The 238,211-nt window shown below is 41.8% G+C and overlaps 1 protein-coding gene across 3 annotated transcripts; it reads right to left on the bottom strand.

Moving 5' to 3' along the window:
• Positions 1-31,411: 31,411 nt before the first annotated feature.
• On the bottom strand, positions 31,412-171,347 carry EPB41L3 (erythrocyte membrane protein band 4.1 like 3). Of its 3 annotated transcripts, XM_090039730.1 has the most exons (27): positions 171,110-171,347; positions 131,440-131,639; positions 121,028-121,219; positions 85,398-85,502; positions 83,258-83,300; positions 77,305-77,380; positions 75,064-75,282; positions 74,697-74,784; positions 70,647-70,799; positions 67,950-68,047; positions 65,409-65,584; positions 62,236-62,453; positions 56,513-57,076; positions 52,213-52,266; positions 47,613-47,648; positions 47,380-47,445; positions 46,735-46,923; positions 42,866-42,940; positions 42,344-42,445; positions 40,858-41,586; positions 40,226-40,348; positions 39,348-39,734; positions 38,390-38,521; positions 37,472-37,570; positions 35,782-35,862; positions 35,398-35,515; positions 31,412-34,055 (listed from the first exon to the last, which is right to left on the bottom strand). In XM_090039730.1, exons 2-26 carry the CDS (start codon positions 131,626-131,628, stop codon positions 35,405-35,407), a joined length of 4,305 nt encoding a protein of 1,434 aa, XP_089895856.1. In that variant the 5' UTR covers positions 131,629-131,639; positions 171,110-171,347; the 3' UTR covers positions 31,412-34,055; positions 35,398-35,404. The 3 variants fall into 3 exon arrangements, with proteins under 3 accessions (XP_089895856.1, XP_089895854.1, XP_089895855.1); XM_090039728.1 differs by lacking the exons at positions 47,613-47,648; positions 52,213-52,266; positions 56,513-57,076; positions 131,440-131,639; positions 171,110-171,347 and having other exon boundaries at positions 38,390-38,524; positions 121,028-121,162; XM_090039729.1 differs by lacking the exons at positions 47,380-47,445; positions 47,613-47,648; positions 52,213-52,266; ... (1 more) ...; positions 131,440-131,639; positions 171,110-171,347 and having other exon boundaries at positions 38,390-38,524; positions 121,028-121,162.
• Positions 171,348-238,211: the final 66,864 nt, after the last annotated feature.

The following is a 238,211-nucleotide window of genomic DNA, read 5'->3' as shown; positions in this document are numbered from 1 at the left end:
TAAAATACATAGTTTTGCAACCATACTTTTTTCCTCATTGCCTGAAAATAACTGAATCTACCAAATTGATAAACAAGTGTCACTTAATTATTTGGTCTAGAAAGCAAGCAAAAGCAGTTTTTGTTTTGTGATATTAATCCACAACATATCACCATCAAAACATCCATATGAGAAATCAGATTACCATATTGCGATAGGGCTCATCCATTCTTGTCCATTTTCATCAATTCTTTGTTAACCACACATTATCTTAGGTCTTACATTAGACTGCAAACTTTTGAGAGCAAGAACAGCCTGCTAAATTCTCCATCTTCTTTTATTGTCATTTACACCTAATACAACCACTGTTTCAATTGTTTTACATCCACAGGTGAAAATGGCTCCAGAAAGTGCAAGAAACCTACTTCAGAAATTGAATGCAAGACCACAGGATTTAGATATCTGACTTTTTTTAGTTTGAACTAAAATACTAGGTTCCTCAAACTTATAAGTTTCTTTCCAAGTCCAGCCAATACAAAGGGATAAGAACAGTGGGTTAATATGGGTTACAGAAGGCTATGAAGAAGAAGGCGGCTCCATGTATTTTTGTTAAATGTGTGTTGTAATGTACCTTGGATATTTGTGTGATACAATTGTTTTCTGCACAGTTGATTCAGAGCACTGAACCCCTCTTCATGAAATTGCATGGCTTAACAGCCAGGGTATCACTTCTTTGGCTTTTGAAAAAAAGACCAGCCACCAGCACATTCATTACACACACACACACACACGCTGCATTACAAACATTCAATTGAAAAGGAAAAGCCAGTTCAATGAAGGGACTCATTCCTCTCTCTTTTTTTGTTTTCCTATCATTGTACAATTGACAGCATTTCATAAAGAGGTTTGAATTTGCAGATGTTGTGGAAATTCTGGGGATTTTATAACTAATGTTAATACATTTACAGATGTTCCTCTGAGTAATTGGGAAGAGTATTTTGGGTGGTATACACCAAAGAGAGATGGAGTGCTTCACACAGCTGCTAAGTTTTGTTCAGTTACATGTTTGACAGTTTATGCAAATTGAATAAGCTACTTTGCATATTTGCAAGTAATCATGAACTTGAGCTTTAAAAAAGTGTGAGATTTAGTAGTGGTGAAAGACAAGTTTCCCATAAACACTTGCACCCATCATGCTTCTATTCTGACCTGATAGGGAACTTCTTCTCAGGTATAATAGAAGTATTATAGGGTATAAACATATGTAGCCAAATGAAGTGGATCAGCTGTGTCAGGATGTCCTAGTACAGCTAATGTACTTCACTGGGCAAAACAGATGTTGTCCATTGTCCCCATCTCATGTGGGGGCCACCAAATATCTTTTAGACTGAAATAAATTTCAGATGTTTCTGGATTAGTCTGGATTCAAGATATAGACCAAAAGCTCTGCAGCCTATCATCACTGTTAAAAATCACTGATTATAAACTGCTAAAAAGGCAGAAGAGTGCATATGTATTTGGGGAAAATCTTGTGTTAATTTTAATGGAATAAATGGGCCTGGGTCCAAAGAGTCAAAGTAGCTAACTTGACTTTTTTGCTGTATAACATTTAAGAGTTGAACAAGACAAAGGGCTGCTAGGAAAGAGATTTCAACTTGCTCATTACCATGACAAGCAGAAATAATTAAAATTGTTTTAAAACTTTTTTTAAAGGCATTGAAAAACAAGGTAAACCATTTGAAACGTAAAGTGTTAGGTAAAAGTTTCAGTTTAATAATGTTTCTTTTTCTCTATAGAGCGCTTTAATAAAGAAAAATATATATTTAACAGTCTTGTAATAGATTAGTAAAGATGGTAATAAACTTTCCTCTTTGTAGAACGAAAAAAATATTTGAAATGGCTGGTTATCTCTGAGTGTCCTTGTTGCCTTCAAGACACCAGGAAACAGCAAACAGAGAAAATGTAGCTTCTGTTTCTGGTGCTAACACTTATTGCGACCTTATTGCTGCAGAAAAAACAGGCACAGCCCACTAACTTAGCAGCCATCAAAACTAGCAAACGTGCTCCAGTGCCGAGTTCTTTAAAACTTTGTTTTTAGCTAGCATTGTGTTCACGGGCTCACAGGCCTGTTGCAAAAGATGTTATATCTAGCTAAGTCAGACTTTCTCACACAGAAAGCAAAGACAAAGAGATAAGACAAAGAGATGAGAAGAAGGACTACAGATGGGGAAGGAAAAGATGACATCAGAGAACAGGGTGACAAGTCTTTCATTTCAAATGTTTCTCTGGACTTGGTCAAAACTCACGGACCTGACAGTGTCATCTGGGTCTCTCTCATTGACTCAATTTGATCAGGGCATCTCTGGATCAGGATGATGAAGACCCAGTGGTGGCAGAGTAGATTTTATCCCATTCAAATTAAACCTAGTGGAGACAGTGGTGTATGGTAGTGAGAGTATGCTTCTTACTGGGTGCACCTACACAAGATGCTTTACTGCTCACTAGTGTAGTTTACTGTGCAGTAAGCAAGCATGTGCACATACTTACTACACAGTAAACTTTGCTAATCATGATTAAAATGCAAGTAACAAATTTACTGGTGATTAGTTACTGGGTAGTAGGGCTTATGTAGATACCTGAAGGTGTTCAGTGTAGGTGCTTGAACCACCTTCCAATGGCAGGCTGTTCCAGACCTTGGCGGCTTGGACAGTAAAGAAATTCTTCCTTATGTCCAGCCTGAAACGGTCTTGCAGGAGTTTGTGACCGTTCGACCTTGTCATCCCTTGGGGCGCTCTGGTGAACAAACGTTCCCCCAGATCCTGGTGGTCACCCCTGATAAACTTATAGGTGGCCATCAGATCACCCCTGAGCCTGTGCTTTTCCAGGCTGAAGAGCCCCATGGCTCTCAGCCTGTCGTTGTAAGGTCTGCTTTCCTGACCTCTGACCATGCACGTGGCTCTTCTCTGGACTCTCTCAAGCTTCTCCACATCTTTTTGAATTGTGGAGCCCAAAACTGGACGCAGTTCTCCAGCTGCGGCCTCACCAAGGCCGAGTACAAGGGGAGAATGACGTCCCGGGATTTGCTCGAGAGTCATCTATGGATGCAAGCCAGCGTTTTAGTCGCTTTACTAGCTGCAGCATTGCATTGCAGGCTCATGTTCATCTTGTGGTCAATCCTGACCCCCAAGTCTCTTTCTTCCGTAGTGCTAGCCAGCGTAGCACTGCCGAGCCTATAAGCATGCTGCAGGTTTTTCTTCCCAAGGTGGAGAACCTTACATTTTTCGGTGTTAAACACCATCAGGTTCTTGTCTGCCCATTTGCTGAGCCTGTCCAGGTCAGCCTGGATCACCCACCTATCTTCTGGTGTGGATGCTTTGCCCCAAAGTTTGGTGTCATCAGAGAACTTGGATGCTTATCTTGCTGGGATCCTATAACCCCAGCTGACTTCCTGCCCTTTGGGCAGGGGGCTGGACTCGATGATCTTCCAAGGTCCCTTCCAGCCCTAATGTCTATGAAATCTATGAAATCTATGACTGGGAGAAAATTTGATCCCAGTCAGCTGGCCAGCAGGGGGCAGGAGATTGCTCCTTGCCCCTGGAACTGTCTACTATTGGGTGGCCTCCACCACCAGAGCCCAGATGGGGACTATGTTCTCCTGCCCTGGCAGCAAGGAGCTCCAAGCTCCTGCTCCAAGACTGACTGGAGAGTGGGGGATGGGAGATCCTTATCTCCCAGGGTCAGCTCTGCCACAGGGTGGGCACTGGGAGATCCTTATTTCCCAGCCTGAGCCCCACAACGGTGGAGCTGTAGCTGGGAGATGAGGATCTCCCAGCACTGGCCCCATGGTCATGGAGCTGGAGCTGGGAGCTCCCTGCTGGTGGGTGCTGGGGAGCCTAATCCCTGCCCAGTTCCGTGATCATAGCTTGTTCCCCACCCAGCTCTGCAATCATGGAGCCAAGTAGGAAACAGTCTCTCTAGTCCCCATCCCATGATTGTGGAGGAGGGGCTGGGAACTGTACTGGTTGGGTGTAGGTCCCAGCCCCATGCCCACATTGGGTGATCAATGTGCAGGGCTTGGAAACAGCTCCAGGGTGGGGAGGTTCCATGCCCCTGCCCTGATCTGCCATTGGGGCAGCTAGCAGTGAGCCCCCAGCTGAGCAGGAATTCCCATTTGGGGGTTTGCTGCTAGCTGCTCCAGCAGTGGATCAGGAAAAGAGCCTGGGACCTGCCCCTTTCCTGCAGCCCTTTCCAAGTCCCCTACTCTGATTGGGGAGCCAGATCCCTATTGCTGGGGCAGGAGTACATTGCCCCCACACCAGTAGCAGGCAGCCCGCCAGGGGCAGGGAGCAATGTCCTGGCCCCAGCCGGGAGACAGCTGGGATGGCCCAGTGCCAGTCTCCTGGCCAGGAGACAGTCCTCTCCTGGCCTGGTGCTCCCTGCCAGCCTCTGGGCTAGCAGAGGGGAGCCTAGAGCTCCCCCTGGTGGCAGCAGTGGCCCATTGCAGGGTCCCAGGAAGTCTGGCTTGTCTGCACGTGTGGATGTCTGCCTAGGAGTGATTACTCGCGAGTAGTTTACTCATGAGTAAACTGCTCCCAGATCTAATGCATATGCAGACACACCCACTGTGTACCCATCCTTTTAGTGTGGGCCTCTAGATGGGCAGATCTAGAATTCTGAAATGGAGTGCAGATGGTGTGGTTCTTCATTACATATTTTTTCAGTTCAAAATAAAGTGGAAGCTTTACGAATATGCTAAGGGCCTATGGCTGTATTATTCAGTTTAAGACTGAACAAAAAACAAATATCCTTTGGAATGTTAGAAACAACCTGCAGAGATGTGAAACAGAAGCACCATTACCAGGAGCAGCTAACAGACACCAGCATTACAGAACAAATGATAGCTTTATTGGTGTAACATCAGGATCTTTAAAAAGACAAGAGGCTCATTAGCTCCCATGGAATGAAAAGTTTAGAAGGGATCAGGTAGATTACAATGAGCCACGCAGTCAGTTGACTTTAACTTCCCCAGCACTGCCTGACTAGGAATGGTGATGCCACTGTGAGGCAGTTGCCTTTAAACTGGGCGTGGAGCAGGAATCAAAAGTAGGTGCAAGAACATCAGTGCATCCCCACAGATCCATCCCTGAGTGTCAATGTCCAATTAAGGACCCCAAAAGGTGTGACAGACAACAGAGCCCATCTTTATGTTTTTACCAATTAGGCCTAATTTCTAACACACTAATTTTGGTCCATGAATTTCCAGTCCTACATTTCTTTTGCCTACCCAGTTTTTTTGCCATACTACTCCTCTTGGAAGGCAATTCTAAACATTATCCTCTTATTACTAGAAAAAACTCAAATCTTTTGCCTCCTCTGTCATTTCCAAATGACAGGCTCTCAGTAGATTTTTTGGGGGATTAGTTTCCATGTGTGTTATTTTTTACTTTATGCTACTGATATTTATTCAATTTCTATTACTCTGGTCCTCAAGGTCAATTACTTCTTGTCTGATTTTCCAGTTCTCTTTATTGAAATGCCACCCAGCTTCATGTCATCAGGAATTTTCACTAGAAAACTTCTTTATTTTATGGAAAAATTATTAGTGAAAACAAGATTTATCCCCAGACTGATCCTTGAGCAACCTGAAAATATCTAATTTTATCTTTCCCCTACTGTAGATCATTATCAGGTTTGATTCAAGGGACTTTATAATCACAGCATGATTCTCTGCCAGTTGAAGACAGGCCTTTATCTTCCCTATGTTCCATCCTTAGGGATGCAACTAATTGAATAATATAGTGACAAAGTGGAAACAACAGCAGAGTCAAATATCAGCAATCCTCCCTCACTTATTTTAGGTCTGGAAGGAGTGTACGTTCGACCTAAGTGTCAGAGATGGGTATATTATTCTGAAACTCCATGTGGATAATAAGATCATACATGTCTGTTGTTATAAGCAACCAGAGATTTATTTACAAGTATGGATTTAAAGCCTTGGTCACAACTGAGTGCATAGTCCCTTGGGACTGCAATGTAGAGCAGAATTCTGTTTCTTATACCTGTACATAGCATTTTACCTTGGATGCAGGGAAGCAAGACAGGGTTATCTAATGAGTATTATGTGAGACCCATGGCAATTGCTAAGTTTTTCTGCATTGTAAAGAAGTTTGCATTTAGGTTCTTTAATTCAAAGCAATAGAAAGAGTCCTAAACCTTACTTTTATAATATGCTTAATATGGGAAACTGGATATTCAAACCTTAAAAGTTCTTAGGCAGAAGTACAGAGAGTTTAATTAGTTAAACGCATAGTTATAGTCCAACTTCTTAAAAATATTTTTTAAGTTACTCCTCTTGAGTTATAGACTCAGACAGGAAATTTTAAAAAGATGCATATATATGTTTAGCTAGATCTCAAATTCTTGACTTTGAAGTAAAATGGTTTTATAGATCTCTTTTTTTCTTCCATTTGAACTTAAAACCTTCACTTGACTTTTCTGTCATAGCATTATGCCAGTACTGAGAAACAAAGATTTGAATTACATTATATATATATATAAAGAATGTGGGTGGACTTGTAAGTCTGCATGACAGGGAGCTGTGAAATGACAACACTGTTGAACTGGAGGATCAAACATACAACCCACAGGCCAGATCTCGCCCACAGAGCTACTCTATCCAGTTTACCCATGACCCACTGAAAGTGAGGGGGTGTAGCCTGCCACATATTGATTTAGGAGCCCTTTGCCCTCATTGGGCATGGCTATTGGTGGCTATCTCCCCTGGATCCCTACCCTATACCCATTACCACCTCCAAATGATTAATATCATCGCTGGGCTTTCATTGCCTCTGGACCACCCTGCCCCACACACGTCTAGAGCCCCCATCCCCACCTCTGGACCCCTCATTGCTGACAGACCCCCCCCAAACTACTGCCAGTGTGGCTACCTTCATGCCCTGGGCTGGATCTAGCTTGGATCTGGCCCACCAGGAGCGCTGCAGTCTGGCTTGGGGCCCTAGGTAAGTTTGATGCCCCTGCTGTAGAGTGACTTACTGCTTGGGGGGCTTGATCTAGTGTCCACTGGTGTCAATAGGAAAGACTCAGTGAGAACTGATTCAGGGGCTGGCAGAGGAGGGAGCTGGATGTGTACCTGAATGCATGAACCAGATACCCTACTTACCCATCAGATATGAATGATTCTGTTTTTACAAATCAAAGCTCATTACTGCTAATTAATTACTTGAGGCCTAATTTTTGTAACTGTCCTCCTTACATCTCAGGATAAGCTGATTGCCCAGGAAAAATTGTGAAGTATTAAATGCCCTGCTGAAATCAAAATACAAAAGCATTACTACTTTCTTTGTTTCTACTCATCAAGGGCCAGACTCTCCAAAAGTGGTACTGAATCACAGTAGTCCTATTTAATTAAGACTACTTGAATCCTTTAGAATTAGTCAGCATAAGTGCTACAGAAAGCTTGCAGGAACTGTGCTGAAGATGGCTGTTGTATCTGTGTAGCCGAAGCCTTGAGATGTCTCTGAACTTGTTACGAGACTGAAGGTTTCCCAAATACCTCATAGGTATTACTCATCTTTGCTTAATTGATTTTGCCCAGGAGAAATAGCAGGTTAATTGCTTGGTAATTTTGTGGTTCTTCCATCCTTACCTACTCAATTTTGGTTACTTTACATCCCAACTTTACACTCATTAGGAAAGTAGGAAGGTAAAGGTTTTTTTGAAGACTGAGAAGTGATGTCAGAACAATTTACGAAGTCGAAAAGCTTACTCATGTTGTATTTATTTAAGGGATAAAAAGGGTACCGAACAAGTGTTTTCAGTCCCTTTGCATTATTTTAAATGATAAAATATAAAGGCATTACAGAGTAACACAGAGGGAGAACCTTTAGCTTTTTGGAGCTGGTAACTGCAGCTAGGGCCAAGCTGGCAGACAGCAGTCAGTAAACATTATTTGTGTGGATGTGCACACGCCTGTTTCTGAAGTTATTAGTTTTTTATTTTTCAGCACTGGTCAATGCCCTTAAATATCCAAAGGACAGCAGTAAGGCAAAAGTAGGGTTGATCCTTGATACTGATGAATGACAGGGCTGATGATTCAAAACAGTGCCAGGTATGTATATTAGAACCATTAGGTCCAAAAACTGTTAGTTAAAATGTGTGGTTTTATAGATTCATAGACTGAGTTGGAAGGGACCTCAGCAGATCATTAAGTCTGACCCTCTGCATAGGCAGGAAAGAGTGCTGGGATCTGATGACCCCAGCCAGATGCCTCTCCAGCCTCCTCTTAAAGAAGGTAGGGGAGAGCACTACCTCCCCTTGGAAGCCCATTCCAAGATTTGGCCACCCTTACCGTGAAGAAGTTTTTCCTGATGTCTAGCCTAAATCTGCTCTCTGTCAGTTTGTGACCATTGTGCCTTGCTACCCAAGAGGTGCCCTGGTGAACAGAGCATCTCTGGTCCCCCTAATGAATTTGTAGGCGGCCACAAGATCACCTCTCAGCCTTCTCTTGCAGAGGCTGAAGAGGTCTACATCCCTCAGTCTCCCCTCCATAGGGCTTGTTCTATAAGCCCCTAACCATACGAGTGGCCCTCCTCTAGACCCTCTCGAGTCTATCAACATCCTTCTTGAAGTACAGGGCCCAAAACTGGACGCAGTACTCTAACAGCGGTCTGACCAATGCCGCATAGAGAGGAAGTATCACCTCCTTGAATCTATTTGTCATGCATCTGCTGATTCATGATGAAGTGAGGTTAGCTTTGCTGAGGATTTCATCACACTGATGAGTCCACTATGATTCCAAGATCCCTTTCCACTTCTGTGCTGCTGAGAGGGTCACTTCCCAGCCAGTAGGTGTGCTGGATATTTAGGTGTGCTGGATATTTTTGTGCCCTAGGTGCAGCACTCGGCACTTGTCCTTGCTGTACTGCATCCTATTGTGTACTCCCCACTTTTCCAACATGTCCAGGTCTGCCTGCAATCGTTCCCTACCCTCCAGAGTGAGCACTTCACCCCACAATTTAGTATCTTCCACAAACTTGGACAGAGTACAATTCACACCCACATCCAAGTCACTGATGAAGATATTGAAGAGTATGGGTCCAAGGACCGAACCCTGTGGGACCCCACTACCCACATCCTCCCAGGTCAATACCAACCCATCTACTACCACTCTCTGGGTGTGACCACTAAGCCAATTTGCCACCCAGCCGGCCCATGTAAACATCTACATCACAGCCTCTTAATTTATTGATGAGAATAGGATGAGATACCGCCTTGCTAAAATCCAAGAAAACAACATCCACCTCTACTCCTGCATCTAAGCATTTTGTGACCCTGTCATAAAACAAAACCAGATTGGTCAGGCATGATCTACCTGCTACAAATCCATGCTGCTTTCCCTCCTGCATTATTTTTCCTGCTGGACTCCCATAAATATGACCTTTCATAATCTTTTTAAAGACCTTTCCAAAGATGGAGGTGAGACTGACTGGCCTATAATTACCCAGCTCTTCCTCCCTCCCCTCCTTGAAAATAGGGACCATATTGGCCCTTTTCCAGTCCTCTGGGACCTGACCCGAGTGCCACCAGTGCTCAAACAGCCCTGCCAGTCGTTCTGCTATGACACCAACCAATTCCTTCAGTATCCTCGGATACAGTGCATCTGGGCCCACTGACTCGAACACATCCAGTCATCCAAGTGACTCTGTACCAAGTTAGCGTTGACAGTTGGTGGGCTGGTGTCTCTCTGATGCCCATCTAAGAACTGATTAGGAGACTTATCTTGAGCCCTGTTCAGGAACATTGAGGCAAAAAACTCATTGAATAGCTCAGCTTTGTCCCTCCTGTCTGTCACTAATTGCTCCTCCTTGTTCAGCGCCTTCCTTTTATTCGCTACATACCTAAAAAAAGACTTTTTGTTGCCTTTAATTTGTGTTGCCAGCCTCAGCTCTGTAGTTGCTTTGACCTTTCTAACTGCCTCCCTGCAAGTGTGGGCCAAGTAGATATACTCCTCCTTGGTAGCTTCCCCCTGCTTCCACTGCCTGTATGCCTTCTTTTTTGCCATTAGGCTCCCCTGGATTTCCCTGTTTAGCCCTTTTCCCTCATACTGGGATAGTCTTCCTCTGTGCCTGAAGGATCGCTTCTTTTAGGAATGACCACCCTTCCTAGACTCCCATCTCACCAATACTCCTATCTTGCAGTGATTCATTGACCAGACTCCTAAGCACCCTGAACTTAGCCTTCCTAAAGTCAAGCACTTCCACCCTACTAGTTATCTTACCCACCCTACACTGTATGGTGAATTCGATTGATTGGTGGTCACCATCCCCAAGGTGACCACAAATCTGCAGCTTCCTTACCAGGTCCTCCCTTGTAGCCAACACCAAGTCCAGTAAGACATTCCCCATAGTGGGACCGTATACCTCCTGCATTAGGTGAAGGTCCTGCATGCAAGTTAAGAATCTACGTGAATGGTTGGATTTGGCTGACTGCTCCTCCCAGCAGATGTTGGGGTAGTTTAGGTCCCCCATTACAACCACATCCCTAGACTGTACAGCCTCTGAGAGCTGCCATAAGAATTCCAAGTTTAGCTTTTCCTCTTGGAGTGGTGGTCTGTAGCAGACCCCGACCACCAAGTCCCTTTCCCCATGACCTCCATGTAGCCTAACCCACAATGCCTCAACTTTCTCCTCCTCTGATCCCATTTTGATTAGGGACCAGAGGAGTGCAACCCCACCCCCTTTACATAGAGCACAACCCCACCCCCTTTCCTCCCTACTCTGTCCCTTGGGTAGGGTCCCATCATGTTTCTGTTAGCCCCACTAAATCAAAGTTATTATCTGCAAGCAGAAGTGTAAGTTCTTCCTGCTTGTTCCCCATGCTCCTAGCATTAGTACAGAGGCATTTGAGACCTCTGAATGGTGCCTTTGGTGCCCCCCCATTCTGATGCCCAAAGTGCTCCTTGGTATTTACCTAGGGTGTACTGCTGCATGTCTCACAATTTGTAGGTTCTAGACTCTCCATGTCCTGCCTCCCTGTCCCCCATCGTACTTAGTTTAAAGCCCAACGTAGGAGGTAAGCCAACCTGTAAGAAAAGATACTCTTACCTTTTGTGAAGAGATGAAGCCCATCATGTCCCAGGAGGTCCCTTGCATGGAAGTGTGAATCATAGTCCAGGAAGCCAAAACTTGCACAATGACACCAACTCCGGAGCCACTGGTTAACTTCCCTGACACAGGTGACATGATGCCTACTGTGACCACTGACTGGGAGGATAGACAAAAAGATGGCCTGTGCCCCCAGCTTCCTAAGCCTGCTTTCCAGAGCCCTGTAGTCACTCATGATATGGGCTGGACTTCTCCTAGCTGCATCATTTGTTCCCACATAGATGAGAACCATGGGGCAGTTGTCAGAGTGCCGGATGAGGTTAGGAATTCTTGCCATGACGTCCCTGATCCTGGCTTTGGGCAGGCAGCAGACCACATGCACCATAGGATCCGGACAACAGATGGGTCCCTCTGTTCCTCTCAGCAAGGAGTTGCCCACAATGATGATGCAGTGTCCCTTCTTCTGATTACCTGGCTGGCCCTCAGCTTGCTTGGTGATGGTGGCAGGCCCTACCAGTGTACTTTCCCCTCCACCACATACTCCTTCAGTGCAGCCAGGGCCTCATATTTGTTCCCCAACTGCATTGGGGGAGCTGTCTCTGCAGCAAGAGATCTGGCCCCTGAGATGACCATACTCCACTCACCAGCATCTGCTTCAAGGCATTCCCTTACAGCTTCTCTGCCAGGAGTCTTGACCTGCAGAGAATGAAAGTAGCCATCAATCTCTTCTTCAATTTCCCTGATCCCCCACAGCCTGCTCACTTTTGCCTGGATTTCCCTCACCTGCCCCTCCAGGCCTCTATCCAGGCACATGTGGGACAGGCAAGGGAACCCCCGGCTTCCACTCTACCCCCAGGCCTCAGAAGTCCCACCAGGCAACCACCACAGACAGGGGGCCAGGGCATTGCCGACCCATCCAAAGGGCCTGTCTGGGTGGAGGCCTCACAGGAGCAATTGTGGTTGAACAACTGTGGTTGAACAGTTCAATGGAAATACATTATAAGGAGCTCAATTTTTAATTGGTCTAAGAGAACAAGAAGTGTATATTATTGCTGAATACCTCATGCCGTGACAAGATGCAAGTGAGCTTTCAAAATTCACTGTGTTTGCATTTTAAAAGTAAAGTTGGAAACCATTCATATGGTAATAGTGCTATAGGTACCCTTGGCAACAGTGGCTGAAGGTACACATCTCTTCATAAAATGAAGCTTAAATGGCTTTTGTGTATTTAACAATAGTTTTGGCTGCTTAACCACAGGCTTTCTGGACATTAGTAAAATACTGCCAAAATGTGCATTTAATTACTAAGCTGTATTTTTAAAAGGTTAACAAATAGAAGGACTGGCTCCTTAAACTCTCCAATATTCACTTTTCCAGATACATGTATTTGCAATAGAATGTCTCAGGATGTATCAGTTCAGCACTTGTGGGTAGAAACCTAAAGGAAGAATGTAGGCCCAGATACATCTGACTACCATAATTGCATATAAACTTTATAAAGAGAAGGCTGTTAAAAGAACTACATATTGTGTATATTTTCAGCAAGTTATATTTTATAACCATATTATACAAACAACAGAATCTTCAGAATCTACAGAATGTAGCCAAAGGCAAAATAAGATGCTTCCGATAATCAAGACTTCCAGGCCATGGGGAATGTGTTAACGTTGCAGAGCCAATTTTAAGTATAAAAAGAAATTTATCAAACTCCCACACTACTCAGTTGGCTTTGCCTAATGAACACTTTGGCCCTAAAAAATAATGACTTTCTAGCCAAACCATTACTCATAAGTAGACCTTCCAAATTTTTTTGCTTGCTGTAACTAATCATTCCAAAAGCAAGTAAGGTTGAATTACTTTTTTACAATCACTACATGATAATAATGTATGCAAATACCATTAACAGCTGCAGAAATGTAGTCCCATTATTATAAGCATCAATGCTTTAACAACCAAACCATATTTATTGTCCGGTATTTTCAGGCTATTTAAGCACAACTTCCTGTCTTCTTGCCATCACAGTTCATCTGCAAATATTATTTTGACATGAATGCGGAGACAGACTCTGAAGAACACTGGGAAGACATGCATGCATTTTCCTCCCTTTTGGAAAACCTATGGACTAAAGGGACTTGGGGGTCATAACTGGCCACAAGATGAACATGAGCCATCAATATGATGCTGCAGCTAGTAAAGCAAGCAAAACGCTGGCTTGCATCCATAGATGCTTCTCAAGCAAATCTCAGGATGTCATTCTCCCAGTGTACTCAGCCTTGGTGAGGCCACAGCTGGAGTACTGTGTCCAGTTTTGGGCTCCACAATTCAAAAAGGATGTGGAGAAGCATGAGAGAGGGCAGAGGAGAGCCATGCGCATGATCAGAGGTCAGGAAAACAGTGGCCACCTATAAGTTTATCAGGGGTGCTCACCAGGATCTGGGGGAACGTCTGTTCACCAGAGCACCCCAAGGGATGACGAGGTCGCACGGTCACAAACTCCTCCATGATTGTTTCAGGCTGGACATAAGGAAGAACTTCTTTACTGCTAAGCCCCCAAGGTTTGGAATAGACTGCCATCGGAGGTGGTTCAAGCACCTACTCTGAACACTTTCAAGAGACATTTGGATGTTTATCTTGCTGGGATCATATGATCCCTGTTGACTTCCTGCCCCTGGGGCAGGGGGCTGGACTCAATGATCTTCCGAGGTCCCTTCCAGGCCCAATGTCTATGAATCTAAGGAACATTTCACAGCTAGATACAATGGCCACAAATTGACAGAGAGCAGATTTAGCTTGGAAATTAGAAAGAACTTCTTTACAGTAAGGGTTGCCAGAATCTGGAACAGGTTTCCAAGGGAGGTGGTGCTCTCCCCCAACTTGAGGGTCTTCAAGAGGACAAGCACCTAGCTAGGGTCATCTGACCCCAGCGCTTTTTCCTGCCTAGGGAAGGGGATTGGATTCGATGACTTACTGAGGTCCCTTCTGACCCTAACATCTGTGAATCTATGAATAAGCAGTTCACCTGTAAACTGAATAAAAATGAAGTACTTCTCAAAATTAGCAAGTCCTTGGACCTAAATCACAAATATACATGTACCATTCAGCAACAATTATTCATAATACTTTCTCCCTATGTACAATATAAACATAGTTAAAAAGCCACGCGTGGCCAAAGATCCATATTTTTTGTATTATTTGTATTGGTGTTTCAGGGTACAATTGGCCAAATAATCCCAAATCTGGGAAAGAACCCTTCCATCTTTAGTAAATTTGATTGTGGATTATGGAAATGGCATGACAGAAGTCAGTAGAAACACTCCTGCAGATTATAAAAGAATTTCATACTTCCCTAAATCACACCTGGCCTTACTATTTCTGGTATCATTCAGTAAGATGGTAATTGTCACAGGGAAAAGCAGGAGGAAGGACCCCAAAATACAAAGAGGGAGCCCCAGGGACAGGAGCCCCCAGACAAAATAGAAGGACAAGTCAAGGGTAAAGGGAAATACTTACCCACAGCAGGACCCACGGCAAAACCAGAACCTGAAGAAAGACCCGCGTGGATCATAAGCCGTGCCTTTATACAGCTGTGGCTGGCCAGTGACATCATTGGCAATCACCAGCCAGCAGGAATAAAACGGACCACCGGTGGAGACAATGAGAGAGAGAGAGATTGGTGCCAGCAAGAGCACCAGCAGGAGGTGCCTCTCGAAAGCCCCAACTTTGGCAGAGAAGAACCCTCCAGCACGAGCTGTAACCCAGAGACTGCTGGCTGCAGCAAGAGGAGCCGAGAGCCAGAGGTGGCGCCCAATGGCAGGGAAAGCGGGCATAGGAGCAAAGGGGCACAGAAAGACCCCAACGCCAGTGACTTCAACAGAGGGGCCGGAGCGGCTGATATAAATCCCCACGCCAGACCAGGTGGGACCGTTGAGGGCACCAAGAAAGCCAAAGAGGGGCACGTGTTGGGAGATGGGAGGCAAGGGCAGTGTGAGAGGCTGCAAAGCACAACCAGCAGCGGCAGGGGGCAGATCCTACAAGCAACAGGGGGACAGGTGTCCACCGGAGGACTACAGGTGGCCCGAAGAAGCAAAAGGCTGGGTGATGGGGAAGAAGAGCTGTGGCGGAGTCCACAGGCTACCCTGGCTACATACAAGGCCTAACCCAGACCCAAAGTGCCAAAGGGCGGGTGGTTGGCAACTAGGCAGAGGGGGTCTGGCAAAGGAAGTTGGGTCCCTCAGAGCATAATAGTGGTTTTCTTTATGTTTTATGTTTCCCCCTTTTGGAGGGGCTGAGAGGCAGAGCTCTTTTGTAGCTTTATTGTTGCTTAAGACCTGGGTTGGATTGCTAGCCTTAGGGAAAAGGTGGAAGCCTTACAACCTGGGCAGGATACCTCAGGCAACTTAACTTTAGCAGGGAGGGTCACCCCCAACGGAAACAATCAGGGGCTTAATGGTTGGGAGCTCGGCCATGAGGACAACAGTGACCCGTCCAGTCTTGGTGTGAGGGCGAGGTACAGGGGAGGTGAAGCCTTGCAGACAACTGCCAAATAAACATTCCACTGCCAGGAGTCCCCAACTGGTTGGACCCTCCACTGAAAGACTATTCAAAGTCGTGGCAGGCAAGATGGGGGAAGACCACACAGGGAATAACACTTTCTTGACAGTCTACAAGGAACAGTAGGGCGAACACCACCAGCCATCCGGGCCAGAGTCGCACGTGACCGGATGTTCGAGGCCAGGTGGGCACAGTAATCAGGATGGGATATACCTATAGTCACATAGTCAGAGACCATAGGCATCAGACAAACAACAAGGTGTTTGAAATGTGTTATATTTCAAGAAGGAATCTATTTCATGAGAAAAGCAATCCAATTGTTGCAAATCAAATGTATGCATATCCATGCATGAAACTATACCTTGCTATAACTGATAAGGTATAATGTATACAAGCTTACAAGCATATTAAAGCGCTCAAAGTGCTGAGATTGTTCTTGCTTTAAATGCATTTATTTGACAACCTGTTTCTGATGTTTCTGCTAGACCTTCCTGTTTAAATTTCTGCCATAGTGCCTGATGGAATAGTTCTAATGTATTCTGAAAATAACAGTCTAGGTCAACCTGATTAGGTGTCTAAACAACAAGTAGTCTATTTCCAATAAAACTCTAATGGACAAAAATTTGGCAGAGAGAAAAGTGAGGTAGCTGCACCACAGATCTCATCGGCTGCAAAGATTACAGCATATAGAAACCCCATGATTAGTGAATTATTTTACTATCACTTCAGTAGCACATAATAGGTGTGTCTACACATCCCCTACAGTACCATTGTTACTATATTACTGTGCCATGCAGGTGGCACGGTGGTTATCTTTAGCTGCTATGTTGCCGTAGTGATGCACTGTAGTGTGGGAGTGCATCACTATAGCAACATAGCTGTGGCATTACGGGTTGTGCCTGGTGACGCTACATTGCCCTAGCGTGTTGCCACGGTGACGTAGCATCTTGTGCAGATGTACCCACAGATGTACAACATTAATGGTATATTTTATTCCTAAGAGCCCTTTAATATGTTTTCAAAAAAATCTTATTTGGAGTATATGGGCAGTTACAAGGTTTATATCAAGGTAGGAAACCCTCCAGTGCTAGATAGCATAAACAGCTGTACAAGAGACTGGTTACGCTAGAATCATAACACCATGTACCCTAAAATTATGCAGATTTGGTCTAATGAACATCTGACATTCCCTTTTTCCCGCTTCTACTTCTTTTTCTGCACAGAATGTCAACAAGTTCTCCCAGAAAAAGGGACTGCCAAAAGATGAGGTAACATTTCTTTGTAATTTGCTTCCTTTTCCTTCCCATCCCCTCTCTCCTCTCCGCCATAGATTTAGAAATGTCTTGTTCTTTCTCCTCTCCTAATCCCTCCTTTTATTTCATTCCCTTTAATCTCTCTCACAGCTGCTTCCATCCCATACTCTTCTCCTTACTATCTCACTCTCCTGTAGCTCTTTCATTCACAATGCAAACATTCATTAATGAGGAAGGTGGGATCTACCATGTCTTAAGATGGGTGAGATCAAGTGCGGCCCCTTCTCCCTTTCTGATCTTGCCTCATTAAATGAGCTAAGTCCTGGTCTGGAGTTCTTCCCCTCAAAGTCTATCTTAGGCCCTCTCCAATATAACTTCTGCCCCTTGCACTTTAGTGAAACAAATCTTCCTAGCCAAAACTCACAGCCAGTATTCCACTTTCATCCATCTATCAGAAACCCTCAACAATGCTTTTTTTGCTTAAAAACTTGTTCATCCTTAGCTTCCAGTTCTTTTTACATCCCTCTGATTACACCTTCATTTTTTCTTTGGAGAATCTCTTTCACTCCCCTTCCAGTTTTCTCAGGGTTTCCAGAAGACTCTGCTTTTAAATAACGTTCTTTCTTCTTCTTTGCTTCCTTGATCCTCTCCTCTTTTCTTGAAAAATGAATTGCAGAGGAAAATCTCATCTAGAAAAACAAACTCAGCTGTTATCTGCTGAAGACCTGTTCTTTGACATCGCCTGCTGAATATCTGGCTGTGTTGACCAATTAGCTGATGCCTAAAACTCACAACCAATGTCTTTCCTACTACTACTCTTTTCAGTCATTGTGGATAACAGCTTCATCCAGCTTGTCAGTGCTGACTGGCCTGTGGCTCCAAGGATTCATGCTTGAGCTTCCACCTGAGAGAAAGGATTGGTCAGGATCTCATCTGGGACACAGGTATGGCAGGAAATATGGTAAAGGCCTTAAGAAGTTGACAGAAAGGGGCCTGGGTTGCACCAGTGCAACGGGAAAGAGGGATATCAAATCTGGCATAATTTTTAACACAAACCTCTCTGTATGTTTTTGTACCTAGGCCATCTTTAAATTTTGCAGATTCTTTCTACATAAGATATTTATGGTATGGCTTTCCCTGCCCATCCATCCATCCTACTAGAACTCTTGCCTGGACTCTCATCACCTTCAGTCTTGATTACTGAAGCATCCTTTTTCTCTAACCCTAACCCTAACCCACCCTTGCCTCACTCATATCCATTCAGAATCTGCAGCCAAGATAAGTTTTCTAACTTTCATGACCTTTTTCTTTGCACCAGTTCATTGCCCCACCTTTTCTATTGTATTAAAGATATGTTACGTGTCTTCACCCACAATGCTCTTCATTGCTTGTCCTCTTTTCTACCTTTCATTTCTCATATGAACCTTCAATTCCACTGCCAGCTTCTGTTACCCACTTCTTAAAATTTAAATGAGTCTTTTCCTGATTTTTCTCAGTTTGCCCTTCATGTTGTGGAAGGTCTCAGTGTAACCAACTGCAAAGTTACCTCATTTAAAATAGCATTCTCTGTGAGGTCTACAAAAATGCTGACAATGCACTGGCCAAAGATAAGATGAGGTGCCTGCCAATCATGCTGGCCAATGCTGCCTCCTTGTAACCCTGTCTGTCAGTGTCTACAACCTGTTTTATGCCATGGCTGTGAGTCTGTTGGGGAAGGGACCAGCATTTTATTCCATGTTTGTAGAGCATCCTATATAATAGGGCCCTGGTCTAGGGCTGACAGTCCAAGGTATTATGGTAATTGGAATCATTACTTACTGCATTTGCCTGAATCCAAGATGACTTTGAATTTAAGATGACCCTCCCCATAATTAGATTCTATACATATACAATTTATAAATTTGTTAAAATGATAACAAATTTTTAATTTTTTAATGTATTGAATTTAATTATTGAAGAACCATAAACTCACCCTCCACCACCACTGCTACAGAAAAAACAGTGTCAGGGAGTCAGGTGGTGGGGAGACAAGAGACCAGTTGGCAAGTGGCCTGGCCCCAGCACCTTGCTCCCTCTTCACCAACTTGTCCTCCTGTTGCCAGCCCCCAGTGCCTGCACACCCCAGCACCTGCCCACTTGCCATGCTTGTATCCCCTGCCACCTGCCCCCCAACCTGTCTCCCACAGCCTGCTTCTTGCCGCTTTATGTCTTTCATAGTTTCAGTCCGATTCTGGCCTGGAGCATGTAGCATGTGATTGCTCCAACCCTAGCTTATCCACACAGCAAAGATCGCAGTGGTGGCAGCTCTGACATTCTTGAATGCCAGAACTGCTGCCACTGTCATTGCTGCTATATGGCCTGGCCTGGCCAGGCCAGGGCCGGAGCTGCCCTGTGCTGTGTACCCGAGGCTGGAATGGGGCTGCAGATGTGATGAACAGAGGGGGGCAGAGACTATTGGGAGGCAGGGGGGCCAAAGGTAGAGGGGGGATAGATGCAGAGAGGAGGCCAGGAGCTGCTGCACTTCCACCCTTTGACCCTGACCCCAAGTCAGAGCAGAAGTCAAAGCGACAGCATCCACCTCCCCCCACCCAACCTTGTACTCAGATCCAGGACAAGGGGCTTTTCCCTCCATGTTGAATAGGGGAAAACTCATCTTGGATTTAAGTAATAGTAATAATAAGGATCCTGCATTTCATACTCTTCTGTTCCTTAGGAAATACTGTCAAGTTTTGGTCATGTCCTCCATGCTTCATTTATAAGTTCAAGATGCCATGGTCACTGGCCCCATCTACATGTGCCCCTAGGGAGCTGTTGTTACCTTGCTTTAGAAAGTACTAAATGATGGTGCAATAACAGCCTGTATTACGCCATGCTGGTGGTGCCTGGTGACTTTTAGTCACTATATCGCGATAGCAACATGTTTTCCTGAGGGAGTGCGTTGCTATGGTGACATAGCGGTGGCATCATGGTTTTTGCCCATAGCGTCACATGTAGATGCGCCCGCTGTGTTTTAAGAATACTTTTGAGTTCTGCAACTGTATCACACTTTTTACTTAATTTTCCATTACTTCCATTCTTCCTCAGCTTATTTCCAGAAGTGTTTCCAACATACAGCATTTCATAGAATATTGAAACAGAGTACAGGATATACAACATCTGTTTGATCTTCCTTAACTTGATATCACTGCATTCATGGATCTGACAAGATTTTATTATTTTTTCATTTCTCCTGTGGGGGAAAAATGATATTGCAGTTGAGAACATATGCGTACTTGGCATATGAATTTCACAAAAAAGGAAGTATAGACCTAGCCCCACTGCCTCTAACATTTGCTTAGGATTGACTCTACTTATGTTTGAAGCCTATACTGTACATATGCTACTAAAATATTATAATTCTTTGCTTTGGGTTACTGCCCCAGCCCAAATAAATAAGGTTACCATCATGTTAATTATTTTGTTTCATCAATCAAGGATGTTAACTGTGTGACTGTGAGAGCGATATTATGAGAAATTTGGAGACCTAGAGTTTGCAAGAACATTACAGGCTTTTCCAAAACAATCATTATAACCAGGAACCTTACACAAACTATAAATATAAGTGTTATCAGAAATTAATAGCCGAGAACAAACAATACAAGTAGTAATTAAAAGGGCTTGCTTGCCATAGTGTTATTTAAGAGGCTAACCCCAACTTTCTTCAGTTAAAATGATTCCAGAGTAGATGTCTATTTCCTCCTTTCTTTGGTGTTCCAACTACTTTGTTCACTAAGTACTGGGTGCGTCTACACATCTCCATATGGCAACACTGCTATGATGCCATGCATTAGTACTTCCTTTTGGAACTGCTAAAGCACAGCACAGTATGGGCAATTAATGCGCCATGTGGGCAGCGCATGCTTTGATTTCCCCACTACATCCCTCACTGTAGCAGTGTGTTATAACTGGGGAGCGCGCTGCTACGGTGATGTACCTGGCAATTGTGTAGACCTGTGTGATCGCTACATTGCTGTAGCACACTGTACAGTGATGTAGCGCGTTGCTATGTTGCTGTAAAGTAACATGTAGATGCACCTACTGTCTCCCAAAACTTGTTCAAAGTTAAATCCTAACTTCTTCCAGTCTAAGCAAATGATAAAGTTCAGTGCCAATCACACTTTACTGCACTATGTTTGATCCATAGAGGAACATGATTTCTCCTGTGTTTCATGGGGGGTTTTTTTGTTTATTTGGTTGACTGGTTTTATTTTTTTTATATATATTTTGAGTCTAAAACATTCAGTAGCTTTTTCTATGTTTGTTTGAGCCCTATAGGTCAGGGCGGAACTAGAGGGTAACTTGTGTGCAGGACAAATGTTTTCCTTGTAACTGAGGTGAGTGAGATATTTTCTTCAAGTCCTATCTTTTCTTATCAATTTGCCAGAAAGAATATATACATCCTATCATGTTACATTTCACTATATGGGTATGGCAGTAACTAAAGTTTGCGCTAAGTTTTTCTTATATTCAATTATACTTAAGGTACCCAGTTCTCTGGTGCCTTGCCTTTTAGGTAGTTGTTTATTCCTGGATGCAAGGATGCAGAGTCTTACCAAATGTATAAAGTGATTTTTTTTTTACTTAAGTGCCACTTACTAGACAGGTGTTAATGATGACATACAGTGAAAATGAATGAAGAATCAGGCCCCATGGCTTGTAGATCAGCCATGTTCATGCTCATGGGTTCCTATTGTGCTATATGCACTCTTTGAACTGTCAGATTTTTTTCACTAACTTTGAATTTTTAGTTTCAGGTCGAAAAGTCTGTACTTTTTCAGAACGACTCCTAGATTTGACAAGGTTCAGTTTGTTTTAGCTGTAAGAATACAGTGCTATTATATTTAGGGTAGTAGTGCGTGAGTGAATATTTCTGAGCACAGGTGCACATTCATTGTCCTATTAATTGTGTTTAATATTAACTTACCTGCTTTATAGTGTTACTTGCACAGACAGTCAGGATATTAGTTAGCCAACAAAGCTGCCACCTAGCTGCCACTATAAGGTTTTCAATAATGCTTGAAATGCATTGCATTCAAAAGGTTGTCTAAGTCTATTCCAACCATGCAGCTGACCCAGTAAGATTTCACCCATGATAAGCCTTGCCTCTTGCTTTATAAGGAGCTGTTTAAGTCCTGAGGAGCAATTAGAAAAGAGACTGTATAGGGTTACCAGTGATGGAGGCCACAAGTATGCATAGTTTTGCTTTTATGGCTTTAGAAATCTGAGAGAGACAGACACAGGAATGGAGGACAGCCTGGAAAGTCTTCTAGGCCTAGAAACGGCTCCTAAAATGTCTAATCAAAGGACTCTTAGCAAATTTTATTCAGACACATTTTATTATTGGACTTTTGTTTGCCTTTGCCTGAGCTGATTTGTAAGTACAGTCAAGCAGTGCTATGGCTATTTAAAATTTCTGGGAAGTGGTGGTAGCCTTACAATCTAGAGCCTTGGGATTATTTAGGCACATAAAACGTGGCTAGATGGTATGCCCATCATCAGTTCCATGTTATATGAAAGCTGTAATAAATGCAGTAATTGTAAAAAGTATAGCCATCCTTTTTCCAAAATACAACTTCAGTCATACAAGTGGTAAAGCTAATTTTTACCAGCGTGCTATAGATAGCACTCAGTTCCCAGTGGAAACCACACAAAGTGACAAAGAAATACATCATTAGTAGTCTCAGAGCATTAACATTTTGTGTGTGTATAGTATTAGTGACATTATTATAGAAATTAATATTAATGAATCAGGTTCCTGTCATGACCCACTTATTTCTGATTGGAGTTATGAAAGCAGCTCTTGTGTGGCACACAGGGATAAGATGGCTGTTAGACAAAGAAAGAAACATACACTTCTGCAGTTTGCTCCACCAACTCTATCTAGCCTTCACGCATCTCCGTTATAGGAGAAGACTCTGGGGCAAGGCATGGATGAACCATGTGAAATTCAATAAGGGCAAAGTCCTACATTTAGGATGGAAAAATCCCATGTGTGCATACAGACTGGAAAATGACTGGCTAAACTGCACTACTGCAGGCAAGGACCTGAGGGTTACAGTGGAATAAAACCTAGTAAAAGTTAACAAAAAACCTATCTGCGTAGTAGGAGTGTTGCTTGAAAGTAGGGGAGAACTCAGCATCAGCAGAGGGGGAGCAAAGGGGAAAAACTTCCATTCTATTCAGCACTAATTTGGCCCCACATGTGCACTGTGCCCAGTTTTGAGACTTGCACTTCAAAAAAAGATGGAGAAGTTGAAAAGCAGCCATGAAAAAGTAACAAAAAATGATCAGAGGTCTAGGAAACATGACTTACTAAATGAAAGACAGTGGGATTATTTAGTTTGGAGAAGAGAAGACTGAGGAGGAATTTGGCAATAGTCTTTAAATATCTGAAGGGTGATTATAAAGAGGATGAAGATAAACTATTCTTTGTGGCAAAAGGGGACAGGACAAGGAACAATGATCTTAAATTGTAGCAAGGAAAATTCAGGTTGGATATTAGAAAAAAATAACTTTCTTACTATAAGAAAGTATTGGAACAAGCTACCTAGAGAGGTTCCATCCTTGGTAGTTTTTAAGAGAAGATTAGACAGACTCTTGATTGACATGATTTAGACCTGAGATGTCAAGCTCATCTGGTTCTGCGGGCTGGATGAGTAGCATGAGACCCATCTACAGGTCAGATGAATGCTATGGAGCTGGCCCAGGCCTGTTCTCCTCACAGCCCAGAAATCTGTTGCCTCTAATGCTTGTCCTCTGCTCCCCTCGCTTATTCTGCCTCCTGGGGTTTTTGATGCTCAGAAAACAATGTCCTCATTAGCCTTTCTAGAGCTTCAGCCCTTCATATATAGAGACAAATGCAAACTCACATATTGCTGCATAACACACTGAAATATCATTGTGGGTAAAGTTGGCATTTGTTTGTGTTCTTTATCGAGAGCATCATTAGCAGTAGCTAGCACAAATGCGCAAATAATCATTAGCAGTAGCACAAATGCTTTCAGTAGCTGTGAGTGGATTGGATATTACAGTTATTTCCCCCCGACATCTGCCTATTATGTTTCAGGAGCATTTTTGGATAAGATGATGATTAGCTTGTCAACATCAAAAGGTAAGAATAAACATACACTTCAGCAGTGAACACAACAAAACTGGATAGACATCAGGACTTCAAGGATGTCCTTATGTATACTCATTTGATTCCTAGTAGTCATGACTTTGAAGTAATGTTCAGTTGCACTGAAATAATTTAATTTGAGATGGTTGGATGGGTTTCATTTAATCTAGAATTTTACTCTGCTTTTGCTACAGTAGCCTATTTGGAAGTTATTAAAAACACAGACATGTTGTAATAAAAGCTATTTCATTATAGGTGTTACTAGAATAGACTGCAGTTGAATGAATATGTTTTATTATTCTAGCCTTGTTTGGATCATTTATCCTGATCATATAAATTGTACACAAGTGTCATTTAGCAGATGCTGGCTTAGCTACCTTGAAGAGATTACGAAGATTATTTCCCCATAAATCCTAAAATTGATTCAGTGGAAACGTACCTACCTGTATGGCACATGTTCTGTATTGCGCTGAGGAAAGGGTGCTATAGTACTCTTTTGGTTTAGTAAAACAGCTTAGTTTTAAGGGGTCCCCCCGGCTCATCCAACATGATGTTTTTTTCTTAAACCTACTAGTGACTGTTTGTTAACAGTGTTTAGCCTTTAAAGATTAACATAGGTCATCTAGTACAGCCCCCTGCCTAAGGCAGGATCATCCCTATCCAAACCACTCGAAACCATCCTAACCCCGTATTAAAACCACATAGGCAATCCTTTTACACAGCCACAAAGCATAGCCCCCTAACCTGCCACAGGTAAAACAGGGGGACAGTGGTGGCCAATAACCACGTTCACGGTTGCCCAAAGCATGTACAGTTTTCCCTCACCAACCATGGTTTTGAGCATCCATGCTTAATATCCTATATACCATTTTGGCTACCCCGGTATACAGTTTTGAGGAACCATGGTTTTTGTGGCCACGCATCAGCCCGCCACCTGCCATTTTGCACATAAGCCAACCACAGTTTTGCCAACCACGGGAACTTTCAGGAACCTGACACCAGCAGTTGGCAAGGGAAACCAGTCATGTAACGCTACTAGTATTTCAGTAAGACTGACAGCCCCCGTCCAGTCCTGCTTTCAGCAGTTAGCACTGTCTGTAGTTATGGTGGGGGGAAATCTACAGCGTTTGTTTCAAAGTTTCTTTCACTGTACTTTACGCATCTTTTTGGTTTATGACTGCTCCAGACAGGTCACTAATAGCCTCTGTCTCAGGGCAGCAAGTAGTCTAGTGAATGGAGAGGTCTGCAGGTATCCAAGAAGCAAGTTTCAAGCCTAGTGATAGTCAAGTTCTTTATTTCTGTTGCAACCCTTAATTATGGCTGGTGGAGGAAACCTAACTTGCCATTCCTCTGGGTACTAGCCTAGGGACTCTGCATAAGGCAAGTAAAAACAGATCTTCCCAGTCTTCAACAGTTTCCTATTCCTCTGTAAACCTCTTTCTTGATTATCCAGTGGGAGTCTGTTACTGAAGGAGCTCTTCTCACTCATGCCTCCTCCTCATGCCCTGCATTTCTTTTGAGCAGTGCCTTATTTCTTCAGTTGTTGCAGAGCCAGCAATCACTTTTTAGCTGAAGAGCAGTTCATCTTGCTGTTAACTCTTTCGTGGCTAGAATAGTTCAAGATAGGCTCCATTCAAAAGGCTTCCCTTGTTCCAGTTACTCTGCAAATAAAGTAAGAGACAGTCCTCGTCCCTAAGAGCTTGCAATCTAACATGTATGTTTACGAACAATGATGCTGCAAGGCTGGATTGTGAATTTAGGCACAGTTCAGAGCAAACAGCAGTGTGGTAACTATCATCTCAAAAGAAATGCCAGGAGGCAATGACTCACACATGCATCTGAGGCTGAACTCACTTGGTTTCCTCCTCATCTGTGTTTAATGATAACTTATTGTTGGTTCATAAACAATCAGGTAATAAGTGTATCGTGCCTCCGTGATATCCCTTCTACCCAAAGAACCTTGCCTGGCTAATGCATGCAGTGGCTGAGATACTTTGGCAGTCAGGTCAGGACCAGGACACATGCGATAAATAGAGGTCAATGGTAGAAAAATTCTACCCCACACCAGAAAAAAATTGTATTTGACTTCTATGACTAAGTGCTGCTGGTTAAATATGAACATGTCATTCTTTGGTAGTGTTAGAGATGATGTTGTTGCTGTGATGGTCTAGGAATTATTCAAGAGGCAAGACGGGGTAGATTTCCCCTAGAAAAATCCTTGCCACTTACACATATGTCATTCTATGCAATTAAGGAGCCTACTTTTGAAAGGCTTGTCCTGAGGACTGAAAGATGAATGAAGAAGTAGCTAGGAGGAAACAAGCAGCTTTAGATGCACTGTCAATGAAGCTGAAGTCACTGAGAATTAGAGAACCAATGCCCCAGATACACTCTGATCTAGGAGGTGAATGAGAGAGAAGACAAATGAACAAGAGTACCTAAAAAGGGTTGAAGAAAAGCTTGGGGAGATACAGGATGAGACACTGGACAGGAGCCTCTTCTCAATGCTTGTAGTAACTGCCCCTGCTACCTTTATACTGCTGCTTCTCCCACAAAATGATGCACGTAATGTTTCCATTCATCTGTATTCATATTTTCCTACTGTATAGGCAATTTACACTTCCCTCTCTCCCCACCCACTACTATCCTTACCCCAGAGACCTGCTATGTCAGTTAGCACACATCATATTTTTCCCCTATGCACCAGATGTTAGGTATTGAGAGGTGATTGTCCAATGGCCATTCCTAGAAGCCAGGTACTGCCAGAGGCTGAGTCACAATCCTATGTTCTGTCAGTACTGTATCAATGTCAGCAACGGACTCAGGATCCTGCTACATACATACCTTTGACTAATAGTTAAGAGCGTTGGGGACCCACAACATGCTAAACTTTTGTTGGGTAGACAGAAAGTGCCACTTGACTACCATAAAAACATTTACACTTGCTTGAATTACATACAGCCATGAACTTTCTGCACCAGACCTGCCATGTGAAACTGGACAGAAAGCTAGTGAACTGGGCTCCTTAAGTCCCTGGGAGAAGGACAGTTAGAAGAGGCATATTATCTGTGCCAGTGTCAGTCCTTGTACAAGGAGACGGCATATTGTTGGCTGTGCTCTCCAGACTGGAATAGGTTTGGAAGACTTGTTAATGTTTTTGTTCCTTCTCACTATCAAACCCTCCCTGTAGGGGAGAACTCTGATTCTCCACGGGTCTTTTATTGTATTTTTTCTAACTTTTATATTATAAATTGCCTTTTAAACAGGGCTGTTTCTTATCCATCAAAGAGGACAATGTAAATACGTAACAGCAATGAACATGGCATTTGAAACCAAGAACAATAATTACAAAGTAGAAATAATATTGTAAAGTTTGCAAAGCAGAAGCAGTGCTGAGGCTAGTAAAAGGCTTTGGAATCTATACAGAATTTTGCAAAATGAAGTTGCTCTGAACAAGTGGATGGAGGAGCTCAACTACTATACAAAAGTTCCTTGAATACATCACACTTTCTTAAAAGAAGGCCCAGAGGAATATTCACTGAAGAGAAATAGAATGTTTTCTAAGAGGGTGTAATGGAGAAAACAGATGTGACAGAACATCTGGTGATCAGCAAATTAGTACTGAAAAAATGAAAATTTTGTCATTACTTTATCTCTAAGTTCACCACTCTCTCCAGTATATCCCATTAATCTTAATTATATAAGATACTAGTTATGTTAGAGATGAGGATAAAGCTATCATAATATAATGGTTATAGCTACACTCTGGGCTGCAAGATGAAAGCTGAGAGGGCACCATATATTTTGTATAATATAAGTTGACAGGCTTCCTTCAAACTAGCATTTTTAAAATCCCACTTCTAAAAGTCTCATAATGCATGTTAGTTTGGGTTGAGAAGAACTGAATTTGAAAAGGAAAAAGAAAAAGGAAGTAAGACTACATGTGAAAAAGCAGACTGTAATTTAACAAAATTACTAAATGATTACTATTATTTCTAATTCAATGCACTATTTAGTTTTCAGATAATGAACAGTATTTTATGTAAAATATTTTAATGTAAGAATAGGCAGAATTGTAAGTCACTTTACAATTCTACTTAAATCTCTAGCTTGAAAAGGGACTTTAAGTTGAATAGCCAATAATGGACTTATTGCCTGAATACCTGTTCTATATATCGCAGTTCTCTTTTCAGACATGCTATAACCAGTCCCAGAAGGCAGGCGTTGTGCTCTCAACCCAGCTGGCATTTGGAACAGAATTGAAGCAGATGAAGCGAGAGAAATGTAGCAATTACAGCTTATAAAAAAAAGTACTACTGAACCTGGGCCACACAGCACTTTCAGGTGAAGTATACATAACTGCTTGTCACAAAATGCATACGGTCTCCAAAAGGAGTGTGTGTGTGGCAGGGGGGCAGTGTTTAGACAAGCAGGTGTCGCCCTTTTTAGAACCCCTTCATAGGTTTGCTGAATTCAGAAATGCTTAGTCTAGACTGAATGTTGTACTGCCTTAGCTTACCTGGTAATGCTCAACTGGGGCTCTACTGCTGTAGCCAGGTAAAAGTGTCCTGTGTGGAGCCCAGATAAACTGGTGGTGCAGAGCCCTTGAAAGGGTCTTGCAACACTCCAGGATGCCAGGACACCCCAGCTGAGAAGCACTGGTTTAGACCAACCAAACTGAAAAACACAAGCACGTTCCTCAACCAATGTTTTTTTTGTCCATGTTTGCCAAGGAGATTCCTTGCTGTAAATTCAACTGTGATCAATGCTGCAGAGAACATCAAAATTGGAGGAATACAACAAGGGAGGCAAAGCTAAGCTGCAAAAGACTCTGAAAGTGTTAGAGAAGGCAGAGCTACAAAGAACATGAAGATCTACAACCAAGCAGATAAAATGATGGGCCTAAGAAAATTGTAGGTTTTCATTTCATCCAATCAATACTCAATGGATATTTTACTTTTGCTTCATATAACCAAGCATGGTAGCGGCTGCAAGAGAAAGTAGATTCAGTATAGAAAGGTTGGAAAGAAGAGTGGAAACCTACTGAGCAGTGATTCCCAAATCAGGGTGTGCCACAAAATCCTTTCTAGCATGCAGTGGTGCCTTGCCCATGCCAGGATGCAAGCCATCGCTCTTCCTCTCTACCACTGCTGGGCACCCGTGCCCCACAGACAAGCAGGGCCCACAGCTGTTCCTTTCCCCCCCACCCTCATTGCTCCCGTGCCAGTCTCTGTGCTCCCAGCAGCGTGCTTTGCATGTGTGTTCGTGGGCAGACAGATGAGCAGCCATGCAGAGTACAATTTTCAGTTTGGATCACCCCTCATTTCTCCCTGGGCTTCTGGAGCTGGCAGGAAGTGCTGTGGGTGTATGTAGCTCTGGCTGCCACCACTGGATCCCCTGGAGGAGCAGTACATGCCCCCTGATACAGAGCTGGGGCTGCAATGGGGAACAGGAAAAAAAAAATCAGGGCACAGTGGGGTGAGGTCTTGTGCCCATCTCAGCTGGCACCAACTAGATTCTCGCTCTTCCCCAGCCTGCGTGACCTTGAATTCCAAAGATATTATGAAGGGGCGGCTTGAGGCAAAAAGACTGGAAACAACTGCATTAGAGGATCTAAAATCAGAATATGAAAAAGTCTTATGCATCCAGTCCAATAAACTGTACATGGCTTGACGCTTATCTTACGCGGACTTTCTTTTCTTTTTACATACCACCAAAACGACTTAGATTACCTGGAGTCCTTCATGGTAGCAGCAGATTTTTGAGGACTGAAGACAGGTTTTAGTGTAGGATCTGAAGGTCAAGGGTCTTGCAGTTTGCCAAAGCCTTTGGTTACTGAAGTATTAAAGCATATCGATTTTGACCAAGCATCTGCTTGACTAACTGAATTGGAGATGTAGCAAATGGTCACTGGAAATGTTTGCTGTGCCTGTTGCTGGTGTCTTCAATTAATGTTTTACAAATAATTTATGGAATGCATAGATGTTAGAGTACGTGCATGAACATTTAAAAAAATAGATCAGAACTGCATTTAAGAGGAAATAAAACTAAGGCACTGGATTTAAATTCCAAGAAACAGGGTTTATTCCTTATGTCTGATATAGACTTCTGTTCCTCTCATAAAACAGGTCTTTCTGGGTACATCCCAATGAGTGTGTATGTGAGGCATGCAGTGCTGCAGACCCATCTGTGGTGTTGCCAACTGCAGACAGTACACATGCAGGCGTTTATTGTGCTGCTAATTTGCAGTACAGCAGGTTTTGAAAACTTGTGCCTGAAAAAAGCAGGGTGGTGCATGTGGCAGCAGTGTGCACCACCCAAAACCAGAGCCTGGCCAGTTTGGACTACACTCTAGCTGCTGGTGAGGCACCAGATTGCTGCTACTGGAGCTCTGGGAAGCTGCCAGGTCAGGCTGCTGGAGCCAGCCCAGGTGGTCACCCCAGTAACTTGCCACATGCCAGTGTACGTGTATAAGCATTGCCCAGAGACAAGTAGCAGTGGCACAACTATATGCTGTGGCAATTTGTCCTCGGGGAAATGAATGCGCATGCTTGTCTGAACATGCCCTCTGTGCCTCAAGTGCCCATCTATAAAAGGGAAATAATACTTCTCCACTGCCCCTTCTGATAGGAAAGGATAAGACGGTTATTGGCATCAGGGAAAAGCCAATAGATTAAATTAAATGAATTGCTGAAATTGTGATTGCCACAATCTAAACAATACTAACTTTTATGGAGTAATTTTCTTGATCTACAGGTTGGCCTCGTTTGCCAAATACGCTAACAAGGAAAAATACTTTAATAAGGACTGAATGAGGACTTCTCTCTCAGCCATCTGACACAACTGTGATTTGAAGCACAAGACCTAAAGATATCAAAATTATGCTCTGACCTTACATCTGAATTTGGAAACCCATCTGAAAAATTCCAACGATGCCTGAACTTGGTCAATATCATTATTCATCATTACAATGACCTCAAAAAGCTTCCGGGGAATAAAAAACAATTCCAAAGGATGAACATATATGTTTATTTATATAGGAGAAGCTTTGTGTAAACAATTTTTGTGTGTACAATGAACATACTTGCTATGTAGCCTTACTGTCTGATATGGAAATTCCACTAAACTTCCAGCTGTGCATCAAGGTCCCTTATCTTAATGATGCAGAACAGGCAGTTCCCATAGTACTGTACTGTCTGAAATTATGATCCCTGTTTCTCCTTGCATTGGTCTGTGTATTAGTGATGGTGTTTTTAAACAATGCTGGTCTTGCGGCTGTTTGTTTGCATGGATTGCTGCAGGCGTGGAAACTGGAAAAGGACCAAAGTGAGAAGAGACTGAGACAAAAGATGGCTGGTAGAAACAGGCAGGTGTTCTTTATTTCATGTGGCACAGCATTAGACAGACAACCCAAGAAACAGTTTCTAACAAAAACCAAAGCTATTATTTCCTAGGAACCATGCCCAGGAATTACCCTAGGCAAAGGTCTGCTGCTAACAGTGACGCTAAGAGGTCATTCATTGCCCATCCACTCTAATCTTCCCTTAATCAGCACGTGCTCAGGCCATAATGTAGCCATGAGTATCCTTTCTAAAGAGACTAGCCTCATAAAGTTACAGTACCTTTAGATGGCATACATGCTGTACAGAATCACCAAAGTACAATCTCCTCAAGCCATGCTAAAATATAATGCTAAGGGTAAGTCTGGACAGAAGGCAGTATAGTAGCCTGTCACATTTCTCTGAGGTAATATAATGCTGTTTTTTAGCTGACCAGGTAAGGGACACCTGAGGGGAGACCTATATGGCTTCAGTGTCTATTTTTAAACTCCTTGATGCAGAAGCGTGATCCTGGAATGCAGTCTGCTGAAAAATAGGATGGAAGCCTTCCATGTACAGCCATAACCTGGGCAGGGATGGGACAGGTGTAGGTGGGAAAAATGTGATTCTAACTTTACTTGGAAGGAACAGAATATACAGAGATATTTTCTTGTACATCTGCACGATTAGAAAGGAGGACATGAATGGATAACTTGGAGACTATGAACATAACAGCACAATCTTTGCATTATCTATTATGTAATACGTGAGAGATGACTGCTTCATTGGAAGGGGAAAGTTACACAGAGCAAGATCTTGAACAAAAGACATGAAAAATGGATGACTGAAGAGGTCATTTTAAGAGACTAAGGGCAGATCTCTAAAAGCCTTAGAAGATTATTTTTAATTATCTACAGATTCTCTTTATATATATATTTTTATATATATATATATACTCATATTTCCTTTCTAAATTAAGAAAATAAATATTTGTAATAAATCATAGGGTCAAATCCAGCCCTCCACTGAAGCTATCTCCACTTAATCTGTGTACATAATCAAGAACAACATTTTGCCCTGAATATCCTGGAAATTTTGCCTGTATTTATTCCTTGCAGTCCTACCTGGGTTTATTATGTTGTGGGTGGGTGAGTTAGCCTCCATGGATCTCTCTTGAATCACCAACAAGATATGGTCAGGGGGTAAGCAAGAGGAAACAGAATAATGAGGACCATCTTAAATAAATAATTTAATCGTGATTTAGTGTGAACAAATTAAACTGATATGGATCAATGCTATAGTTTCATTGTAAGTTTTTAGCCAACTGTAAAACCCTTCATTTACTTTAAGTGAAACAGAGTCTACAGCTATAGAAAACAGAAGAAACTGGCCATTCCTTTTGCCTTGCAATCAATTTTACCCAAAGGCATACATTTTCATCTAATTATCCCTTTGGGCCCCCTGCTAACTAAAAATGTAGCATTTTCCGTTGAAGACAGGATGTGTCTACTATTCAGATGAATAAAGCCTTTGATATCATACAAGTGTTACTTAGGTATGGACTATATATATATATATATAAATATAAAAGCACTAGATTCTTTTAAACACAGAACAATACAATTTTAGATGCATTTACCACTTTTATTTCACTATGCGGAAACATACATTCACCATGTGTTGTGATGCAGCTGACAGTGTAATGGAAACTATATCCTTTTAATGGATATTATGACTGAATACTAATGAGGGGATGTTCTGTACAGTTTAAGGCTTGGCTCTGAACTAGATAGTAAATGTTGACCAGGTTCTGAAATGATTTTTTTTCTTTGAGAATTAAAAGGGAAAAATCAATTAAAAAAAAAAAAATCAGGCTTATTTCAGATTAATAATTTTGTAATGCTACAAGCTAAGGAAAATACAGTTTCTCTCCAAAATAACTACAAAGAATTTACAGGGTTAGGAGTTGTAAGGGGTGTCTGGTAGCTGACTATAACTCTGAACAATGCTGACAAAAACAAATAAAATTGAGTTAATAAGCTAAAATCATCACTACCTCATAAGGTATTTATAGTCAGGTATACAAAGCACATTTTGTAAGCATTTAAATATTTTGATAAGATTAAAGATTCATCATTGTTGGGCAATAATAAAACCAGATGAAACAGACAGAAGATTCAAGTTGTTTACTGAATAAACTGTGTTATTGGCACATCTAATGTGTGGTAAAACATCATACACTGTACCTATACAGGTTCTAGCATTTTTAGGGTAATCTTCATTTACAGTCTTCGTAAACAAAAGGTTTGCCACCTAACAAATTTAAATTTGTTTAGACTTTCGTAAACTGTGAAAGGCATGAATTGTTTGTGTGTTACGTAAGATCACTGTTTATACTGTTTATGAACGTGCAGGTATAGCTGAAAACTTAGACATTTTATGAAAATTAAAAATGCTGCTTTTTTGTAATTTTATCGTTGCTTCATGCAATAGTTTTACTGATGCGGATTCAGATTGCTTTCTATGGGAGGGTATCTCTGCCAGTGTCTTATTAGCGGTCAAGATCAATTCTTCTTTTCCATGGACAGACATAAGACAGTCTGATTAGAACTGAGTTTCCATAAAGGCTCTGGTATTCCTAATGGTGTGGATTCATATGCAAGCTAAATTATTCCTGTAGGAAAGAGAACTGTGTTAATCATATAAACCAACTGCATTTGTGTCCAAATCAAAGCTGCAAAATAACTTATGCTCAATACTTCAGGGAACAAAAGACATTAAAAAAGCTACATTCTAGTATAAGTAACTGCTAACCAGGCAACCTGATCCCAAGCCCATTGATGTCAATGGAAATATTCCTACCGACTTCCATGAGATTTGAACCAGGTCATGCTCTAACTGAAAGAACTAGCTGAATACCACAGTGGTTATTGGTACTTACTCCTTAAAGATTAGCTTCATCTTCCGAAGTAAATAGTAGTGAGCCACATTTACGTTAAGCTTTTATATTTTCTTATCTGAAGCAGGAGAAAGCAATAACTTTTCAAAAGATGCTATGCCCCATACTCTGTTACTTATACCAAATGCTAAAGAATATGTAGCGCTACATATACGTGCTTTCTACATAAGGAATATGTAATAAAATACTGCTATGAATTCAAATAAATTTGACACGCAGCCATTTTTAGTTATTTTTCTTTTTTGCATACAGCATTCAAAGCAACCTATGGGATGATGCTGGCATTAACAGTTCTTGCATAGCAAGTTAGTTAGTATGCATGATATGTTTTTGCATATACAATAAATACAATACTACCAAGACACCTGTTTAGCCAAACACAGCTGAAGAACATGCCCTGACTGAAGAAAGCTAGACACAAGAAAAGCTGCATTATTATCTCATCCTGAGAAACAATGCCACTTTAAAGCATAAAAAGGTCCTTTAAAAATACACGAAAGCAAAGCATCCAAATACTGACACATTACAAAACCAAATTGAACTATATTTATACAAGTTGGGATTAGAAGCCTCAATTCTGACATAATTGTCCTTAAACACTGGAAAATGTTATCCAATTTTAATTCTGGTCCTCTCCCTTGGCATTTTAAAGTGTATTAAAATGCATACCTTTAAGAACAAAACACTTTTGTTCTTAAGTCATATATGGATGGACAGCAGGTTTCAGACTTGAGGGTTAGAAAGTACAGGAATACATAGCATGGATAAAGAAGAATATTCAGAGAGCCAACCAAAGCAAATGACTAAGTTCCATTTCTCTAACTGGCATCATTAAACAAAGAAAAACATTTAGAACCAAATGCATATTATTTAGATTTAAAATAGATTTCAGAAGTAATTCTCATTTATATACCACCACTCAAATAATATATTTCTGTAATATATGCAAATGCCAGTGAGAGAAAGGAAAAAAGCGAGAGGTGAATTATGGAAGGAGAATGACCTTTGCCACATGCTATCCCATTAAGTACCTTGGAAAATCATCTAGTCTTCTTACCTGTGGGTCAATCCTCCCCATCTTCTGGTGTGATTTCTGTCTCTTTATGTACCACTACTTTGGTCACTGACATGTCAGGGTGCTGCTCTTTGGCCTCTTTAATTGCCTGAGCCAGCGCCTAAGCCCAAGAAAACCACAGAAGGGCAAAAACAAAAAGGAGGTGGAACATGCATGATCAGTAGCAAGGTGGAGAGATTCATGATAAATTACACAATTTACAAATGAGGAAAGATGATTAAAATATGAAATATATTGTCATTGATTTAAACACTAAAATCAGCTTACTTTAAGATGTGCCAGTATGAATTGCGTCTTTTAAAGCATATGGTTAAATATACTTTCTGATGGACTTTGGGGCACTATTTAGTACCTTAAATACCCCACCTGATCATGGTCAATGTCTGCATCTCCTGTGATGACTATTCGCTTTTCAATTCTTGTCTCTGAGATGCCTCCTTTCACAGTCTAAATGGAAAGAATAAATACAAATCAATATCCACACTTAGTAGTGCTGCTGCTTGTTCAAAGAAGAAACAGTTCAAGAACCCAGCAAAAGCGGAACAAGGGACAGTTCACCTTGAAGGACTCTCAGAAGTGTTTCATAACCTTATACATATTTGTTATGTATCAGATATGCCAAAACATTCAGCATCGACTGCAAGTCTGCCACAAAAGGCAGGGCTGTCCGTAAGTGGCTGAGGGCCGCATGCCTACATGCATGGACTACATGCTGAATGCCCTCACCCACTGTAGCTTGTGTTGCCCTGCTGCAAAGTGTGCCTGGGTACCTCTCTCCTCCCCTTCCCCTCACCCTCACTTGCTATACCATGCTCTTGGGTGTTGCCCCCCAACCGCACCACGTGAATCCTACATAACTCAGCCTCCGTCCCCATGTGAATCCTAGCCTCCCCAGCCTCAGTCCCCACACTGAATCATTCCTCTCTGGTGCCATAGGCAATGCTGACAGTTGTGCAATGCTGCATGGTCCTGCACCACCTGCCAGAGTAAAAGAGGGGGAACCAGAGGAAACCAAAGACTCTGGCTGCTTTTGTAGTTAGAGCAATGAAAAAAGGTGGGAGCCCAGGGGCTGCAATTTAACCCCTTTTGGGCTGTATGCAACCTGTGAACGACCCATTAGACATCCTTGACAAAGAATAGCAAGTATGTATATCACATTTACGAACACAGCGAGTGAAGCACAAGGCCTTTGCTCCTCCTTAACTTCTCAAGGGCTTAGACTCAAGTAGTGAAAGGACCTTTGTGTGGTTCACCTACAGCACTGGTCACCAACCAGTGGATCTCAATCCATTAGTAGATCTCAGAGGCTCTTGAAGTCAATCCAAGACTGGGGTGGGAGGGCTGAGTGCCCTCACACATGTATGTGCATGCCCCAGCCCAGGAAGTCAGTCCATGGGGGAGAGAAGAGGCGGAGGCTAGATTGAGGTCCCTGCGGTGAGGTACAGTGCTGCAGAGGCAGGAGCAGGGGTAAGTTGAGTGGGGCCTTGGCCAGGTGGGACTTACCTGCTGTGGAGGTTTGCCCCCAAATAGTTTTTTGTCCCTCTGGCTCGATCTGCCCCCCCACCCCCCTTCCCCTCCACAGACTTACCTGCTGGGTTGCGGGGGGAGGAGGGGCAGCAGTGCACGGTAGATCTTGGATTACTTTTAAATGCCAAATGTGATCTGCTGCTTAAAGAGGTTGGAGACCACTGTCCTACAGAGATGGAAGCTTTTCCCCATCAGATTTAATGGGAGTTCTAAGATTAGCTTAAATGGAAGGAAGTATGGTCTTAGGCATCAGGTTGCCAATCCAGGGCATAGGAGTTGTGGGTTCCATAATGTACTCTGCCACAGACTTCCTGCCTGTTGGCATGTTGCTACACAATTCCTTTCCTCACAGAGATGTTGTGAGAAGCTTAAACTACAGCAGCGGGAACTAAACTGTCACCTAAGATGGATAGGATTGCACCCAGAGAATAGCTATGTTCTGAAATAAATACTGTTTTTGTATTGTCAAAATTGCAAAAATACATATTCTAGGAATAAACCCCCTCCCCACCATTTTTTGAACGCTTACTTTGGTGATATGTGTAGTAGTTGTAGTGCTGGTAGTTTCAGATGTGATAGTTTGTGCACTCATCAGTACACCTGGGTCTAAGTCGGCACCCAAATCCATCTAAAAAAAAAAAAAAGTACCTCATAAAAAATGTTCAAGCAGCAGAAAGTATTATCTATATTAGTTAAAGTTTCCTATCTGTATAATTCTGGAGAAGGAGAGTGCCTAGCAATACAAAACTAATTGCTCTCAGACTGTTTTAATAAACTGATGGACTATTCTGTCAAATATCTGTAATTTGCTCAAAGCGCTTTGTAAATAGTACCCATTCAAGCCTTATTGTAGTGCTGTGAAACATCCAAGGGATAGGCAGAGATGTCTTTACCCACCACTGAAATATAGTATCTCCTAAAGAGGAATACAGCAGTGTTACAAAATATATACACATTGCATATGGCAATTTATGGCACAAAGATATGGATATGCATTTGGAATTTCACAGATAATTTGGATAGACTGGCAGAACATAGTTGTATTCTACAGCTGCAGTAATCGAGTTGCAATTCCACGTAAACCTGAGGATTAACATCCTTAATCCTAGAAGTGTCAGGGACCTTGACCACAAGTTGTCAGTGCACCTTTCATAAAACTTAGATATTATTTCATGTTTTCATCCCACTTTTTTCATTACATGGTATTGTATGTTTGACAGTACTTCTACTTGTATTACAATGCATCTTACTCAGTTTTTCTTAAGGCTGTGCGCCTAACAAGCTCCAAAATCTGCATCCTAAACACCAATTACAAAAAGACCATTTACTCATACATATAAGGGTAAGACTAAATGTTTATACCCACTTCAGGTTTACTATTGACAACATTTATTTAACAGTGCAGTGACTTACACCAAGGTACTATTCAGCTGTTGCAGTTTCTTACCTGTGAAGATTCATATGTAATGGTTTTTGTTTCTGTATGAACTACTGGCACCTCCTTGGTAGAAACTTCAAGATTCTCCCCACCTGAGGAAACACTGCTAAAACTGATAGTCTCTGTCTTCACAACTGGTGACTGCTTGAACAGAAAACCAATAGGAGCATTAATTAAAGCTTTCAAATTTAACATTTTTCAAATGGTTTGGTTAGGAAGTGAAAAAGAATAACAAAAAGTGCTCTGCACTACGGAAAGGGGAAAAACCTCATTATAAGGATACATAAGAAGACATATGACAGCAGTACTCCAAGGCAGTGTATAAAGCTAATGCTCTATTGGTTTAATGAAATCCACATTTGGAAAAGATGCTAATATTAAAAAAGGTTCAAAATGACAGGACAACAGATTTCTATTTAGGCTTATTTTCTTGCAATTCTCTCTCAGAAAGAGAAGGCTGTGTTAAACCCTCAGTATAAATACGTCTAGAAATCTTCTTAATGGCATTAAAGTGTAAAATACAAAATCTGGGTAGTTAAGCCAGATAAGGTAAGTTATTTCCAGGTGTACCAAATAAGAGAAAACAGATGATTTTCTGTTCCTTCTGGGTATTCCTACAAATACAAATAATATTCCTCCAAATATTAATGAACTTGCCAAAAGACAATGCAAACTGATCCATCTCCTTATTGTTATGTAACCAACATTAAAGGCCAGAAAATAAGGAGTTGGTCTTAAGCACGGGGAACACTGTTTGACAAAATGTTGCCAATAATGGAAACCAGCAACAAGCCTCATTAACTGCCATGCAAGGAGGGAATAAGAGGAGAAACAAACTGCTCACTGTAAAGATGTTGCAGAGTAATCTACATATGTTTTATTTAACTCTTCATCAGTGAAGTTAATTTAGTCCAATCCTGCAACCATTTTACTGTAATGAAGAAACAAGGATTATTAAATGAATTACCTCAAAGTGAGGTTTTCTTTCCAATGAATCTGAAAGGTGGCCTGTCGCACTCTGCTCCTCCTCATGCGCATGAGAAGCAGAAGCAATTTCTTCCTGTTTGGTTACAGCTTTATCAGCCTCCTCCCTTTTTTCCTCCTTAGCCCCCTCAGTCACTGCAGAGCCCTCTTTCCCTAGAAAGCTAGCAGCAGCAGCAGCAGATACTGCCTGTTCTTTAGCATCCAGCTCATCTCCAGCCATTGTAGCAGCATCCCCACTTGCATGCACACTTGACACATGTCTCTCCTCAACTATTACGGTCTCCTGCACAACCTTCTCCATGGCATCCAGATGCAGTTCCACTTCTTCTTTCACTTCATCTGCTTCCTGACTTATCTTTGTTTCCATTTTCTGTAGGAAGAAAACAAAATCTGAATGTCAGGTGTGGAGAATAAAACCTATCTTACTGCCAACACACTGTAAATACAGGTAATAAAAGATCGTTCAACTTTGCCAACTGGCGTCTCCTGAAGAGTTTAGTTTTCCACTTTAAGGTAATTATAATGGCACATATGCAAAATAAAGCAAATTAGCATTCTACAAGCAGAAGCTTTACAGTATTCTCATTTGCATCAATGTCTTAATTTTCCAAAAGTAAAAAAAGACACCTTATAAAATGAGTTAAATGCAAACTTAAAACAGACTAGAACTTGACTTTTTGATAAGGATTCTGTTGGTGATCTAGCTTTAAAAAGGCACATTGAGCATCTGCATTAATATTAACTGTGCAGATTCTAAATTCTCTGAGAGGTCACATTTTTATGTGCAAATATGGGGAAGAAAAGCAACCAAAAATCAGCTGCGTGCAATTATTAAATTCATGGATGAAATCAAACGGCCACCTGAGCCCAGCTATGGGGAGCAGAAGTAACCCCTCCTATGAACTCAGTTGGTTTTCTGGCAGACTCTATTAAACTGAAGATATCTGAACCATCCAAGGTTTTTTCACCGGAGGACTGTTTAGTCTAAGTAGACAAAGAAATGTAGAGTCATACACAAAAGAAAGGCAGACATACAAACACAGATATGCTAACAGACAAAACTGGAGGCTGAGACAGAGGAAAAGAGGCGAAGGTCACAGGGACAAAAAGGTTGAAAACAGGAAAAGAATGGGAAAATAAATTAGCACACATTCGTTATGACTAGAAGCAGTTGTCTAAAAGCATAACTGTTAGCACTGGGATTTTGCTGGTTCAAGCAAACCTTTTTTCTTTATTAATCAGCCACAGCAGCAATATTACATTTCAGTAATGTGACTCTTTAAATAAACTTGAAAGGTTTAAAGCCTGATAATGCCTGCTTTGACCGTGGTTCTGATTTAAATCATGAGGAAAAAAAATAAGCTTGGGTTGCCTGTTGTCAACATAAAACCAAGCAGCAAGAGAACTGAAAGGCAGGGTAGTGTGAGGGTATTGCCTAAAGAAGTCATGCTTTAAGTTTTAAACTGTGGCACAAACTCAAAGCCACTTGTTACCACTACTCTTGATGCAGACGATTCAGTAACATAGTGAGCAGTAGCAATGGTAAATGGCTGTTCTCTGGAATATCTCCACTCAGACAGACTCTTATCTTTCCGATCAAATGCCCCTGCTTTTAGGGCTTCACTGTCAAGGTGTTTTTCTGCTCTGCCAGTCTGCAAACTTCCCAGTGTACCATGCAACTGCAAATCCTGGTCCATCTTTTGTGCCTTCTTCAAAGTTTCTTCTTCAGGACTTTGCAACTGAGATTCTGCTTCCTTTATGGGTGTCAAAGATTCAGACAGCTTCCTCTTCGTGCTTTGCACATCGGATACCCGCCTGGCTCTCTCATCAGTGCCAGGCTCTAAAATTTCATATTCGGCCACTACTGGAATGATCTTCACAGATTCTTGCACTTCCCTCTCCAATTTTTGAAAGGCGTCTAGTGAAGATTGTACTGTTTTCTCTCCCTCTTTAGCTTTACTTGTCATGATTACAATTTTCCCGGATACAGTATCATACGACTTTCCTAAGGTGTACATTTTCTGTTTATTCTCCTCTTTGGATTGCATTTCACTTTCCAAGTCCTCAAAGCTCTGCATTAGAATGGTACTGGATTTTAATATCTCAGCTGGAATGTCACTTTTACGGCTCACAGTCATTACTTTGTATGGCACTTTTTTTTTCGATTCACCATCAACTACCTCAGAGGGTATTTTGTCTATAATAACCCAATCCTCAGTGCCCTATATTTGAAATATAAAAGCTAAATTAGAATATCTAATGGATTATCTTTGTTTCAGGAACACCAAAATATTAAATCTTTTAGGAAATGCATGGTGGGTATTTTGAAACATGTAATAATTTCTACCATATATTTGGTAGAGACAATAAAGTAAACTTATAACAATTTGCACTTTTATTTAAAAACCTCTTTTTAATCCTTTGGAAAGGGTATTTACAATATGTGAACAAAAATACTTCACACTCCCTTTTATTGCATTCATTTTCAGTTGAATAGCATTTAAACATTTTTGTATTTTAGAAATAATCTGATTGGCCATTTATGAATTTTTTAATAATCCTGGGTTTAAAGTCATATATCACAACAACATACCCATATTCCTATAAAAGTTACAAAATAATGTAAGCTAAGCAAGTGATTTATTCCCCAGATAATACAAACACTTTTTAAATGAAATGTTTTGGGGTCTCAGAACAGTATATGTTTGTACACGCCTTTAATGTCAGATGAATTTTCTGGTTCTTATTAAAAAAATGAAGTTCCTTAACATGATATGAATGGAGTTCTACAATATACTAAATGCCTGGAGCATTACAACTATTGTTTGAGAATAATGCAAAACTATCTTTTCTCGAAATACATATATGCTATGTGAATTATTTCAAAAGCACACTTGTAGCCCAATTACATGGCCCTAGAACAGTTTTATATTAAACTAAACACATGTGTTGGTTTAAATCAAATGAATTAAAAATAACCTCTAGGGATGATGGGACACTTTTCTGGATAATGATTTGATGAGAAGTAACCATAGTGCCAGCAGATTCTCCTTCCTGCAGCTTCTTCTCTATCTCCCTTGGCTAATGGAAAAATCAATAAGAATTCAAAATTCATCATCATTCAAGATAAGCTGAATTCACTTGACAGTATAAAGGAGATTCATTCTAATGATAACAGTGCCTTGCTTAGTGCAATGTTTTTTAGTGAGACTCTGCAATTGCATGCAAAATGGAAAGGAAAAAGCACAAAACCAAACAACCAACAAACAAACAAAACCTAACTATGTGAGTAGATTTGTCAGTATAAGGAAATATTTTTCTATTAGATAACCATCTAAAATTTTTGGCATCTCATTACCATCAACATTTTATCCACAAAATTCATACTTACCTTTGGAACATTTATTTAAAAATTTAGGTTTTGAAAAGGAAAATGGTAAAAATGGTAAATTTGTACCAGTCTATTTGATTGCATTTTTAGAAATCATGCTTTCATTTTACCTGGGATTCAAGGAACGTGGTACTTCCCTTCTGCAAAAATATAAGTTTTCCAGATTTCTCCCTGTCTTCTTTGGTCTAATGAAAGAGAAAGAGCTGAGGAGATAGTTTTGAACTTATACCATATTAGTCAACAATATTTTAAACATACAAGTATAAGCCAACTGTTAACAGACAGGCTATTTCATTTGAGAAACTAATGAAACAGGAATTAGTACAAGCACAATTTTTTTCAGCAGAATCACTGAGAATCTCTTGAATCAGACCCTGCTGGTAAAATAGGATGTGGAGATGGATTTTATGTGGCAGGCTCCAAGTTTAATAACTTAATGGGTACGACTGGCATGTATCCACCCCATCTCATATACCAGAAGTTAACTTGATCCAGTAAGAAGTTATGAGGCTCCCACCATATAAACAGTATCTGGGAGCAGATCCTTTATCCTGCTCACTCTGCACACATGCACTTCATTTGGAGGGGCAGAATGAGAGGGGGTGGGGAGGATGAGAATGATAGATGGTACTCAGGAAACCTCAGACGGTAAAAATTTCAGGTCCCTCCTACCTACCCACCTTACAGATACAAGGCCCATCACTAAAACGCCACATCTCATCTATCTCTGGGAGCTGGCTCTTAAACACTAGGCGAGCAAAAGTTTCTTATAAAAAGGAAAAATAAAAAGTCCTATTCTTTTTAGCCCTAACGGTGCCTCTGCAAAGAAAAGAGGCAAGGCAAGGAGGACTGGCACATCACTGTCAATTTGGCCCCAAAGGAAAACATTCTGTATTAATACTGATTACACATCCAGCATCACAGCTACACAATTTGTTCACAATAGCTACAGTGAGGCAGTGGGATGAGATGAAAAGACAAGGTGCTCCTGCAGCCAAGAGACTAAATTATTGAGAGAAAGTGAAGAGGCCAATCAGCTTGAAGTCCTCAAGGCCAACCAATGAATACAAGAACCTGAAGAAGTGGAGCCAGCTCCAGTATCCTCCTAACCCCCACACCTAAGTGTGACACAAGCCCTCTTTTGGTTTGACCAACATCCCCTGCCTTTACTTGTTCAGACTGGGTCAACATATACTCTGCTGCCCTCCTCACTCCTGGGGCTGTCCACTCTTTTTGCTGTGAGACCAAGTATCTCCTCAGATTGGGGGACTGGGATTTTTTGCACAAACCAATCCACTCACTGTAACAGTAATTTTTTTTTGTTTTTACAAGTATTACTACAGAAGTGATAATATGTTAATCTCTCAATATTTGCCATGATGTGTGTTCTACATTGTGCAATGAAAAAATGTGAATGCTGTCATTCTGCTTACAGAGAGGTAATTTACAGAACTTCAGAGAAAACTGGCAAAGGTGATGATGAGAACTGTAGCTTTTCTTCTGTCTTAATTCAGGTCAACAGTCAGTCATTATTTGGCTTCTTCTCATTAGCTCGAACATTAGCCCATGAGCCAGGGGTTGAGGTATTAAAAACAATGTTTCCTGTTTTGCCCCCTCACTGCATTGTGACACTGACTATGAACTTTCAAGGGGATAAGAATGAAAACAACTGTACATAAAATGCTCAAAGTACCCAAACTGACAAGAACATTGGGTATTATTTCCTCCACTCTTGTTTCATTACAGCTATCTTAGGTATTATAGGCAACCCTATCAAACATTTTAAAAAGATGTGGGATTTTTTTTGTTTTTAACACTGACCACATATTTTGGCATTCTGGTTACAAGTTCTGTTATTTTCCTTCCACCGAGTCTCCTTTCAGAATGTAAGGTAGTGCTACTGACCTAGAAAAAGTCTGAAACCTGCCTGACAGACGCTTGTCTCAGTGTCATACTTAAGCTGGTTGGTGAAGAGAGACAAGGTACTCTGTTGTGTTTAGTGAGCCCATCAAAGTTTGGAATTCACTTATCCTCAGTCCAAAACAACTCTAAACTTTAAGCATTTTGCTAAAATTCATATATGAAGATAAGATTTAGGAGTACAGCTTATGTTTATAAGGTTTGGGTAACAGACTGACGTAGATTTTGAGAGTGTTCTCCTATGTCAAAAACAAAGAAAAGAAAAATACAGCCTCTTATCCCTGTAACTCATCTTTCCAAATGAATCATGTAGATGTACTTCTCTAGGACATGTTTTATAAAGTGATTTCCTGCTTGTGAAAAGCATCCTATTATATTTGAAATACAGAGAAAGTGAATTTAGGTGGTTACCAGATTGCTGCAAGAAGCTTTTCCTTGCTTCAGCCTCATTCACTCAGTCATTCAGCTAGATGCTCTCTAGGCAGTTCTCCTCATCTTTAACATGTTCAGTATAACCTGTTTTGTTGTTAGAATTTTAGTTCTGAGACAGACAAGCCCAATCCTCAGCCACAATTAAAGACAGAGCAGCACAGTTCACCAGGAGCAATGCAAAGGTTGCCCTTTGCCAAATCCTAGGTTATCTCGGTATTAGATCTGTCTCCTCGCTTGTTTCAGAGCAGCCATGAAGTCTGTTTTTATCTATGTCAGTTGCTAATAGCACCAAAGGGCATGCTAGATAGGCAGATATTGCAAGAGAACAGGGTAGTTTTTCCTTGGCAGCATCCCTTCAACTGGCACAGGTACTCCTGTGTTTTCTCTGTGCCACTAAAGGATCTCCTTGAGTGGAGTGATCTCACCAGGAAGACTGTGCGTTTTCAGGGACAATTTGCGCTATGGTGGGAATGCTAAAGATCATTTTGGATAAACACACTGCAGCCAGTTCCCCTTGACCTACTTAACTCATAGCATCTTGCCATCACATAGGTGCTAATAAGGCAGGCAGAGTAGAGGAAAATGAGTGCTATCACACAGTTAATCCTGCCATAGTCCTAGTGCAGCGGCTTGGCTTTCAGTACTGGCTGTTTTATTGTGGAAGGCTAGCTACTGTACTTTATTCACGGTACAACAATGTGGTGATTTCCAAAAGTTATTCAAAATGTCATATGCCCCAAGAATGTATACACACCATTCACACGTAGTTCTTAAAAACTAAGCTCTCTAGGTAAAAAATTTGCATGTTTAGAAGCCTCTACTTCTAAAAAGATACTGTTTGACTATGTTGGAACTGGACTACCACCACATAAATGCTTCTTTTAAAGATTGTTCTTAGTCATTTTCAGTGTACAAATCACCATAATTTCGAAGTGCTCTGTCTCTGATGTGTTAAAAAGCCTTGGGATTATTCCTTTCCAATTATGATTGACCCTCTCTCAAGTCTGAAATTATAGACAACTCAGAGACTTAGTTTAGATCACACAGGTTTGCCAAAAGATTTATGTCAGGCAGGTACATGAAAAAAATCATTCCACCTAACTAATGTGCAGGGCCAGCAAAAGCCCTGGATGGAGCTCAAAGAACAAATGTCTCCAAATGGGAAAGTTTAATTATCCACTTGAATAAACACATGTCTGGTTTATAAAGTGAATCTCTATACTGCCTTCTGCCTGTCTTTAGACTAACACAGCTCTCCCATCACTGTACTTTCTTATGTACAACCAAATAGGGGTCCAATTTCTTTAATTTTTCACTACTGTCCCCTACTACTATACAATAATGCTAATTGTGATGATGCTTCTTGTAAAGCAGAAATCTGTTTGCCTGGAATTGATAACAATTTTCAGTTTATCCAGCCTTGGGTAAGATTCATATTAGCAGCAGGCTCCACACAGCTTTTCTTTATTTGTTTTTCTCTGAACTCTTGGCAATGATAAAGAAGACCCGTGTCCTAGGTTGTTGAGATTCTGAGTTTCTCTTTAAGTGTGTTGAGTGCGCCTAGCAATATAGAACAGTTAAATAAAATACACAGTTTACTGTTTCTGATTAAAAGGTAGGTACTGACCTCTTCAGGCACAAGTGGTTCAATCATGGGAGCTTCCTCATGTCTTGCAGCAAGCCGGACTGGAGATGTCGAAAGCCTCTTTTCCCATTCGTTAGATACTGTGGTATCTGTAGAGGTTTCCAAGAAGGTTCGTTTCAGCTCGCTTATATTGGTCTGGTGTTTCATCAGGTCTTGAGTTTTGTCTAGGTCCTTGAGAGTTAAAAAAAAACAAAACAATGCACACAGCGCTTTATAACATTTACCTAAGCCACCAACATTTGAAAATCAAAATATGTAATTGTTAGTAAAGTAGATAACAAGTCATATTTTAGGATATCAGGGAACACAGCACTGACACAACACTCTTGTGAAAATGTGATATTTTGAAAGATAACTGCACAGAAAATCTCATTTACATGAGCATCAAAATAGCGTTTACCAACATCTCTGTAAGTTATAGCTGATAAAGAGACTTCACACATACATACACGCACACGATTATAGAACACAGTAGAGAAAGTCATCATAATCTGAGAAAAAAAAATCTATTTAATTTATTAGTAAGTGGGACCACACAATTCATGCATCATAGTGCAGATCCACAAGTTTACCACTAAAACTGAACACACAGGTACAATACATGCACTGGTATATACCAATACCAACCTCTAACATTAGATTACTATGTTTGACATACACATTTTCACCCTTTATTCGCTTAATCAGACTATTCTGAAAGAAGTGAAAAAGAAAGGGAAAGGTAAGGGACACAATATTCAAAGGATACAAAATGCTGTTCTACACATTTCTTCACACAGAATTGACAAATTGCATGCTAAGAGTTATGAACACTGCACACACCCACAGTTTAATAACATATGTGACCTTTCATTCTGTACCTGTGCTTTTAGATCTCCATCCTCCTCTTGATCCGACTGCCAGCATAAGAAAGATTTGAAAACAAAACCTTACCTACTCAAATTATTGCAAGGTTAAAAAAACCGATCTGTATAGCTTGCTATGTTAAGATCACATTATCTCTACACCGAGGACATTAGGAATTAGGAAGACATATTTGTCAACTTTTTACAGTTTTCAGATCCGAAAAAAGAGCCTTCATTTTTAAAATTTGCTATGTTTGAATTTGTTATTCAATCTTCACTTCATATGAATACCCTTGTATGATCATCTCTCAATTTAGGAGATATCGCTTAGATTTGCCTAGTATGGTTACTGTTGCATTCTGCTTTACTGATAATAACAAGAGCTTTGTCTCTAAACAACACCAGGAGTTTAAAGAACACAAACACTGAAACACCAGTACCATCTCCTATCAACTTTGAAGGAGGGCAATAGTGTGTAGGGCTATCTACAAAACAGAGCTGTTCTCCAATTGCTTAAAAAGCATTTCACTAACTTTACTCCCCTGCACGTACGATGGCATTATAATTTTTATACTCACTCTGTAGGAATCCTGAATGGCACATATGATACATTCGTTAGGGATTTAATTTTCAAAGTAACTGGTGGTTTTTGCTAGAGGTGCACCAATACATAGGTCCACATTATATCAGCACTGATGAAAGGAAAATTGACATTATCAGCCATCAGCTTTTTTTGGCTGATGCGGCTGATAAATGCTGCACCAGCTGGATGTTGCTCTGTAGGCTGCTAAGTCTGTTTGGGGGAGGAGAGAGGAAAGCAGGTGGAGGGAGGGAAGGGGCATGGGGGGGAGGAAGACTGAGGCCCCTGCAGTGCATAGGAGGGAATGGGGCTGGGGCAGGTGCTGTCCAACTGGGGTGGGATGTTTCATAGTTTGTAGGGTCGGAAGGGACCTGAGCAGATCATCTAGTCCGACCCCCTGCCATGGCAGGAAAGAATACTGGGGTCAAATGACCCCAGCAAGATGTTCATCTAACCTCCTCTTAAACACCCCCAGGGTAGAAGCTGGTTCCAGACCCTAGCCGCCCTGACTGTGAAGTAGCGCCTCCTGATATCTAACCTAAACCTACCCCCTGCCAGCTTGTGACCGTTATTCCTGGTCACTCCTGGCAGTGCTCGGGGAAACAGTGACTTCCCCAATGCCTGCTGATCCCCCCCCCGACTAGTTTATAACAGGCCACACGATCCCCCCTCAGCCTTCCCTTTTGGAGGCTGAACAGGTTCAGGTCCCGCAGCCTATCCTCATAGGGCCTGCCCTGCTGTCCCCTGATCATACGAGTGGCCCTCCTCTGGACCCTCTCCATGCTGTCGACATCCCTCTTGAAGTGTGGCGCCCAGAACTGGACGCAATACTCCAGCTGCGGCCTGACCAGTGCCGCATAGAGGGGGAGGATCACCTCCTTGGACCTGCTCGAGATGCATCTGTGGATGCATGCCAAGGTGCAGTTGGCCTTCCTGACTGCCTCTCCACACTGCCGGCCCATGTTCATCTTGGAGTCAATGATGACCCCCAGATCCCTCTCCGCCTCCGTGCTGACAAGAGGGGAGTTCCCCAACCTGTAGGTATGGTGCCGGTTGTTCCTCCCCAGGTGCATCACCTTGCACTTGTCTGTGTTGAAACCCATCCTATTCTCGTCCGCCCACCCTTGTAACCTGTCTAGGTCTGATTGTAGCCTGTTGCATCCTTCCAATGTACCCACATCCCCCAACATCTTAGTGTCATCAGCAAATTTGAACAGGGTGCTTTTTACCCCCTCATCCAAATCGCTGATGAAGATGTTGAACAGTGCGGGCCCAAGGACTGAGCCCTGCGGAACCCCACTGCCCACGTCCTTCCAGGTTGAGAAGGACCCATCTACTACCACCCTCTGGGTGTGGCCCTCCAGCCAGTTGGCGACCCATTTGACTGTGTGGGTGTCTACACCACAGCCTCCCAGTTTCTTAATGAGAATGAGGTGAGAGACAGTGTCAAAAGCCTTCCGGAAGTCCAGGAAGACTATATCCACTGCTACCCCTGCGTCTAACGATCTGGTGATCTGATTGTAAAAGGCCACCAGGTTGGTCTGACAGGACCTTCCACTGATGAACCCATGTTGGTTGCCCCTAAACATGCAGTCTCCTGCTGGCCCCTCCTGGATGTGTGCCAGCATAATTTTCTCGAACAGCTTGCCTAGGATCGAGGTAAGACTAACCGGCCTATAGTTTCCCGGGTCCTCCTTTTTGCCTTTTTTGAAGATGGGGACCACGTTGGCCCTCTTCCAGTCCTCCAGTACCTCACCAGAGCACCACGAGTGCTCGTAAAGTTGTGCCAGGGGACTTGCAGTGACCTCGGCCAGTTCCTTTAGAACTCTAGGGTGGAGATCATCTGGGCCGGCTGACTTGAATACGTCCAACCCCTCCAGAAGCTCCCTAACTAAATCCTCGCTAACCCGTGGCCCATGTGTGCCTCCCCCGGGTCCTGAGGGGGGCCCAGCAGGGAGGTGGCTGTTCTGATCCCTACTTAGGAAGACGGAGGCAAAGAAATCGTTAAACATGTTAGCTTTGCCATCTGGTGTGACGACCAAGTTACCCATGTTGTCCTGCAAGGGCCCCACATTACCCGGGACCTTCTTTTTACCCCTATGTATTTAAAAAAAGACTTCTTATTGTCCTTAATCTGGGAAGCTAGTCCCAGTTCCATCTCTGCCTTGGCCTTCCTAACTGCCCCCCTATATCCCCAAGCAACTACATGTGGGACAGAATTGTGTGGCTACGGCTAATTTGGCGGGGTGGGGGGCAGAATGGATAGATTTTGCTGCTATGTGCACCCTGGGGAGTGTCATGGGGGGGGGCATTGTCCTTCAGAACTGTATGCAGAGCAAGGGCAGGCTGCCACTGTGGGTTGGGCCAGGGCTCCACTTGGGGCAGGCGGTGGTGGTGTTATGAGGGCGGAGCTACAGCGGATTTTGGGGTGGCTGTAACCCACCCTGTAGCCCCCTCCCTTCAACACTGCCACCAGCCTGAGTGCAGCCCTGCCCTTCCCAATTCCCCCCCCAGGAAGAGCTTGGTGCTGCCCCTGTCCCCAGCCCACAGAGGCAGCCTGCCCTCACCCTGCCCACAAATCCAAGGGGCATGTCCCTCATGGCTCCCCTAGGGTATGAGTAGTGATGGCATCCATTCCCGCTACCCCACGACCCTTGGATGAGCCTCCATCCCACACTCTGCCCCACCCCAGCTGAGCAGCACCTGCCCCAGCCCCACTCCCTCCCTCACTGCAGGGACCTCAATCTACCACCCCCAAAACAGACTTACCACCTGGATGCTACTCTCTAAGCTGCTGGGCTGCACATCAGCAAATAGGATCTGTATCGGCCAATATGGCTCATTGGTACTGGCCCCAAAAAATCTTTATCAGTGTACCCCTAATATTTGCTAAACATTAGGCATTGGAAACCCCAAATCTCTTAATTACTACCAAAAATTTATGCATTGCATACTTTCAGTATTATGGTTTTTATTAAAAGTCTAATAAAGATACAGATAAGAAACAGTAAAAGCCTTCTATTTTTCTGACTTGTCTCAATCTTGATAATTTCACTGTTTCATAATGTGTTCTTTTGTTGTTTGTGCACCTGCTTAAATTGTTGATTTTTTTTAATTTAGTCTTTCAATTATTCAAACAACTACAGGTTCCATATCTGCAGGTTACTTTATATCTTAATTCAAATTTACTATAGTTAGGGCAAGACTCAAATATACTGACATGCTGTATAGAAAGGATTAGCGTGTTGGTCATGAACATTACTCTAATTTAGAAGTGACTGGACTGCTCTGCAACTTACAATAGTGCATATGGCTACACTGGGCAGCTTTATCAGATACTAGACCAACTTTGGTCCTGATATATGTACCATCAGTTCCATTAACTACAAGGGAGATGTACCCACTTCACTAGAATTATACTAGAGCTGAATCTGCACATACCGCGTACACACTTCATTATGTAAGTAATTATTTTTTCTTGTTTGTTTGAAGAAGAGGCCCTGGTTATTTACTAACATACTCTGAAAAGACATGTTTTATTTCTGAGGACATACGTCTTTCAAAAAATTACACATTAAACAGGTGTGGCGAAGCCTCAAGTATGATTAAGCCAACTTGAGACATACAATGTGCTCTCAGATGAGAAAAATGCTCTGTATAAGCTTTTGAATATCCAGCTATTATATGTTTTACATATTTGATTCCTCTGAGCAAGCTACATCTCAAAACTTGGATAACATAACCTTAATCAACATTGTAGTCCCAGGAAAAGACATTTACCTTGCTTCCACCTGCTAGCTATACAACACACAAACAAGCTTAGCCAAATTTCCAAAACTGGACAGAAAAATAAAATGAATCTAGAATGGATATTTGAAACTTAAGTAATCAAAAAGCTTTTCAACACACATACACAGAAGAGCATCTAAACTGTAGTAAAAGAGGTGCAGAGCAAGTACTAATGAACAAGAATCGGACCAAGATGAATCTACACACTATATCCTTCGATCGCTACATGCTAATGACTGTACAAACCTCTGTGGCAGTGGTTTCACCATCAGCTGCAGTATCCGTCTGTTCACTGTCAGTCTATTTTGTTACACAAGTAACCAGGTTCCAATAGGTAAGCAGGAATAAAGAATAAACCCAACTTGTCAGTAAATACAGGTCACAGCTTGAATTGCTAAGCCTACACCCTTGTGAAATGCATCTGCATGGCTTTTTAAACCAGAGACATCTTAAAGCAGCAAAATAAAAACGCTACAGTTAATAAACAGAACAGACTCAGAGGAAGACTCAAGGCATACTGCACACGGTATATGGCTTTACTGTAACAACTTTATCAGCCAAACAAACCATTACCTGAAAAATGTTATTTGAATAGTAGTATTTCCTTTTAAGAAAGCCAGGTGGCTTTTTAAAAAAGCAAAACCTTGTAAACATACATACACATACAAAAACAAACCTTTCCCCCACAGTGGAAAAGAAAAGCAAAAAACAAAAACTAAAATCTAGTTTATTATTTAATCTAGTTGATATGGTCACTGTGGTGTTTCAATTTGTATTTGGAAGGGAAAAACAATACATTTTTTTGAAAAATAAAAAGCTACTTTAAGTCACCTGACTTTCAGCCCCTCATTTGCACATATTTTATTATTTTCCTTGCATTTAAACATTATGAGGGTGTCTGCATTACCAAGGAACCCAAACATATACACAGCCATCTACAGTCTGCCTGTGTTACTTTTTTAGCCTCAAACTCCATTTGTTATTGCTAATGTAGAGATGCTAGTAGTCACTAATAGTACAAATTTATCATTAATTTGAAGTCATCATTTTCTTTAACATTTTCATTCCAATTAAATACTGAAATACTAGGAAAAGATTAATAAACAACCCCCCTGCAGCATCCACTAGTTACAAATGGTGAAGATGAAACAAAGCACAGCATTATACAGTCTAGATCTGTCCCAATTTGTAGGGTTCATTAGTAGAACACCTACGTAATCAAGACCAGCTTTGAAAAGACAATATGAATATCAAGATAAATAAACAGGTAATCTAATTGAGTATACATGTTGTTGCAGGAAGAGGTAGGGTCAAATGATTAAATAAGAGTGCAGATGGTCAAAATCATGACTCTAAGAACAGTAAAGCTTCACAGGGAGCCAGTGCCACAAAATGGCCTGGATTTGTAAACACAACTTCATCTAGCATCTGTGAGAGTGCCACTGACCAATAACCATATCTGATCATAACATAATAAAAGAATAACTTTATATTATAGTAAATTTATAGATAAATCCCTCAGTCCCATTAATATGAAGCGATAGAGAAAAGGCAATAGAGTTTAAGATATAAGGTATATCAATCTTAACTGTAGATTTCTGGTTTTCTTCCTGCTTATAGAAACTTTAATGTTGTTAGATTGATTTTAGCTGTTTCCTTCATCACCTTTTTCTCTACCCTTCCTTTAAAATAAAGTGTATAGAATGTGAATTTTTCATTTGGTAGCTGGAACAATAGGCAGACATTTTTATCTACTTCATAAATGCATACATCTGAATATTTACAATTTTGTAGTATAACCTGCTGACTGGACAGCAGGTCCTTTTTTGTTGGTAAATGATTTGTGCCATCATAATCCATAGATTTCATAAAAATATTTTCCTATAAGCATTAAAAACTTCTACAAAAAGATTCTACCCAAGCTTTGTTAATAACTCACCCATTCATTTTCTTGATACATCATTGATACTATATAGGACACAAATTGCTATTGTGCTGTATCAATATAACTACAATCTGCCTGTTTTATATCTGTAACTTAAAAACAGTTGGAACAATGAGGTCATGGATTGTTTTTAAAAATAAATAAATACAGGGTCAAAATGCTGTGATGTTAAATTTAGGCATCATGGTATTTTCAGCAATTAAATTAAGCAATTTAGCAATATATTTTTAGCAATTAAGAATTGAGGCATTCAACGAAAAGGCTGTCAGAAAACTTTGCTGCTAATGCATGAATAGTGCAGCTAAGTGAAACAAAAGGGACATATTCTGCATCTGGATGCACAGACAGCTTTTAGAAAGAGATGCCAATGCACTTCTGAGGGTAGAATGTGCCCAAGAAGTTTCTGAAGAATAAATTCCTTAAGTGTGTGGCATTTACTGTAGCTTTTAAATATGCCTTGCAGATCACTGGGTTCACTGTCTTTAACCAAAAGTATGCTTTATGTAGAGTTATTTATTTCTTCCTTAAGGTACTGAAATAATGAATATAAGATACATGAAATACTGAACACAGTTTATACCCAAGATGTACAAGTCTGCTAATAAGCCAATCTCCAGGCACTAAAAGCCAGGCACTAAAATTCAGTGTTACTGGATGCTTTGTCAAATAAGGATTTGAAGCTATTGCAGTGCAAGGAAATGGGGTCTGAAGAGGCTCAGAAAGGCAGGGTTCCTGGGAGTGGAGAGTTATAAGGATGGCTGGTTAAAACCATAAAGGAACGGTGATGCTCTGAACAATATGCAGCTGCTAGAGCTAATTGGTTGGCTATGGGATTTGCCAGGAAATAAAGACTGCTATATCTTCATAAGTTTCAGTTACATGTCCTCTGACTTGAGACAATAACTGCTGTGATTTGTTTTGCCAATGTAATGCAGACATGCCCAAGTTTAAGACATATTAACTTTCATGCAATATTTTGAACAAGAAATATACCCTGGATTAGGCACAAGTCTGTGTAGTTTACCACTGAGGTACTGCCAGGGTGATCAGCATCATAAAAGGAGTAAGCTGCACAATAAATATTTTACAAATGTATTGTGCTGACATAAGCTAACCCTAATACTAAGAGGTACTCATTACTGAGAGAAAAATAAGCAAGTGGGTTACATAAACCCTGTCTTATTGTTGGCAATACACTGTGCCTCTAGGGATGCAACATATAAATACGCTATCTTGTTTTGAGACAATAAAACAAAATCCTGGATGCCTTCCTTAATTTATTATTTCTTAAGTATTAGAACCAAGAACATCTGAAGAAAATGCTGGTACAGTATAAACAGATTTAATTTTCGCATTCCATCAAAAGGGAAGACTATCTTGATTCTGAATGTTGCTTAAAAAAACCCTTATCAGACTTAGAAAAATGTTTAAATGCCCAGAATATGCATAATATACAAGTCAGATACAATCTCTGCATATATCAGTAATTAATTCTAGTAATCTGTGAATGACATTGCTTGACTGCCTGCAAATACACTAGTCATGCAAGCAACAAAGGCACATTATTGCGCATATGACTTTTTAAAACCTTGTTCCGTGCCTTTACTCTGTCTGTCAGGAGTAAGGGAGGTACCAGAAGCAATACATGGTATTCATAAGGAGTACTGTCTGAATACATGGTAGGGAAAATGTTCCTATGGGAAATGTTGTTAGCAAAGGATTGTTGCTGTTATTAGGTGTTGCTGCAAAGAGGAATAAAATGTATAACTAAGTAGATTCCTTTTCTGCTTCTGATGTATTATTACATCACATACTGACTTTCTAAACAGCATTATGGGCTCCTGTTTGCTAGTCCACCTGTTTTATCAGCATGTTGCAATGAGTTATTCATCCTAGCGACATGAAGAATTAATTCTAGTAGCGCTAATAATGCAATTGGTAGCTTGGAACAGTATTAATGGTGCAGTAGCAGCTGCAAAACTGGTACCAACTCAATTTTTCAATGGTAGCAGGGTACTGAGTCGGAAATGCAAACAGTATTGACAAGGAGAGAGAGAACCGAGGCAAAAGCTCCAGATCCAGATTTAAGGGGTATTAGAACATGAGATTTTTGCTTGGCTTGTTATGAAACCAAAGGGCATTTGCAAACTCCTGATTCTTCTTTGGATTCTGAACACCCACAGCATTTTTTACAATGCCCATAATTCACTGGTTGATATGCAACTAACTGGAAAGTTGCATCTAAGCTACTTGATATTTAGGAAACAATTCTACAGCTGTTAGTGTAAACTGGGGGGAAAAAACCCGACTGAAAGAATGCGAAGCTAGGTATGGCACTTTAAAGTTGATTTGTCACAATTTGCAGCTCACTATGCCTCACCTGACAGTCTGAAACAGCAAGACACTACCTTACTTACTTACACACAGTGTTGTGCCTAACCCTGGGGTCCAGGCTGCACTCCCAACACGAAAAAACTGTAACATATCAGCACAGACAGAAATGAGGCTCTGAAAGTAGGACTACTGCAGCATTCTAACACTGTTTAGGACTGAAGCACTGAACACAAAAAAAAAAAGTGTGTTCTATGCCGAGGTACACACCTCTTCCTCTGAACTGTCACTCAGGTCATTGTCAAGTGAGGCACTCAAGGAGGCCGCCTTGGGCTCCAGGTAGCAGAGGCACATAGCCAGAGGAAAGGAGAGAGTGAGGGCATATGGTACTGAGAAAGAGGCGGATAGCAGAAAGAAAAAGATGAAAAGGAAACAAGGTACGAGGGATGGTGATCGGATGGGAAGGTAATGCTGCAAACTTTCAGGCAGGAAGTTGGTTTCAGAGAAGTTAGGGAGGGAAAGGTAGCCATCATCATCCAGGAGAGAAGGAAATGACTCTGGAAGTTGCAAGGAGAAGGAAAACAAAGTTCCACCTTTACCAGCTTTTTGCTTATAGTTAAATTTCATATCTTGTTCAGCAGAGCAAACTCTTCCTTTTTTGTCAGAGTCCAAGTCAGACTCACCAGGGGTTTGAACACTGTCTTTAGGTGACTCGCAACCTACTGATTTTCGAGGATTCTCCTTACATCTCTTACGGAGCTTTGTTGAAGATACAGGGGGGGCAGATGGTGAGGATGGTGAGGAATGGAATGAATCAGTGCCAAGCAAAGATGGCTGATGAAAGAGAAAGAGCAGCAAACAAGGTGCAAAAGCAAAAGGACAAAAAGAAAACTGTAATTAGTTAATTTTCTTCTGCGTTTATCAATATAAAATTACAAACAGAATTTATAAACACAGCTTTTTAGCTGAATTTAATGATGCAAGTTTCCACACTTCATGCCACAGCTATTAGTGACTAAGGGTTACAGCTTACAAAAAGCATCTTTTTCATTCAACATCTCTTTTTTAAGTCAGAACATGATTTAAATAAACATCCTTTGAAGGAACTGTGTTCATATGCAATTTAAGATGTGGTGGATCCATCTTGTATAATAATCACTTCAAAACATTACAACAACACCAACAAAAATATTTGGAAACAACGAAACATACCAGTAACTATCTTGTTTATGAAAGCATGTCCTGCAAGTTTTAGGCAAGTTAATCAGAGAATCGCCTGGGAAAGAACTGGGCACTAAATGGGAATTCTTCGGCAAAAATAGCAGGCAGGCAGCTTTCATATGTGCCTTTGAAAATCTCCTCCAAAATGACTTAGTCAAAGACTTTCAATAATGTTAGACAGCCTGTGCAGAAAGATGTCCCAGAACTAAAAATGATCACAGCGAACACTTTGGTTTTGAGAAGCATTTTCCTAGCTCAGTTATTACCTGGCTTTAACTGATGGGAAGCTGAGGAAGAAAAAATCATAGTCGAAGTTGTTTAACATGGGAAGCCAGATCTTCAGCTAACTCCACTTTTTGTTGACATCTGAGGAACTGAGCAACATGTTTAGATTTCTACTCTCCTTTCTGTTTTATGATTAAGGCTAGCAGATCCATCATCACTTTGTACAGAAAGAAGCCTTGCCTAATTCTAGTAACTATTTATACTGACTATTTATAACTACTAAGGTGGCTCTGGTCATCCTATAACCCCCAAATGACTGGGCTATTTTGAAGAGGAATGGGGTATAAGAAGAACAACAAGATTTTCATTCCTCCTGAGCTCCTGGGTGAAGGGATAATGTGCACTATCCCCAAATAGGATCTGATATACAGGAAGTTTTGCAATAGGCTGAAAGAAAGAAGTTGGGGGCTATACAACCGCAGTATCCTCACTGACAATGCAAAGGTACATTAGCCAGTAGGGCTGTGCGAAGCTTTGGTTTCTGATTTGATTTGGCAGAATTCAGCCTGATTCTGAGGCTGAATCTCTGAATCTGAATCAAATCAGAGGACCCTTTAATCTCTCCAAATCAAAATTGGAACCCTCTGAATCAATTTGGAGAGATACAGACATAGTGACAGCTTTAAATGTTTGTCTTTTTACATACCTCTAGGTAGCAGGGGCTCGTGAATGCTGTGAGGCTGGGGTGCACAGAGGGTTCCACAGAGGTGCAGGGGGCTCCCCAGCACGCTTGGCAGCAGACCTAGAAGTGGACCAGAAGCACTTCATGTCCACTTTCGGGTCTGTGTGCACCCCCCTCTCCCCCCCCCCCCAATGACTGGTGCCTTCTGGGTCTGGGGGGGCACCTGGGGTCCCCCTGTGGCTGATTGCTGAGCTGGGGAGATGTGGGGGGGGGGCGGTCCCCAGCACTTTTCCCAGCAGACCTGGAAGTGGACCAGAGGCACTTCCGTTTCACTTCCGGGGTCACCACCAAGCATGTTGAGGGCCCCCCCACACTCCTGTGGGATGCTCCATGCGCCTTAGTATCGTAGTGATCATGAGTTGTGCCTGTACCTCGGGGTACATAGAAAAAACTTTTAAAGCTGTGCCTATGTCCGAATCGCTGATTCTCTGAGTCAGCACTGAACGTTCAGATTCGGCTGAATCGAATCAGGGACAGTGATCTGAATCAACAAATCGAATCACTGTCCCTGATTCGGGCCAAATCCAAATTCAAATCAAACAGGGCCCACTTTGCACACCCCTATTAGTTAGTATTCTACCCATGCTTTGGGGTTCTAACTAGGGAGATAACCACTGCAGCCTGGTTGGTTCCAGCTGAATTTCATACAATGCCAGATTTCTCTAGCTTTGTTCCGGAAGGGTGAATTTTACCCTTTTTTTAAAGGGGCAAAATATACACCAGATATTTTTGATAGAAAGTCCACTGTAATTTACTATGAATGTCAACTATCAGCTTCTGCTTCATTCATTCTTGATTCATATTAAGTTGCAATACTATTAGGAAGCCATTAAACAAATTAGGAAACAGGTGCAGGCCAGCACAAGAGTACACATACTAGCTCTTTGTGGAACTAGGGGCCCTGACATGTTCATTTCAAGAAAGCGTGGGACCTGATCTCTCATTCCAAAAATCATGCCTCCTTCTATGGCGCACACGCATGGCAGAAGGCATGAGGGTCAGATCCTAATCACAACATTTCTTTTTGCCAGTACAGAGGGATCCCAGGATTATGACCCAGGCCTCCTTTGGCATGGGCAAGTTAAAAGCCAGGTGCCTGCAGCCCTGTGTGACCCAGGGCCATGGCTGGCAATCAGCTGACTCGGTCATCTGCCCCAGATAGGCCTGATGTATGGATATGCCACATGTTCAACTTAAGGCAACAGACAAACAAGCCAAAAAACTGTTCTACATTATATGAGGAACATTTGTATGGAGGCTTTTCCATGTTATGGTACTTTAAATTGGGTGCACCCCTGTCATTCATAGCACAATCAACTCAATCGTGGTATAAATAGAGGGGCCCCAACATGGTCTCTTGTAGTTTATTAGTATTCTAAACAATGTTAGCAGTTTGATCACAGTGTTGATCTATAGTAAATACTGTAAAATTCAACAAGCCCAGTTATGAACTGACAGAACTGGTTCCATAGTCTGAATGCGACTACTTGAAGCACTCCATTACTCACTTGCCTCCTTAGCCTGCTTTTCTACATTTCAAATGCTTTCACGGTTGCAGCCCCTGATACTGAAACTGGCTGCAGGCAGAAACAAGCATCCGTCTTAAACTATGAAAGGATGAGGGCCTTAGAGACAGAGTTTTTGAGCACAGTTATTACAAACCCCATTATTAACAGGACCAAGGTCTTAAACCAAATATTTATAGTTCCTGAGTTTCCTATGATGCTCCTTTTACCTATTTTCTAAGCAAAAAGCCTTATTGATTTCAGTAATATATTTAATATACAACATTCTATATTTCTTTTGAAAACAAGCAGACCCATATTATAAAATTTAGAATCCCAGAATTAGTAAAAAAAAAGTGTATGTTTTTAAACAGAAAGATGTTCCTATACAAAATCAGTTCCTAGTGTAAATATCTGCCTGTACTTTCATATTAAAATACTATGCAAGGCCAAACCCGTCTTGTGGTGCCAAAGAGATTTAAAGTTGGCGTTCTACTTAATTGAGAGATATATAAAACACTCCTTTTGTATTGTGAATTTCTGTAAATTCTTCCCTTCTCTACTATTTTATAACATTTGTATTTATTTATTTTACAAGCCTGAGGCTTTAACATTTAGACTCTTGTTAATACCAATAGTTAAAACTGCAATGCTCAATCTCATGGCAGAATCTCTTCCTGGAAGAAATGAAGGAGTATAAACAAAAAAAAAAAAGAGAGATTTCTTTTAAACAGGAATTGTCCAGTAGTTTCTTCAGCCTGATCCTGACCTCATTAAAACTAGAAACAAAGCTCCTGTTGGCATCAACGCAAACAAGACTGCATGTCGTTAATACCCTTTTTAGAACTTCAGACCTGTTAAATGACAATTTAAACACAATATTTGTATTTTTAAAAAGACTATATACTCTGGGAGAGTTTAAGTACTGTCAAAATGTCCTTTTTAAACTGTCTTCTGCATTTTCTAGCCATATGCCTCCTTTGAAGTGCAGCTGAGCCTCTCTACTGACCTAAGCTAACAAGCCCCTTAGGACAGCATTTGCTAATCTCGGGTATTTTCTTTCTTTTTCCTGTCCATCTAATTTTCATTTAAAAACCTAGAAAAAAGGCTTGAAGTAGTTTTCTCTTTAAAAAAAAATAAAAATCTAGAACTAATACCATATATTCACATGGATGATCTCTTTTAGAATCAAATTTGTACCTACACATTTTGTTCCTGAATTTTTGCACCTGTAAATTAATTGTAGGTATTTGCTTAAGGACTCATTCCTTGGCTCAGGGCAGGCCAATAGCTCACATGTAGCCAAAAGCTCAAGCTCTCAGCTTTGCATTCATAATCCTTTTTTGGTGGGTGTAAAAATATGAAGCTGGCTCCATCCCTTGTGAAAGCACACACTAGAGTGTGTAATGCTTAAGTTCAAGAAACATCCCTTTGCATTTTGTTCTAGATACAAATACTTCAAACAGTAATTAGTGATGTAGAAGAGAAGGAGGATTTATTTAGCTGCATCTTTCTGATTCCTCCTGCACTTTCTTCAGTACTAATTGTTCAAATTCAATACCTGCTCTTTTTCGGTCTAATTTACTTTTTTTCAGAAATGAAGCAAATTTAATTCCAGATTTATTTATTATGGCAGGAAGAGAGGATGTGGTAAGGGACACCTTTATACCACATGCCTGAGGAACAGAGAATTGGCAGGAAAAACAGACCTTCAAATGCAAAATTTTGTAAGAGGGAAGGAAAAACCTTACTTAGTCAGAATAAAGCATTTTATAACACAGTAGCAACCAGAAGTTAGTAGAATAAATGCTCACTTGGTGCTAGGTAAGGGGAATATGACCACAAAGGAAATAGGGCAAAGCCAAGTGATCCTTTAAAAGCCTGACCTATACAAAAAAAAATGTTGCTCAACCAAAACAAGTTAAACAAAAGGAAGAGAGAAAGGAAAGAATAAGAGAGAGCAGAAGAGTAAAATGTGTTACTTCTTTTAGACACTCCCCTGAATAGCTCTAGGAAGTGGTATAAAATACATCACATTGATTGTTAAATGTGAATAGCTTCCAGATCCAAGCAGCAAAGGTAGGAATTAATTTTAAAAGCATTGTACACACACACATACACACTCATATGCAAAGAGGATACAGAGCACCATAAAAATATTTGCTACCAAAACATTTCACATGTAGTCTGCTTATTCTTATTTTTATTGAATGTGGCTCTTTCTACCTCTATAATAATGACTGTGCTTCTTCAAATGCTTTACAGATCAGTCAGTTTAACAGAAATCCTGTAAACCATACCTTTGTGTCATGGCGTGCTGCTGAGACAGGAGTGACTTCTTCTCTTTTCTTTTTGCCCTCATCCTCATCTTTCTCTTCTTCTGCCTTTTTCTCTGGAGTCACAGTGGTTATCAAGTTGGTTTGAGAGATGCCCTTTGTTGTGGCGTACTGGCCAGTACCAACCTCTGCAGCAGACATAGAATCCTTCATGTACATTTCATGGTTTTCATTCACTGATGCTAAAAGCAAATATAATTTGAAGAGATAAAGACTAAAATAAGCTTGTTCTGCAGGCCTGAATAAAATGAGAAGCTGGGTTAATAAAACTGCTGAAAACCTAAGAATGCCATGTTTCAAGAATCCAGAAACGTGTGTGTACATACACACACACTTAAATAAAATTTGCTGCATATTTACTCAAAACTAAAGATATGGGTTGTGTATGCATAAACACTGATGCACACATTATTTCTATGCACACTACATTCATAATGTGTGTATTTATGCATTATTATCCCATTAGCAAGCTGTTAAAATGCTTATAATATTATTAGGCAGGGAACAGAAGGAAAAAACATTAATAACTTCAGCCATGAGTATAAGAGGAAGGGAAGTTTTTAAATCTGCCACAATAACTTAATGCAAAGCAAATGCTTTATAGATAGCTGTGTTGCATTACAGGAAATGACAATTGTAATGTATTTAATGTAACACATGCTTAACATCCGAGATTCAAGAAACAGCTCCCCTGCACCTTTTAAAAACCTTCTAGTCAAGTATGTTCACTATTTAAAAAAAATAATAAGTTAGAAAAAGAGTGTGTTCAGAACAATGGGACTATTTATAAAACTATACCAATCAGGGCATGGGCATGGTTGCATGGCTTTCCTATTAGTACTTTGGGTCTTAAATGGTCAATAAATATCACGAGACATGTTAATTAATCCAATGTAAAAAACAGATTAACCAATATACTACAAATATATCCCCATGTCCAGCTCGTGAATAGCTGCATTACCGCAAGTAGTTCCCAAACAGGTGGGATTATTCACCTGTATAAAGTTTCTCACACGGTTAACAGTTTATTAGATATCAGCTATAAAGCGATCACATATAATGGAGAATCACTTATGCATTACTACAGCATAAGCAAGCAAATCTGAAAGAATACTGAAGAATCTTTTGTTCTCCTCTATTATTTTTAAGCAAATTAACATATCTCTAACTCTTGCAGCTCCCAAAATATCACTGGAAAGGCACTCATATTTCTTGTCTCTTAGATGAACTTTTTGGGGGTGAGGGAAGGAGGCCCAGCTTAAAGATTACAAACAATTAACATAGAAGTAAAGCAGAAGGATAACATATGCTTTGAGATGCATGCACAGCAGGTGGGTCACCAGTTGCTTGGTAACAAGTATGAAGCATATTAAAAGGTTTAAAATTTATGCATGATAAGCAGCAAAAGTATCAATTTTGGAGAGGGAGATAGATTGTTATTGGTTTGTTTAGATTTTTCTCCTCCTCCTAACCTCAGAAATATTCATTGTATATTAATCCTGCAGCATTTGTGATACCTATGGCCCTGGCCATCCTTACACTTAAGATATGATTAACCAGTTCATTAAATTAAGGGTGCAATAAAATAAGGAACAAGCTAGTTATTGCACAAAAAAGTTTAATAACCTTGTGACTGGTTCCCATCACACCACTAAGCAAATGTCTGGCTAGCCTCTTGGGCTCAGATGTGCTCCTGGGGCTGGGAGTCTGGTCAGCTGATTGGGGCTCCTGTGACTGGAAGCCCTGATAAGCTGATCAGATCTCCCAGTCCTTGGACCTCATGGAGTCCCTGGCCCACGTGGGCTTCTAAAGTCTGGAGCTTGATTGGGGACACCAGGCACCCAACCTGCTGCTGCAGAGGGATCCCAGGATCATGATCCCAGACTTCCCCATCTCCGCTCCACACCGGCAATATGGCACCGTTGGGATCCCACTATCATGCCTCCTGCTATGTATGTGTGACATGGCAGATGCGATTGTTGGGATGGTGGTTCAGACACCATGGTGCCTTTAACTGAACATCTGCCAAGGGCCTATTTGTCAGCATTCAGTTTTTAAAAATATTTAAACTTTCATAGAACACCACCACTTATTCATTTAAACCTTGGAGAAAAGGAGCCTGGTTTGCTATACAAAGCAGAAACATACAAACAGAAATAACCCCCCCTGCCCCCCCAACCAAAACCAAACCAAACCATACACACCAAAACAAAACAAACAAACAAACAAAAAAATCAATGTGAACCTTTCTGAGCAGCCCAAAAAAGGACTTAATTACTGAGGAAGGTCTTTTGTAGTCTTTAAAACTAGGAACCTGGTTCTTTCCCTTTTCTTCCTGGAAAAAGGCTGATTACAAAAGAGGGCTTTGCTACATCTCTTTTCCTTTGATGGCCTAAAATCCAGCACCCAGCTAGAACACCAATCAGCCTAAGCTCTATGATGGGTGATAAGGCCTGGCTTTGTACCAGGAGGCAAGAAGAGAGGAGCTGGATTACACAGATTGCTGTAGGGACTGCTCAGATTCCCACAACTGACATTGGCAGTAAGAAGCCAAACTTAATATGGGTAAAATTTCTGAGTCTTGTTTCCACTGTGTGCACTTTGTGTTCCTAATACATAAGTGGACAGCAGTACTAGGTAGTACTACCCAAAGCAGCCAGCACACACGGGTAAAAGTGGAAGTTGATAAGCTTCCATTAACTTCCTAGTCCAGAACTGACTGCAGACAAGAGATTATGGATGGTATTTTCAGAAGTGTTTTGGTGACAGGGAAGGACAAGTCCCTTTGAAAATGAGCGAGACTTGTGCTCCTACGTGAGTCAGGAGCAGTGAATACTTTACTTGGTCAGCTTCACTTGAGCAGGAGTTCTAGGGCTTTAAAAATCACAGCTTTAAAAATCTGACTATTAATATGTATAAAAAAATTAGTTCTCTTCCCAGATTGCGCAAGCTTATTAAAAGCAGCAGAAAGGGTATCTACTTACAATAAAGAGTTAACATGCATATACTTACAGGTCTCATTCAGAAGAAGCTCAAGGGATATGAGATTACAAAAGGTTTATATCTATTTTCTGCTAACACTCATTTCAATTAGAATTTGTGAGCAAGTCCAAGGAACACAATTAAAAGGACCTTACCCCCATCTAAGCTGCGAGACATAGTGTAACGTTTACTAGAAGAACGTTCAAAATAGGGTGCAGGTCGATCTATTAATGCACTGGCTCTTCTTGTCTGGGCTTGTGTTCTTCCACTGTAGCGGAATTTGGAACCCAATGTAAGGAATTTCTTTGGAGGTGCCTCTGGTAACAAGAGCCTAAAACACAGAATGGCGCAAACATTTCACATACAAAGAATTTTTGGGGGGAGAAAAAGGTAGAATGTTTCATGTCATGTCTTTAAGGGTGCAGAGAGAAGTAACTTCTGAAACTTTTCCAAGCATAACAGGCTTGGAAACGTTCCAAAAATGTATTGGTTTAGCCATAAGATGCATATACAGCTCCCGTGGTGCCTCCTGGCAGGAGCACTTCAAAACTACTGCAGTTGCATGTAGATGCGTCTCTCCAATCAGGCGACTGTACAGGAGGCTCTGCTGACTAGCAGATCTGCTCCTGGCTTCTTGGGGGTGAAAATGGGAGAGTCAAGGATGTTTTGAGTGTCAGAGCAAAGAGGTCAGCAGAGATTTGGAAGCAGGGGTAGTAGGGAAGGCAGTGGGAGCCTGTGGTTGTAAGAAGGGGCTCCCTGTCTCCCTCTTGCTGGGATTCTGACTCTCCAGCACCACATTCCCCAAAAACTCTTTTCTTCCCCTCTCTCCAGAACAGAGAGGTAGAGGGGACTGGGACTGGACAGCCTGGCACTGATGATAGAGGGGGGCCTAGGAGTCAGCAGATGTCTGGCAAGGCAGAAACAGAGGAGCATGGGTGTCTCTGGTAGTCATGTAGGGTCATAGCAGTGCCCTGGAACCCAGCAGTACCCTCAGTGCCAGCATGGCCAGGACCCAGGGTGACCTGATAGCTGGACAATCTGCCAGACTGTGGTCTGCCAGACCATCAGTCAGGGTATTGGTCCTGTCCTCCCTCCCTTGTGGAATGGGGAACAGGGATGAGAGGGAAGCATAACTATTCTGGAGGACATATGGGTTCTCAGTCCTTGTAGGAACCTACCAAGGAGTGAAATGCTTCAAAATAGTACCTTATTTCAAGGGATTCTGTTTTGAAGCATTTCAGCCACCTCTGGAACATTTCAAAGGACATGCATGTTTGTACAGCTGGTGTTTTAAAGCAGTTCAAAGGTGTTTGAAACATTCCAAAATGTTGCTTCTGTTCACACCCAAAATCTGTATTTTGTAAAACTGGTTAAAAGGGAAACACAGATCATGCTGTCAATATTACATAGCAAAATTACTTAGTCATTAGGAAATGGAAAAGCAGTTTATTCTAAGGCCTTACATGGAAAAAAAATGAACTTAACCAATTAATACGTTCTTGTTTTAGTATCAAGAGATACATTTTCCAGCATCAACTTTCTCCAGTCATCAAAATAGAGTTGCCATGGTTTCAGAAAATGTCAGCTATGCTGCCTGAAACCCAGTTATGGGTGAGTGGCCCCTGGATTTGAGCCTCATTCTCAACGTAGAGAAGGCCCCACATGCTAGGTGCTGGAATTCCTTGACTGGCAGAATTTGCTACAGAATATTCCTCCCTTGCCATAGAATAATTTCCAGAATCCAACTGTTCATTAAAAAACACCAACCAACCAACCAAACAATATTTGCATGCAACTGCAGACTTTCCAAATATAAATGAAATGTAAACGATGAAGGAATTTCTGCCTAAGTCTGAAGAGAGCCTGAAGCAGAAGCTGAGAAGAAATGTGAAATGATTCATTTATCTTAATTATGTACGTCACAGAAGTACCCAAGGAAGGCAGGCAACAGCTAATTACTGATTGCCAATCAGAACTGGTTGTCTTTAGGTGATTTTGAACACACTACCTTCCTTTGTTGACATAAATAAATACTGCCAATTAATTGCTGATTATCTCAAAAACCATCCAGGTAGTATACTTATCCTGCAATTCCAACCTTCCTTCCTTCACAGATGCCAAAAACCCAGCTGCCACTCACACCTGCCAACCTCAGATTCTCCTGGTACATTAAATGATGAAAATTATAGACACACTAAAATAAAACAACCCCAGGAACATAGCACTGATTAAATATTGTGCTTTTGTATTTAATTAAAATCAAAATCGTATCTTCTTTAGGTTTACACATACATGTGAAAGGATTTTTCAAAAAGTTGTACGGCTTTACAAGCAGGAGCTGATATTAAAAGCCAAATCCTTTAACTGCAGCTGTTAGAAAGTAGTTGACAGTACTGTGGTTCAATTGAAGTGAAGGATCTGGATCATGTGATATGCTTAAAAATTCAGTAGCTATTTGAAAGAGCATGAATAAAATTGGTAAATCACAGATACTTTGTAAACAGCAACCTTTCCATTTTATTGTAATAGACCAGAGATCAAAAATAATGGAATCTGAAGCTGTTTGTCCTTGTTAAAAAAAAAGGGGGGGGGGTTGAGAGGAGTGCAGGGAAGGTGGACACTACTTTTTTCCTATCATCCTTTATTTTACATGTATTAAAAAACAAAACAAACACCCCCCCAAAAAAACCACATACCTGAAAAATGTATGATGTTCCACACACACTTTCCATAAACGTTTTGCAGCACGATGATTTGGCAACTTAAACCCAATAGTGCTTTCAAACTGCTCAAACTAGGCACACAAAAAAGAAAGAAAGTCTGTATACTTATTTTAACTGTGTATTTATATATTTAGCCTACATATTAAATAATTACATATTCATTTTTAATAAGTATAAAACTTCATTATTAGGGTGTGCTTAAATGCACATCTGTATAACACTTCATACGTACATAGTATATTTTTCCTGATTTTTGTCTGGTAAAGCCAGTTAAGAGAGAAGCTTTTAGAGCAGTGGGCAGCCAACATTTTTGGCAGGTGTGACAAATTAAGCTGTGCACCCTCCTTAAGTACCACTCCAATCCCCTTTCCCTGTCCAATCTGTTGCTGTTTTCTGCTACCTGCTTTATCTCCTGTTGTGCTACCTTCAGTGAATGTCCACCTAATGTAGGAACCTCAAGATTGATTAAAGTTCCTAATGTTGAAGTATACAAATTTTTGTGTCTATACCAAATGGCTGAAATGAGATTGGAAATTATGTACTTTTTCAAGCATTGGTGATGCATAGCGGGTGCACACAGGTGCACATGTGCTGCCTGAGATTGGCCATGCACCCCCTGGAAGTGCTGGCAGAAGCGCACTTCCAGTTTCACCAGTCTTGCTGCTGGCTCAGCGATCGGCCACTGGAGGATCCCCAGTTGGAAATCTGGTGTCCCCCCAGACTTGTTTTCAAGGACTGGCGTGGCTACTGCCCTTGCAGTTGAAATGCGACACTTCCTTTTCCTGTTGACAGCACTAAGTTCTTCCTAGGATATTTGGTCTTTTGTAAACATTTGTCATACTATTTCTCTGATAACAATATTTGAATCAAATTATGAGACAGATCTAGAATGCAGACACATGACAATGATTAATTTACTATGAATTTTAATCTACCATACATTTACTTTATAACAAGGCGTATACACATGAACAGGCTTTCAAAGCTTGCTGCTTGTCCTATAACAGCACATGTCACCATGCAGCAGGGGTGGCAAAGGGGTTTACACAGAGCAATGACTACCTCCAGATGACACTGCCTAGGGAAGCAGACACATGACCAGTATACCAGTGCATAGTTATACCTCACTTCCCTGAGTCGGTTTACCTTGTACTGAAGTCACTTACACTGATTTAAAGCGGTCACGTGTTTGCTCCATTTTTACTACAATGAAAATTTAACTTACTGCACAATAGACCTGCTGTTTCTCTCCACCCATACATGGAGCATGTGCTAGAATACATAATGAGCTTATGTACCATATTATCCTGCATATAACATGCCCCCCAAATATAACACACACTTTGTTTTTGGAAAGCAGGATGTAGGGGGAAACAGATTTTTTCAAATCCATGTCCAACTGTGTGACAGAGGAAGTCAGTGGGTTCTCAACCTTTTTGGACTAAGGGCACTCTTCACTGGATTCAAGGCACTATTCCTTAACTTACGTGAATAGAGGGGCACTCAATTTCAAAAATTAATGTATACATTATAGTGCTTTCCGCCTTACACATGGGCTCGGTAGTAAAGGTGGGGGATGTCCAGGCAGGGATAAGCCTGACCCAAGCTTATCTGCTTAGCTTATCTGTTTATCTCCTCACATCTTGCGGTACCCTTCAAAGGATATGGCAGGACCTGATGATGCCACATCAACCCGGTTGAGAATCACTGGAGTTAGTCTTCCTGGAAACAGTGTAACCAAGAACTATGGCATGCCAGGACACGGTGTGGGTGAGGCAGCAGGCACTTCTTACCACACCAAGAAGTTCCTGCTGCCTCACCCAGACTGTTTCCTGGGATGTCATACTGGGTTAGGCCTCAGACCTTTGCTACTTCTCTTGCAGGACTGTTAGTTCTTTACTGTAAGTAGTTCTTTATATAAGTCTCTGTAAACAAAGTGTTGTTTTCACATTACAAGCCTCATCAAGACACTACCAGAAGCTCACTTGTTGCTTCAGGTGCTCAGACAATAGATGCAAGAAGGTTAACATAGGACTCCTCCCCTTCATCTTGGCAGTTGCATGGCAGCTCCAGACATGCTTCCTTCTCCACTTCATACAGACATCCAATTTTGGGGAAAAGGAGAGTGTGTGCGTCTGTGTGTGATTATATACAAGCCATGCAATCTCTTAAGGCACCAGAGAGCACTCTTTGTACAACAGTTCCTATTACATTTAGGAACTTCAGATGAAAGGATTAATATGCTTAAATAACAAATATCACTAATAGATGGGTTTCCATTCCACCAATCTAGTCATATAGAGTATCTGCAAAGCTGAGAGTTTAGCCCGTGTCTCTTATTAGGAAAAGCAAATAGATCCAGATTTGGTCTCTGACCAACTACAATGGTAGGTACCCAATAAACTATACTCACACTTTATGACTATATTCCTTACAGTCACTAATACATATAAATAAATGTCAAATGTATCCTTCATGTTGCCCTACTGATGCTACCAGAATACCAACAAGTATGTAGTTTAGTTAAATACCTTACTGGAAAATGGCCAAACTGTCCAGGTTAAAAGGTGTAAGTGAAGAATAATTCAACAAGCTCTCAAACCAAAAACAAACTGATGAAGCTGCAAGACATTTTGAGAAGGTTACCTTTATTAGTACATTAGATCTTACCTCTCCTGGTCGGATTTTGATGTAAAAGTTGTTCCTCTTGTACGAAATTTTCAGAACTTTTGGCCAGGCAAATCTATTTATTCTAAGTCTGTCACGATATATTAATAGGCCACTTGCACAAACCCCAAGCATGATTTCCACTCCTTCTGAATCCTGATAAAATAAGCAACAGAAGGAATTAATCTCTTCTCTCCCATTCCAAATATTCTGTATAATGTTATCTGATCTACACATTTCAACTGTATTATCTGTGGATGATTCAGCATGTACAGTTTACTTATTATTTAAATTTATGCAAAAAGATGTAAGGCTTATCTAGGTAAAAAACCCAAAAAACCCTGGGTGTTGAAGTGAAAAAGTTTTGAGTTTGTTTCTAATTTAAACTAGCTGTGTCTAGGCCCAGTACTTTTACTACTACATTTCTCTACTACCGTAAGTGAAAACACAAGCAGCAAAAAGTAGAGTTCAAAATGGAATGGATGTCAAAGTGTACTTATGGTACTTGTGCAATAGCTGTCATTCATTTGACATAAAAAGGAACAAAGCTGTGGTTCAAACTTTACTTTACTGCCTTCCTTAAACAGATCTCAATGTTCAACTACATTTTCAAAATACAGCTGCAATTAAGAGTAAATGTTTTATCCATTTTACAAGATGGGAGGAACTTTTGCTCAGGAGTGTGCAACCTTTATACGCTAAACCAGTGGTCTCCAAAGTGGGGTGCACGCACCCCAGGGGGTGCACAAGATGATCGACTGGGGTACGGAAAGAAAATATTAGAACTTCTATTTATATTTATTTTTTATCTAAAAAAGAGAAAGAAATTAAGCTTTATTAATATTTAATATACGGATTGACACTGGTGCCCTCAAGGTCTATATGTCAGACGATCACGTGTCACGTACGGTACGCGAGGTATCCTGAGGGAAGAGAGGGAGTTCCACAACATGGAGGTACAGTAGTACAGTGGTCTCCAAACTTTGTACAGTGTTACACTGAGTAGTACATGTATATAATTTATAAATAAATAAATATACATATATTGGGGGTGCATGCTCAAAAATGTTTTACTGAAAGGGGTGCAAGATCAAAAGACTTTGGAGACCACTGCTCTAAACGACGGGTCAGCATGAGCCTGTAGCAATACAAGTTAGCTAAATCACCCTAACTGGGACAATGAATGAAGCAGGATTAAAGTTGGAGCAGTTTTTATACTTTGTGTTGCCACAGAACAGACACGACAGCTGTGTTGTAACAACCTATATTGGTATCATTTAATAATGATGCAGTTATTACATGTGCATGCCCTATTTCTTGTTAAGTAAGGTGCATACATTACTTTCTCCTATGAAAAACTCACACAATATTCTAGAAACATCAATGCTAGCTATGATTACAGCTGTGACTAATTAAATATTTACCAGCAGGTCTATTATCATTGCAATTATTTCATAAGAGGTTGGTAAATGCAATAAGAAACAAGCAATATCACCTTAAGCACAGAGGTATTTTGGAAATTATAGACTAAATTAGCTATAGCAGCATTACAACAGAAATCACAAAAGTTTTATGCTAGCTAGACATAAAGCGAGTTCCCTGATTTCTTTTACTTTTACCAGCAAATCATCTTTTAAGTTTACAGTCAAACTCTGGCTGTATTTTAAGATGAACAGAAAGACCCTGGGCATAGTTAATTTGGATGAAGAGGCCAAAGTGAACTTCAAAAATTCTCCTGCAATATAAAAACTGCTTTTTCTAAACTTTAAGGTGGGATATACACCAAAGAACAAGATAGTACTTAAAGGCTAGCACTGCATGAAAAAGACTTCAATACAGGACACTGCAAGAGCATGAAGATTGTTCCTCAGAGGAAGATGACTTCAAATAAAACTCTTGCATTTTAGCATAGTGATGTCCTTCAGGAAAATGAAATTTGGGATTTGTTATGGATTCTGATTTTACATCTTGCTCAGCACAAAGTAACTGCTACACATGCCGAGCAATTTTTTATTTTTATTTTTTTTTTACAAATAAAGGTCTGAAGTCTACACGCAACAAATGCACGTGCAATAATCATACTTTTTTTTGCGAAGGAATGTTTCAGAATACTTAATGTAAAGAAATGCAAGAGGCAAGGATTTATTTTGAGTGATATCTTTTATTAGACCAACTGTAGTTGGGATAAAGTTAGACACCTTTCGAATGCAAAGCATTGAACTTTATCTCAACTATACAGCTGATTCAACAAAAGATATCACCCCCCAAAAATCTTGTCTTGCATAATTCCTGGACCATTAGAATTACAACCTCATTCTACCACTACCGTATCTTTAAGAAAGCTGTGTTTTCTGATCCACAGGCTCTGTGGCAATATGAACTGCATTCACAGGTAGCTTCTGCCATCTTTACTCATTTTAGCTACCATACATACTCCCACTGATTAAAGAAGTGAAGAAGTTTGACACAAGGATGGCAGAATTTATCTCACGATTTCCATGAGAAAAGACTATATTCCCTTAAGAGCCGGAAGGCATAGAAGACATTTGAACAGACAAGTTTACATGTTTAAAACACTTTTGCCTGTATATGCCGACCTATAATCTTATAAACATGCATCTTAAAAATACTTTTTGTTTTGCTTTCACTCTTTCTATATTTCTCACACAGAACATTTTTGGACTCTGCACAGCCAGCTGCCGTGAAATATTACATGAAATCGGGAAAATAGTCTGGCCCTACTGAAAGATGACTCTTGCATTTCGTAATGAAATCTGTAAAGCTCGCCACTCACCAACCCAGAAACTCACCTTTTTAATTTGTTGACCTGTGTGTGTGGGATGAAGGATATTAAAAAAAACTACAGAGAGGACTGACATTTCCTATTTCAGTTTTAGCTTCACTCTAAATATGCCTCAAGATCTTGCGCATATATGCAAGAGACAGAAAAAGCAACAGCATGCCTTCTGGTAGAATGCTGCCTATTGAGCCATACACAGCTTTTATATTTTCAGTGGAGGCAATTAATAGAATACAAAAGACAGCCTTGAGTTCTGCAATACACACAGTTCCTACAAAATGCCCAAGGGACATGGCTGAAGGCCCCTTCAAGATTCAAGGAGCACGTTTATTTTAGTTCTTGAAAGGATCTGATGCAGAATGAGAAAGGGTCCACAGTAATTTGACCTCCACAAAGAAGCGGTACTCCTTCATAGCTTGAGCTCTTTTGTCCAGCATTCATTTGTCAAGGACATTTACCAATGTCACAGATGCTAGAATCTATTAATCTTATTTGAACACTGAAATAAAAAAAAAAGACTGACGGAACTACTAATTGACTGGAAATCTCTCAGCCAGGAGACTGTGAGCATCTTTTGAGCTGCTACTTTAACTAGTTCATGATTTTTGGGACAGTTTCATCCTCCAGGATTGATTTCTGGAGAGTTACTGTTCTTTTGGGCTAACTGCAACACCTGCTTTTTCTTCAAAGAGTGAAAGCCTTCAGGCCATTTATCATCATCAACCTGACTAAGTTCCAATACAGTTAAATAAGTTCTTCGAAGCACTTATATGTAGAGACACAATATGTAATGTTAGTAGTGGTTGATTTGGGTCATTGAGATACTGTACTTGATTTATAGAAACAAGAGAATCTAGCAGAGCGAGATGACAGCTGACTGCTTCTCATGTCTTCTGATAAAAATATCCATACCTACTTTTCAGAAAATTCTACTCAGCATTTTTGTGGCTCATTATGTTAACTGTCTATATACCACAGGCTTCCCAAAAAGATTTACATACTTAAACATAAATTTACTAGCTCTTCATAGAGCTGGAATTAAACTGGCTGATTTATACAACAACTACAGGATACAACTGTGTTTACACCTTATTCCCCCTTGACTAATAACCTACTCCACAATTGTTCCATCGAAGGGAAAAAGAAACATGAAATCAGCAGGTCTACTTGTAGAATAAAATACTGCCTGATTTGAGGAAGAGAATAGAAGTGGGCTCATAACATAAAACAAAGATTTTAATTATAATTCATACCTTGGCATGATGTAGATCTACTCCATACATAGATAACTTTTTGGCATTCTCTAAGAAATGCATCTCAGCCTCTGCAGGTGTCATTCCCCTGAAGAAAAGCAAACTTTTCTAGTATCAATGTCAGGACAATACTTCATAGAGTAAACTTCAGCACAAGAAAGTACATCCTAGATGACATCTTTCATAATAATCCCTACCATTCCCATTGTTCTTTTGTACTGAACAACAAATTTTGCTTTCCAACCGACCATTTCTGTCCACAATTATCAGGTCCCCTAGAAAAACACTCTCCAAATTCTAATATTTCCTTATTCCAAACTCCAAAGTTGAATACAGACTGAATTCTACATTCATTTCTTCTGCTTACCTGTGGCTCTTGTGCAGCTCAATTACTTTGTCTTCCAGTTCTTTAGTGTGATTTGGTGCAAAGCGGAATTCACTGACATAATCACTTCCATATTCATCAGGATCATAATCTCCAAGTTCAGACTGAACAGTGTAGGAGCCCAAAAGAGCAAGAGTAACAAAAGAACAGGGCAGTCGTCCAGATACTATGTCATCTCTCAGCTGTAAACAGAGGTAGTACCTAGGATAGATAAGAGCAAGATTTCTTTTAGCTCATGAAGAAGTGCTGCAGTGCAATTAGTAGTATGAATTTCTACTTTTTCCTTGACTTTGCTGTGTGCTGACATGCTGTAAGCCATGGGGCAATGAATTATTTCTTCAACTGTAAACTAGGATTTAAGACTTGACTACCTAAAAAGTGAGTATTAACTCTTACAATAATATTTGCAACATACCTTGAAAACCTTTGATAAAATAGTGAGTATGCTGCAATTAGTGCTTGGTAACAAATTCCTCCCTACAGAATATTACGTATACCAAGATATCTTCCTTCATAAAAGAAGTTACTCAAAATATCTTCATCTCATTTATAAAAGTAAGAATTGTCTGTAATAACTACTTGAGTAATAACAAATAATTGAGTAGCTTCTTTCCCAACCAACAAAAGAAAATGAATTCTGTTTCCTAAAGGGGAAAAGAACTGCACCAGTTTTGAATAGCAACTGGTAAGTTCAAAAGGTAAAACAGAAGTCTCATGATTAAATGGTGGAATTTTCTTAAAAATAACTTTAATGGCAAGTGACATTTCCTAGCTCTGCTGCTATAATTATGTCATTAATGATGTAATTGGGTGCCAGATGGAAAGAAGAGAAGTTTCAGAAGAACTAGGAAGGGTACGCAATGGGAAGCCACAAGATCTGGATTGAAATGTTGGCTCTACCACAGGTTCACAGTTTGACCTTGGGCAAGTTGTTTAATTTCTCTATTTTGATCCTTGTTGATATGATAGAGTGGAACAAGCAAAGAATTACTGTCTGTACTCTGTTTAACAGTGAGTTTTTTGAGGCAGCGTTGGTCTAATTCTGCATATAAACACACACACAGCAGAGTAGGGCCTCAATCTGAGCATGACCTTTTTGTCAGTACCTTCAAACAGCAAAAAAAAATACTCAATACGTACACAATACGAGTGAATAGCAGATTAAGGACTATAAAGCACTAGCAGTGGAGGGTGACCATAATGGGAAACTGTTTTCCCAATCCATAGTCTTTTAAGGTTTTAGCACTGGGGTGAAGATAAGACTTTTTGGGCATGAGTGTCTCAATAGGTTAGACACGGTTGGGGAGGGAAATTTAGGCACATAACAGCGAGGTGACTACCCCAAATTAGTCAGATATAGCATTTTTCCAAGCTGCTGTGGCATATCTATTAGATCACACTCTGTTTTAAGACACTGTCAATATAGCTAATAAAAAACAGCCACCATCCTAATCAAGCTCCTCTTCCCTGCCACATTTACATACATCAGTGTTGTCCAATTGGCAGCTCATGGACAACATGTTACCCTGGCTGCCCCTCCCCATATTACTCCAGCTGTAGTGGCAGCCAGAGTCTCCAGGCTTCCCTTCCTTCCCCCAGCTTTTCTTCCTGTTCCCATCCCAGAGGACAGCATGGCACAGCACGTGGTGCTGGGGGAACCCATGGCCAGTAAACAGAGTGGTGGTGAGCTCCCTACTGGTACAGCCGACAGGGCACATGACTCCCAGTTTGAAGTTAGACATACATAGCCCTGACACACACTGTCCTGGGGCAACAGGATGTTATGAACTCCAAAATTAGAATTAGACTTATTTAAAATATGTATTGGGAAGCCTGATTTCAGCAGTGTAGTGGGCAACCTGGCCAGCATCCCTAGGTTCTGCCTTTGGGGCAGGGAGGGTGCAATAACAACTACTGACTCAGCAGGAGCCAGTGCAGCCATTTTTCAGAATACAAAGTGGTCCTACTATATCTCTACCTGATTTTGATGTTACATTATCAAGCAGGGAAGCCTTGTAGTTGGGAAAGGATGAGGTCATAACTATAGTAAAACCATTAATATTTTCTCTGCTACTAGAACATCGAGCATTTCCATCAGTTCATCACAATAAGGCAGCTGAGAGCAATGCATGAAGCATTTCATGCTTTCACTCATTTGGAGTGCAAGTGCTGTCAAAAATGCATTCCAAAACACCTTTCCAAAGTATGTAATGTCTCAAGCACCTGGTAATGTCTTCAGAGAGCTGGGCAGGATCTGGAGGGTAGAATTTCACATTAAATGCAAACTGCCAAGCGCCACCTGGAACAAAACACAGGCATACAGAGTCTTTATAAGTACAAATGAAGTTACGCATAGCTTTATACTGCAAATCATCGAAAGGGTGAATTAGGAAATATTCCAGTCAAATAAAATGGTAATGATAAGATTTACAGTGTATCACTCATAAACAATATTTGAGATATTGTTTGTTTGTTTCTTTCTTCAATATTTCTTTCTTCTTAAAAATTACAGATTTCATGCAGGCCTTCCATAATTTCTTCTATGGTAAGACTTTCTCCTAAGGAAGTGCTGCCAGACTTGGCTCTATGTGAACAGTAATTAATTTCTAATGCTCAGAAAATTCGGTGAGCAAATAGTATACTTAATGAGGTTAGCCAACAGAAAAACTAGTCTACCTGACTTTGAAAAAAAGTGAACACCAGCAGCTAAAAATTAAAACAGGCTTCAAATATATGACCACAATTAAGTGCAAAGTACAGAACTCCATCAATTTATCTGTCTGCAGACCCCCCATCAGCACTGTTTCAAAGTGCTATTTCAGCATATATTTTGCCCTTAACAGACATAAATTATTGAGCAAACAAAACTTCAAGGACAAATTTTGAGGACGTTATTGCAAAATTCCACACCAAGGGAAGCATATTTAACACCCGGGAAGCTCTACTTAGTAATGTCAGTAATTTAAAAGACCCACATGAGTCACCATCTTAGATCACAGGTAATAACTTTACACACCTTATATGATGTTTTTATAGGACCACAGTTTAAATGCTGTAGAAAAATATTACCAAGAATATTTCTTTAAACAAGGAAGACTCAAAGGGATAAGAATTCCTGGAAGTCAAACATCTGTCTCATACTTAATTTGTCCAAGACTTCAACAGTACAGTACCACATTAGATGAATTATTCTCAAATACTGGAATGACCCCAATGTTGCTTGCAATGGACCTGTGTACCCCAGAAAGCAGAATTATATATTCTAACCAGTATGCAGTATTAATTTTGGGTTTTTTACCATGCATAAGAGAGATTTCTAAGATAGTTCAACTGTTCTAAAAGTCTATTTATTCTAACTGAACAAATTTTCTGAAGCTAACAGTCTCTTTTTCCCTTTTACAAATGCAACTGTCCCCAACATCATATGTATGACTAGACTTCCCTAGTTAATCTCTTGCTGTCACAATCTTTCATTGTCTAGCTTTTCACTAGGACATGCATTAAATATATTTCAATCAACAGTGTGCATCTGAACTACTTTAATTGTACTGACAATCACTGTAACTTAGGTTCATAGCACTTCCTTCTCCTGAAATAATGTTCCAATGACATTAGGAGAAAGATTTTATTTAGTCTTTACTGCATATCATTTGTAGATTCTTTGTGGTACTGTTTTGCACTATTTGCCAAGGGTGCAATTACAATATTTTTTTTCCCCCAGAATAAGGAAAGGAAGATTTTCACTTGAGTTTAAATTAAGCCTTGGAATGCTGAAAAGGGAAACTACTGTATTAGGACCTGATATTGCAAACACTTACTACTACATATTTAAATCGGCTGAAAAGGCTTGACAGCTGGAAGGCAATATTTTTAAGGTGTATGGCAGAGACAACTACTGAAGTCTTCCTCTCAAAATAACAAAATGTATGCATCTACAAACTGTAGACATTGTATCAGGTTTGCAAAGAACTGCTGGAAGAAAAAAAATGTAGTGACATTGAGCTCAGCAGCCCTCACACAGAGCCCCTTCAAGACATTTCTGAATTCCTAACATACCATGCAGCTAAATTTAACAACCAAGCTTTTTAAAATGTTCACATGAAGCAGAAAATTGATTGATATGCTGTGAAATAGTACGCCATCTTAATAACAGAGTTCAAGTTACTGGAAAACTCAGTGTTTGAAATGCAAGAGAGAGATCACAATGTTTTGAGGAAATGGAAACCATTAAGGGTAGTCACATGTTCTGGTGTAGGATAAAAGCAGTGTTCCCAGACATGACCCAAATGACACTCATTCAAAGAAAATAGTTTGTATCTATGGCACAGGCCCCCAGGGTTATACTGATTAATGCCAAGTTTACACTTTTGCATCTCTGCAAAATGTCAAATTGTTTTTAGTAACGAGACATTTATAATTTTATGATTCTGACCAACTGATTGATCATCTTACAGGGCACAAAACATAACACGAAGGAAAAGTGGTCTAATAATTCTTGTTTTGCAGAGTCAGTCAGAGTCTATGAACTGATGATATCCTTGTAGGAAGTCCCAGTGAATACTGCACTACTTTCTCCATTTTCTTGCTCCTCCATCTTCACCTTTTCCACATATAATACCTTGAAGCTGGTGAAAATGCTTTTGAAACTTGGCAGGTTTGTACCTCACTGGGAATCTCTGACTAGTAACTGAGGCTTAAAGCATGATGGGATGTAAATTACTACATGTCTGATGAAGGAGTATTTCTACTTTACGGACATCCAGCTAGAGTGTTTCACTTGAAGCATGCGCATTCCCCTAAAAAGGAATCTGTCACTTAGGCAGTATGTTATTTATGGCTCAGAGTTCGTTTGTCCTTGGCTTTAGCTCTGTCTGGGTCTCCCTGACTTACACAGCAGGTCAGAGTGAGGTCCCCTCTACATGTTACAGGTATCACGCAATTAACTGGTTAATTGTGTAATTACCTTGAGATGAGCTACATGCAAAGTACCTAAAAAGCCCCAACCAGACATAAAAGCCCCAACCAACCTAAAAAGCCATAAAAAGCTCCAACTAGCTACAGACAGGCCTTGAACTAAATTTATAGCTAGCTGCACATGTAGCAGGGTCTCCCCTATGGCTGGGAGCCCCATGCAGCTGTTGACTCTTAGTCCTACAGCTGTGGATGCTGGGTCCCCACAACATATCTACTGATGCTGGGACTCAGCTATCTCCCAGCCCTGGGAATGCCACAGGGTATGCAGCTGATGTGATCTCCCTGTCCCAAGGTCTTCACACATCCCAAGCCTGGGAGAAAGAAGTAGTTGAGATCTCCCAGCCCTAGCAGCTTTGCACACCCCTGGGACTGGCAGATGGCAGCAGCTACATCTTCTAGCCACAGGGATGCACAGGGAAGTCCATAGGGCTGGGAATCCCTGAACTCAGGGGGCTCCCAGCTGTGGGAGCTTGCTTCTTGCTTGTGCAAAAGAAGCCTGGGATTGGGCTCCCCCCACACCATCTATAAGGCACCAAGAGATCTAATGCTTGATCCCACAATAACATCTTCTGTCATGCATTCGGCATGGCAGGAGGCACGACTGTGTTAATCACACATTAGATCCCATTGTGCCTTTACCTACATGTGCAGCGGGGCCCTGACTGTCATATTTATTTTCAGGGCGTAATTAACTTATCTATTCAGATTGGCTCAGCCTGCATAAGATTTCTGCCTTTCTCAATATGTTCCTTTTGGTAGGTTTATGTATCCTGAGGCCAAGCCAGGAACCTAGGACAGTGAACATAGTAAAACAATTGATGCATGGGACCATGGGATAACAGCATACACTATCTGCTAGTCCTCATGTAATACTATTGCACCTTTGATGGTACAGATTCTGCAGTGGGATGCTACATGACTTGCATCAAGTATCTAAGTTCCAGTATCAGAGCACCTAACTAGAAAGGCTGGGTGAACTATTTGTAAGGCCTAAATGATGTGGGTTCTGGCTACGGCAGAGACCATGATGTCTGTAACCCTAAAACTACTGGCAGATTCCTGGCTTATAAAATAAGGCAGCTAGTATCAAGACAGGTCTCACTGAACAGCCCACTCAAGCAGGCCCATCCCACCCACTCCTGCTCTTCAAATGCCAAAAACAGAAGTGAGGTAGTGAAGAATTCCGGCGGGGTCCCTCCCTGCCACCATGTTCAGCACATTAAATAGATATCTCAAGAATGATAATTAGGACCACCCCCCCCCTTCAGGGCGGCTTCCCCACCAGTCTACATACATTGTCTATCTTTCAACTGCTGCTAAAAGCAGCATGTGCTCAGCAATGGAAACCAACTATGAAGTTGATTAAATGCAGCCAACACTGAGCACAACTCCAAAGTACATAACCCAAATTTGGGCAAACATGCTGATGGCAAGAGTGTGCTTGTGGGAAGCCCTGACACCCTCTCCATGGTGCCAAAAATGCTTTGATCTTAGCCAAGGTCTACCACAAGGGTAAGTTAGTGCAGCCTTCTGAATGAAATATATGGTAGTGCCTATTGAGCACAGCCTCCTCAGCAGTGACTCTTATTAAAGTCATGGTGAGCCACTACACTGCATACATTTTGACATCCTTGTCATTACTACAGCTGAGCTGCACCTTTCTTTCCCATTTCCAATGATTCCTGTTTCTTCATCAACCTTAAGTGTCTGGCAAACATCACCAAACAGATTCCCAAACATTTCAGGTAGAACCCCTCCGTTACCCTGTCTCTAAGTCTGTCACATATGATTAGTATAACCCCACCCTCCATGAGGTGAAGCCGGACCAGGCTGCCTTACACCTCATCTGCATATAAATTTTTGGATGATCCCAGGAGTCATGACAAGAACACCTGGTTCTAGTCATTGGGGGGGGGGGAGTAATTAACACATGGATCTTTTGCAGGGTATATCTGGAGTACACACACAATGAGCAGTACTGATCTCTGGGTCATCATGGCTTGAAATGCTGTTGACTCTGCTGTGGCTCAGCCCAATGAACTATATAATAAACCATGAACCTTTTGGCTTTGAATTAATATCATGCACATTTTGTACTATGTAAAAGTAGGTCCCAAAGTGCTACATAGAAAAGTATGTATGGAGTACCTGTGATAAAAGTTGCAGCAGTTTCAAAAAAGGTATAATGCATCAATTATGGATGAATGAAATCTATAAGCATTATATACAAATTAATACAGCTGTATTTATCTCAGGGTCAGTATTTTAAAATTTGCTCCTTACTTCTGTGTGCTAGGGAGAGCAGGGTCTAACAGTAAGGAAAGCAGGAAGGGGCTGCAGGCGAAGCAGGTATAAGGGCAGGGGGCAAAGAGGCTATCTGACCCCTCCCCACCACCCAGATTTATTTTCCTTGCTGTAGCAGTGGGAGGGGGACAAATTCAAGACACACCTCCAATAATTAGATTTTTATACCTGAAAAATTATATTGTTTATAAATTTTCAAATTTAGAATCTAATTATTGGAGATTATTTTATAACCAGCATCATCTTATATTCACTTAAATATGGTAAATACATTTTTCCCCTCTCTCTAATCCATCCAGAACACAAGGCATGATAAATGCATATACAAGACACATCCCTAAAGATATTAATGGACAGGCGCTTCAGTGTCTTTCACAAGAATGGGATCCTGGCAGCCATGCAAACTGAAGATACTATACTTGATCTGAGCCTTCAAGAGGCCGAGAAGCGATACATGCTTTCCTAGAGCTCATCAGGATTGCAGGGTGAACTGTAAGGACTGACTGGTTGAGCAATATGTTAAGTTAACTTGATTAAAAAATTATGTTAACAAGACTGTTTACACAGCATGTATAGGTTATATCAGTATATATAGCACATCCTTTTTTTTTAGTGAAGCCTTCAATTCTTATTGCTGTTTCTTATATATGTATTATACTGTAGGTTCTCTTTCTCTCCATATGTGTAGCCTTCTATGGGCTGTAGGATTCTACAGCCTTTTCTCACACTATTTTCAATATGCCAGTTGTATGGAATAACAGGGAAAACTGGATTTCACAGTTTAGAGAGACTTGGAAAACTACTGTATTTAAAACTAATTTGTAACAGCCAGGCTGCTCTCCTACTGCAAAAGTTTTCCATGCATCCATGAAACAAACAGTGACTGATTACAACTTACTTCGGATCTGCTTTTTGATTTCCTTCGCAGGGTCCAGCCAATTCTGTAAAAAAAATAAAAAAGTTTCTTTTTTGAATCTGACTCAAAAAATACAACAAACATTATTTTTAAACATTTAATATTGACAGCAACTGAAATTACTTTTTAAAAGCTGAGGAAATATCATTTTTACAGCTGTGTTAAAATGCGGCTTCACACTTTTTTTTTTGAAATATCAAATGTAACAGCCAACAGAGCAATTTGTGCAAGTGTACATGCATGCATGTACATGAGGTTTTTGCAATATTACAGTATTTTAGAAGTTAAAAATCACAGTAACCTATGTATTATGTTCCTAAGACAGACTGAAAGCTGAAGCCTACTTAGTAGCATAGAGAAAATAAAAGGAACCTTCCATAGTAGCACCTCAGTGCAAGTACTGGCCACTAACCTCCAGATCACAGGCATTGTCCCCAACTGGTATAACTGTCAGTGCCAGTCCCTCCCCCCCAAAAAACAGGTGTTGCTTTTGCAGTCCTTCCATGTATACAGCAATGAGCTGAGCTTGTCATCTGTGAGGGAGAACTGTACAATACACTGGTTTAAAAAAATAAAAAACTCCCAAAAAACAAGGAACTGACATTGCTGTATGTGATATCTGGCCAAGGAGGGTTGCTAGCTGATTCAACGAGATTCTTCTTGGGGCTCTCACTGCTGCCTGGCATCTCCAACAGTCTCTAACATTTCAGCAGCATAAATAGGAAAACTGGCCTGCTTTATAGCTGTTTCTTTTTCTCAAATATTGGGAGGCTATGCCCTAGCACTTCAAAATTGTCTTTTAATACAATCAAATTAATATTTAAAATGTATCATGGAGTTCACATAAAAAACAGCTCATTATTTCTTCCAGGAAAAATTCCACTTTTTCCAAGAGAGGTAAACAAATGGAACAAAGGAGGGGAAAGAAAAAACAGAAAAAGAAAAACAGCCAGCTTGCAGCTACCCAGAATCAATACTGAAAAAATATGAGCCCAGAAAAGCATAATCTATTTACCGAATATAATAGTGCTGTTCGTTATGGTTTCTATTTTAAATCCCTATTTGCAGATATTTATAACATTTTATGTGAACACATATAAAGAACTTCAGGCTGGAAGACAACTTTATTTATTTAAATAAATAAACATATGTTTGAGAGGAAGGGACAGTTGTGTTTTTACATATTACAGCTTTAAAATAATCTACTTGCACAATGATAAATAATGCCCCAAAACTTAACATTACTATAAAGTAACTTGATATATGAAAATATTACGCATTATGAATCTGTAACACAGGATCTTTAAGTAACGTATTATTTTGATCTCAATTCAGGAAAGCATACTTGTTTAGGATCGCATTTAGGTATGTGCTTAAATTTTAACCTTGAAGTTAAATGTGCCTATGCATTTTCCTGAAGTGGGATACATCTAAGCAACTGCTCAACTGCTTTTATGCATCTGGCACCCAAATCTTTATTTTTGAACAGGGTGTCCTAAAACGCCTGCTGATTAAAACAAACAAATAAGTGGAACAAAAAACAAAACACAGCCTTGTTACAGAATTCTTTTGTAACAGTTCTTAACTATCAACATATATTAAAAGGAATCAAAATAACTTGTGAAATACCTAGATGATCCTTTGAAATGATCTCCTAATGTGTGTGCAATTGCATTAGATTATCATTTAAAAACTGAAATAAAGTAATTCTGCCTATCTGTGTCACAACCTTAACGCTATATAAAGCATTTTTAGTGTTAATTTATTTATGCATATACCATAAGACTTTGACCTATGGAAGGAATGGAAGACAATAAAGCTAGAAATGAAACAGCTATACATTTCACTTTTTTGGAATCGTAAATTACCAAATCAAAAAAGAAGAGCTTCTGATTCATTTTACCAGAGACACATTTTTTTTTAAGAGAGTTTGCTTGAACTATGGACATATTCTTTGAGAGGAAAAATACGAATAATTTCTGGATTTCTGGAAATGACGACAGGAATAAAATAATTATGAAAGCCACATAGTGTACACAAACTGGTTATTAGGTTGTCAGTTTTGTAGAGATTATTTCTATTTCATTTTAGTCAATGAAAAAACAATTAATTTGTCTTTCACCTTTTGGTTTTCTGCGTCTCTGTAAGTTAGGCCAAAGTAGTCTTTTTCCAAAAGGTTCAGATGTTCACACACTTTGTCAAACAGTACTTGACCTCTGGAGCGTTTCTACAGGAAACAAAAAAGAAAAATAAACCATCAGCTGCAATTTAAAAGTGTGCGCGCATGTGCATTCACACTTTCCCCTTCCCTTTTAATATAATTCGTAAGACTAAAACAATATTGATTTATTTTAACCTATTCAGCTTTTAAAATAATTGATTTGAGGCTGTATAAAATTCTGCTGAAATATGCAAATCTGCTTTTCATAAAAATTGATGTCTAAATGTGGATTTAAAAATAAATCAATCAATACATGTAACATGCACAGCTTTGATTAGCAGTTATTTTTCTGTCCCATAAAAGCTGGCATTTTATTTACATGTACTTGTAAAATGGTTTATTCAAAACCTTTTTCTAAATGCAACACAAAAACACCAGATCAATAAGCTCCTCTCTGTGAATTATTAAACATGTTAATCTTGAAGCAATCCCAAAGAGGCAAAAGCTTGGGTGTGGAGAGACCCCCTTCCTTACTGTTCTTCCTTTAAGGTTTACCTTTAGGAGATCAGACCCAGACCCCACTGGTCAATGAAAAGACATCCATTATTCCAGCGGGAGTTGGATCAAGTCAAGAAAGCAGAAATACAGAATTCTTCTGTAATATTTATCAGTTCTAACAACTTCCAAGAGAAGACAGTTCTGTTTTGTTTTGTTTCGTTTTTTTAGGGCTGTTGATGGTAGACCTTCCCTATTCCTGAAGAAGGGTGTGCCCAAACGCTTACAAAGAACAATTTTCCCAACTATTTAGCTGGTCTAATAAAAGTTATCACATCTACCTAAAGAACCTTGCTTTCATATTTTTAGAACACTAAGGCAAGAACTTCTTATCAGGCAGGGTGTTTTTAGGGGTTTTTTTGCAATAAGCCATAGGAATTCATGTTTTTGTCAGTGCTAAGTGATACATGAAATGCTGCAAAGGTTTATAAGCAGAAGACCTCTTATGATCCATCTGCATGGCATTATATTGTTGTTAATTATCGTAACTAAATTTCACACTACACAGGATTCAAACAGAATTCTGGGGATTTTTTCCATCAGGCACTACATTTCTCAGAGCCCGACCCATCTGCCAAGTGCTCATGTATGGAAAAAAAAAATCACTTTTATAAAATATATATATCATGTTTCAGTTTCAGCTAGATGCAAGTGGAACAGTTTCATTAGTAACAACCTTCAGCATGTATACAAGTATAACAGAAATACTCTGAAATTCTCCCTTGAAGCCGTGACAATGAAGCATGAAACAAAAAGAGAGAGAGCTTGTTTAGAACCTCTCTTCATTAAAGTAATGCACATGGGGGGGAAAAAAGTGTGGGAAAAGCGGGGGGGGGGGGCTGAAAACCGTTTGCTTTTATGAGAACTCAGGAAGCATCTACATGCAGCTTGTTTCCCGCTCCGTTGTGCAAACATGCAGACTGCAGACTTGCAGTTGGAAAGTCCTTAGCTTCGCAACTATGCTAGTTTGAAATGCGATTGCGCTAATGGAATTTTCCCAATACCTTGTAATCAAGTATATAAGCAACGGAGAATAGGCACTCGGGGTCAGCTTTGATCTGAGTCGCATGACTCCAGGCCAACCTGCTTGCAAGCAATAAAGGCTTTGTCTCTGTGGCTTGTGGTGTGACTCACTTCTGGGGACCAAATTGGAACTTAGCCTCCAGGAGCTCGAACGGCCCCTTGTGCAACAATTCTGGCGAGCCAGGCAGGAGAGCTCTTGGACCACCCTGGGGCCGGACAACAAGACCGCCGTACGTGCTCGTGGAGTGCGCACCAAGCCATAATTTGGGCTTGCCACGAGGCCGAAAGCGTGAGTCGGGGCACCCGGGAGGTTAAAGGCACTCCATTTCCATTTGAGTCACCCCAGCTGCAGACTCCGAGGACGAGGTACCTGGGCGTGTTTGGAGTGAGTATACTAATTCCCTGTCTCATTTTGTTAGTATTGTTATTTGCTGGTCTGTCAGGACGTTGGTCTGGGAGTTCTTTGGCCCAGAATTTGGAAAGAGACATAATGGGTACGGGTCGCTCCCAAGTTGAAAACTCCAGCACACCCTGCTGGGTTGTATTTTGCGCAATTTTGATAAATTTGTCAAATATGGAGATTATGGAATAAAAATGACTAAGGGTGAAATTTCAAAGTTCTGCCAATTAGAATGGCCTGCCTTCGGGGTAGGCTGGTCAGGAATGGGATCCTTTGATGTTGACCAGGTCACAAGCTGAGATTTTCTTTCGAGGAAACCAGATGGTGGTGCAGTTACCGGTGAAACAAGGATCCAACTATCAGATGGCCCTCCTGAAGGGCAAAAGCTCAGCGGTGGGAATCGAGGGCTTGGAAGACGTAAATCTGCAGGTATGGGCCGACGGGACCCCTGCGAGGGCCAAGCATGTGACACCGGTAAGAGTGCGCCTCAAAGAAGGGGAGAGGCCCATTCGTGTAAAACAATATGCCCTCAATAGACAGACTAAGATGGGACTGAAGCCCTTGATAGAGAAATTTAAAGACTATGGCTGGCTGGTGGAGGGTTCGTCTCCATTTAATACCCCCATACTCGGGGTACCCAAAGCTGATGAGACCTTGTATCGGCTGATACAAGATCTACGGGCTGTAAACCAAAAGGTCCTAGCAGATCACCCAGTAGTCCCAAATCCTCACGCCATCTTAACCCAAATCCCACCAGATGCAAAGATCTTCTCAGTCCTTGATTTGAAAGATGCCTTCTTTTCCATTCCTCTCCACGAGGATAGCCAAAGGCTCTTTGCTTTTGAATGGGAAGATCCGGACACTCACCATAAGTCTCAACTTATGTGGACTGTTTTGCCTCAAGGATTTGTATCTGCCCCACACATTTTTGGCATTTCTCTCCAAAAAGACTAGAGGAGTGGAAGCAAATACACCCTGACCAGCAAAACCCCCCCACTGCGATGGGGGAAGACAGTAGGCTCACTACCTGGGACAAGCCTGGCAAATTGATTTTGCTGAACTCCCCAAGTCTGGATGACATCGATACCTCCTGGTGATGGTAGACCAATTAACTGGATGGACAGAAGCTTTCCCAACTCAGACAGTGATGGCATCAGTGGTGGCACGCACTTGGCTGAACGAAATTGTGCCACGCTATTCCCTTCCGGAGTCCATGGAGTCTGATCAAGGAGGACATTTTGTTGGGAAGGTAACACAGGAGGTAGCTAAAGCCCTAGGAATTCGATGGAGGCTTCATACCCCCTGGAGACCTCAGAGTTCAGGCCAGGTGGAACGCATGAACAGGACTCTAAAAACAATGTTAACAAAGGTCTGTATAGCAACCCATCTAAAATGGCCTCAGGCGCTCCCACTAACCTTAACTCGCATTCAAAATACGCCATGAAGGGGCATTAAATTATCCCCTTATGAGATAATGTTTGGAATGCCACCCCGAGTCCTGCCACCAGGGGTCCGGGAAGTGATCACCTTTGAATTAGGTAATGCTGAACTTAGAGCACATGTTATTGCCTTGCAGTCTGTTTTAACCTCTCTCCACAGGTATACTGTCTCCTTCCAGCGACTTCCCCTGGACTCCCCAGTCCCTAACTTCCAACCTGGAGACCAGGTGTTGGTGCAGCACTGGAAGCGGGAGCCGCTCTCGGAGAAGTGGGAAGGTCCCTACCAGGTGCTGTTAACCACCCACTCCGCAGTAAAGCTTGAAAATCATGACCAGTGGATCCATCACACCAGGATTAAGTGGTACTCGGGCAGGGAAGCGGACAGCAGCTCCCTGGGTGAGCCCGCATCGGAAGCTGGGCCACCCTCGGAACGAGAAGCTGACACCTGGACCAGTGAGCAAGCAGGGGACCTCACGCTCCGACTTAAGCGATCATTTAAGACCTAATAGTACAGTTGCTTTGCTTGCTTTTTCTCTTACCTCTTCCGACTACCCCATCTCCCTTTCCTGAAGGAGTATTAACCTCCTCCTACCAGCTCGCTAACCGCACAGCTCATAGCCTAAATCTTTCTGTCTGTTGGCTTTGTGTATCCCAGCGAAGCTGGGGAACCACTATCCCAGCCCAACCATCCCTGTGGGGTTCTCTACAGGCTAATAATTCTCAATGGACAAGGATGCACCCTAAGTCAGACAGGGGTCAGTACAAAAATTCTTCCCTAGATCCTTTGCTCTCAGCTACTATGGCTGCTCAAACGTTGCAGGCCTTTGTTGTAAAGGAAACTAGGAATGGAAGGGAAGTCAACCTCAACCCTCAGCACTTATAGGCATCCGTCGTCTTTAGCAGTGTCCTGTCCCCCGCATTGAGAGTCTACTGGATATGTGGCAATTGAGCCTACTGGGTCTTACCCCCCCGGTTGGCAAGGGACTTGCTCCCTAGGGTTTGTGCTGCCACAAATCGAGGTGGCCCCCTCAGGGACTCCACTCCCCTTCCGACTACAAGCAGTAGGTAAAATAGCTAAAAGAGCAGCCCCACTGCTACCCCCAATGGCAGTAGTAGCAGCGGCAGCCGGCGCAACCAGGGTAGCCACCGGGGGAACTGCGCTAGGGTTATAGCAAGAACTGTCCCAAGAGACAGCCAAAACCCTTGAAAAAACGGGTGAGACTTTAACCTTGCTCCAGCAGCAACTTGACTCCCTTACAGGGGTAGTGCTCCAGAATAGACAAGCTCTAGATCTTTTGACCTCAGGACAAGGAGGAACATGCCTGTTTCTCCAAGAGGAATGTTGCTTTTATGTAAACCAGTCAGGGCAAGTACAAGAAAATATTAATGAAATACTGCAGCATGCTAGCAACATCAAGTCAGCGGGATGGGGAACCTGGGCAGGGGGACCGATACAATGGCTATTATCCCTTCTATTGCCCCTCATACCAGTCCTACTCGTCAGGCTAGTTATCTTAATGTGTGGCCCTCATATTATACAAGCCCTGAACCGATTTATTTCTGTAAGGATCAAAACTGCTACACATTTACAACTTGCAATGCTTCACGGGATACAGACGAGGAATTAAAAAGAAAGCATCTTGAGGGGGGAATAATTGTGGGAAAAGCGGGAGGGCTGAAAACCGTTTGCTTTTACAAGAACTCAGGAAGCATCTACATGCAGCTTGTTTCCCGCTCTGTTGTGCAAACATGCAAACTGCAGACTTGCAGTTGGAAAGTCCTTAGCTTCGCAACTATGCTAGTTTGAAATACGATTGCGCTAATGGAATTTTCCCAATACCTTGTAATCAAGTATATAAGCAATGGAGAATAGGCACTCGGGGTCGGCTTTGATTTGAGTCTCATGACTCCAGGCCAACCTGCTTGCAAGCAATAAAGGCTTTGTCTCTGTGGCTTGTGGTGTGACTCACTTCTGGGGACCAAATTGGAACTTAGCCTCCAGGAGCTCGAACGGCTCCTAGTGCAACAAAAGAGCACTACAGACATCATCATCTCAATTTGTTTTGTACGGCAACGAGTTGCGTTTGTGTTTGAGTTATACTGCGTAAAATAATTTACAGTCTGTCATTCCACAACAGCCTGCTGTTTCATTTACAGTTTCTAACAGTTTCAGATTTGTGGAAAAGCAAGCAAGCAAGCTATTGTATATGGCATTATCTTGAAGATAAGATTTTGAGAACTTGGAAAGAATAGGCTGTACAATACCAATATAATGGTATGCTGAACTTAATAGGTTTAATTTCCTCTGATGTTATTGGGACACTTCAGAAAAGCAGAAAAACATCAGCATCCCCATTTTTACAGATGGTGAAAACAAAGCACATACAGTCACTTGTGCATAGTCATACAGGAGTTCTGCAGCTGAGCTCAAAACAAACTGCAGGAATAAATTGCAGCATAAATTGATACAACTCCATTTTCTTTTGTGGAGCTCTGACATTTCAGGCTAACTGAGGAACCAGCTCCAGGGTTTTGTACTTGTCACCAGCTTTAAACCCTACACTACATGAAGCTTTTGCCTGGCAAAAGCCTCTGTTGCTGAACACTTTCAAACCAATATTAATCAGTTCTTTCAACCAAGAGATCCGTTGCCAAAATTTGGGATTTAATGGATAATAGAAACAGCTAGTTTTATTCTTAAAACTTCATGCAACTATTTAATTACATTCAACAAACAGAACCCATTACTGAAACACTGAGAAGAAAGGAAGCTTAAAGACTTTCAAACCCAACACCTGTCATATATCAGTTAGAACCAATAAACAGAGATTTTCTTTTCCTAAATATTTGATTTACTTCTTAACAGTTTACATGACAAAATCAACAAGTGGAGAATTGATGAAATCCAAGTATTTAGCTTGAGAAAACCAAACTGAACTGAAATGTTACGTTCACATGCATCTGTATGTCATGCAAGATCAAAATCAAAGCTGTTTTGGGTGGCTGATGAAGTTATACGAATGTCTGCTTTGAGAAATAATAGTAAGTAGCTGCAGGTTATGGTATTTTGCTACCGGCATAAGTGGCCAATTGAAATGGCCTTCAATGTGGGGCTCCACTGCATAAAAAAAGAAAAAAAAAGATCAGAGGTACATTAAAAGATTAAAGTAAAATGTCCAATCAGGTTTTTTAAGCTTGAGACATAATCCAAAACCCCTTCATTTTGTGGCACAGAGGGGATGAAGATAATAGCAATAAGTTAACCATGCGCATAACTGGATGGTTCAAGTTCTATCCATCATAAAATCCCTCTTTCCAAGCTCCCTCTCTCTTTTTTTTTAATTGTTGCAAGGTTCTAGCTGCATCAGGCTCAGAAAGGAATATGGCACAATTTGCTACTTGTTCCTATGGCTGTTACTAATAAGATGCTGGGGGGGCAATCATCCACCTACTTGTAAGAAGCTGAAACTGGAAACTTTTCTTATCCCTCTACATTTGACGCAAGCCCTCGGTGAGGCAGATGTTAACAGAGGGTCGCTGCTATGATGATATTCTCCTACCTGCTCATTTCATTAATGCCCGTTGGTATTAGCACAGAACTTCATGTTTCAACTCTTCAGTTGCCTTATAGTGCCATAAGAACTTAATGAGTTACTAATGACCAGGGATCTGGGCTTTCCATTTGCTGCAGAAAACGTGGATTTTTGCCTTCAAAAGGAAAAAAACGTGGGAAACCACAGGTTCCCCCCCTTGCAGGCTGGCAAAGTAAAAACCTGTAAGGGGCTACTTGGAACAGGACACAGGGGCACCACGTGGGGGAGTGGGGATGGAACCATGGGCAGCTTGTCTGGAACGTGGCAGAGAAGCTGGTTCCCTGCTGCTGCACACACTTCTGGGGAGGGGTCAGGCATAAAAGGCAATGCATCGGGGGGGCATGTGACCTTCCAGCTTTGTGTGTGGGGCGAGGGAGGATGCAAGTTGCCCACTGCAGGGCCTCAGGCCTCCTGCCTTGTTGCTCTCCCCCAGGGGGTCTCCACAGCTCAGCAGGCAAGATCTGATGCAGGAGGGTGGACCAGGGTGGGGAAGCTCAGTGCTGCCACTGCCACCAATACCAGGACCCCTATGTCAGCCAGGTTGCCAAGGTGAGGTGCACCCCATCTACCCAGGCACCACTGGGGAGGCACAACACTGTACCACTGCTGGGTGGGCAGGGGGCGCCTGACTTTGGCAGTGTGGTGGCATGGGGGTCTCTGTGGTGGTGGTAACACTGAGCCTCCCTTCCCCACTCCCTATGCTGGGTCCCACCCGCTGGGCTGCAGAGGCCCCCAGGGGGGAGGGCAGCAGGTTGGGAAGCTCAGAGCCCTGCAGCAGGCATCCTGCATCCTTCTCTACCTCCCATGGGCTCTGCTCAGTTCCACTCCAACTATGCTGCCAATGGGGGTGGGGAACCAGGCTCCACACTCTACCCGAGATGCAGTCCAGCAGAAGCAGCTGTTACTACCACCACCACCACCACGTGTGGCAGCTGGGATTTTAGTGCTGCTGGCCTGCTGTGTCTGGCGCCATGGACCAGGAGCAGGTAGGATGCACCCGTCAGGTCCCACAGCCCTTGCAGCTGGAGGAACCCTTTGGCAGGGCTGGGAAGGGGCAGGGGGTTGCAAGTCAGGAGTAAGGGCCCTGGTGGGGACAAGGGGGTGGGCTGCAGATTGGGAGTGAGGGGCACCAAAAGGGCTTGGGGATGACCTGTGACTTGGGAATGAGGGGCAAAAGCATGGGCGGGGCAGGGCACCAGTGTATCAGGGCTGCTCGGTGCCACAAAGCAACAGGGGGGCCACCCACAGGTGGCCCACATCCTGGTGAGCTAAGGGGGCAGGAGAAGCTCTGATTTTCCGTGATAAAAAAACCAAAAAAATCAAATGCCAAGATATATAGGTATTTAGAATTTATGTTATTATAAACATTGAGGCACTGGTAAGCTGCCAAACTGCTTTAAAATTGTAAATATATGAATAAAATATTGTGTTCAACTGTTATATGCACACATACATTATATACACACACACATATACACACACACACATACAGAGATATAGATCTATATATCTATAGCTATACCTATATATCTATATAATTAGTGGCTTTTCATTTTAATAGTTGAAAAAACAACATGGATTTGGGGGTTTTTAATAAGAGAATTTTGTATTTTTTTTTTTTAAATCAAAGTTGGGATTTTTAAACAAAGAAAACTTTTACTTTTTACTACTTGGCCCTCCTCCTATTATATTTGAGCAACTGCTGAAAGAGGTGCCACAGGGTGCTGTTAAACACTTTTTACTGCAAAGAAAAGGACAGATTATGCATGTGCACTTTCCACATCCTAAAACTGGACATAAGAGTGTAGACCTGTATAATATACATGTATCATTAATTTTTAATTTTATTAAAAAAAAATACTGCACATAACATGGGGAGAAAACTGCATGGGGTTACAAGACCCCAGCACTTTACACTGGAGTCACAGATGGATGGGATAGATGAACATAATTCTAAGAAACAAATAAAACTTCCCGGTCCACATTAATTACTATTTTGTAGTGCCCAGAAGTGCACTAGGCACTGGTAATATGTTGTCTACTTTCTGCAAGAAGGATAAAACGGGAGTGGAAAGGAAAAATGACAAAGGATAAGAAAAATTAGATTACGCAGATGATCATTTTATGGCAAACTGTACCCAAGATGATTCGTATGATCTTTGTTATGGTGTCAAGCAAGGAACTGGGAGGAAACAACTGCCTGTTAGTAAGAATCAAAACTTGGAACTTTCTTACTTAATGCCAAGCCCTTCTTAACGTGGTTAGCATTGGATCAAAAAAGATGCGATTTCCTCAACTTAGAGCAGTGTTTGCCTTCTGACCCCAGCCAACAATGCGAACAGACCCCTCCATAATTGTCTGACACAATGAAGTGAGTGAACAATAAAAACCAGCCTAGCTTGTGAGAAAAATGCGAATTTATTGCATTCTATTTGGATAATATGAATTGGAGGGAAAAATATCAGGGAGTTAAGCAGGTTATTCCTCAGCATTTCTGCGCCAGGGCTATTTCTAACTCTCTGAATTCATGTGAAACCTTTCGCTGCACTTGGAACTAGGACAGCACTACACAGGCCAAGCTTTCCTGTAGCAGGGGCCAAAGGAAGTAGCCTTGGCAAGTCTGCACGTCAGCTACTGCTACATGCCAAGGAATAGAAGTTGTGTGTTTGCTTGGTTGACTTTTCTTGGATCTGCCACTTTCCCTTCCATGAGGCTGTAAGAAGTTGTCTAACTCCTTCCCCCACACCCAATTGTATTAGTCTATAGCCAACCTCTCCCACCTTTCCCCTTAGTATCTCTTCTTTCTCCTTTGACTTATCTCCCCCACCTACCCCCAGTACCCTCTTTACTCTCTCTATTCCCCCCAGACCACCTCCCCCTGGCCACTACACTTCCAATTACTGCTACTCTTCTTTCTCTGACTGTTCAAGAACATTCCAGGTTTCTGCAGCCTAACACACTCTTTCCCCTACCCTAGTACTAGTAACACACTGCCTTTTTTTCCCCACCACTGATTTCTTCCCACTTCCCACAGTACTGAGAAGAATGGTAGGTGTGAAGCAGTTAATACTATTAAAAATAAAGGGGCCTATAAAACAATGCATTTCTGTAACTGGTATAATCACCTGGCTGGTAAAATAAATTTACTGTATTTGCTCAAACACAAGACAACCCTGATAATAGGATGACTACTCAATAATTAGATTGCCTATATAGAAAATGTATAAATGTTCAAATTTTCCAGGTATATTATCTAATTATTGAAGGCATGCCTTGAATATATTCCGCTCCCACTGCAAAAACAGGGAAAATAAATCTGGGGAGGTTATATAACTTCCTTGTCTTCTGCTCCCCCTCAGCGTCTTTCCATTCTTCTTACTGTCAGATCCTGCTTTCCCTGAGCACATGAAAGTGAGGAACAAATCTGAAAACAATGACCTTGAAATAAACACACTTGTAATTTGCATATAGCACCCGTAATCTTAGTTCATTTAGAATTGATACTTTACCTTTTGTTGAAACTGCTGCAACTTTTTGCACAGGTACTCCATAAATACACTTTTAAGTAGCACTTTAGCATCTTCTTGTATATAGTACAGTACAAATGATACACAATATTATTTCAAGGCCAAAAGGCTCAGGCTTTACCATACAGCCCATTGTCAACAGGATTTCAAGCCATGGCGACTCCATAGATGAGCACTGCTTAGTGTGTTTGTGTACTCCAGACACCCTCTGACAAAGAATCCATGTGCTAATTAGCTCTCCACTCATGACTAGATCCAGATGTTCTTGTCATGATTCCTGAGATCCTCCAAAAATTTATATGCAGATAAGGTGCAGAGTAACTTGGCTCAGCTCCACCTCATGGAAGGTGGGACCACACTAATCATATATGACAGGCTGAGGGGACAACAGAGAGTTTTTGAGTGAATTGTTTGGGACCCCATTTGGTGATGTCTGCCAGGCATATTTAAGGCTATTGAAGAAACAAGAATCACTGGGAATGAGAAGAAAGGCACAGCTTAACTGTGGGAATAAAGAAGTCTAAATGTATTCAATGTAGTGGTTCACCATGACTTGAAACACAGTTGGCATTGAGGGGGACTGCACTTAATGGGTGTTACCCTGTATCTCATTCAGATGGGATGCATTAATCTATCCTTGTGGTAGATGGAAACATGTCCATGTCAGGTACGAGTTGACCAGAGTGCCACATGCACACAGCTGCCCGTGCCCCGTCCAGATCACTCAAGCCCCTACTTGGGAAAAACAAACCTTGAACTAGATACGAACCCTAACACCATGACAACGTAGATATCAAAGAAAGATACCGGTAACTGAAAAGTGCTGTCCCTAATTGGCTAGCCCAACTGAAACTGTAAAGATCAGACTGATGTGCCGCACTCGCCCTCTTGTGACCAAACAGGCTCAGTACCACACAAACAAACAAAGAAACCGCCCCTGTCCTGTCATGATTGGCCGACACAGAGTAAAACCAGATAAGAAATTTATAAAAACTCTCCCCGTCCTTTGTTTGGGGAGACCGCCATTCAACTGTAACTCGAGCCAGACTCGCAGTTACCCTGGGCCGATTACCTGTTGTCTCCCACCGATGCTCCCCCCAGGCATAACAACCACCCCTGTACCTGTACTGAGTAAATTAGCCTGCAAGCTGCTGAGTCGCCACTGGAAACAAAGTGCAACTTGTAACTCCTGCGTTCCAGTTACCATCGTTAAGGGATGTAAGTCAATAAAATCTCTTTTTACGATCATATATGTCTCATGCCTTCCTCATCCCATAAACCCAGATCTGTCACGAACCGGAGGGCGCTGCATAGCCTCTTTCATCAGTAAGGGACAGTCCACTGCACTGAGGCACCCCTATGAGACTCTACTACAGTCTCCCAATGGGAGTATCTCCACTACACAATTTATGTTGATGGGAACTGCTCTCAGACCCTCCTTCTAGCTTGCCCCTATGACCTTTTGGCTAGAGGCAAGTGAAATTAGGAGGCAACTGAACACCAAAGCCTCCAGGCTTGCACAAAGGGTGTCTGACATGGATCTGGGAGTACCTGAAGCCCCAGGCAAAAGAGAATGGAGGGAAGATACATACCAGTGATAGTTATACAGACTTGAACAGCTGAGCTTTTACAAAAGGCTTTCCATCAGCATGTTTGCCCAATATGGGCCATATGTAGTTATGTTCAGTGTTGGCTGCATTTAATCAACTTCAGAGTTGGTTTCCATTATTGAACACATGATGATTTTCACAGCAGTTTAATGATAGACAATATACTTAAGGAGGTTTCCTTGTACTCAAATGTAAGATGAGGGGCATTTCCCCCCATGCTGATTGGACAAAAATCCCATACCTTGTATGCGAGAAAATATGGTAACCTTATAGCTGCATCACTGTCTTTTGGGATAGGTCATACAGATCTGAAGTCTTCCTCAGTCTCTCATACCACAGCCTTCATTCAATACAAAGGTGACCCACTGACTTGGACATAAGCCCTCCTAACCCACATATTTCGGAAAGAAAACGTGAGTGAAAGAACACATTACACATCAGATGTGAAAGAACAGTCTGAAAATTAACATGCTTCCACTTAACATTCCAAGGATAATGGGATTATTAAAAAGTCAATTATTTGTACTTGTTAACATCAGAATATAATAGCCGATGTTTTGCAAAGACAGGAAATAATGAAAGCATTTCCCTTCACTTGCACATTTGTGTTATGCATTTTGCTTGTTGAGATGAATGGATGTAATAGAGACATTTAGGCTTTTGTTGCACACAAATTTTCACTTCAGACACCAAAATAAATATTGTGCCTTTTTGTCTGCAAACATATATTAAGAAAGTATTAAGTATTAAGAAACCCAAAAATCTGCCATTAAAATGAAACGTCACTATGCATGTATGCATGCATGCGTTTTATTGATATATTAACAATTTTAAAGCAATTTGGAAGCCTAACAGTCCCTCAATCATTATAAGAAAAAAAATTCAAACTACCTATAAATGTTAGTACTTGATTTTGGGTTTTTTATTATGGAAAATCAGTTCCCCCATCACCCTTTGCTCACCAGGACACAGGTACAGGCCCCTCATTCCCCAATCACAGCCCCCTGCCCCCTTCCAGAGGGGCCCCCCAGCTGCTAGAGCTATGGAGCCAGGGATCCGGTTCTGTAGCGCCCTGCCCCCCACAGCAATGCCCAAGTCCCAGCTGCTGCAGCAGAGCTGGGTCCTCCTTCCCCCACGGGTGGCTTGATGTGAGCAGAGCCCATAGGAGGTGGGGGGGGGCAGGTGTGGGCTGCCCACTGCAGGCTTGGACTACTCGAGCTTCTCTGCCTGGCCCCACTCTGGACTACCACACTGGGTCTCTCCTGCTGGGCCATGGAGGCCCGGGGGGAGGGCAGCAGGGCAGGGAGCCCTGAGCCCATAGCAGCCAACATGCATCTGCCCCATACACAGATCTGAAGAGCATCTGCCCCCCCTCCCGCCCTTCTCCAGGAGTATGTGCAGTGGCAGGGAGCCAGCCCGCTCCCACCTCCTGGATGAACTGCCCATGGCTCCATCCTACTCCCTGCCAGGACTCTGCAGCAGCCCCAACTCCAGCCCAACTCCCTCCCTAAATGGCCTTCAATTTCCTTCCCCCCCCCCCCAAACTTACCTGCAGGAGCTGCTTTCTTGGCTGCTTGATGGCCAGATGCAAACATACACGTGTAGATGCACATAGTGCCCCCTGCCTGCTTGACCTCCTCTTGCTCCCCCCCAGCCCCTTTCAGACTGGAATTATGCCAGCCTGCAGAGAGCTCTTTGCAAAACTAGAAAATCCATGTGTTTCTCCATTAAAATAAAAAAATCTAAGGTTTTCTTGGTTAAAAGGGAAAATCCGCAGTTTTTTCCCCATTTTCCCCATGCAAAACAGAAAACATGGATCCCTTCTGATTAGAGATAGACTTGTCTCTGCAGGGTTTACACAAGTACATGGTGGTTCCCCTATCCAAGTCCTTTTTGTACTCTTCTCTTATGACAACCTATTCTGGGAGTAGGACATGTCTGGCACAGATAGCATCTCAGCAAGCTTTGTCCCAAAGGAGGATACCCCTGGGTTGGGGGAATTTCATGCCAGCCCTTTTAAAACTGAATCCAGAGCTGTAAATTTATCTGCCATGTGCGATTCACACCTAAATGCATGTATCTACAATTACTAAAGTGTCCATTACACTCCCCTCTACATACCTGAGTAAATGGCAGAGTAGTAAACCCCTACTCTATTTTTAATCACAAGTTGATTACTTTCACCCTGCTGATGTACCAGACAAAAGCAGAGCAGGTGAAGATCACAAAACACTCATCTTCCAAGAAATTTAAGTGATTAGAGCAACTGAAACACCACACTTCACAGAAAAGCTATTTTTGTATGCAATACTGCAGTCTCATGTGTATATAAAATGCTGAACAAGGAAGAAAAAAAAAACCATAGCTGACTGCAGCAGGCAAGGGTTGTCTTTGCTTTCCAAAAGCAATGATAAGAGATCATATTCAACACAGGAACTGTGAGCAGGGAAAAAAGAAAAGAGGAAAATACAAGCAGCTAGCTCCAAATGAATGTAAGAGAAGCTAGCTCTTCTCTCAACGGTAACTACAAGGTCAGGACAGAAGAGTGAATGGAAACATTTTTCGCTCTCTAAATGAGAGAAGGAACATGGAAGTGCAAGTTAAAATGATTGCCTCCAGCCATAATATTAACTTTAAAAGTTTTGTAAATTTGGCTTGTGTACCTATTTACATGCTTCAAATTCTGTTCTCCTCAGAACCGTTGCCAAGCTGCCAGTGAAGCCCCTAGACACATAACATTAGCACCCAGCCCTTATCAGGCTGTTTAATTCAATGCAATTTTTATACCAGCTCCAGTGGGTCTATTCAGACAAAGAGATTAATAACTTCCAACACTGATAGAAATAATTGAACCTTAAATGAATTTGAGGTTAACTGGTTCACATTCCTAATTAGCATTTATACTTTCCATTGGGTCTTAACAATATAAATGTGCCTGCTTGCTCTAGTTTTGGATAGTATAATGCATTTTGACATATTAGCACAGATGTCTTCCATGACCTTTCTTCTTCTTTTTGGTGCAGAGTTACTGGCTACTTCACCTTTTACAATGTGCATTGTGACAAAATTAATATTTCACTGTAACAGCATCTGATCTAATAACTATATCTAGTGGAATTTTGTCCAAATTCAAATGGTAGGATATGGCTTTACAAATGTTGTGGGGTATTTCTGTATGCAGTTGTGTTTTACACTGCAAAAGTCACAATGCAGTCACCTTTTGTACACCTGAAAGAGTGTGTGCAAGTCAGAGTAAACATGTATGTACAAATAAGCAGCATGCATAAGATTTCCTATCCTCCATATTCTGAAACTATCTTTCCATCAGAAACAAGCCCGAGTCCTTAGCCATTTGTCAGGAATAAGTTGCAGTTAATGCAATGAGCATTCTCTTTCCAATCAATATCTGAAATATTGATTAAATGGCACTGTGATGACAATGCAGTCACTACTCCTTTCCTTGTACAACAGAAGTCTAAGACAAAATTGACTCCAGCCTCATGCAAGTAGTTTTTACTCAAATAATTAGCTATACTGAAGTCAGTGGAATGAATCAGATGTATACAAGTTTCTAGGATTAGGTTCATTACCTTTATTTCGTCTAAATTCTCCATTATACTAGTATGCATCTTAGTGCCTCCCAAATACTTATTAGAGCAAGACTATTTCCCACACAGTAGGAAAATCAGTCTGATTAGTTTATGAGCTATTTGTTTAGTTTGTTTTTCGCTTGCTTATTGTCACTGTTTACATGTGTGAAGCAACACATTTTGGATGTAGCTCCAAATGCAAATGAAGCCCAAAGGCACATCTCACATCTTTGAAACTGACTTCCTGAGTCTAATCAGGCTTGTCCAATATGAAGCCCTAAAATCTGACCTTCTAGGACAGTAATGCTCAACATGATTTGCCCACCAGGCTGGATGGGCAGTATCTGGTTTGTCTACAGACTGGATCTGGCTGGTGGTCCCCATCTGGCACTCAGGACAGATGTGGCAGACCCCATCTGGCTGTGCAGAGGGGGAAGGAGGACAGCCCAGCCCCAGTTAAGCCCCACAGGGGACAGGGGCATGGGCCATCCCCAATTGAACTGTGGGGGAGAGGGAGAAGGGAGGGGGCATGGCCTGGACCTGATCCAGCTGCAGGGAGGAAAGTAGGGGTAGAGGAAGAGGTGCAGCCTGGCTCCAACCCACCACATGGGAATTTGGTGGGGGGAAGGTGGTTATATTATTTGCAATTGCTCCCCCACCACCAAATGTCTTGGCCTGTAGGGAGCTCTGGGCCAGATGTGATGGTTCTGTAAGCTGCATTTGGCCTGCAGGCCAGAGGTTGGCACTCCTGCTCTAAGAACCATGTTAAAAACAACATCTGTATTTGACAGTCTGTGATGTGTGGAACTGAGAAACTACTGCAGAAACTGAGATTAAAGTTTTGACCAGGAAGTTTCCAGTTAGAAGAGGTGGTTTAATTAAAATTAATTCTCCCTATTTTCCCCCCATTGACTGGAAAATTTGAAAGAGAGAAAAAAAAAATCATTTTGAATGGACTTAATGCAGGGGTGGGAAAAATATGGTCTGCAGGCCAGATTCAGTCTGCCAAGGGATTCTATCTGGCCCATGGTGGGTCCCTTGAGCAGCCCCAACTGTGGCGATTGCAGCTGGTCCCAGTGCCCCTGGGTGTGCAGTGAGGTGGAGGCAGCCAGACTCAGCTTCCTGGCAGCTCACTCTGCCCAGCTGCTGCTGCTACTCTATCCCATACACACCTTTGGGGATGCTGGACAGACCAGACAGGGTCTCCATGAAGACAGGCCCAGGACCCCCATGGGCAAGGTGCACTCAGTAAGGTGGATGGGACAGGGCCATGGGTGTGAGGGGAGCAGCATCTGGGAGTGGGACCTTTGCACAGGGGCCAGGATCATAGGGTGGTGACAGCATGAGGCCAGGACCCAGCTATGATCCATCTCCCTGCCCATGGAACTGATGCGCATTGCAGAGATGTGCACAGGTCACATGTCTTCCCTAGGCCTTGCACTGTTACCATCTTGCAATCCCAGCCTCAGCCCCAGCCTGCAATCCTGTCCCGCTCCCAGACACCACTCCCTGCCCATTGGTAGCACCATCCCATCCACCCGGTCAAGCACACCCTGCCCAAGAGGATACCAGGAGACCCCATCCACCCACCCACTCCATCCAGTGCCCCTAGTAGTGCATGCAGGTCAGATGGGTCCAAACCTGAATACTATCAATTGCTTGCACTACCCACTCTCGCCCTCTGCACCAAGTCAAAATCCCTCATCCCTAGCTTGCAACAGCTCACCAAAGCTCCGTAAGTGGCCCTCCAGCCCAAATAATTGCCCACCCTGACAATATCATTTTACCCTCAGGTGTTTTCTCCCCAGTCTTTTACTTTCATCATTAAAAAATTAAAAATAAAGAAAGACTAAAAGAAAAGTCCATGAAAGCAAGTTTCTCCTCATCCTATTGTTTTCTAGCAAGGAATTCATATGACTACAGTCCTGACATACAAAGGGGCACCACAAAGGGAGCAAAACATGTTTGAGAAAATGCCCCCACCTGATTTCTTTACATTGATCTTTGAGATAAGATTTGGTCCCTAGCCTGAAAAAAGTAATGGACTTTACTACTCTATTTTCACATCCTGTGAAAGCAATTGCCTCCTGCACTGATAAGTAGCCAGTTCTACTTATCTATTCATACATGGGCAGCTTATGGTGGGAGACTAACATTACAGAAGGTTTTGAATACAAGAGCAGAGACCCTGAGCTGATGCAACATTCACACATACTACACTTGCATCAAGTACTGAAACCATTCTGTACATTATTGTGAGGGGGCCAGGACCCCGCGGGGCCCTGCCCGAGAAAAGAACCCCGGAGTTCCGCCGCGTTTCCGGGTCCGGACCCGGAAGCCCGGCCGGGAACTTAATGTTTCCCGGAACCTGAACCGCGCCGGCGCGGGACCGGCGCGGGAAGATAAAAGGGAAACGCTTACCCCGAGCAGGAGAGGACGGAGGCGCCAGCCGGAGCCTACTCCAGGAGCCGTGGAGCCGGGACTTGCGGAGCCGGGCGCGGAGGAGCCAGGAACGGCGGAGCCAAGTGCGGCGAGGCTGGGAGCCACGAGGTGGGAGCCAGCGGCAGTGGAGCCGGGAGCCGCGGATCCGGAGGCGGTGAGTCCGGGAGCAGCGAAGCCGGGAGCCGCGGATCCGGAGGTGGTGAGTCCGGGAGCAGCGGAGCCGGGAGCCCCGCAGCGGGAGCCGGCGGCTGCGCAGCCGGCCGAGGCGGAGCCGGGAGCCGCGCGGCGGGAGGCAGCAGCAGCGTCCCGGAGGGCGGTGAAGCCCCACACGGCCCCAGAGGGACCCGCGAGACAGGGAACTGCGGAGCTAGGGACCGCAGGAACCCGTGACGACCCGAAGGTAACACAGGCACCGGCGGCCGCCGTGCCGAGGGCAACCGGGAAGGGGGCCACCGACGGGGGAACCCTTCTACAGCGACTTCGGGACACGTGGTCGCGGAAGACGACCCGCGGGTGGGGAGAGCCGGCCGTGTAAAACCCGCTCGGCGGGAGACTTAAGTACAGGGGTTAGGATAACCCCAGACTATAGGAACCAGCGGCACCAGGGGGACTAGGTGCCGCGGGGTCACCGGTGAGGGTCCGGCCGTGGGAGGAACCCCCCCCCCCGCCGGACTGGGACTCAGACAAGGGAGCCCCTCACGGAGGCTCAACCCGGAGGACCGGGCGAGGGTGTAGGGGAGGAGGAGCCCTCAGGACCCCTGGACCTTGGAGGTACTGTACCCCACGTGGACCGCCAGCTTCCCGGCAAGGGTGAACCCCATATTTTCCATCAAGTCGTGGCAGGCGAGAGCGGTGAAGCGGGACGGTCCAACGCGTACCCCTCCTCTCCAGGGGACATCCGGGGATCGGGGTCCCACGGTAAGTGGCACACCCCCATCCCCTTACAATTATTAAAGGAAAGTCTTTTTTTTTTTAATCTTATTACTGATAAATAATAGACCAACACTGTCAAAAATTAACATTTGAAACATGAAAGCAACAGGAACAATGCCCTCTATTTCAATCAAGGTGCTGGTGGCCTGATCCTCAAATCACAGAATCATAGAAAATTAGGGTTAGATGGGACCCCAAAAGGTCATCTAGTACAATCCCCTGCTCAAAGCAGGACTATCCCCAATGAGATCATCCCAGCAAAAGCTTTGTCTAGCTGGGTTTTGAAGACCTCCAAGGATGGAGATTCCATAACCTTTCTAGGTAACCTGTTTGAGTGATTTACTATCCTCTTAGTGAGAAAGTTTTTCCTAATATCTAACTTAAACCTACTTGCTGCAACATGAGACCATTGCTCCTTGTTCTGTCATCTGCCACTGCTGAGAACAGTCTTTTTCCATCCTCTCTGGAACCCCACTTCAGGTAGTTGAAGGCTGTTATTAAATTACCCCCTCAGGCTTCTCTTCTCCAGACTAAAGAAGCCCAGTTCCCTCAGCATCTCCTCACAAGTCATGTGTCCCAGCCCCTGAACCATTTTTGCTGCCCTTCGCTGGATTCTCTTCAATTTGTTTACATCCTTTCTGTAGTGGGGGACCCAAAACTGGACACGGTGCTCCAGATGTGGCCTCACTAGTGTCAAACGGAGGGGAAGAATCACTTCCCTTGATCTGCTGGCAATGCTCCTACCAATGTAGCCCAGTATGCTATTAGCCTCATTAGCAACAAGGGCACACTATTGGCTCATACCAACTTATTGTCCACTGTAACCCCCAGGTCCTTTTTCTGCAGAGCTCCTGCTTAGCCAGGCACTCCCCAACCTGTACACTCGTGCATGGGATTGTTCCGTCCTACATGCAGGACTTTTCACTCATCCTTACTGAACCTTATGAGATTGCTTTCAGTCCAATCTTCCAATTTGCCTAGGTCTCACTGAATACTAGGCCTACCCTCCAGCATATCTACTACTCCCAGCTTGGTGTCATCTGCGAACTTGCTGAGGGTGCACTCTGTGCCATCTTCTAGATTGTTGATGAAGGTACTGAACAAAACCAGATGCTGGGCTGACCAGTGGGGCACTCTACTTGATACCAGCTGTCAACTAGAAAAAGTCATTCATTACTATCCTTTGAGCCTGATGATCCAGACATTTTCTCTGCAATTTCAGTCCATTCTTCCAACCTCTAGGTCCTTAGTTTGCAAGAATATTGTGGGAGACCATATCTAAAGCCTTGCTAAATCAAGGTATATCCTGTCCACTGCTCTCCCCACATCCACAAAGCCAGCTTTCTCATCACAGAAGGCAATCAGGTTGGTCAGGCATGACTTGCCCTTGGAGAATCCGTGCTGATTGCTTCTAATCACCTTCTCTAAACGCCTAGAAATGAATTTCTTGAGGTCCTGCTCCATGATTTTCCCAGGGACTGAGCTGAGGTGAGGCCGAGAGTGTGCTAAGAACCTCAACTGCAAACACGGTCAAGTAATACTTCTTGGAGGTAGTTAGATGTGAAAAAGCCAGCAAAGCTGGCTGATTATTGCAAGACTTGGCACCTCCAGTCAAATGTCACTAAGACAATTTTCAGCAGCTTTTTCCACCTACCCAATACCAATGCTGCCTGGGAACTGAAGATCTACCTGAATGGTCACAGGCTGAGGCATGAAGCACAACCCATCTAGCTGGGCATGATGCTAGACTGTACGTTTAGCTACCATGAACATCTGAAGGACAACAATGAAAATGAAGACGCACAACAACCTCCTTAACAAGCTGGCTGGGTCACCATGGGGTGCAAGAGCTTCAGTCCTAAGGATGTCAGCTCTTGCCATCTTGTATTTTGTGGCAAAGTACTGCACACCAGTCTGGAACCAGTCATCATACACCAAACTTGTCAGCTATATTCAACGATGCACAGCATCTCAGAAACTCTTTGACTGACCCCTCTACCACGGTTCCCAGTCCTGAGCAACATTGTTCCCCCTCACATCCAACGGGAAGTTGAACTAGCAAGCTACTGGAGAAGATCTATGTCAATCCAAGCCTGCTGATGCACAATAGATGATCTCTTAAATGCACATAGTGTACCTCATCACGATACCCACTGTGGTTCAAACTGCCACACCAGGACTTCTCTGGTGGGAGGAAAGGAGGTTGACATTACCAAACAAGTTCCTTATCACAGATCTACAGTTTTCCCACCTGGCTTCAACCTCCCATGCCGTCAGTGGGTCTTGCTGAAACAGTTCCAGACAGGGCAAGGTCTGTGTTCAGCCAACCTCCACTGCTGGGGTCTTTGCAACAATCCAGACTGAAGCTGTGATGAAACAAACACCATGTCGCATACTGTTGATGACGGCCCACTAAGTTCAGTGGCAGACTACAGGAACTGCACATGGACACTAAGAATGTTATTACATGGCTTGGCAACTAGGCGCATACTTGACTGACAACTTTTTAAATATGTAAATTTTGCCTGAGATTTGACCAGCTTGAAAATACAACAGCTTGACAGAAATATCTGCCGGATAGTACAAAGCATTTTATAAAATTCTCATTCAATTACCAAAAATTTAAATAGTTAAAAAAAGTCACAAGTATTTTAAAAAGTTTTACAACAAAAAGGCTAAGATTTAGTAAATAAAAATAAGACTCCCATCCTGCAAAGATTTAGGCAGTAAGCTACAACTTTGCCCAAGGAAGTGTTGCTATTAAAGTCAGTTATCAATGACCTACCCAGCTCTTTACTCCAGCTGCTTATTCTTTTTGGTTTTACAGGGGAAAAAAAAAAAAAATCTGTTTTTAGTTAAAATAGATACAGACTATTATAAACAGATGTTTAGAAGGTCATTGGTTAGACTAGCATAATACTCAAGGATCAGTTTACCAATTAGGTTGCATGTGCACGTGACATATCAAGAATTCACTGTCAATCTTTAAAGCTGCAAAGAATTTGAGCCATAACATTAACTGATTTATTCAAAACATTTTTTGTGGTTCTTAAAAAAAATAAATATTGATTAATTTTTGAGGGTATGGTGTAAACACAGACTTATATAAATGTATGTTAAATGTCTGTGTTAAATTACAGTAGCCAAATTTGCAAAATGCCAGAATATAATCTATTTACTGTTAATACATGATTGGGTATGAGAAATCATTGAAGAAATTAAAAAAATATATTTAAAGTCATAAAAAATGAATAATAGTTTCAGAATCATTTTATATTAATATTCCAAGTAGCTATTCAGTTTCTTTTAACTTGGATCTGTGCCTATTTGCAAAGTTCAATAAATGTCTTGAATGCTAAAAGAAAAAATGCAGTACAGGTATATTTGTTAAATGAAAATTTCACTCTATTTTCAATTACTCCAGTGTTACATGTTTGGTAAATAAGAAAAAAACAACTCATAACAGATTAGGAAGTAACCTGGTGTACAACTAAGAGCCTTTATTTTTTTTCATTTATTTTTTTGTGCATTATGGTGCTATACAATATAAGCTCCTTTACGTTCATCTTTCATTCCTGAAAATACCTACCTTGAAAAGCTAGCTTTTAAAGCATTTAATTCATATAGGGAGATAAATACAGAGAATTTTTTTATACTACAGCAGCATATATGCACCAAGTGTCAATGACATTGCATAACATGATATACTTTCTATTGGGGACAACCTTCTTTAATACTGTTTGAGCTCACAATCCTAAAAAGCCAGCACTAATCTAAAAAAACCCAAAGGACTGCTAAATCCTGCTAAGAAGATTGGTGACCTAGTCCTGCTTCTGGAATCAAACCAAATTAGGATCCTTGCCTGCTGCATCAGCAGCCGAGATCATACTCGAACTAGCAGAATAGGAACATTACATTACTATGTTTATTTGGGAACAGAATACTCATGTTTAGGTATGAAATATCCACCCTCCTAAAAGCTTGTGTTTCAGAATTCAAAGGAATTATTATTTCCACAAAGGAAATGTAGAAATAATAAAAACCACGTACTTAAAAGAGCATGCGACTTTGCACAAAAGGGCATGACAACATGCCACAGTTACACTGGCAGCGTAAATGCATAGTAGCACAGAACTCCTCCTTGTCAAATGCAATAATCATCAAGCACTTGAGCATTCCAAATATATCAACATAATTTCGACTGTAAAAATACAGATTTGATAACAGTTTACAAGTACCATTCTCTGATAAAGAAGAAACAAATGGAAGTTATCCAGGGAATACTTCTGAGACATGGATTCTATTTCCACTCTAGATATTATGCTCATGTATATAAACAGATCACAACAGAAGAGAAATTATTTGAGGTTTTTGAAGCTTTTGACTCAGACAGCAGTTCCTGTATCCAGAGCTCTTGGGATCAGAGGATATTAATTATAAACAAATTTCAAAAAATTCCTTTGTTTTTGTATGCTGAAAATTCCTGTAAAAAGTCTGCAGCAATTAAATGGGTCCACAAGGTCCATACACATCTGCTGAAGCCTTTTAATAGGCGTAATAAATGTGAACATTTCTCTCATACCACATGTTCTCACATGACATCAAGCTCTCTTCTTTCCTATGTGACTGCTAACTATCACCTTCCCACCTCCTGACATATCTATATAGTTCTGTGGCAAGTGATGTACTGATATAAAATAAAGTCTTTTTACAGCATGCAGAGTCAATCAAGCACTTATACCTCATGGATGGCTAATTGCATAGGTCTGCTGTGTTAGCTATAAACGTTTTGCTTATTTTTAAGAAACTGCCATTGCCACTACAGACCAATATATTATGTAATCTTGCCACGTGAACTGCCAGCTATCCCTGACCTACATACATTGTCATGTAGGAGGCAAGTCACAGCAAGCACAGTACATTTTCTGCAATGGAGTGGGCAGCACTGGTTTTCAGATTTAAGGTAGGTATACGTAATCATCATCTAATCTTGGGCTTGTGAGGGAAGACAATTGCCTGGCCTATTTGCTGGCTTTGAAATCTACGGTTTGTTTGTACTCAAGCTCTAACCTTGTCATATCACTGTCACTTCACCATCAACTGAAAAATCACTAAAGACTGGTGTACTGTACTTCTTCTATCAAAGCTTTACTTTACAAGTAGTACCTGTACCTTACCCAGTACCTTGGATCTGATATTTTGTGAGCATTTTATGAGCAGGTGGAGACACTGAAATAGATGAGAAATCCAGAGAACTGTGTTTACCTGGAGAGTCACTCAAATGAGGTACTACGATTTCACACATGGTAACCTCCTATTTTAGAAACTGGGATTTTTTTTTTTTGGTCTCATTAAGCTCAGAGTAGCTGTTTTCACATTGACAGTATCTGGAAAATGGGAGGAGCTATCAATGAGGTGAAAGTTAATTTAGGTTGCTTAAGGGTAAGGTGGGATAGAGAATAGGACAGTTTAGTAACTGGAAAGAAAACAGGTTAGGACATGTGTCAAGAGACAGCAGGGAGTCTCAGCACTGATGTTATTTGACTGGGCATCAAGAAAACTGGTCACACACCTCAAAGGTGAGATAAAGCAGCTATGGCTGGGAAAGACAGAAGAACGAATAGATTGCTCAGAAGTAGCAGGACCCTTCAGTATCTCAGATTTAGTACAAGTTCAGTTTTAGGGAGTAGGAAGGAAAAAGGTAAAGCAGAACTTCAGAACATATTATTACTATGTTATTTATATATTCCAGTACCATTGACCAAGACTAGGTCTTCATTGTATCATACACCGTTTTATTATAACACAACTCTTTGGAATATATGAAACTGCCTCTTATCTCTATAAAAGGCACCTAGAGAGGTGGAGGAAGCTCCATCCTTGGAGGTTTTCCAAACACAGCTAGACAAAGCCTTGGCTGGGATGATCTATTTGAGGATTGTCCTGCTTTGAGTAGGGGGCTGAACTAGATGACCTCCTGAGGTCCCTTCCAACCCTAATTTTTCTCTGATTCTGTGAAATTATGAGTGGAAAGGGAAACAGGGAGAGAAAAAACTCAGCCTCAGGTCAAACTGGCAATGAGCAAAAAAGCCAGAATAAGGTCTATTTGAATGCCCTCCCTGAAAGGGGTTATGGGTTGCAGGAAATCTATCAAACAGGTAGAAAGTCCTTGCCTATACCACAAATAGGAAATGGGCTCATCTGCAATGTTCTAAGGCAAAGGCTCATGTGTGATTTATTTCTAAATAATTTTAAGCATCACCAGGGATCTACTGTAGCTTTTTGTCACAGTTATTCCTGCAGCGTTCTATGGTGCAGAAGGATCATGCTGCCTGAAGCAACCTCTCAGACTGCAAAACAACATGCGCTTCCATATCCATGAAGCTCTCCTCACTGATGTAGACCAAAGAAGGAGTGGCACTGATCTGTCCAATTCTACTCATGGTGACCACAGGGAGCTCCCAAACAATTCAATGGGGGTTGCCCTGGCACAAGGGGAGGAGAAACTTTTTCGGGTCTTACAAACAGCTTAATTACAAGCTGAACCATCAGAGCTGGGTTTCATTAAGCATCTTAAAGAAAAATGAACATTTCTTAGCAGGGATATTTGTCTCCTTCCCTACATCTTATTTCTAATTTGGTCCACTTAGGTCTATTACATTAATCTAACCCAACATTTTTCAGTCAAACTGAAAAATGTATTATTTGCACAGCCCTATGGTTCTTTCCGATTAGCTGAAGCATGAGAAAGCCCAGCTACTGATTTTTAGAATAGTCTGCTTCCTAACCTGCTAGGTATTCAACTTGGACACTAACTAAATTTAAATTTAAATAGAAAACCATAAAAGCATCATAGGTAACTATATTCACTTAGAATATTCTCAAGCATGTAAGATTCCTGCTGACGTGTCAAAATACAGCCTTAACTGAATTCCCTAGCTCATGTACACCTTTCTTGACTCAGGAGTTCAAAGATGACAATATTTCACAGTGAAGCACATTTTTCAAGGATACTCTTGTAAAATGAAAGCTTGTTATGCCATGCATTTTGTAAGCAGTGATCAGGTCAAAAGGAGTGCTAGGAAAAAAGCTTCTCTTGTATATAGGTTTAAGGTTCACATATGAAATCGTGTAAGGGAGACTAAGTTTGGAATTCATTAAATGATTAAAATATGCAATGGATTAATTGAAACTGTAGCCTTTAGATGCATTCTGCCTTCTTATTAAAGTCCCAGCTTTAATATATTCCTCAGCACATGTGAGAAGTTTAACATCATTTCAAAAGTAGGATTATAGTTTTCTGTTAAGGGTCTAAAAGTCAGAGCTATAATGAAGGATTACAGCATGTCACTTAGGCAGAGCTCTACTCTGGGAGTGACACAAAGCTACAAGGAGAAAAGTGTGTCTTCTGGACCTACTTATGCATGCAGCACATTCTGTTTCTCTCAGGATGCCCAGTCATGTTTCCTTTTATGGTACCATAGTAGCAGAGTGCTCCACAACAGATTTGGAGCACTCTAAACACCATTGTGACACAAGGAAATAGTTCCTTAAAGATGCACAACTTGGGTACAAGGCAATTGAACCTCTCTCTCTTGAATCCCCACATCCAAGGTCCAACTTACAGAAAAGCAACCTTCTTACTTATAGCAACCTATACTAGCACCAAAACAGCTTGTGATAATCATGTGAAAAGAGGGAAGTACAGTACAAAGCTTTATCCAGGTCTTCCAGGAAATGGTCTGCATTCTTCTATTTACAGAACATTCTCTAAAAGCAAAGAAAGTTTTATAGGAAATAATATGTGATGCGAGAGGTTCCATGCATATGGCTTAAGTGCATCTCTAAAAGGGAATTCAAGTATACGCTATTGCAAAGCAACACATTATTGGCTTATTCCAGTATACTGTTGTCTTTTTAGATTCCTTTTTAGAAGTGCCTGATATTTCATAAATACTGCAATCTGCCAGTTGTGTCTGGGCATAAAACTTCTAATTTCACTGTAAATTAAGCATGAATATCTGAGTTCACCTAGGGTAAGAAAGGGGAAACGCTTGAAAGAGTAGCACTGTACTAAGAGTACAGTATCTTAATTGTCTTCTCATAAAATGTTCTTAATGAGTGTGTGGGGTTGGCCAGCTCTTCTGTTGAATACAATTACCAATTATTATGCCTCTCAGAATCACTGAAATGACAGGAAGAACTAAATGAAAGATTCCAAAAATGTCTAAATCCCAGAAGAAAGTATATGGGGGGGGGGGAGAGGGGGGGAGGATGATTAATAGAGATCTTAGGGCTATTAATTTTCTAAATTTTCTATTATAGTGCAAGTTATATGGCAATATCTAGACCTGACTTAAATTAGCTCTAGAGATCCCATAAACTGTTAGCATGGAAACTTGTTTTCCTTTCCTGTGACACTGTATGATAAAAAAAGAAAGAATGAGATGAGACTAAAGATTATAAATACATTCTCAATGGGTTTAGAGAGTTGAGCTGTTTGAGAATAAAATGTCAGGCATTTCATAAATAAAGCAGAAGATTAAGAGATTGTACTCCTAGTAGTGTTGCTCTTACAAATGTTTCCCACCTCTTTCCCTAAATTGAATCAGATGTTTGCTTTTGATTTGCAATGAAATTAGAAGTTTTATGCTGAGACAAGTGATTGGCAGGTTGTAGTATTTAATAAATACCTGGCATTTCTAAATATTCTGCCACATATTCATTGCCACACATTCATTGTACATTGTAGCCCTCTGATCTCATGTGGGAAACAGTCTACCATTATCCACAATGATGTGGCTCGAACATAGATTCCAATCCATTTTTGGACGGAACTCTACCTTACAAAATATGGAAAGGACAGGCAGAGAGCTAGATATTCTTAAATCTTTTAACTTGCACTAGAAAACAAAAAGGAGGGGTGGAGAACAACAATGTGGAACAGAAAGTGTTGTACGAAAGCCCTTGGAAACTCCCTACTTGAAGAGGGAGCAGATCAGAAGGAAAAGGGGGAAAAAAAGCTTATTTTCCATTATCTTTTGAAAATTCTGTATTAGGCGATTCAACATCTATATTTCAGGAAATATGAAGTAAATGCATCTTTAGAAAGTGCACCCTTTTGAAAATCCATCTCTTTAAAAAGGCAAATTATATTTATTTTGTTGATTTCTATACCATTTGCATCATTGGTCACATTATCTTCACTTCTTTACTGCAGAGGGATTACTGTGGATTCAAGACCTTGGCTGGGATTGTCTTCACCAGGGAAGATTTCTGATTGTTGCTGAGAAAAGGTCAAGAATGAATGGGGAAAAACAACTGGGCTTGCAGCAGGGGGAGTAAATGATCCATAGCAGTGGTCCTTTTGAGTTGAAAAAAAATGAACTCAATTCCTGTGATTGGTCTCTCTCTCCAAGATTTCTTTTTGGTGTGGAATTCTCATACAGGAAATAAATTTTCTAATTTTACTTTCATTTTACAGGTTAATTGACAGCTATGTTGCAGGTTTAGGTTACAAAATATAGATACAGACTTAGGATTATAGGGCCATAGGAAAGCAGGGCTGGATGGAATCTCACAAGGACATTTAGTCCAGCCCTCTGCTCAAGGCAGAATCTGATTTATGAGGGTCTAAACCATACTCAGCTAAGTGCCTGTCCAACATGCCCTTGAAAATTTCCAAGGATTGAGATTCCATGATGTCTCTATTTCCAATGTTTGATCACTCTCATAAATCAGACAGTTCCTCCTAGTCTCCAACCTATGTTTCCTCTGCCGCAGCTTGAGGCCATTACTCCTAGTCCTGGTCCTCTATGGCCAGACAGAAAAGCCCATCTCCATCCTCTCTATAAATTGCCCTTCAAGTACATGAAGATTGTTATCATATCCCATCACAGTCTTTTTTTCTCCAAGCTAAAGTAACTGTAGTTCTTACAACCATTCCTCTACAGTCTTGCTTCTCAAGCCCCTATTTGTGTTGCTCTGTGCTGAATTCTTCCTAATCTGTCCACATAATTCTTGAAGTGTGGGGTCCAAAACCTGACAAAGGAATCCAGGTGAGGCCTTACCAGGCCTGAACAGACAGAATAATCACTCCCTTGATTTACAAATGACATTCTTGTTGATAAAATCCAGTATTAGGGGTGTGTGAAAAGGGCCATATTTGATTCAGATTCGGCCCGAATTTGGGACATTGATTCGATTAGTTAATTTGGATCACTGTTCCTGATTCAATTTGGCTGAATCCAAATCTGAAGATTCAATGCTAATTCAGTGAATCAATGATTCAGCCATAGACACAGCTTTAAATGTTTCTTCTACATACCTTGAGGTACGAGGCGCGGCTTGTGAACGCTGCAACGGTGGGGCAGGTGGAGCATCCCACTGGAGTGCAGGGGGTCCCCCCACTGTGCTCGGCAGCAAAAACGGAAGTATTTCTGGAAATAGTCCCCCTGCCAGCTCAGTGATCGGCCATGGGGGAACCTTGGGTGCCTCCCTCAGATCCAGGAGGCACTCCATTTAACTTGATGTCATCTGCCAATTTGTTAAGTGCGTACTCAATCCCATCATCCAAATCACTTATGAAATTGTTAAATAATACCAGACCCAGGACAGACCCCTGGGGAACCCCTCAACTTCTCCCAGTAAGACACCGAGGCATCAATGACTATTTGATGAACATGATGATCCAACGCAGTAATATATTCATTCATAGTACTGTCATCTAGTCTGTATTTTCTTAGATTGTTAATGAGAATGACATGAGAGATGGTGTCAGAAGCCTTGCAAAAGTCAAGGTACATCACATCCACTGCTCTACCACCATCTATAGAGCCTATCAACTTGATGGCAGAAGGAAATCAGGTTGGTCAGGCACAACTTGGTCTTCGTGAATTCTTGCTGTTCTTCCTGCTCATCTTGGTCTCTTCTAGGTACTTCATAATGGATTTCCAGAGGACCTACTCCATGATCTTTCCAAGCATCAAAGCCTGGTTGATTGGTCTGCAGTTCCCTGGATCTTTTTCCTTCCCTTTCATAAACATAGGCACTGTATTTGCCCTTTTTCAATCACCTGGGACCTCACCTGACCTCCATGACTTCTCAAAAAGTATAGCTAAGGGCTCTGAAATTACTTGAACCAACTACTTCAGTAGCCTAGGATGCATGCCATCTGGCCCAACATTTTAAAAACACTTAGCTTCTCTAAGTAATCCCTAACCTGTTTTGTTTTTTTTTGTTTTTTTTGTTTTTTTACCACTCCAGAGTATTTGTTTCCTCCCTTATCTTTGCTGCCAACTGCAGCTGTCACTTGGTAGCTGTCCCAACTTGTGAAGACTGAAGTAAAAAAGCCATTAAATCATTCAGCTTTGCCTTCATCACCTGTAAACAGAGTGCCTTCTGCATTCTGTAAGGGACCTACACTTTCTTTGGTTTTCCTCTTACTCCTGACACACTCATAAAAGGCATAAAAACAAATTGTATGTCTCCACGCCAGCTGCATCTGAAATTGTGCCTTGGCCACCTTAATTTTCTCCCTGAATGTCTGTGAGATATCCTTATACTCTTCTCTAGTATTTTCCATCTTTTATAGGATTAATTTTTGAGTTTCAACTCATTGAGATTGCTTCTGGCCTCCTGTTGCACTTCCCATTCTTCTATCACATTGGGAAAGCTTGCTCCCATGGCCTTGAAAGGGCCTCCTTAAAAAGGTACAGTTATCGCTTTTGGACTTCTTTTTCCCCCCTCAGACTTGTGTCCCAGGAGATCCTGTCCTGAGACTTCTACTTGACCAACAGATGCCCTGGTCAATGAATATAAATATACTTGATCACCCTCATCTAAAAGAAAGGAATTCCTAATTAATCCATTTGCTCCTATTAGTAGATTCAGATTACAGAAATGCCATGGAGTTGCTGCATATTTTATGTTTTTTCAGAAGGAAGAATAAGTAGATTTTATTGTCTGTTTTAATTTCTTTCTGGTTTGGAATGCCTTTGTCTATTAAATATATTCCTAAGTCAGTTTATGTATAACACAGATACTGGACAACAGAAAAAGGATGTTTTCAACTCAGTTTTGCAATGCCCATCTTCAAATTCACTCTCTGAATGGAAACATTACAGGCATGCCCACTGTTATTGTCAAAGTGGGTTGTAAAGGTTTAATATATAGTAGAACCAGGACTGTGCACATCTGGATGGCACACAACCCTCTTAATACACAGCAGGTTGCCAGAGATGAGGCCACTCACCTGTCTATTGTCATTTTTGCTCCCAAAAGGTCACTGGACACTCAGCTGGAGCTCATCAGCAACTTCAAAAAGCTAATCAGACAAGTGGCACTCTTTGAAGTAAAAGCCATAGCAAATAGAGGGAGCACCTCAGCAGTTCTGCAAAGCTGTTTTATGTAGCTGTGTATACCTCCAAATCCTTTCCAGCTGCTTCTCTCTGTAAAGAGAAGCATCTAACCTGTGACATATCTGGGTTCTGCTGATTTAGATTTTCTGCCAATATGCCTAGATCACTAATTAAAAATAAGGGGGGGGGGGTGCAATTAATATCCTGGTGCAACATATTGGAAATCAGAGAAAAGAAAACAGGAGGAGATGAAGATGGAAGAAGAGCACCTGACTTAAGAAACAGAAGATGGGAGATAATGGGAGTAAAAAACTTACTGCTGGTGGATCCGAATTTAAGAATACCTGCAATTTTATCTATCAGTTCATTAAATGGATGAGCACATAACTGGTAAGCTGTAGGTTGTTCTCTACCTGAGAACATGATTCTTTTATAAATATTAATATGTTAAAGGTGTCTGTTATCTGCAAAGCAACTTACAGGCTCATTACTTGATTTTGTGTGGCAAGTACTAAAATCTCCCTCAGTCTGTGAAATAAGGGTAATAGAGATGCAATGGTAAATGTTCTGTCTGGGTCCACAAAGGGCAAAACTCGATTTCTAATTCAGGACTATGGGTGTGGACACACAGTATATTGCTACAGAGTAGACTGACTTTACTCCCTGGTAAAACTGAAGCAGATACAAGACAGCCTTACACTGGTAGAATTTAATCCACTCTGGAGAAAAGTAGCCCTCAAAGTCAGGAGTTAACTACAGGCTGATATAAATTACATTGGAGCACCAATTGTACAGGGCTTTACCAGTCAATTTCATCCCAGGATAATCTTTTGCCAAAAGTAAACTGGTTCTCCTGCCACCTAGTGGCTGGAAGCTATAATAGCATCTCCTTGATGTTATTATATACCATGGAGTATTTACTACTTACCTTACTAAACAGTAATCATGTTATGCGTGTACCTTTGGATTTTAGCTTCCTCATTCTTGGCCCTACATCACTCTATTAAATCATGCTCTCTCTCGGTCCATTTTGGGAGGAGTTGTAAAGCATAACCTAATGGCACTAATGGGATATTAATTCTATCATCACCCAGCTGACAGTTTGACACATTACATCTTGACTCATTGTACTTAATATGAAAAATTATCACTATTATAAGAGTAAATTAAGTGGTCAGAAGCATAAGGTGCTATATTTGATTTACATGCGCCTTTAAAAAAAATGGGTGTCTGTTCTTCAGGACTTCACATCATATTTATGCATAAGCTGTTAGGCCTCTCCCTAGACATCTTATTGCTCAGCTCACTAAGATGAACATGGCACAACTGCATCCAGGGATATAATAAATTATCTTTTGAAGCTATCCTTAAAATACTGATAGCACTTTTTGGATAAGTGACAGATGACATTTTACATGTTATAAGATTCTGTCATAATCTCTTTTGATCATTCATATAAACACTACTACTAAGCAGAGCTGCTGTATAAGAAGCTATTCCCTCAAGCTTCTATATGATCTCCTGAAATCTCTTCATCTTCTTTCCAGATACTTAGTCTCCATGGCCTGCTGAACTTCCTCTGGACTTTTTTCCCCTAGAGGTCAGTATGCAGAGTGTAAGAGGAATCATTCCTCTTGACAAAACATGGTTCCCTTCATTTGCAACTGAGCCTTCCGTAGAGCTATTTGATGCTCTATTGAGGTATATTATGTGTTCTTTTGTCCAGTACAATAGCCTGCACTTCTATACAAAAGGCACATAGGCAAGAAAGCCTGGCACAGAATTGCAATACAAGTATCAGTTATATCATAGCATACACAGCTACACATGCCACCCCAACAGCATCTGGGTCTCCTCTAATATGCTTAAATTTTGCCTTTCCACTATGGACTTTTGCTTTGGTGCGTGCAAGTGCTTCCTGGTCATCATATTAAGATCTACCTCAGTGGTTCTCACCCCTCATTACACATGAGGCATCCTTCAGAAAATGCCAGGTCTTAACAGGTCAGATTTTTTTTTTTTTTTTAACACTATGAAATCCTATTTGAAATCTCCAGATTTATCTTTGACCCATGTTTGCAAACCTAACAATACTAACACTGAGTGGCACAACACAATGCTTTGAAAGGATCTCAAGGAACCACAAGATGCTGTGGTGCCCTGGTTGAGAATCACAGATTGATTCTGAAGACGGCCAAAAAAACCCAGACAAACCTACTTTTACACTAGTTACCACTATGAACTTAAGGATATTTTGGTAATCGGAATAGATAAAAACAGTGCAATTCATTCTGGACATTCTGAATTTCTGTTCACACAAGTCAGACAGAACTTGAGAGAGAAATACAACACAATAAATCAATGACATCTACTATTTATGCTAGCACTTTTAACACTTCAGCTCATGCACCGTACAAGGCTGAAGAAAAAAAAAAGTGTGCAATCTAGAAGGAAGCACAATTCAAAAGTATTTCACTTGCATAAATAAAAACCTAACTAAATAAATCTCTCTTTGTACTCCATGTAATGCCTTCATAAAACTTGGCTTGTCAGCTAATATTTTCACAAAACCTCTATCTAGCAAATCTTGCTTGCTTGCCCTCCAAACAGTGACTTATATTTTCCAACTAAGTGACCAAGACTGAAATAGGTTCGAGTTTTCCCAAAGCCAGTATAGCACTTCTTCCAGTGACTATGTTTTTAGTTAACAGTGCCTTCAAGACTACCTCCAGGTAGCTAGTGTAGTATGTCATTATCATCATGAATGTCTGTTTTTTACTATTTTGGCTTCCAGCACCAATTTTCTTTTGTCTGACACTTGGAGCTGTGTTGAAACATTCTAACCACCAAAAGTAAAAATGTACTGAACTGCATAGTTGCCAAATGACTACATACATAATAAAAATCACATCTGCCATGTAAACCTATGCTCTTGGCACTGTAAAAACACATTTGCTCTAAAAAGTACAGAGCAAAGTCATTGGATACAATTTGGAAGTCCTTGCCCTGCCCTCCCTGATGAAGTTGTTGGGATTGTTGATTGAGCTCAACAGAAACTGAATAGATGCTTAGGATTTGGCCCCAAATGCAGTGATCTTTTTACCTTTTAAGGCAGACTTCCCACTATTTGGGGTTACAGCTGACATATTTGGAATGGTGCAATGACTCTTTTTCTGCTTAGAATCTCTCTCTGTCATCTCACCTTCTCTTCTATTCCTTTCCCTCTGGTCTTGTCGTTTTTTTTAATTCTTTTCTCCAAAACTCATGTTTCCTTTATGTATTTTTCCTAGTTCATTTTTTTTGTCCTCATCTAGCCTTAACTCTTCCACCACACCTTTCACCTTCTACCCTAATTTTGCTTTTTCAGTTTCTTCCCCTCCTTCTGGTGGCCCCCCTTTTTTGCCATATACCCCTTAATTATCAAAAGCATCCACTGGTAGAGAATCTATTGGTTTCTCTGTGAGGCCTGGATGCTGCTATGTCATTAAAGGCTGGCATGTTAAAGAGCATCATGCCTAGATGGTGCCTGAAAGGAAGACTGACTGCCTAAAGGAAGCTGCCAACTTCTCCCAGCTACTGAGATTTAGACACAACTAACGCAAACTCCTCTAGAGGCAAAGCATATGCTCAATTCCTCAAATCCCTTCCCCCCCTCCACCAATTACACACAGGCCAACATTATCTTGAGAAAAGACTGAACTGCTCTGCGAGTAACCACCAAATCTGGGAACCGGGAAGCCTTTGGACATAGGAAACTCTCTTTCTTGGATGTCCTTCATTGTCAGTATTCCTGGTGGTACGGTTACACCCCCATGGCCCTTGAATAATGCACATATTCTTGTCTGGGGTAAATCTGTGTTCAGTCTCTTACACAGGACAGTGGAAGGTGGTTAATGTTTGGCACTTCCGAAAAAGAACAGATGCCTTAATTGATCCTTATGGGTTTATAAGTTTAGATTCAGATTTGCCTTTTTGAAAGTTTTAGCTTATGAATCCTTTGAAGTTTAAAAACCAATTTTTCCTCCAGATTATAATGAATTAGGATATACAGGTAACAGAACATAATGCAAAATAAAAGAGACAGTGACAAAACCACGCAAAAATAGAAGTAAAAACCTACCTCCACATCACATGCATATTCAGAGCCATCCAGGAGAGTCACCTTACACTGCATATTTTTGGGTCTTTTGACAATCTTTAAAGGAGATCTGGAGAGTTTGCTAGATGATGATTTTTGGGATAGCTTATCGTCCTCAAACTGCTGGTACTCCAGTTGTTTTGCAGCAGCAAGTTCCTGTTCTTTGTCAGTTGCCTGTGAAGAGAAATTAAAGGAATATGTTTCAATTTCAGATAAAGAACACAGTGTTGTACAAGACAACCATTTAGAGTCACGAAACAACTGAACTCCCACGTGGAAAGAGACCACTTACCAGCAAAGGTTTTAACTGCTATATAAATGATGGACATTAGATACAGATATAGAGATACAGATGTCATCATTTAATGATATTGACAACTATATATCTCTATACATATAAAACTAATGTCCTTTTTGGTGTTTGGGATCAGTAAAACAAGAATTTGCCTACTCAATTGTGCCTCTTTTCATAACTGTCTGTATTCGCTAGCATGTCCTAATCAAATGGCAGACAGATGCATAGACACAAGCAGAAAGCCAAAACTTTATTAACTTACACTGAGAGGAGATACTTCATAACCCCATCACCCAGAAACCAGACTTTTCAGTGTATCCAACATGGGGGTTACAAGGCTCTCCCCCTCAAGCCGGGTTAGACTCTCTTAGTTCAGTCTTCTAAATCCTCTAGTCTTCCCTTCCGCTCTCTCTTACCAGGGAGATAGAGGGGAATCTCCTTCCTCCCCAGGTAGGCACAAGTGCCACCAGCGACACTGAACTAGTGCTAGCTCTTAGGCCTTTTACCCAAGTTGTCAAAAATTAAAAAATCTTATAAATTTGCTAATATTACTTTTCAAAATCCTACACCTCTTTCACCACATGGTGCTTCCATGATAATGTAAAGATGAGAAACCCATTAGGCCTCCAAAACATGGGCTCCAACAGGAAAAAATTCTCCAGCTCTTGAACAGGAGACTGATCAGCCCAGATCATAAAAGGGACCTCTAAGGAGGTAAAGAACTTGCAGCAACACGGGAACCGCTAAAGAACACCATATTGAAGCACAAAACAAATGCATACAAACTGCAAGTAAAGAAAAAGTAAAGTGGATCAAAAGAAGGCTGTCATGGCTCTATAGCCGAATTAGAGGTAGTAAGCAGAAAGAAGGTTTCTTTCAAAAAGTGTAACTCAAATTTTAATGAGGAAAATAAAGAAGAGCATAAACTCTGGCAAATCAGATATAAAACTGCAGTAACACAAGACAAAGTTTAAGAAGATACTTGCTAAAGACACAAAAGATAGCAATAACAATGTATTTAAGTACATTAGAGGCCAGAGACCTGCCAGGGAGTCAATTGGGCCTTTGGATGCAAAACGGGTACAAAGAGATGACAAGGCTATTGACAAGAAATTAAATGCATTCTTTGCATCTGTCTTCCCTGTGGAAGCTGTTAGGGAAATCCCATTGCCAGATACACTCCTTTCTAGGGACAAGACGGTGGAGCTGACCCAAACTGAGATTTGCTGGCATTCACTGTAGGGTCTCAAAGAAGCTCAAATCAGAAAATGCCAAATTCCCAACCGTAGTATGCAACCTATCGTTAAAAAGAACCTTGGTACCAGAGTACTGGAAGGTTGCCAATGTGACTCCCATGTTCTAAAAAAGGCTCTAGGGGAGACACAGAGAACTACAGACTGGTAAACCCAACTTCTGTTCCTGGAAAATTGGTAGAAACCATAAAAAAAAGAAAAAAAAAAGAAAAAAGAAAAAAGAATTGTTCAGCACATGGATGAACATGACTTACTGGGGAGGAACGAAGGTCGCTTTGTCAAAGGGAAATCATGCCTCACCAACCTATTAGGGGCCTTTAAGGGGGTCAATAAGCAGGTAGATTGGGGTGATGTATCCATGGTGCTTAAAAAAAGCACAGGGTGGCTGCACCTTGAATACAGTGCCCTGTTCTGGTCCCCACACCTCAAAAAGGATATAGGAGAATTAGAGAAGGTCCAGAGAAGCATGACAAGGATGGGATGGAGGGGCTGGGCCTATTCAGTTTAAAAAAAAGGGGATGCTTGAATAAGGGACATGATAAGAGTTTACAAAATACTAAGTGATGAAAGGCAAAGAGAAAGTAAATAGGGATTTAATATTTACTGGTCTCACAATATAAGGACTAGGAGTCACAAAATGAAACTAGTAGGTAGTAAGTTTAAAACTAACAAAAAAGTTCTTTTTCACAAAGCATGCAATTAAAGTGTGGAATTCATTGTCACTAGATGTGGAAGCTAACACTTTTAGTGATTTAAAAAGGGGTTGAACATATTTTTGGAGGAAAGGGGCATCAGTAGCTATTGGGCATGGGAGTCAGTCTCTGAATTATAACTTCCTATATCTTAAATGCTGGACGCTGTAAGTGATAGAGGAACAGTAGGAAAAAAACACTTGTCCTTTTCAGTTTACTCCCTTCAAGCATCCACTCTCTGCCACTGAGAGACAGGATACTGGGCAAGATACCCATGTTCTGACCCAGAAAATGGCAGTTTTTATGTTATTATGAAAAAAGTTACACCACCTCTCCTACAATGACAGGCAGGGAGAGTGTGGCATACAGAACGATAGATTATAAACATTTCAAGCAAAAGATTTAATTAATGGAGATGGAGAGGGCCAATTGCCATCTGCTACCCAATGGGAGATGGCAAGCCCTTGGAATAGTAGGGGCCTGAACCCCAGCTGTTCATGCCGCATGTTCCCCACCTAACTGTCTGTCACCATGCAAGTGTGATCAAAAACATTGTAGCAGTTCTATTTTGGGCTTATCCAATAGTCAGAGCTTGAGATATCTAAAAGAGCTGTTACAATGCTTATATTGATTGTGGTTCTTCCTAGAACAGATGACAGTCAAAGCAGATCCATCTAACAATACTATGCACTCTTCAGAGCATCTGCATTCCTGTAACGGTTACCTCTATTTCCAGTTATGTCCCTGCTAGTCCCCAAACAACACTTCAGTGATGAAAATGCAGTAATACTGAAATAAAGCTTTAAAAAAATTAATCTTTTAATCGTCTCACTGTGATGCAAAAAAACAAAACAAATAACTCGTTTGGCTCTGAAATATTTCCATATAAATAGTAGCAAGCAGCACTGAAATTCATCACAAATTAATCCTTCAAGGCTGTTTTCATCCATTGTAATGAGCCTTCATGAGAGTAGATCAAAGTTATCCAAAAGCTTTAATCTGCTTTCAGACAAAACAGCCCTGCACCATACAACTAGCAAACAGCAGTACAGCACAAATGCAGGGACCTTTCCTGAGAGAAATCATGTAAGAGTTCTCTAGTGCTAGTTTTCCTGGGCCAAAGAGAGGTAAAATAGCTTAAACTTGAAAATGTAAGGTCTTAGGTTCCCTCCTTGCTCAGGAAGGTAATACTGTAGATGAGAAATACAACTGGCTTCAATTACTTCTCCAATTCAGATCTTGCACATCTCCTCCTACTGGTCACAACATAAGAAACAAGAGAAGTCATGTCTCCACACTGAACCAGAAGTCGTAGTGCAAGTGCCTTATAACTCCTACTCCCTATGTAGAAGCACTGAAAGGTTTAGTCTGATCTTGGAGCAGAATACAAGAAGGAAGTGAGCCTAGAAGACACAAAAGGAACAGAAGCTATTTTTAAAAGCCAGCATAGCCTCTTAACCAGCTATAACACGTGGAGAGAAAAGGGGAAATTCACTTCCTGCTACCTCAGCTGTGGCCTTCTCTCAGCCCAGCAATGTTAGTTGAGCACTTTCCCTTTGAAGCATTTAGGGCTTGGTGTTAAGATGCCAAGAACCTGAACTATCGCAGAAGTGGTAATGGGAGATGACGACCCTCCATGTCACAGGTTAGATTAATGATCACAGCAGCTCTGAGTCAGGCCTTATTATTTTAAGGCAGGGATGGGCAAAATACGGCCCGCAGTGCAGCTAGGGACTCGGGCAGGACCGCTATTGGGCCACATGCAGCTGGTCCTGCAGGCTACCACCACATGCAGCCAGGGACCTGGGAGGGAGCTGAGTGTTATGGGGCTTGGTGGGGTGGCCCCACACACTGCTACCAACTGCAGCTGGGGACTGAGGCAGGAGTGCAGGAGCTGTGCGCTATGGAGCCAGGGAGAGCTAGCCCCGCTCACTGCCACCACCTGCAGCTTCAGGGACTTGCACACTCTGGGGACTCTGAACTCCAAGCTCCCCCCACCACCTCCCACCACATACTCACACACTCTCACCCCCCCACCCCACACACAATATACAAGATTAATACTGTATTTTGAGCTACTACGCAAACACCTCTAGATACACTATGGAAACATGCATTAGTCAGGACAAAAATCCATTTTTAAATAAAATTAAAAACAAGTTTTAGTAAATGTTTGATTTATTTATTTAGTATATGGTTTGTTTATTTCCTCTGGTTTCAAGATGGCAGTGGCCCCCTCCCAAAAGGAGTACTTCTAGGGGAAGGGGAAGGAATTCAGGTGTCAAAGATCACGGGTTAGGGTCAGGACTTCTGGTCTCAAGATGGCGACTAGGGGGTTGGGGGGTGGGGTGTTCAACAAGCTTTAGTCAAAGTGCCCCAGACCCCCATTTTGAAATGCGGAGATGCTGAATGTGTGCGACATGGAGGCTGCTGGATTGTGCTAATTAACACACTCAAACAGACTCGATTAATCAAGTCTGCTCCGACACATGCATATTAGCACATAGTAGCAAAGGTTTGACATGTGTCCCTTCAGTGTGCAACAACTCTCAAGACTCTTTCTGGGATATTCTGTTTCACTGAAACCTCTGTTACCAAACAGTTGTGACTGCGGTACTCTGCAAGAGTTCATAAAAGAAGTGTGCTGCAATAATTCTATTAGACTAAGAAAGTAGGCCAATATAAGATTAATGGAATTTTTCTAGGTTACAATCACACAGGTTTTTCTGTAGTTCAGAGCCCAGAAACATGCCAAGAAAGATTAGTGAGGACCCCAAAACCATCATGACATGTTCATGCACTGAGACAGTTTCAGAATGAATTAAGTCTCATCGTCTTAAAGAAACCTGACATTCTGTTGGTGCAGTTATCTAAGAGAAAAGTGACCACTGAGAAGCAACTCCTACAAAATGCAGAGCAAGCCTACAGAATACATGCATTTTCTCCAGAAACTTATTTCTCCTCATGCCTGTTTCTTATCTATTTTTTTTGCATTTTTTCAATTCCATGGCCTACAAATCAATCTCAAATGGAGGGGAAAAAAACCAATTGTTTCAGGCTTGTTCTTGGAACCTAACTCCTACGGATGTACAAACATAGATTTAAAAACTTAGTAACTGCAGAACTGTCTTATGATCATGCAATTCGAGTGGTCTGAGCCATTTAATAATTTCCAATCTTCTGATTAGCCATACATAAGCAAGGGGTTCTGTACTATAATAGTTTTTTTTTGTTGTCTTACAGGGAGAAGCACATACCCACTCTCTGGCTTGATTTTGCTTTGCTGCTTCATTTCATTTCAGGTTATTGGCTTCAGAAACTGAGGACAGACTATCAAATCCCAGATACCCCTCGGATGTTTATCTCGGAAAATTATAGCTAGTTTCAGAAGTCTAATCACTTTTTCAGGGCCTTGGCTGATTTGCCAAATGCAATTCATTCTGAAGGGAAGAAAGTTTTGAAATCATGAAACACACAGGTAAAGCAGCAGTAGCACAGTCTATGAAGTCAGTAAGAATCCAGGCCATTCTCTATGAAAGGGTCATCAACATAGGTGATGAAGTCACCTCACCTAAAGGGTGAAGTCTGAGCCTGTGGACATTTATGCATTTATACCAGGAGAAACTCCTTTCTCCCAGCACAAAACATAGATAGCATTTGGTGTTCAAGGAGGTGTTCGAGGAGTTTTTCACAGACCAAAACCAGGGGACTATGACGGATCAATCAGTGTCCCAGAACACTCTGGAGTCCCAGTCTGCCCACAGGGGCAAGTGGGAGAAGAGCATGCCCCTTCCCTCCCACCTTCCTGCCTGCAGGCAACTGGGGTTATATGCTCAGTCCCAGACATTGTGTCGGGATACTAACCATTTCCAGAGCAGCAACCAGGGTTGTTAAACACAGCCTGCAATGAGTGGGTGGCTGAACACAACCCTGGTTGCTGTTCTGGGACTGGTCATGGTCTCAGGTCAGCAGCTGGGGCTGCAAACACAACCCCAATTCATGGAGGAGTGGGGAGCCTGGGCATGGAGCTTCTACCATTCTGCCCTCACCCTCCCACCCCACCCGCACTCCACTGGTGGTAGGCATCTTCCTCCCCTCCGCAGCCACCTCCTGCTTAAACCCTTCTGACAAGGGGATGGGGGAAGCAAAGGAGCAGCTCTCTATAGTCTCCTGGCCAGACAGCTTGGGATTTAAGGTGACTTTACTCTCCAAGACCAGCAGCTGGATGTTCTCTCTCACATTTTCCTGCATTGCACATTCCCTTGAAAGATGAAATGTTGGAATCAAATGCCTGTCCTTAGCCCGAGAAAGAACAGGGAAAAACTGGGGACCTAAAAGAAGAACTGTGAGGAGGATCTAGTGGGAAGGCAGCTGGAAAGCACTTCATAAAAAACAGAGGTGGGAGAGGTGGAGAGAGACAGGCACAATTCCATCTCCTTGGTGACCAAGGATGCGGGAAGAGAAGAAATGCTCTTTCATGGATAAGCCGGCTGTCATGGAGGATTGGGAGAGTACGTTTTTGTAAAAGCCAGAACATGGAGAGAGATATCATGAACTTTATACTTAGAAAACTGATGGTAGCATTTGGCTGTTGAGAAGGGGCCTGCTTACCCGGCAATTAAAATAAAAACATTTGAATAAACACTTTGCCGTGGTTATTTGAATGGGCAACTGCCACACTCAGGGAGGTGTCTGGGAAAAATGTATTAAGCATTAAGGCAAACAAAGTACTGTATATTCTAAATTGGTTTTTATTTAAGGAAGACAAGGTACAGACTAAGCTAGAAGTTTATGAAAGGATTTTATGTAAAAATGGGGAGCAAAAGTACCTTACCATTCTGACTAAGATACAGCAATGCCTTCTTACAGCTGCTTTACAGAGTCTTTGTCCCCTTTTTTGGTTTAAATCTCTGCTACCCATGCCAGGTTAAGCTTATACTAAGAAATGTATTTGGGACTGGGAAGGAGTCCCCCCCGCCCCTCCAGCAGGAAGACTGAAGTGATTGGCCCAAAATTCATCGGTGAGGAATAAGCTTCACTTGTTGGTAGGAGCATTGTGGGACAGGAAGGGAGAAAAAATCTCAGTAAAGTGAAAGATATTGGGGACTCCTTCACACAACCGTTTAGGGAAGACCTCAGATATATTTTTGCAAAAATGTCCTGGAAGCATTCAAAACCCTTTGTTTCTGACTTGCAATACAGGCTAAATTATTTAGTTCCCCCATGTTAAAATACAGATGCCTACAGCCTTTGAAGCACTTTAGAAACTCAACCGTAATTCAAATAGTAGATCATTGGGTTTGGAGTTTAAATAGGAATTTCAAATAGTCTCAGCATATCAGCTTTATATTCTGAACTCATGACCAGGTTATAACAGTGTAATATCTGACTTAGTAATTTATACATAGTATGAGATCTGTCTCCTGCAAATCAGTCTGCAGAGAAGAATACACTTCAGAGCAGGAAGTCTCAACTCCTATAAATGGTCTTGATAAAAACAAGGTTTATTGTTGCATGAAAGTACAACTTCACAATGCTAATATTTGCTATCAGTAACTCCTCATAGAAAAACTGGAAACAACTGCTTTAGCTGCAGATAAAAGCTAAAGGCAGGCTATTTAAGTCTTACTTTTGGGAAAAAACAATGTAATTATTTCAATGTGATCTACTTCTGGTTTGTGAATTTTGAATTATTTCCACAATATAAAAATGACAGTGTTGCAGGGTAAAAGGATAGAAAGAAAAAAAGCTGAAACCAGGTAAAGAGGCTGTAAAATATGGACACTAGCATATATCAGAATTTGACAATGAGCACATACAAAAGAGGGCTGCCTTTGCTTTCCACTTCACAATTCATTAGCAGTGAAAAAGCCTCACATATCCTCTTATGTGAATTAAATCAGGTGATATATTTCTTCCACTTGTGCCTCTTTTGGCACAGTTTTAGAAGCATGCCAACTTTAGTTCTCAACATTTAACTTTCCTCAATTAATTATGAGCATAAACTGAATATTTCTTGATAACTTAAAGAAAAACCCCTTGAAAGAAGAACAAGTAAAATCAGATTAAACTACTGTCTGATCCCTGCTTGTTTATAATTACACTGTAATAAAAATTTTCAACTACAATGCAGCAGGTGCACAAATTATACTGTATCTGAACACATCTTCATATTTTACGGAAAACCAAATCATTCTTGTAGGGAGTTATATCCAGATAGGAACATGGTTAATGTTGCAAAATACATAACTTGTATTGTTCTATGGAGGCAATACAACATATTTGTGATTCTAGGCTTACATCTTTTCCCTTCTAAGAATAGATGCTTCTCTAATGTAATATGCTTTCCATCCTTCTTAAGCTGGAATCCCATTTGATAAAAAGGAGTCTTCAGAGATAGACAATCCAGCAATAATAGATGCTGAAACTCTGAAGACACGAAATGAAAATACTAGATCAGAATTTTTAAATTCCCTGCATTTAAGACAGGAGACACTAGGTCTCTGTTTGCATTAGGGAGGAGATATGTAGATTTGAATTCATTACTTGCACAAGTCCCACAATTAAGGTGTGCTTGTAGAATTATTTTATTCTTCTGGATAAAATGACAATTGAGAAAAAAAAAAATGAAGGATTTTCTCAGCATGCACTTCTTTACTCTGATTGGGTGTTCTACTTTTAACACTGGGGAACTTAAGGTGGGAGTAAAATAAAAAAAGTTCACTGCCTCTGATTTTTGCCCTTTTTATTGAAAATCCCAACAGTGTGGCTGATTAGCGACAAGATTTAATGATGTTTTTGTGAAGCGAACACTTACCTGCTTTAAAATATATGAAATGTAACATTTCACACAGGCTGTACAGCCACTTCAAAATAATCATTTTTAAATTCAAATTAGTGACTTAACTGTGAAAGGCCCCATAATTAATTACCAATCTACTGGTAATTCAAATTTGTCTACAAAAAAGTTAAGACTATATCTGTTCGCTGATGTTCTTGTGGACTGGCAATGGAATTAAACATTGTATGAGAACATATCAGGACTCCGATATCCTAGGGAAAGGAAATCCATATGGTGGAAATGCTCTGAAGAAGAAAAGTTGGGGACAGTATCTACGACAAAGGGATCAGAGATGTGACCAGCTTTTCTAGTACTGCACGTACAGCTGTTTGCTGTTAGAAGATGACAGTGTGGCTATGCTACTTTATTAGCACACCCAACACCAGGTAGACATCGAAATGGTATAATTTGCACCCAAAACTACTTCTAGCCACAATTTTTTCTTCTACAGTAGCTTGAGGCTGCAATACTGCACATCATTTTTAAGAGCCAAAAACAAAGCTTAAAAATGCAGTTGTGAGTCAGACAGAATGCTTGACATGTGTTTTCTGCTTCTCTCTGCCTTGTAAGCATAAGTCATTTTCCCCAGTTAAAAAGAATCAGACCTCACTTAAAAGTTCCTAAGCTTGTCATTAACCCTTTGACACCAAAAGCTTTTGACTGCCAGGCCTCCTGTGCCAATGGAGTGCTACTTATCTAGTAATGCTATATGTTGACCCTTCATGACCTATTGATTAGAAAGAGTTAAAAATCAATGCTAAATGCATCATTTTTACATATATAATGAAAAAGTAATACAAGAAAATTGAAAAGCCACCATTTAGTAAATCCTAAAAGCAAAGTAGTAAGGTTTAAAAAGTTATTACAGTACCAACAATTTAGAACTAAGGGAACTTTTAAAACCTCAGAGATGTTATGGTACATGTCAGACTAGGACACATGAAATGAGCTTTCAGCAAGCGTCAGAGTGGAAGCAAACCTCCTAAACACTGGCAGCTTTTCAAAATTAGCACTCTGATGTAAAGAAAAGTTTAAAGAATGCTTTTCTGCTTATAATACTGGTGTTCAAAATTAAGCACATCTAACATTAATTCCAAGACTGTGCACAAAGGTATACTAACACATTGTTGTCAAGTTCCAAGGACCTGAGCCAAATCAGTATTTTTGGGATGTGATGTCATTAAAAAAGCCCTTCAGATCAAACAGAGCTTTAAGGTAGACAAGACTTTTATTCAGACATTTTTACTTGCAAAGAGCTTATAAAACAGTGCGTAATCTACCGTGTCCAGCAATTGCATAAACAGTTCACTTGCCTGCTCTTTTTTCACAGGTGTACTGTGAGCTGCCACACCAGAAAACTGTTCTAATCCGTTCTGATGTTCTTCACTTAGCTGCTGCTGGTCTGGAGGTTGTGCCCCTGCTGTCCCTTGCTGAGCAGGGGCTTCTCGCTGATCTTGTTCTTTGTCCTTCGACTCAGAATCTGATCCAGATTCGGTAGTCATGGTTGATTATTCTGTAAAACAAGATGGTCAAACTTACTCCAGACAATTCTTGCATCTGCTAATTTTTATTTTTTTTAAATTACATTGCAAAATGGAAAAAGACCATCACTAAGTTTTAGACTCATTAATCCTGGCTTTGAAACCAATCAAAGTATATATTCATTATTCATCAGTGACCCATTCTGGATTCTTAGAAAATAACTTGAAGCAAAAGAGTAGGGCTAAATACATTAATAAATCCCAAGGAATTTTATGCTCCATAAAATGTAATTCTGCTACCATTTATTAAGCATATTGTAGCAAAAGTATGGTAATGAGAAATATAAAAATAAAATTCAGGAGGAGTGTTAGAGCCAATGAGTAATGTTTTCACAAGAACCTAAATGAGCTGGAGTATGTCTATATTACTTCCTCAGTGTTTCTCTGTGTGTCATTTAGAAGCATGGCACTACCTACCTCCTCCCACCAACCATATATGAAGCCTGGAAACAAATCCAAGGACATTCTCCCTATCACAGCTCTTAAATTCTCTGTCTCCTGGAAGCTTGCAAGTAGGGACACTCATTCATTTCCAGGTTTGGTGCAAGCAAATGGGAAAGCTAGTACTTCTCTGTGGAGTACTCTGCAACTCCAGAGACATGGTAGAGACCTACCTTCAGGCTCTTAAAATTCCAATGACTTTCATTGGACTTAAGTCTTTTTGGAAACATTTAACTGTAGGCTCCCTAGTGTCATTTAAAGACCCAAGCCTTTTCTGAAAATGAGTTGTAGGAACCTTGGAAAGTTTTACATAATGTCTTTAATGTTAATACTCAGCCAACAGGGACAGCAATGGGAAAGTGGAAGACAGAAAGAGGGAGAGAGATGTGTGACTTGAACAGAAACATTTTCATACAATCAGCTCTTACAAGACACTGTCAGCTTTTAAGAAAGGTAATGCTATGAGCCAAATTCTGCTCAGTGACTGCATATCAAAATTTCATTCTGGCTTTAGCAGCATTCTATAATTTCAGAAGAGGGAATGTCTCTGAAATCCAAAAGCACTCTAAACCAAAGGCAACATATATAAAGTCCTGTTTATTTCTATGATGTTGCCTACATGTGTGAAGCACACTGAATTTGGCTCTGTTTTATTCTGCACCAGTCAGATTCAGCTATACTTCCATAATTCCCCTTAATAAAATTAAACAGCCTTTAAATTGAAGTTAAAGTTTAGATGCTTAGAAATTTAAGAAGTTGAAATAAGTAATGGTTTGAATATGAAAACAGATGTTTGTTTGTGCTATGCTTCATTTGGTCCTAAATCAACATGAGATTGTTAGCAAGGTTATACAGTTGAATACTGTGGTCATAATTGCTTGTTAACAGACCCTTCCAACAGGAAAATGTTTTGTAAAAGGGGACCAAAGAAAAATAAAAAGGTATTGTCAGCACTCCATCTGATACTGCAAAAAGACAATCCAACATGAAGACACTATACCACTCCACATTAAACAAGGATTTGAAAAAACAGATTCTATTTAGCACAGTAAATCCTTTTGCATATTATTTTCAGTATTTACGACTTACTAGCCATCACTGCCTCATACACGTGCATCTTGATTTTAAACAAAACAAAACTAAAAATCAGACTGTAGCAATCTAATTCTGTTCATCAAAACCGAATTCCTTTAACCTGGTAACCATAGTTACTATGCGATTACAAGCAATTCCCCAGAATATGAATCTGTTTATAGTTTGGAATGAGTCCACTCAACTCCTAACCAACTAACATGCTTCCTATACTACAGCAAGATTCATTAGCTATATTCTCTCTTTTTTGCAGTCTAATGGAATAGTCTTTCCCTTACTAGGGATTCATTATTTAAATGGAAAATGTTTTAGTGGGGTATTTGAATGTACCATTTAACAAGCATTTTATCTATTGGTTGACACTTTCTATACACTGAAGACCAAATTTTCCAAGGAGCTCAGATTTGTGGAGTTTTTCATGTATATTTTTGTTTATTTTCACTTGTGCACATAAATAGTGAGTAAATTAACACTCAGTGTTCAATTTTTGAGACGTGCAAGCAAAACTCATAAGTGACAAAAAATGGGCAATGTACAAAACCTGTGCAAGCAAATCACTAATAACCACACACTGAAAGTCTAGCTTCAAATGTCACTCTCTCAATTTATTACTGTATTACCTAGCTTTAGAAGGATACAATACATTTCTGTATACACCTTGGGATGGTTATATGAGCTTATTTATTTTGACAATTGTCTTTACCATAGATACAGCGACAGGAGAATTAAGAGACAGAAAGAGGATTTTCTGGAGTCATTTAAAATGTGATGATCATTGTTGAGAATTCAATACTACCAAGCCATTCTTTGTTGTATGCTTGAAAAATAAAATGGCAAAATAAGGTTAATCTCTTGTAGTTTTGCAGTGTCCATCTGTCACATCCACATGCAACAGAACTAGCTTCCATCTGATAATGCTACAGCAGCCATAATAAGACATTTTTAAATGAGTTTTGGATATGTTTTCTGTCCATGCCCCTCCCCCACTGTCCCATTGATAATGTTTCTCCCCCTAGTCCCAAAGCTTGTTTTGCATCACTATGAAGAGAGATCATTTTTCTAACTAACCAAACATTCATTCAACAGCATATTCAAAAACAAACAACTCGGTTTAGGGTTTAGTTAGTACTAGTAAATTTAACTGCAACTACCTAAACAACAACAAAGTAACTCCCAATAGTGTAGGATTACCAAGGAGTATGTTATTACACAAAATAATATAATGCATGAAGGTTTTAGTAGAAGAGGCCTATTTGTCTTATTACTGATACCAGTACCATCTTGCAACATTTACTTACCAGTAGGAGACCAAACCAGACCAGACTGTCAACTAGTACAAATAAATATCTTATTTTACTTCGATTTTAGCTTGGAAGATTTTTTCCTCGGAATCATAGGCAACTGCTCTCTAGTGAAGATATTTATTATGACTTTTAGTTTCATAGATTTCATAGACATTAGGGCTGGAAGGGACCTCGAAGATCATTGAGTCCAGTCCCCCGCCCAAAGGGCAGGAAGTCAGCTGGGGTCATAGGATCCCAGCAAGATAAGTATCCAATTTGCTCTTGAAGGTGTTCAGAGTAGGTGCTTGAACCACCTCTGATGGCAGACTGTTCCAGACCTTGGGGGCTTGGACAGTAAAGAAATTCTTCTTTATGTCCAGCCTGAAACGGTCTCGTAGTAGTTTATGACCGTCTGACCTCGTCATCCCTTGGGGCGCTCTGGTGAACAAACGTTCCCCCAGATCCTGGTGGTCACCCCTGGTAGAGTTATAGGTGGCCATCAGATCACCCCTGAGCCTGCACTTTTCCAGGCTAAAGAGCCCCATGCCTCTCAGCCTGTCATCATAAGGTCTGTTTTCCTAACCTCTGATCATGCGCGTGGCTCTTCTCTGGACTCTAGTGCAAGTGAAAGCATTTTTAATCTGCAAAACTTTTACCTGAAACAATGCTACAAAGCTCTCCTGGACTGGATGTTATCTCTAGCTATGTTTAAGCCCCTATCTTCTGAAAGAAAGGTCATTAAAAATCAGTTGGCAATCACTTGTATTTAATAAATATCATTGTCCTAGGGAAAAGGTCATCAAAAGTATGAAATAAATGCGACTTCACTTTTGTTTATAGAATTGCCTTACATAATTCCATTGACTGACATAGCTCCTTTACCTGTATTTTACTTGTCTTTCTAGTTAATCCACAGGGTTCAAAAGTAAGAGTAATCAGAAGACGTATCAGTAGCTAGGAAAAAGCTCTAAGGTACTTGTATATTAAAGGAAGGCACACTTAATCTGTCAAAATTTTCCTAAACTTAGTACAAACTTTGGGTCATATTCTTCCTCCCCCAAAATGAAGAGTTTAAGAACACCATTTTATACAAGCTTTACAGCGTAGAATTCAACACACATTCATACTTGGGTATCTAATAAAATTTTGCCTAACAATTCCATATTCCAAGATTAAAAAAAAATAATTATTCACATCCCCAACAAAAGTGTTGGTACAGTACTGGATAGTCCAAGACAGCTCCAGCTAAACTCAATATGTTTGCTGTTTTCAACTACATTAGGATTTGGGTCTGTCTCAAAAAAATCAGAGGCTTTGATAACTTCGAAAGTGACTATTTATCACTTAAGTTAAAAATGAATTTATATTAAGAAATGTTATGTATAAAAAGATGGGTCTGAAAGCATTAGTGATGAAGAGTAAAGTGAAGATTAATATACATTCATGCCTTTCCAAAGGTAATATGGTATTTTAACATACATATGCAAAATGCCATATACCATACCCTAATCTTAATTCTCTCCTCTGTATTCCTGCTTAGCGCCACAGTTTATAGAAAATATATATTTTTAAACACCTTTCCATTATGCACCACACAGTTATTTAATATAAGCTATAAAACCCTGAAGACCAACACCAAACATCACAAATTATTCTCCAGCTTACTACATTCTATATACAGGCCAGGGACTTAACCTTCCCCATTCCCAATTACCTGTTACAGCTCAGGGTAAACATATTGCCTCCTGGTCCCCATATACCTTATTTGTACCATGGCTCAACTTTTCCCCTAAAATTTAACAATTGATAATTGGGAGTGGGTGTCTTAAATGTGAAAATAGTTTTGAACAGTTTTGTTAAAGAGAAAATTCATTTTTTCTTCAATTTACCATCCCAAAACAAGATGCACGTGTCATTTGATGGTGTTTGGTATGCAGATACTGTTCACCATTCCGTTATGAGACAAAGCACGAATCAATCCCTTAATAATCAACGGAAAATATCATACTTTACCCTTTCATATGCTTGCATTATCCTTTCATTACAACTCATCTATTAATTTAGCATTCTGCCTTCCAGGTCTAGAACCTAGATCTCCTTTCACTAAACTTATATAGAATGTTCTGCTCAGGTTCAGTTGTAGGCTCTGCCATTAGTACAGATTTCCCTTGCTTTATGCTGTACATGCATTTGTGGAAAATGGTGCATAACCTGAATTCGCATAAAGGGAACCTACTTTACAATGTACCAAACAGGAATACAGCCCAAGATCTCAACTGTACTGACCCCCAGGCCCATTTCTACCACAAGACAATTTTGGTACTCGCCAACAGCAGACAGTACACACAAGCACAGGGTAGTAGTGAATGTTACCATAATGGGGATGGCAACTACAGAAACACGTGACACAGACAACAAGCGAGAAGCACAGATCCACGCAGGAGACTATATTTTGGTGCATGTCACTCCTAAAATGCACTGCGCAAGCAGCTGACTGTGGGCTTCCACAGCATACCGATCACATAAGAGTGAAGTGACCTTGCATATAAGGAATTTTTGGTATAAAAAGGGTCATTGCATAAGAGCAAATGTATGCATACAGAACCCGCATAAAGCGAAGGAAACCTGTATCTAATAACAACACTTCATTTATTTTCACTGACAAAAAAAAAAAAGGTCTACTTATTATAACTAAAACAAATTAAATTAAAGGAGAAATTGCAAATCAATTCCAAAATAAATAGAAATACAAATGACAAACCAACTACTGCACCAGCTGTAACTGAATGAACTACATATAGCCACTGTTTCCTGTAATGTAAGGATTAAAATTTCGTATTTAAAAAGTCTATGATCCAATTAATTTTCGTTGTGGAGAGTTCTCTTTTAAATTATAACCATATCTAAAGATTATTATAAATCACTGTTGAGAGCCAGCTTTGCAAATGATATAATAATGATTTCTATTTTTAAATTTTTGTTCCAAATAAGGGACATATCTATATAGCAATGACCTCTGAGGAAGAGGGCATTTCTCCAGATTATGGATACTCTTGCTACTAAAAACAATACAATAATGTAAATATATAGTATAAAAAGACAATGGGGCATCAGATCATGATACTTTCTTCCCTTTAACAGTTACCACAAAATACCATGAGTTTCATCCCCATTAGTTCACATTCCAAAAAAAGAATAGTTTTTATTTCACACCTTAAAGTTAACATGATTTTTCCCTCATGTTTTTGACAGTCTTAATGCTGACTACAAGTCCTACATGCAAAATCACCAAAAAAGTCTTTGCATATGTTTGACAGCGTAAGCCCTCCAAGGACAGAAGAATAAAAAAGGACTGGGGATTAGATGGTTCATACTAGATAATCTTCTCTTACGCATAACCCCCTTGAAGGACTGGACTGCAGAGGATGTTTTGATAAAAATCTTTTCTCTTCTCAAACAAGTGGATCAGAAACACTGCTGCACATCTTTAGGTCCAGGAAGGTTGAGGGGTTGTGTCTGTATTTCCTTATGACTATGTAGTAAGTATACAGTTAACTCTGAGTTCACCAGCTCTTCAGCGTGGCTCCTGCTGGAACAGCCACTTTAACACAGCTTCCAAACCCTGGGGGTTAACTTGATGCTCCCCCTAGCCTCTTTATCCCTTGCTGACAAATTCAACACCAGGCAGTGTGGAGGGCAAGGAGTAGTAGCACCCACTGTATATGCACCACAGCCTCAAGGGTCATGCACCTATGCCTCTCTCCTAGATCCACCCATTTCTTTAGTTGTGCATTATATAGTCTAAGATCACAGCTGAATGAATACATTCAAAGAAAAGAAAGAATAGTACATAAAATGCAAAGGAAAACGCATATGGCAAAAAGTTCAGGAGATGCAGCAGTTTCCAAAGAGACAATATTAAAATAATACGCAGTGACACACTATGCAAGGGGTGCTCATCCCCCAATCCATGGGCCAGATCCAGCCCTTTGTGCTATGTCATCCAGACTGTAGAGCTCCTGATTGGTCCAAAAATTTGGTGACGGGATCAGTGGCACCACCCCGGGGCTTTCATATTTCCAGATTTGTATAGAGCCCTGAGGGCCAGACAGCATGCCCCTACAGGACAGGGCAAGGACAAATCGTGGCACATGGGGAAAGGGAGGAGGCAAGACGGAGCTGTAGGGCCCAATCCATGTACATAGGGACCAGCCAAGACTGACTGGGATGAGGCAGAGGGCCTGATCTTGGCATGGGGGCCCAGTCAGGCCTGTGGGGTCAAAAGGCTAAATACAACCTGGGGCTGCATGGGGCGGACAGCAGAGGTGAGGAGACCCCGGCGCGGATCTCTGCTCCCTTAAGAGCCAGGTTGTACAACAGGGCAGCCCTGTTACCTGCTGCGCAACTTGGCTCCACAGGGAGCAGAGGTCCAGGGCAACGCGGGGCGAACAGTAGTCGGGAGGAGACCCGGCAGAGAACTCTGCTCCCTGCAGAGCCAGGTCACGCAGCAGGGACCAGCAGGCTTGCTCACCACTCTGCGCCACTTCCCTGCCCCTTTACCCAGTATGACAGGGATCAGAGATCTGCACAGGGGTTTCTTTACCTGCAAGGAAAGCAGCAGCCCTCCCCCTCTCCTGGATGAGCCACCCATGGCCCCAGCCTGCTCCCCACTGGGGCCCTAAGCCCCACCTGGCTGGGTAGGGCTGTGCAAAGATTCCCTTGCAGCCCGTTCAAAACAGATTCAGAGGAGATTCGGCCAAAATAAAACAGGACCGTGATCTGAAACACCAAAACGAATCACTGTCCTCCAAAATGGTTGAATCCGAAATCAAATCAAAATACAGCCATTTCACATAGCCCTAATATATATGTATATCTATCTATATCTAAGATGTAATTCATTTTGTACCTTAGCTCCTTAGCTTCTCCTGACAGTGCATGATTGTGTATATATGTGTAAATATGTATGCATATATGTATGCACAATCACACATGATGAGGAGGAGCTAAAGTGCAAAATAAATTACACTTTAGAAAGCACCTGAAAGACAAGATGGAAAAGCTTTATAAAAACATCAGAAAGGTGAAGAGGGGGAAAAAAAAAGTCTCTTTCTAACTTAAAGCTAAGAACGTTCTGCAAGAGACGCTGAAATAATAGACATTTTTTCCTTCGGTTGTTACAAAAAAAGCTAATTATGTCCAGATGCTTAACACACATTAACAACAAGGCTATAAAGAACACAGGCCAGAATAAGGAAAAAAGAATAAGTTAAAAAATATTTAGAGAAGTTAAACATATTGACATTATTAGGGTCCAATTAAATTTACTTTAGACAACTACCCAAAATAATTTCTACAGAGCCAGGAATTTTATTACAAAATTCATGGAGGAAAATAAGGTCTTAGAGGACTGAAGGACTGAAAACATAGTACCAATCTTTAAAAAGTCAGAAAAGAGACTGCAGAATAATAGCCTACTTCCAAACTCTTCAGTTTGTAAGCACCAAGAGGATATACAGGAGTAAGGAACAGACAGCATGGATTTGTCAAGAAGTCATGTCAAACTAATCTGATTTCCTTTCCTGTCAGAGCAAATGGCCTCCTAGATAGAGAAGCAACGTGTGGTATTTTGGCTTTATGGAGGCTTTTGCAACAGTCCTACATGACACTGTCATAAGGCTAAGAAGGAAAATACAGTCTTGATGAAATTATAAAAAGTTCAAAAGGTATATTCAAAGATTATTTATTAACTGACTACTGTCAAACTCGGAAGGCTTTTTAAGTGGTGGCCATAGGTGTGTGCCTGGGTCCAGTTGCATATTTCTGTGAAAAATGTTGATGATGGGAAAGAAAGCATATTCCACAAATTTGCCACTAAGCCAAGAGGGCTGTGCTAGCAGTTTTGAGGGCAGGTTTAGAATTCAAAGTTACCTTGGTAAATTGAAGAAATGGTCTGAATAAATAAAGTGAAATTCAGTGAGGCAAGTGCAAAGTACTCCCACATTTAGGAAGGAAAAATCAAATTCACAAATACAAAAATGAGGGGTTAGTTACAGAAAAAGATTTGTATTACAGTGCACTGCCATCTGAACATGTTAGTAAAATGATGCCAATGTGCCATTGTAGAGTCTGTCAAGAGAAATGTTGTATATAAAACACACTTGCACTCTGACAGGCACTGGTTTTATATATCTATAGATATTAATATCTATAGATACTGGTTTTGAGCACTATACTTGAAAAAGTTACAGGCCATTTGGAAAGGTCCTCCTCTCCTCTGAGGAGGTTAACAAAGAATGACAAAAGATTTAGAAAATATGACTTAATTTAGAAAAAAAGAGAAAATGGAGAAAGTCTTTCACTCTGTAAAACATACCATTATAAAGAGGATAGGTTTCTCCACATCCACTGGGGGTAGGACAAGAAAAAAGAAGCTTAAAATTTGAAGCAAGAAAAATATATTACATATAAGGGGCAATCCAACCAATCAAAAACCATTTTAGTTGCAAGAATAGTTGAGTACTGGAATGAGCCACCAAGATGAAGGCTGTATCATTAGAGGTTTTTAAGAACAGATTAGACTAAACACCTGTCAGGGATGGTCGATCTATATTTGATTCTGCCTCTGCACAAGCGTAGGAACAAAATGACTTCTTAAAGTCACCTCCATACCTACCGTTTTTGTGACTGGGAAACTACCCGCATTTATTTTTCTGAAGGTTCTCTAAGAGAGAGAAGCAGAAAGAGTCAAAGGAGCCTCCTGGAGTCTGTTTGGTGTAGATTTGTAAAAGGAACGAAGATGGCAGTGATCCAAGTACAGCCTGCACTAGTTATACCCAGGTGATAGATACCTTGAGGATACTGCTACTGGCTGGCATGAGTTATTTTCACCCCCAACCTGCTACAAACCTGGGAGTAAGGCAAGACGAGAATCAGAGGGCCAAGAAAAAAAGACACATAACCCGGTTCTGACAGCACTTCCTTCAGCTGTATTGAGCAGATCTCACTTGCAGCAGAAAATCTGCCTTCGAGGTTTCATCCTCTCTCAAAAAAATATTGGGACCTTCCCATTCTCCCACAAACGCTGCAGTTTTCATTCACAGCAATAACTAAACCAAAATGTTACATCTCCAGCTTGACAAATGAGTGCATTCCAGAGAATTCTGAATTCAATTACAGAAAACTGCAAAAAATGTTACAAAGCCTTTACTGTTATTTCATTAGGTATAAACAATAAAACATGTTGGGAAACCTGAGAAACTGCTGTTTATAGTAGTGACTAACAAAGCCACCTATCACTGAAAAGCTTTAATCCACATACTGAACTGCAATCTTAATAAGGTACTGTAGGTTGGTAAAATAACAGTCTGCAGGAAAAAAAAAAGAAATTGAAAAAAATGCTGAGGAGGAGGAAGATAAAAGTTTATTTTATATATATTAATTTGTATTCACAGTAAGAATAGTAGTTTTACTGCAGGGTTTTACATTCATTTTTGTTACACACATGTAGTAATTGAAACCAGAAATGGTTGAAGTCATTGTAGGTATCTTAGTTTTCTCTGTTTAAGATTCCAAATGCTCTGATTTTAACAAAAAAACCCCCAAAATTCTATTAAAAACCCCAAATGCTTGTTTTTCTGCAATTGAAATGAAATGCTACTATACACACACACACACCTATATACTTGTATTAATATATATATTGAACACAATATTTTCTTGATATATTTGCAACTTTAAAGCAGTTTGGAAACCTACCAGTGCCTCAATCATTATAATAAAATACATTCTAAATACCTACATATTTTAGCATTTGATTTTGGTTTTTAATCGGGCGGTGGGGGATCAGAACTTCCCCTGCCCCCTTCGTTCACCAGGATACAGGTCCAGCTGCAACTGCCCCTCCTACTTTGTGGTGCTGAGCAGCCTTTATATGCCAGTGTTCCTCACTCCCAAACCACAGCTCCCCACTCCCCAAAGCCCTGTCGGTGCCCCTCACTGCCAACCCACAGTCCCCTAGCCCTACCAATGCCTCCCACTCCCAATCCACAGGCCCTGATCCCCCCAGCTCTGCCAATGTCCCTTACTCCCGACCTACAGCCTCCCCAGGAACATGCACAGCGGCAGAAATCCAGCCAAGCCAGCTCCCTGGATGAGCTGCCTGCACCTCCATCCCGTTCCCGACTTGGCCTTACAGCTATGCATTTCCACCCTGGCTGGACAACACTCCCAGCCTCAGGCACCAACTCGCCACCCACTCCATCTGTCCCTATTGTTGTCACTGCCTCAATCCGCCCCTCCCACTTCCCCTATGCCCCACGCGTATAGATTTACCTGCAGACAGCTGTGGAAGCTACTCTCCTCCGCTGCCTGACTGTATTGCTGGTCACGTGCATGTACGCACATGCAAACATGTATGTAGTGCCCTCTGTGTCCCATCCCTTCAACCCCAAGGAGCTCCTTGCAGCCTAGAAAACCTGCAGTTTCCTATGTTTTTCTCCTTTAAGAGAAAAAAGCTGTGTTTTTCCATAGCAAATGGAAAACCTGGATCCCTGGTCATCAGTGTCTACCAGTGTTTAAGTCCCATACCTAACTATCTCTTGATAATTCTGCAGGACTCATTATATATAAAAATTATTATAAGCCCCTCTTCCTCCCTAACCTGGGGTCTGCCTGGAAGGGGCACAACAGATGCTGCTAGGCTTTTCCCCTGCTCCCCACTGGAGCAGAGACAGAGGGAGCACGGCCAGATACTGGCCTCAAGGAAGAGGGAGAAGGTGTTTAAACCCCTCCGCCTCAGCGTGCCAGCCCAGGGCTGCTTTTGCCCTCCCCCACAGGGACACCCTGGCTGGGGTCCATTCAGGCCAAATTGGTGGGTTTAAACCCCCTCTCCCCAGTCATACTCAGCAGGCCTGCCAGAGCCTGGCCATGTGTCCAGTCCCATCCCCACCGCCAGCTCATACAGGGAGTGAAGAAAAGCCAGGAGGGCTTCTCTCCCAGCTTCCCAGCCACTGTGGAAGGGAGGTGAAGGCTTGCTGTAGCACCTGCCAGCTTCTAGCCTGAACCATTGCATTTCCAGAATGTCTGGTCACTTGATTCTTGGTTCAATCTACACAATTTAAATTAACCTGCAAAGATTGAATCCATTTAGCTTTGGGTTTTTTGACTGTCTGTACTTCGCCCCAGACATCAAAGGCTGGAGATGCATTCCTGCTTTCCAGCCCCATTGCCATAGGGCACCACTGCTGCATAGTCTTATAGGCATTTTGAAGCACTTGGGGTGGGGGGGGGAGCAGAGATGTTAGTGTGCTGCTTCATACTGCTGAACTGTACTGTCCAAACACTTAGAAACTAAAATTCAGTAAAGAATCTAGCTGCTTCTGCTTCACATATCAGGAGGCGCTACTTCACTGTCAGGGCGGCTAGGATCTGGAACCAACTTCCAAGCAAAGTGGTGCTGGTTCCTACCCTGGGCGTCTTTAAGACAAGGCTTTAAAACAATCACCTTGCTGGGGTCGTTTGACCCCAGTACTTTTTCTTGCCATGGCAGTGAGTCAGACTTGATGATCTGCTCAGGTCCCTTCCGACCCTAACTATGAAACTATGAAACATTATGTAGTGAAGTATGCAAGTTATCCACAGATAGCCATTCACTTCTGTCTTCTGTCCAGTCCATTGCATGACGGGGAAATAAATGCAATTGAAAACTTGTGCTTTTATAGCACATGAAGGATTCCTTTTTTTTTTTTTTAAATACTGATTTTATTGCCCAAAGCATCAAACAAGGAAGAAGAAAAGAAATCTGAAACAGAGAAGGGGAAGGTTTCAAGGTCAGCTAGTTAATGCTTGATATTATCAGTGCTTGCCTTTTCCTTTATTAGATGCAGTTATACACCAGGAACTAATGAGTTATTACTGAAAATAGCTTTGTACATAATGTACTCCTGTAAAGAAGACTAAGTGGGTAGTAACATTTAGTGCCCATTTTGAAACCAATCCCAAGAGGTGCCAATTTTATAAACCTTCCCAAAACAAAAACATTTTTAAAATCAATCAGTCATTAAGCCTACAAATGTTGTGGGGAGACAGCTGGCAGAGCACATCCATGAGGCGGTTCTATACAACTACTCTCATATGCATATTGACTTTGTTGCATCAGCATACAGTTATTAGAAATTCATTGGGATTATTCATATACTACCAATTTTAAATATAATTTTCATGAATAGAACATGACATTTTATGATGGCTGAAATAAGGTAATTGTAACAAAATGATCACCAGTGAAACTCCACTGGCCTCAGTAAAAGGCATGCGCACAAATAACATTCAAATGTTAGTTGAGCAGAAAGACAAGAGTGTCAGTCACGGTACTCAAATGTGTAGGGCAGCCAGCTAGGTTACTTATTCCCTTTGGTAATCAACAGTTAAGAGGTACAGAGCTGAGAACCCCAGTTCCATTAGGTTGTGTGAATCTTGCACTGTTTTTGCTGGGAATAGGATTTCACCTCCTCCAAAGGCAAGATAGAGGCTATAAATGGAGCAAAAGGGTCAGAGAGAAAACAAGATTTGGTTAGTGACATACCAATCTTTGCTGACTGTCCCACATCCCCCTGCCAGCCGCCCCCCCCCCACCAAGATCTTCCTTTGCTGCAATAACCCACAAGAAGAAAGGGAGTGAGGCCATTAGATCATTAGCCAAGTGGAAGACAACTTAGGGCAATGTTTCCCAACCTTTTCCATACCATGGCACATTGGCTGAATGCAAAGTGGGAGGAGAGGGTAGCGAGCAGCTGAATGTAGAGGGGAGGGGCAAGGGGGCCTATCAGCATGGGGCCAGCCAGGGCACAGTGGCAGCACAGGGCAGCGGTGTCAGCACTGGCTGTAGCCACGGCCCCTAAGATTCCACGGCACACCTGGACATGTCCAACGGCACACCAGTGTGCCGTGGCACACCGGTTGGGAAATGCTGCTCTAGAGGTTCAATCCTGAAAGTTAATTCACAATTCCCCGCACCCAGGTTGGGCCCCACTGAAATATATGGGACATTTATTTCAAGGGTCTACCCAAAGAGGTTATCTGGAAAGCATGAGGCCTAAAGTAGCTCTACTTTATTTCTACTGGTTTTCCAAATGCCCAGTTTCTCCTCCCTCCACCCTACTTTAAACCTTCTAAGAAACTAAGTGGGACAATGGGACCAGGGCTGGAACATTAGGCTTTATAGCATAGTTGGCAGTAAAAATGTTTCTGTTTCTTTAAAATGCATTGTTCAAAGTTAGATTTTACCCCTTGGGCACTTGTATTAGTAGATATTAGATATCTAACTAATATTGTTCAAAGATAGATTTTAACCCCTCGGGCAGTTATATTAGTAGATATTAATGTTAAACATTCTCTGCCAAGTCAAATGACAGCATTTCCAATTTTGAGCACTACTTTAGAAAACAATGTAAACAGTTGGAAACAATCAAAATTTTATATTTTAACTTTTCCAGGGGCCCAGTACTCTTTTACAGCTCAATCCCTTGCTACAAACTATAGGAATCCTGTTTATTCAGTACAAACAGCTGGGATATAATTTGTGCTCCAAGTTACATTTTTAATAATGGCACTCTCAAAACATTCCTTCAGCTCTAACAAGATGACAGTTTGCCAGCTGATCAAACTGGAAGATACTTCCAGCTGTGAAAATACATTTCAGCAATATCCTTAAAACTCAAATATACACTGCAAGACCACCCAGTGTGGTACATGTGGTGTCAAATAAAGAACACATCCCATTCAACTCCTCAAATTTACCAGCTGTTGAACAGTTTTGCTGGATTCAAACCAATTTCTACAGATGGTGTGGGAGCAAAGACTTCACTGAACTAAGCAGTTAGAATAGAAATGCATTATTTACAGAAACATTTTTGATGGACTCATGGAGCTGCATATTAGAGTAATCCAATTTAAAATGGTTAGGTAAATGGCACTTCATCCCAGCTTCCAGAATAGGTCCGTTTTGTTCAATTATTTGCTTGAAGATGCCTTCAAAACATGGACTACTAATACACATCGTTTGAATGCACAGGGGTTCTGTTCTTGGCTAAGTTTCTTCACATGCTCAGCTTCACAGTTAACTTGCTAACAGTGCTGTTCATGAATTTTACATTTAACAATCACTGCATAAAAAGAAACAAAATAAGTCTGTTAACACAGACCAGAATCCAGGACACCAAAACCAAGTGCATATCCTAACTGCATGACTATGGAAGCCAATGTCTGCTTATTCTCCTTCTGGTCCCATGAATCTTGTATTCTTGCCTGCTCAGTGACTCATTTTCAACAGATGGAGGAAAAGAGGACATTTGCCTGTAGTTTATTCCACAGTCTGGTAATTATGGAGATATGGGTTCAGATATCCTTAGCATGACAGAGACCTGACGGAGACCTAGGTCTCCCATATTTTGAGTGAATGTTTTAATAACTAGCCTATCGGGGAAAACCTGTCACCATGATATTTGGAGTCATGTGCTAATCCACGTGAGTTATGGGGACTAACCACTTAATGGCAAGATGTAAGTGCAGCTTCTAGGGAAGTAAGCGTAGCTTGACCACTTTCCCACCAGAACTTAATATAAACATTTTATGCCTGATCCCAAATATGCCAGATATTCATGGCAGGATACACAATTTATGGGATTGGGCATAAGATTTTTCTGATCCCAAATTCACAACTACTGGTGCACAAAGCTCAGCATTGGGATCTGGCCCCTGATTCTAGGTTGTCTGTCAGCAACTTGAAAAGTGAGCTGTGCCGCTTGACACAGGGGAAATTAGCTCTCCCATGCTCAGCTGCATGCCTGCTTTTTAAAGCTTTTAGGATGGCACGAGCTAACATTGGGAAAAGGTTCCTCAGGCCTGAGACTTACAAGACTTGGTGCAGCCCAGAAGCAACACTGCTGCCATTTTCAAAGAGTGCTCATGCGGTGCTCATGTGGGCTACACATGACTCTCCTAGACGTCTATACGCCACATGCTCAAAATTAAGTGCTATATAAAACTAGGCACAAAAACATTCCGTATTTAGGGTGCTGGCATCAGCTGCCACATAATGCAGAACATATTTCTGGCTGGTTTAACTTTTCGTTGTCTCTTGAATGTCTTGCACGTGTGGCATGTTGCTGTTTATCATATGATTATGGTATTAATCACATAACAAATGTAATTTCTACCAGAGCCCTGAATTAGTCTGGAGTTTCAGGATGAGTTAGCCACTTAAGAATATGACCCAGTTCATTTCTGTGCAGAAGTATACAACTAAAATATGGCTGCCTAGGAACCGTTACTGTCCGAAAGGGAGGTGAAAAGCTTTAGAGTGCAGGCACCAGGCCAGTTTGAAATATTCTTTAGTATTTAGGCCTCCAACCATTGCTTAAGTTCTACTTAAGCACCTACCGTGACTACTAAAACTGACACCCAATTTGTGCATCCTAAATTAGCTGAGACATGAGATGGACAATGAGACCTTCATACATGGCAATATGAGGCTTGATGAAAAAAATAATTATAAAGCCCAGTAACAAAGTTTAAAATTCCATTTTTATGTCATCTGAATTATGTTTTTGTGCGTTTCAAATGAAATCCAACTTAATAAAAGTTAAAGCCTAAACCCTAAACTTATTATCACTTAAAACATAATTGCTTAAAAAATATATGTTGTTATACCATCTGCAATAGCAGGAAAAAGTACCCTATCTAGCGTAAATTCTCAATTTAGCGGTTTAATGATTATGTCAACCAGGAAAAATCCAGGAAAGTCATGGCTGCTAATACTCACATCTAATACACCTCAACCCAAAAACAAACAAATGAAGTAACCGAACCACTCTCTTGGTATGGACAAACACTTGGAGTAGCTTCAAAAAGGGGAGGAGGAACTGCTGCTTTGGAAGCCTGCAAGCAGCTATTTATTACGCTGTTAGTGGTATGCATGCATGATCCTGTAGTGATTCAAGTGAGCTAAAATTGCCCCATCTCTGATAGAGCAGAGTTAAAGCTGAAGTGGTTTGGCTGTTCTTATGTCAATATAGGCTCAGGCATACATACCACAACAGCTGATGTGCCATCCCAAGCAGCAGCTTCCTCCTCCCTTTTTGAAACTGCTCCAAGCACAGGTTTGTCTATACTTGCTGCATGTCCTTTTCAGGGCCCCAACCCCCAGTTCTGCAAAAACTTACATACAAGCTTAATTTTTAACATCATCAGCATTTCCATTTGATTTACATTGTTAAGTTTGTGGGTACATTCCTCCAGGATCAGAGCCATAGACAGTATTCTTAGCATTTATCCCTGTTGATACAAAAAGGTAAAAAGCTGTTGCATAAACAGCATGTTGACCAGCCTTTTTTAACTCTGCTATTTTAAATCTCATATTATAGAAGAGAATGGCACTTGCTAAGATAAGCACAGTTAGATAGAAAAGCTTTATGCAAGTTTGCCAGTCTGAGAATTCAGCTTCCTGACAAGAGGCTTACACTACTTTCCCTTGCCTGAATCTACTTAATAAAGAAACAGCCAGAAATTGCATGACCTCTGCCACATACTATGGGCAACAATACTAAAGTGTACATGCCTTAACAATAGAAGAAGACTTCTTCCTGCCATATTTTATATATCCAAGCTAGCCTACTTTTTGGAAGACAAATATTACTTCTTTTTTTTCAGAATTATATTGAGTAAAGTGTATGAGTCACCAAATTTGGTGCCATTTCAGCATGCTTTCTGTTAACTCATGTTAAGCATGTTCTAAACCAGAGGTGGGAAAAGTCCAGTCCATAGGCTGGATTGGGCCTACAGTGGACTCCATTTCCCAACAGCCCCTGCAATGGGATGTTCTGGCTGCCACCACCAGACCTAATCCCACTGCCTGGGCACCCCAACCCACCTGCCCTGCACCCACTGCCAGGTGTGGGACCCACATGACCAGGAAACACAGCCGGGATGGCACCACCACTGGGAGAGTGACAGGTAGGAGGGCCTGGGGAGAACCTGGGATCTTGGGGTAGTGACAATGTGGGGCCTGGTCTGGGGTAGAGGCAGGATCTGGTACCCATGGGTTCCATGGGTAGGGGTATGCAGGGAGTGGATCGTGACTCTGCTCTAGCCCTACCCCATGCTGTCACAGCCACAAGATCCTGCCCCAGACTGGCTCCCCACCTAGCTGTGCACCCTGCTAACATGGCTCCTGTGGTTCTGTGAAGGCCCAATGGAGACCCCGGGAACGCAAGGCTGTGACTGAGTGGGACCAGCCCAGGCAAGAACCCCAGTTCTGCAGCCCCACGCTGTCTTAGCCCTGTGTTCCTGGGGTCCCCATGGAGACCAGACAGGAGCCACACAGGCAGGGGCTGCTGGGAAATGGTGTCTGTCTTTTTGCCCACCCCTGTTCTACACCCAATTTACTTTGGTTTTCTCTGCTACTTCATAGCATTTTATATGCAATGGAAAGTTTTAAAAACGAGCTAAAAGCCATCTGGCAATGCTCTGAATCGTGATAGTCCCCTATATAAACCAGACTGTCCTTCCAGAGAAGTATATATAGACTGATGGGACGATTTCTTCTTTGCTTAATTGAGAGACAGTCAACATACCCAGAAGGGCAAGCTGGTTTATATAGGGGACTGTCTTAATTCAAAACATTGCTATAATTTTTTAATTTGTTTTTATATCTTGTTTGTTTATGAAATGTTGTTTATTTCTGCACACACACATTTTAATAATGTAGCATATCTGGACAGCCGGAGTGAGACAGACTAAGAAATCAAACTGTTGAAGCCCATTCAAGTAGTAGGGCTCTGGCTTACCTCTACTTATGTATTAACAAACATGACATAATAATGGATTTATTTGAAAATAATTATAATCCTTCCTTCCCGTTATTAGCTTTTGATATAGCAGTACTACAAGAACTAACCGCCTGAGCATCTGGTGGCAGTATATTCATAATTGTTTAGCCAGTTCAATGCCTTAGTACACTTGGGGGTGAGGAGGGAGAAAAGGAAGGGAGGGAGGGACAAAGATGGCATAGGAAAAGCTCTTAATATTTTAAAAAACACTGTGTCTGGTTTTAAGAGCTCTTGGGACATAAGGTGACCAGGGCTACAATGCTGTCAGTTTCATAATTTATTAATAATTAGGGAATAAAAGCACTTCCACTGTAAAAAGCAAAGGATAAGTCTATTCTATTTGCTGGTCTCTAGCTGAGTCTACCACATTAAAATATGTATTACTTCTGTCTACCTGTCACTTTTTGTAACATGCTTAAATGAACTGATCTGCAAGGCAGAGTTCAAACTACAGCAGGATCAGATGGGCTTTTAGAGAAAACTTATAAACAGCCATCAGCTACTCTTGAATATGCTAGCAAATGTACCCTTTCTGAATGGTAATATTCAACCCTTGTTGAAACAAGGATTATTAGAAGGGTGGATAATGATGGACTTCAAGTTATTCCATTTGTGTTACAAATCAACATACTAAGCCCTGAAAATAGAAAAGAAAATGCTCAATCAAGGATTTTTTTCTTCTTGCTCTCTTTTCCAACACCAATATGCTATGATTTTGAGTTCTTGTTTTTATTGTGCGCTACAAAAAATCGTCAGATGCAGTGTAGGTGACCTTACAAAGAAGGTCACATCATTACAGTGATTACAATTTTGAACACCAAGCATGGTAGAATTAGTGCACTCTCACTGCACTAAGAGAGAAGCTTAGAAAAATTCAGCAAGTCAAGCAAGAGGACCGTCCTATGCATTTTCCAGGAGAGGGGTTCAGAACAAGGCAAGGCAAGAGGGGCAAAAAAACCCAAAACCCCCCCCCAAAAACCACCAAGCCGGAGTATGCAACACTAATTAGAGTCTACAATCTTTCCACTGCTACAAAACAAGCACACAGGAGGCTTAGGAACTTGTATACCCTGGGGCTACATTAGCAGCTATGGGCTTGGCTGCTTTTTCACACAGACGGAAAGTCTTTTCCTTCTAGTCCCTGCTTCCAGTAATAAAATATCTTAAGTGGACAGGAGACCTTAAACAATTGGCCAAAAGATTCACAGTTTCTCTGAAAAGTGCAGTGGGAAGGGTAATATTTGTTATCCCCAGCAACTGTGCCATTTGGGTGAAATGCCAAGTAACTGTCTGATGCACGCCCTCATGAAACTATGCCAGTAAGCTGGCATACCACTTGCTAGACAGTGCCTGGCATTCAAAAGATTCTTCTACTGAAAGCTTACAGAAAGGTTACCTCATGCTGACATAACTAGATGCTAGTGTGGATTCAGATGTTTGCGAGTTCTTAAAAGGAAAAGCAGCTTGAGAATCTTTAAGGGCATGGACAGGATACCTGTATAATCCAAATTCATTAATATAGATAAAATGAGAATAAGTTGAATCCAGACAACTTATTACCATCAGAACTACAACTGTAATCAACATAATTTTCTAAAGTAGAAGGAAAAGAGAATTAAGGAAAAAAAAAAACCTGCCTAAGCAAGCAAGCAAAACCACAACAAAACTAAAATACACGCAGAGATATACTTGTATATCCTACGCACACCAAGATATACACACACCAGAAAACAAAGTACATGAAAACCTGTGGACTTGAGACACTTTCCTATTTTAAGACCGATTCCTACTATTTTAAATTCTAGTACAAATAGATTGCATTGCCAATAGGGGAAGGAAGGGAGAAAACAGGGCTCACTTTTCTAAGCATCACTTGACTTGGATTAATATATCTGCTGGCATAAGAACATGCAATTCTTTCTTTAAGGAAGAGGCTGAAGTGTAAAACTTTTCACCCTACTCAAGAGTGCACTGTATTTGTTTGCTTTTGTTCATTCACACTTCAGAAAGACAGGAAATTCCTGTGGTGAATTCTTGTCCAGCATTTTAAATACCAAGTTAAGTGCTTTCTTTCCATTGCCAGACAGTTCACTACGGCATATAAGCACTTTAAGAAAGAGAGGTGTAAATACCGTTATTCTTTTCTGTCCAGTGGAAAGCAGTTGCTCTAGACCCATTGCCAACAATCACTCATTGTTGCAATACTGCTTTAGTTTTGGATATGCACCAAGATCCTACAATCCTTACCTCACACGAATAGTTTCTGGGCAGAGAGGACAAATCTGTTAGCATAAGAGGTGCAGGAAGAGTCAGCTACATGGCTACAAAAGCTAACTGCTCTAGCTACAAGTACAATATAGAAATATGAAAACCGCAACAAAATTTTTTTTCTAAAAGTCAATTTGACTGAATTTTATGTGCTAGCTCTATATTTAATATAATTATTTATTTTGAATGATCTAAGAGGAAGATTATTCATCATGTTGCAACAACATAATTATTAATACCCAGACTCTTATAAATCATATTGTTTATGGCTCCTGGAGGTGGACTGGTTCTTTTTCAGTTAAAATATATATATTTTAATCAAACAAAAATGTGCAATTTTAAAATATATTTTAAAAAACAATGGTTACATGTGGCATCTCTACTGTACAATTTCTACGTTAGTTGAAGGAATAAAAGTTTTCACACCAACGTATCAAGGTCACTGTAACAGATCTAAACGGAGAGGCAGTAGGTCTGTTATGTTGCTCATTGAATCTAACAACTGAAAACGTAACATATATGTTATTTACCAAGAAAAAAAACCCCACACATACATAAACCTTTTTTTTCCAAAAATAAGCTGCTGGAAATTGTGGTGCATCTTAAATGAGGAAGTGCAGGGAGCAGAGGGTCTGATCCTGCTGAAGCTGAACTGCCCAGCCCTGCTTTTTGAGCTAGGCAGACATCACATCCTGCAATGAGCAACCACAGGTTTTTGCTCCTCCCCTACTGCAGCTACTGTGAAAAATACCATACTTGTTGGTATTTGCAAAGAAATACTATAATTTACTCCAATACAAGATGAGGCTAAAGAAACTGGAGGGTAAGATGCTGGCCAGTGGTAACACAACATACACCTGAATGACTAGAGCTCAGTGGATAGAATTTGGAACCAATTTGACTAATTTGGCCTGAGACACAAAATTAAAAAAACCAAAACAAATAAAACATGGGTGCCAAAGTGCTGCTCAAAAGTGTGTTTATGGAGTACCTGTGCTAAAACATGCAGAAGTTTCAAAAAAGATAACATGCATCAGTTCTGGATAAACCAAGTGTATGGGTACTATAAGCAAATTGCTACAGACATGTTTAATTTCAAGTCTATTGTTTTCAAAATTTGCTCCTCAGTTCCATGTGCTCAAAGATCAGTGTCTGACAGTAAAGAAAAGGGGAAGAGGCTGCCAGGGGAAAAAGCTGGGGTAAACCAGAGAGCAAAGAGGGGCTCCCTAACCCCCATTTATTTTTCCTGCTGTAGCAGTGGGAGGGGGACAAATTCAACGCAAACCTCCAATTCTACACTTGAAAAATTATGACACATAAATCTTCCATATATAGAATCTAATTATCGTGGGGATTGTTTTATAATCAGGATCATCTTGTAGTCAAGTAAATACAGTATATTTTCTCTTCATTCCACCTTTCAAGAACATGGTGCATGTCTTATTCAGGGACACGTATTATATAAGAAAATACAGTATAACATCCCTTTTACTGCCCTCAATCTTTATGCATTTAATAAAAAAATTCCTAAACAAATAACTGCTTCAAGTCTATCATAACCACTCACCAAAATTAAATAACCTTCTCCCCTTCTCCTGAAAGAATCAGCCACAGTGATTAAAGTATATTAAATAAATAACTTGCCTCTTTAAAAACAAAAGTTGTACTATTGTGGATTGCCGCCCCACCCCAGCAAAACCCATTCTGGGACAAGATGCAATTAAGCAGTGAAAAATAAGGTGAATTTCAAGACAGGCCAAATATTTTTTTAAGAATTAACCCCAGCCCCCCAAGAAAAATGACACTAAGAATATTGACCCAGCCTTAGCTACAAAATGGTGCTAGTGACTGCTATTATTAGCAGCAGGGGGATTTTCCAAGCCACATGCTGCCAAAGGCAGAGGAGTTTGAAATGTCCAAATTCTAACCTTTACGCAAATTCCCAGCACAACTGCAATTATAATTAGTGTTTCAGTAACCAAATTCTGAAGGGCAGAATACTTGCCTTCTAGCTTGCATTTATCTCCGCACACATGCAGGTGCTGTCATGTAGTTCCCTGCTTTATTCTCACAGAGGGAGTAAACCATGACCTAGTTGTAAAAGGAACACGTCTATTTTTCTCTTACATACATACCTTACTGTGCCTAAACTAATAAAATGATTTCGTAGGAATCAGCTGCATACATCAGTAACTGAACAAGCAAGGCTTTTAAAATGTTTAAAGCAAACATATATTGAACACTAGCCTTCATTTTTATTCTATGTGTACTTTGCCACTTGGGAGCCTAGGGCAAACAGCTGTCATTAACATCCACCCCTTCTACTAACACTTTCCTTAATCTCTGAAGGGCTTCCCAGTCTATAATTAAACTTTCCAGCTGCCACACTCAGAGATGGCACCAGTACACATCACTTGTTTCACAGTGTTCCCTAAAAAAGTCCTCTTTGTAATGTCCAAGACAATGCACTGGAACCCCAGCCCAATTCAGATTTGGTGCCAACTATTCTCATTTTTCCCCCTCCCAAAGTGATGTTAAATTTTCCTAAGAAATGTGAGTGTTTTTGCTTCCTTAAAAAAACAAAACCAAAAAAAAAAAAAATACACCAAAAGTGAATTATTAATAAGCAAAGCACAAAAAAAAAAACTGAAAAAAGGTTCATGAAAGTGAGTAAATTCTTCCATGTGGTGTGTGGTGAAATAGGCTGGAAAGAACTGTCCATCTACAATCACTTCCAAAAACATTCAGTTTAAAGCCCAAAACTGCCTCTAGAAATACCAGAGATCTAGAAGGATATTCTTCAGAAATTAAAGCAAAGCCAAACATCTCATTTTGCCTTAGCAAGAAACTTCCAATTCAGAGTCAGATCCTGCACACCAACACCTGGAAAGACTGCTTTTCACAGTTTTGTAAAGATCCTGTCTTCTTAGAAGAGAGAAGAGCATATTTGCTTGATATGGAGCCAATTCGAACAGTCTGCCTCAACATTTTGACTTAATACAACATGAGTGGTTTCACAAATGGAGAGAAAGAGAGAAATGTGCTTTGTTTATACACCCATAACTAATCAACCTCCAACTTGTTACAGCTTAGCTTGCTGGCGAGGAGTGGCAAGCTTTCCCTTGCCTTTTCGCAGCACGTACTTCTGAAGAAAAACTATTCCAACAATTCATAGATAAAACACTCCACAAGCTCAAGTTCGGTTAGTGAAAATACAGACCAAAGAGTGTGTTAAAGTTCAGCCACCCCTGCATGATGGAAATTAGCCTAGGCAATATCATTTATGTATTCCACGCAGACAGCCCAACAGGACACTCGGTGCATTATCACTTTCAAAATACAAATAAACAGCATTTGCTCTACTACCAAAGTGTTGCCGTTACCAGTATCATGCGGGTGCCATTCATAACTGGAACTGGCAAATGTCCATCAAGCATCCCAATAATGTTATTTAGCCCGAAGCGCTTGTGCAGTCCGCTGATGGAAGATACTGCAACATTCTATGTCAGTTGCTCCCTCTTGAAACGCCACCTCTTAAAATGTTTAGAGGTCACCATATGATATGCTTTGGCTTTACGTTTTGTCCAGCGTGTTAAAGATAAACTGAATACTTTGATCTAGCTTTCATACGGCTGAAAATACAGAATGGTCGAGGAGGAGATTAAGGCTGCACCCTTTCTTTGAGTTATCTGCTCTTTAAACAAGGGGAAGAGGGCACAGGGAGGAATGAATTAACTTGCAATTTAGTCCGTTGCTGAGGCTGTCAATTTTCTCCTTTTGTGCCTGTAAAATGCCTCATACTATGAATGCCATGGAATATTTTATAAAAGTTACACGCTCACTCTTAACCTTAATGATTAAATACATTTTCCCTGCAGTGAGCCAGGTTTTTTTTTGGTTTTGTTTTTTAAGTAGACTACTTAAAAAAAAGTTGTGCTTTAGGCAACTCGGGCTAATAAAAAAAAAAAAAAAGAAAGAAAGAAAATAAAAAGCTATCTTTTCAGTACAGGGAACAAGACATAAGCCTAGGGTTACTATATATCCAGGTTTTCTTGGACATGTCCTCTTTTTGAGTCCTCTGATCTCCGTCCGGGCAGTTTTTTGAAATCTGAACCAACGTCCGGGATTTCACGTAACTCCACTGGTGGGAGCAGGGGGGGTGACTGACGGCAGGGACCACCGTGTCAGCACACGCACACACACGTGTACAGCATGCAGCCTCAACAGCTGAATGCAGGTAAATCTGTGGGAAGCAGAGGTGGGAGGACCAGGGCTTGAGGTGTGTGTGGCAGTTACTTGGCAGTTCCTGTGGGGGGGGGGGGGTGGCCAGGCTGGGGTAGGGCAGGGGTAAGTGGGTGAGGGGGCCCCTTAGGGCAGTGGGGAACTCCAGAGACACTGCCCAGGAGGGGGAGATGAAGCGGGGGCTGTGGCCAGGCTGCCTAGCATGGTATGGGAACTCCAATCTGGGGCAGGGCATGGCACAGGCCTCCCCTCCTCTTCCCTCCCACTTGTGCCAGGGCTGGACTTGCTTTGCTGCCACCCTCATGAATTGGGTTGCCATGCTCCAGCCCAGTTGGGACAGGGGCAGCGGAGGCCCCCTCTGGCAGGGCTAAGGGAGCAGGAGGATGTAGGTTGGGAGCACTGGCAACGCTGTGGGGCTGGCTTGGGAACGAAGGCATGGGAGGGGAGGGGAGGTGGGCTGCAGGTTGGGGGTGAGGGGTCCCCTCAACAGGTGTCCTTTTTTTTGGAACTGGAAATAAGGTAACCTTACATAAACAATGATAAAAGACTGTCCAGGAATGACAACCTTGGAGAAGGTGGTGGGAAGGGGAAGATTTTACAATGAGAAAATAATGCTTTTTTATTCTAAAAAACCCCCAACCAGTTAAATACTATCCTCTTTTCTCCCCCTTTAAAAATATTTTCTCTTTTATAAATCAACGTAGGCTAGAGGCCATGAAAATGTTTAGACTTCAAATGAGAACTGTTCTGGAAAGTTTGAGAATACAAAGACAAGGATGTCTCACCCAAACCTTTGTCATTCATAATTATAGGGTAACTGCTAGCCTTGTGACTGATATAGTCTAATTATTCAAACGACAGAGAAAAATGTTACTATTCTAATAGTCTACCAAAAATAAATCTAGCTCATTCTACCTGATGCTTTTTGCATAGTGACTACAGCAACTACTAAATTTAAAGAAAGGGCATTTGCCTTATTACATGGTACCCAGAGGGACCCGAGGTAGCAAGCAGAATCTACGTGGAGTCTATGATACCTCTCATACATCTGGTCCTTGGCCATATGACTCCATATTGCTGGACCCACATTGCAGTATGCTGCCTGGCCTCTTCCACCAATCCCAGATCTTTCTCACAAAAGACCCAATCATGGTCCTGTTCCTGGTAGGATTAAATGGCAAGATGAATTCAACTGTTAGCCAACTACAGAATTTCGGATCTTTGTGATTTGCTGGGTCTGCATAGTAGGTTATAAGGGAACAGTACTGATGAAATGAAACTTGGTTTCAGAATACAGTGATAACGCCTCTGTAAGTTTAAACTATGTAGCTGACATTATTTTCCCACCTTCTTATACATGCCGTCCTTGGGCTGACCCCTGAAAACACCATGTACTCAAACACCTTTAACCAACAGTGGGATAGGAAAAAAAAGGCTTGATTTACCTGCCACTCAGGGTAGAGAAGAAGCTGTGCCTTAACGATACAGGCACTCCAGATTGGAGTTTTCCACAAGATAAACTGTTAAACCTGTACCATAATTCACATACACACTAATGCCTCACCTGTATTTTGCTCATGCATGAATGAGTCCTTGCCTGTATTTTCCTCAATTGCTTCATCTCCCCATGGCATATTACAAGTAGCCTGAACAAGACTCAAATAGTTTTGTGGCATGGTGTGCATGATTTTGGGATGGCTCAATGATGTATGTGATTCACCCACAGGGTGCAAATCGTCCCAAATGAACATCAAAAACATTGATCCTGTGCTATATTGTCAGACCTCCTGCATTTGCTATATATTTCAACACGAGTTTTAATGCTGTATTACATTATAATTCGTTGGTATTTGGTATCAATCTCTGGTTACACACACACACACACACACACACACACACACACACACACACACACACACACACACACACACACTACAGTGGGACACATGATAACATACCCCCCTGACTTCACAATCCCATGTAAAAAGCGTCCAAAAACAGGCAAAGGGAGATGTGCACTCAGCTGACCTGGTTTTATTTGGGAAATTTGTAGACAATGCATCTCCTTGGCAGAGACCTTGATTCATTTGCCAAGTTCCATCCTGCAATGTTTTCTTCTTGTTACAACAGCTTTATAGCCATAGAGGACATTAGTAAGGAAACAAATCCTCAATTTTAAGCTTATAAAAACAGTGAAACTTAGCCCAATAGTTGCTTAAAAGGAATGCAGCCAGGCATTTTTAATAATCTAAATATATCTACTTTAATAGTTTATAACTTCTTGGAAGCTAAAAAGTGACAGATGTTTTCTTACTGAAATTTATACCCCTATGGCACACACACTTGGATATTGCTATAACATCCAACGCATGCTGGCATTCATGCTCAACTCCCCCCTGCCCCTCCTCCAGCATTTAAACATCTATCAATTCTACTGGGAAAACAAACATTTGCACAGACTTTTGCAAACTTGTTAGAAAGGCCATCAAATTGGGGGCCAAGCAACCTTGATGGCGTTCTTTTTAAGTAATGTCACTAAGTCAGTGGTGTATCGAGCATCTTCATTCTCATAACAGCTTTAGTTTTAAGACATAATAAACACTGAAAAGATTATGAAAATCTTGTCTTGGTGGAGAAAAAAGATGGGCCAGGACAAACAGCAAGACTAAGAGGAATGGTACAGCTGCTCCTCTGATGAGACACTGAAGTATTTAGAACACAAAGGAGTTGAGAAACTTATTTCAAAGTTGAGGAAAATTTATTGCTCATGTCTACACAGCAAATATTTAAGAACAAAATAGGAGGTATGTAGCAACTGAATACAAGGACAGGCCAAAAAAACTGCTTTGGTAGAGGGGTACTTGTTAAGTAGCCTACACACACATATTTGCAGATATTTAAATGGGTAGTCTAGTTAAAAAGCATTCCAGGTATAATATAAAATCAAAATGCAAAAGCAAAACATGTTTTTGAGATATCTCAGAGATGCAGATGTGCCCATATCAAAAGTCTGAGAATGCAAAATTAGTATTTAAGCAATGTATATGGAATATATGGAATGCTTTTTAAATGGACTACCCATTTAAATGTTTTATGCAAATGTCTGTGTAGGCTACTTACCAAAGCAGACTTTTTTTCGTCCGTTCTTACATGCAGTTGCTACATAACTCCTATTTTGTTCTAAATGTCCTCTCCTGTGTAGACACGAGTGGTATACTTTCCTCAATTCCTGTCTTCTAAATATCTTCGGTGTCTCAAAGTAACAGCTGTACTGTTCCTCTTGGTTCTGCCATCTGCCCTTGCCCTTCGTTTTTTTAACATATAGAAACACACACACACACAGCTCCCACTAGTGCTCCCTCTGTACCACAATAAGGCACCATGGGTTCTAATACATGACACCACAATTGATCCTCCTGCCATGCACATGTGGTATGGCAGGAGACACAATTGTGCAAGTTGCGCCTTAGATCCCACTATGCATTTACTTGCATGTGCAGAGGAGGCCTCAGGGTACATCTACACTGGAGTCATCACTGTACAGGTATCAGAGCTCACTTCAAACTAGCTAGGCTCAGGAACTAGGGATGTAAATATCATTTTTTAAATTATCCGTTTAACCTTCTCCAATTAAACGATTAACCAGTAACACATATACCTAGTCCTGGCTGTGGGGTGCCACCTGCACAGAGTAGCACAGGAAGCCTGGGGCTGTGCACAGACCCACTTGGACACAGCTGCTGCTAGAAGCCTCTCCCTGAGGCCTTTGATAGCAGAACAAGCCCCAGACAACACAGCCCATGTGAAGCGGTGGGTGGCTGCAGCAGGCAAGAGGCTTTCCCAGCCTGCTGTAATTGCCAAGGCACTGGGAGGGAAGGAACAGACTAGCTATGAGTACAAGTACCCCCTTGCCCCTCTCTTTCCTCTCCCCTCCGATCCTCCCTTTTTTCTTCCTGCCTGCCCTGCTGCCTTCCTGTTCATGAAGCACCCTGCAGCTTCTCTTCCCCACTGGACTGCAACACATGCTAAACTTTAACTGGTAACGCATTACCAGTATAAATATACTTATGTTTAAATGTTTAACCTTTCACATCCCTATCAAGAACCAGTAACCCACTACACTTGACTCGCTGTAGTGAACCATGATGGAAAGCAGTTATAAGCATCTTAAGTTTTACTAAATTAAGGCAGTGGCATAAACTCCTTGGGTTTAAAACACATATATAAAATTCTCCCAATGCCTCCAGACTTAGCCACTCTCCTCACCCAGACCAATGCATACAAAAGACTTTCAAGGATAAATTCTTTTGAGCTCTTGCAGAGAATTAAATGCAGCACAGAAATAATAGAAAGTATCATAAAAATATTGATTTCCAATGGAAAACTTTTCTTTTGGTTCTTTGCTTCCTGCTCATACAGAATAAAACTGGGAAGATTCTGAGATAAGGGAGTGAGTGATTGATGCTACTACGGTAAGCACTGCATTACTAGAACAACACTGATGAAGTCTGTTGCCTACAAAAAACTTATGCCTTTCTGAATGAGTTAGTTTCTAATAAGGTGCCACTCTGCCCTACCTTCTGCATCACTAAAAATAGGTAAAGATGGGGTCTTTGCTATAGTCAATGGACCTGTTGCTTGGCTTCCTTAGTCCAAACATGATAGCCAAATTATATTAAGAACTTAGTGGCAGGCTGGAAAAGGCAAGGTACAGGCATTCAAAATGAAAAGGGACCCTGACAAGAAAAAGTTAAGTGAAGTCCTACCATGTCCTGCCAATGGAGTAAGAAAAATTCCATCTAGGTTTGCAAAAATTTGTGGAACTGTAGGTTGCAAGTTAACATCACTAAGGATGGGGGAGGAGGGGACGGAGCCCAACCCAAAAGCAAAAGACACCTCAAAAATGCAACTCCCTCCCCCTCCGATAAAATAAATTAATAGCTGTTTTTATGCAACTTTGAAGAGCTCAGCCTCTTTTCACAACATGAGTATTCAAATCTATGATACATTTAAAGTATGCACATAGAAAAGCAGACATGCTTAGTACATGCAAAGAAAACATCCAAGTAGATGGGCGCTCTCTTTTTCCTTCTTTAGTCAACAAGGTCTTCACAACAGGGATATTTTGTGATGTCTTCTTCTTTTTTTTTTTTTTTTTGCTGAAATGTCACCTGAGCAAAGGAATCTGCAAGTATTAAACATCATACATAGTTCTTAATTAATGAAAGCAACCAGACTGTCTTGCAATAGTCAAGAGGGTTTTTTTGTTTTATGTTTTAATGCCTTACGACAGCCAGGATGCAACTGAACACAGTGTCTGAACCAATATAAATATGAGTTCTAAATTGAACTGGAAATCCCTGTCTGATATAGCAGTCTGCTGCAGTGGAGAGATTTATCCACATTAATCACACCATTGTACAACTAAGTGATCAAAAACAACAGTGCTGGCACAATGTTAAAAAAAAAAAAAAATCTTTATAATTGTCATGTCTCAAATTCCATTTAGAAGCCCTCTCACAGAAGGTCTGCAAAACTCTTTAATAAATCATACAAATCAGAGAGGGAAATTAGGTCATCGTGCCCACACCTCCTGCCTGCATCACAAGATGGTTTCCTCACATTATAATGTTGAGTGCTGTCTAGACAACTTTTAAATCATTCAAGTGATGGGGTTTTTCACTAGTTCCTGGTGGGGGGAGGGGGCAAGAGACCAGTGAACAGTCCAGAAAGCCCTAATGACTGCACATCTCCCACCAGACTATCCAGCCTAGTTTTTCTTTTGTCCAATTTTATTATATTTTTCCTATTTATAACCCCTTGCTTTCTTTTAAATCTTCTCATAATACTGCATCAACTACTGTTCAACTAAATTTGCTGCTCAGCAAGCATTCTTTGGTCTCTCGTGTAAGCTCACTATGGTGTGCTTCTATTTTTAGGAGGAAAAGAGTAGGGGGAGGAGGGGAAGTGGGAATGGAATGAAAAGCTATCAATCACAGCTGTAGAAGAATAATGCTCCAATAATGAAAAATACATTATAATGCTTTCTTTTATTCATTTACAATTAGTCAGGGTTCTAGAGTGATCCATAAAATGATACAAGTTACAACATAAAACAAATAACATCGCTATATATTTGATCACTACATCTCAGGTCTGATGGGCCACTGCTTTCTTCCAAATTTTACAGCAGTATTTATCCATTGACATGAAGGGGTTACATTAGCTTTATGCAGAAGTACTGTAATATGACGGGCAATCTAGCCCCTCATACAAAATAATACTGGCTGGGAGGTAGCTTAGTCTTATGCACACAGCAGCGGCATGGGAGTCAGGAAAGCTGGGTTCTAGTCCCAGCTTTCCTATCAACTTTGAACAAGTCAGTTCTACTGTTTCCCTTCCCAGCCTCTCTCTCTTGCCTATACAGATCATAGGTTCTTTACAGAGATTACTCCTCACTCTGCATGCAGTGCCTAAACACATGGAGTTGCTAGTCACACAGACAAATTAATACTAATAACATTGTCACTATTCTGACAGGACACATTTTTATACTTCTTCTAATTATGCCTTTTATTAAACCTCTTTTTATTTATACTGCAAGATGAAACACTCCATTATAAGAAACAGAACTCAGTTTTCCTTTGCTCACATAAATATTTTCCAAACAAATGGTGAAGTTGACATAAATTTCTTTTACAAATAGACTAGAGAGTTTCAGCCAACAGAGTACAGGAATTAATCATTTTAACAATGCCTGAGATGTGCAAAGAGTTTTCCTCGATTTTGGCTGAGGGCTGAAAACTAACCATTTGTTCTACATTAATGATCCTTTTCATTAAAACACACACACACCCCTGCAGAAAGGAAGAAAAGGTAAAGATTACAGCATAGCACACACTATACAATGTACATTACCCACTAAGTGAACTGTTAAACTTTTCAGGAGATAGTGACAGCAGTAATGCCACGCCCCCAGCACAAAAAAAAAAAAAAAAGAATCCCAATGATTACAACATTTAACCCATTGAATTTATCACCTGCAGATTCCTCAGGGATGTTTACAACACAGCTAACAGAATAGGGTCAGATTCTGGAGACTACATAAGCCAAGCCCCATACACAGGATTGCTGGTTTCTGCAGGGCTATTTGCAGATTGAGATACTACATTGCACAAATGAGCCTTTAGGCAGCATTAACATATTTCCTGAAGCTTCATAGCGAGGTTGCTGGTGCTATTTAAGCGAAGTCTTGTTTGCAACCCACTATACTCTAGGAATGTTTCTCAACCAGGGTGCTGTTTCTCCTGGGGTGCCTTGAGATCCTCTCCAGTGTGGATCTCAAGCCAGGCACTGTTAGCTGTGCAAACACGATTTGTACAAACCTAGAGATTTCAAATAGGAATCCAGAGGGCTAAAAATATTCTGACCTGCTGCAATCTCTCTCAGTTCTTTGCAACAGAACAACTGATGTATTATTTTTCTGTAGTCAAGTAAGTGAAAACTAAGAGCTGGCATTCCCTGAGGTGTGCCTTGAGTCTAAAAACCTTGAGAACCACTGCTCTAGGAAATGGGGAGATGTCACACAGAGTTGTGTCTAGCTTTATAAGAAGCAAACAACTTAACTTTGTCCAGGGACTAACGAGATGAATCCCTGCCAATTATGTCACAGCTGTGTAGCATAGATGATGCACAGCTGAGTCCTCTACCCACCTGCAGCCACTGGGGAACTGCTGCTGAGGCTGGAGCTGCTCCAGTCCAAGGATGCAATATACATGGCTTCCACCAGGGATTTCTTGGCAAGTAGAGAGCAGACAAGCAGTAGAATGAAGCAGCACATAACAGGGAATATAAGTTTCTGTGGGGCTTTCTCCCTGCTGCCCCTAAATGTCTCCTTCTAGCCCATGATAAGTAGGAAGGCTCTCTCAGATGGTAGCAAGAGGGTTGACCTTGGTGGTATTCTACGTGCTGGGGAAAGAGTCTGAGGACCATGAGGTATAGTGCTGAGAAGTTCTAAACTGTAGAGTGGTTAAGTAAGAAGGATAAAAGGAGGGTACTCAGGCTGAGAATGAGGGAGAAGGGTGGAAACGGAACTGTATCTTAGGTGACAGGGTTTTCACTCAAAAGGTTCTCAGACAGAATGGACTGGTATAGCTAACACAGAGATAAAGGAAGTCAAATGATGAATGAAGTTGCAGGTGAACTTGTGATGTGACATGGAGGGCCAAGGTTGAGCAAGTGCAATAAGATAGGTTTGAGGGAAGGAGTTTGGACTCAGACAGGGACAATTCGGGAGAGAACAGGGTATCTGTCACTCCCATAATTCTGAACAGAAAAGGAGTGGGGGAGGAGGGGAAGAGAGAAAATAAAAGCATTCTTATCTTTCCATTTCCATACCAAATTCATCATCCTTCAACAAAACAGTTTTCCCTGTGGCCCACCTCCAAAGACCATGGAGATGTGGCTTTTCCCACTTTAACAGCATTATCCCCTTTCCCCAGGAGGTTGGGAAAGTAAGACTGCCCCACTTGTTACCCTGGGTACCAGCATCAACTTCCACTTTTAGTAACTGGAACACTGTCCTAACACCAAAATCGTTCACAATACATATACCACATGTACCCAATTACAAGACAACTCTGAAATTAAGACAACCCTACTCCCAGCAGGAGCAAGCAGCAGTAGGGAGCAAGTGGTGAGGGGCCAGGGGGTGGACGGAATTAAGTGGCCTGACCACAGCCCCTTGTCTCTCCTACCACTTGCCCTGCCTGTGTCCCCCCCCTTAGTACCCATACCCCCTGACACCTTTCCCCTGCATCAACCTGCACCTTGCCCTCTGCCACTTGCCCCCCACTACTTCGATGCCTTCCACCTGTCCCCCATATGCCTGAAACCCCTGGTGCCTGCCCTCTACAACTTATCCCGTTTCTGGTGTCTGCCCCACTGCCATGTACCCTCTGAACCTGCTCCCACCTGCTGCTGCTTACCTTCCCATTACAGCTCCAGCTCACACCCCACTCCCACCCAGGGCACAGAGCACATGCTAGTCCTGACCCCAACTCTGCCACACAGTGGTGGCTGCAGCTCCAACCCTGAGTTAAAGCCGGAGCTGGCCAATGGGAGAGCTGGAGCCAGTATGTGAGCTCTACTCCCTGTATCACGGGCTGGAGCCAGGACTGCAACTGGAGGGTAAGTGGCAGTGAGGGGTGCTGGCAGGGAACTGAGATGGGGAGGAAAGGAAGGGATCTAGTGGCTGTAACTCTGACCACAAGGATGGAGTCAGGGCTGCAGCTGCTGCTCCTTCCCCCCAGCTTGTACTCAGATCCAAGACTTTTTTTCCCTTATGTTGAATGGTGGTGGGGGGAACCTTGTCTTGAATTCAAGTAAATACAGTATATTATTGTATGAGACAGAGAGAGACAGAATATTATACCCCCCCATCACTAAAAGTAGCTTAACAGAGGTAAACGCTAAAAACAGAAACTTTGGCCTTTTCCCATTCTGTGCAAGACCTGCATAGCTCTACTTCTGATGAATCACAGCTCTGTTACCACTCCTGGATTCTATTATGTTTATCAGTAATTTTATAATGCAAACACATACAAACGTTATGCATATTTATGATTATACATGCCCACTCCAATTTTCCCCCTTTCTACCCTGAAATCTTGTACGCTGCTCACATATGCTTTTGATTTCTCTTAGTCCTTGCCTCCCCCACCACATTTCAAGTCCACTGTTTCCGCATTCTTTTTTAACCCTACAAAAACTAAACCCTTTTCACAGTAGGAAAAGGTAGGCAATTCCTCCCTTTCTCTCGTACAGATTAAAAACTGAAAAATTACTTTTAAGCACTGAGGGCCTTCAAGATGAACAATCTGTGAAGGAGAGTGTGACAGAGGAGGAGAAAGATTTTATGTCAAAACAGTTTTTTTTGCATAAGCACCCTATAGACAGGCAACTCTCATCAGGTTTTACTTTTATTTATATAGTGCCTCAGACAATGAACCTCACAGGTATTCAGAAAGTTAAAATTTCTTCCTTGCTTTCAAAACTATTCCATATAAATCATTTTGCCAGTACAGTAAGAAACACAGTAAACCACTACCAGCTAAAATGTGAACTTTTCATTTTAATTCAGGTTAAAAGATAAAATCAGCCAATTATTTGAGTCACATTATCCAGTTATTCATAGAGGAACATGCAATTTGCATTCACATAGCCATGATATTATCTTCAAAGTAATTTGCTTGTCCCAAATACTGACCCCATTTCTGGTTTTCCTTAGTTCTTTATATTCCTCCTGAGGTTCCTCTGCTCTACTGCCTATAGTGACAGACATTAGTAATGGCAGGAGCAATAATCGTGCTGGGCTTCTCTCACTGACAAGGTAACCATTATTTTGAGTTTGCTGAGAGATTCTCTTTCCAAAATGGCAGATTTGGAAAAATAGTCACTTTGCTGTTACATGCAAGTATCCTCCCTAGATCACAGATGCGCCAGCTCCATTACTAGGATGAAAAGAAATGGAAACACAGGAAAAGGAAATATACACATCCATATTAGTACTAACCAAATATGGATCTTTCAATTTTACTTTCTGTGCATAGCTGCTGGGGGTAACCCACATATGATTCCTTTTAGTTACAAGCACAAGGGTCAGAACTATAACTTGGTCATTTGTTTTTAAACAAGTGACCATAAATGCATATTAAATACCCTCATTTAGAAATTAATCTGTCAGCACTGCCCTCATCACCAAACTACATAAAGACTGCAGTTTAAAAGGACTAGAAAATCTTCAAGTTTGTTTTTAGCAGCTCATTTCAAAAAGTTTACCAGTAACTCAAGCCTGCTTACTGCAATTACTGCCTTTTTGTAAAGCTAATTTCATGTCACTTTCTTACTCAATTATTCTTCCTTAACTCACACTATTTCTGTGCATTTGACAGCTTGTCCACCTGATGAAACAATCCATACCATAGCAGGAAACTAGCATATCCCTCTAACTTACCACCCAGCTGTGCTGAGAATTATTAATATTTTCACAGTTGCACTCACATATTACCTCCAATTGATGCCATTAATGAGAGTTCAAACACTTTTGTTATCACATGATGTTTTGCCAATTTAAAGCACAGCAAGCAAGATCCTAAAAGAAAATAGCCCATGAAAATATCTTCTTTAAAAAAAAAAAAAAAAAAAAAACAACCTTGCCCTGCAAACTGACAAAAGCTTTCTGTATGCTGTTTAATTGGAAAAGATGTCATAGCTGTAATAGCACTTGCTTATTAACTAAGTATGCCATGACTAACAGATAAGACTATTAAATCTTATGAAATAAATATTCTTTTATAATACAACTGTAAAATACTTTAATTTGTTCTTCCCAGCCATCACACATGTTCTGGAACAAGAGATCTGCATGAGCCAGGTTTAATTATCATCCATTTTCAATGACTTTTCTATTTGTTAATTCAATATCATATATGTAATACAAAGAGGATACCTTACATTAATTTTAAGAAGTAGTAACCTTCTAAAAGGAATACATTTCCAATGCACAAAGAAGATCAAATATACCCAACAAAAATATATTTGTTACGTACCAAACTAACTGTAAATGCGTATATTGTTTATAAACAATGAAGCCCTCAAATACTTGTCAGAAGTTTGTTCTCTGAAGGTAATTATTTAGCCATTTTCTGCTGCAGATAACAACCTGCACATCACCTTGTTTCATCTGAAAGTACAAACAAGCATTAATTTCACCTCTACTTGCCCCTCCTTCAGAAGCACAGTTCTGCTGTAGCCACCAAGACAAGGCTAACCTCAGTCTCATTCATTTAGCAGGCACAAAGTTATACCAACAAAGCTGGTCCAGACACTCTGATTTGCAGTGCCCCACCCTCATTTCCTTGAGCCAGAGTGATGTCACAACATAAGGCAGCGCAATGACTTCACTGCTACAGTTCTCGTTGCTTCTAGGCACACACCCCTTCTCGCCATGACAAAGGCGAAACCTCTACAGCACAGCAGCAAACAGAGGCAAACACTCATGAAACAAGCTCCTAATTTATCCAAGTTTCCAGTAATACTGGCTAACCTTTTAAAACACACCAAAACAAAAAAAATACCATCAGCTGCATCATAATACAGTACTTTAATGAGGTGGTACTACCATAAGAAATGACTTGAGGGGAGGAGTCATAGTTGACTATATTAGTCTGATTAAGGTAAAATATTATATATTTTCACAATTTCACAGTGCATTTAGGCTGGTCCTTTCTGCAATTAATTATTCATCACCGCAGTGAACAGGAGTGTAGCAAAACAGAAGCTCAAGGAGCCTTTCTGCTCATACAGAATAAACTTGCAGTCGCTCCTCACTCTAATGCAGTGTTCTCCCTCCCTCCTCTATTACGTACCTCATTACTGAAGTGCGGATTTCAGCCTCACACCAGAGTTGCAAATGTTATCCAAGCAAACTGGTGAGACAGTATTAAAAAAAAACAAAACCAAAGACCAATGCAGCATGTCTGCCATATTCTGAATTTAACCAATTAAATGACAAGGGAAGATGCAACACGAAGATGAGCCTGACTTGTTACATCCCATGTTAAGGTTATCCTCCATATTTGTAGAAGGCAAGCTTATAATGAATTACTTCCATTTGCTCCAGATTTACTAGGTACCACTTCTTTTTAAAACATGTTTTACTTATGGGTCTACTGATTATAAACCAACTATGCAACTTCATATTACATCAAATAAAAGCCTAAGAACAATAATTTAAGCATGAGAAAAGTATTTTATTTCTAGGTTACAAAACTATAAAAGTCTGACAGCGTATGAGACGTAGGTACTTGTACAACCTCACTGATCACACTGACTTCTGACCTGTAATTCTTCAATTCTTTTCACTCAAGACTACAAGTGAAGGTAGCAGCTTTTCTCCTTACTGCTTGAAAGCATTGTGAAACCCAAGTGTGTGCAATCTTCTTCTCAGATATAAGGAACATTTATGCATCTACTGGAAAAAAAAAATCCTATTCCGAGCAATGAGTACTTTATTGGAAAAACAAAGCAACCCAGAAGTTTGTGATACTGCCAGAAAGATTTTTTAAAAGCAGTGCTTGAAAACTAGTGGAACTACAGAGTGCTTTCCTGTCTTTAATGATTAGGGAAAGGCAAATTTTCTGGCTTTGTACAAAGCTGCTGAAAGAAAAGTTTCAAGTGAAAACATAAAAGCCCTCGTCACAGCTATGCCTGCTGCCCACCGGGCATGCTGGTCTCAGCTGTAACACAAGACTCAGGCAAAGGGGGGCTAGCAAGAGGTTTTATGATGGAGCCACACCCTCATTTTCTTTCAGAGACCTTGGGAAAATCCCTGCAAAGGCCCAGGCCGACTGTTGGCAGCTGCAAAGACGGGCAAGGCTCTGACAAGGCCTGCAACCAAGGTAGAACCAAACCCAACTCTGCCTGGCCCCAGAATAGCAGGATGGCATGCGCGCCCTGCCCACTCACAGGCAGCATCTTAAGAGCGAGCTGGACCCCAACCCACCAGAGTTCCCCACAAAGTGCCCCTCTGTCTGGAGGCATGGAAAAAACTGACTGTCTTTTCTCCCCCTCGGTCCCCTTTCCCACCCTGCCCGCCTGATTCATGCCATCTGCTCCTCTCCATCTTCGCCGCAAGGACTTCTCCTTGCCCGGCCAAAACGCCGCGCTGCAGCTGGAGGAGGAGGAGGAGGAGGAGGAAGAAGAGAAGTGGGGGGGAAAGCAGCAGCCCCTGAGGAGACCTGGGCGCCTGCGAATGGAAGGAGCAGAAGAGAGAGCGCTGCCACTGCAGCGGTTCCGAGCCAGGAGTGACTACGTGACCACACCCACCGCATTGCAGAACCCGGCCGGGCCGGGCACTGGGGGGGCAATTCCTCGCCCCCAAAACACGCGCACCAAGACCCTGGTTCTGCCCCGCCGCACCCCCGCAGCCGTGCGTGCACTGAACAACCCCTCCCCATGCCTCCCGCCCCCTCCCCCCACACGCACAGGGAGTACAGTGCAAGCGGACAGGCACCCCCAGACGCGGTGCTGGATCCTGAGGCGAGGTGGGGAGAGGGCACGGGGATGCTACACGCGCGTGGACGCGCACACATACAAATACACTCGCGCCCCCACTTAAAAATGGCTCCTGCTCGCTACCGATGTATGTGGGAGCCCCCCCGGAGGTACCTCGGCGGCGCGGCGCGGCGAGGCGAGGCGGGCTTGGGGTCCGGCGCGGCGGCGGCTCCGCGCGTCAGCAGCAACCCCAGCCCCGCAGAGCTCTGCCCAGGACGAGCCCTCCGCCGGCTCCCAGCAAATCAGAGCTGCGGAGGCTCCTCGGGAGGGGGAGCCGGATGCGGAGCGCGAGGGCCCGGCGCCGCCGGGGGGGCGGACACGCCCGCTCTGCGCACACCCGGCCGGCTTGGGAGGCAGCGGCGCTCAAGTGCCCGGATCTCCACCTGTGTCCTCTTCCCCCTGCCAGGCCAACTACCGCCTCGTCCGGCACAGGGAGGACAACTTCCCTTGTGCCAAAACGCCCAGAAGATAACCCCCTTCTAGGGAGCCAACGTCTGGATCTAGGGAGCCTCCAGCCTTTCTGCCCTGCTTCTCCATAGTCTAATGGCTTGTGCCTCAAGATCCTTTCCAAGAGTGCCCTGGGGTGCCATGTTGGGCCAGCAGACCTGGCAGAGATTTCAAAGAGGTGTTAAAAACCTTCTGACCTGGCGCTGTCCAAGCTCTCTGCACCAGCAAAACTGCTCTGGTGTCTTTCAGGCGAGGTTCTTCAGGTAGACGTGCCATCTGTTATTAAACCAACTGAGTAGTTGGGGAAAATGTCCTTTGCAAGCTTTAGGGCGCAGTCGCCCTTTGTCAGGCATAGGGAGTCTCTGCTGGTCTGAGATGCCAAGGAATGAGAGAAGGTAAATGCGTGGAGGGATGTCAGTGAGAATGTAAATAGGAAACATTTTTTTCTAGTATTTTTCTGCAGTCAAAAAATCCCGCAAAAAGGAAGAGCCAGCATTTTCTGAGTATAACAAGGAGTGCCTCAAGCTTGCCTCCAGTCTAAAAAGGTCAAGAACCACTGATCTAACCAGAGGCCAAGTGCTCCCTAAACTATTCCTTAAGTATTCTGTAATCGGGACCGGATTAACGCATTGGCAAACTAGGCACATGCCCTAAGGCCCTAAGTGAAGAATGGGTCTAGTTGGGCTTATTTTACATATAATTATTGAGTGAAAAAGTAATATAAATATACTGTATTAAGTAGGGGCCCACAAGTTTGTTCGCCTAAAGTGCTGATCCTGTCCTGTCCATAATACTTTGAACCCTCCTGCTGCTCTTCCCCCCACATCAACCACATCACAGAAATGCAGATCCAGAATCCTGTCAAATTTTGGCCTAAGTCCACAAGAGACAGAGTAACTTTTACCTCCCCTACTGACCATCCAAATAATCCTAGAACCCAATACAAAGAAGTAACGGAAACCTCTTTGGGAACCTGCTGGGTTTTGGCTTCATTCTCCCACTTCTACCTGTTGAGCATGGTACAAGTGCAGCTTCTTTGAGTACACTACAATAAACTCTATCCCATTTGGCCTGGCACAACGTAGGTTCTGGGAAACTCTGATATAAATAGTTTTTAATGGGTGCAGAACCAGAAAAACTTGTTCTTATTTTAGGTATATTTTACCTAATTCTGTGAAAGGAGGACCTAGATAATAGTGTTCCATGTACTAGATCTGAGCAAATACAGTGCTGCCATGGGATGACATGCTGCACAAGCAGCTAGACAGCAGATTTTGAGAGAGAAGGTCCCAAAAAGAAGGACCCAGCTTTTAACTCAAGCTCCCAACTATGGAAATGTTTCTTCTCTAGGACTTGCGAGTAGAGGGGGATTTTGAGTTTTGACAGTTTACAATTATCAGTTTCCCTGAACTGGTAATACAGACTGCTTCATATTTAATGCAGAATAATCAGGGGAGGCTTTCCCCTCCCCCCCATAATAAGCAGAACATCACCTCAGAGAGTTGTACCTCTAGACTCATAGTTTAAAATATCAAGAGTTGTATACTATTCTCTACAAGGAACTCAGCACCTCACTGCGAATCACAGGAACAATGTACTTAGAATAAATAAGCGTCAATAATAATGAGAACAGAACTAAGGGAGAAGTGAACTGAAACATTTAAGACTCATCTTACATTTGAAAGCTACTTAAGTTTGACCGTGTTAAAATTTTGCACCTATTTTAGATTTTCAATATACAGAAACTTTTTAAAACTGGTAACTTTTGAAACATCAGTACCTCAAATTATTACAAACTGCTCATGAGAACCACCACAAATGAACTGGGTTCACCATCACGGGGCACATCTCCACAAGCAGGAATATGCATTTCCCTGAGGACAATTAGCAGTGGCACAAATATGTGCCACTGCTAATTGTCTCTGGGGAATGCCCCTGCATGCTTGCTCTGGTGCACAGCAAGGTGTCCTTGGTAGGGTAGGGGAGGCTGCCTTGCCTGGGTTCCTGGGGACCTCTCAGGACTCCAGCAGCTGTGATCCAGGTGCACAGAGCACTGTCAGCAGCTGGAGCGTAGCTTTGGCCAGCCAGACTCTAGTTTTGGGGGGCCCACACTGCTGCCATGTGCACCACCCCACTTCTTTCTGGTGCAGGTTTTTTTGATACTGGGATCTCCCAAGTGTCTGCAGCACTGGGAGACCACATGTGCACTCGTGGGGACACAGCCATGGTATATACCACCACCGAAGGGGTATTTAAGTACAGTACATTTACCATCTTCCATCTGAACTCTGAGGGCTTTATGAACACTTATTTAGCCCCAAAATTGAACCATGTTAGACATGGAAAATGTTGACAGGAAACATCAAGTGGCTAGCATCTTGAATGACAAATCTGAGAGCTCTGTCTGGGCCTGAGTTTCAAAGCTGTTGAGTATCTTTATGACAGTCATAAAAGAAGCCTACAAGACTATGAAGAAAAAGTTTTGTTCTTCAAAATCTGAACTGGGCTGGTCGGCCAGCATGGTTTCTATTGCAATTCTGAACAGAACAGGGAACAGAACAGGCATTTAGGTTCCATTGAATCAGCGGTTCTTAAATGAAACAGTTCTGTCAGAACATATTCAGCCAACTCTAATCCATTACACACAGGTGTAGAACACGAATAACTCCATTGTACTTCTTAGTTATAGGAATGTGAAAGGGAAAAAAAATCAGACCTAAAATCTTTCAGAACACTAAGAAACCCTAGCGACTCCACCCTTAACACAAAGATGTACCTTTTTTCCACTACCCCTCCTTTTCCTTCTGGAAACTGGCCTTCAAATGTCAATGTCAGTAGCAACTGAAAATTAGTTACATGGTTTTATCGTAGTTTTTGTGCACTTCCAAAAACCACTCTACAATCTGGTAAAATGGTCATAATTTTCAATTTCTGCTTAAAATAGAACCGTGAGTTGGCAAGAAAGAAAAACATGTTTCTGAGTTTTTCCCTAATCTTGCAGCTATTTACATATGTGCCTAACTTCATGTATGCAAATAAATCTATTAAATGGCAAAGCTATGTAGATGTTGTTTTGAGCATCAGAAACTTAATACCTGAATGTACAGTTTGGCTCAAGCAAATGCTATAACAGAACATTAATAAATCAGTGGTACAAAACATTTCTGTTCCATTTTCATGGGAAACAGCTGGGAGTTACTCCACCAGCTTTTTTATTCCCCCCCCCCCCCCCCGCCTCCAAACTCTTGCTGTTGAAAACAGTAAGAACTCCATGTTGCATGCTTTGCGGCTCCCTCTACAACCCCTGGCTAAGCTTGTTAGCATCACCTGCAACTCCACGCATCCCTCTGTTCCTACCACCAGCTCATTTTATGCCACCTTTGCATCTCCTGTCCAACCCTCCCCACAACCGCCAGAGACACTTCCTGCAACTTCTCCCAATTTGCCCTTTCAGTATGTGCATGTGATCCATATCCTCCTTCAGCCACACCAGGCTCTCCTTTTTCCTTCATGCCAGTGGCTCTGCATCTCCTAATCCAAGGTCCCCCAATCACACTCCAATGGCAGGAACTGTTTATGCCTCTATGTCAGGCACAGAGATACCATGTGTTCCCCCTCCCCTACAGGACTTCTCTATTCACTCACAATAGTCAAGGACTTTGAATGCACCCTCTAATCCCCATTATTTCTATTACAGTCATGTCAACAATATCCCTTTCCTCTCTCACCCCCATATATGATGGGTGCTGTCTGCCTCTTCTTCCCATATCCATCAATTTCCCCCTCCAACTGGGGATCCAGGTACACCTATTGTTCTTCCTCATTCTATCCCAGGACCCTTACCCTCTCACATGCCAGGGGCCATGTGCATACCCTCATTCCCCATTCTGGCCCACCATCATCATTATTTGTCTAAGATGCAAGTAATTTTTCATATCAGTTTTTTTGAGGTGAGCAAGACCTCTATTATCCAGGCATTTGATTCACAAATAATTGCAGAGGTGCTGAAGAAATAGCTTCTTTCTTCCCTCTTTTTGTTACTCCAATTTTCCCTCAAATCAACAGGGTGCAGAGAAGCACTGCAATGCCTAGAATGTTCTTAACATTTTGGAACTGATTGGATGCAACATTCAACATTTATCTCATTAAAGAGAGTCAAAGCAGAGAGAAATGCCATCAAGTTGAGTGCAAGGTCTTCTCGAAGTTCAGCCAACAATGAATTAGGTTGGATACAGCATTTTGAAAAATGAGAAGTACTACAAGGGTCGTAGCATTATTAGAGTAGTATTAATAATGATACTTTTCAGTAGACACCAGTTGGGCATTACATGTCTAGACAGTTAGATGATTTTAGATTTACACTGATTTTTTATTACTATATCCACTTCAATTTATTAAAAGCAAACTGTTCTGCCCATGACTCATTCCACTTAACCTTCTGCATGGCAACGAAACAAAATTTTAGTAATTAAGAATGGTCACTGTGCAGCAATCAAGATAAGACGTTGGAAATTAGACTGCATCTTCCATTTCTTTCTATACAAATATAAAACCTGTACATCTATGGTCAGCCAAGGCTGGGATTTTCATAACAAACAATTTTAAAAAAAGAACACAAATTTTTGTGAGATATGAATTCTGAATATCAAACCATTGTGCTCGCCTTATATGTATAGCTCTGGAATGTAGATACATCTAGCAGGTTTGGTAATTAAATAGATCTAATTCACCTAGCATAAATTTGCTACCTTCAGTGGAATTATAACAGAGTTAATTTGGTCAACTTGAATCTGGTTTGCTTTCCCACCCAGAGTTAGTCATCTATTTTTGTCCAAGTCAGCTCACCCACTAGCCTGGAGCACAGAGGTACTGTAAGCTGAAATGCACTGTAAACAGTGGTTTACTACAACTAATTCAGCATTGTCCATCAGCACTTCTCTACCTATAGTAACTCCTGGAATGACCACGTAAGCAAGGTTATTTAGCCATGCAGCTATTACCTACTAGTTCACTTCTTCAGCCTCTTTAAACAAATTGGGACTGGGGAACTGTACTTCACTCTAGACCACACAAATCTAATGCATTTTGGGTGGTATCTGAAAACCATGCAAAAAAAATATACATTTCTCTTCATTCAGGATTTTATAGAGTATTTTTATAGCAAAGTTGTTTAGATGAAAATTGTGTGTGTGTGTGCATCAATATTAATTCACTATACTCTATACTATTCACTAACTATACTCCCCGTTTTTAAACATTATTTTACAAGTTAAAGCAAATAAAAAACTGACAGATAAAAGGTCTGGAAAGGAGTCATCTCATACAAGATCAGCTATGCTATCATTTATGGAAAAAAATCTCTAGATAGATACAGATATCCACATACAACTCACACACTCATTATATATATATATATATATATATATATATATATATATATATATATATATATATATAAAAACACACACACACACACTTCTTACATCCAAGAATGTAAACGCTAATCTAGATATAAATCTAATCTATTCTTAAAAATCTAATGCTGGAGAGTCTTCCGCCTCTCTAGGTAATATACTTCAATGCTTAACTACCCTTAGAGTTGAAGTTCATAATGTTAAGCCTTAAACTGTCCTTGCTGCAATTTAAACCCAACATGTCCTGCCCGATTCCCAGGAAACAGAGATCAATTCATTCCATTGTTCTTTATATAACTCAAGACTGGTTTCAGATATTCTGTCAGTTCTCTCTTCTCTAAACTAAACCAAATGAATTCTTTCCATCTTTTCTTAAGCCATGTTTTATAGACCTCTGATCATTTCTGTTGCTGTGCCCTGCACTCCCCGCAGTTGGTCAACACGAGTGATTTTCAAGTAGGTTGCCACAGGACCTTTGGGTGCCCTAAAATTCTTTCAAAGGTGCTGCAGGATGCCACACAATGTTAGCACCATTTTTACAAACACGTTTTATAAGATAAACACAGAGATTTCAAACAGAAATTCATAGTTGTAGCCTTTCTGAGGTCTTTGCAATAGAAAACCTGCCCTATTATTTGTCTGTGGGCCAAAAGAGTGAAAACAAAGAGCTGGCATTTTCTGAGGGATTCCTCAAGTCTACCCAAGGGTGCCTTGAGGTGTGGTATAGTGCCCCAAGCCAGACAATACTCCAGCTAAAACCTTGTCAGTGTTGAGCTAAGTAGAATAAGTACTTTATGCATTTTATGTACACCACTCCTGTATGCAGATTGCAGCATCATCATTATGCTTAGGGGTCTACAACTGCCCCTGCTGGCCCGCTGAACGGCCCTTGCAAAGCCAGCAGACCAAGGCACTTAAGGGGGCACTTAAGGAGCTCACCCCTGCCCCAGCCCTGGCACAATCTGTGGGCAAGGCAAGAGCCCCCAAGGGCACACTTGCCTGCCTGTACACTAATGCCAGGAGCCTGGGCAACAAGCAGGACGAGCTCGTCCTCCTGCTCAGTGCAAAGAAATATGATGTCATTGGGATAACGGAGACCTGGTGGGACTCCACCCATGACTGGACCACGGGGATAGAGGGCTATACCCTATACAGGAGGGATCGTGTTGACAAAAGGGGCGGGGGTGTAGCTCTCTATGTGAAGGAAAGCTACATGTCCCTGCAAGCTGATGTTGGCGACCAGCATGGACAGCTAGAGACCCTCTGGGTAAAAATTCATGGGGAATTTGGCACAGGGGACACAACGGTGGGAGTCTACTACAGACCTCCCATTCAAAGTCCCGAGCTTGACCAGGAGTTCGCCCGGGAACTGACTGAGGCCGCTTGCTCCAGGACCTTGGTTGTCATGAGTGACTTCAATTACCCGGACATCTCGTGGGAAGATCACTCAGCTAAATCTGAGCGGGCGCAAAGCTTTCTCTCGTGCGTGGATGACCTCTACCTGACTCAAGAAGTCTATGGGCCAACGAGAGGCAAAGCGCTGCTTGACCTGGTACTGGCTACGGGGGACAACCTAATCGGCAACCTAGTGATTGATGGGAAGTTGGGTGACAGCGACCACAAGCTGATCACCTTCACCATCCGCCGTAAAGCTGGCAAGTCAGTCAGCAACACAGAAGTCCTTGACTTCAGAAAAGCCGACTTTGACAAGCTCAAGAGGCTAGTCGGTCAGGCCCTCAGGGACCATGACCCCAGGGAGATGGGAGTTCAAGAAGAGTGGTTGCTTCTCAAGGAAGCGATCCTCAGTGCACAAGCTAAATCTATTCCAACACGGAGGAAAGGCAGCAAGAAGGCACAGCAGCCCCCCTGGCTCTCCAGAGACCAAGCGGACCTACTGTGGCTAAAAAGGAAAGCCTACAAAGGATGGAGGATGGGATTCACCTCCAAGGAGGATTACTCCACGCTGGTCCGGTCCTGCAGGGAGCAAACCAGGAAAGCCAAGGCTGCAACTGAACTCCAACTAGCTTCAAGCATCAAGGACAACAAAAAGTCCTTTTTCAGATATGTGGGGAGCCGGAGGAAAAGCAAGGGCAATGTTGGACCCCTGCTAAACCAGATGGGGCAACTGACAACTGACGCCCAGGAAAAAGCCAACCTATTAAATAAGTACTTTGCGTCAGTCTTTCATCAGTCACACGGGATGCCCATGCCTGCTATGGGACAGGGAAATCTGGGTGAGGGGAATCCCCTACCCTCCATCAATGCTGACCTCATGAAGGAACACCTTGAGAAGCTGGATACCTTCAAGTCAGCTGGCCCTGACAACCTGCACCTCAGGGTACTCAAGGAGCTGGCGAGCGTCATAGCCCAGCCCCTGGCACGGATCTCTGAAAACTCCTGGCGCTCTGGTGTAGTGCCAGAAGACTGGAAGAAGGCCAATGTGGTGCCGATCTTCAAGAAAGGGAGGAGAGTGGATCCGGCTAACTACAGGCCCATTAGCCTGACTTCTATCCTGGGGAAGATCTTAGAAAAGTTTATTAAGGAGGCCGTGCTTGAGGGACTGGCCCAGGCTAACATTCTAAGGGACAGCCAGCATGGGTTTGTTGCGGGTAGGTCTTGTTTGACCAATCTCATTTCCTTCTATGACCAGGTGACCTATCACCTGGACAAGGGAGAAGAGATTGATGTCATATATCTTGACTTCAAAAAAGCTTTTGATCTGGTATCCCATGATCACCTCTTGGCCAAACTGGCCGGTTGTGGCCTTGGCTCCACCACAATCCGCTGGCTGGGAAATTAGCTTCGTGGTCGGACCCAGAGGGTTGTGATTGATGGCAGTCACTCATCATGGTGCCCAGTGGGGTCCCTCAAGGCTCTGTCCTGGGACCCATACTGTTCAATATCTTCATTAACGATGTGGACATTGGAGTTAGGAGCGGACTGGCCAAGTTTGCCGATGACACCAAACTTTGGGGCAAAGCATCCACGCCAGAAGATAGGCGGGTGATCCAGGCTGACCTGGACAAGCTCAGCAAATGGGCAGACGAGAACCTCATGGTGTTTAACACCGAAAAATGCAAGGTTCTCCACCTTGGGAGGAAAAACCTGCAGCACCCTTATAGGCTCGGCAGTGCTACGTTGGTTAGCACTACAGAAGAAAAAGACTTGGGGGTCATCATTGACCACAAGATGAACATGAGCCTCCAATGCGATGCTGCGGCTAGTAAAGCGACCAAAATGCTGGCATGCATCCATAGATGCTTCTCGAGCAAATCCCAGGACGTCATTCTCCCCTTGTACTCGGCCTTGGTGAGGCCGCAGCTGGAGTACTGTGTCCAGTTTTGGGCTCCACAATTCAAAAAGGATGTGGAGAAGCTTGAGAGAGTCCAGAGGAGAGCCACGCACATGATCAGAGGTCAGGAAAACAGATCTTACGATGACAGGCTGAGAGCCACGGGACTCTTTAGCCTGAAAAAGCGCAGGCTCAAGGGTGATCTGATGGCCACCTATAAGTTTATCAGGGGTGACCACCAGGATCTGGGGGAACGTTTGTTCACCAGAGCGCCCTAAGGGATGACGAGGTCGAACGGTCACAAATTCCTGCAAGACCGTTTCAGGCTGGACATAAGGAAGAATTTCTTTACTGTCCGAGCCCCCAAGGTCTGGAACAGTCTGCCAGCGGAGGTGGTTCAAGCACCTACATTGAACACCTTCAAGAGTAAATTGGGTGCTTATCTTGCTGGGATCCTATGACCCCAGCTGACTTCCTGCCCTTTGGGCCGGGGGCTGGACTCGATCTCCCAAGGTCCCTTCCAGCCCTAATGTCTATGAAATCTATGAAATTATTTTTTTTTTCCACAATAGTATGACACTATTAATCCACGATCCATTTGAGATCCATTATTACCCCCATGCTCTTTTCAGCCAAACTGCTGCCTTGCCGGTTGCCCTTCCTCTTGGATTTATGCAAAAAAATTATTCCTATATACAGTTACTGTGCACTTGTCTTTTTTAAATTCCATCCTATTTATTTCAGAACATTCCTCCAATCTGTCATGATAATTTTGAATTCTAATTCTGTCCTACAGTGTGCTTAAGAAGCTGCATCAGGTGAAGTCACTGTTCCCCATGCTGCCTTATAATGGAAGCCAAGATGAAGACTTTCCCTTGTACCGTGTTGAATACAGAAAAAACCCTGTCTTGAATTTGAATAAATACAGCAGTAGAAATCCCAATACCTATTTGACAATAAGTATACAATTACACAAGCACTATTTATTTTAGTGCCATTAACTAGATCGTAAATTGCAACCAAACCACAAAAAAGTTTGTGTATGCAATTAATGAGTGTATCTTCCATTCCATGACCTGAGTCAAGGCTGTCCAACTTTGGTGTGACGGCAGGACACTACACCCCCTCCCTGACCTCAACATGTGGGTTTTGCCAGCAGCACACAGACCCCTAGGTCCTCCCCTACTTCATGGCAGTGGAAGAAGCAGCCACCAGGCCCATGGGCAACATGTTAACTACTTGCAGGCCATGTACAGGCCACTTGCTTGCTCCTCATCAGCTGCGTATAGCTGCAGGCCACCAATTGGACAGCCTTGATCAAAATCATTAATACGAATATTCACTAGTACTGGACCCAGGACAGGCTTTGTGGAAGCCCATTCCAACTTTCTACTATGATAGTAAACGGCTCACTACTCTACGTTTTTCTAACCAGTCATGCACATACCTTCCAGTGGTTTCACCAAGATCATATTTCCCTAGCTTGCTTGTTCAAGATTATTGTGTTAGACGATTTAAACAATTATACTAGTCAAGAAACTTCACATTTATTGCTTCTTCCCTATCCACAAAGTCCCTTACTCCAAAGGAAATAAGTTGATTTGTTATGATTTCGCCAAATCCATGTTGGCTGTTATCTATTTGTTACTACCCAAGTGCTTTCAAGTAAGTTGTTTTAACTGCAAGATCATATTGGGTCTGCACGTCCTTCAGAAGTACAGCACTCATAAAATACTGACTATGGATATGACAGCGGGTAAATAATAGTTCTACTGATTGCTCAAAATGATGTTTGGCTGTGTGTAGATCAGTGATTTCCCATCCCAGTGACCTATTTGACAAGAAGTATATAATTACACAAGCATTTTTTGTGCAGTTGTTAAGTCCTAAACTGCAAACAAAAATAATCAAGGTAATCATGTATGAGAACCCCCGTACTTGAAATTTACAGCAGACCTCATACTCAGACTTGGTGTCAATCATCATGCCTATGGCTCTGCTCAAAAGTATTTACATACTCCTAAGTATTTGCATGATCAAGCTCATAGTATCTAACCTTCCTTTCACTGAAATCAACTGAAAGACTGTCACTAACCACAATAAGAGTTTTACTGCATTGTTATGTTTACAGTTCTCTTGATTCTCTCAAGTTAATACCTTTTAAATTCACACTCTTGCTTGAATTAATTCAATTTATATTTTAAGTTTCACTATCTAGTTCACATTTGCTGACAGGAAGGAATGCTAACAGGATGCAAGGGACAGTTCAAACATAAAATGAGTCAAGGGGAACAAAGCAAAACACAATTGCACTCTCCTCCACTTAGATCATTTATTTTTACAGTTTATCCTCCTTTTTTGGTACTGAAGGAGAATTAGAAATACTGACTAAGGCTTAGGTCTTTTTTTCCAGGCTTCATTCAATCCAAATAGTACTCAAATTCCCTAATTTTAAATACTGTAACTACTATGCTTTTAAAAAAAAGAACATGCTAAAAGCGGGGACCATCTTTCTGTCCCATGTTTGCATAGGAGCTACCACAATCTAGTCCTAATCCATAACTAGAATTCTTATGGTGGTGTCACATGTTCAATTTGGCACTTAAGAGCAGTTAAAACACAAGCAGGTGTACATTTGAGCAGTTCAGTATGTATTAAGTGCTATCATGGCATTTCAAAGTTGCTCCCTTACAGGCATGAAGCATGAATATGTACTAACCTTCAATATATTACAGCACTCCCATGATTTGCACCTACTTTAATTGAACATGCAACTATACCCTATTAGATGCTACAGTATAAATAATAAAATAGAAATTCAGTATGGCAACACATTCAGTCATGTTCCTTGAGTCACTTTCTAACTGAATTACAGCTAGAACTTAAACCTGCTCATGTCACAGACCTTGTTGAGAGTGCAGTGGACCTCTTGCCTCTCTTTTCCTCTCCCTCATTCCAGGAACAGAGGAAATGCATTCGCAGGAAATAATTCTAAGGAGTGTCATCATTACTTAACAGAACAAAAGTAAGTTTAGCATAACAACCTACAATCTAAAACCTCATGTTTCCCAAAGTGACAGGCATCTTAACAGCAGCTTGCATCCAATGAACCTATAGACTTGAGAGTCCCCAGTGCTCCTTTAAAAAAAAAACAAACCCAAAAAACAAAACAAAACCCTGACTCATGCTTCAAATAATAATGGCAAGCATGAACCACTTTGTACAATGCAAATGTTTAAACTGTGATCATTTATCCCAACCAAGAAGCCAGATAATTTCAGCAGGCCAGCTATAGGTCAGTTTGTATGCAAAGACCCTGCTGACTGGTGTGGGATAGTAACACACATAGCACAGTGCTGCCAAGCAACAACTGACAACTAAAACAGCAGTTCAGTTTAAGTTTGCTTCTGTTTCCCTTGCCCTACTACCTGCAGAAGTCTTGGAAGTAGGGCAAATGTGCATACTGCACAAGCCATTCAAAACCAAAACTTAACAGTTTCACATGAGCTGGTGCTTTCTGAATACATATAAAAGGCATTTTAAGTGTCTAATAATCACTGTGTTTTACCCTATTTTATTAAATACCATAAAAGACAAATCTCTGTTCTTGGTAGAGAACAGAATTTAAGAAAAACAGCATTCAAGTTACAAAATAAAGTTAAGCATGTGTTTAAGTACTTTACTGCACTGAGGTCAGACACACACACACGCGCCAATTTCTTTTAAAAAGCTTACCAAAAAGAAAGAAAGAAAAAGACTAAGGCTGTATGTGGAAAAAATGAGAATTGCATTTGAGAGATATGAATTGATTCTCCTCTCTCAAACCACTTACATTTCTGTGGATACTCCTGATTACACAATACCAATAGAGGTCCATGGCTTGCAAAATTATGACATGATTACTAGAAATACAGTTAGGTTAGCTTCTATTGGTTCTGCACAACGGAAGCATGTTTTAATGGTGCTTGGGATGGCAATCAGTGGTATAACCAAATATTCTAATGTGTTTGCACACGCAGGGCAGAAAGGACCAAAATCCCATGCAACCCTAATGTTTATCAGGTAGTCACATTTATCTCAGTCCTCATCAGGTATCTTGACCCATGAAGTTGCCTGGGAAGAAAGAAACAATTGCACACAAATATTCTGTTAACACCTACAAGAGACAGTAGCATCTAACAAACAAAATCTATCAAAGACAGAAATACCCAATTACCTGTGGGGACACACTTCTCTCAAGAAAACCACTCTCTCTCCAATCTCTCAATTTTAATCCTCAAAGGGAATTTACAGAATACTTTTCACAGATGAACCTATGAACTTCACTTCATCAACCTCCTGGATACAAAAAGTCACAGACTAAATATACACACTGGATTTATGATGCATTATAACCTGCTTGACTTCTGACTCCCCAGGTATCTCTCCACTATCTACCTGCTTCATTTATCCTTCTTTCCCTCCCATCCCCAGCCTGTCTCTCACCCACTAACTCCTCAATTTACATCATCACTGACTGCCTTTCTTGCATGTGTACCAGCCTCTGGTCTCTTTACTCTTCAGCTCATCCAGGAAAAGCGCACACCAACTGCAGGTGCTTCCTCAGCCTGATGAAGGGTTTTTAAACCCGAAAGCTTGCTAAGAAAAATTTTTCCAACTATTTAGTTGGTCTAATAAAAGCTATCAGATTTACTCAAATAACCTTGTCTACCTATGTTCTTAGACCGACACGGCTACAACATACACCCCTCTAACAAACAAAAAGCACTCCAGTTCCTGACATTTCCAAAGCTAGAAATTCATTAACATGTGAAGTGCTGAGATAATATAAATATATTTAAGTGGCCAAATGACCTGGTGCCTGTAGCATGGAGGGCGAGAGGGAGAGAGAGAGGATATATATATATACACACATATATATATGCAACTTGTTAAAGACTTTTTTACTTCAGACTTTTGAAAGAATATATGAATTAGAACAATAATGAGAACTTATTTCCCTTTTGTAGGGAAAGCATGGTAACATGGATTCAAAGTGAAACTTTTCTTTTGATGCAGCATTCCATATGGAAAGTAAGATTGGCTGAGTTTAAATTCCCAGGATTAATTTTTTGTACATGTACAAGAAAATTCAATTAATCATTTAAAGTATCAACATTTGGAGAGCTTCCCTTATTTTCAGTGTGCATCTTTTCATACAATGGTTAATCCATAGCTTTACACATTATGCCTCGTTTGTTTCTTAAAAGATCCCTTTAAAATTGTAAGAGAGCAAATTTGTGGCAAGAGATGTAGAGGGCTCAGGTGGATGGAGGAGTCAACCACCAGTGCTGTTCCATCAAAATTTCTAGCGTGTTCGCTCCTGCTTGTCACTTCACAGAAGGCTTCATAAAAAAAAAAAAAAAAAAAGAGAGTATAAAAAAACCAATTGGCTTATTTCTCCTGTTGCATAGACAGAAACTGATAAAGTAAAAACAAATCCATATAATGTGACCTAAGGTAGCATTAAACAATGGAAGAATAGGAAAGTATGGTCTCTTCGATAGGGATGTTCCACAGAGGACAGTCTGAGACCTGATGGATAATAACTGCTGCTTTATCAATGCAGCTACACAGATCTCAGCTTTTGTAATAATGAATTCTCTTCCAGGTGCTTTTTTGCTAAAAGGGCTATCATAAAACACTTTCCAGATCAAATATACTGCTTAGCATTAAGAAAAGGCATGTTTAAGAGATGTTTGCACCAAACGTTGAAAAGATGGTCTCCAAAGCCTTTCCTTCAGCTCTGTACTAAAAAGTCCAGCCTCATCTCCTTTTGCTTTAAGGACTTGGAATGTGACCATAGAGATGAATGATGAAACCTGAACTGGAGCTTTCTGTCCCTTCCCAAATGAATGAGGGCGGCTACAAGGGGAAGAGGTCTTATACTTGGGAGCTACATATCAAGTTTCTACCTCCAGCTGTGATGTCACATTCCAGATCCTTCAAAGCCCTTCAAAAGCCCTGTCAGAGCCCTTCAAAAGTAAAAAGCAGTCTTTCTGTACCCTTTATACATCTCAGAAGAAAGAAAAAAAAAAAAGGCAGCGGTACTTGCAGTTCCTCAGTAGTAGTCTATTACTAGTAATTAAAAAAATCCCAACAATGATGCATTTACTTAAAAACATTAATTTACAGTGAATTTTTTTCTTAAAACAACTCAACAGTTTAGCCTTTCTGGGAAATAAAAATATTTTCTCTATTCTCTGCAAGCTCAATAAGAGATAACATTCTGATGTAAGCATCTGATATCCATATCAGATATCCTCAAATTGTTTTTTCAATCAAACCAAAAGTTCTAAATTTATGTTATTGTTTTAACAGTCTGTATGATGTTTGGGTTCATGTAAATTATGACTTTTTTTTAAAATCCACATCAGCCACATGATCATTTTATTTGGTTATCTCCTTAAAAGCCATTTAGAGCTAAAATTAAGTTTCCTGTTGTCATTTAGTGATATGTTAATTGATCTCTCGGGTTTCTTTAGACTAGGTGTGTAAAATTCTCTCTCTGCCATTTTCCAGCCATTCCATTCTGGCACATCTAGAGTTAGTTCAGAATTCATCAACAAGCATATTTAGCAGGACAGGGAATGGGTGTCACAGAATTCCCATAATCAGAAGACTTTTATATATCTTTCTCAGTAAAACAGAACTTATCATGAACAAGAGATATGAAAAATATTGTTACAAGATCTTATTCCTTATTATCAACTTCTGCATGGCGGTTATCATTTGGGTTGCCTTGTCATCAGACACGCAGGGCAGTTCTTTAACAAAACTTAATCTACTCAAGGGACTGTTCTTTAAGCTGTACTTGTTTGATTTACTTTAAAAAAAGCCAACAAAACACTACACTGGCTTATATGAGAGTTGCACTTCCAAGTGATGAGTGTGCTTTAGAAATAGGAAAAGAGCAAGCATTTGATTAAAGCTGAAGGTAGAATAAAAGCTTATCTCCCTGGAGAAGACAGCATGCAGTAACAGTTGGGTGACTTTACAGCACATTGGCTACCCCACAGGAGTTACCACGTGGGGCCTTAGCTTACTCCCATTCAAGGAACAGACATGCAACCTATTTACAACTGTGTAATAGGGCACAGACACACAGCTGATTTATAGATATGCAATCTGCCCTTACACTGGTGTCAATGTGGAATGGATATATAATGTACATCCTTACAGTAATGTAAATCAGTCTACTGGGAGGTGAATTTCACACATCCACAGCTTTAGGAAGTTCCAATCTGGGAGCCCCATTTCCTCAAGGCAAAACAGACTACTACTTGATCACCTGCCATCTAGTTGCAAGGCACTGTAACAGCACCTATTGTGGACTGGTACCTCTGGAAAACAGGTTTTCTTTCCAATCCAGACACTGCTTAATTTACAATCAATTTGTATACTGATGTAAATTATAGCAGTGTTAGGATAGTCTGTGTCACCAGCCTTGGTATATGCTGTTTCACACTCACAGGGCAATAAAAAGACAACTACATGGGAACTAATGCAGAATAGGTAGTGCCCTATAAATTCACATGCATCAGTTAGCTTGGTTAAAAACTGCTTGGTCTTTTGTTTACATACAAATATATTTATTTTGCCTAGTCTAATTTTGGACTACTGATACCAAAACTACTCATTTCATTTATGTAGGATTCGCTGCCTAAGAGTGCACTAATATTACCAACTCTTGGAGGCAACCTGGAAATAAGACGGACACAAAAAGGCCACAAATTGCCAGAAGACGACGGAATGGACAGAGGTGGTTTTGGGGGCAAATTATGCTGGGATGTATGGAGTTTATCAATCAATTTAGTTTTGGTTTTCTGAACAACCCAGGATTTTACAAATCCTTTTTTTCCCCAATGAGTAAAGTCTCAGTACAATACCAAGGGAAGCCAGTATATTGGAACTGCTCTTATCTAAACTCTTTGGGGGCATAGAGTCCCTTTCTGAACATCTGCAGAATGTCTAGGACCATGCAGCCCTGGTCAAGTTGGACTGCTGGGCATTCCACACAATAAATGATAAAAGAATAATACCTGGAAAATGCTTGGAAGAACGCATTTTGTCCCCTAATCTGGTTTATTACTTGGATAAAATTTGTGTCCTCCGTTTAATGATTGTTGGCCCTTTTCCTTGTTTACAGGGAAAAGATTTTAACTAAATGTCAACACCAACCTTAATGATTTCTACTTAGCTCTGGTGTCTATTTCAGTACTTAAAGTATTTACCACTATCTTAAAATTCTGTTTCAACATCCCCTTGAGATGAACAGACCATTTTATAATTCCTGTTTTTCATAACTGTGATTTGATAATTCCCTGCTACAGCTTCTGAGATGTGGAACAAATAGATATAACAGACCACTAGTAAGGGTTTAACTAAAATGTTCATCACGCTTTTGCTTCGACTTAATTTGCCTTGTTAATATGATGTTGAGAGAGAGAAACAAAACGCATGCTAATTAGAATGAAGGGCTGATAGGATGATTGAGAGCAGAGACCGTGCATGCTTCTCCAATCACATCTCCCAATACATGTTCAACTCTACTATCAAGCAGGAACTGATAATTACAGTGGGTTTAAAAACACTGTTTCTCTATGCTAATAGTCTGGTTCCCTATATAAACAGGAATTAAAGTAAGTAAAGTAAAGCTATGGTATCTCAATTATTAAATATTTCTTGGTAGCGTTAGCAACCAAGATAAACTATGTTTAATACAAAATCCTTCATGGAAAAGAAGGCAAACATTTCTGAATAGCAGGAGAGTTCTGGTCCTCTGTTTGATGATCTTGTTGTTCCATTACTAACTCAGCAAGAGATTGATCCACAGTCCACTGAAGTTAATGAGAGTTCGAACAAGCATGCTCAAATGCAACATCCATCAAAGTGATGTTTCATAAGCAATACACAATAGTTTTATGTGAGCAAACAGAACGCTTCCTCTTGCAGAAGAATAGGCCAAATTTCGACAACTCAGTGATTGAAGTCAAGGACCTCGTGTAGTTGTTGGGAGCATTCTTGTTAAATCTAAGCAAGGCTAGGATTTCTTCCACTGAGTATGTCCATCTATGGGTAGAAACAAACACCACCTCTGTGCTCCTATAAACATTTCTTAGTGGCACAAAAGTCAAGCAAATAGATATCCATATCCCTTGTCACGACACATGCCCAAAATTCGTGGCCATGACAAAGGTGCCATTTTATTGTAGTAAACATGCTTATCTACTTTATGGCACAAGAGCTTGGTAGCTCCAGCTGACCCAGGCAGACTTGAGCCCAAATCCTGCACATCGTAGCAATTCCCATGCAGGATCAGGCTCCTCAAGCCCCGGGAGGCTTTCGCTCTTAACAGAGCCTGGATTCCCCATAGATTGCCTGGGGCACATCTCTGCAACCTCTGTTTTCCCTTCTTATAGAGCTATGCCCTGGGGAGTGTCTGAGGCGCATCTTGATAAGCAAGGAAAGCTGGGGTTCCTTGCTTAGAGATGCATCTCAGTGATTTCCTGGGGCACATCTCTGTAAGCAGGAAACTCCAGCTTTTCCAATTACAAAGACGCACCTTGAGGATTCCCTAGGGAACATGCCTCTAAGTAGAGAATATGTTGCCCATTGTTCTCCAAGAATGGGCCCCTGCCTGATGCAGGGCAAGGGGTGATTTGTGTTTCTTTTAACCATAGAATCATAGAAAATTAAGGTTGGAAGGGACCTCAGGAGGTCATCCAACCCCATGCTCAAAGCAGGACATCCCCAGATAGATCATGTATGAATGAATGAACCACACAGTCTGTGGTGGGAGACATTCTACCACAGCTGATCTGCTTCATTTGATGCTGTCTATGTGGCATGCTGCAGTGTCACAAAGATACCCAAAATAGCTCTGAATATGGCTTCTGGTACCTGAACTCACTGAGATCTGGGTTGAGCATTTCTCAGTGGTACTGCATAGGTCTACATGGCCCAGCTCATAGTGCCTTCATGATATATATGTTAGGATAGTATTTAGCACGAGTTTACACTGAATAATAGGCAACACCAGATACAGATTCCAAAGCACTCTTCCTTCTCCCACTCCAAACATAAAATAGAAATGTATTTTAAATAGTCTCTTGTTCCCATAGGAAACACTCCAGCCTCCTACACCCACACATACCCACCATGGAATAAACTGCACTTTTGACTTCTAAAGTTCTGTTCACTAATCCATCGTTTCACCACTGCCAACTCTATCATCTCAGAACTGTTTACAAACCATGATCTTTGTTCTCCCAAATGAATAAAAAAAGTGAATGTGTCAAACAAGAAATGACCACTTCATAACTCATTCGTCTAATTGTTTCTTTATCCCAAATATATTCTAACACCAAAAGCGAGAAGCACCCCATCATTTTACATATAATAGGCAATTATAATATTATACCTTAAAACCATTTGGCATGTGAACACTGCATCATACACTCTTGCAGGACTGCAACTCTATACTTCAAATATGGACATTACTGCAATGGAATGGCACTAGCACTACCTGGGCAAGAGACCACTTAAGTCAGGCGTGGGCAAAATGCAGCCCGCGGGCCACATGTGGCCTGCCAGGCCATTCTATCTGGCCCATGAGGCCCCTAAAAAATTTAGAAAATGAATAGTTATCTGCCCCTGGCTGCCTGTCATGCGGCCCTCGATGGCTTGCCAAAACTCAGTAAGTGACTCTCTGCCTGAAATAAATGCCCGCCCCTGACTTCAGTGGTTAACATACTACTTACATATGGAAATAATGCATGCAAACAATTGCAGCAAGTTATGTGCATTAATTCATGTGTATATTTTTGTTTATACTTCTCAGTGTTAGGTCCTCTGTACTTCCCCTTTGACCCCCCAAGTGCCACACAAAGGTCAGCTACTTTACTAGCAGAAATGTAGTAAAAGACCCTAGCTTGTTATTAAATTGGCAGAGTTTTCAGTCAGTTCAGCTCTCAGCTTCCTGGCAAACAGAACAAGAAAATTTATCTAAAACAGTTTGAGGCACAGAGCAATTGGGTGCATCAGGAAATCTCATGTCAATTTAAATGGCTGGTATACAAGTAAACCCAAAGCATAACATAATCCTGTACCTTCCTCTACATCAGCATTGTCTTTGCAAACATAAAAAGAAGTTTTACAACAGGCCAGTCCATGTCACTTCTACATTTTGGCTGTAGGAGTTGCTCTCATTGAGGCTAGGAACAATAACCGCATTTATCCCTGAACAATGCAATCTGTGTAACAGCCAGGTGTCTCTGCAGTCCCCGAGTACATCCACACAAGTGTGCACATGTGCTTTGCAGTGCCTCAAAGGCTTTTGAGACGCTGTAAAATGCACCCTGCGCATAGGATTTCATTCTTTACATTGCATATTTGCAGTGTGGAGCTCAAATTTAAATATCGGGAAATCCCAGTATAAAAAAAAAGTATGCAGTATTAAAAAAAAAAAAAGTGCCATGGCACACGTGGCAGCAGCATGTGCCACCTGAAACCAGAGCCATGCTCCAGCTGCCAGGCAGGCTCCACATGCCCAGACTCCTTTTGCAGCCCTGCAAGGCTCCCAGGACTCCACGTAAGGATGTTGGGGCAGGCCCAGGTGCTGGCCCCAGCCTCCCCTACTCCACCTGAGGCAAGATGCCCTGCACCAGAACACATATGCAGGGCTCTTCCCCAGGGACAACTAGCACTGGCACAAATATGTGCCATTGCTATTTGTCCCCAGGGAAATGCACATGTGAGCTTGTTTGTATGTACCCTCCCAAATTCAGATGCAAGAGCACTGTCTTTCCTCCTTCAACAAAAGTGCACAGTATTGCAAAGGAGTTAGAGAAAAGCTGGGGCTCTGGCCGTCACTAATCCCTCCAAACTAAGCCCTACAGCAGAAGTGGTTAAATGCATTCTAGAGATCACCCCACCATGGGAAACTGTAGGGAAGAATTCAGCTATGCACTGTGTAACTTCATACTTCTCCCCTACCCCTTCCCCCAACAGGGTCTGCTTAAATAAGACAGTCCTTGACTTCTTTTATGTCTGCATATTTGAGGAGCAAGAGTATCTCATTCCTTCCCTTTGTTACCACTTTTAAGTACTATATTTATCTGTAACTTGAGAAAATTAACTGTATCCAAGAGAAATAAATCCAGGCTAGTCTTATCAAACCACATATGTGGTAAAGGAGAAGGGACACAGAAAACAGCAGATACATGTTACATTATATTGCACTTCTGTACATTTGTATGACATTCATACTTTGTCATGCTCTTATCAGAGAATTAACTTCCAATGCATTTCACAGTTAATAGAACAGCTGTGACTGTACATCTGCACTGGACTAAACAACATAATCCATCCATACCATTAATAAACTTCTTTTCCTGGAGCTCTTGCTTAGGTAAAAATGTCATCAATCCAATGTTTGAATAGCCCATTTTGTTTCATTTTAGCTTGAAAGCATTTGCTTTTCCAGGCTAAATGGAAACAGGTGGTCTCCGAATTATCACTGAACCTACCACATCTCTACTTTCAAAAATAAAGTATAAAAAAGCAAAAAACTTGTCCTCAGGGGCGATTCTGATTTCTAGAAGTCAGCATCATAGCCAGCACAATAAAAATTACTAATAATCAGAGGATTGTTTTTTCAGCATGGAAAACAGACACTAGCACAGACCCACTAGGTAAAAATCTTTTTCTTTTTAGCCCCTACTATCACATGGAATTACTTACACTTTAGACCACCTCTAATAGATATATGCTTCTCTGTTTCCAGTGGTATTGGATAAATGCTTTTTACTACTGACTGAAATATGCATGGGCTGTTATGCTTTATTTATCATAACACCTAGGAACTGCTAGATAAGGCCACAGTAAACTGCACACTACAAACAGGTAATGGATACTCTCGATTATCTGGGATGTGGTTAACAGAAACAACATTAAAAAAAGGAATGCCGAAACTAGAAAGCTTCTCAAAGCAAATCTAAAATTCATTTCTAATTGCTTACATAGAATTTTGTTTTTTTGGACTATCTGGTGTCTAGAGCAAGTGTGACTTGGCATTAAGTGCAGTAAGCCATAGATACATATGGCATAAAAGGAAGAGGATACTAACATTCTAAAAATAAAAGGTCGCTCAGAGTATCATAAAGAAGAGTTATGCATGTGAACAAAGAAACTTCACATATGGAAGATATGCATATTTAGTACTGAGGTGGTGTAAAGGTCCTTCATGTACTGCCAAATAGGATTTCGGCTTTTGATTTTAAACAGAATGCAAAATCTAACCTCATTGTCCCCCTTTTTATGCAGGCATTATGATACAGCTTTAAGTTACAAGATGACATACTATTTTTCCCCATAGGAACCCTGCCTCATCTAGTGCACAGGTCAGACAGCATTCAATGGATAGGCAGCTGCTCAGTATTTTGTTTTATCCTTATTGCACAATATGTTCCTGGGTCTTATTTCCTCCACGCAGATGAAATCCTGCTATGAAGATGGGAGTATTCATTTTCTCATGGGCTTTTCTGTGTAATCTCCCAGTGCTCCACAGTCTTTACAATCAACCTGTGAAATGAGGTGGTGGTGCTCTCACCATTTTGCAGATCGGGAGTTGAGGCACAGGAAAATTAAAGTCAATAGTGGCTGCGTCTACATGAGATGCTGACTACACAGTAGCTCGTTACTACTGCGCAGTAGCATCACATCATGCTTTTTGACACGCAACACTACTGCGCAGTAGTAACAAGCTACTGGACAGTCAACATCACCAAAAAACCTTTTGGGGACGCTACTGTGCAGTAACACTGGTTACTGTGCAATCATTCAGTACTTGTGTATGCAAGTGCTAAATGACTATGCAGAAACAACTGCGCAGTCAGCCTCTTGTGCAGATGCAGCCTGGATCCAATAATTTTGGATGTCCCAATTTTGAGATACCTAGGCCCTGCTCTTATACAGCCCTTTATATATTTAATTACGACTTCAAACTGTTTTGGTTGCAGCTGCAAGTCCTTGGTGCTTCTGGATCCAGGGTCTCAAATGGGGACATCCAGAAAATAAGGAACACACATTTAACTCTGAAAAAATAAAAGTGTCTTGATCCGTGTTAATGGCACAGACAGGATCCAGTTCTCTAGGAAGCACCGCATTGCTTTAAACATGAACCCACTGTTTCATTCCAATGAAAAAAAACATAACAAAAGAAGTGTCGTACTGAATCAGACGAATGGCTCAGGTGACCTAGTATGCTGAGTATCTCAGAGCATCAAGAATGAATGCCTTAAAGGGAAAACGGTATATCTAGTGTGATCTCTCCCCTTTTCATTACCCTTGCTGGCATCTACCATTCATGGTTTAGTGATGCCAGAGGATATTTTCCTGAATGTTCTGGGATTAATGCATCTATCATCCATGATTTTGTCTAGTGCCTTTTTAACCTGGCTATATGATCTGCCTCTACAACTTCCTGTGATAACAAGTTCCACCAAAAAAATTTTTAAAAAAGGACAACATGTAATTACAGACTGTGTCATAATACAGAGGCAGGGCAGGGGATATTAAGTTTACTTATGTAACCTAAATTTATTCCTAATTTCTAATATATGAACTTGCAACCTTATAGTCCCTTTACGAATATATAACCTGAGGAAGATACTGACCTCCTAAAATCCCTGCTAGTCCTACTTTTCTATGAACCTATGATCCCAAGGCGTTCAAAAAAGTAAGCTAAACAAAAGCAGAAAATCTATTATGAAATCCCATATTGTCACCTATCTGGTTCATCTACAAGGTTAAAACCTCGAGATCTGTCAGCAATAATAGGCTGTCATCCTCTCTATAGACTTGTGCTGAAGGTGAGCGAGACCAGTTTGCCACTAGGTTCTGATACGTGCTGGCAGCAAAAAATGTTGAGACTCAGGAACTCTGGGTTGCATTTTAGGCTCTGACCTAAGATGTTTCTGCCTAAACTTAATCGCTTCCGATTAGTGCCCCAGTCTGTTCCTGGAAAAATCATCTCTTCCCTATCCCTCATTTCCTTTTACAGTCCCAAACTTCTTGCCTACCCAGTCCCATGCTCTATTTCTTCTAATGCCAGTCCCCATGTTTAAATCTCACCATTCTTGGTTTCCTCCACCACATTTGCTGTCCAACTCATAATTAGCCCCTCAACAACTCTAAACATCATCCTTTCTCCATACCTAGCCTCAATCTCCTAGCCAGCCAGACCCACATCCCACTTATCCTGATTTCTTGTCCCCAGTCTCCTTACCCAATCAGCTTGATGTTCCCTCCCACTCCTACTCTCTCCCCCCACCCCCCACACAGAGTCTTTATCCTACCAAATTCATCTTCTGTCTGGCCAGTCTAAGCCTGTCCTCTATCCCTTTTTAGTTTGTCTCCATTGCCTTGCCCATCCAGTACCAGTTCTTCCCAAGCATCCCATTATTTTCACTGAATCAATCATTCCCCTACCACATCTGTCCCAGATTCTCTGCCTAAACAGTCTCAGCCTATTCTCTCCTTTCAGCTCCCAGCCCCCATCTCACCTTACAACTCCAACCAGTTTCCTTCCAAGTACCAGATCTCCTTGCCACAGCCTACACTTTTTCCTTCTCAACACACCCATCTTCCCCCCACTCTTTTCCATTAAAAACTTCTTTCTTATTAAAATTCTTGATTAAGCATGTGCAAACTAATTATGTTTTCCAAGTCATGCCTTCAGCTTGTACAGCTGATGTTGAGAACAAACTAACATAGATCCTGCTCCTTCCCAGTTAAAATCTCCCTACTCTCTTGTCAAGGGCAGGTGACCTAACATAGGACTAGAGATTTCCAAACTAACACACAACATATAGAATTTCTGACCTCAGATTATAGAGAGCAAAGAAAACTGATGATGGTAGGTCCACTCTGAGTGCATCAGTTGCAGAGTTAGTTGCAAAGAACTTGGGATGACCCATCTGCCACTGCAGTTGCCAGCAGAAGCCACTGCTGTTAACTGCTGCTGTGAGGACCAGCTTCCATGTAAGGAAAAGGAAACAAGAAGCTAGGTGGATGATGAAGTCTCATCTAGTATTAGGCTAGATGAGAAAAATAGGGGGATTGACTGATGTTCTGTGGATGGGTGAAATGTAAGGAATTGACAGATTTTATTTCATTGAAAAAATGGATTTTTGAGTGAAATCTTGTTAAGCTTTGGTAACATATAACTAACAATTAGAGGCTACTAAGTCATTTAGAATAACTGTCTGAAAGAACTGAAACATGAAAGATGAAGTGAAAGCAGCTGGAGAAAAATGGAACAGCTTTTTTTTTTTTTTTTTTTTTATAAACTTAACTGACTTGTATTTCTGACAAGTCTGTTTCGTGACTTAGATCAAAGAAAGCAGTACCAATCTTACTTCTTTCCCATCTCCCAACACTGGAGTTGTAATCTTTTTCAAAATCAAAATTAGTATTAGAGTGGAAGGTCAATCACTTAATTTTTATACCATTGTTACATTCTGATGCTGCAATGTTAGTGGTCATCCAAAGCTGCGTGTATACTACAATTTTAAAATTTAATTTATAGCTAGTGAATGACATGGTTAGCTCTCAACATGGCTATACTCCGTAAGGTTAATAATCAGTGGTCCACAAAGGTAGTTCCTATGACCTTGAACTGGCATATAATGATCTTTCTGTAACTAGGTCATACTAGTAATTTTGCTTGTCATACCAAACCTGTTAACTCTACCTGCATATCTGATTTGGCCAGACTTGCTTCCTCTCAGTACCCCATGCAGCCCCTGAGTACATAGTGCAACCTGCTGCTGGGCACGTCAGCATGTGGGTCAACCAGGTGCTCTACACCTCTCATAACAGTATGGGAAGAACTGCTCAAATTTCCCCAAATAAAACAGTTACACAGTTAAGTATGGCCTTGTTACACATTACACTTTTTGCTGCTCAAATGTGGATTGCTGTCAGGGCTAGCTTGAGTTTGACATCACACCTAAAGCAGGCTAAAACCATCTCTGTTTGAAGCAGTCTAAAACCCTCTCTGATTATCCCCCATCTGCCTAGCTGCAATTTGCCACTAGAGGGCTGATGAGCAGGATGGGACTAGGAGATATAGCCATGAGTTGCCACAACAGGGCTGGTGAACCAGGACAGGCTTGTCTCCCTGCTCTAGGTGGGGCAGGTGGGGCTGAGAGGCCGAGTTAAAAGGATGGGGGTGGGTAATGAAACAGGAGGTGGAAAGGAAGTGGGGGTGAAGGAAAGGTGATAAAATTAAGTCAGCCACTGAAGAAAAAAACTAAGAGGTAAAAGAAAAAAAAAGAAAGGAAATAAAGAGGAAATAAAAAAGGTCTCATGTTTTAATAAACACGAGACTGGGGTGTGGGGTGCTGGTCATGCTTCCCAGTGTGGCTGGGAGATAGAAGTGGTGAAAGAAGGCACTTTTGAGGGAGCTATTGCCCCTGCACTGGGAAAGAAGCCCTAGCTCATGCAGAGCAGATCTGCCCTGCTACACCACCTAGACCCCACTCCTGGACCCATCCATGCCCTGCACCCTGGCTAGCTGCTAGCTTTGAAATGTGGGATTTTTGCCCAGGGTTGCACCCCTGGGGACAAGAATGTTGCACCCTGGGGGCAGAAGGGGAAGTTGGCTTGGTACCAAAACCACCCCCTGGATAATAAGTTCAGAGGATGGAAAGTTTGTCCACACAGAACAGGAGTGTGGGGGAATGGACACGACATCCTAGGAAGCTGGAGGACTACAACCTGGGCAATTCATCTGTGGGAAGTGGCCACACATTAATGGAACACGACCTCGGTAACACAGATCAGAGAGAAACCTGCCCTGGAGTGGCATAGCTTTAAGCTCCGTAAAGTGTGCTTAAAAGTAGTTTTGTTAATGTGGAGACAGTCCAGGGGTTAAGAGCCTCAGGAGCCACTGAAAAGTAATACGCAACAAGCCCTTCATATGGATGCTCAGACACATTTGACACACATGGTTGCCCAGTGAAAGAGGCACTGTTGGCAAGTGGTTTAACTATGTTTGTAGTAACTCAGTTGTAAGACAGGGCCAAACACTAAGTAAAAATGATTCTTCTGTTGCCAGCATAGTTCCAGGCCAAAAATCTGGCCTATAGTGTAAATGGATCCTTAAATGGGCTCTCCATTTTCTTTTCTAGGTGTGGAGTAACTTAAATTTGGCAACTACTGATTGAAACTCTACCTTTGGGTTTAGGAGCAAATTACTGAACTGATTTGTTAAATTAGGGTTCATTACCACTTAGGACAGGGATGCTCAATCTTGGCCACTGGTCAGATACAGGCCATGAAGCCACATTATCCAGCCTGTGGGGCTTCCCACAAGTCAAAAGATTGGGCAGCTGGGGAGAGGTGGCAGCTAATTGCTGGTCCCCTGCTGCCAAAATTTCTGGACCCCAGGGCAGGCCTGTAGCCTGGATAGCATGGCTCTACATGTTAGATTGACTGTACAGGGCCAACTGGGCTATCACAGGGAAGCATAGAGGTCAAGCAGAGTGGGGCAGCATGGGGGAAGGGGAGGAAGGCTAAGCCAGGTGGCACAAGGGCCAAGTGGAAGTGGCATGCAGTTCAATCCTGGAGTGCAGCAGGGCCCCATTGGCTCACAAACTGGCCCTGTGCCACTGATCCAGCCTGAGGGGCCAAAAGATTGAGCACCACCAACTTGGCATATTTACAGTTGCATTGTTTTTGTGACATCTTATTTGAGCCTTCACTTTGTTCTTGTCACGTTTTTCTTTGTTAGACTGCTTTAGAGTTCAATTTTCTAAAGCAAATTATTCTGAAATGTGCAACAAGTAGCAGGAGCAGAGACAGACTAATGACTTTCTATCTGAATTTGTATACTAAATCAAGCCTCTAGACAACTCAGCCCAATGTTCCTCAATATTTCTATATACAAAAAGTAAAAAGCATTTTCTCTCAAGTCAAAACTCAAAGCCCCAGGGGACATCAAAACCAAATGTAAGCTGTTGAGGAACCTCAGTGAGTTTAAATTAACCATGCATCCCAGGAAGCCTGCCAGCAAAGTAGAACAGAAAAGGGGAAAAAAAGAAGGGGCAGGGAAGAAAGGCAGAGATTCATCATCAGGGTAATGGAAAAAAGACAGCTGACTCACAGCTAATAATCACTGGCTTTAACTCTATCTTTACTCTATCTTTACCTGAAACCTGTATTTCAGTCCTCGTCAGAACCAGATATACATGTACATGTGAAACCTTAAGCTAACACCGTTACGGTATACTTCACAAGTGACACAAGGCTATCCAGGTTGTAAAGCCCAAGGAAGAAAAAACTTCAAACCAAGGAGTATCTCATAAAAGATGTTCAAAGTAACCTATCAAATATTACTTAAATTTGTTATGCAGATCTTTTTCAAAATATAACAGTTGACCGATATCTTTCCACATTCCCAAATATATTTTGGCATACGCAAAGCTAACAAGATTTGCATCCTGGGAGAAAAACTGTGCATCCTGGGGGAAAGCAGGGCTGGTGAAGAATAATCAGCCTTGCCTGCCCCAGGGACTCAATAGCCCAAGCTGCTACTGCTGCATTGCGGTCTGCTTGTATTACAGCAGCAGCTGCCAAGGGGCGTCCCACACCCAGCTGCTATGGCCACAGTGCAGGGCTGGCATTGCACGGCACAGGACTGCTGCTGCTGGGGCAAAGACTCCCAGGGAGAGGGCATTTGAGCACCTTCTCTGAGTCTGCACCTGGGACCCCACCCCAATTTATGATACTGCACTTTAATGATAAATTTCCATCTACAACAGGGAAGAAGAGTTTAATTGTTCATTTCAGATATGATTAACCTAGACTGGTTGAACAGCTTCAAGATTAGAAAGCTACAATGCACTAAGTGGAGCCACACCTTAAGGTTACCCAGTAGTTCATATGAAATGCTAGCTGCCCAACCATTGAGCTGAGTTTCATGGTAGACTTTACAAAGCCATTGCTCAGGGAATAGTTCGGCTTTCGAGGGTAATTCAAGAAGTTGAACAAACAGGTCTGAAAACAGGGAAATCTCAAATGGAATAACACCAAGGAGAGCTCTTTGTCCTCCATGTCACACCACCATAGCTGAGAGAAAGGGAAACACTCAGGCTGGAACTCTTGGCCTAAAGTGAGAGGCCAGGCAGGGTGTTCCCCATGAAAGTCCTTCTCCATTTCAGTTTGTTAGCACCTACGTTTAAATTTACATTCCAGGAATGCTCAAAAGCTCATCTTCTTTTTAAGAAGTATTAATTGATCTTGAAACTGTACTGGCTTTCATATACTGTAGGCTTTTGAGTATTAAATTGTAATACCGAACGCTGAATAGATCTTAATATATTTACCTCTGGTTGTTCAGTAAGAATAAAAAGCTAAGCTATCACCCACTAAACACTGGCATACAGTTTAAAAATACAATTAAAGGGGCCAGGCTGGGGAAGAGCGTTTTAAATTATGTGTGATAAGGTGATGAACTGCATGGCATTTTGTAACTACAGGGTGTGAAGATGAGGAAGCTTAAGGCTGCATGTCAACATCACTGCAGAAACCAAATAAGGTTTTCTATGGAAGAAACACTACAGACAGAGGTATGCAAGGCAAAATGAATTCATGACCCTTCCTCTTCAACTTGCATGTCTGGCCCGGCCTGAAGTGTGCATGCAGTATACTTTTAGAGGATGCTAGAGCCTCTGCTCTAGTACATTCCACTCTAGAACCACAAAGCAATTATTTTTGGGTCATCACTAGTTTTGCTTCAGACTCCTGGAGCTGCATAGAAAAGGAAATATATCCCTACAGAATCAGAATCTGGATCCATCCTCATCACCACTGGTATTATATGTACTGTTTGCCATGGGTCTAAGAGGGAGCATCCAGACCTCCACATTTTTGGGGGTTTTGTTCCTTTTTTTAATAAAGGCTTCACTATATATCATATCTCTATACATCATATCCACTACGTCTTTCTCAGATAACTGTTTTATTGGATCAGTAATTAATTACCATTTAGAATTTCATTCAGTGCTTGAGATGAGCATTTCTAACTGTATACTTACAAAACAAAACACCAAAATGGGACCGCTCTTAAAAATGGTTTGTTCCTCAAGCAATAAAAGTATTACCCAGTTGTCTATGCTGATGATGTCATTAGAAAAAGGAGGGATTTTGATAGCTAAAATATTTACTTCTAATGTCATGGGGGAAAAGAATGCTACTGATGAAAAAAGCTTTTCCAATAGCCAAGTATGCTACTGGAAACTTGAGGGTATTTATATACATGCTCAGGGAGGTGGGGGGCATTAATTAGTGTGGTTTTGAGAGCTGCTCTAACTAAAGCACCTGGAGCATCATGTGCATCAGCATCCCTGTGCTGAAAAAATGGTGGCACAGGCACTTTAACTAAAGCTTGTTAAACAAGCTTAAATTAAAGCGCCCCACCCACCATTGTTCAGCACAGGGACACTGATAAACATAATGCTGGAGTCTGCTGGAGCACAATAATTACCATACTTCAGCACACTCAATTAATTGAGTCTGCTCTGACACGCTATAATTACAGCATGGCAGAGTAGCCTCAGTGCACATGTATAAGCACCATGAGGTACCATCTCCCAAAATAAATCAGCTTCTCCCCTTGTGAACATAATTCCCACTGCACCAAAATGTTCCTAGCAAAACGCAATCCTTGTCTGCATGTTTTGGTTCTCTAAATGTTTGGGTTTCAGTACAAATAAATAATGTATAGCTCAAACCATTTAGCAAAATATATTAAGGCCTAATTGATAAATAATTCAAATAAAGCTTTCATGATTAGCTACAACCAGTGCTCAGGTTTTTTTCTGTCCAAAGATGAATGGTTTACAACACATAGGGAAGGTTGAGAGGAGGGAACAATTAACAAAAATACAAAACCTTCATAAATGCTAGCTGCCCCAGAAAGGATGCAGCACATTTCCCAGTAATGCTATGATTATGAACACATGCAACAATACGTATGAGTTTGATGGCCAATGTGAAGAAAGCAATTTCTGGCTACAGTAAGTATGTCTACAAAAAGGGTCTGATGTCATGAAAAGCAGAGTAAATGTTAGGCTGATTAGTTTCTTACTTGTAGGAACTCTTCTCTTCATACAAGTCATATGAGATTACAAGTACAGTACAACCGTTTCAAGATGACTATCTGGCAGCCTAGGTACTCTGTGATACAGAAATACAGAATCCAGCTACATTATGACCCATTTCAAGACTGATATTGGATGAACAGACTAAGTATTTGAAGTGTGCAGCTTTGGGTAATGAGGAACTACAGTTCCAGTCCTAGAAATTTTATCTGTAACTACTGTAAGCTGAGAAAACTTTTTAACTCACTACCACCTAAGTGCAGAGCACATTAGCATTCAAATAAAATGCTGCTTTGTGGTGATCATTACTTAAGAAGAGGAAGAGATTATTTTGAGGTAGTATGGTTTAGAAGACTGAGCCCAGGTCTCTTGAGTCCCGGGCTGGGCACCTTAGCCAATCTTCCATACCAGCTACTTTTGTTTTTCTTCTTCCATTAATCCAGGTGTACCATGGTGAAAGAAATACACCCCCAGTATTATGCAGTATTATGCAGCTGAATTAGTTCTTGTGCATGAAGAAGCAAACTGGAGGAAATTATGTAACTGCCAACTATGGGAGTACCTGGATCCTTACTACAATTATTTTCTATGGGTGTAAAAGCAAATGGGAGCTAAGGAATTTTGGGGGGTTTTCTGTGATGACTGGAACTTGACTGCAGTTCAAGGCTCAACACCTTTTCCCTTTCCCTGTCCTGAATAAGGAGCACATCCAAGTTCAAGCAAACAAAAATGTCTAAGTAATAGATAGTTAGATAGATAGATACACACACACACACACACACACACACACACACACACACGAGGTGCAATGATAGAGATTTTGGGGGCCGATACTGATAACTGATTTTTAAGGTGGCATATCAGCCAATTCCAATACAGCTGTATGCAGCTGGTAAGTCCACTGTGGAGGACAGGGAGCAGGGAGGGAAGGGGCATCAGGGGGCAGATCAGGGCCCCTGCTGTGAAGGAGGGAGTGGGGCTGTAGCAGGCACTCCTCAACTGGAGCAGGGCCCAGGACAGAGCTGTAGTTCATCTGGGGGATAGCTCCCACCACTGCATGCAACCCGGGAAGGCATAGAGAAGGTGAGGGGGAGCGTGTGCCCCCAGATCTGTGGGGGAGGGAGAGGGGGCTGAAGCTGTGGGCTGTGGCCAGGGGCTGCACCAGGCTCTTCCTGCTGGGGGAAGGGGGGGGGAGGGCAGGATGGGCTAGGGCTGTGCTTGGGGTGGGAGGAAGCAGCGCTGGAAGAGGGGTTATGGTGGGGGGTCTGTAGCCAACCCAAATTTTGCTGTAGCCCCCCCATAGCCCCTCCCAGCTCCCACACACCAGGAAGAGCCCAGCACAGCCCCCAGCCCCAGTCCGCAGCAGCGGCCCATCCCACTCCCCCACTGAGCACATCTGGGGGCATACTTCTCCCCCTGTGCCCTCCCAGGGTATATGCAATGGTGGAAGCCACCCCCCACCCACCTCCCCACACCTCCAGGACAAGCCTCAGCTCTGCCCCATTCCCCACCCCACTCAGGCATCACCTGCCCCAGCCCCTGCCCCACTCCCTCCCTCACCACGTGGGCATTGATCTGCCCTCCTACACCCCTTCTCTCCCCTCCCCTTCCACCACAACAGGACTACCAGCTTCATGCAGTTCTCCAAGCTCTGCCGGCTATACTCCTTGCCAGCTGCATGCTGCAATGTGACTATGTGTATGCACGCGCATTTATCAGCCAAGTTATTGGCCACATCAGGACAGTTTCCAAAACAATACAATATTGGACCCATGTATCAGTGCACCTCTAATATATATTAGAGGTACACCAATACACACACACACAGCAGGAAGAGAGGGAGAGGAGTCAGCTGGCAGCTCACCTTCACAGATGAATCATGGAAAGGGAACAATGGATGCTGACAGTTTACTCTTCCTATGAAATTCTGTACTAGTCTTAGCATTTATTATCTGTCCCAGATAGTCAGAACCAGGGATCCGGGTTTTCTGTTTCCAGTGGAACAATAGAGAAACCCACAAATTTCCCTGTTTTATCAGGGAAAAGAAAGGATTTTCCCTTTTATCAGGGAAACCCACAGATTTCCCACTTTTGCAAAGAGCTGTGCATGTAGCAGAGCTCCAGCCTGCAAGAGCTGATTGCAAAGGGGGCAGGGAACCCTCAATCTTGCCCTGAGGGGAAGGGGGAAAATGCGGGGCTTGAGGTTCTCAGTCAACCACTGATCCACTCGGCTCAAGACGACTATGCTCCTGGAGCCTGTGCAGTAAGTGGAGCTTGCAGGAGCCTAGGGACCCCTCTGGCAGGACTTGGATAGCCAGGAGCCAGACCCCCGCCCCCGCCTGAACCCACAGCAGGCAGCAGCAGTGGGGGAGCATCTTGGTGTTGCTTCTGCTGCAGTAGCCACTGCCTTCTGATGGGGGCAGGGAGCTGTAGACCCAGGGCCCTGGCCCCATAGCCCTGGCAGCTGGGGGCCCCCTCCAGCAGGGGTGGGTGGGGAGTGAGGGGCACTAGCAAGGCTAGGGAGGTCTTAGGGGGGAGTGAGGGGCACCAGTAGGGTTGGGGAGGCTTTAACGGTGGGAGTGAAGAGCACTAGCAGGGTGGGGGGGGCCTTTAATTTTAATCATGGATCGGGGGGGTAATCAGAGAATCTGTGATATTTTAAATCAGGGAAAACTAGGATCCCTGGTCAGAACATAGCTGAGAAAATGAATAAATGAGCCAGATTCTCTGCTAATGCACATTGTCACAGCTTCATTGACCTCATGACAGAAAAGCAATATACACTGAAAGAGAGTTTAGGCCACTATTTCTACATGAGGGAACATACACATAGGAAAAAACAGTTCAGGGAAGGGTAACTTTGAACTAATGCAAATTAAATACTATAATGTTTTATCTTAAATTGTGATATTTTGGTGTGAATTTACATTAAGAAGCTATTATCTTTTTTAAATAACCAGACATTGTCAAGGAATCGGGTCTCTAAAAGATCTAACATTCCCTACAATGTGTGCAAAATAGTCTAAATTAATGTAGCTTTCTTGCTTGTATAAAATAAGCAACTGCTAGAACTCATTTGCCGTTTTTCAAGCATTCGTTTCTGTATTCCTTAGTGAAATTCAATACCATTAAATAGTAACTGCCCAGTTTACTGTTGATTTAGCAGCTTCTGTGTATTCTTTCTACCAAATATACATATAAATGTGCTAAGATAATTTCCTAAATGTTCGGTTTTTGGCTAAGACTTCACTTTAGACAGAAGGACATAGGTCTTGGATGGAAAAGAATATGTGGGTGGTACTTTGCATTGGGATGGCAATTGAATTTTTGTTTGCTGATGAAGTAGAGTATAGATGGAGAAAAGATGGCAACTGAAGACAGAATTCTGTGGAAACCCTACATACGGTGCTAGTGACTAGAAGATGTTCTGAAGAAGCAATTAGAGTTAGGAGAGAAGTCAAGAGAGGACAAAATTTCAGGAAAGAGAGCATCATTTCAGTGTCCATGGGCATTTATACACATACATTTGCCTGCTCCAACATGCCAGTCTGCTCCTGCACGTGAGGCTGTCCGGCACATGAGCTGATGCACCCCAGGCTGTGTCGCATACATGAAAATGGCAGCAGTGTGCTTTTGAACTAAAATGTCTTTGAAGTGCTTTAGTATAAAAGCATGCCGCTGCCATTCTCTCAGCATTGACATGCATTTCGTCATTTATACAAATGTATGAGCCACAGTGCCAGGAACTCTTAAAAGCACCTGGCGCTGCAGTGCAAGTGTGTGTACAAATATCGGAAGACAGTTGACAGGTCAAAGAGAAGGAATATATCAAACTGGACAGCATGTTACTTGAAGGATAGGAATTCTAGACACAGAGTAACAAAGCCTGATGAATGAGGTTAGAGATTAAAAGAAGATGAGGTGGTAGGTGGATTTGAAAATTTTTTTTAATAAAATGCAAGAGATTAAAGCATGCCTTTATTGCAGGGTGAAAGAGAAAGGCTAACTAGTAAGGGACAGATGATAATAGCACAAGGTAGATCAAATGGCATGGGCTCGTAGGGCAAACAGAAGAAGAAAAAGCTAGAAAGGTGGAGGAAAGAATACATTTATAGGAGGTCAGCCAGGTCATGCAGTTTCTGCCAGAGAGGCTTTGCATTGTATTAAAGCCACTACTTTTAGTAGCAGAGAAACCAAACACACCATAACCTCATTTCAATTGCCATTATTCCATACCTTGTTAGAGTCGTTAAGAGAAAACTTCAATTTACTTTCCAAAAGGAAATTGGCACAGCAAGAGTAAATAAAGATTGAGAGTTCCTTTTAAAGAAAAGAAAAGCTTTTCATCACAACTCACGAGATGCTTACATAGTACTGAAGCAATTCTTCATCCTGAGTCAAAAAGTAATTCTTGTTACAATTCATGGTACTTCTACCAAGAACTGAAGAGGAGAGGAATGTCTAATCTACATATATAAAAATACTAAATGTTCCTAACAAATTGCACTTCAGGGATCAGAGCTTTCAGTTTTCTTAATAATTTAAAAGCTGGACAGATTTGGCAAAGAATATATTAACACTGAAATATGACACAAACATATGATGATTCATAGGAACAGGACTTAAATATAAAATGTATTTAAGCGATACAATTCAGATCACTCCCTACAAATACTAAGATAGTAAGTTGTACAGTTAAAGTGCTTTATTTGAAGACAATAGATTGTGCAATTAAAGTGCACAGTTCAGTTTGTGCTACTGCTTCTCTTCTGCCACAAGATATAATAATTCCTATGCCTATAATGTTAGGAGAATGAGATATTCATTACAAACAAAGCATCAAAGGTTTCAAAGGTAACCTGATGAAGATTATCTTCTATGACTACTCAAGAAACTACCAAAGCAATGATCTGAAATAATCTTCTAGTCAAGAGAAAGGAAACCACACTCAGTGATTTGCGCTAATTTCATAGATTAAGTCGATTATAGGAAAGTTTTTTGTACAGGGTTCATTGTATTTAAAGGATAAGCATACCAGTTCAAGAATTAGTGCCAAGGATATTTCTAGCAAGTTACTCACATCCAACAAAGCATATATAGTTGAATGGTGCCCTAAGAGGCCTAGGACTGGGGCTTTCTTTTCTATCTAAAGATTTCAACAGGAGATGCAGCAGGTCTCTAGTCCATTTGCTTGGTCTCAGAGTAGTCAAAGCCTAAACGGTGTAAAACCTACAAACCTTTTCTGCAATGGAGGGGAAGAAGGGAAAAGTTGAACTGATTAGTGGAAGAAAGGAAGTATTGGTTAAGCCTCCAGGTGTTTATCTGGCTCTACAAATGGAAGCTATAACTTCTTCCTGGTTGTATTAAATTGTACCAAGATGTAATCTTAGACTGAAGAGATATGACTTCTAGAGAAGGTGCATGTTCTAGAGCAAGGGTTGTCACGTACCCCTAGGGGTTCTTGGAAAGGTGCTAGGGGGTACACACACCTGGGTGAGCACAGGGCACCACCACCCACCATCCCACGCTGCCACCTTCTAGGAGCAGAAAGGGGGTGAGGCGACGGCAGCAGCTCCCTTCTGCGGGCCACACAGGCACGGGCTGCACACGCACTGGCCAACTGCCCAGACACGGGCCATCTACCACCCTGTGCTGCCATGCGCAAGCTACCTCCAGCTCCGCATCCAGCTGCTGCAACCCCACCCACCTCCTGCCATACCCCCCACTCCATGTCCGGCTGCCGCCACCAGAAGGGGTACTCTCCTTTATTAAGCTTGAAAACACCTGCTCTAGAGTACACATTCTAGAATTAGACTTTAAGAGAAAGAGTAAAATGGCAGCTGTGGGGGGAAGGAGGCAAACTGGGGGCGGTAGGATAAATAAATCAAAGCTATATTGGCACATACAAAAAGGGCTTGGTAGAACAATGAAAGAAAATGGTGACTAAGGATCACAGAGCCCAGGATAGGGGCTCAAGTATAGGGCAAGAGCTGAAGGCAGTGAGCAAATGCCAGATGTGGTTGCTACAGAGGTCAGGATAAAAAGATTGATTATTAAGTATGTGGAGACCCTGTGAGATGGTCTTGTGTTACAAACATATTCTTTATTTTATGCAAAAGTTATCATTGCTTTTTTCCTAACAAAATGAACTTTTAATATTCTTAATGGTCACAATCTGATTATTACTACTATTCTGGATGTTGGTATTAGAATAACTCTCTTCCACTTTAGAAGGTAGCTTGAATAGCTAACTTTCTAAACTGTGTTTTTTTTCAATAATGAATAAATGAAGCTAAATGGTGCTTGTCATCTGTGACGAGCTGGATGCAATTCCACAGAGGATGTTATAGATGCAGATTGGATTGAGCCAACAAAACATTTACAATTAACCTTTTACTGATTAGCCCTAGCCATTTTTAAATTGAGATGTAGTAATAGGATTGTAAGGTGGCGGAGATCATCTAGAGAAGCAATAACATCAATTACAACCAGTAAATTTCTACTGAATTAATAACTACAAATTAGATAAAAACCATGTAAAAAACCACTTATAGTATGGAAGGCAAGTACTTCACAATGTGGAATTTTAGGTAGCGTGGCCAAAGAGCATGCGGCTGTTTGATTATCATCTATTACTTCTTAGAGGTATGTTGAGAGCAAAGCATTGTGGCAAACTCCCTCTCCTGTGTACTCAAAACTATTAATTCAAGTTAAAAGAACCCCGCCCCCCCCAACAACCTCCCCCCCAACAACAACCCAATCCTCCCCCAACTTAATTTTACCTTACTAAATTTCAACTTTAATGCTGTAGGGCTAAAATACATGCCTTTTGGCAATTAATTTCTAAATCATATAGCTTTAATGGCACTTGTTATGATGGCACAGACTTAAGATGTTTTGCAGCCATTGAAAGGATCCTCAGTGCTTAAGGATCAAATACATCTTTTTTTCCCTAAATCAGGAAACTGAGGGGGGAAAAAATAAATATCGATTAATCTTCATTTTCAAGCCAGCAGGTATGTGTACATGTTACTGACTAATGCTGGCAATTTTAGCATAAAAGGTAAAATATTAACGCTTAATAAATCCATTGCAATAAGACTGTATGTTCATCTCATACACACACAAGCACACCCCCACACACACTCCCAGGAGCAGACCATATGGCCCATAAAGCCTGCTATCATAAATATAAGAGCACAGATTTACATTAAGGATCTTGTCATCCTAACACCAATAATCTAATTAGTGTATTTTCTTTTCTTCTCAACCCCCTGAAACAATGTGTCTAGAGCCAAATGAACTGCCTGCCTTTAACAATCTGCTGCTTCTACTATAGGCCAAATTCCGGCTGGAAGATTCATGCGCTCTTTCACGCCTTCATTTTAATTCATGAATATGGGACTGTGATTTAGCAGTTTTTCTTGATTCCATCCCCCCTCCACACACAGCAGTTGACACCATTTATTTATGCCCTCCATTTTAGTTTAAGATAAACAGGTCAACATTAACTACATTTTTTTCATTCTTTATATGGTTCTAAAGAACGATTTCTGATGTTCTCTACTTTCTGGGAGTGTCTACAGGTGCCCCTCGCATCACCGTTGTTAGTTTTAGGAAGTACTAAAAATGACGGTACAGGATTATTTTTAGCAGCTACATCACCATAGCAACACACTCCAGCAAGGCAGCTCATTGCTACAGCGACATAGCATTGGCATCACAGTTTGTGCCTGCCGATGCTACGCCGCTGTAGCACGTCACTATGGCAACAGTGTCATGTGGAAATGTGCCCTCTGCCTCAATTCCAGCTGTTTCCTTTCTTAAAGAGGGTGATCAGAACTGCGAAGAAAGCTCCAAATCCGATTTCCTTCTGCCAGATAATCTTTTCAATTTCACATTCCCAAGTTTGTTTGCTTTTCCTTTTAATTGCTGCCATAAACTGTTTTATTTCACTTGGAAAGTCATTCCACATCTCTTTTCCACATTATGTTCAGTGTTACCCTTTTGCAAGTTAGACTGACTATTTGGCATTTGTTTAACTTTATACTTCTTTCCCTTGAACTAATTCTTGTACAGTACAAAGCCATAATGTAACATTATTTTAGGTTTTCCATTCAGTTCACCGCATCTTTATAAATGCCCAAATGGGGCAGATGGAGAGTGCACATTGAGCAGTAATACCAGACAGAGACTCATAGATTTGGAAGTTGGTATCTGCCACCATAGAGAGATTTTCTGGTCTTTAGCAGCTGGTTTGTTGGTTTTTTGTCTTTTGTTTGTTTGGTTTTTTTGGTGGGGGGGGTTGCTCTTTACCTACAATTTAGCATACTTATTCACTTCAGCCTCTTTTAAAATTCTGTTTTTTCATGGCCTTCTATGTACCAATGAAGACAGACTAACTCCTACTCGAGAGCTTTCTAGGACAGACCACATACTCTAAATTGCTCTTGGGCTACGGTCAAGTTATTTTTAATATCACCATCTGCTGTAAATATTTTTCTTTTTCATTAGAACTTATGCTTTTAAAGGCCTGATATTTTAAGTAGCAATGTAAAGTGTTGATGAATAAATTCTTTGAAAACTGCAGCTTCAGCTAATTCAGAAAATAGTTTCAGCCAAATTTTAAAAAAAAAAAAGGCGGGAGAAGGGAATAAAGAAAAACAGCTTTTACATTTCCTAATTAAGCCATTCCAGCTCAGGTGGGGATGAGGTCATCTCGTTTGACTCCCTAATTTTACCCAGTTGATTATTGGTTAGCGTCCATAAGACTTGGAGGGACCTCATCATGGGGTCATCCAGTCCCTTTCTCAAGGCAGGATTATGCGGGACTAAATCATCCCAGTCAACTCTGGATGTCTTTACATGCACTTTGAGGGGGTTTTAATTAGAGTAGCTCCTGAAAGCTGCTCCAATTAAAGCGCTCACAGCGTCTCGTGTATTCACTGTTCCACACTTCAGAATACTAATTAACACATGCTAGCAGACTCATTTAATAAAGTCTGCTCCAATGCATTCTAATCAGAACGTGCTCAAGCAGGAGTCAGGCACATGTATAGGTGCTATCTAACCTGCTCTTAAAATTTTGCAGGGATACTCATCTGGGAAGTGAAAGACCTGTCCAATTCAGACCAGGGATTTGAACCGACTTTTCCTATCTCTCAAACTATACTGGGCTACTCGGTATTTGAGTGAGACCTTTCTCCTACTGAGGTTTTCCTACTTTGTATACAGTATTTTAAGATTTTTTAAATCTTAACTGAAACAAGTACAATAACCCCAGCTTCACAGCTCCCAAATGAGTGCCTTAACCCTCTTATTATATGTTTTAATTGGGAAAATGAGTCTAAATATATATTTTATAGTATTCGAACTGGTTCATCCAGAGAAACTGAAGGAGAACCATGCAAGAATACTTTATATAGTCCAACAGTCAGAGGACCCTCCTGAGTTAAGAGACTTAGACTCAAGTGTCTACTCTGAATTAGGTACTCAAAAGATTTAAAGCAAATTAATGAGTTTATCCAACCTTACGTAAATTGCTGCAGTTTGCAATTCCATTTTAAAAAAATTATTTGTACAGCTGTAGCATGAATTTCCCATGGTCAACGCTCCCCTAGTACCTATCAGCCCAATAAGAAGTATTCCAGCGTTTAGAGCCAATGGCACATCAGAGCGTAACACCAATCTGACCGTATTTTACTCCTCAGCCAATCTAAGTCCCCAACCTGAATGAGCAGATACTTATTTACAGCTGAATGGACTCAAGATAATCTTCAGAGTGAGGTTCAAATTCATATATCTGGATCAATAGCAAGGCATTTAACTGTTCTGCTGCCATGACCTAAGTCCCCATGGACTCGATAAACTTCATCTTTAAATAAATTATATGGTAGTACCTATGCAAACTGTTTTGTGGGCAATATATTCTGAGAATCAACTGAACTGTATTCTCAAGACACTTTTAAGCACAGAGCAGCTTCCCCCACACAGACTTAAAAATATTTTAAAATGGACATTGGCAACATCCACTTGGTCCAATATTTAGATTTTGATCACAGAAAATCTTTTCCATAATTGGAAATAGATTTTTTTTTCAAAGTTCTGCTTTGAAACTCAAACAGAACTGCTGTAGGGTAAATCAATAAATAATCTTAAGAAATGCACACGATTTAGAAATCTAAAAATAAAATAGATTATTTCAGCTCATTGCCCAAGTTAGGAAAAATGCCAAGCACAGATATAAATCCAGTTTACTTTTTATTAAATTAAATTTTAACATATTATTAAGAAAAAAAAGAAATGGCAGTTGTTTACAAAATATAGTACTCAAATGCCAATGAAAATACTGGGTCTTTTGCACGATTTATTCTTTGAAAAAGATGGTAAATTAGATTTCTACTTGCAGCATCTTCTTCCAGTACGGACATAGGAAAGAGAGGTTTATATATGAATGTTTGAATAACAACATTTTGATATGAAAATTTTCATTGAAAGAGTTACTGCTTTATTTAAATTGAAATTTCTAAGTTTTTCACCCTCCCTAAATAATTACTAACTCTAGGACCATTGTTGTTTGAAGAAAAACCCACATACGATACTGGAAACTTTTGCAGAATTTTGTACATATTATTCCCCATGAAGAAATGGCATGAAGTTGCTTGCCCTTCTGCCCCAGCTGAAGCAACAGAGCTTCTGGAGGCCAAACCCTGATTTTCACTCTGCATCTAAGTAAGTACCTGCCAAAATTCCCTGGACACGCATCCTGTTTTTGACACTACCACTGAACCCTTTGTCCTTCTGGAGGGATCCCAGAGACTGGAAGGGAGTGCAAACAAGGAATTAATAGTAAGTGAATCTTGTCTTCCTAGGCTTCCTGATGGCCTCTTTGGCTAGGGACAGAAGTTACACACAAACTGGTTTAAGTGATCAGAAACTGGTTTAAATCTGTAACAGAACATAAGTTCAGTGCACATAAACAAGTTTCAAAATGGCCCAAACTGGTTTAAGATAAACCTGGTTGAATGTAGTATCAGACTTAACCGAGTTGGGTCAAGCCAGTTTATGAAACTTTTGTTCCAGACTCCTTCCTGGTTCAAGTTAAATCACAGATCCACCCTCCGCCCCCCGGCATCCCAGCATGCTTTTCAGCCCTGGCCTGGGCTGTATTGTCACCTCCAGACAGCAGAGCTGGCCCCACCCCACTACTTTCTAGCCAGAGTAGGAGTTGGGCATGGCTAGATGCTGGCCCAGCATGCCCACCCCCATCCCTCCCCAAGCAAAGGGAGCAAGGAGGGGGCTTATTCCCCATTTCCTCCTCCCTCCCACCAGGGGACTGCAGTCAGGCCCGCTCCCTGTCCGCAGCCTGAAGCAAATGGGAAGAGGAAGGGGGATTTAATTTCCCCCTCCATTCCTTGTCCCACTGGCAGCCTGAGTCTGCCTGGCCAGGGCAGAGCAGCCCGTGTCAGCCATCCACCTGCTCCCCACTCCAGTGGCAGGAGAGGGAGCATGGCCAGAGCTGGCAGGCATGGCCCCACCTTGTGCCTGCCCTGCCAACAGCTGGGGCTGGGGCTGAGCCCAGCCAGCCTGCAAGTCCTGCTGAGCGGAGGCAGAAGGTCCAGCCTGAGCTGGGCTGGGCTGGGCTGCAGGGGCTGGGCTCTTTCCAGTGGGCCGCAGCTTGAGTTGGGGCCCCAGGGGCTGTGCAGCCAGATTACTCCCAACTCCCTGCACCCAGGCTCGGCAGAGCTGTCATGAAGCCACAGCCGGCTGGGAAGGGCCCTTTGCAGCAGCTGTGGCTCTGAGACAGCCTGGCTCGGCAGCACAGGGAGGAGCTGGCCGGGTAGCGGACTGCCTGGACAGGTTAGAGGTGCCAGCAGGCCCCAAGCCCAGCAGCCACCACCACACCTTCTGTCCTGTGCAGCACCTGGCAGCTGCAGCCACATCACAAGTGTGGGACACCCAGGGCCAAATGTGCTGTTCTACTCCCTTTGCCTTCAGCTGCCACTGCCACTGTTGCCCTTACTCCTGCCGCAACACACCACTTTGGCTGGGCGGGTGGAAAGCTTCAGCCCAGTGGCTTCTGCCCAGCACATGAAGGCTGGCTCCAGCTCCGACTGCTTTCCACCAGCTGTGCCCACTCACAGGGGATGCTTATCGCGCTGGGTGGGCAGAGTGGGTGGAAGGCAGCTGAGAGCTGGAGCTGTGGGGAAGCTGGCTCGGCCCAGCAGGGCTGTTCTGCACTCCCCTCACCTCCAGTTGTAGCTCCTGCCACCCCATGCAGTGCCACTCGGGACACTCAAACTCTGGCTCCTGCTCCAGCTGCCTTCCATCCCCTCTCCCCACCCAGCACAACGAGCAGCCCCTGCGGGCAGGCGCAGCAAGTGGAAGGCAGCCAGAGCTCTGTGCTGGGCAGAAGCTGCCAGACTGAAGCTTCCTGCCTGCCCACTCAAAGTGGCATGGTGCAGCACAGCAAGGGCAGAGATGTCAGCAGCAGCAGCAGCCATGGGAGGAGCAGCTGGAGGCAAGGGGGGCAGAACAGCCACCCAGCCTCAGTCAGCCTGCAGCTGGTGATGTGGTTACAGCTGCTGGGCTTGGGGCCAGCCAGCACCTATGAGCTGCCCAAGCATCCCACTACCCAGCCAGCACCCACCCATGCTGCTGGGCCAGGCAGTGACAGAGACACAGCCACTGGGAAGGGCCCTTGCCAGCCGACTGTGGCTCCATGACAGCCCTACCCACACAGAGAGCTGGGAGCCATTTAGCTACACAGCCCCCACAACCCCAGCCACAGCTTGCTGGAAAGGCCCCCCATGACCCAGCCGAGGCTGGCCCTTCCACATATGCCTTCATCAGCACCCACAGGCCAGCTCGGCTCAGCCCCATAACCCTAGCCCTGCAGCCCTAACCCCAAGCACATAGCAGGGCCATGCTGGCTAGCTCTGGCCAGGCCCCCTGCCACCTGAGCAGGACCAAAGGGGGAAAGCTGGGCAGACCCAGGCTGGGGTCTCATGCCTGCCTGGAGACATGGAAGTTTAATCTCCACCCCTCTTCCCTCCTTTGCCTGAGACACTGCCCTGGCCGGTGTCTAGCCTCAGAGACAAGCCTGGCCGGGGGCTGCTTCCCCGGCACACCCTGGCTGGGGTCCCTACAGGCCAGTTTTACTCCTCCCCAATCACTTAGCCCCTCCTGGGGGCCTAGCCATGACCCCTGGTCAGCTTCCCCCTACCCTTGTGACTGCTGACAAAAGGAAGGGAAGGCTGCTCTAGTGCCCCCTGCCTTCTAGCCTGAGCCACTGCAGCCATGTGCCTGCAGTTCCCGAATCAAAAGTGAATATCTCTTCACTTGCAATTCAGTTTAATCTTTGCAGGTTAAACTAATCTGCAAAGACTGAATCAGTTCAGGCTCCAGCTTTCTGAACCTCTAGCCTTTGGGTATAGATTTTCAATTCTGAAAGAAAGAATGCCTGTATTGGATAGGGTTAGAATGATGCTTCAAACCAGGGCTGTCCAAATTCAGAGCAGCTGGGAGCTGTACACTGCACAGGGCTGCATGGCACAGGAACTGCATGGACTTCTTGGGACCTCCTGCTACATAAGCAGCATGAACTCCCACCCCCCTCCCTCCACCACTTCTATACGAGTGATGCTCCCCAAATCGCTGCCAGATGACCAATACAAAGCCTTTTTTTCCTGGCTTGTGCAAGCCCTCCTCCCCCACCACTACTCCCACATGGCCAATCTTCCCCCTGCCACTGCTGTTGTGCTAGCTGCCTCCTTCTCCCTTCTTCCCTGCCCCTGCCATGTAAGCACCCCACCTAAGCTTCATAGCTGGTGCTGTTGCATGAGCAACAAGCCCACCAGGCCTTGTACCATGCTTTCTTACCCCAGAGACTTCAGCTACCACTGCCACAACAATGGGCACAGAAGCAGCCAGGCAGGATTCTTGGGGCTACATATTAACCCCATGCAGGCTGGGTGCAGCCCACGAGCCACTAGTTGGACAGTCCTGCTGAGGGCAGAGTCTACCCTACACTCCAGATTCCATCCCCAAACAGGAATCCATGTCATTAGTTATCACTCCTTCCACTGAGGCAAGAGAGGTAAAGGCTGCATGGTACAAAAAGCCAATATTTTAGTGCAATATAGCTTCGTGCTTGGCACACTAAGCCACCACAACAGCAACACTTCATTCTTTTAAAAACAACCACAAAACCCAGTGTACATTTCTGAACAACTTGTAGATACCAGACGGTTTGTATTATGCTTATTAATTAAGCAAGGACACACTCAGAACTGGAAGCTTTAAGCAGTTTACAGATGAAATAACTATGAGCTTAATGCCAAAGTTAGGGGGCTGGATCCTTACTCCCATTCTGCATTATTCAGTACCATTATATTGGGTATTATACTTTTGCTTTTTTAAACAGTCCAGCTGGGGATTCTTCCAATACAGGGATGCCACAAGTGATGTACAGAGCATACCTAGCTCTACATCTCCTAATCTCCCTGTCTCCCACCCCTGGGTTTGGGGATCTGTTGAGGGCCCTTGTCAAAATACTATGGTACCATGGCATCCTATGAATGTTACAACACTAGGAGCTGTTGCAACCAGGAATAACTGCAAATAGCCCTAAAACTGTTGCACCAAGGCAGAATCTGCCCTGGACAAAATTGTTGTGTGCATCCATGAGGAGAAAGGTGGCTTCTTACTAGGGTACAGTGAAGAATTCAGCTTGCTTGGATTGAAGGCTTACCCAAAATCTCTTTCCTCTTTAATCTCAAACGCTAAGATCAAAGAGCATGGTTATAAGAAAATACTAAAAAACCCAACTTTCCTATACTTAAACTAAAAATCACTAACAGGCTTTCCAAAACTCAAGACAACACTGACACTCATTAAAAGGTCCAAACTTTAATAAACACATTTCCTTAACCCCTTCAAAATGGACTAAAAGCCCACATGCTAGTAATTAACTAGCTATAAAAAAACCCACCCCTCCAGAGAAAAGAAAATTCCTTGCTCCATCTTTACAAGCATTCTCTCCCAAAGTTTCTTGTATATTTTCCAAACTTTTCCTCTTCAGTTTACAGCATTGAGAGTGGGTGGAAAGGACGAGTATATTCTCATACACATAGATATATCTGAAATAGTTCCAAATTTTATAAAAATAGAAGCCATTTGGATGAGTCATCACCATATTGAAATAATATAAGGTGATAAAGGCAACATGCAATAAAAATTATGCTGTTATTGATCACCATAGAATAGGAGGAGTGATACTTGAGTAAATCATCAAAAATACTTCAAGTGGAAAAAAAAAATCACAGTACATTATTTAAGTTGGGTCTAGAATATAGGAATCCTTCTAACCAGCGATAAATAGCTCTCACTTAATAATTTTGGTTTGGATAACAATACCAAAGAAATAAATGGCAAAAGGCTTGTGTGTTACTGAATAAGTCTTGTATACCTAATACCTAATTTATGAATAGGTAAATATATATTACATATTTTAACACCTCCTTTAAAACTGATATAAAAACCTGATTGCAGACTTTTTTTTTTTTAAATTGACACTCATGCTGTTTTCTAATATTCTACTTCAAATTGTATGGTAATCAACCACAACATATCAAGGATCATATTATTGCCAGACTACTTTAATTTCTTTTTAAATGCATGTCATTTAATATCAAACAAAGATAATGTATTTTTTCTGTGAAACAAATACAGCATTTAAGTTATCATTAGCATATTGACTATCTGTAAAAACTTCCCTTTTAGATAGGTATCATTTTCAGGGAGGATTATCTCAACCAGCTTATGTCTCCTTTATCTGTATCTCAAGGGCATTCAAGAAAATAAATGTGAGACTTTTTAATCCTACAGTTTTAACACTAGGTGGAGCCCATTTCCCAAACCTTTAAACTCTCCTTAAACCAACTTCTTATAAACCCAGTACAGTATTCAGTCATGAATAAACATGATCAATATCAAGCAGCTGTAGTAATTGTCATCACATCCACAGTGCACACTAGCCAACCATAATTTTTCTGCATAAAACAGGTTTTAATACTGGGCAATGGGAGTATCTGCAAAAAAGCATTCAAATTCTTCTACAGATATTGTATATCAGATGTGGGGCGGGGGGAAACGCTACTTTAATAAGCTGAAAATATACAGACTTCTAATGTGTTATAATGACAAACAATGTTGTTTTGAGACAATTGAGAGAGTAAAAATCTTTTAGTCAGATATCCACATATTTTGACAGCAGTTTTGACTCAGTCAATGCTAGTATTTTTTTAGTTCTAATCTAATCCATTTTTTCCTCAGCTTTCACTAGTTCTAATAAAAAGCTAAAATATTTTGGAATGTCTTTGAAAACATGTCAGCTCTCTTATCCAAGCTGAACAATTGATTAACTATAGGTAAGTGAGCTCTATTGTTGGTGCAACACAGAGAACAGCACAGCACTATTCTTAAGAAAGATAGAGAAATTCTAAAATACCAATATCCAGGTTGGCTCTCACTCACTGCTACTGGATAAATTAAGTTACTGATCTCTCTGGCTTCGTTACAAAATCGTGCTAATTCAGCTAGACATTGAATCCATCTAAAAATGCAAAGGAAAGAGGTTGGCAACCCTTGTCTACCGCTTAGATGGTTCTGCTAATACACCTTTATCAATCTAGCAACTTGCTACACGAAGTTGTGCAAACGCTCACATGAAATACTAGGCCATATGAAGTTCAATATTGCTGACAGCTGAACTATTGTTGATTACTTCACCCTTTGAACAGTACAGCCTATTGACCTCACCTAACTCATTCCCCAACAAGTCTGTGATAATGGCTTAATCAAGGTTAAGATAAGCATGAAGGCAGTTCATAAGAGACTTCATTTTGTTCATAATCAGTGATCCATCCAGTTCAGCTAAATTAATCATAGAAGCTATATTTTGCATTTGTCATATTCCTTCATGCTTTTCATGAGGGCACTGGTTTTGCTTGAAGAAATTATTACTAATCTAAATTCACTGTTGGCTCCTAAACACTACTTCCAGAGGCAGAAATGAACCATCTCTAAAGACAGGTGCAAATATTGAAAGAAACAATGTGCTTATTTATTATAAGGTGCTAAAATATTCTACGGTAATCCTGACCGTACATCCTGGTTGAGGAAAGGAGCCACAAGTAATTTATGGACTACAGCTATTGCATTAGCTAGTATAGGCAGCAGTTGAAATTAACCAAAGGTTTTTATATGAAGGATATACATAGATAATGCCTCTCATTCACCGTCATAGAAGTTTCTTAGGAGCAACAGCCCCATTACTGCCAAGGAATATGTGGGGGTGGATCCCACATGTTTGCATTTTTTTTCCAGGTTCACAGACAATAGGACTTTTGTCTTTAATAATTCAAAAACAGTTCCAGTCAAAGCTTTCAAATATTTGTATTTTAAGTACAAATGCAAGGTTTGCAGAGACACCAAAATTAGCACGGGTACTTCAGTGACATTCTGCCTGTACGTTTACCCTGCTTCTCAGCAATGATAATTTCACCAGCAGGGGTTTAGATGAGCAGAGCTGGCAGGGAGTAGGTCAGCAGTTTTACCAAGCCCAGAAACTACTAAGCAGTCCCTTAAAACAGCAGTGACCAGGGACTTTGAGGAGTTCCTGGCAGGGGTACGCTGCTGGAGTGAAGACGCTATAGCAGTGAGGGGCAATTCTGGCACCCCTCCTAACCTGGCCACCAGGGTGGGTGCCCCTCTCATCCACACTTAGTTATGTGTCTCTTGCCCAGGCAGACATCATGCTAATGGGGCTATACTATTTACAATACCCAAGCTAGCTTAATATCTTTACACAACACTGCACTACACCATATGGACATATCCCCACATTACAATTCTGCGCATACTTAAATTTTTTTAAACCCTCCTCTGCCTGTCAAACTGGCATTACAACTGATATGTTTTCTACTTAAAATATGAATGTCATTAAAATACACAATCTGAGATGTATTTTTAAGCAAACATGAAAATAATTTGCTCTTATACTTCAAGGCCTGATCCAGAGCACATTGAAAGCAACAACATTATTTGACTTCAATGGTCTCTCATTCTGACCCTTACTGCAACAGAGCAGTTATTTTATTAGTATATTATTAGCACATTGACCTTATGAATCTATTGTTTCCTTATTTTGCAGACACCTAAAATAGACCACAGAAGCAGTTTTCTTCCTAAACAGTAATGTTTAACTACTTCCTTATCATGAACATTTTCCTGTACACATATAATTTAGAAACCTTTGCCACTGTAATTTTCTCTGCTTCATTTTCTTTACAGCTAAGCCTTTGTGTGTCAAACTAAATATGTGTTCATCAGCACTATTATCCATGCAACAACTGAAAAAGAACAGCTATGATAAAAAAAAAAAGAAAAGAATCAAAGGCTTTGAATATATATAAAAGAAATTAAAATAAAAGGCAAATTCTTCAGCTCGATCTGTCTGCATTGTAGATGAGGCCAATAGAAAGTGAATATTAAGACAATTGTTCTTTAAGTTCAACTATGAGGACAGTCACTGTTCACTGACATGTGAGGAGACTCAAGTGGAGGGAAACCTCAGGGCTTTAGCTTTTCATAGCCAAGGATGCTGGGAATTTTCTGGCCATTGCACTTTCTGCCTCTGGAATGGAAGGATGCAGCGTGCACTATTTTTAACCTTGGCCACTGATTTCAGCTGGTTATGATCAGATGAAATAAGGGTCAAGCACAGCAAATTCTGATGTTAGGTATGCTGGGATAACAATATAAAAATGAGCACCAAGAAAGGGGTGGATGAGAAGTTTCAAACTCTCATTTGGAGTTGTGAAATCAATACTCTAGTGCTTGTCTTGAGAACACATGTAACCAAGGTAAATGAGGCAGTAGAAAGACTACCTAAAGATTATCTTAATCCTTCATAACATAACAAATATTGAGCAAAATCTGTTTTATTCATGAAATCACACACACACACAACCCCCACCCACCCACCCCTAAACCAATATTAAGCATCTAACCTGCTGTGACAGCAGTATCAATATTGGAGCCTTTCTGGGAGTGGCTCCGCCCTCCTGTAATGGGCCAACTGCCTGCTTACTCGTCTGCCACACCTTGATCTTGAGTAGAAGATGGCTGTAATCAGTGGGAGGCTGCCCATTTTTCCGCGCCCCAGTGACAGGGGGCACTACCTGCGGCTCCTTTTCCTCCCCTACAACACAGCCCAAGCCTCGCAGATGGAGTTGACGTGGTTTAACCTGGGCCTTGTTGTTTTCTGGCCCTCCTCTTTACTCCCGGGGCTCCGCACTGCCTCTTTTGCTCACTCTGGGCCTCGCTGCCCCCTTCTCTCACCCGCACTGGGGCTCCTCGCTGCCCCCTAGCTCCAGGGCTTCTCACTGCCCCCTCTCGCTCCGGGGCTTCTGGGCTGGGGCCAATGCACCTCCTAACAATGCTGCGCCCTCTCTGGCACCAGGAGGCCCCATGCTACCGTGAAGCTCCTATGAGGCCTCCTCCACCCCTAATAGCCTCGCCCGGCCCTCCGGTCCAAACAGTAAACATAAAACATAAAGCGCCTGGGCTACAACATAAAAACTAGACCGTCCGGTCGAACAAAAATCTACCCCCTACTAGAGAGCGAGTAGCTAGTGAGCAGGGGAAGAAGGGCTCCACCAACCTCAGCAGTGACCAGGGGATGCTCTCATGGACAGAGTCCTCCCCTCTGTCTGAGCTGAGCCCCTGCTCTCACAGCTGCTGGAGAGGGACTGACTTCCTGGCCTCCTACCTGGGCTTAAGAAGGGATAAGCCCTGCCCCTTCCTGGTCAGCGGGTTTTACCAGTTGTCCCGGCAACCAGCACCTGCGCAGCCCTGGTGACTGGCAGCTGAGCCTCCCCCTTTCTGCCACTAGGGGTCTCCCCAGAGCAGTCGCCGCTCTCAGGCGCAGGGCACCTGAGTGCACTGCGACACCTGCCTATTGTTTTACTGCTTTAGAAAAAGAAAAAAAAAGAAAAGAAAATGTTAATGTGTGTCTTGTTTGTTATTACAGATCAACCTTGCACATTTCAAAGTTATATTTTATTAAATTTTGGCTAAATTCAGATAACTAAATTATTTACGGTACTTGAGGAAAGCAAGATTGAAGATAAAAATTAGATGATGCAAAGTTAATTCACTTCGATAATGTTACATCACACTGAGGTACACAAAGTACAATATTCAAGTCTTCCCTACAAACATGACACAGTAGTAAACATGGCATCTCTATATAGATATAACATATATGTTTATTATACTTTTATATTATAAAATACTAAATACAACTACAGCAACCAAAATCAGAATGACATACCTGCTAAAGTTAAACAGTACAAAGTGAGTTTCAGTAATTTTCTGACTTAAGAGATTTTATTTGTGTATATGGCAGAATAAACATGTCACACTTGTATTTCTGGGCACAGGATCATTACTCTCTCAAGCTGATCAAGACTTCTTAGCGCATCAAAGAATAGAAATCTGAAGCTGCTCACTACTACTCAGTTATGAAATTACCTTGCACCAGTCATGCAGAAGGCATCTTAACTGCATTTCTAGCTATACTTCCAAGCAATAACAGATTTCTAGGAAGAACTAAGAAATGAGAAAAATGCAACAGAGCAACATACATGTTCACCCAGCATGAAAGGTCATATAAAAAATGATTATGACCACTTACCATCCAGGACCTTGATACCATATTACTGCCCGAGACAAAGGCTCTCATGGCATGAATCATGTCAATAAAAAGGATTAAGAGACTTCACCCTGCAGATATTTATTTGTATTCAAGAATTCTTTACAACTATGCTCCAGAAAGCAAAACATCAAGTTTGGGTCCCATCATTCACTCTTCTGTCACCAGGCAAGCACCCTGGGTGTGCCTTGGTTTGAATACGTCTAGCCAGTGACAAGAACAGATACCTTAACGGTTCTTGAGCAATCTTTCAGCCTCAGTTAGACGCTTTGACGAAGAAACTGAGAGGATAAACAGGTGAATTTATTGGAAGTGTTGCAAATAAATTTATCCCAGCTCTGTGAAAGCAAAGTATCTGAAACGTTTGAGAGAGCACCCTTTCTCCCCCTCTTTTTTCTGATTTTTAGTTGGCATGCAGAAGGGATGTCCTTGATCACCACAAACTAATTAATAAATCCAACTACAAAACACCAAAGGTCAGCTAATGGCACAGTCCATGCATACTTGAAAAAACATTTTACAGAGAATTAAAGCACTGGAAGACAAACCAACTCACATTTTTCCAACTATTTGCAGTTCTGTGGGTAATCTAGAAAACAACACTCTTAAATCTGAAGCTACATTGTATAGCTCTGGTTTAGATTAAGCATTTATGTGCATCAGTGTACAGATATCAGAAAAAGCCAGATGATTTCCCAAACTGATCCTACTAGTCATAAAGAGCTATTTTAATCTGTGAGCCCTAAATAAAAGATTCATGCTGTTGTATCACAATGATTGTTAAACATAAAAGTTAAACTGTTAATTCAAAAATTTGTGTATGTTTTTTTAAAACTAAAAACATTTGAAGAGCTTTTTCATTAAGGCAACATGATGCCTACAACAATTCTAATGGAATATTAACATCTCCCTGCATCTTTCAAGAATGGGCATCCTGGTTGATACATCTGCAACAAATAGTATTATCTGCAGCAGTCTAGCCAGTGTTAGCTGGAAGTCTAAAATGCTAGTTTCATCTGCAGGCAACAATAGTATTTATCCTGACACTAGTATTCTACTTTCAATTTGTGTGCATGCCAGTGTAACACAGCTATGCTGCTTTACTTTAAAGCATCTTACTCAAGGCTACTCAAGGCTACTTGCACTACAAATCCTATTCAGACCAACTTCCAATACAATACCTACTGCAAATGCTCCATCACCATATAACTTGTAGTGGCAAATGCTCCATCACCATATAACTTGTAGTGGCTCACATAGAAGGTGACATCTATGTTATGAAAAATGAACTGCTTCATACAGTACATTTCTGAAGACACATAATAAGTTAATGGTTTTTGATCTGAATGATTTACAGAAGCAATTGAATTAAGTGCAATAAATTGTTGCTTTGCAGGATAGTTTAGAAATGATTTTCTTGTAAACAGCAATAGACGCATTAAGAATTAATTCTCATAATGTTATATTTCTTCATCTTAATATCAAAACAGAACTTGAAGGAGGGAGGAATGACACAAACAATAAGGGACAGATTCAATAAAACGCTCCTTTATTAAATCTTTTCATAAATTACCAATGCTGCCATCCACTGATAAAACACAAGCAAGGAAATTATTAGAATCCTTTTCAAGACTCACCAAAATTATGCACATCCCAAGAGCCAGTATTTGATCCAGCACATCACATCCATGGTGAAGCAGTCAGTTACAATAATTCATAGAAAAAGAAGAGAAAAATTAAAAGTTTAGTATTTCAATAAACAATGTTATCATTTATATAAAAAAAATGCACATTTTATACTATAAAAAATTTCTATCATTTGACTAACACAATTGAACTCAGAAGAACCTTGCTTTATAATTTCTTATAGTGACAGTAAAAAACCCCATAAGAATGTGGTGTGTAGTTAAAAAATTAGGATTTGGTAGCAGTCTAAGATTATCCTGTAATACGGGCTTAACAAGTTTACACAGGAATGACCTGGCATTTCCACCATGCACAGAAAAGGAACATTGTTTTTACACAGAATACATATTCCATATAAAATATCACCGTTAAGTGTGATATATATAATTTGGTAAGGTGTAATAAAGCAAAGAGAGAGCGAAAATAATTTAAGGCCACACAGAGGTAATTCTTAGGATTCTAATGCATATAATTAGGTTTACTGGGAAATAGGAACAACTTTGTGTGATTAAGAGGTAGGTTAGCCACCTCATGACTAGCTCCCCTAAAGTCTCAGAAATGTAACTGCCAGAACCAAAGTAATGAAGGTTTTCCATAAACCAGAGCTATCAAGTAGCATTTCTATAGCCAAAAATGATCCAGAAAATAATTTCTGCCTTACTGAATCACGACACAGATTTTCCAAACCTTCCCCATGTCAACAATGATTTTATAAATAATCAGTACACCTCTTCCATGAAGTGAAGTATATTGCAGAAATTATTTTTATAAATCCTTATACAACTACATGCATTTTGTTTCTAGTTTGGATGGGGCCGAGGGTGGGGGGGGCAACACTTCTTTTTAAACATGTATTCTTATTTCTAGATGCCTCTGACTAACCTGAATATATTGTGTGTGCATGTCCCATCACAGGTCCCATTGCCCCCCTCACCACCTCCATTTACTAGAGAATCTGATTGTTTCAGGAAGGCAAAATGAGCGGTACAACAATGACGATATTGAACAGTACTAAGCCAGAAAAAGAAAGCATAATGGCCTGCAGAGGATAAAGAAGGAAATGAAGGAAATACTAGCTATTTATACTGGGATTGTCTCATCATCAGATTTTAACTGCAGCATTAAAAGTGCCACAACTGAATATGTGCCAAGAAACCAAAGTGCATTACGAGTGCCTCACAGCAGATTGGGCAGTCTTCCCATCTGATACTTCTGAACCGTCTACAGTCTCTGAAACAACTGCCCTCAGGAAATACTCAGCACTACTCTAAAAATTTTAAAGGCCACATTGCCTGCCAGTCGGGGTGGCTTCTCCTTAGCTAAGCAGAACCAGACTGAATCAGTATTCAAATGTATGGAAAACACAAGGCACTTCAAGCAACAGTGTTGGCACCACAGAAGGTGAGGGGTTTTGTTTTTACTCTGGGTCAGTGCTGAACCAAGCCTTTAATATGGTGTGACACGTACTAATAAATAAGTGAGAAAGTTCACACTTGTGGGAAGTAAGTGAGCACGTGACTGCCAGCTTGCTAGCCAGATTTTTCTTCCAGTACATTTCAGAAGGGAAGCAGTATTGCCAGCTCTTAAGAATCATATGATTATTTTGTAAAGCGTTTTCACAAATTTCAACATCTACCAGTACTGCCAGATGACTGAAGCAACAGGCAACACTCAGCACGAATAGCTGTCATGTCTCTTCACTGTAGGCTGGCCCAGAAATGGCCATTACCCTCTACTGTTTCCCAATAAGGCTGATGCCACATGCTCTCGGAACATGGTGGCCATTAATCACCAGCAAGGACTAGACAAGGGGCATGAGAACACAGAAGTACAAGGAATGAGATTGTGGGCAGCAGGTAGGGGATTTCCGCTGGAAATCTATCAGGAAAGAATGAGAAATCAAGAGACTATGAAGTAGTATGTTAACTGTGTTGAGATGCAGGGAAGTGTGGCACGACAGTGAAAGAAAATGAGAGGAGAAAGCAAAGGAAATTGAGAAGGAAGGAGTAAATGACTATGGAACATGATTAGAGAAGGTGCTTATTTTGTACAAGTACAGTGAGAGAAAAGCAGATAGTGGCAGCTTCCCACACCCTCAGGGACAGAAAAGGGTGACTGAAATGGTGAACAGAACAGCCTGCATTTCTGAGTACGTATTTAAGGCTTAATTTCAAACCTTAGTGATAATAACACATGAGCTGTAGGTGGGCTGACTCTCACTAACAGCTCAAAAAATCAGAAGGTATGTGAAAAACCAAGTGGTTTATATATCAGGATTTTTAGGCTAACCTTATGATTTTTGGAGCGTCTGACTCATGGTTCTTGAATACTCAGAGTTGGTAGGACTGGGGAAGTGAAAGGACGTGGGAAATTAAAGTGTGGGAAATCGCCTTAGACTGCTACATGCTAGCTGCTTGATTTAGGGTGAGAAGGGCAAAACATGTCTACAGAGACATTTTTATTCCCAATGCTCTCCATCACATGCACTCTTAAACCCTACTCTCTTCATTTGTGCGTGACCCCAGTCACGAAACTGAAAATGTTGGACCAGCTTCAGGCAGCAATTTTAGGGTCAATTGCTTCTTCACCAGACGCTGAAATCACAATTTTTCAGGCATCAAATTAACTGTGAATGTTTTCTATGAGAGGGAAGTGTTGTGGGTGTGCACACATGTATATGTGTCTGTGTGCGCACATGTGTACATTGAAAGACAACATCTTTTTAAGTTAGAAACATCCATTTGTGTTTGTTTGGTTGGGATCTAACACCAGTTTGTGTTTTATAACAGATTGGGAATGACATTTCTAGCCGGCCTATTTGGTGCTCACAGCAGTAATTCACACTTCACTCCACAAATCCTACATGGAGTAGGCTTAGAAGTGTAGTGCAGGATTTTAGCTATTTATTTTTTAGTTACATTAGTAAGTCTTGCATGTTAACTGCCTTTGAAAGTTACCTTTGAAAGAATTGTCTGATTTTAGCTTTGGATTAGGATGAATTCAAAATTAAGAGACTCAAAACAGGACCAAATAATGCCACTGCACTGAAAAAAATTACACATAAACACACTGCATTATCAGTCTTAGTAAAGTCAGCTGTTCACATTAAAATAATAATTTCAAAGATCTTAAAAAAACAAAATTGAAAACCTTAATCCTGAAAATGGTTTCATGCTTATCCAGTCACAGAATCTGACTACTGTGTAGTGAATACTCATTTCATAGAATACTCATTTGGTACAGTTTGCATGCTTGTACAGGCAACAGAAAAAAAAAAAAAGGTAATGAAAATTCTAATTACTACTAATGGCTGAAGATTTGTGTTTTTACTGTACGAGCTGCTACAGATGAAAAAACTTCACTAGAGAATAACTGGATGTACTTTATAATTACAGTTTATAATTGATTATACTAGACATATATTAGCAAATTTTTGAATTTCAGAATATCAAAAAAAATGGAAAGAGCTTTGGCATGCATAAAGAGATGGCTTCTTTAGCCAATGTAAATGAAAGGAAGTGCTAGTCGTGGTTAAAATAGGCTATCTTGCAAATTATGAAATCATGAGTGCTATGAATATTTAAAATATCCGGAAAAAAGTTTAATTTGCTTTTCTCAAACAAGAAGTAGGCAATCTATAGGGGTTTGGGGGTTTTTCTTTTTTTTACTTCACGGCTGCTATACTAGTTTCCGCACCCTGGTATTTGACCCTGAGCTTCAGTGCACATGCGAAGTTGAAAAGAACATTATCAACGTTCTCTGGCATTGACATTCTTTTCAGTAATGTAAAAGGTAAGTGGATAGTGATAAGCCCAAACCTTTCTGCCTTCTCACATAGAAATTCCAAACTCAAGGGTACTATCTCAGGCTGTGATGTCACCAAATCTCACAAGTTAAGCAGGACTGGCTCTGAATCCTATTTGGTAAATAACCCACAGGATACCCTAGATAGTGTAGTACTTAGGACCCACTAGGTGGCATTCTTGCCACAAAGCATCACTCCCAGAGCACAGCACTTCAGCACCGATGATAGGGAATACTGCACTATTAAAGACATCATCTTTTCTGATGAAACAGAAGATTGCGGTGATCATTAAACTTCTGTATTAGCCCCAATACTCTGGCCAAATTGCAGCTTTGTTCATTAAATCCTGCCTCCACAAACTTCTTCTGGAGTTTCAATACTCTTCTCCAGTTCTTGTCCTAAGCTACTGTCTAGTATTGGTGTGCACTCTTAAATTGCTCATGTTCTTTTCCACAGATGGCAATTTTTCAGTAAATGAAGTGATCCTGAGAGAAAGTCTATCAAACACTCTAAATATTTCTGGAATGAAAGCAATACCTAACTCAATAAGAACAATAATAAAATAGAGCTTCTTTCAGGCTTCAGCACACTTTCTCCACTAAGCACAACTAAGCAGCCTTTAAATAATAATCCAGGACTTTTGAAGGTTTGCACAAATGGTCAGAAGCAAACTCTTCCTAAACTATTAGCAGATGGAGGTTGGGTCGTGCCAAAAGAAAGGTCATTTTCCTTGCATTTAAAATGAGGTCTAATTTCAGCGATGCCTTAAATGTCATAACACATCCATATTTGATCTACCTATTATTCAAATGTACCACTTGCACAAAGGAAGTATTTGCCTTTCCTAAATCAATAACACCACCCATACAGGCTCCCTCGTAAGAGAAATCAGTTCGGAAGCATCCATCTAAAAAGGTCAGCTCTATGTGCAACATTTCTGTTACAAGTCCAAGAATACCTCATGTCAGATTGAAAGATGCATTCCCAAGGTCATTTTGTGTGCCAATAGGTACATTATGAAGCTCTAGAATGGCAGATAAGGTTATGTTAGATAGTGAAGTGCCTTCATAAGCTTGTTCTGAGCAGCAACATACAACCAATAATGAAACAAAGGGCTCCCACAACATTTTCTTTTTTAGAGTCTGACATAAATCTGAGCTACTGGGTTCTGTGCTGTTGCAGGAAGGAGGGATAACAGGTTTTTTCAGTCCTTAATCCATTTTTCCATGCTCTTTTATGCTTACATAAAACACAGAATCAAACACCACTGACAAACACGTTTATATTAAGTACACTTTCTAGAAAGGTACTTCTATTACTGGCAAACATATTAATGTATACTTTCATACACAGTTCCTGAAAAAATATATTGTTTGTATTTATAGGATATTACAGAAGATGCCATGGGATTTGGCATGAAGGAGTTTAGGGAAAACCCTTTTTAGTAGTTACAGCAAATGTCTTTCCAGACAATATTACTTAAATGCCTCAGCCTAGGTAAAAGATATCTGCTCTTTGGAAGTACTTAAAAAAAAAAAAAAAATCCTCTATTTTTGTAATGAACAGTTCCCACAGGAATGACTCATAGAGTGAGGAAAGACCAGGTTGTGGGGGTGGGGCTATACTTATATATTATCCATTAGAATTTCTGAACTGCATAGTAGGATTGAGATTTTTCTTTCTTTTCATGATAGTCATAGAGAAGTAGAGCTGGAAGGGACCTCGAGAGGTCATCTAGTCCAAACCATCCTATACAAACCATAAACTAAACCCTATATAAAAGACTGCCATCAACCCTGACAAAATACAGATCCAACACCCTAACCTACCACAGGTAAAGCAGGAGGACCACAGCAGCCAAGTACAAAATCATTTACTTGGTAAGGCTAGTTTTGCAAAACTCCAGAAAAAGCAGAGAAATTATCTCACTCCCTTCTTACCCCCTGGCAGATGACTTCTATCAAGGTTCAATTCTACTTGAAAGAACACTGATTCAGTGTCCCTAAACGCCAATGCCAGGCATTGGACAAATCAAGTCAGTCACAGTGCTTTTCACGGTTACTGGAATTCCCCAGATCACTGGGGATCCTACAACCTGTCACGAACGTTTAGAAAAATGGCCTCCCACTGCTGACCTGTACATGAAATGCAGAGCTCAAAAGGCAGCGAGACTCGTACTCCAGCCTCTGCAGTTCACACGCACTCCCTGATGCATTTTGAACAAACTACCACTTTCCCTCTGCTCCTGGAGAAATGTTAGTCATAGCTAAAGATACCAGATAAAAAATGCTACACAAAGGAACATGGGCTATCAATAGTTTTCACTTCCACACCAGGACAGCTCCGAGAGAGAGCTTCAGGACTGACAGAGAGGACAGAAAGATGCTATGAATGAATAACTGAGTATTAATATTCCAGGCTGTAATAAATAAATAAATAAATAAAACCAAAAGACTAAAAGGAGATAAATCAATGGAGGGGAAAGCAGTTAATCCACCAGCTTTAATGTAGAGACTGCCTCGGCCCTGCCAGCCTTGCACCTCCCTAGGAAATGAAACTTCTGGCATCTTCTTGCAGACTCATCTATTCAATCCCGAACTGGGAGAGGCAGTAAACCACAAAGCGCCTTACACTCAGGTGGATTTCTCTGCCGCGCTGCCGAGTGAGGGTGGCATCCCAGCCCACTTCGTGCAGCCTGGGGCTCAGCCAGACCATGATGGTCCTATCCATCCCCCAAGCTTTGAAGGCAGGCGGCAACTTGGGCAGCGAGGAAGCGGGCACAGATCCCGCCTGCAATGTGCTGATTCAGGCCAGGCTGTGTACTCTGCCCCCAGGGAGCCATGCCCACATCCTCCCATCCCCGTCTCAGCCCCGTGGCTGGCACAGGCTGGCCACGGGGCGGGAAGGGCAACTTTCCGCAGACTCCCCCAGCCTCTGTGCCACCCCCAGCCCCTACCACAGCCAGCACTCTCGGCAGCTGCTTCCCAGCCGGATTAGACCAGGACAGGCGGGAGGGGATTTTGCAGCCATTCGTGCTACATGGACCCCCCGCGCAGCTTACAACCTGCCATCTCCCGCCCAGCCTCCAAGCTCAAAGCCCTGCCGCTGCCGCCGGGAGCCAGCTCGGCCCCCGCTCCGCCCGAAGCAGCCGCCAACTCCGCGCGGGGAAGGAGCCGGGGGTGGGGGAAGCGGAGGCTGCGGGTTCGGGACCCGCGCTGACCTCGAGCCAAGGACGGCCCGGGGCAGTGGAGCATGCAGGCGCGGGGTCAGCAAGGCAGCTCACCTGAGCCCGGCAGCGCTTCGCCCTGCTGCTGCTGCTCCGAGAGATGCTTCCCGCCGGGGCAAAGCCACCCCCACCGCCCGGGGCTGTGAGGCGCGGGTGCGGACTGACAGCACCGCGGAGCCCGCGCGGCAGCCGCACAACTTCCCACCTGCAGCGCTCCCCGGCCCGGGGGCAGTCCGGCCGGCCCCGCCCCGCTCCCGCTCATTGGAGCGCTGCAGCCGCCGGCCCCGCCCCGCTCCCGCTCATTGGGGTACTCCCGGTGTTCGGCCCCGCCCCGCCCGGGCGCCGCTGCCTGCCAGAGGGCGGGAGGGGCGCGGGGTGAGGTGCTCTGCTGATGGGCGCCCTACTGGGCCGGGGGCGGGGGATCCTGGCTGTGTTTACTGTGGGGGCGGCACCAGGGATTTACTCCCGGGAGATCAGATCCGGGCCAGGCTCCTTAAGAGCTTTACTGCCTGGAGGACACCGGCCCTGTGAGGGAAGCCCAGGGCGCTGTGGAGACAGGCTGCTAAAAGTAGGCCCCACTAAAAAGCCTTCGGGCTGAGTCTCCTTCTTGCCATGTGTATCAGCTGCCCCCGGAGCCACTGCTCAGTGCCTCCTCCCCCTGGAAAAAGCCTGGTATTAGAGGGCTGGAAGCTATCAAACCTCCCCTCCCCTCCCCTCCCCTCCAGCCGCCTGGCTGAAGTTTCAGGTCGATAGGCAGCCGTGAGGGATTTCCAGGCTTCCTGCTTTGCTGTCAGGCCTGACGAAGCAAGCAAGAAAAAAAATAATAGCCAGAATGGGACTATTATGTCATCTAGTGCCGATTTCCTCCACTGGGTATATTGGGGGCTCGTAGCTGCTGTACTGATTAGGTGGCATTTCTCAACCTGTGGGTCACGACCCAAAAGTGGGTAGCAAGAATATGTCAGACGGGCATGGACAAAGTTTAAAAATGGATCCACAAACTTTACAATGGATTCTCCTTTAAAGGAGAAAAACGTGGAAGCCCAGTGGCTTTTCCCCTGCAGGCTGGCAGAGCTCCAGCCTCAAGGGGGTGCTTGGGGCCCCCCACACGCACACTCACTGCCTGCCCCACACACTGGGGGCTGGGACCTGGGGGTGAGAGACAGCAGGTCAGGAGCAAGAGGCATTGGGTTGGGACTGGCCACCAATGTTTACAGATAGGTCCTGGCACAAAAAAGTTTGAGAATGACTGGACTACAGGGCTCTGATCTTGGCCCTGCAGCACAACACAAAATATTTTAATATCATTCTTAATGTTGTAAAGAGACAGTAATAACTGATGTATGCAGTAAGGGAATGGGCATCTGGTTCTTGATGTATGGAAACCATGAACTGCTTGGCAACTGTTAATAGTTAAGACTGCTTTTTATAACTAGCCCTATTTTTTTTCCCCGGGCAACTGTACCAGTTTGAAAATCCCAGCGCCTTCTCCTGTCTTACCTTTCCCTCGACAGTTAGCAAACCCCTGCCTACCCTGTTGTCCAAACTGTGTGTAGCCCCTACTCGCATATACACAAAAGTAAAGGGGAGGGCACAATACAGGAAGAAGGAGAGAAAAGAAGAGACAGCTGTTGTTTTTGTAGCCTGCTGAGTACAAAAAACATTTTATGGCCCCCAAATATTGGTAAAAATGCTGCTGTGTTCTCCAGCAATCAGCCAGAACACAGAATCATTCTAGTGCTTTGGGTCATTACTGTCTGATACTTACCTTTAGAAAGTAAGTCATTAAGAGCTACATTGTTCCTGACTCTACAGAGGTGCTTGAGGTAAAGGAATAATCACAACCACATTTCCCTGCACTCCTACAGAGAGTTTATGAACAATATGAGTCTATATACTCAGAAAGTACAAGGGACATGCAACTCTAATGCTTGTTGCAGTGCTGCCCCCCTAACAGGCAGAATCAGCACCTTCTTTCTTAACTCAGGCAGCACAAACCAGTAGTAGGTCGCAATTGCTACAGAAAATACTCTCTGCCCTAGGCAAGCTTCCAGGTGCTTCTGATAGGGCCAGCAATTTTCCCATGACGTGAATTATTGCTTAAAACCATTTGTAATTCTAAGGTTCAAAGGATGTATGCTGGAGATCTCTCTGAAAGGGGAGGTTGGCTTGCCAACTAACTACCAGTGGCAAAGGTTGAAGTTCCACTTAGAAGCTCTGTGGCATAAGATTAATTCCTCATGATCAAGCAAAGCTTGAGTTGACTCAGCCAGGACATCTTGATATCAAAAGTGGTTGTGTCACAAAAAATCTACTGGTTGTCTAGACTTTTTTTTTCTGGGCCGGTATGTATAATTATTGACTTGGTACAGCTCTCCAAACTGATGTGCAAACGGTTAGCTAAGAAAAGCCAGAGATGTAATTTGATAAAGTAGGTGACCCATCTCAAACTATCCTATTTTTTTTACTTGTTATTTGATGGGTTTTACATGGAAACTCAATGAAATCATTAGGACTGTGAAATAAAAAAATCTTTTTGCAAGAGTGGGGCCTAAGCAAACAGGGTTTCAGATACTGTGGTGACCAAGAAGAGCTTTTATGCATAGATGCTTCTAATACCTGAATTAGCTTGTTTAAAGATAGCTTGGGTATCTCTACACTACATTGCACTTTCCAGTATAAACATACGGTCATGTATACACATCTGTTTATACAGAAATATGGAGGAGTTTGCTGCTGATTAGAGAACTAAAGACAAAACCACATCTGGTACAAATCAAAATAGATATATAGATTTAAACAGATCTATGACAACGTATCCCGATCTGAGCAGGAAGGACCTTTCGGTACATTGAGCAGCAACTGGAGCAAATTTTATTCCTATGCTAAGGGAAGAAACTAGGGGTCTTTCTTTGCAGCAATTAGGAGAACTGTTATAGAGGGAAGATTAGAAGTAGGAAGCAGGGTATCAGGGAAAGTTCCTGCTATGTAAGAAGAAACTAGAGGAAGCTTTAGGGAATTATAGGGCAATAGTCTGAAAAAGTGTATTGGTCAAATAGCTGAATCACACTGTGCCATGCTGGTGTAGGAAAAGGGCATTGTCAGTCATAGCTGTGGAAGCATTAATTAAAGAAATTAATGGTAAGTTCTAAAAATACACATTGGAATGATCAGGATGCCTGCTGAGAGAAATCAGACTTTTTGTGTTTCTTAGTTTTGCCAAGATGTTGTACTCATTGGGAAATGTGAGTATTTTAGGATAGGTAAAAACATATGTTGTCAGAAGTACCATATTTTGTTACTTTGGCAAATTTTTCTGAGGCAATGATTCCATGGGTAGATAATATACATTTTAACACTTATTCACTGAAGAAATTGTGAAGGCTTTAAAAAAAATTACTATGTTTTGTATTAATATCTTTGCTGGACCATATAGGGGTTTCTCCTTTCTAAAATTTCATAGGTTTCATAGACATAAGGGCTGGAAGGGACCTCGAAGATCATTGAGTCCAGTCCTCCGCCCAAAGGGCAGGAAGTCAGCTCAGGTCATAGGATCCCAGCAAGATAAGCATCCAATTTGCTCTTGAAGGTGTTCAGTGTAGGTGCTTGAACCACCTCCGATGGCAGGCTGTTCCAGACCTTGGGGGCTCGGACAGTAAAGAAATTCTTCCTTATGTCCAGCCTGAAACGGTCTCACAGTAGTTTATGACCGTTCAACCTCATCATCCCTTGGGGCACTCTGGTGAACAAACGTTCCCCCAGATCCTGGTGGTCACCCTGATGAACTTATAGGTGGCCATCAGATCACCCCTGAGCCTACGCTTTTCCAGGCTAAAGAGCCCCATGGCTCTCAGCCTGTCATCGTAAGGTCTGTTTTCATGTGTGTGGCTCTTCTCTGGACTCTCAAGCTTCTCCACATCCTTTTTGAATTGTGGAGCCCAAAACTGGATGCAGCACTCCAGCTGCAGCCTCACCAAGGGGAGAATGATGTCCCCGGATTTGCTTGAGAAGCATCCAAGGATGCAAGACAATGTTTTGGTCGCTCTTTCTAGCCACAACATCACATTGCAGGCTTATGTTCATCTTGTGGTCAATGATGACACCCCAAGGGGCTAGCGGGGGAGTAGCTCCAGGGGCCTTTTCCCCCAAGTGGGGGCAGCTCTGACTAGCCCCTTGGGCTGGTAATCCCTGCCACCCCAGGAACTCAGCTGGAGGGTCGGTAGGGGGTGGAGCCGCCAGCCAGCACTTCCTGCTTAGCCGGAAGGCCTGATTGGCTGAGGACACAACTGCGGGAATTTCAAACTGAGGGCTTTAAAAAGTGGTGGTTTGAAACTCCCTCGCAGTTGGGAAGCAGGAGTGGAGGGAGCAGGGTGCACGTGTGCCACACGTGTACCCAGCTTACCTCGGCGGCGAAGGCAGTAGCTGCAGAGAAGACAGCAGCGGGGGCAGCAACAGCTGACTTCCCCCTAAGCTAAGTGGGGCAGAGGGTACAGCGCAGCTGAAGTGGATCCGGAGGGGAAGCTCTCGGAACCCTTTTAGCTCCCCAACAGGGAGCTGCGCTCCCAAACCTCACACGGGTAGCACGCACGAACAGTGCACGCAAACAGGTGCGCTCTGTAAGGGCGCGCCAGCATTCACAAAAGGCGGGCACGAGGTAGCTGCCCGGAGCAACACCTCCAATGAGCAAGAGCAGCAGGCGCAGCTCTGTAGACATGGTGCAGACACGGAGCTCAGCTGCCAGAGGCCCTGCCCGGGTGCGGCTGCCGGCCATGGGCTCTTCTGAGGCCTCCACCCAGACGGAGCTCATGGAGGGGTCGGTGGCCCCTTGCCCCCCTGTCTGTAGTGGGGGCTCAGTGGGGTCCTGGGGGGGGGCCTGGTGGTGCCCTTGCCTGCTCCTCCTGTGAACAACTTGGAGCCCTGGAGGAGCAGGCTGAGGCGAGCACGCTGAGGGGGATCAGGGATGCAGAGGATGAAATTGATGCCTATTTCTGTTCTCTCCAGGCTCGGTTACCCACTGCACAGCCTCCACAGGAGAGGAATCCAAAACAGGAGTGGCAGAAGGTTTCCAAATCCAGAGCTGCTAGGCCTAGAGTGGTGGAAGCTCCCCAGGTTCACCTGGGGAACAGGTTCGAACCCTGGCAGCTGTCATGGAGAAAGACAGTGAACTTGCCTCTAGCGGGGACAATGCCACTCCCCACATGGTAAAGAATGGGCAGAGAACGAACACCAGCAGGAAGAAACGCTGGGTCCTTGGCATCGGAGACTCCATCCTACAAGGATTGGAAGGTCCCATCTGTCAGCCTGACCCCATGATGCGACAGGTCTGCTTCATGCCTGGGGCTTGGGTTAGAGACATCACGGAGAGGATCCCGGCCTACATCCAACCTGCAGACCAGTACCCCATGGTTGTCATCCACGTGGGGACGAATGATGTGGCCAGGGGCAACCCTGACCGCATTATGAAGGATTTCAAGGCTCTGGGCGACAAGCTTAAGGAGACAGGGGCGCAAGTGGTATTCTCCTCTTTTCTTCTGGTGAGTAGGTGGGGACGGCGACACGAGGCCTGCATTGGTGAGGTCAACCGGCGCTTACGCAGTTGGTGCTGCCAGGCAGGCCTTGGGTTCCTAGATAATGACCCATGCTTTCGGGCGGGGGGCTTGCTGGGGTGGGATGGGCTTCACCTCTCTCCTAAAGGCAAACGTGTCTTCTCTTCCAGGTTGGCTGATCTCATACAGTGAGCTTTAAACTAGCATCGCTGCAGGAAGAGGAGACACCACCTGAGCAAGACAGGTAACCAATGCTAGGAGTGCCCAGGTAAGAAACAGGAGTCCAGACAGTCTCCCAAATGGGGGGGGTGGCACATACAGCTAGACAGGGCCTTAAATGCCTATATACCAATGCTCGTAGTATCGGGAATAAGCAGAAGGAACTTGCCCTCAGAATAGCCAGTTCAGACCCAGACATAATAGGGTTAACAGAAACTTGGTGGGATTCATCCCATGATTGGGCAGTTAGCATTAGGGGCTATAGGCTTTACAGGCGGGATAGAGAAAGAAGGAAAGGTGGGGGTGTGGCGCTCTATGTCAAGGAGCAATACACATCCTCTGCCTGCAGAATGGAGTCAGAGGAGGGGCAAGCTGAAGTGCTCTGGGTCAAGATACAAGGGGGCCGGGGGGAGAGGGATTTAATGGTGGGGGTCTACTACAGACCCCCCAACCAAGAGGAGGAGCTGGACCGGGGATTTTTTGGGCCAGCTTGGAGAGGCACTTAAGGCAAGGCATGTAGTTGTCATGGGTGACTTCAATTACCTGGACATCTGCTGGGAGGAACAGTCAGCCAGGTTGGACCGTTCCAGGAGG

The sequence above is a fragment of the Crocodylus siamensis genome, chromosome 3, assembly GCF_052110815.1.
Source record: "Crocodylus siamensis isolate JL-2025a chromosome 3, ASM5211081v1, whole genome shotgun sequence".
In the NCBI taxonomy this organism is placed as follows: Eukaryota; Metazoa; Chordata; order Crocodylia; family Crocodylidae; genus Crocodylus; species Crocodylus siamensis.
Note: the sequence above shows the minus strand (reverse complement) of the source record. Positions and strands in the feature narration are given on the sequence as shown.

What these genes read in the sequence shown, in the direction of transcription:
- EPB41L3 (XM_090039730.1), bottom strand. Translation starts at nt 131,628, where the DNA reads ATGACTACCGAATCTGGATCAGATTCTGAGTCGAAGGACAAAGAACAA. An exon ending in GTGAAACCACTGCCACAGAG is followed by an intron (nt 47,649 to 52,212) that starts GTTTGTACAGTC and finishes TTATGCTGGCAG; the next exon opens with TCGGATCAAGAGGAGGATGG. An exon ending in CGTCTGCATCAAGAGTAGTG is followed by an intron (nt 40,349 to 40,857) that starts GTAACAAGTGGC and finishes TTGTCTACTTAG; the next exon opens with ACTAAACAGTCCTCCGGTGA.